The 288,358-nt window shown below is 31.8% G+C and overlaps 3 protein-coding genes and 3 long non-coding RNA genes across 9 annotated transcripts; 3 read left to right on the forward strand and 3 right to left on the reverse strand.

Moving 5' to 3' along the window:
• Window positions 1–17,030: 17,030 nt before the first annotated feature.
• LOC126738133 (uncharacterized) lies at window positions 17,031–22,039 on the reverse strand. Its single transcript, XM_050443303.1, has 4 exons — window positions 21,959–22,039; window positions 17,665–18,027; window positions 17,491–17,611; window positions 17,031–17,435 (listed from the first exon to the last, which is right to left on the reverse strand). The coding sequence occupies exons 1-4, from the start codon at window positions 21,992–21,994 to the stop codon at window positions 17,350–17,352; spliced, it is 606 nt and encodes a 201-aa protein (XP_050299260.1). The 5' UTR covers window positions 21,995–22,039; the 3' UTR covers window positions 17,031–17,349.
• Window positions 22,040–24,964: 2,925 nt separating this feature from the next.
• Window positions 24,965–29,113, forward strand: LOC126738134 (uncharacterized). Its single transcript, XR_007661229.1, has 2 exons — window positions 24,965–25,263; window positions 26,824–29,113. It is a non-coding gene; the product is annotated as an uncharacterized LOC126738134 (long non-coding RNA).
• Window positions 29,114–32,765: 3,652 nt separating this feature from the next.
• LOC126738132 (calcium/calmodulin-dependent protein kinase kinase 1) lies at window positions 32,766–121,721 on the forward strand. 2 transcript variants are annotated; one of them, XM_050443302.1, is made up of 12 exons: window positions 32,766–33,050; window positions 50,372–50,474; window positions 76,917–76,983; window positions 93,490–93,950; window positions 101,085–101,275; window positions 103,739–103,792; window positions 104,372–104,551; window positions 105,550–105,697; window positions 112,004–112,206; window positions 112,453–112,668; window positions 112,732–112,899; window positions 116,053–121,721. In XM_050443302.1, the coding sequence occupies exons 2-12, from the start codon at window positions 50,453–50,455 to the stop codon at window positions 116,515–116,517; spliced, it is 2,175 nt and encodes a 724-aa protein (XP_050299259.1). In that variant the 5' UTR covers window positions 32,766–33,050; window positions 50,372–50,452; the 3' UTR covers window positions 116,518–121,721. The 2 variants fall into 2 exon arrangements, with proteins under 2 accessions (XP_050299259.1, XP_050299258.1); XM_050443301.1 differs by lacking the exons at window positions 32,766–33,050; window positions 50,372–50,474 and adding an exon at window positions 70,731–70,933.
• Window positions 121,722–134,020: 12,299 nt separating this feature from the next.
• Window positions 134,021–228,846, forward strand: LOC126738553 (synaptotagmin-7). 3 transcript variants are annotated; one of them, XM_050443934.1, is made up of 9 exons: window positions 134,021–134,419; window positions 156,072–156,307; window positions 201,755–201,766; window positions 213,494–213,626; window positions 217,041–217,181; window positions 219,309–219,566; window positions 221,345–221,513; window positions 222,834–223,046; window positions 228,156–228,846. In XM_050443934.1, the coding sequence occupies exons 2-9, from the start codon at window positions 156,081–156,083 to the stop codon at window positions 228,254–228,256; spliced, it is 1,254 nt and encodes a 417-aa protein (XP_050299891.1). In that variant the 5' UTR covers window positions 134,021–134,419; window positions 156,072–156,080; the 3' UTR covers window positions 228,257–228,846. The 3 variants fall into 3 exon arrangements, with proteins under 3 accessions (XP_050299891.1, XP_050299889.1, XP_050299890.1); XM_050443932.1 differs by lacking the exons at window positions 134,021–134,419; window positions 156,072–156,307 and adding exons at window positions 183,168–183,379; window positions 188,418–188,671 and having other exon boundaries at window positions 213,494–213,647; XM_050443933.1 differs by lacking the exons at window positions 134,021–134,419; window positions 156,072–156,307 and adding exons at window positions 183,168–183,379; window positions 188,418–188,671.
• On the reverse strand, window positions 148,758–155,390 carry LOC126738554 (uncharacterized). The gene is made up of 2 exons (XR_007661377.1): window positions 155,273–155,390; window positions 148,758–148,947 (listed from the first exon to the last, which is right to left on the reverse strand). It is a non-coding gene; the product is annotated as an uncharacterized LOC126738554 (long non-coding RNA).
• LOC126738555 (uncharacterized) lies at window positions 184,676–186,599 on the reverse strand. The gene is made up of 3 exons (XR_007661378.1): window positions 185,514–186,599; window positions 185,115–185,460; window positions 184,676–185,053 (listed from the first exon to the last, which is right to left on the reverse strand). It is a non-coding gene; the product is annotated as an uncharacterized LOC126738555 (long non-coding RNA).
• Window positions 228,847–288,358: the final 59,512 nt, after the last annotated feature.

Below are 288,358 nucleotides of genomic sequence, written 5' to 3' on the forward strand. Positions count from 1 at the left end.
GGAGCTATCGGGAAAATTCCAACGGTGTTGTCTTAGTTTCGTCGTTGTAAATCCAACGAGACCATCCGCAATGTCGTAGCTTTTACGATAGCTGAGATATGGCATTTTTGATGTCCATTTTTTGCCTCAAAAACGAGGTCGAAAAAATACTCGATTTCTTAGTTCTGCTCGGATTCCCTTATAACCCGGTATTTTCGTGATCTACTTGATGAGAACAGTCCGCTGGTATAGTTAGTTCGAACTCGAAAAAAAAAAAAATTTCTGAAAAAAATCCAAACGGGGGGGTATACCTGAAAAATGAAAAAACCCAAACTTTGAAGGCCGATATCTCGGCTTCTATGGGAGCTATCGGGAAAATTCCAACGGTATTGTCTTAGTTTCGTCGTTCTGAAACCAACGAGACCATCCGCAATGTCGTAGCTTTTACGATAGCTGAGATATGGCATTTTTGATGTCCATTTTTTGCCTCAAAAACGAGGTCGAAAAAATACTCGATTTCTTAGTTTTGCTCGGATTCCCTTATAACCCGGTATTTTCGTGATCTACTTGATGAGAACAGTCTGCTGGTATAGTTAGTTCGAACTCGAAAAAAAAAAATTTTTCTGAAAAAAATCCAAACGGGGGGGTATACCCGAAAAATGAAAAAACCCAAACTTTGAAGGCCGATATCTCGGCTTCTATGGGAGCTATCGGGAAAATTCCAACGGTGTTGTCTTAGTTTTGTCGTTCTGAAACCAACAAGACCATCCGCAATGTCGTAGCTTTTACGATAGCTGAGATATGGCATTTTTGATGTCCATTTTTTGCCTCAAAAACGAGGTCGAAAAAATACTCGATTTCTTAGTTCTGCTCGGATTCCCTTATAACCCGGTATTTTCGTGATCTACTTGATGAGAACAGTCTGCTGGTATAGTTAGTTCGAACTCGAAAAAAAAAAATTTTTCTGAAAAAAATCCAAACGGGGGGGTATACCCGAAAAATGAAAAAACCCAAATTTTGAAGGCTGATATCTCGGCTTCTATGGGAGCTATCGGGAAAATTCCAACGGTATTGTCTTAGTTTTGTCGTTCTGAAACCAACAAGACCATCCGCAATGTCGTAGCTTTTACGATAGCTGAGATATGGCATTTTTGATGTCCATTTTTTGCCTCAAAAACGAGGTCGAAAAAATACTCGATTTCTTAGTTCTGCTCGGATTCCCTTATAACCCGGTATTTTCGTGATCTACTTGATGAGAACAGTCTGCTGGTATAGTTAGTTCGAACTCGAAAAAAAAAATTTTTTCTGAAAAAAATCCAAACGGGGGGGTATACCCGAAAAATGAAAAAACCCAAACTTTGAAGGCCCATATCTCGGCTTCTATGGGAGCTATCGGAAAAATTCCAACGGTATTGTCTTAGTTTCGTCGTTCTGAAACCAACGAGACCATCCGCAATGTCGTAGCTTTTACGATAGCTGAGATATGGCATTTTTGATGTCCATTTTTTGCCTCAAAAACGAGGTTGAAAAAATACTCGATTTCTTAGTTCTGCTCGGATTCCCTTATAACCCGGTATTTTCGTGATCTACTTGATGAGAACAGTCCGCTGGTATAGTTAGTTCGAACTCGAAAAAAAAAATTTTTCTGAAAAAAATCCAAACGGGGGGGTATACCCGAAAAATGAAAAAACCCAAACTTTGAAGGCCGATATCTCGGCTTCTATGGGAGCTATCGGGAAAATTCCAACGGTGTTGTCTTAGTTTCGTCGTTGTAAATCCAACGAGACCATCCGCAATGTCGTAGCTTTTACGATAGCTGAGATATGGCATTTTTGATGTCCATTTTTTGCCTCAAAAACGAGGTCGAAAAAATACTCGATTTCTTAGTTCTGCTCGGATTCCCTTATAACCCGGTATTTTCGTGATCTACTTGATGAGAACAGTCCGCTGGTATAGTTAGTTCGAACTCGAAAAAAAAAAAAATTTCTGAAAAAAATCCAAACGGGGGGGTATACCTGAAAAATGAAAAAACCCAAACTTTGAAGACCGATATCTCGGCTTCTATGGGAGCTCTCGGGAAAATTCCAACGGTATTGTCTTAGTTTCGTCGTTCTGAAACCAACGAGACCATCCGCAATGTCGTAGCTTTTACGATAGCTGAGATATGGCATTTTTGATGTCCATTTTTTGCCTCAAAAACGAGGTCGAAAAAATACTCGATTTCTTAGTTCTGCTCGGATTCCCTTATAACCCGGTATTTTCGTGATCTACTTGATGAGAACAGTCCGCTGTTATAGTTAGTTCGAACTCGAAAAAAAAAATTTTTCTGAAAAAAATCCAAACGGGGGGGTATACCCGAAAAATGAAAAAACCCAAACTTTGAAGGCCGATATCTCGGCTTCTATGGGAGCTATCGAGAAAATTCCAACGGTGTTGTCTTAGTTTCGTCGTTGTAAATCCAACGAGACCATCCGCAATGTCGTAGCTTTTACGATAGCTGAGATATGGCATTTTTGATGTCCATTTTTTGCCTCAAAAACGAGGTCGAAAAAATACTCGATTTCTTAGTTCTGCTCGGATTCCCTTATAACCCGGTATTTTCGTGATCTACTTGATGAGAACAGTCTGCTGGTATAGTTAGTTCGAACTCGAAAAAAAAAATTTTTCTGAAAAAAATCCAAACGGGGGGGTATACCCGAAAAATGAAAAAACCCAAACTTTGAAGGCCGATATCTCGGCTTCTATGGGAGCTATCGGGAAAATTCCAACGGTGTTGTCTTAGTTTTGTCGTTCTGAAACCAACGAGACCATCCGCAATGTCGTAGCTTTTACGATAGCTGAGATATGGCATTTTTGATGTCCATTTTTTGCCTCAAAAACGAGGTCGAAAAAATACTCGATTTCTTAGTTCTGCTCGGATTCCCTTATAACCCGGTATTTTCGTGATCTACTTGATGAGAACAGTCCGCTGGTATAGTTAGTTCGAAATCGAAAAAAAAAAAAATTTCTGAAAAAAATCCAAACGGGGGGGTATACCTGAAAAATGAAAAAACCCAAACTTTGAAGACCGATATCTCGGCTTCTATGGGAGCTCTCGGGAAAATTCCAACGGTATTGTCTTAGTTTCGTCGTTCTGAAACCAACGAGACCATCCGCAATGTCGTAGCTTTTACGATAGCTGAGATATGGCATTTTTGATGTCCATTTTTTGCCTCAAAAACGAGGTCGAAAAAATACTCGATTTCTTAGTTCTGCTCGGATTCCCTTATAACCCGGTATTTTCGTGATCTACTTGATGAGAACAGTCTGCTGGTATAGTTAGTTCGAACTCGAAAAAAAAAAATTTTTCTGAAAAAAATCCAAACGGGGGGGTATACCCGAAAAATGAAAAAACCCAAACTTTGAAGGCCGATATCTCGGCTTCTATGGGAGCTATCGGGAAAATTCCAACGGTGTTGTCTTAGTTTTGTCGTTCTGAAACCAACAAGACCATCCGCAATGTCGTAGCTTTTACGATAGCTGAGATATGGCATTTTTGATGTCCATTTTTTGCCTCAAAAACGAGGTCGAAAAAATACTCGATTTCTTAGTTCTGCTCGGATTCCCTTATAACCCGGTATTTTCGTGATCTACTTGATGAGAACAGTCTGCTGGTATAGTTAGTTCGAACTCGAAAAAAAAAAATTTTTCTGAAAAAAATCCAAACGGGGGGGTATACCCGAAAAATGAAAAAACCCAAATTTTGAAGGCTGATATCTCGGCTTCTATGGGAGCTATCGGAAAAATTCCAACGGTATTGTCTTAGTTTCGTCGTTCTGAAACCAACGAGACCATCCGCAATGTCGTAGCTTTTACGATAGCTGAGATATGGCATTTTTGATGTCCATTTTTTGCCTCAAAAACGAGGTTGAAAAAATACTCGATTTCTTAGTTCTGCTCGGATTCCCTTATAACCCGGTATTTTCGTGATCTACTTGATGAGAACAGTCCGCTGGTATAGTTAGTTCGAACTCGAAAAAAAAAAATTTTTCTGAAAAAAATCCAAACGGGGGGGTATACCCGAAAAATGAAAAAACCCAAACTTTGAAGGCCGATATCTCGGCTTCTATGGGAGCTATCGGGAAAATTCCAACGGTGTTGTCTTAGTTTCGTCGTTGTAAATCCAACGAGACCATCCGCAATGTCGTAGCTTTTACGATAGCTGAGATATGGCATTTTTGATGTCCATTTTTTGCCTCAAAAACGAGGTCGAAAAAATACTCGATTTCTTAGTTCTGCTCGGATTCCCTTATAACCCGGTATTTTCGTGATCTACTTGATGAGAACAGTCCGCTGGTATAGTTAGTTCGAACTCGAAAAAAAAAAAAATTTCTGAAAAAAATCCAAACGGGGGGGTATACCTGAAAAATGAAAAAACCCAAACTTTGAAGACCGATATCTCGGCTTCTATGGGAGCTCTCGGGAAAATTCCAACGGTATTGTCTTAGTTTCGTCGTTCTGAAACCAACGAGACCATCCGCAATGTCGTAGCTTTTACGATAGCTGAGATATGGCATTTTTGATGTCCATTTTTTGCCTCAAAAACGAGGTCGAAAAAATACTCGATTTCTTAGTTCTGCTCGGATTCCCTTATAACCCGGTATTTTCGTGATCTACTTGATGAGAACAGTCCGCTGTTATAGTTAGTTCGAACTCGAAAAAAAAAATTTTTCTGAAAAAAATCCAAACGGGGGGGTATACCCGAAAAATGAAAAAACCCAAACTTTGAAGGCCGATATCTCGGCTTCTATGGGAGCTATCGAGAAAATTCCAACGGTGTTGTCTTAGTTTCGTCGTTGTAAATCCAACGAGACCATCCGCAATGTCGTAGCTTTTACGATAGCTGAGATATGGCATTTTTGATGTCCATTTTTTGCCTCAAAAACGAGGTCGAAAAAATACTCGATTTCTTAGTTCTGCTCGGATTCCCTTATAACCCGGTATTTTCGTGATCTACTTGATGAGAACAGTCTGCTGGTATAGTTAGTTCGAACTCGAAAAAAAAAATTTTTCTGAAAAAAATCCAAACGGGGGGGTATACCCGAAAAATGAAAAAACCCAAACTTTGAAGGCCGATATCTCGGCTTCTATGGGAGCTATCGGGAAAATTCCAACGGTGTTGTCTTAGTTTTGTCGTTCTGAAACCAACGAGACCATCCGCAATGTCGTAGCTTTTACGATAGCTGAGATATGGCATTTTTGATGTCCATTTTTTGCCTCAAAAACGAGGTCGAAAAAATACTCGATTTCTTAGTTCTGCTCGGATTCCCTTATAACCCGGTATTTTCGTGATCTACTTGATGAGAACAGTCTGCTGGTATAGTTAGTTCGAACTCGAAAAAAAAAAATTTTTCTGAAAAAAATCCAAACGGGGGGGTATACCCGAAAAATGAAAAAACCCAAACTTTGAAGGCCGATATCTCGGCTTCTATGGGAGCTATCGGGAAAATTCCAACGGTGTTGTCTTAGTTTTGTCGTTCTGAAACCAACAAGACCATCCGCAATGTCGTAGCTTTTACGATAGCTGAGATATGGCATTTTTGATGTCCATTTTTTGCCTCAAAAACGAGGTCGAAAAAATACTCGATTTCTTAGTTCTGCTCGGATTCCCTTATAACCCGGTATTTTCGTGATCTACTTGATGAGAACAGTCTGCTGGTATAGTTAGTTCGAACTCGAAAAAAAAAAATTTTTCTGAAAAAAATCCAAACGGGGGGGTATACCTGAAAAATGAAAAAACCCAAACTTTGAAGACCGATATCTCGGCTTCTATGGGAGCTCTCGGGAAAATTCCAACGGTGTTGTCTTAGTTTTGTCGTTCTGAAACCAACAAGACCATCCGCAATGTCGTAGCTTTTACGATAGCTGAGATATGGCATTTTTGATGTCCATTTTTTGCCTCAAAAACGAGGTCGAAAAAATACTCGATTTCTTAGTTCTGCTCGGATTCCCTTATAACCCGGTATTTTCGTGATCTACTTGATGAGAACAGTCTGCTGGTATAGTTAGTTCGAACTCGAAAAAAAAAAATTTTTCTGAAAAAAATCCAAACGGGGGGGTATACCCGAAAAATGAAAAAACCCAAACTTTGAAGGCCGATATCTCGGCTTCTATGGGAGCTATCGGGAAAATTCCAACGGTGTTGTCTTAGTTTTGTCGTTCTGAAACCAACAAGACCATCCGCAATGTCGTAGCTTTTACGATAGCTGAGATATGGCATTTTTGATGTCCATTTTTTGCCTCAAAAACGAGGTCGAAAAAATACTCGATTTCTTAGTTCTGCTCGGATTCCCTTATAACCCGGTATTTTCGTGATCTACTTGATGAGAACAGTCTGCTGGTATAGTTAGTTCGAACTCGAAAAAAAAAAATTTTTCTGAAAAAAATCCAAACGGGGGGGTATACCCGAAAAATGAAAAAACCCAAATTTTGAAGGCTGATATCTCGGCTTCTATGGGAGCTATCGGGAAAATTCCAACGGTGTTGTCTTAGTTTTGTCGTTCTGAAACCAACAAGACCATCCGCAATGTCGTAGCTTTTACGATAGCTGAGATATGGCATTTTTGATGTCCATTTTTTGCCTCAAAAACGAGGTCGAAAAAATACTCGATTTCTTAGTTCTGCTCGGATTCCCTTATAACCCGGTATTTTCGTGATCTACTTGATGAGAACAGTCTGCTGGTATAGTTAGTTCGAACTCGAAAAAAAAATTTTTTTCTGAAAAAAATCCAAACGGGGGGGTATACCCGAAAAATGAAAAAACCCAAACTTTGAAGGCCCATATCTCGGCTTCTATGGGAGCTATCGGAAAAATTCCAACGGTATTGTCTTAGTTTCGTCGTTCTGAAACCAACGAGACCATCCGCAATGTCGTAGCTTTTACGATAGCTGAGATATGGCATTTTTGATGTCCATTTTTTGCCTCAAAAACGAGGTTGAAAAAATACTCGATTTCTTAGTTCTGCTCGGATTCCCTTATAACCCGGTATTTTCGTGATCTACTTGATGAGAACAGTCCGCTGGTATAGTTAGTTCGAACTCGAAAAAAAAAAATTTTTCTGAAAAAAATCCAAACGGGGGGGTATACCCGAAAAATGAAAAAACCCAAACTTTGAAGGCCGATATCTCGGCTTCTATGGGAGCTATCGGGAAAATTCCAACGGTGTTGTCTTAGTTTCGTCGTTGTAAATCCAACGAGACCATCCGCAATGTCGTAGCTTTTACGATAGCTGAGATATGGCATTTTTGATGTCCATTTTTTGCCTCAAAAACGAGGTCGAAAAAATACTCGATTTCTTAGTTCTGCTCGGATTCCCTTATAACCCGGTATTTTCGTGATCTACTTGATGAGAACAGTCCGCTGGTATAGTTAGTTCGAACTCGAAAAAAAAAAAAATTTCTGAAAAAAATCCAAACGGGGGGGTATACCTGAAAAATGAAAAAACCCAAACTTTGAAGACCGATATCTCGGCTTCTATGGGAGCTCTCGGGAAAATTCCAACGGTATTGTCTTAGTTTCGTCGTTCTGAAACCAACGAGACCATCCGCAATGTCGTAGCTTTTACGATAGCTGAGATATGGCATTTTTGATGTCCATTTTTTGCCTCAAAAACGAGGTCGAAAAAATACTCGATTTCTTAGTTCTGCTCGGATTCCCTTATAACCCGGTATTTTCGTGATCTACTTGATGAGAACAGTCCGCTGTTATAGTTAGTTCGAACTCGAAAAAAAAAATTTTTCTGAAAAAAATCCAAACGGGGGGGTATACCCGAAAAATGAAAAAACCCAAACTTTGAAGGCCGATATCTCGGCTTCTATGGGAGCTATCGAGAAAATTCCAACGGTGTTGTCTTAGTTTCGTCGTTGTAAATCCAACGAGACCATCCGCAATGTCGTAGCTTTTACGATAGCTGAGATATGGCATTTTTGATGTCCATTTTTTGCCTCAAAAACGAGGTCGAAAAAATACTCGATTTCTTAGTTCTGCTCGGATTCCCTTATAACCCGGTATTTTCGTGATCTACTTGATGAGAACAGTCCGCTGGTATAGTTAGTTCGAACTCGAAAAAAAAAAATTTTTCTGAAAAAAATCCAAACGGGGGGGTATACCCGAAAAATGAAAAAACCCAAACTTTGAAGGCCGATATCTCGGCTTCTATGGGAGCTATCGGGAAAATTCCAACGGTGTTGTCTTAGTTTCGTCGTTGTGAATCCAACGAGACCATCCGCAATGTCGTAGCTTTTACGATAGCTGAGATATGGCATTTTTGATGTCCATTTTTTGCCTCAAAAACGAGGTCGAAAAAATACTCGATTTCTTAGTTCTGCTCGGATTCCCTTATAACCCGGTATTTTCGTGATCTACTTGATGAGAACAGTCCGCTGTTATAGTTAGTTCGAACTCGAAAAAAAAAATTTTTCTGAAAAAAATCCAAACGGGGGGGTATACCCGAAAAATGAAAAAACCCAAACTTTGAAGGCCGATATCTCGGCTTCTATGGGAGCTATCGGGAAAATTCCAACGGTATTGTCTTAGTTTCGTCGTTCTGAAACCAACGAGACCATCCGCAATGTCGTAGCTTTTACGATAGCTGAGATATGGCATTTTTGATGTCCATTTTTTGCCTCAAAAACGAGGTCGAAAAAATACTCGATTTCTTAGTTCTGCTCGGATTCCCTTATAACCCGGTATTTTCGTGATCTACTTGATGAAAACAGTCCGCTGGTATAGTTAGTTCGAACTCGAAAAAAAAAAAATTTTCTGAAAAAAAATCCAAACGGGGGGGTATACCCGAAAAATGAAAAAACCCAAACTTTGAAGGCCGATATCTCGGCTTCTATGGGAGCTATCGGGAAAATTCCAACGGTATTGTCTTAGTTTTGTCGTTCTGAAACCAACGAGACCATCCGCAATGTCGTAGCTTTTACGATAGCTGAGATATGGCATTTTTGATGTCCATTTTTTGCCTCAAAAACGAGGTCGAAAAAATACTCGATTTCTTAGTTCTGCTCGGATTCCCTTATAACCCGGTATTTTCGTGATCTACTTGATGAGAACAGTCCGCTGGTATAGTTAGTTCGAACTCGAAAAAAAAAAATTTTTCTGAAAAAAATCCAAACGGGGGGGTATACCCGAAAAATGAAAAAACCCAAACTTTGAAGGCCGATATCTCGGCTTCTATGGGAGCTATCGGGAAAATTCCAACGGTGTTGTCTTAGTTTCGTCGTTGTGAATCCAACGAGACCATCCGCAATGTCGTAGCTTTTACGATAGCTGAGATATGGCATTTTTGATGTCCATTTTTTGCCTCAAAAACGAGGTCGAAAAAATACTCGATTTCTTAGTTCTGCTCGGATTCCCTTATAACCCGGTATTTTCGTGATCTACTTGATGAGAACAGTCCGCTGTTATAGTTAGTTCGAACTCGAAAAAAAAAATTTTTCTGAAAAAAATCCAAACGGGGGGGTATACCCGAAAAATGAAAAAACCCAAACTTTGAAGGCCGATATCTCGGCTTCTATGGGAGCTATCGGGAAAATTCCAACGGTGTTGTCTTAGTTTCGTCGTTGTGAATCCAACGAGACCATCCGCAATGTCGTAGCTTTTACGATAGCTGAGATATGGCATTTTTGATGTCCATTTTTTGCCTCAAAAACGAGGTCGAAAAAATACTCGATTTCTTAGTTCTGCTCGGATTCCCTTATAACCCGGTATTTTCGTGATCTACTTGATGAGAACAGTCCGCTGTTATAGTTAGTTCGAACTCGAAAAAAAAAATTTTTCTGAAAAAAATCCAAACGGGGGGGTATACCCGAAAAATGAAAAAACCCAAACTTTGAAGGCCGATATCTCGGCTTCTATGGGAGCTATCGGGAAAATTCCAACGGTGTTGTCTTAGTTTCGTCGTTGTGAATCCAACGAGACCATCCGCAATGTCGTAGCTTTTACGATAGCTGAGATATGGCATTTTTGATGTCCATTTTTTGCCTCAAAAACGAGGTCGAAAAAATACTCGATTTTTTAGTTCTGTTCGGATTCCCTTATAACCCGGTATTTTCGTGATCTACTTGATGAGAACAGTCCGCTGTTATAGTTAGTTCGAACTCGAAAAAAAAAATTTTTCTGAAAAAAATCCAAACGGGGGGGTATACCCGAAAAATGAAAAAACCCAAACTTTGAAGGCCGATATCTCGGCTTCTATGGGAGCTATCGGGAAAATTCCAACGGTGTTGTCTTAGTTTCGTCGTTGTGAATCCAACGAGACCATCCGCAATGTCGTAGCTTTTACGATAGCTGAGATATGGCATTTTTGATGTCCATTTTTTGCCTCAAAAACGAGGTCGAAAAAATACTCGATTTCTTAGTTCTGCTCGGATTCCCTTATAACCCGGTATTTTCGTGATCTACTTGATGAGAACAGTCCGCTGTTATAGTTAGTTCGAACTCGAAAAAAAAAATTTTTCTGAAAAAAATCCAAACGGGGGGGTATACCCGAAAAATGAAAAAACCCAAACTTTGAAGGCCGATATCTCGGCTTCTATGGAAGCTATCGGGAAAATTCCAACGGTGTTGTCTTAGTTTCGTCGTTGTGAATCCAACGAGACCATCCGCAATGTCGTAGCTTTTACGATAGCTGAGATATGGCATTTTTGATGTCCATTTTTTGCCTCAAAAACGAGGTCGAAAAAATACTCGATTTCTTAGTTCTGCTCGGATTCCCTTATAACCCGGTATTTTCGTGATCTACTTGATGAGAACAGTCCGCTGTTATAGTTAGTTCGAACTCGAAAAAAAAAATTTTTCTGAAAAAAATCCAAACGGGGGGGTATACCCGAAAAATGAAAAAACCCAAACTTTGAAGGCCGATATCTCGGCTTCTGTGGGAGCTATCGGGAAAATTCCAACGGTGTTGTCTTAGTTTCGTCGTTGTGAATCCAACGAGACCATCCGCAATGTCGTAGCTTTTACGATAGCTGAGATATGGCATTTTTGATGTCCATTTTTTGCCTCAAAAACGAGGTCGAAAAAATACTCGATTTTTTAGTTCTGCTCGGATTCCCTTATAACCCGGTATTTTCGTGATCTACTTGATGAGAACAGTCCGCTGTTATAGTTAGTTCGAACTCGAAAAAAAAAATTTTTCTGAAAAAAATCCAAACGGGGGGGTATACCCGAAAAATGAAAAAACCCAAACTTTGAAGGCCGATATCTCGGCTTCTATGGGAGCTATCGGGAAAATTCCAACGGTGTTGTCTTAGTTTCGTCGTTGTGAATCCAACGAGACCATCCGCAATGTCGTAGCTTTTACGATAGCTGAGATATGGCATTTTTGATGTCCATTTTTTGCCTCAAAACGAGGTCGAAAAAATACTCGATTTCTTAGTTCTGCTCGGATTCCCTTATAACCCGGTATTTTCGTGATCTACTTGATGAGAACAGTCCGCTGGTATAGTTAGTTCGAACTCGAAAAAAAAAATTTTTTCTGAAAAAAATCCAAACGGGGGGGTATACCCGAAAAATGAAAAAACCCAAACTTTGAAGGCCCATATCTCGGCTTCTATGGGAGCTATCGGAAAAATTCCAACGGTATTGTCTTAGTTTCGTCGTTCTGAAACCAACGAGACCATCCGCAATGTCGTAGCTTTTACGATAGCTGAGATATGGCATTTTTGATGTCCATTTTTTGCCTCAAAAACGAGGTCGAAAAAATACTCGATTTCTTAGTTCTGCTCGGATTCCCTTATAACCCGGTATTTTCGTGATCTACTTGATGAAAACAGTCCGCTGGTATAGTTAGTTCGAACTCGAAAAAAAAAAAATTTTCTGAAAAAAAATCCAAACGGGGGGGTATACCCGAAAAATGAAAAAACCCAAACTTTGAAGGCCGATATCTCGGCTTCTGTGGGAGCTATCGGGAAAATTCCAACGGTATTGTCTTAGTTTTGTCGTTCTGAAACCAACGAGACCATCCGCAATGTCGTAGCTTTTACGATAGCTGAGATATGGCATTTTTGATGTCCATTTTTTGCCACAAAAACGAGGTCGAAAAAATACTCGATTTCTTAGTTCTGCTCGGATTCCCTTATAACCCGGTATTTTCGTGATCTACTTGATGAGAACAGTCCGCTGGTATAGTTAGTTCGAACTCGAAAAAAAAAAATTTTTCTGAAAAAAATCCAAACGGGGGGGTATACCCGAAAAATGAAAAAACCCAAACTTTGAAGGCCGATATCTCGGCTTCTATGGGAGCTATCGGGAAAATTCCAACGGTGTTGTCTTAGTTTCGTCGTTGTGAATCCAACGAGACCATCCGCAATGTCGTAGCTTTTACGATAGCTGAGATATGACATTTTTGATGTCCATTTTTTGCCTCAAAAACGAGGTCGAAAAAATACTCGATTTCTTAGTTCTGCTCGGATTCCCTTATAACCCGGTATTTTCGTGATCTACTTGATGAGAACAGTCCGCTGGTATAGTTAGTTCGAACTCGAAAAAAAAAAATTTTCTGAAAAAAATCCAAACGGGGGGGTATACCCGAAAAATGAAAAAACCCAAATTTTGAAGGCTGATATCTCGGCTTCTATGGGAGCTATCGGGAAAATTCCAACGGTGTTGTCTTAGTTTCGTCGTTGTGAATCCAACGAGACCATCCGCAATGTCGTAGCTTTTACGATAGCTGAGATATGGCATTTTTGATGTCCATTTTTGGCCTCAAAAACGAGGTCAAAAAGTGACAATTTCCGAATTTTCAAAAAGCTCTCATTCCCTTATTTCTGATCGAATCCTGTTATAACCCGGTATTTTCCTGATCTACTTGATGAGAACAATCCGCTGGTATAGTCAGTTCGAATTCGAAAAAAAAAAAATTCTGAAAAAAATCCAAACGGGGGGGTATACCCGAAAAATGAAAAAACCCAAACTTTGAAGGCCGATATCTCGGCTTCTATGGGAGCTATCGGGAAAATTCCAACGGTATTGGCTTAGTTTCGTCGTTGTGAATCCAACGAGACCATCAGCAATGTCGTAGCTTTTACGATAGCTGAGATATGGCATTTTTGATGTCCATTTTTTGCCTCAAAAACGAGGTCGAAAAAATACTCGATTTCTTAGTTCTGCTCGGATTCCCTTATAACCCGGTATTTTCGTGATCTACTTGATGAGAACAGTCCGCTGGTATAGTTAGTTCGAACTCGAAAAAAAAAAGTTTTCTGAAATAAATCCAAACGGGGGGGTATACCCGAAAAATGAAAAAACCCAAACTTTGAAGGCCGATGTCTCGGCTTCTATGGGAGCTATCAAGAAAATTCCAACGGTTTTGTCTTAGTTTCGTCGTTCTGAATCCAACTAGACCATCCGCAAGGTCGTAGCTTTTACGATAGCCGAGATATGGCATTTTTGATGCCCATTTTTGGCCTCAAAAACGAGGTCAAAAAGTGACAATTTCCGAATTTTCAAAAAGCTCTCATTCCCTTATTTCTGATCGAATCCTGTTATAACCCGGTATTTTCCTGATCTACTTGATGAGAACAATCCGCTGGTATAGTCAGTTCGAATTCGAAAAAAAAAAAATTCTGAAAAAAATCCAAACGGGGGGGTATACCCGAAAAATGAAAAAACCCAAACTTTGAAGGCCGATATCTCGGCTTCTATGGGAGCTATCGGGAAAATTCCAACGGTATTGGCTTAGTTTCGTCGTTGTGAATCCAACGAGACCATCAGCAATGTCGTAGCTTTTACGATAGCTGAGATATGGCATTTTTGATGTCCATTTTTTGCCTCAAAAACGAGGTCGAAAAAATACTCGATTTCTTAGTTCTGCTCGGATTCCCTTATAACCCGGTATTTTCGTGATCTACTTGATGAGAACAGTCCGCTGGTATAGTTAGTTCGAACTCGAAAAAAAAAAATTTTTCTGAAAAAAATCCAAACGGGGGGGTATACCCGAAAAATGAAAAAACCCAAACTTTGAAGGCCGATGTCTCGGCTTCTATGGGAACTATCAAGAAAATTCCAACGGTTTTGTCTTAGCTTCGTCGTTCTGAATCCAACGAGACCATCCGCAAGGTCGTAGCTTTTACGATAGCCGAGATATGGCATTTTTGATGCCCATTTTTGGCCTCAAAAACGAGGTCAAAAAGTGACAATTTCCGAATTTTCAAAAAGCTCTCATTCCCTTATTTCTGATCGAATCCTGTTATAACCCGGTATTTTCCTGATCTACTTGATGAGAACAATCCGCTGGTATAGTCAGTTCGAATTCGAAAAAAAAAAAATTCTGAAAAAAATCCAAACGGGGGGGTATACCCGAAAAATGAAAAAACCCAAACTTTGAAGGCCGATATCTCGGCTTCTATGGGAGCTATCGGGAAAATTCCAACGATATTGTCTTAGTTTCGTCGTTGTGAATCCAACGAGACTATCCGCAATGTCGTAGCTTTTACGATAGCTGAGATATGGCATTTTTGATGTCCATTTTTTGCCTCAAAAACGAGGTCGAAAAAATACTCGATTTCTTAGTTCCGCTCGGATTCCCTTATAACCCGGTATTTTCGTGATCTACTTGATGAGAACAGTCCGCTGGTATAGTTAGTTCGAACTCGAAAAAAAAAAATTTTTCTGAAAAAAATCCAAACGGGGGGGTATACCCGAAAAATGAAAAAACCCAAACTTTGAAGGCCGATGTCTCGGCTTCTATGGGAGCTATCAAGAAAATTCCAACGGTTTTGTCTTAGTTTCGTCGTTCTGAATCCAACGAGACCATCCGCAAGGTCGTAGCTTTTACGATAGCCGAGATATGGCATTTTTGATGCCCATTTTTGGCCTCAAAAACGAGGTCAAAAAGTGACAATTTCCGAATTTTCAAAAAGCTCTCATTTCCTTATTTCTGATCGAATCCTGTTATAACCCGGTATTTTCGTGATCTACTTGATGATAACAGTCCGCTGGTATAGTTAGTTCGAAATCGAAAAAAAAAAAATTTTCTGAAAAAAATCCAAACGGGGGGTATACCCGAAAAATGAAAAAACCCAAACTTTGAAGGCCGATATCTCGGCTTCTATGGGAGCTATCGGGAAAATTCCAACGGTATTGTCTTAGTTTCGTCGTTGTGAATCCAACGAGACCATCCGCAATGTCGTAGCTTTTACGATAGCTATGATATTGCATTTTTGATGTCCATTTTTTGCCTCAAAAACGAGGTCGAAAAAATACTCGATTTCTTAGTTCTGCTCGGATTCCCTTATAACCCGGTATTTTCGTGATCTACTTGATGAGAACAGTCCGCTGGTATAGTTAGTTCAAATTCAAAAAAAAAAAAATTCTGAAAAAAATCCAAACGGGGGGTATACCCGAAAAATGAAAAAGCCCAAACTTTGAAGGCCGATATCTCGGCTTTTATGGGAGGTATCAAGAAAATTCCAACGGTTTAGTCTTAGTTTCGTCGTTCTCAATCCAACGAGACCATCCGCAAGTTCGTAGCTTTTACGATAGCCGAGATATGGCATTTTTGGCCTCAAAAACGAGGTCAAAAAGTGACAATTTCTGAATTTTCAAAAAGCTCTCATTCCCTTATTTCTGATCAAATCCTGTTATAACCAACATAGAATATATGGAAAAAATGTTCTGAAGAATTTAAAAATAGATGGCGATTTCTTAATTGCATTGGCAGCGTGGACTGTAAACATGCAACAATCAAGAGACCTAACGACAGTGGCTCCAATTACTGGTGCCATTTAGATAAATATTCAATAGTACTTATGGTCATTGTTAGTTGGCCCGGACTATAAATTTGTATGTGTTGATATTCCTAGTATCGGAAAAAATTTTGATGGGGGTATTTTCGAAACCTCAAACATGGGAAAATGATTTGAATAAAATTTAATGAGTATCCCTGCACCTAGATTTCTCCCTGGGCAAAATGAAATCTGCTCGTACGTCTTAATTGGTGATGAAGCATTTGCTTTAAAACCATACCTTATGAGACCATTTGCTTATAAGCAAATGACTTTAACAGACGTCAGAAAAGAGAAATACAATGGAAGACTTTGTCATGCTAGAAGGGTCGTGGAAAATGCGTTTGGTATTTTGTCTTAAAATTGGCGAATATTTTACAGGCCATTAGAAACTAATTGTACGTACGGTATGGGTTTTACACAATTTTTTACGAAGTAAAATTGGCGATGACCAATATTTTCAATTCTTAGATCCCCCAGAACCCGTGCTTGGAGCTTTTACTGATATTCTACTTTTCTATTTTCTACTCGTGACAAATTCGTAAATTATTTTAATTATGATATATGCTATGCCCAATATATACAATTTGCGTTTTTTACATTTGTGTAGACTGTAAATTATTTAACAAGTTAATAAGACATATTAGGTACATACCATTTGTATTTAATTCTTTTCCTATTTCCATCCAAATCTTGTCTTTCTTTCTCACATTCCTGTATTCATCGTTCGACAAATCATACAAACAAGGATATTTTTTCATTATTTCTATCATAACTCCGTTTTTGCCATTGCGCATTTTTGAAGAACGGTGTCAAAAACGCGGTCAAAGGCGAACTGAAATACGCCGCGAAAAAAAAAACGCTGGAACAATCACATTCGCTTCGCACAAGTCTGAGCCTGTCCGTAAACCGCCGCGTTTTAATCTGATCGCGAATTATCGCAACCAAAGCGAATATTTCGCGCCGGTTTGTGGGATGCTTAAAATTCCGCTTCTCATGGAAATTGCGTTTTAGAGGTTTTGAATATTTAATCATTTTATTTGGACACCGTTCCACTTTTCGGCCTAATTTTGTTTTAATTTTAGATAAACGATTGACACATGCCTAAAACTATATGAGAAGTGTAGTAAAAATTAAAAAATATATGATTTTTTCAATTAAATATTGGCACTCTTTAAGGCAGTTCAAAATGTAATAATAAACCTCTCATAGTTTAAAGTAGTTTTAGGCGACCCACAAAACTTTTTCTATAAAAATTACATTTGCAAAAAAAAACGATATATTTTACAAAAATCACGACATCCTTTAATAACTGCTAGAACATACAAAATGAAGTATCTATGACAAGATCTAAGAGGACAAGGACGTACACCATAAAATAAAACAATAAAAACATAACATTTTCTTACATGAGTTTTTGTCCGAAATTTAGCACACACTTTTTCATACAATCAAGGCAATGTATTTACTCCGCTCACACCTTAAGAGATGTAAGCGGAATAGCATGAAGATTTTATTTCTTATATTTTTCTAAAGTCTAACTACAAAAAGTCATTATCTAGTAAATAAAACCTTGGCAATGGTTAAAATTTACTATATCTAATGTTTTACTTTAATATTTCTTGAAGATAAAGGAGCGTTGAATATCCTTATAGAGCCGTATTCTTGAAATTGTTGCTTTGATCCTATAATTATAAAAAAAATAATCTCTCAACAATATTATTTAATATTTATAAATACCTGTTGGTTTATGTAGGTTATCTTCAAACAATTGGTCGAGCACAGTTACAGTTGATGGCGGTGAATTAGGATCATCAGGGTATGAAGATGCGAAAAACTGGCATACATTTTGTATTTTACCCTTAAAGTAGCCAGAAGTCAAGAAAGTGAAAATATTTTTAGTGTCTTATTTACCTGAAAAGCGCTAAATAGCCATTTAAATGGTGAAAACTTATTAAAAACTTCCAAAGAAATGTAAGGCTTATCTCCTATGATCGCAACCACGTTCGGTCCATGTCCATAGGTTTTCCCTGAAACCTTAATGGGTTGTAAGAATTGCGTAAATAATTTTTGAAGGATATTTTGAGGCGAAGGTCTGCTGTTTGTTTCAAAACTCGGTTTAGGATTCCAAGTTAATGACGGTTTTGGATAATTTTCGGGTTTTATTGGCATCGGCGTCATTTCTGCAGACTTATCGGTAGTTGAAATTATTGTTTCTTCAGGTACAATGTCTGGTTCAGATGGAGTTTCTAACTGGTAAGTCAATCGTAATATACACTAAAATAATAAAAGTGAAGAATAAAAACTGTGTTCTCTAGTAGGGGAGACTGGGGTCAATTGAACCATTTTGTACAAATATTTTTTTTCTGGCTAGATAAATACTATAATGTGATAAAAAAATAGGTAACATATAGCTGGGAACTTGACATACTTGACCTAGTAGTTAAATTTGACTATAGATAAGCGAAAAAAAAAATATGCAAATAAAAATAAGTGGTGGAGCATAATCAAACGACCCCGATCAAGGGTCAATTGAAACACATTATGGGAATAGTTGTAACAAAAGTAAAAAATGCCTCATAACAACAACAAAAAAATAACAGAAGCTAATATTCTGCTTATGAGGAGGAACATTAGACAGAAACGTAGGAACATAAAATAAAACTTAGGAAAAAGTTTAAAAACAAAAAACAACAACTGGTGGTTCTTATAATATAGATGTGTAACAATTAACTTTCAATTTTTGGTCAGTCACAATGGCAATTATGGCAAACATAATATGTGACCTCTTGTGGTGTGCATGCTTCATGTTACCACATTTTGCAGTTAGTACATCGGATCCACTGTTCACCTGGCTTACTTTTATTAAATGGTTCAACACACACCAAACAAAAACATTCACTTTCGTCGTCGGTAGAATTTTCAGATGACTTCTTTCTTGTTCTCACGGATGCTTTTTTTGGGATTTTCTTTGGACCTTTCTTTTCGGTTTATAGATTCCGTTTGACCTTTTGTGTTTTCTTATTAGCTTCTTTCTCTATTTCCTCCTTTTCCGGTGTATCGGTGTACACCGTTGACTTCCTCTTTTTCTTTCCTCTTGCGTTTATTTTTCTTGGTGAAGCTTTTCCGAAAGGCCTAACAACTTCTGGTGAAAACGTGTTATTTTGGGTGTTTTCGAAAATTTCACAATTTTTTAAGCCCCGAGAAGTTGATGGCGTTGGGTTTTGAAACTCATCTTCTAAGGTTGGTACAGTCAAATTGTTTCCTGGATTTGAACTAGGATGATCATTTGGAGGTTCGGTTGAAGGCAACCTATTGGTAACAGACGTAGATGAGGTAGGATTATCAAATGTATCTTCCAAAGTAGGATCTGTCAGATTCAGATTGTTGCCTGGATCTAAAGCAGGTGAAACTGAAGGTTCGATTGGAAGCAACCTATCTGTGACAAAAGATGGCGAGAAATCTGTCTCCGTAAAAATATCTCTGTTAAAAGGATATATTCCTGTACACTTAAATCCGGCTTGGATATTGCTTTGTGTAAGAGCTAAGGGCAATGATGTTGCGACAATTCTGGGTAAATCATATATAGACATCGGTTTACCAGGGTGACTACGAATCCAACCATCACAAGCAGAGTTTATTGCTTTCTTAAGAGGACCGAAAACTGTTCTATCGAAGGGCTGACATTTATGCGAGCAGTGGGGTAAGAAAGAAAGCATTACTATTCCATGAGTTTTACAATAGTCTCGAGCTTCTATACTAATATGGGATGAGTGGTTATCCAGTGTGAGTAGAACCTTATCAGCTTGTGAAGAATTTGTGTGCTTTTGAAAGTGTTTTAAGAACAAGACGAACTCTTTTTCATGCATCTACCCTGACCCGTTTCCAGCCCCAATATATTCTGGTGGACCATCACGAATAAAATGATCCTGAAACCGCAGTCGAGGAAAAATAAACATGGGCGGAATCGAATTGCCTAGCGCGTTTATTGCCACCGTTATTTGCCAACTGTTACGAGTGTGCCACGTTCTTGTGAGGTAATTGCACCCACTTATTTCATGCCTCTTTTTGCTACAATTCGATTTAGTTTCCGGACTGTTGTCACACCAGTTTCGTCTACGTTGTAAATATTATTTGCTTCAAATTTGTCTCGATCCAAAACTTTGACAAGATTATTAAAAAATACAGAAACATTTGCACAATTGAAGCTGGTTGCTCTGGCTAAGCTGGTTGCTGGTGGTGCTCTTATTGATAAGTTACGGTGTCTTGACATAAAACCGGAAAACCAGTCTTCTCTTGCCATGCCGTTTTTAATCTAAGTGTCCGGTTTATCTATATCATATTTAAGGGTTAATTCTAACGCAAGTCTCCGAATATCTTTGGTTGACAGACCTTGGTAAATGTCTGCAGCTTTTTTTATGTACTTTACCATTTCGGTTTTTTGAAGTTCATTAAAAACTTTATTTGCAGGTTTATAGCCCATTGTAACAGGTGGTTGACCTTCAATATTCCCCGCAGCTTCTTTCTTTCGCTTGTATCTCAACAAAGACACATGAGAGATCCCAAATTGGTCGGCAGCTAATCGCAGAGAACTTCCATTTTGAGCTCTGCATATGCAGATTCATATAAAGATAAATCTCGACTTGAACGATCAGTTTTCGGAACTCTTTTACGGGGCATCTGAAATGAAATAAACTAATTAATTTACTACATTAATGTCCTAACTAATAAAAGCTGACAAACAAGCTAAACACACTACAGACTGAAATACAATTTATTTCATTTTAGAAATGAACGGCGGGGTCAGTTGAAACGTTATAAACGTCCCTGTTACAACTGACCCCAAATGACTTTCTTAAATAAATTACACCATATTTACTACAAACCAAACGAATTTCAAATTTAAACCAAAGTAAAATAAAGCTAAGTTAATGGCCAAACTAACCAAATACACATACAGACTCATTTACACATGCATAAAAAATATAGCAAATACTTACTCTGGATACGTGACAACACAAAATCTTGCACTAGGTACGTATACTTTGTTTAATGGCCCGCGACGTACCGCCAGAAAATGGTTGTCGATATTATGGTGTATTATATTACGCGAGCAATTTGTTTCTATCTTGTAGCGGAAGAAAGTTTTAATTACTATTTCAATTGACCCGTGTTACAATTAACCCCAGTCTCCCCTATTGTAGTTCTAAAATTGTATTTTAGAACCGTTCATATTTAAATTATTAATATAATGAAAGCCTTAGAAAGAGTGGCTCACGTAAAATCAAAAATGTTAGTTGCATAGAACTAGTTAGAATCATTAACAAATTGTATACTGCTGACAACTTTACATTGCTTTTTACGTATTTCCTTTTTTAAATTATTTTGACTTTTGTTGAAATTTTTCTTGTAAAATTCATGTTTTGACAACCTTTCGTCGTTTTATTTATACTGTCAACTTTGAGAAAAAACATTTGTGTTTTAAAAGGGTTTTTCTACATTTTGGCCGTTAACTGTGACCCTCCTTATCTTAAATTATAATAAAGTATAATCCACTCGGTAAGCAGAGGTCTTGAGTAATGAGTACCGAAATCAATATATTCTATACATTCAATCTATATATTGATTCATGTATCAATGTGTGTAATATGGCAGGTCAAAATATTTGTGGTAAATGTAAATCTAGAGTGGTAGAGGGTCCAAAATGTGACAAATGTAGATTCTCTACTTGAAAAAAAAATTAGCTTCTAAATATCCAACCGGCTTTATAAAGTTGGGGGGTCTGAATGCAATTCAAATAGTATTATGGATTCTGCACAATGGGCAGTTTTTTCACGTAGGGCAGAGATTCCAAAAAGCAACATAAATGAAGAAACTGTTAATAATTTTACATTATTTCATATTAACATACAACATTTAGCCAATAAAGTTGACCAATTATTATTGTTACTTATAAATGATAGGAAATTTAATGCTGTTTGTCTGAGTGAACATTGGTGTTTGGATGAGAGTTTGACATTAAAAACAAGAAAATCTCTTTCTCAGTCTGAGGTATAAGACAAAATATTAACTAAATGATGTTTTTTTCATTTTTTATAGAAACTATGCAAGCAAAACACAATTTTTAGATGATCCAGTTTAAACCTTTTATTCGTTAATTTAGAAAAAATAAAAACAAAAATAAAATAGTAAAAATAATATAACATACCATTGTAAAAATCAAAGAACACTTTATAATAGTCATTTTTATACTGCTCTCGTTATGAACCAGAATTAATAATAAATAGTTATTTACCCACTTCTCAGGTTATATATTATTTTTTTTAGATCATAGCCCTTATAACAGAAGTACAATAAGAGATAAGCTTAGAATTTATAATTTTTTTGTTTACCAATCAATTTGTCCCAAATAAGTATGTAAAGTAGATATAATATACGAATATTATAACTTATAATTACTTTCGTTTTTTATGAAATATTACTAATTTAAATTTAAAATAACATAATGATTTTAATATGGCAATATTCGCTATAAAAGTATTTATTTGTAGTAGTTTAAGGCACTAAGTTGGAATTTGTAGTGTGTTTTTAGTAATGTGCAGACAAATAAGGTAAAAAAATATGTATTAAAAGTATGGAAAATTATTGTCTAAATAAAAATTAAACACTTAATTTCATTCAAAAACTCAAGTTATTTTAATTAAATTTGTTTCAAAATTAATTATGTTTCAACTTTAAGGAATTTTCACGAGAAAATTAAAAAATTATAAAAAAAAAATAAAAAGTTAAATTTTCAACTTATAATCTAAGAAACATTTTTTTTTTGCACAATTTTCACAAAAACAGTATTGATGCTCTCGACAAATATAAATTTTGCAACTGTAGCAACAAATTGTAGTTTTTCTGTCTTTTTTGTTTGTACAGATGGCACATCTTCCTCTGATACCAGTTGCTATTTGAACGTTATCGATGTTTTCAATTCCAGCATATTTTCTTATTTTTTGGAGTAAGTCTCTTGGCAACGTAGTGATTGCTGCTCTGTTTTGCATGTGTTCTTGACAAAAAGAAAGCCCCAACTCCTTCAGAAACTTTCTTCTTACCACAGTATTGCCCACATTTTCTGCATAAATTACTTGCGCATTTATTGCGGCTATATTTAGCACTGAAAAAAAATTACAAGTGGCCAACGATTGGTTTTTCGGGAAACATTGTAGGATCCTTTCATTTCATCTACAACATCAACAGCGCCTTTTGTCTTGTTGTATTAGGTAATAATTTCAGGTTTTAATTTTTCCTTAGTTTCGAGATCTATAGCATCATCATGGTGCATTGTCGAGAGTAGTAAAACCAATTTTCCTTTTGGTGATGTATGCGAAACCAAAGTTATATAATTTTTGGAACCAAACGTATTACAAGGAATTTCAGACTTCTTCTTTTTAGAGCAAAATTCAACTGGTATTTCTCTTTTATTTTTCCTTATTGTACCTACCATGGTAAGGTTATGGTTTTTCATTAACTCTTCGGATAAAGGAACGCTAGTGAACCAATTATCCATGGTCACGTTACGTCTTGTACCTGAAATGGGAAAAATCAATCTCTTCACTACTTCAAATGCCGAATTATCAAGATAGTATGGTCCCGGAGGCTGTTTACCTGCATATATTTCCAAATTAGATGTATAAAAGTTTTTTGAATCAACCATGGCAAAAATTTTTATTCCGTAATGGGCCGGTTTATTTTTGATATATTGCCGAAACCCACATCGCCCACGAAAGGCTTCTAACATTTCGTCTGTTGTCATATTCTCTGATAAATACGGTGTACATGTTTTGACATTTTTGGACAAAATCTTCAAACATGTCACGAATTGGAGCTAATTTGTCTTCTAATTTTCGCTCTTGGCGATCCAAAATATTGTCGAAACGCAGACATCTCATCAAAAATTTAAATTGAGATATCGACATCACAGCAGGAAATATATCCAAACCCATACCATCAGTTGCCCATAAATCGTATATGTTGACATGTGACGACTTAGCAACTCCAGCCAGGTACAAAAGCCCGATAACGGCTTTTATTTCATGTAAATTTGTATGCAAAGCATCTCGTTCACGTGAGTACTGGCGTTTAATTTTATCAATGTAAATGTTGGAGTAATCTACAATTTTTTTAAGCAAATCATTAGATAAAAAAAGACTAAGAGATTCTAGAGGCGCCTTTGCATGCTTCACTTCAGGACGTACTCCTGGTTTGTATCGATCAGTTACCTTATTGTGTTTAGGCGTCCGCACATTTTAACTTGGTCGATCTTTATTCCATTTAGTTCCGTTACGTCCGACATAGTTCCGCACAAAATTGGAAAGCGGAATATCATCAGGTATGTTCATTATTGCTTCATTTTCTTCAAAAGGATCCTCCTCTGAAGCCGAGTCATGATCACTAATATATAGATCATCTTCTTCATCTGTTTCCTGACCTCCTAGAATATCTTCGCCTTGGTCACTTTCTAATTCGTCGTACCATTTTAGCAACTGATATTCAGTTTTTTTATCCATTTGTTAGAATAATATTATGCCTGCAAAAAATATGTCAATACAGATATCCCCTAAATAATAAAAAAATAACACTTACCTGTTGGTAACAAAACACTTAAAAACTGGAACGTAACCGCTCGCGCTATGGGTAAATTTTACCCAGCCAAAAACAATAGCAGACAAAAAAATTTTAAACGTCCGGCAGCGATGGTCACCGAAACGAAACTGACGAATAATCTATTTTAGGAAGGTACTATAATAGGTGGGGGGCGGATATTCGCGCGTTTCACAAAGATACGGACCAAAGAAAAAGGCATGGGTATATTTTACCCAAGCGCGTGCGTTCTAGGGTTAAAATTCATTTAAATTTTACATATAAGATGCAGGATAATTTTTTAGCAAATCGAACACTGAACAATAGGAAATTTACATACAAGAAATTAGAAGTACAAATCAGAATGTAGCAATAAATTTGTTCATAACTGTCAATTTTTCTTTGAAATGTTCTATACACTACCATTTCTACTAAATAAAACAAAATTTCTAAAAATCTTTGAATAATAAATTACTTCACACCTTATTAACACTTTTATTACCTTACTGAATATACTATCGTATAACACAAATAATTGTATATACGAACTTTTTTATATTTTTCCTAAATGCCAAACTATATTTGATTAACGTCATTTAAAAATCCTATATGACAGTAATCCAAAAGTTATTAATTTTATTACAAACGAATTAAGCCACGTATATATTTTTATTGATTTTAAAATATTCATTAACCTGTATAAGAAATGCTTGCTAGTGGGCAGATTTTAAGAAATGTACCGAATTGGTGGAATCATTACGCTCCAAACCTCAGACAAAAAGATCCTAAAAGAAAACTTCAGATATTAGTTAATATAAAAATATTCTTTATGGTAATTACCATGCTTGGCGGTGCTATTTTGGCACTACTTATTAATGTGATTGGGTAAGTTAAACATTCTCTTTATTATATTAGTAACTAAAGATGAAAGAGTCAAAAAATAAATTTAATTCCTTATTTTGTATAATGAATGCATAAATATGAGATAAAGCCCAAGTTCTACTTGGATTTATTTTTAAGGAAAATAAGAGAGGTACTTGAGAGTGAAAATATAAATAAGCTGAATTGATGACCTTCCTATCGTCGTACTTAATACGATAATAAATTAATAATATATGATAATAAATTTACACCTACCTTTCAGATGAAAACTTAGAGCATTGAAAGGCTAGAATTAGTAAACAACAATTTTGTTTGAGTTCAACATGTACACAGGGGCGAGGGAGGTGTTTTGTTAAACATATTCATCGATTCTCTGTTTTCAAAAGAGGACATTTTCGGCTATATATCAACACATGTTAATTTAACTTATTGATGTTAGATTTTTAAATAAAAATAAAAAGTACAAATAGATATTTGTTATTCTATGCGTAAAAATTAAAAATTCAAAACAAACAAAAATTATTAACTTTCTTATTTCTAAAACCGCTTCTAAAAAATTTGAGACGACAACATCGCAGTCAATCTTGCGAAATGACAAACGGCTTTATGTTTACATTTGGCATTTGTGAAGTTCTGGATTTTTTCTTTAGTTTTTAGTTGAAAAAGGATAAGGTTGAGTCATTGTCAGTATTTCAGTCATTGTCATTCATTGTCAGTGTTTTTGTGAATTGTTACGATAGTTAAAACTTGTGCCGTACAATGGGAAAAAGGCGATTCAGATCGATTTTTTCACAAGTAAATTCCCATATTTTCATAGCATCATATGAAGGGACAAGCGTCTTCGTAAACGTAGAATAATAAAAATTTATTAAGAAATCTATAACAATTATAAAATATTTCATTTCCATAAAAATGCTTTTTATTAGATAACTACGTTTACTCTAATGAAGCACGGTAAAAAAACGCTTAAAAAGTTCATAAACGGTGATATTGTTTATAATTTAAAGCATTATCTATTTAATAATATTTATTATGTAAATATTTTTTGACGTCACTGGTAAAGGTTACTTGCGTCGGTGCAATCAACAATGCGATCGAGCGGCGTTGCAATGTTGTTGCATTTTTCTCTAATATACCTTATCTGCATTCATTTAACTTTGAATGTTGACTACTTTATAGAGTATCTTATCATATTTTATGAAAAAAGGTGCTTCATATTTTATTAACGAGGTCAAAATAAGTGACAAATTTTGAAATGATATTGGTATCATTGCATCACAAATGTTGCAAGCAAACAAACAGCCCATAGTTCCAAGGCAATGCTAATTGTAGCTTTTTAACTTTTTAAGGATGAAAACTTTAAAAAAATTCTCAGCTAATTATTAAAAGTGATTCTTTTCTGAAATAATATATTTAAGTTAATTTTTTAGCTTTCAAACTCTATTAATTCATAGAAAATATATAAAGTTTGGCAAAGCGTATGTTTTGCCTAAAGAAGTGCATCAAAGTATATTTTGCGATTTACAAAAAATGTATTTAAAAATACTAATTTTAATTTTTCAGAAACACTGGTAAACACGGATACGTTATTTTAACCTGCAGAAATATGAAAAAACAGCCTGGACAAATACCTACGCATAAAGCAGACATTACCGAAAACAAAACATCTCCACAAAAACCATCACTACCGAGTCAATCAATACCAGAACAAAAATCAACAAGTGGTGCTGCCTTAAACGAGAGTTTAGCAAAAACAACTTCAATTAGAAGAAAACGTAATTTCAGGATACCTTACAAAAATCAATTAAATAGTATGAACGATACCGGTCATCTCAAGTATGGAGATTATATTTTAAAACTGGCACATCACTTTAAAAGTGAAGGCTCTTCTAATAACACTACAAGAGTGTTGCCAAATTATTTCGTGCCCAATGTTAGTGTTTCTGGTCAGCCATCTAATAATTTCAGTAATTTAGTGAATTAATTTTATATTTTAGTTTTTTGATTGCAGTATGCCTTATTTTATGCTGTTTTTCAATTAGTAAATATAACAATTTTATTAAAATAGACCACCGAAAATATGTATACGGGTGTAGGATTAAAATTATTTTATACAATCCTTATTATCCTAGCCCTAAATGAATTTAGGTTCCTTAAAAGAAAAAAAAATTGTAGCACTATACTTGTATATTTATAGTGCGAACATTTTAAACCAAAAACGTTTTGACGTTAAACCAATCAGCACGTGGTTGCCGATAGTAGTTTAACGGGTTAAACCTATTCACACCAGTAACCGGACCGGATAATGCCGGATGCATCGTGTGAGAGGCGACATCGTGCAATAAAAATACTAAATATTAGTTATAATAATAATAATGTGCTCTATTAGGAAAGATAGGTATAAATCTAGTGTACAAACAATATTATAACTACAAAGATTTACAAACTATTCTCAAAAATAATACAAAATACATAAATAACCATACAATTGCAACACAAAACTATACTTCAAAAAGAACAGGATCACGGAGCACACATAAATAACATAGCTTATACTTAATTTATGGAGCAATTGACAAGGTCAAATGTTGTCATTCAGATATTCCTCAATACTGTAATAGGCAGTAGTATTTTTTTTTAGTCTTCATTTAAATAATTTCAGATTAAGAATGTTTCTTATGGAAAGAGGAACATGGCTATAGATTTTTCGACTCGAAAATCAATGTAAGAGAAATAGTGAGTATGGGGAGAGCAAAGTCATTCAACTGACGGGTAATATGTGGGATTTTTCGAGAAGACCTAACACACTTGTGTCAATCAATAGTGTCAGAATCCTTTTTAAAATAAATAGAGGTCTACATAGAACGCTTAAGTCAGAAGAACAGATATGCCTAATGGTCTTCTTTTGTAATAAAAATATTACATTTAATAGACCCTTGCCAGTCAAACTCCAGCAAACCATATCTGATATGTGACTCTATCAAAGCAAAGAACACCGAACAGACAACATCCTTTCCAAGCTCGTGTTTTACAACCCTGAGAGCAAAGCAGCCGGAAGACGACCAGAATGCTAGATTCAAAATATGATCCTTAAATTTCTTTTAATAGTAATATCCGAGAACCACAACTCCCTTTATTATGGAGAGCTGTCTGCTTATCAAACGTAAGATTTCTCACGTAACACTTAAACCCAAAACGAAAGATTTTTTAGCATTAAACGCAAGTCTGTTCGAAGCACACCATTCTCTAATCATTGCAAGATCCTTGACAACACTGATCTTTGTAGGACATGAGATTTAAGAGTCCTTCATCCAGACAGAGGCCCACTAACTATAACTTTCTGAGTGCGATAAATCTGATAAAACCTGATCCACTGCAGAGCCTCCTAAATCCGTATCTGGCAAAAAAAATATTTAAAGTTTAATAAGATTGAAAAAGGATTATTCAGTATGGGAAATAGGTTACATACCCAACGATTTTTCTAACCACCAACTTGTCTGGCTGAGTTCTCAATTTTTAGAAATCATGTTTGCAAATTATTACTACTTATAGATACTAATTCTTCTGCATGTATCATTAAGAGAGATAATAAAAATAGTTACAATGGTATTTAGAAATGTATGCTTACATAAACATTAAAAGCGAATCCTTGGACTTTTGTCGACATTTATATCTGTTGTGTCCAATATAGTTTGTTTAGCTAAAACACATTTTCATGATTATTTAAATTAGCGTGCTATCTATCGCAAATAGTCTAGTATATATTTGATCCTAAAAATTATCTAGTTTGTTAATAATTAATTAGTTTTTAATTACGCTAATTTATATGTAATAAAGAGCGTCAGCATTTTTATTTAATTTATTTTTTTGTACGCAACATCCTAATCGAATTCTTCTAGTTGATAGGTACATTTACAAACATGGAGATATAATATCTTGGTCGTGTATAACTTTAAATTACTTTCTTAAGTAATGCGGTAAAGGGTTTGGTTGCATTTAAAGCTTTAATAAATGCTAGTAGCTGAATAATGAACTTTTAAATCGTTTGCATATGTTCAGTATATGAAAAGCACTGACTCATGTAATTTATAAAAATATTAAAGAGTAAGGGATCCAGATGTAAGCCTTTAGGTACTCCTGATGAAACATCCGTATGTTTAGATCTTATGTAATTAATTACAATAAATTGAGAGTCTCTGTCCTTTAAAAGTCTGAGCAGTGCTACATGCCCACCAAAATTCTCAAGTTTAGTTAGCAAAGTCGGTTGGTGAACACTATAAAACGCTTTCGAAAAATCAGTATGCATCCTCCACAGTACAAAACTCCAGACATCCTTTCATAGCCTTATTAATCTATGAATGTACGACACCATATTGGTAAAAACCGATCAGCCTTTGAAAAGGCTTTGTTGATTATGATCAATTGTCAGTTTGATACTTTGATACTAAGATTCTGTCATCGAGATGTATTTATTTTTTAAACGGTCTATGTTCATAATTTTAAGGATATCATCGATTCCTAGAAGGTTCCCACAGGTCAGAAAATAATCAATTTGAAGTGGTTACTTTTAAACGTTTCAAACTTTTAAAGAGAACAAATATAACCCATAAATTGCCATAAAACTGTCAGACTCTTAGGTCTTAAGCCCGTTTTCACATCCCTTGTTGATGAAAGATGCACTTATTGAACATCTTTACACCCACTAAGTAAAACAAGCTGGTCCCACGGTCAAAAGTTATACAGTTGATCTCCGTTGTTGTAGAAATCAGGTTGGGTCACGAGTTATCCATATACTCTTTAAACCCTAATATGGGTCTCTCTCTCTCTCCAGACTCTTGATGGCTAATACTAGTCCAAAAGTTGCAGTGTACAGTCGAGTTGAGGCACTGTCGTCGAGAAGTAGCGTGTGAGTCGAGTCGCGAGTCGTAGTCGCGATCGAAGTGAGAAGTTACTCACGGAAGTTTTCCCTATTATCTCTATTACCCCTAATACCCAAGACGGGTTTTTCTCTCTTCTCTCTCTCTCTCTCTCTCTCTTTCTCTCTCTTTCTATCTCTCTCTTTACACCTTTAGTAACCTAGATAGGTCCGTAAGTACCCTTATACTCTAAACCCAGTTAAAACTACCTGTATTATTATCGCTAGTTATGAGTTCGGTCGTCGTGTGTTGATACAATAGGTTAAAGTAATTAACCCATTGTAATTAGAGTATAAGCACCATTGTTAATAGGTAGTAAGAAGTGAGTGAAGTTACCTGCTAAGAAGTAAAGTGAGTGTAAATAAGGGAAAATTAAGTATACAAAAAGACAGCAAAGACAATTCATAGCTTACAACTACTTGAATGAATAAGTGTTCCATTTTCCTGTCTTCGGATCTAATAAATGAGCATATTTTGTTTTGGTAAAGGTTTGTTTCATTTATTAATTGGTTCAGCGCCATATAAGCTGTGGTCCTTCGATAAACATACAAAATAAACAAGTACAGTCCACTAGTACTCTCTAGTGGCACAATTAAACACTTGTATCCCCCTCTATTTGGGGAAGAAGCCAAGCAGCAGTTCTCCCCCGAATAGGTCTGTAATTACAAATATTAATTTTTCCACCAGATTTATGTAAGTAATAAAACAATTTGAGCAATTTTTCACAGTTGAGGATATATTCCTGTCAAAATACATTCATTTTATAGGATAAAAATAGGTTGACTAAAACTTGGACATAGTTTTAAAAATGAGGCAGGTATAGTCCGTCAGGACCTACTTAAGTAAAGGTCCAGTTGAGCAAAAGCCTTTATTATATGGTGAAGCTATTAGAGGATAAAATCTGTTACATTTTTTTAAATACATTGTATGAAAAAAGCCCACAAATGTCATCACTTTTAGTGGCCTCTTGGCTATTATAGGTCTACAGTTACAAATTAAATAATAATACACTTATATACCTGAATTTTATGCGACAAGAACAGTACTAGGTCCAGAATCTTATTGTTATGATTTTTAACATTATTAAAGTTCTTTATAGTCTTCCTAATAATTATTAAAAAAGATATATTAGGTTTGCATTATAGGTAAGTCGTATGAGAGGTCAGCAAAGGCCAAAACACCTATTTCTAGTTCCGAATCAAGTATTTATTTTGAAAATTATTCATTAATAAGTTTTTATGTAATAACTCAAATTCATTATTTTTAATTTTCTTCATGCCTTTCTATCCAAAAATCTTAGTAGTATACGCCCTAATGTTTCCAATCCTATAAACCTTAACAATATTAGAGAATTAAAGAACGTAATATACCATAACAAGGTTATTTTTGTAAAAACCAACCAAACCAAATATATTTAGAGCAAAATATTAATTATTAGCTTAGCAGAGCGCTTTCGTTGTATAAGCCATTATCACTGCTAACTGTCTAAATGATTTGTTTGTGTTTTTTATTTTTTTTATAATAACTGACAATAAATAAAATATACCACAATTTTAATATTATATACAATTATTTTTGCGTTGCCCTATTAGATATCACTAATTGAGGTACACTGAGGTTTTACAAATTTATCTGTAACAGCAACAAAATAATATAGACCAATATTAATATATTTAATGGTACTCGAAATTGTTTATTTATGCATATTACCTGTAAGGAACCTTGCTGGACTTTAGCAGGAAATAAAGCAATAAAGAAGGTCAGGGAGACGCCGTTGTCATAACTACAGGAAAATGTGCTGTTGTCATGTCTGTAATTATTCCTGATTGTAAAAAACAAATAATTTAATATACTTAAGATTTTTAAGTTAGAGTGAAGGTTTTAGGCCGGGGGTATAGTTTTTTATAATTACACAATATATAAACAAATATGTATGTTTGGTTGTATTTTTGGAAACCTTTTATTTATGACTATGTTTAAACAACTATTAGTTTTTATTAAAAATCATAAAGCTTACGCTAATAATTACACATAATCAAAATTTCATTTTTAAAATTTTTTTGTATAGCAAGACTAAAGCATGTATTTATAATGTACAGGGTGTCCCAGGGTTGGGTACTTTTGCGGGATATCTCCGTTATTTTTAGAAATAGAGAGTTGCGGTTTTCGCGACACTGTGCTATTTTTTCGTAAAGATGCTGTTAACAAAATTTTTATTACCGGACTGTCAAGCATCTGATATATCATACAAAATTTCACCATCTTTTATAGTTTTTAGCTTGTAGAGGCTTCCTATCCAAATCAAAATAAAAACACGAAAAATTCATCTTTTGACAGTAGCACATGGCACGAATAACGTCTCAAAGACGAAGAAGAAGAAGAAATGGGACGTTTATAAAACTTACATTTTATAACTAAGGGTAACTTGGTGGTTAAAGTTAACTTTTGAAAAATTTTTATAATACCGGCGCTGAATCCTATCACCCGGAAGAAGTTCCTTTAGAAAATCCGACAACGTTGTTACCCGGACCCGAGGACTTCCACCGGCGTAAATTGAACTCGGCACCGTTGAACGCGCCGCGACGCTCGTCAGTTTTATCCTGACCGAGGCCGCGTCGTGCAGTCGGTACAGACCGAGCAAAAAAACAACAAATTCAGCCAATCCCGAGCGATTTTCAAATTTTCGCGGTAATCAGCCAGGCTTTGTTTACGCGAATAGTGCAAATCGAAAATTGGGAATAACAAAGGCATTAGAGAAAACCTACGGTTTTCTACCAATTATATGTTTGACAGATTTAGGGCCAATTTATAACGCGCAATTAGAATCGTCTTTCTAAGACCCTGAACCAGACACCGAGAACGATACAAAAACAGGTTGGTAAATATTAACAGGGAAAATCAATTTTACTGGATAAAGGAATCCAAGTTTGGTTCGTTATAGAAGATATTAGTCATTTAAGGAGTTAAGAAAATTAACTTACTGGACGATGTATTGCTCTATATATTGCATTGGTATTTGCATATAAATTGAAAACCATTGGCAGACAATAAACACCCGAATAATTGCGTCGAACCCTTTTACCGATAATTAACGCAGTCCCCTCGTTTTCCCTAATTGAGTAAATCCCAGTGAAATTTGTAAATTTATGAATTTAAATTGGAAAAAAGCGAGCGTGACTAATTCAATTTTAATGCTTATTTTATTTGCCTTCCCATAAGTCTTTTAAGCTAATTTCTTTTTGCTATTTGCCGATTTTAATTGCATGTTTAGAAATCTTTTAATTGCAATAAATGCAATTTGTTGGTACAAGAAACAAGAGTTGCAAGAGACATTGAAAATTCAGTAAAATAATTGAATAGAGGTATTTAAACCAGGGTGTCCCATAAGTAATGGTAAATATTTAACAGCAGATTTAAAAAAAAAAGAATGAGGTTAAGTTAAATGATTTTTTTTTCATTTTATGCATTGTGTAAGTTCTTAATGCGCTCAAGATAACATTTTATTTTGCTACTTTAGGGTACAATAATTATTATATAGGCTGTGCCTGAAAAGATGAATTATCATAAATGTCATTGTCAGGATTTATGTTTTTGTCAGTTAATTTCATGAGTGGTTATAAAAATTTAAACTCACACATTTAGTAACCTTTTATTGCATTCTTATTATTATTTCTGTTAGTTATTGTTACTTATCGCGTAAGACGTGGAAGTCGAAGACTTTGGCCCGCACGAAGTACAGACTTTAACCCATTAGAATTTTGCATATGAAATTAATGGTAAAAATATTAACATTTCGAAATAAGCAATTATTTTTTTTAAACGAATTTTCTGTAAAAGAATTTTTAAATTTATTGAGGCAAATGGAGGTTATGTCGATCATTTATTGGAAAATATTGTTTTATTATGAATGTAATTTTTTTCAAGCAACGCTGTTTGCACAGTAAATATTTTAAATAAAAACCTAAATTATGCCTTTTTTTTAATAAAATCTTTAGTTTATCAGTTTTATAGATCTTGTGATTTTAATGATGTTTTCTATTTTATTTATTTATTATTTTTGTCCAGTTTGAATTGCCTTTTAATTAGGTTAAAAAAAATTATGTTTTTTATAATATAAAAAAAAAACTATTTATGTCTATTATTATATTATTATATAATTATTATATTTCAAAATTCATATTCAGTTACGTGCTTAAAAAAAAATTACTAGAGGTTTGTTCCGTTTTGTAATTACAGCCTTGAAAAAGACGTAAATAAATGCCGAACTGACTTTTTTAAAAAAGGACCTTTTTGATTTTTTGGTCCTAAACCTCCGAACTCCCTCCACGATAAGAAATAAAGTCAAGATCTTTGGTGAAGTAGAATAATTTAAGGTCAAGAACAGACTTAGCCTATATCTTATGAGGGGTGTAATTAAGAGGGTAAGATTTTGATGTCAATAAAGCAAGGTTTTCTGAAGGAAAACATTGAAATATTTATTGACTTATAAAATATACATCTGAGTACAATTATGTACGTAAATTTGTAATTTGTATACATGAGGAGCCATTTCATTGATACTGTCTAATTTCGGCTTTCAATGCTTTGATGGCTGCAGGCTTATTGCCATGAACCTGATATCGGATAGCCATAAGTCTAAAGGTTAAATCTGATCAAAACGTTAAGATCGTCAAAGTTTCAAGAGCGGTATAACATGTGGCACCGTCCTTCTAAAACTACATGTTGTCAAGATCAATATTTTTCAAATGAAGTATAAGAAACTGCTGTAAGAATGTTCGCCATTCACCGTCTCTGCACTATCTTCCTCATTTTCTAAGAAAAATGGTCTAATTATTCCTCCAGACCATAATGCACGTGATACAGTGATACGTTGTGGAAGCATTGCTTTTTGATAATTCATTCGTGGATTTTCTAAGCCCCAAATACGACAGTTTTGCCTATTAACGAAGCCATCGTAGTGAAAATGGGCCTCATCACTGAAAATGATTTCGTTCTTAAAATCAGCAGGTTGCTCAAGGTTCCAATTGCTAAAGTTTCCTCGCTGTTCATGGTCTTTTGGTAGAAATAAAGTCAGCTACACTTTGTAGGCATGCAGCTGTAAATCTTGCTGCAGAGTGCCCTTTGAAATATCCAATTACGAATTTACCCCTCTGCTTTTTCTGTCACACTATTGCGAAGTGACGTGATGTTTTGTTCTGAACGACCTTTACGAGCTCGTATCGTATGTTTCACATTACTAACCGAACCAGTGCTTTCCAATTTTTTTATTATGCTTTTCACAATTGATGAATTAAGAAAATTATTTCATTTAACTTGGATTAATCAGGACGCGTTGTAAACGGTAGGTAATGCTCCATGTTTACTAACTCCAATCTGTCATCTTTCGATCATAATCATTGTAAAAATTGTGTAAAATCAGGGTGGGTAGTTTCGATTGGTGTAAAAGTAGGAGGCAGAACGAATAATAATATCTTATTAATAAATTGTTATGATCAGCAATAAATCTACAAATAAGGATGTGACGAACTTTTTATTATAATTTGTAATTACTATTTAATAATCTTTCATCTTCGCATTGGAAAAACAGACGTTCGTTTAGGGTTTCGGATAATAAATTGATCCGTCAATATTTCAAGGTTCACATTTCACAACAGCATTTGGGTACGAGTGCATGGTTAATTCGTTCCTGCACTATTAAGAGCGCAAGTATTTATACACTCTATACGTATCATAGGAAAGCTTCTTTCATTGGAGCAAGACGATCATGGTATTGTGATAAGTAAACGAAGAAAGCGCTTATATTCAGGCACAAGTCCCTTGAACCATTCGTTTTCACGCATAAATTGAAATCGTCTCATGATGTTCATAGTCAAATCTTTATCTCTAGTCAATCTCAATTTGTTAAATTCTCCTTTATAAAAGAAATGTTTCGCATCTTCTGGCTCACCAAGAATAAACCTCTTCAAACTTTTGTAAAACTGAGCTGAATCGGTGTGAAATCTACTTTTAAGTGAGCTCACAACTTGGTCAAAAATTTCATAAGAAATTTGCTTGTAAAAGATCTTTCGGTCTTTCGTAAACATGATTTTTAACATTACCATCAATCCGTTTAGGAATTTTCCGTTGCCGTGGCAAAATAGGTTCATCAGTTTCGAATTTTTAAGATGATGATTGATTGAAACTTGAAATCGTAATCTTCTAAGTTGAAAGTAACAGCGTCTATTTTTTTATAAGAAGCAACTACGTAAAGGTCGGCTTTTGGAAAGGTAGGATATTCGTAAAAAATCTCGATTCGGTTAAAATTTTAATGAGTGCAACTTGAAGCTTTGTTACAGATTTTGTCCGACCAACCTATCTAAGACCAAACCAAAATAACGAATGCGTCTTCCCTAGTAGTCGATATGATGTCAATTTTATGTCAACTTAACTAACTCTTGTCATTTTATTTGCATTCAATTTATAGTAAATTCTTTTGCATTTACAAATTTTTCTTAAATTTTTTACACATATTCCTGAATATTTTAAGTGGATACCTAGTTCAGCGTTTTAGAAAGATTTCGATTTTTTTGACCTATTTTAACGTTTCGAAAAAAGTGTACAGAATTTTGAGAAAAACATTTTTTTTGGAAAGATCAATTTTCTTCCCAAAAATTTTACAAAATACCTATAACTCAAAAACCAGTAAAAATAAATATCTGAAAATCTTTACACATATTCCTGGAATAATTTGACCAGACACCTATTTCAGCGTTTTTCAAAAAATTAACAGGGTTTTGGGAAAAAACATTTTGGAAAACTCGTTTTTTTTTTCAAAAAATTACAACATGCCCATATTTCAAAAATCAGTAAAAATTAAATTTTCTACACGTATTCCTAGGAAAATTTAACTAAACGCCCATTTTTAAAAAAATTTACAGAGTTTAAAAAAAAAAAATTCGGAGAGGTCAATTTTATTTTTTTAAAGTTTTATATAATGCTCATAAACCAAAAACCAGTGAAAAAATTTTTGAAAAATTTAACTATACACCTTTATCGGTACAAACTTTCTTTTATCGTTTTATCCTTCATAATACCTTTGTTTAAGTAGTTGTAGTTTGTATGTGTATTTATTTACAATTTTAACACGTATTTTGTTTTATTTTTGCTATTCTAGTTTAGGCTTAAATTTTATTTATACTTTTTCTGTGATGCGAGACTTTTTGTGTTTTTGTATATGTATGCCATAGTCGTTGTTTCATTTACTTGTTTATTACAGTTTGTACGAGCCCCTACAAGCACACACTTTTTTTCAATTTATTTACATTTTTATTTTTGCAATTTTCCTATTAATTTAAATTTTAAATATATCTATATTATATATTATATATTATCTTTGTAGCTGAAGCTAAATAAATACATTATCATTATTTAAGCTTTTTTAAAAAAATTAACAAAGTTGACAAAAACGATAATTTTTGGAGGAGTCGATTTTTTTCTAAAAACTCAAAAACCTGTGGCAACAAAGTTCTCAAAATTTTCATACGTATTCATGGAACAATTTGACTAAGTGTCTGTTTTAGCGTTTTTTGAAAAATGTACATAGTTTTAAGAAAAAAAAAATGTAGTCCTTTTTTTTTAGTAGTAATAAAATTCTACACATATTCTTGAAGTAGTTTACCTGAACACCTACTCCAGGATCATTTCAAAAATTTCCTATAATAATACATTTTATTTTTTTGTTTTACTTTTAAGTATAACGAATAATGAAGAATTTGGTAGTATAAATAAAAAAAAAATTATTCACTGGTTGTAAATCTAGATACAATTTATTAAATTTTCCACATGTTCCTTTGTTTTTAAATTAAGTTTATTATAAAACATAACGGGAATACTATAACTAAACGTGCCATTGTCATTCATTAAACATTACATTGTGACATTTATTATTATATTATACAAAATAAAAATTTATTATGAAATTAAGTATTTAGCTCTAAAACGCGGCTACTTAAGTATAGATAAATTTATTACATTAAATCAAAGGTATTTTAAGTGTCTATTAAAAAATTGAAAAAAAATATGGGGGTGTTTATTTAAAAAAGTAACTAAAAAATTTTAATTTAATTTTTAACGACCCTGTATCGTGTTAATTAAATCAGGCTACGGGAAGTTAATCAAGTTGATCTCTTAAAGTGACGTTTAAGGTTTGAGCTTTTTAGGCACTCAAATAGCTGAGAGATTAACAATAGGTCATCCCTTGGCTTTTAACAAAAACACGCAAATTAATTTTTTTTCTCGAGAACCGCTAGAGATAGATCTAGAGAAGTATGATTAAAAAAGACTCAGGGACAAAACAGGGAATGAAAATATCTGAAAATAAATAGTGTTCACTCAAAGGTGTTGGCATTTTTCCGATAAAGCATTGTCTGTTACCATGGTTTACGTACCATTGATCACCCTGTATCTCACGGTCGATGTTACGTTAAGACATTTATAGAAAACGGATTTTTAGATATTTTTTTTAAATTTGGCAACATAGGTTATTGCTTGTAATCTAATGATTTAAAATGTTTTAAGCGTTGTACCGTAAAATTATACCATTCAATTTTTTTCTCTATATCTACTAAACTCGGCTCTAATGGATTGTACGTCAGTCTGTATAAAGTTGTTTTGCTGTTTTACTTCCTTTAAATATTTGTTGATTTGTGATTATCTGCATTTCGTTGTACTAATTCCGGCCGATTTCCATACTATATCAAATCAAATATGCCTTATTTTCACCTAACATAAAAATTGTTGTTGACAAAACTTAATAATAGAGTAAACAAACATAAAATAAAAGAAACAAACTTTTTCCATTTCATCTTAAACCGCAAGAATAAGATTGTGAGCATTGGAATGGATGTCCAGTGCTCGTGATTCTTCTTCTTTCAACCGTTTTTGCAATCCTGTGACTTTTAAGTGGTTAATTAATCCATCAATCAAAATACTATTATTCCATCTTACTATTTTCAGGGTGGGTAGTTTTAACCTACCATACCCACCTGTTTGCGCCGACCCTGATCATGTGGCTTTATAACTGTCAACATGTCGCGCAATTCAAAAGTAGTTTATTGATGCTAGTAACCTTATAGTCTTACACAAGTCATAAAATTAAAACAGTGTAAAAAAAAAACAGTGTATGCAGAAGTTAAAAATATAGTTCAACTATTGATAGGTTAAAAGAAAAAAAAATTACATACCTATAAGTCATTACAAAAACTTAAAATTAAATACTTTTAAAAACATATAAATATAGGCAAAAAAAAGTACAAAGTTTTGACATCTTAACAAGAATATAAATACTGTTGCTGAACAAAGTTATAATAGTAATAAAAAAGTACAATAAATATACTCTATAAATATAAACTCATCAACAGAATAAAAGTTGTGTTCAGAAGAGTACTTTGAATTTTTTAAGAGATAGCTGGCGAGTAGAACATTGTAGGCAGTGAAAATCTACATTTCTTTAATAACTATCTTTGTTTTTATCAATTTCGACAAGACAGTTCAGAATGTATATACAAGGGTTGAATTTTTTAATTTTATGAAAAATGGTCTACAGTGCTCCCTACAGTGAAGAGTTAAAATCGTCCTCAAAGCTCTTTTCTGAAGTCGAAACACTCTTGTTGAGTGAGAAGAGTTTCTCCATAAAATTACATCAAAAATGCATAGTATACACTTAAAAGTCCACCTATATCCATAAAGCTTCTAATTCAAATCTTGCATTTTTATTGAAACACCCTTTAGAAACACATAATATGGTTAAATCCTTGAGTAACCACATTGTCTCATATATATAACACTGGAATAAAAATGCTCGAAAAAAAAGCAGTTATTTTTAGACGTTTATTTCCCGATGTTTAAATCGATAAAAAACTGTATTTTAGCAAAAATATGTTTTCCTTCAAAATGTAGATGAATGATTAGAAAATATTCCTCGTAATAACTTATTTTTTTTAAAGGATTATGTGAATTTCCAGCATTTCGTACTTTAAAGTACATCCTCAAAGGAATTTAATATGAAGTCGTCTTGTACCAATAAATATTTATCCGTAAAAACTTTTCTTCAAAATATATTTCCGCCTTTGAGAAATATTTAAATTGGTCTTCAAGGAATTTTACTTATATTAACCTGGATGTTTCAGAACATAATTCAAAAAGAAAGCAGTAGTGAAAAAGTTATATATGTACAGGAAGGCTGAATTTAATTCTGATTAGATCCTGGAAATCTTAAAGAGGAAATTTTGAGGCAAAATAAGAAACATTTAATATAACATAAAACGTAACAATTAATGATAATAAATATTATTGGCGGCCAAAACTACAAATATTAAAAAAAAAAAGAAAATCAGGCAACATTAAAAATTCTATTTTGTAAAATTATAATAAATTTTAAATTCTCGATGCACCTGATGAACTTCATGCCAATATTAACTATGCAACTGCAAATAAATATTTTAGATTGAGTTTTTTATTTTTGTAATAAATAAATACTAACTAGATAATAGAGATAAAAATGCAGTGTCGAGTAATGAATTTAAAAGCTGCCTAGGGTACCTATACCAAAAAGTTAAATTCAGATATGATAATCATGACCTAGACTTTAGATATTAACACTTTCTAAGACCTATTTAATATAAAATATGTTTATTTAAAAGAAGTTTTAGTCGCTATATATGTACACAACAAATAAATTTTGCTTATTTTAAAATCAAGGTGATATATTCAGTAATTAATGATTGTCTATGAAGGTCCAGTCTTAAGGAAGATTAATTATTTTCAGAATTTAGCTAATAAAAAAGATATAAAAATATTGACAACCTATATTTATTTAATATCATTTTACTATTAAAAACATTTTTTTAAATAAAAAATAAGATATATCTTTGAATAAATTACCTATAACACCATTCTCATATACCATAACCTTGCCATTACTTCAATGTAAAGAAATAAAATTAACAATACGCTATAAAATGCGACTAAAAGAGTTTTGCCTACGCTTATTTTACTCTGATTTCCTTCGGACCGTGACCTTAATTCATATAATATAATGATGACTGTTTACCGGTTTTTCTAAGGATCTTCGTGTGGTATATAAATTATATTTATACAGTTTAAATTTGCATTCTTCTTACCCAGCTGACCTTAGATTACTAATTTTAATAGCTTATGTAGTGTGGTCATAAAAATGCTAATAAAGGCAGGCTATCAGTTGTTTAATTATTGGTTGTAAATTTAATTAGTTTCCGTTAAAGGTGATTTTGTAGAATAATATGCTTTGCAATAAAATCAAGTTAAATTTTCTCATCTTTAAGTTCACGGTTCTTTTTCGATCCACCAAAGAGGGTATGTCGCATAATCATAAGAGAATTGCCACCACATATTTCTCCTTTTTTTAAGGATTTACATTTTAAACATTAACTAGTACAGTCAAAGCACTTGACTTCAATAATTTTATACCATCTGTATAGGCAACATGTAGGGTGGTGTGAACATCAGTACAGTGAGGTTTTAGCAAGCATATTATGCACTTTTGTTGAAAGTGAATTGGGCTAAATTACACTATTAATTAGCCAGGCAGGTCTCCGGAATTTTCGTTTTTTATCAAGATATGCGTTATCAAAATTTAGAAAAGTTAAAGATGGCTCTTTAAACGGCATGTAATCAAATAACTGCATATTTGAGCTTAGTAATGAAGGAATGAAGGTATTTGCTTAAAAAAATATTTTGTACTTATTTACTCTTTTATTTGTTGTTTGTAAGTATCTTACTCGTACCTTTAAAAAAGTCTAAAACAGTTTTTCTGTGAAATATTCCCTGTATATTTAAAAGTGTCATAATTTATATGAGGTTTCTTATGGCCGGCTTGGTGATGCATCACCCTGTATTTAAATTGAATATTTCCTAAATTTAAAAAAAAATGTTTGATATGCACTGGTTTGCCCCTCGACGATTAATAAAAGATTAGTTTCGTACGAGCTAAAGAGAGACGAAAAATGGCGAATTCCAGTGACTATCATAAGTTTACTTGAGTTGTACAATTTTAGAAATTAATAGTTTTTTTAGTCCAGGCGCTTATATATTTAGAATATTTTTTTTCCAAAATTTGGTAACTTTTTTGAAAAATGCTGAAATAAATGTCCAGTTAAATTATTTAAGGAATGTGTGTACAAATTTTCAATATTTTACCTGAAGAACTTTTTGAATTATGGGCGATTTGTGAAATATTGAAAATTTTCCAAAAAAATTGCTTTTTTCAAAATTTTGCCTATTTTTAAAAAATACTTAAATATGTGAACATAACATAACATTAACGGAGGAATCTGTGTACTAATTTTCCAAAATCTATTGATTTCTGAGCTTTGTTTGGCACATAAGTTTAATCATTTAATCCCTCCTCTTGCACTTATTGTATGTCTTATTTTTTCTTTTCTTCCTCTTCTTTTGTTTTTTTATTGAAGACGTCAAAGTTGGACCAAACGTTTGTTCCTTGGGATTGCCTGAAACATACTTACCGTAGTTTTTTTTTTTTTTATTTTTTAGAGAGGTTAAAAAAATCTGCAAACAGACACCCCAGGCCGGCCTGGGGTAGTGTGGGGTTGAGGCTTTTTCCAGCCCCGACCCACTAAAAACCATTCCTCTAAGTCAACAATTCAGGGTAAAGCACACTGGTTACATGCTTTGTCAATTTTATTCAGGGAAGCACACTGATACATGATTTGTCAATTTTATTCAAGGAAGCACACTGATACATGATTTGTCAATTTTATTCAAGGAAGCACACTGATACATGCTTTGTCAATTTGTCAATTTTTCAAAGGAATAAATAGCACACTGATACATGATTTGTCAATTTTATTCAAGGAAGCACACTGATACATGCTTTGTCAATTATATTCAAGGAAGCACACTGATACATGATTTGTCAATTATATTCAAGGAAGCACACTGATACATGATTTGTCAATTTTATTCAAGGAAGCACACTGATACATGCTTTGTCAATTTTTTTCAAGGAAGCACACTGATACATGATTTGTCAATTATATTCAAGGAAGCACACTGATACATGATTTGTCAATTTTATTCAAGGAAGCACACTGATACATGCTTTGTCAATTTCTCAAGGGAAATATAGCACACTGATACATGATTTGTCAATTTTTTTCATGGAAGCACACTGATACATGTTTTGTCAATTTCTCAAGGGAAATATAGCACACTGATACATGATTTGTCAATTTTATTCAAGGAAGCACACTGATACATGCTTTGTCAATTTCTCAAGGGAAATATAGCACACTGATACATGATTTGTCAATTTTATTCAAGGAAGCACACTGATACATTTTTTGTCAATTTTTCAAGGAAAAATAGCACACTGATACATGATTTGTCAATTTTATTCATGGAAGCACACTGATACATGTTTTGTCAATTTTTCAAGGGAAATATAGCACACTGATACATGATTTGTCAATTTTATTCATGGAAGCACACTGATACATGTTTTGTCAATTTCTCAAGGGAAATATAGCTCACTGATACATGATTGGTCAATTTTATTCAAGGAAGCACACTGATACATGTTTTGTCAATTTTTCAAGGAAAAATAGCACATTGATACATGATTTGTCAATTTTATTCAAGGAAGCACACTGATACATGTTTTGTCAATTTTTCAAGGAAAAATAGCACACTGATACATGATTTGTCAATTTTATTCAGGGAAGCACACTGATACATGCTTTGTCAATTTTTCAAGGGAAATATATCACACTGATACATGATTTGTCAATTTTATTCAAGGAAGCACACTGATACATGCTTTGTCAATTTCTCAAGGGAAATATAGCACACTGATACATGATTTGTCAATTTTTCAAGGGAAATATAGCACACTGATACATGATTTGTCAATTTTTCAAGGGAATAAATAGCACACTGGTTACATGCTTTGTCAATATATCAAGGGCTTAAGTGCATTTTGTATACCTCAGTTAGTTAAGTCAAGTCACGTCCAGTTAAAGTTCCTTTTAATACAATAAATTAACTAGAAAAATAACTTCTTAAAATATTAAAATGGTGCTTTCAAATGATAAAAAAAAATTAACACTTGAAGCGAATTTGATACATGAGAAATGCCTTTGCTGCTTATCTGCGATTGGATATTAATTTATTTATAGCCTAATAAATTTAAGTTATAAAATTTCAATAGGAAGGAAGTTTAACGCATAAACTTCCTATAGAGAACCCCCAGGATTTCAATTAATTCTAAATTCCCTTTTTATAAAAATAGATCTGCTTGTCAGTCAAAAAATAGAAATTTTAATAAAGAGGAAATTTAACGCATAAATTTCCTATAGAAAAGCCCCAAGATTTTAATAAATTCTAATTTTTTTTTTTAATGAATAAGTCTGCCAGTATATATTTTGATTGTTGTTTTTTAGAACCCCCCATTATAATGTTTGAATATCACGATCTTCTTTTAAATGCAGATTTAGCGAATAAATCTACTAACTATTTAGAGAGAGAAATTTGAATAAAAAGGAAATTTAACGCATAAATTTCCTATAGAGAACCCCCAGGATTTTAATTAATTCTAAATTCCCTTTTTATAAAATAAGTTTGAAGTACCGATTTAGCGAATAAACCTGCTAACTAATTAAAGAAAGAAATTTGAATAAAGAGGAAATTTAACGCATAAATTTCCTATAGAAAACCCTTAAGATTTAAAATATAAATCTGCTATTATATATGTTGTTAGTTGTTTATTAGAACCCCTCATTATAATGACTGATTATCACGATCTTCTTTTAAGTGCAGATTTAGCAAATAAATCTGCTAACTAATTAGAGAGAGAAATTTAAATAAAGAGGAAATTTAACGCATAAACTTCCTTTAGAGAACCCCAGGATTTTAATTTATTCTAGATTCCCATTTTATAAAATAAGTTTGAATTACAGATTTAGCGAATAAATCTGCTAACTAATCAAAGAGAGAAATTTGAATAAAGAGGAAATTTAACGCATAAACTTCCTATAGAAAACCCCCAAGATTTAATGAATTAATTTTCCATTATATATGTTAGTTTTTAGTTAGTTGTTTATTAGAACCCCCAATATTAATGTTTGATTATCACGATCTTTTTTTAAGTGCAGATTTAGCGAATAAATCTGCTAACTAATTAGAGAGAGAAATTTGAATAAAAAGGAAATTTAACGCATAAATTTCCTATAGAGAACCCCCAGGATTTTAATTAATTCTAAATTCCCTTTTTTATAAAATAAGCTTAAATTACAGATTTAGCGAATAAATCTGCTAACTAATTAAATAGATAAATTTGAATAAAGAGGAAATTTAACGCATAAACTTCCTATAGAAAACTCCCAAGATTTAATGAATTAATCTGCCATTATATATGTTGTTAGTTATTTATTAGAACCCCTCATTATAATGTTTGATTATCAGGATCTTCTTTTAAGTACAGATTTAGCGAATAAGTCTGCCATTATAGATTTTGATTGTTGTTTATTGGAACCTTCCATTATAATGTTTGACTATCATGATCTTGTTTAAAGGGCAGATTTAGCGAATAAATCTACTAACTAATTAGAAAGAGAAATTTAAATAAAGAGGAAATTTAACGCATAAATTTCCTATAGAAAAGCCCCAAGATTTTAATAAATTCTAAATTTTAGAGATTTTAGAGATGTGCAGATTTAACGAATAAATCTGCTATTATATATGTCATTAGTTGTTTATTAGAATCCCTCATTATAATATTTGATTATGACAACCTTCTTTGAAGTGCAGATTTAGCGAATAAATCTGCTAACTATTTAGAGAGAGAAATTTGAATAAAAAGGAAATTTAACGCATAAATTTCCTATAGAGAACCCCCAGGATTTTAATTAATTCTAAATTCCCTTTTTATAAAATAAGTTTGAAGTACCGATTTAGCGAATAAACCTGCTAACTAATTAAAGAAAGAAATTTGAATAAAGAGGAAATTTAACGCATAAATTTCCTATAGAAAACCCTTAAGATTTAAAATATAAATCTGTTATTATATATGTTGTTAGTTGTTTATTAGAACCCCTCATTATAATGACTGATTATCAGGATCTTCTTTTTAGTACAGATTTAGCGAATAAATCTGCCAGTATATATTTTGATTGTTGTTTATTAGAACCCCCCATTATAATGTTTGATTATCACGATCTTCTTTTAAGTGCAGATTTAGCAAATAAATCTGCTAACTAATTAGAGAGAGAAATCTAAATAAAGAGGAAATTTAACGCATAAACTTCCTTTAGAGAACCCCAGGATTTTAATTTATTCTAGATTCCCATTTTATAAAATAAGTTTGAATTACAGATTTAGCGAATAAATCTGCTAACTAATCAAAGAGAGAAATTTGAATAAAGAGGAAATTTAACGCATAAATTTTAGATTGAAAAACCCCAAAATTTTAATAAATTCTAAATTCCCTTTTTCTTAGAATAAATTTGAAGTGCAGATTTAGCGAATAAATCTGCTAACTATTTAGAGAGAGAAATTTAAATAAAGAGGAAATTTAACGCATAAATTTCCGATTGAAAAGCCCCAAGATTTTAATAAGTTCTAAATTCCCTTTTTCTAAGAATAAATTTGAAGTGCAGATTTAGCGAATAAATCTGCTAACTAATTAGAGAGAGAAATTTGAATAAAGAGGAAATTTAACGCATAAATTTTAGATTGAAAAACCCCAAAATTTTAATAAATTCTAAATTCCCTTTTTCTTAGAATAAATTTGAAGTGCAGATTTAGCGAATAAATCTGCTAACTATTTAGAGAGAGAAATTTAAATAAAGAGAAAATTTAACGCATAAATTTCCGATTGAAAAACCCCAAGATTTTAATAAATTCTAAATTTTATTTTTCTAAGAATAAATTTGAAGTGCAGATTTAGCGAATAAATCTGCTAACTAATTAAAGAGAGAAATTTGAATAAAGAGGAAATTTAACGCATAAATTTCCGATTGAAAAGCCCCAAGATTTTAATAAGTTCTAAATTCCCTTTTTCTAAGAATAAATTTGAAGTGCAGATTTAGCGAATAAATCTGCTAACTAATCAGAGAGAGAAATTTCAATAAAAAAGGAAATTTAACGCATAAATTTCCTATAGAAAACTTCTAAGATTTAACGAATAAAATTTGCCATTGTATATATTGTTGTTTATTAGAACCCCTCATAATGTTTGCTTATCAGGATCTTGTTCAAAGTTTAGATTTGGCGAATAAATCTAAATTCTATTATCTTTCTAGGAAATTTATATTTAATGTGGATATTCATTAGACATATTAAAGGTATGAGGTTAAGTTTCTGTTTTGTTTGTGTGAATTTAACCGAATAAATTCACGGGAAAATTTTTGAAAAGATGTTTAAGAGTTTTTATTTATATTTTGACCCGCTTATTAGTTTTGCTTAAATGTGAATTTAGCGAATAAATTTACAAGAAACTTTTGAAAAAAATATTTTTTTTAACTTTTTTTAAAGAATATATTTGAATGTTTTAAAAAGGTGGGCATTTAACGAATAAATGTCCTTAAATTTTCAGAAAATGTTGAAAAAGTATTAGAATTTATTAAAATCTGTACATTTGTCTCTTAACCCCTTAGTGATTTCATTTAAATGCGTATTTAGCGAATAAATCCGCAAGGAACTTTTCAGATAAAATATTAATATTTTTCTATGAGAAATTTGTAAAAATATTTGACTATTTTAAAATAGTGGAAATTTAGCGAATAAATTTCCTTAAAAAACATTTAGTTTTTAAAAATTTTAGAATCTATTAAAATCCCTAACTGTCCTATAACCCCTTAGTTATTTCATGTGAGTGTGAATTTAGCGAATAAATTCACAAGAAACTTTTGAGAAAAATATCAATGTTTTTGTTTGACTGTTTTAAAAGGTGGAAATTTAACGAATAAATTTCCCTAAAAAATATTAGAATTTATTAAAATCCGTAATTATTGTCCTATATAATCCCTTCAGTGATTTCATGTGAATTTAGCGAATAAATTCACGTAATTTATTTTATTTCCCCCCTGCAGACTTGAGGTGAACCAAAAAAATCCAATCGTAGATAAACATGCAAAACTAACAAGAATTACGCAGAATTTCTGTACTTCTAATTTTCTAATTGAACATGCTTTAATTAAAATAAAATAGTAATTTAAATCTAAGACATTTTAATTGCTTTCATTGTTACCGGAATTGTTTTGTTATTTAAATGTAAATTTAGCGAATAAATCCACAATAAATTTGATACTAGAATAATAATTAAAAATCAGATTTTTATTTTCATGTAAATTTAGCGAATAAATTTACTCAAGAATTGCTACTAATAAATCATGATTTTTTTGTAATTTTTGTTTCGATGTTAAATATCCATAAAACAAAATAAATTGCATGCAATTATAAAATAAAAATTTAGTACTTACCGTTTACTCCTTCAACTGTACAGGAACCACAATACAAACACACAGTAAAAACACTGACACTGTACCACCACAGGAACCACAAGGGAAATATCTTCTTCCGACTTACTTCTACCATCATGATCTTATTTAAAGTGCAGATTTAGCGAATAAATCTGCTAGTTATTTAAAGTACAAATCTATTTTATCAGAGAGAGACGTTTATACACGTATGAGGTTATGTTTCTGTCTTGTTTGAGTGTGAATTTAACCGAATAAAATCACGAGAAAGTTTTTGAAAAGATACTTAAGTAGTTTTAGAGTTTTTATTTATATTTTGACCCCTTTATTAGTTTTGCTTAAATGTGAATTTAGCGAATAAATTCACAAGAAACTTTTAAGAAAAATATTTTTTTAAGAATATGTTTGACTGTTTTAAAAAGTGGAAATTTAGCGAATAAATTCCCTTAAAAAACATTTAGTTTTTAAAAAATGTTTTTTAGAAAAAATTTAATAAAATCCGTAACTGTCTTATAATCCCTTAGTAATTTCATGTAAATTTAGCGAATAAATTTACTCAAGAATTGCTACTAATAAATCATGAATTTTTCGTAATTTTTGTTTCGATGTAAAATATCCATAAAACAAAATAAATTGCATGCAATTGTAAAAGAAAAATTCAGTACTTACCGTTTACTCCTTCAACGGTACAGGAACCACAATAAAAACACACACTAAAAAAAACATTGACACTGTACCACCAAAAGAACCACAAGGAAAATATCTTCTTCCGACCTATTTCTACCGCTGCACGAACACGACTGAATGTAAAGTACTTTCTTTAAGTGAGGCCAAATTTTCTTATCCCCTCCACTCACCCGACCCCATCCGAACACCTCCGAAAGACTCGACGCTGCCGGTAGAGGATGCGCGCATCTTTACTTTCACTTTTCGTGCGCACTATTATTACTTAGTCCAGTAAAATTAGACACTAAATTCGTATTAATTTGTACACTTTATTCCGAGATGCTATTATTCAGTTTTTTAACTAAAATTTTCTAAGTTGATAATTTATTTTTTTTAATTTAAGTTAAATATTTACTATTACTAATATTGTGAATAAATTTTGAAAAACTTATTTTACATAGAAACGTTGAAAGACCCTTTTTGTAGAGCATTAAATTCCCGTTAAGAATCTGTATTAGTCATTCTTATACATTTAAAAATTCGAAAATAAAAAAGATAAATCTAGAAAACCGCTCATCTGCAGAAAATTATCAAACAAAAATTTTACCTCAATAGTTTGACAGTTTTGACGCAAAAATGAAAACACGAATAAAAAAGGGTGTAATCATACAATTTTTTATCTTTTTTGTTGTAATAACTTGAGAAATTGAGGTTTACGTTCCAATAAAAGTCGTAGATAATGAAATTCAATATTCGTATAAGCAATTTTCTTGTGTCTAACAACTTAAAATTGATTGTTTTATGACCTGCGGAAACTTTCTAGTGATCGATGTCCTTAAAATTGTTATAAACAAAACATAAACGATTTAAGAAAAAAATCATATTGATGATACAAACGGGTAGATTGCATTATTCCCAACACTCAAAATTGCAATAAGCTTATAAATAAAATTTTTAAAAAATGCCGATAACTTATAAATATGGATTACTTAACTAATTATATTTATTTACTTTATTTAGAAATCCATTGTGGAGCGTAGGTTACTTGATAGATGACAGTTAGCTTCACAGAAATCAGCAGACCAAGGTCATCAAAGATTAATGCAGGCTACTATACAACATAGTAAGTAATATAAATACCTATAATTTTAATGTTGTTATTATACTAGAATTTTCCATTTTATCCTAAGGTGAATATTAAATATAATTTGATATATGTAAAATATTATTTTTTAGCATTATAGTTTTTGAGCACCCTGTAGCTCCCTGATAGTTACAGCTTTTAAAAGTTTGTAAGCGGTTTAAAGTGAAAACCCTTTCACTATTCACTGTGCAATACAAAAGAAAGTAATTTATAAACATTATCCAGTAATTTTTAATCCAGTATATTTAATAATTAAATTTTCCAATCGCACATCATGGGTTCTTAAGAGCGATTCTCTAGGCACTACCTTAATCAAAATGCCTAAGAGAACTATGTAGTTCAATTATTATTTAGTCTCTTGGAATATGCAAGGTTGGCTTGATGAATGCATAAGCCTAAAATTATTTCTGGCCACATATTATGCTTAATCGAAACATGGTGAATTTGGGGTCCTATTCATGGGTTTTAAATTATTCATGTTGACGCTATAAGGAGGGTGACTTTCTGGAAGTATTAGACCATTAGGTTTAAGATCTTAGATAAGAACTCTTGTTGGATAGCTACAAAAAATATCACACTTTATGCTGCATTTGTTGTTTGTTTGTTATACACTAGGTCCAGAGATAATATATTATATCGCACGTTGAAAACAAAAGTTACACTATGACAAATTTACAATTTTACAGTAGAGCGGTTTTAATTTTAGGGATAATTTCAAAAAGTTAATTTAATTTGTATGGAAGTTTTTTCCTTAATATTAATGATGATTTGCAATGTTTTCTATTGCTAAATATTGCACCTGGTATAATCTTCTAAAATATTATGTCAGAACCTGTATATATAGGTCTGGATTCACTCAACTAGTCAACACTCCTACAAGAATAACAAACAACAGTAGCACCTTGATTGACTTTATTATATCAAATGATAAAAATTTTTTGGTTCAGGTTCATCACACACCAAAAATTAGTGATCACTCTATTGTGACTGTATGCCTTCCAAACACAAACGACGAAAAAGAAAAAAATACATTCTACCATCGGTCCATGAAACATTATCATACAGAAACTTTACAAAACTGCTTGTCTGACAGGTCATGGAACAATAATATAGCAGATGTAAATATCTTGGCAAATTCTTTTGTTTTAGATATAGAAAATATTTTAAATGTAATGTGTCCCAAGTTAAAAATATGTGTTAGCCAAAAATATAAAAATAAAAAATGGATAACTTGTGATATCTTACAGCTAATGGAAAATAGGGACAAGTTATATGTAAGGGCAATTCAGGAGGGCACTACATATTTATGGGATAGTTATAAAAGGATAAGAAATCAAATAGTGAATAAAATAAAAATAGAAAAAGATAAATATTTTCGCGAAGCTATAGATGAAAATAAAAATAATTCTGTAGAGCTTTGGAAAAATCTTAAAAGCCTTCTACCGGGTAAAAATTCCGTATTATCAAATGAGGTTGTATTTGAGGGCCAGACATTTACTGAGGAGTTGGACATAGCAGATAAATTTAATAAATACTTTATTAATAGCGTAGATCAAATTGTAGATATTTTACCCAAATTTTCAGTTTTAGAAAATACAGTTGATAATATATCAACGTATACTATATGGGATAAATTTGAAAATACCACTATGAGTGAAACTAGGTGTCTATTAAAAAATATGAAAAATGTTAAAGGAGGGGAAAGTGGTATCTCAAAAAAGGTTCTTGTAGATGTATTTAATATTGTAGGCAAGCGTGTGTTAGACATAATTAATACATCGCTCATAAATGGTGAATTCCCAGAAAATTGGAAGGTCTCTACTATCTTACCGGTTCCTAAGGTTTCAAACACAAAGCAGGCAAGTGAATTTAGGCCTATAAATACTGTACCAGTTTACGAAAAACTTCTAGAGCTAACTGTAAAAACCCAACTACAAACTTATTGCGATAATAATAAAATTTTAACAAAAAATCAGTCAGGGTTTCGACCTCAACATTCTTGCGAATCTGTGATAGTTAACATCTGTGATAATTTTAATAGAGAAATAAATAAGGGAAATTTTGTTTTAGCAATTTTCTTGGATTTTAGAAGAGCCTTTGAGACAGTAAATCGAAATATTTTACTTCTTAAAATGGAAAAAATGGGTATAAGAGGTACGGTTCTAAATTGGTTTAAGTCGTATTTACATAACAGAAAGCAAGTGGTCAAGTTTAAAAATAATTTGTCTCTTGCAAAAGAAATTGTTCATGGTGTTCCTCAAGGCACTGTGTTGGGCCCAATTTTGTTCCTTATGTATATAAATGATATTGTTAAGGTAATGAGTAGAAGTAATTCAGTATTATTTGCGGATGACACTATGCTGTATGTTGTGGGCAAAGATGTAAATAAAATGCAAGACGATCTAAATTTTGATTTAAATAATATATATAGATGGTTGTGTGATAATAACTTGAGCATTAATGCGGCTAAAATAAAATTTTGTTTATTTGGAAATAAAATTAGATTAAATGAAGTTAATTTAAATACAATAAATATCAAAATTAATAATGAAGCAATTTCCTACCAAAGAGAAATTAAATATCTGGGTGTTATTTTGGATCCACATTTGAATTTTTATTCGCATATAGACAGCATAACACGCAAAATGTCAAAAAAAATTAATTTTTTATCGAGAATTGGCAAAAACCTATCTATACAAACAAAATTATTAATCTATAATAGTATTATTGTGCCGCATTTAGATTTTTGTTCTGCACTCCTGTTTGGTGTTCCGGATTACAGGATCAATAGACTTCAAATCATACAAAACAGAGCCATGAGGGTTATACTAAAATGTAATAGATATACACCGGTGGATAATATGCTAAATGTCCTAAATATTTTGGCAGTAAAACAAAAAATATTGTTTAATACATGTATGTTTGTTTTTAAATTAAAAAATAAATTGCTACCAGAATATATTTGCGAAAAAATCACAATATTTAGTGATTTGCATAACTATGCTACCAGACAGCGAGGGGATTTTGTACTAATGGGGAGACATACTTCAGACAGAATGACAAATACCATTCTCCATAAAGGCCTCAAATATTTTAACGAATTGCCAATACATTTAAAGAACAGTGAAAGCCTAGTCACATTTAGAAAAACATTAAAAAGATATATATATTCCATCCCAAGAAATTAAATTATATTATATTGTATAGGTATAAGGTATAAATGTTTTATTTTGGTTGTATTGCTTTGTGTTTTATTATTTTATCTTTACTCTTTTAATATAGTTTAAGGTTTTATATTTTTAAATTTTAAATTTTTTAGGCTCTAGATTAGGTTTTAAATTTTTTATATTTACATATTTTTTTTTTTTTTTTTTTTTTTTTATCTTAGTTAAGGTCTTAAATTTTATTGTTTCAAATTTATGATAGTTTTAAGTTTTATATATATATTTTTTAAATTAACTGTTGTCATTTGTTGGTATAATTTATACTTATACCTATAATACCTATTTGTTAGTTTACTATATGCCATTTAAATTTTCCTTTTTATTTTTAGTTATATTCTAAAAATTTTCTTTCTTTGTAATTTTTTGTAGCATGATGCTAAATAAAGAAACATTATTATTATTATTATTAACCTAAGCTAAAACTGGTTTTTGTTTTAAAAGATTTGGAAAATATTTGCTAATAGTGACATGTTTTGCTAGGTACTATTATTAGTTTTGGAGTACATTGTGAAATAAAAGATAATAAAAATTCACGTTTTTTGTGGTATCATTAGAAATGTGGATATGAAAATATTAACAAAACTTACTATTAAATTCTGCACAGAAAAGATTAAAAAAATATGAACGAAACTTACATTATAGGTACTACTAAATTCTAACCAGGAGATTAAACAAACAGAAAACCAAAATTCCAAAAATTATTTTCAAGGCGATAAATTACAAAGCTCAATCATCTTATTCTTTTAAAATATTATTATAATAGGAATGGTAGAACTGAGGAATGAGATTGGCGTTAATAAGGCTTTGTATATCATTTTTCTTACGTTCTGATATTTTAATTTTTTTTTGATATATAGAATTTAAATTTTGCTGATCACAAATACGCTGAAAGTTTCTTTGTAGAGCTATTTCTTTATAGTTGTTATCAAAATAAGATGTTTTGTAAAATATTTGGATATCATTATTAGCAGTTTTTTCAATTGTTATTACTTTAATATCTGATAGTTATTCTTCTTCAATTTCATTGAAGAAGATTTCTTTCGAAGAATTGATGAAAAAGACTTCTTCAATGATTGCCACGTTTTTTTGAATTTCTTATACCAGTTACATATTGTGCCGGGACGTAAATAGGACCAGACCGTTTTGTTTTCCATATTTCTTTCTCAGCGCAGCATCCCCTTCATTTTGGGTGTGCCCCCGAATTAAAAATTTGTGGGTTATCGATTTAAACTTAAGATTCTTAACGGCGTAAATATACATTCCAATAATGAATTGGTTTTTTTGCTGTCCACAGCAATTATCAGAATAGAAACCAAATCCATATCCAAGATGCTTCCTGCCGACTTTTTCTGAAGAAAACGTAAAACGCACGTGCCAATCTCATTCGCTCCACGCTGACCGTTAGACTCGTCCCAAAAATAATATTCCGTTTGATCTACACCTAGTTCGCATATCGTAAAGTTTAAACAGTTAATTCTAGATTTGTAGTAGAAGGTAGATGCTTCGCCATTAGGTATAGTCATTACATCCTGCAAGTCATAGTAAGCTACCTATTAACGCATCCGATATTTTTTTTATGTTTTTTGTACTTCCCTCTTTCTTCTCCAACTAAGATCCGAGAGAGGATCCTAAGAGGATCCCCTGCTGTCCATTTTACTAATCACTGTCCTTATAGGTCTATCAGTTATTCCTAGGGTATTTTAAAAAAATATCTTACAGACGTTAACTTTGGCATTATCCAAATCAAAAGTAAAGGAGAGTTTAGATTTTCTGTTTGAATTTATTTTTTTGTACTGGTGTTTAGGCATAATTTCTGTTATACTTCGTGCAATAAACTCTCTTTGACGCTCAAGCGATCCCATTCCCCAATACCCTTCAAATAGCAGTTGTCGAGCTGCTTGTGGTATTTTGTCCCTGCATTTTAATCGGCAATGATCTCCATAGGATGGTCCCATTTTACGAGCTTCAATAATTCGTTTTGATTTTGAGACCGATACGTATTCTTGCCCTAAATTTCTCAGATTCTAGCAATAATAGGACGCCTTGTGTTTGTAGACCTTTTTCGAGATCTGGGTATCTGCCGAACTCCATCAGTAGCGCTTTCAGCTGGAAGATTTAGGTTTTCATGTAAATTTTCAGAAGCTGTTAACGAGCTTGAACTAAATATTCTTCATCGAGCTTTTTTAGTGGGAGGCTGATATGTTCTATCACATTCAGAACCTGACGAAAATGGTTTAGGTTCACTTTCTTCATCTTGATCATTCTCAGCATCTAAAAACAATAATATAGGAATAGCTAAACAGTTAAATTTAAATAAAAAAGGTTAGGCTTGTTAAAAAAAAATGTTTTTTTTTAACAAGTTCAACCTTATTTATTGGAAGTGCCAAAAAAAACTGGCAATTAATAAAGGGCAACTAAAATAATATTAACCGTTTAATGGACCTGCAGACGAAGAACTAGGACTTGAAGTTTATAGAGGAGAAACTAGACGATGAACTTGAGCTGGAGTTTGAAGAGATTGATTGTCGGCGGGTGTTTTCTTCTTTGCTGTTTAAAGAGTTGAACATTTCAACGCTTTCAATATTCGAACAAATGGCTACTTCTTTTCCTTTCAATACACTGAATGTATTGCCGCAGGGGCCGATGGTGTTCTACTCATGTTTGTTATTTTGGTCTCTCCCTCAGCAGATGTGCTAACATTTTCTTTAATTTCAATGTTTAGCGCCATCGCCAATATTTTGTGGCCTCTGTTCATAATGTCAGTCTATAAAATCAGAAAAAAAATGACGAATTTACAAATAACTTTTAATATTACAAACGTTTTGATGGCGTGTTATAATGTCTCAAAAAACAGTTTAGCTTAGGTCATGAATTTCAGTAACGACACAAAACAAAATATGATATCTTTAAAATGTAATTTTTAAAATTTTATTAGTTATTATTTAATACAAAATCGACATTATACAAAAGGGGTCACTGTTATTCTAGAAAACTTTTAAAAAATGTTTAAGTTTGTGTTAAAAAAGTGACACTAAACAAATAGTGTTACTATTGCAATACTATCCTTATTAAAAATTTAGATATTTATTGAAAAAATATGTTACTAAACAAAAAGTGTCACTTTTCCAATAAGAGCGCGATGCGTACTGCACGTCTGTTTGGACACAACTGGTGTCAATTTTGAAGTAAAGCACGGCCGAAACACAGTCTAACTTGAAATCTAAAGTCTAAATCTAAGTCTAAGTTGAAATCTTTATACTTTGGCTGAAATTTCCGTTAGTTTAAAGTGACATTCGTGCCATCTAGGAGAAATAAGGGGGACTATAGGCAAATAGGTTATTTCGTTTAGTGACACTATTGATGTAAAACTTGAATATACTAAAAAGTGAAAATTGACAAATTTCATATAGTGTCACTTTTGTTTTAAGCGTGCGAGATATTTTTAGAATTGTTTATGTGAGGAGAGTATCCTAAGCTTCAGCTATTTGTTATTAACACTTCTTTGTTATTAAAACACCCTATTTAGGCTAAAAACCAAACTTATATTCAGCGATAAACAAGGCACCTCTTTACAAAGCCATTTCTTGCTCGAGAGAGAGAGATGACAAGTGACATATCACTTTTTTAGCAATTCATGATTCGAGCGCCACGTAGTGGCGAGTTTTAAAAGTAATAAATTTAGATGTTGCCACACTGACTTAAATTCAATATTATTTTGTCAAAACACAACACAAGTTACGAATAGTTTAAGCTCTTTTCCGATAGATCAGTATGCTGATTATTCGTGGGCTATAATGGGTGAGTTTAATTGTAGAATAGACAAATTGGTAGATATTTCTATAAAACAGCTATAAGTTATAGGCGTAATGGCTTCTATGTAACAAGGACGTGAAGATTATTTCTACAGGAACTGAGCTTATTAATTTTTTGTCCTTGCTCTTAATGGCAGATCTCTGAGCACCGTAGATAGTTCGATGTAGCTGTTCGAATGTTATAGCTGTAGTAATAAAATCAGGTAAGATCATATTAGGGAATTTCAGGAAGCACTGCTTGACAGAATAAATTTAGATTTCCGGGAATTGATCTGGTATGCTTCAGCGAATCTATGTGCCATCACATTTAATGCTGGATACTTCTTGCAGAACTTTGTGTGGAATCAGTTTATCACCAAATTAATGGGATTCAAAAAAAGAAGAGACCGATGGCGACAGATTTTGGCATTTTCAAGTAGCATTTGTTTAACTGAGTCTTGAGATACGGGAATGTTCTTTAATTATTCCACTAGGATGTCCTTCATACCATCCCGATTAAGTGCCAATGCCATCGATTAAAAGAATTGCACAGTATGTCCTATATATAGCATGCCAACTCCATCAATCATACTCTACAGACTGAATATTGCCGAATATTTATTTGTCTCATTTTTCTCGTTGTGGTATTTTGCTGGTACAGAAAACTCTATTATCTATATAGTGTTTCTTCTTTGATCAAGCAGAATAACGTCTGGCTTGTTAGCTGAATTCGGCCTGTAATAGAAAAAGCTTCAATATAATAAATGGTATATAAACTATAAAAGTAAGGCTCATTATTACAACACACTTAATTTTAAAATTAATCAGAGGGAAACATAGAACCTAGGTCAGTCATATAATAATCTTAACCTTAATATAAATAATAAACTCCACCTTGAATATATTGTTCAAAAATTAAAACAAAGAATTAAACTATAGATGCTGACCTTCATTCTAATTATTTTTACACGATTTATCAGAATATTATCCTTTTTGGTCTCATAGCAATACATTTATTTAAGCAATTTCCGAGTTATGCTATTAAATTCGTCATTACCATAATCCTCTTTAACACTTTGCTTATGTTTATGTCTCTGATACGAATGAAACAGTTAAGAAACTGTATAAGCTAACCAAAGCAATTTAATTTAAACTTATTTCCATTTACATTTAAATTGGTTAAGTTTGGCAAATGCATTTGCACAGTTTACTTTGCCCTAGTGCATATAAGATGACGGAACTTTGTCTGACCGAGGGAGCGTGTATGTCACTTTAATTTGTATCCTAGTATGTTGAAATTAGATATGGGACATTTAGACAAACATTGTAACGTGTACTGTGTCCTAATGTTAACTGAATACATTGATTAATTAAATTAGGTCTATTGTGGAATTTATAAGAAACTAAATAATTACGGCACACTATGCATACAGTGTTTTAGTACCATATAAAAAATAGTTAAAAAAATTAAGAATTCGGTTAGGAAGTGAAAAAGGATACTTCCATTTTATACGCAACTAGTAATTTGATAGTTACAATAATGAATTTCCAAGTCAAGGTCTCACTGATATGTACCTACAAGTTCTTTGTCAAAAATTATACATGTTCTTAGGCTAGAAATTGCAAAAAAACACTTTACAATATCATAAAATTTGACAGACACAGAAAATACTACTTGTCCTCCTTAATAAAATATCAGTTTTTTAAACAAACTTTAATAAGATACTCTTTACTAAAATCGATAATTAATGTTAAATGAACGTAGATAACATATTTTAAAGAAAAAGTTAATTACATCGCAAAGCCGCTCAATCCCATTGTTGATGCCACGTCTACAAGGAACCACCATCAGTGACGTCGTCAAAAAATATTTACACAATATAAATATTTATTGATAATAGAGTATGCTTTAAATATAAGTAATATTACCGTTTATGAACTATTTATGTTTTTCTAATGCACTTTATTAGCGTAAACCTAATAAGAATATTATAAGTGACGTTCAAAGGTAAACATTATTACCACAAATTAATAAGAACAGAACTTCTTGGATCTAGTTTCTTTCTCTCACTGTTCTAGATTTAATCTTTTGCCTTTACATGTTCTGGCAACAAGGTGGAGTGTCCCAAACACAGAAGCTAACTTGCAAATGCTAGTTATCCTTATCAATATAACTGTTTTGGGCCTGTTTATAATATATGTTTAATTACTTAAATCAAGGTTATTTCGATCTTAATTATTTATCAAGTTATCAAGGCCAGACTGTAAAAAAATAGGGACGCTGCTCCAGTCACACTGAAATAAGGTGATCCTTCTGTTTTTGACGCACACCCTTAGTGACTATGTAATGTGTAAAATAAAATAGAAACAAAATAAGAAGAGACACAATTTAACGTGAAAGGAAAAGACATGACTCGACGACTCCTAGTAATAAATAAAGTAAAGTAAAGTAAAGGATGTTGATATAAGGAACACCTCAATCAGCTTTCATTAAATCGACAAAGACGTGATGCACTTCGGTATTATCTCGCATGAGATTTAGGTACCGATTCAATACTACTGCTTTCCGGTATCGCACACCTGTTCCGTATTATAAGTTTTTGGCGGATGACCTCGGTCAAATAGCTTACTCCTTCCGCCCCGAGGGGCACCCCGAGGGGCCATAAGGTAAAGTAGGATAAAAGAGCAAAGCTTTATGAAAGGAACATTGGAGTAAGAGAGTGAGGAAATGTAAGATTGGTCGAGTTTAAATATTAACAATTTATCAAAAAACGCCTGTGTTATACCGGTATAAAATCAATGTAAATAAACCAAAATAAACAAAGTATGACCGAACTAATTATTAAATATCTTAACCTATTAAGGAAACTTATGTTAACTAAAAATACATAAAATTAGCAAAAAGTAACAAAAGGAGAGAGAACGAAACTATAACAATGACTTAACCATGGTTAATATTTTACAACCTGACAGACCCACATAGATAGCATTACAATCTCCTGGGGCCCAATTCTTGATGGCGATAGAATAGAAGGATTACTAGAGCATCCCTGAGAATCGGTATCTAAATCATATCTACTCATATCGATTAATCCTATCGATATAAATCGATATCTAATACATCTTCCTCTTGTATTCCCGACAGAAAAGGAGAGAGCAAATTCCAAAGGAAGGCGTAGTATTGCCGTATTGCCAAATATTCCAACCAATTATAGAAGGGTATTTTTGACATTTCAGGTTGTGGGGGAGCTTGTTTGTAGTAGTGGGAGTTTTAAGGGCTGCCGTTTTTTTGCTGTTAAGTGTGTTTTCGTTTAAGGCTGTTTATTTAGTTTGGTGATTTCTCTTGTTTTTATTCAACATTTTTTAATTTTTTTTTAAATTTGTGATTGTCTGATTGATGATAATGATAAAAAGGAGTCACTTTGTAAAAGATTATTTCTCGGAATTCTCCGATATTCATTAGGATCTTCTTGGTTTTGCTCAACAATATCCCACACCAAGATTGCATTCAATTTTATCTTGGTAGCAAATTAGAAAATCAGAAATAGGATAAAAAAGCATTACTTTAAGTAACCGCAATCAAAGACAAAATAAACAATATACATTCATAAACACAAAAACAAAACAAAATTTACCAAAATGACACATGACATACAAAGTGAAATTAGTGCGCTTGCGTTACATGCAATATTACGGATTTTGTGTTTTTAATAGAGCCACGCCCTCTTTCTATTAGCCGTTCTACTCCCCGGTTTTTAACAATTGGGCCCTGATGTAGTCAGATTTTCCCTCTTATTTTTGGTGTTTATTCAGTACTTACAAAGACTATTAGTGTTTTGGTGGTAAATGGTATTGACAAATTAATACTAAACAGTTTTGAAAGTTGCATGAATATGGTCCCAAAGTACTTAAGACAATAACATTTTAAATTATTTGTGTTTTTTCTATTGTCTACCAGATTATAAAATCATTTATATCAATTAAACTATAAAAATTAATTTTTTGAGCATGAACATGACATTAGAAAATTGTACAAATTAAATTAATGAGGCCACAAATCAAAATAACAAAAAACCACATATATTACAAATTAAAAAGCAAAATATGATTCTGACTAAAAACAATGAAATTGCTGATTATGCTAATGATTATTTTGTTAATATTGGTGCTCAAATTTCTGGTGCCCTTAATATCCTAGAAACGCTAACCCCTATAAAGGAATAAATTCCTAACTCTATTTATTTAAGACCTACAAGTTCAACAGAAATAGTAAAACATATAAATTCCGTTAAAAATAATTGCTCCCCTGGTATTGATCAAATTACTTCTAAAACAATAAAACTTCTATATTTAAAACTTAAGGATCCAATTACACATATAATAAACCAAATTTTCAAAACAGGCATTGTACCATCTTACTTTAAGGCTTCTATCGTTACACCAATTCATAAATCAGGAGATAAACTCGATATAGGAAATTATAGGCCAATAAGCGTTATTTCAAATTTTGCTAAAATTTACGAGAAATGCCTTAAATCACGACTTGTTGATTTTTTGAATACCATTGACAGCATATCAGAAAATCAAATTGGAAGTGGTAAAAAATGTTACTGGTAATTTAAATGTAGTCAAAAAAACGATAGCCCTATTCCTGGACTTGCAAAAAGCGTTTGATAGCGTATTTCATAGCCTCCTCATTAATGTCCTTGAAAGAAATGGTGTGCGGGGACCGGTTTTGAGCATCTTTGAGAATTATCTCACAAATCGTACTCAATTTGTCAAAATAAATAATATATTAAGCTCTCCCAAAAAAATTAAACATGGCGTGCCTCAAGGTACCGTTCTCAGACCAATTTTATTTATTCTTTACATAAACATGCTTTGTAATCTTCATGTGGGGGGGAAAGTTATAGCGTATATGCTGATGACACGGTAATAATTTTTTCGGATAAAACTTGGGAAGGGGTGAGAGAAAAACTTAAGGTTTGTTTCAAAAAAATTAAAAATTTTCTGGATACATTCAAACTAAGTTTAAATATTTATAAAACATATTATGTAGCCTTTTCACCTACAGCAGCAAATAGACCAAATTTTAGCAACATTAAAATAAATGATTGACAACAACAATTTAATAAAAGAGCAAAACAAAATAAAATACTTAGGAATTATTTTAGATAACAATTTAAAATGGAACCAACATGTTATATATATTACTAAAAAAATCAGATGTCTAATTTAGAATCTATTTAGTCTATTTAAAAAATTTTTATTGTAGTGTATAAGGTACTTATTGAACCGTTGCTTAGGTATGGTATGTTGGTGTGGGGTGGTATGTATGTACAGTATGAATATGGAACAGTTAAGGGTTATACAAAATTACATAATTAAAATCATTTAAAAAAAACCAAAACTTTACCCTACTCACATGTTATACTCAAAAGAAATATCTAATATTAGAACATTACATGTAATAGAAGTTTGTAATTATGTCAATTTAAATAATAAATTTAGTTGCAACATCATATCACATAACTATCCTACAAGAGGTAAATCAAACCGACTACATAACTCTATCTTATGTAAAAATACTATGGAACAACATTTTGTAGATTATTTAGGGCCGAAACTTCACAATTTGTTACCTCACAATATAAGAACTATAGAAATCATGGGTACATTTAAGAAGAAATCTAAAGAATACATCTCATGTAACATTTTAAATTTTTTAGAAATTTTTCAATAATAATTAAAAACGATGTACCATAAATCAAAATTAAGTTTATCTTGTGTATTATAAATTTATTAAGCACGTTAGAAGTAACTAGAGCGTTTAGAAAAGGAGGCAATTGTTGTAATTTTTAGATTATTTGTTGTATTTTTCAAGCCCATACAGGTACTGCGTACCTAGGTGCTAATATTTATATAGCTTTTCTATTTCGTTAGAATTCGATGTAAATTCTTTATGTTTCTGTTTAAATATTAAATAAAAAAATTAAATAAATATTAAATAAATTTATCAATTAAGCTAATTGGAATTTCGTTGAGAGCAATTTGTTTATTATTGTTAAATTCTTTTGGAAAGCAACCCTTAAATGTATATAGAAAATAAATAAAAGGGGCTTATTTGTGAGTGTTTAGTGAACTGTAACGGGATTCTGCTGAAGAAGGTTTCCAATAAATACGAAAACTAATTTTAATATTTTCCTGGAAAAGGAATTTTTTGATTTTTCCAATTTACACCACCGTTTCGTTCAAATTTTAATGGGATGCGATAATTGCTGCATTTTAAGATATATTTTTGTAAATAATTTACGTTATTTCGATTTTACCAGATCTGCTGATGTCTGGCAAATAAGCGAAAGATTTGTGATCTGCGACTTTTACCTTTTAATTTTACCAATAATATAGAACTCATTATTTAAATTTTATTTCAGTTACATACTCTTTATGACATTTTACATCGAAAAAGTATAAAAATCTATTCTCCTTACTTTTTAATAATATGCATAAAAGTCTGGAGAAACTGCTCAGCAACTCTCACCCAAAAAGAAAATTATTTTCGGGTTTGTTTGAAGCAGCGTATACGGCGTAGCATTAATGGAAAAACAATAATGAGGTTTTCACTGCTCTCAAATCGAAAAGGAGATTTATTCTTTTTTGCTTTTTGCAGTTCGTTACTTATTCTTTCTTTGACCAGATGAAGATTGCTTTATCCGATTCGATAGCAAAGTAATATCCACCCTAAAAAATCCCCCTTATGCTATACTCAAAACTAAATCCTTTTTTCTATTTTAAGTGTATCTAGTGTTCTTGTAAAGTATACATCCATAGAAATAATATATACGCAAATTTCACGTATTCGCGGTTTTCTCTTGTAAAGAACACAGTAATATTTGTTCAAATAAAATCTGTAATCCATTCATCATTTTTAACTCTGAACCTTGCGTTTTAACCAGCAATGGAGCACTGCATATAATCGACTATAAAAATTGAATTAAGGCTTTCTTCGTACGTCCTCTCAGAAAATTGGACTCAAAATTATATATTAAATTTCTATCGTCGAAGTCTGCTTTTAAGAGAAATGAGATTTAGCGAGAAGATATTCGCGGAAATGTAAGCAGAGGGAAGTATCCAAATTGGATCCCGTGATTAGATTTTTTTAAGTTATTATGAGTATAGTGCTTATAAAAATATACAAGTTGTCTCAGATGATATGACTTTGTATGACATTGTTAGCATAAACAGTTCTCCAATTATTTCTTTTAATTACCCAAATGAACAATATGAAAATAATTGGATAAGTAAATCAAGGTCCTATTGTGTGGCCTGCCCGCTCACCTGATTTGACGCACCTTGATTTCTGTGCATGGAGATACCTAAAAGATAAAGTGTATTACACTAATCATACTATAGTGACAGAACTTGACGCAGCCGTTAGACAAGTAATTTAAGAAATTTCATGACAAATTGTCAAAAATGCTTGAGAGGTGTACTTTGTGTATTACTAAAGATAACTAATTTTATTTTGGTTAATTGTTATTTGTTTAATTTCAGTTATCGTTGTAAGTTAAAAATAACAATTATTGTTTCATTTTTTTAATTTAATTTTTATATTAATAAAATGACTTTTTTGTTTGAATAAAAAATAATAAAATAATTGATTTGCTTTTTTTTTTGTTTTTAGCTAGCCAACTAAGTGAAAAAATGTTTTTTTTAATAAATTTAGGTTTTCCGCCATAACGAGCAGACGTCTTTTTACGTTCTACTTAATGACGTATAAATCCAATATACAGGGTGTCTACTATAAAAACCGCCAAACTTTAAGTGGTGATTAAACAAGTCATTTGCAACAAAAAGTCGTATAACATTTTTTTCGGAAAGTTGTTAGTTCTTCTGGTATTTAACATTTTTTGATTTTATCAAATTTCTTTATTTTTTTTTTCATATAAACAAGAATATCTCCGTTATGTCTGGGGCACATTAAAATCTAATGTTTATAGTATTAACATTAATACTCGAGACGAACTAATTAATCGAATTAGTGTGTGTTGCAATGAAATGCGACAAAAACGCGTTGAACGGGTTGTTCATAGTGTCAGAAGAAGATGCATCAAATGTATTTTGAACAATTGTTATAATTTTAGGTTTGTTTAATAAAACTTTGATTTTTTAATTTTGGTCAATCAAGAAATATAAAATTTGAAAATTTTAAATTTTTGTGGTTTTTTTTCTTTTGCTCATGATATTGCTATAAAAACAAATAGCTATCACAAAAGCAAGTTTATCATTGGAAAGCATATTAAATTCAGTAGTTTTTGCTGAAAAAAAACATGTCCTTATTTACCAAATTTTAGAAAAACGACAACGAAGAAGATACCACTAATTTTGCACATTTTCCAAATGTTACATTTAACTTCTGATAACACCCGGTATAAAAAATTACTCAAAAACTTAAATATACCCATCTTATAGCAAATTTAATTCTCTTTCAGATGGTATATCTAAATTTTATGTGGTGCTAAGATTAACGGAGATATTCTTGTTTATATGAAAAAAAAAACAAAGAAATTCGATAAAACCAAAAAATGTTATTAATACCAGAAGAACTAACAACTTTTTGAAAATATGTTATACGACTTTTTTGTCGCAAATGACTTGTTTAATCACCTCTCAAAGTTTGGTGGTTTTTATAGTAGACACCTTGTATAGACAACAGATATTGTATAGATAATCCGAAAGAGAATTGTCATATGTCGAAATAAAGATATGAAACGTCATTATTTGACATTTCACTAAACAAAACATGATACAACCCGGAAGTCAATTGTCATGTGTCAAAGTTGTCATGGTTATTTGCTTCTTCTTAATTGACTATTTATCAGAAGCACTCTTGATTTAACGCCCGTGGAAAAATTAGTTATCATAATCATATTTGTCCACTATACCTCTCATTTATTATTCTATTCTTATGTTAAAATGAAGACATCAACTGCGCATGACGTGATGAATATACGAACGCGTCAAAAATCCTAATAAAATGAATTTAGTCATAAAATAAAATAGTCATCAATCAGTTTGTCACCTTAAAAACTATAACCAACTTAACCGTTATAGGTCAAAGTTGTTATAGTTCTTTGTTACTTTCTTACTAATAATTTATCGACATTACTAATTATCATACTTGTCAACTGTCATTTATTATTATGTCAATCTTAATTGAATACGAATACCAAAGCTGCATGGCTCATTGTGACGTCATTATTTGACAGGTCATTACACACAACATATATGAGAAATAACAAATTTGACAATGGTTGCAAAAAATTTAAGATGCCTAGAAAAATATCGTTAACTTTATTAAAATCGGATTCAAGATGGCGATGATATTACAGGTTTTATAAAAACCTAAAATCTAACTGTTTTCGAAATCTCCATGTACAGGGTGTCCCAAATTCGAGGGTGACCATTGGAATCTCGGAAATCGTAAGAGTTACAGGGTCGGTTAAATGGAGGCAAAGTTGCGCAATTTGGAGCCTAATAGAATGACGTTTAAAAAATTTTAAAATTCCGAATTCTTCTGGAGTTATCCGAAAAAAAACCGAAATTTGTCAAAATCGTTTTTACCTTCTACCGACTTTATTTAAAGAGATATCGGAAAACTAGAAACAGTTTTTCATTGCCACTTTTTATGTACTACAACATAACGCAAAAAAAAATTAATCCGACGTTTCGTTTTTTTTCGATCATCATCAACTTTATTTTTTCTTATGGACACTATATTAGATTTTCTTATTTTTAAAAAGTATTTTTAATTGCCTTTAAAATGAGATATCGCACTTGCATGTCCGATTACTCCTTCTACTACTTCCCATAAGAACTCCATGAGTGCAAGAGAGAAAGATATATCAATGCGATTTCCAAATAAATTGATTTTATATAAACTGAAGCTATAAAATAGCCAGCCCAGTCCAATGCAAAATGATTCTTTAGTAAATTAAAAATAGAGGACTTATCTCCTTTTAAGTAATGCACTCCAGTAGGAATTTGTTCAGGCTTTAAACGAGAAAGGGGTTTTCCTCTCTTTACAACTGACTTAAACACACCCAAATCAGATTTATAGAGCGCTTCTACTCTTAATAGAGTGCTATTACCTTCTCGTGTAAATACGAAGCGTTTACTTTCATTAAATTTAAACTGCCATTGGGCAGGCTTTTTTATTACTTGGTACACTGCGTTTTTCCCATCAAGAATTGTCCAGTCTTGACTTAGCCTAAGAACCCTTGAACGATTTTGAATAATCTGCTCATATTCGTGGCGATTGATTATTACACTTTTTTTTTTTAATTTCGCGTTCGATCAATCCAAAAACCCTATCTGGGGGAATGAATGAATGGCCAACTATTGGAAATGTAAACTCGATAGTTTCAATGGTTTTGGCGCCAGTATGCTAGCATCCCCATGACGGTGCTATTTTTATTTTGCCCCCACATCCATCGGCAAAAAGGAAAATTTTGTTTGTAGTTTCTCTAAAATCTAAATTTTTCAGCGTAGTATGTATACCTAAGGTAATAGCATTGGAATTTTTACAATATTCAGTTTCTAGCCAGACAAAGGATAACACTATATTTTGAGAAAGTTTTGTTAAAGAGCTGCCACAAACCACAGTAAAATTATAAAAGTTTATTTGTTATGAAAAGTATGCACTTTGATCTGGCAATTTAGGCAAAGCCAAATTTTTTTGGCATTCAAAAGAAAAAAGCTGTACATCTTCTCTGTCTAATTTTAAACACTTATAAAATGCTTTGCTTTTCAACTTATGGACACGTTGTTCGCAAATTATCTGAGCTTTGTCATTAGTGTTTACTTTCAACTTCTCTTCAAACTGAATACAAGTGGAACACAAATCAGTCATGGGGGTACCAAAGCTTAGATTATAATTTTTATTCACATATCTTCTAAAAGAACACAATTTTATGGCCAAATTACGATTTTGTTCACAAAACATTTTGTATAATTTTCGAAAATTTAATTCACAAGGCAAAAACAAACGAGTAGTTCGATTTCTTTGATAATGACTTATTTGGCATTCCAAATTTTTAATGAATTGCTTAATTAAATCCTTAACATGGTCATTTTTGTTTTTAACCCTATTACCACCACGTCGCTCTTTTAGCAACTCATTAGAAAGCAAAAAATTTCTTACATTTCTTTCCAACCTGTCTCCACTAAAACGGGTTATTCCGAGAAAAGCGTTTTTACAAACTCTAAATTTTTCCTTAGTTATTGTTGGAACAAAATATTTTATGGAAAGTTCATGATGATTTCTTAATGATTTTCTGGGTTTTGAACCCTCACAAAACTGTAGCACAAAAATGTCTTGTTTTACCTTGTCAACATTTGAATATAACGCCATGTGGAAGCTTTGAATGTCTCTCATGCTTAGTTTCCGACACAAAAACACTGGTTTTTTTATTGTGAGCACATTTCGGGTATTGAGGCAAATCATGTGGCTTATGTCTGAAATTTTAAAAAAAAACAAACTATAATAATTTGTAAAATTTAATTTTTCCCAGATACTTATTGTTATGCAGGTTTAAACAATATTATTATAGACATTGCATTTACCTTCCTTTTTCACATGGTTGTACTGTATCCATTCCTACAGTAGTAGACACTTTTTTCAAAACTAATATTACCAAATTAAAATTTTAACGGCTTAAAACTGCGAGACGATGTTTATATTATCAAGTACAGTAACAAACTAAAAATAAAAATAATGCAATTATAACACGTGGTATATGGCCGTTACAAGTGTTTCTAGCGCTCTTACTGGTTGATTGAAAATACCCAGTTTTGCATCTGAATGGCGATTGCAAATACACAGTTTTGCATTTATCCTCTATAAGTAAACGTTTTTTTTATACGTAAATAGGCACTTTAGCAGCTAATATTGCAGTATATCTTTTAGATATCAGTGTAGTCTATCAAAATGTAAAATAAAATCACTTTCGCGTTTTTTGTCAAATACCGAGTTTTGCGTTTAGTATACTCATTTATTTAATTTATGCGTACTTATACAATCTTTATTTTTTAAGTTATTTATTTAGAAATATATTTAAAAATGTTAAGATACTTAATTTGTATCATCAATAAGCAAAAATAATTAAATTAAACAGTAAATGTATTAGTTTATATTTTTTTTATATAGCTTGACACCTATATGGGCTTTCATTTATTAAAAAGAGGTTAGAAGAAAGCAAATTTTATATCCAATTAAGTCTAATTAACATTTACCATAATAAGCTAGTAAAATTAAACCACATGGTATCTATATTTATTATACATCCGATTATGTGCTCCTCGATTTTGTTTTGAAACCAATTATTAGTCCTTATAAATAATAATAATAATAGAGAAAGGTATAAGATTAATTATGAAGCATCTTAATTAATATTATTGTGCAGTACACAATTATTAGGTATATCGTAGCATGATATATAATTTGAAGGAAAACATATAGTATTTTTACAAATATAAAATATTAAATGATGAATATCAATTTTTTTTAACTAATAGATGAATTTTATTGTTATGATGTTGTAACTAAAATTGAAGAAAATTGATTGATTGAATTTAAAAAAGTGCAAGTTACTCAGTTTTTACTAGACCACTATGAATAAATGTTTCAATTTTGCAAGAAATTACAGAAATATTGCGTAATTTCCAGACTATTGGTAATGTTATTACTTTTCCTAACGAAAAAAATTAAATTAAGTGGCTTTACATAAATAAATATTACACCATATGTTTATAATGTAAACATCTATGGTGATAGCTGGATAATCAACTAACTACAAAAACAGGAATCGAAATGAAAACTTATAACCTGTTTTTGAAAATATTACGGTATTTAACCTAATTTATTTAATCAAATTTAGTATTTTTTCATTACACCTTATACTAAACACTTTTTAGCTTATGACTACATAATAAGGCCAAATACTCAAAATAATTTTGAACATAACATAAACAGGATACATAATCAAAAATTCTTCTTCAGGTTAAGTTCAACAAAACACATTCAAAAATTATAAATAGCCTTTTATCTATCCAACGATAAATACCATATTTAAATATTCATTTATAAATTATTGTTATTATTACTTGTTTGTTATTAGTGCTTAAATATATGCGACCAGATAGTGAAGGCGTATGTATGTGTGTGTATATATAAGTAGACATTTATTATAGCTTCTGCGAGAATTTTGTTTTACGAAAATTTAGTTTGTTTTGAGATGTCGTTAGATTCACATGGTGTTCGCGGAAATTTAATTATTAAGCCAGTGGTAATTTATACGTTAGTAGTGTTAATTAACTCGTTATTGTGCTCGCAATAATATGGACGCTACTGCGGAGATGCTCGGTAAGATGTGTTTTTTAATTTGAATATAATTCAATCACTCCTTAATTAGATGAATATTATTTAGTATACAGGAATGCGGAAGATAATAGATGTTTTTTGTCTCTGGTTGCATAGTATAAAGAGGCTACAAATTTTAAAATAAATTTACAGGTAATACATGCATGAATTAAAAAATTTAAAGATATTTAAGTTACTTTTTGTAATTTAATTAAATAGCTGAAAATTAAAAACAAGCTCTGTATACAATGTTAGGATAAAACAACATTTATTATAATGGAAGTATATTGGTACACAAGCAACGGACGCATATACTGCTTGGCAAAAAAATTTTCAGTACAGACAATTTTTCCAGAATTTATTCTTCTTATTTTCTAATTTTGTTTTCCAACCTGGCATACAGTTGCCTTTCTTTGGCGGAATTATCCTGTAATTCATTTTTCAAGCCTTCTTCCATCTTTGTAGGATTTTCCTGAAAATCATTGTTTAAATCTTGCAACTGATGACGTTTGTACCAGTAAAAACAAAGATTGTTCGAATCTAATATTCAACAATAATGATTTTTATCTAGTTTAAATAAAGAGCCTTCATGGCGGCATCAGTCTTTATAGCTCACCTGTATAAAGATAATAAAAAGTGTACAATCGCGGGTAGTATTCGTGTTTTGTGGAAAGCCGGAATAATGGCGAAAAGTGCAAAGTATAACGTCGAAAAATTAAATGGTCAAAAATCAGTCATGGAGTTATTTAGTGAAAATGTTGCTTATCAATGCTGACTTTTCGGGAGTAGTTTTGAGTGTATTACCAGCAGAAGAAAGTCGAGACACTACCTGGAAAAAACAAAATGATAAGGCTTTGTCAACTATAGCCTTACTTGTCGACGTTAGTCAATTAGTGCATATCAGAAATAAAGAATATGCATGTGATGCGTGGGAAGCACTAAAGGAATATCACCAGAAATCAAGTTTATCTACCATGGTTTTCCTACTAAAACGAATTTGTAGGTTGTCGCTGGAGGAGAATGGTGATATATGGAAGCACATATCAGTTTATTCCTAGAGTTGTTGAATAAATTGGCCGCCTTAGGGGAAGAAATTAAGGACAGGTTCGCAGCAGGAATTTTGCTGGGAAGTCTTCCAGACTCGTACAGTTTTTTAATTACAGCGCTGGAAAGTAAATCGTCGAATGAGTTTACACTGGAATTCGTAAAGAGTAAATTAATCGATGAGTACAGGAGGCGTCAGGGAGCTTCAGGAGGAAACCAGGATGAGTCAGTTATGAAATCAGTGTGTAAGGGTAACAGAAATAATGGTACTGCAAGCACAGAAGTAAAGCAGTATTATTTTTGTAATAGGAAAAGCCATTTTAAACGAGATTGTTTTAAGTACAAAGCGTTTAAAAAGGAAAAGGCCAATAAGGTAATACTGATGATGCATGTTTTATGGTTAATTATAGCTCAAATGACGAAAAAAAAATTCTGCTTCGTGGTATGTGGACTCGGGAGCTTCGAGCCATATGGTTAACTACAAAGGATGTTATACGCAATTTGACGGTAGCAGAAAGGGCAGCACTCCGAGGTTCAGGGTATAGGAACAGGACTCATTAAGTGTGCGACAGGTGCGGGAGTGGAAAATTTAAAAATCGATAATGTTTTGTATGTGCCACGATTTGATTCAAATTTTCTATCTGTGAAAAAGCTAACAAGTGCGGGATATGATGTGCAGTTTGATAAAAGTGAGCGCAAAATCGCTTTACGCGGAAAAGTGATTGCAAGTGTGATGCCATCACCCGACTTATACAAGCTTTCGACTGTGGACCATGCACTGAGTGTTTTTGAGCATTCCAGTGATTGTCAGCATACATGGCATCGACGGTTTGGACACAGGGACATGGATGCAGTTAAACACTTAATGGAAAGGAAAAAATGGCAATCGGGATTAATATTAAGGATTGTAGAATTAGGGAAACTTGTGACTGCTGTGTAAAAGGTAAAATTATTCGTAAGAGTTTCCCGAAATTTTCTCAAGGCAATACATTTAATATTCTTGACTTAATACATACAGATATTTGCGGTCCCATGAAGACTGTTACTCCAGGGGATAAACGATACATTTTAACACTAATTGATGATTTTTCATGGTATACAACTATATATTTATTAAATCATAAAAATGAAACTGTAAAATGTATAAAAGAGTTTATAGAATTTACGAGTAATCAGTTAGGCAGGGTTCCGAAAGTAATTAGGTCAGATAGGGGTGGCGAGTACGTTAATAATAATTTAAGGGAATTTTTAAAGGGTAAAGATATAAAAATTCAATATACAGCGGGGTACTCTCCAGAACAAAATGGGGTTGCAGAGAGAAAAAATAGGTCGCTAGTCGAGATGGCTAGGTGCATCCTAATCGATGCGGATTTACCAAAGAAATATTAGGGGGAAGCAATAGTGACAGCCAACTATTTGCAAAATCGCCTACCTACGAAGTCAAAAGAAAAAACACCGTTTGAGTTAAATTTGATCAAAAAGCTGAGTTATTAATATTTGTAGGTCATTCTTAGAAATCTAAAGCATACAGGTTATTAAACGTAGATACAGGGCGTATTACAATTTTTTTTTATGGTAAACACAAGCATAAGAGGAAAGTCCTATGTCACTCTTGGAGTGGTGCTTGCGCGAAGATATTTGTGGGCATTTATCTTGAATCGCTGTAGGTTGTATGCGTCGGGAAATATGTGAGGTGGAAGCCCGTTCCACAAAGAAGATGTTCTCCAGATGAATGAGTCCCGATACAGCGACGTCCTTGGGGTAGGCAGGTGGACTCGATGTTGATGAGCCGCAACTGCTAGACGCGTCCTTATTGCCGGAACAGCCCTGGGTGGAATCAGGCCTGCCAGCTCAGAGGAGCACCATTTGTGAGCACCGTTATTATCACAGGAACACCGTGATAATAACGGTAGAATAAACAGAGATCAGCCACCTTTCTCCTGTGCTCCAGACTATCCAGACTCTTTGTCAGTTCTGGTTTGTCGATAAGACGAATAGCTCTCTTCTGTATAGAATCCAGCAGGTTTAAACTATGCTTGGGTGCCGAGCTGCAGACATGCGAGCAATACTCAAGGGAAGGGCGTATTTGAGCCTTATAAAGAGTCAGTAGCTGTTCTGGTGTATACAGTTTTTTCGTTTTTGAAAAGCACTCCGAGTTTTTTGGAAGCCGCCCTGGCGACCTCGGCAACGTGGTCATGTCAGGACACACTGTTGGTGACCTCGACTCCTAAAAGATGTAAAAATGATTTCATTGGCAATGTTTTCCCTGCCATAACCAGCTCCGGGCCACCAAGGTTAGGTTAGGTCTTCATCCTAAATATTGCAGCCTGCCTTTTTTTAGCGTTAAAATTGACCAGATTGTTACCGCCTCACTCCAAGATTGCTCTAATATCGTTATTGGTTGAAGCTACTTGTTGCTGCCTAAGATTCTGAGAACTTGCGGCTGTCGTTGGTTTCGCGGACTTAAATGTGGAAATAAGTGTGAGTGAGTTTTGTATGCCGATTGAGGAGAGCTTGGTTAGTAGTCCCTCATGCCACACTCTGTCAAATGCCTTGGAAATGTCAAGAGCGACTGAGCGGAACTCGCCGTGCTTCTCCATGGCCTCCGTCCACAAATGTGTAACGTAAGCCAGAACATCGCCGGTGGATCTAAGCTTTCGGAAGCCGTATTGATGATCGCTGATTAGTCCAGATGATTCCAGATATCTTAACAGTTGTTGGTTGACTGCTTTCTCCATAATCTTCGATATTACTGGAACTAGTGCAATCGGGCGGTAATTGGAGGGCATCGTCTTCTTACCCTTTTTGGGTACAGCTTGCACTCGAGCAGTTTTCCAGCTTGTTGGAAATTGGCCCTGCTTATACGATGCCGTGAGTGAATTAGCCGTAGTGTAGTGTTTTCTGATGAAAAAAACAAAGAGAAAAGTGAAGAAGTATTCATCGAGTTTATGATGGAACAGGAGGACACAGGAACAGTAGAAGAAAAAGAGGTAGCAGATTTTAAAAACACAGAGGATATAGAAAATTCTATGGAGACATCTGATACGTATGACAGTTTATGTTCAGAACAATCTCATGACAGTGATTCAAGCTATCAATTAAATGAAGATACGGATAAAGAGAATTTAGGTGACCGTAAATCCAGCAGAGTAAATAAAGGTGTTCCACCTGAGCGCTACATAGCAAAGTTAACAGAGATCCAAGAAGTAGAACATAAAACCTTTAAACAAGCGCTTAAAAGCAGTATTAGTGAAAAATGGAAGCAAGCTATGGAAGAAGAGATCACGTCATTAAAAAATAATTAAACTTGGGATTTAATACAAGCACCGAAGGGAAAGAATGTAGTGTCATGTAAATGGGTATTCACGTTAAAAACTGATGAGGATCAGAACTCGAAAAAGTACAAGACACGACTGGTAGCAAGGGGTTTTAGCCAAAAATTCGGATTTAGACTACGATGAAGTGTTTGCTCCAGTTGTACTCTTCGAATTTTATTAACGGAGTCATGGAGTGAAAATTTCATAGTAAAACATCTAGACGCAAAAACAGCGTTTTTAAATGAAGAACTAATAGAAGAGATTTTTACGGAACAGCCAGAGGGATTTAAAGAAGAAGATACAAACTTTGTTTGCAAGTGAAATAAAAGTTTATATGGTCTAAAACAATTTGGTAAGACTAGGAATCAGAAACTTGATGAAGTTTTGACAAAAGAAAAATTTTGTAAGAACAATATTGATTCATGTTTATCAAGGAAATAAATAATGAAAGGGTTTACGTAATAATATACGTGGATGATATTTTAATAGCAGCAAAAGATACTCGAGTAATTAATACGTTTGAAGAAAAACTTAAATGTAATTTTGAAATAACGAGTTTAGGATTGCCAGTTATATAGACAAATTGCTGGGTAAGTTTATGATGAAAGATGCCAAAGAATCTCATATACCGTTGGATGTTGGATATTATAAGCTTAGCAGAGAAAAGCCTATGAAGAACAGTAAAATATACTAACAACTAATTGGTGGTTTATTATATGTTGCAGTAAATACAAGACCGGATATATTGGCCAGTGTTACCATATTAAGCCAACAAAATAAAAATCCAAAAGAAGTGGACTGGAATGAAGCAAAAAAAATATTAAGATATTTAAAGAAAAGTAAATATAAAAAGGTTGTTCTAGGACAACAAGGAATAGATAGTACATTATATGGCTATGCAGACATTGACTGGGCAGAAGACAAAAAAGATAGAAAATCAAATAGCGGGTATATACAGGGTGTTCCTTTGATCATGTTACAAGCTTCTAGGGTAGATAGAAAACATTAAAAAAAAGAAAAGTTCATATGAAGATGGGTCCGGAAATCCTTCCTCAGGGAGCTTGTATCTCTTTGAGCAATATTGATGTATACAAAATAATAAATAAGTCAAAACCATAAGTTCTACTTCTGTTCGTAATTGAACGAGTCAATTACGTTCCAGCTGTTAATATAATAACAATTAGTTGAACAGTTCTAAATTTATTGGAGAAATATATACCACACACTTTAATTTTTATGACATACATCGTGGTGGTGATCATGTAAATAAGATAATAAACAAACGACTTTTTTTTTGTAAAACTGATGAACTTTGATGTCATGCGTTAGTGTAATTTATTGACGTAATAGTTTTAGCTTTATATAATTTTTTTCCTAGTAACTTTTGAAAGAAAATATAATTTTTAGTAATATTGAGTTTTGTTTTACTGGAATATTTGGAATTAGGTCTTTTTTATTATAAGAAAAATCGCCAATTTAGATTTTTGCAGCAACTTTTTAAAGATTCTTTCTTTTATGTCAAGATTTTGTCAATTAAGAACTAATAAATAAAGCAAGAGTGATCTAAATGAAATATATTAATTTCTCGGATTTTAAGTTTATTTATAGCCTATATTATTTTTCAGCAAATTTATGGCAAGATGGATGTGCTTGCAGAAAACCACGACCACCAAAAATTGGAGATATACCGAGGTTAGTACAATTACATTCCATTTTTTTTTAATTTTTATGCACTACTAAGGTGAGATTTAAATGTCTGTGCATAATTGCACTACAAATATATATATATATATTCTATTTTATAATTTTTTCATTTGTACATTGTTGAACCGAATTTCAGGTCTGCGACTTAACATGTATACTTTTTATCAAATGGGCGCGTTGACCTTTGACGTCCCTACACTGAAGTTTAATCAATATTATGCTAAAGCGAAATAATTTATAGTATATAATGTTACGTCATTATATTTTATTTAAGGGTGAACAAAAGCATGTATTGAGCACGTAACTTTTAGTGAAAAATAACTATATTAACTTTATTAGGATACAGTGCGTCCCAAAAGGTAAAAAACGCTTGGATCCGTCGAGTTTTATTTCAAGTTGCGCTTTTTTGTACGTGAACTTTGTATATACAGGGTTGCTTAAAAATAAAAAAAATCGACCATCAACTTCATTTTTTTAAAAGAAAGCACATATATTTATTTTATTTTTAAAATTTGCATGCAATTAAAAAAAGAACTAAAATTAAATTAAATGTTCAAAATGGTTGCCATTCACGGCTTGACAACATCCAAGGCGATCAATAAACTCTCGTTGCACATTTTCAATCATTTCCAGAATTACCATTCGACTTGAGGTATCCCCATGAAAAAAAAAGTCAATTGGTTTTAGGTCAGGCGACCTAGCCGGCCATTCGATGGGTCCTCTCCTTCCTATCCACTGATTGGGAAAGGTTTTATACAAAAATGTACGCACAGTGACAGTGCGAAGAAACGCCATCTTGCTAGATAATTAGTTCTTTGGCAGGATAGTCTAGGTCCAACGACTTTGAAATTAAAGCTAGTAATGCTGGAACTAATTTAAATTGGAGAAAATCGAGATACACTTGTTCCGTTAAAGTTTGTTTAAATTTAATAGACACACACTATTCTTCGGTACTGGGTGTTCACCTCCAGCATTTAATTCCGATTTTAGGTTGCCTGACATTGACAATTTTGTCTGTTCAGACGATAATCAAAAAGTCGCTTCATTAGAAAGTACTTTTTTCAGTTTGTTTTAAATAAATTTTATGTGTTGTACATGTGAAAAATTGCACTATTTTAAGTGGCTTCAAATTAATGACGGTGAACAAAGAATGTATGTTTCATATTACTACTAGTAAGTACACTTCAGGTTTTTCAACTACTAATAATGGTCCTAAAATGGTAAAAAATTCTTGAATGGTGTATATAGAGTGTATAGTATGTCAGTAAAGATACTCAAATTAAATTATGAATACTTTATTTTTTTTAATAAAACAGAAGTAAATCATAAATAATTTTAAAATAAAATATCTTAATGTGTGCAATTGGCGTAAAAACTCTTTCTATATAAATAAGATAATAATTTAAAATTTAAACAATAGTAGTAAACTCTTGAATAAATCATGATAATCCCGAACAAAGCCGCGCTATACTCCCTTTGTCAAAGGCTCTCGAGAACTTCCATTGTCTGTAATATTTGTGACCTCCTTAAAAACGAACATAAGCGCTCTAAAGTATAAACTTTAGAAAGATCAAAGTGAGATGAACCTTTGTTTACAGACGTTAATATGCCGGAAGAGTCACGTATACATTTACGCCCTACTCGTGTATAGTCGGAGATTTTATTAAAGAAAATATCCTATTACTATGGTGAATTTGAAGTTATATTAAGTTTTGCTTAATGTGTTAGTAAAGTAAAAGTAGTGATTTGGAAAGAGGTGATTTATGGTAAAAGTCTATGTTTTTATGATATTTTCAATAATGCGTTATTGACAGTTCTAAATGAAATGTTTGACAGACCGAAACGAAAACCTTCCATTTTTATTATCTTATTATATTTGAGATTTAAAATAACGATCTTAGGAAGACTTATACTATAAAATTTTTAAAATGAAAAACCCTTTTTATTAGTACACGTGGCCATATGGTTGTGTTAGGGTCAAAAGGAAATAAATATTTAAAAACTACAATTAAAATGGGTCGGCATTTTAAGAATACTCAATTATTGGTGCTTTTTTTATTGATATTTTAAAAAGATACAATCAAGAATTAGAATTCAATGTTTAAAAGTGTAATATGAATTTACACGAGGTCAAATCTAAGCCTGGTCACATGAATCATTCTCTTTATAGCCTATTTCTTAGATGTGAATGAAAACACTCGATGCACAAAAATAGTCTGAATTATTTAAATACGCTAACTACTATTTATGTCCGATTTAAATATCGCGCCAATATTCCTAACTGAACTGTCAACTAGGCCTTTTGGCGGTAACGCGGCTCCTTATATACTCGGCTGACCATGATTTTGGAAAGTTCGCGAACTTTCTACGCGTGCCCACTTGCGTCACTGCGGAATGAGGAAGTATTTCCACCGTTTATTCTAAAAGTATATTTGCTAGGACTGACTCTATAATCTTTGCAATTTTTGTTGGTAATCATGTGTCCATTATTCATCCATGTCATCCCATGTTTTCTCTCTCTTATTGGTTCTTTTGATAACTCTCCTAATACAGTCGAAGACGCTGCCCTTGGAATTAATCTACTGCAGAAGCTGATGGATGGGTTAAAGAAAATCGTTTTCTGAAATTCATATGGTTGCTTATTTAAGATGTTTTATAAGTAATACAAAAAAAAATAACAGTTTGGTATTTACTAGGGTGGAACCTCAATAACCAATTTACCTTTTAGTAAAATCTATTCAATCAATTTCTTCTGCTAAAGATATAAGATACATATTTAGGGTAAAGAATTAGAAATTTAAATCCATTCTTGGACAAGGTGGAACTTTGAAATTTGGGGGTCAATTGTCACATGCTGAGATTCACTACTATAACTTCGTATTAGGGTAACGTATTAGAATAGCGGGGTAATAAAAGGACAATTCATAAAAATGTCTACTATGTCTTAAGTATGAACTTAGCTTAGTGCAAATAGCTTCAATGTAGGAGTGAAAAATACAGTCCGAATGAAACGAAGAGAAATTTTGATGGTGATCATATCTGCAACATATACTGAAAAAGTAGCGGTGACAATATTGACCCATGTGGAACTCCCCTCTTTAATAGGCTAAATTTTAAACTATGATTTTCATTTTTAATAACTACAGAGCATACCTTAAAATCATAAGGTGGAACTCAAATTTACTTCGAAAACACTGAAATAATCCTTATCTCTGCTTATAAACTATCGACAATAACTCTGAACGTGCTAGATGAACTTTTTAGATCGAACCAAACAAATATAGTTTCTGGAGATCTAACTAGCAAACATAAAAATTGTGGACTGTGAAAAAAGTAATCATGCAGGTTGTAAAATACAAACATACCTAACAGAAAATGTTCTGAAGATACATGCCCCACAAGATTCGACCTATTTCAACTTCAAAACATCAGATATGTTGGATATCGCAATACCAAGAACTTTCCTTTTATCCTAACTATAGCCAAAGATGAAAACCTCGCTTCTTCAGACCCCGATCATTATGGACATACCAGAACTGTACTATAAACCCATAATAAGTACAAATTGGAAGAAGTTTAACGATCTCCTCTAGCAAACATAGGTCCTCACTTCCCCAAAAACTCCTACCGAAACAGAAAGTAACATCCACACTCCCACGTCTGAAATCCTCCAAGGAAGAAAGCTCCTCATTCAATATCTTAATAAAAACCACCCACCCTTTTGCTTTCCCTAGAGATCTGAAGAACAACATCAAATTCCGAAATAGATTTAAAAAAGAAGCTCAACGATTCCTAGACCCAGAAATTGACCAGAATAAATGCTCTAAACAAATAAATCAGGCAGGACATAATTGTATTTAGACATACTAGCAGACGTTTTATAACGTGTTATACTGGATACTGATGATTTGAAAAAAATGAGCGGTAGAGTTGCATCGGACGAGATAAGTAAATCAGTTAAATGACGAAACTCTTCATATTTAGCGAGAAATACATAAGTTATATCACTAAAAAGCCCTTACGAAGCATATTATGTTCATTGTTATAAATATACCTTATAGCATTTTTAGCCTCAGTCAGCTCTAGGCATTATACCTATAAATAACCATTGTATTCTTAGTTCTTAAGACATAAAGTTTTTCAAAAAGGAAAATCATGTCGAGTTGGTTAATTGGCGCAGACGAGTCGGATTTCCAGAAATCGATTCGAATCGACTATCGATTTTTTCGTTTTACCGAATTTACTAGAAAGGACATTTTTGTTGTGACGTGAGCAGGCTTGTTATACAGAGTGGATTTTTTCTGAAAATCGATAGTTTCCAATCTATCAAAGAACTGTAAAATATATCTGTGTGGCTTAACATCGGGGGATAGAACCAAAATTGTCTTTCTTCGCAAGGATTTGGATTTTGGAAGGGACTACATTGCTCAACCAGAACCTCACCCTTATATATCCACATGACCAAGATTGTATGTAAGTGCTTAACTTCTAGTAATGTAAGTGCTATTGATAGTTTTTATCATTGATTGAATATATTATTTGATGTCAGATTTTGAAGATATAAAAAAAGGATACATTGAATTTAAATATTACAACTGAACCCTCAGCTGACTCTGTTTTCCCACCTTTGGAAACATTTAATCGTAATAATTTAGATTGTAGTAATTTAATTCATTTAATGGTTCAATTTAAACCGGAATTCTTAAATTGCGTTCCTGTTTTTGATGGTAATCCAAATGACCTTAATCGTTGTTTAGTTACTTGTCAATTAGTAATTGATGCTTTTAGGGATAGAAATAATGCTAATAATTTTCAAAATATTTTTATTTTACATACTCTTATTAGCAAGTTAACTGGACAAGCAAAACTTTTGGCTAATATTCAAAATGTTAGCACATGGGAAGAGTTAAAAGACACCCTATAGGGCGTAATTTTTTAAACCAAAGAGATGAAGTTTGTTTAAATAGAGATTTGGTTTTCATGGAACAGTTAAATATTGAGAAGCCTAATAATTTTTACGATAGAATTTTATATATTTACATTACGGGGTAGTTATTACCCCGTAATTCTACATTGCCCGATTAAATTATTGAAACTCGTAAGAAACATCATTCATCCCAAGTTAGCGTTATAATTCATTTTAAGTCTTTTAATTCAGATGCTACAATCTCTTTTAAGCCAACATTTTTGGAACTCGTTTAACTTCTCGAACTATCCGCAGCAAAGTATCAAAATGTATAAAATATTTAATATTTAACTAAAATTTTGCAGGTGCTAATAAATATTTAATAACTATAATAAAAGGGGCTGTACAATTCAAAAAAATTACTTGAAACTTTAATCCAGCCGCTACTCTTCCTCTGCTGGTTTGATATAAGGTTAAACTCACTACTCTAATGATCTACAGCCCTATTAATATATTTTCAACATCTCATTATAGTATTCGTAATACACCTTTAAGTATTCGTTATATGAGAGCATTTAGAATAATTTAGATCATAGTATTTCAGTTTAAAGTATATCGTTTCTAAAAGGATAAATCTTTCATACTCTATCTCACTTGACTTTTTCACTCTTAATCCCTTATAATAATTATAAAACACAATCAAACCATAAAACAAAAATTTTAAAAATAAATACTATATAACCATAAAAAAATTGTATTTTACTATTTTTTAATTTTCGATTCCTTTGTCATGAAATTCCTGTTTCTTGTCTAATTGAAACTGCCTAGGAAGGAATCTAAGCAAACAAAAATATTTCTATTTACCATGACACAAATGACACATCGCACGACGTCTCGAATATCAACAAATATTCCGGAAAGATCAGCCGAGTATACAAGGAGCCGCGTTGCTACTGTGAGTCAATTATCAATAGACGCCACTAAAAAGCACCCGATTCCCATCACCATTCGGCTATCTCCGACTGTCCCAATCGGACATTTAAATATTATGTGAATGACGGGACTGGCGGGCAACCACTAAAACAGCAATGTTTGTTGCTAGAAGCAGCGGTTTCTGGCAATAAGAATTAATAGAATAATAATTTAATTGAAATAAAAAATAGCGTTTCTGGAATAATAATAATTAATGATTCTTTAAATAAATTAAATATAAATAAAGGATGCAAAGAAGAAAATTGAATTATTAATTTTATACATAATACCCTAATGTAAGTATCAAAAAAATGCAGTTTGGTTGAACGATCCAATGTAATGGAAATTGAATTCTTTTTTTTTGAATAAATAGTTTGAAAATTTTATTTTTCTACTACCTTATAAGAAAATTTTTAATTTTATTTCCCTGTCTAATTGAATTTTTTATTTGACTATATCTTGCTTATTATTTTTTATAAAATTAATTTTTTACATCAAATTGTGCTAATTAATAAGAATGGAAGTAGAAAAAATTTTATGAATACTGTAGGAGCAGTGTCATTTACTTACTGTTGATGCTTTTGCTGGATCAAACTTCATCCACGTAAGGAAATTATGCACTTTGCTCCCTTTTGTTATACAAATAACTATTATTTAAAAAAATTCTCTACATATATGTGGATATATTAAAAGGAAAAGCATAACTTAAACAATAGAATATTGTATATTTAGAAAAAATACATAAATCAAAAACAAAATTTATAAAATATTGTAGTATTGTACTTTAATTTTAATCTTAAATATATAAATGTTATTAATCTTTTTGAACTAAGTACCTATAAGTATTTTTTTAATAACTTTTATACCTAGGTAGAGAGGTAATTTTGGGAAGTGAAATATAATGGATTTAATTAGTTATATAAACGTACCATATATTAAAAGTTTTATTTTATAAATGCTGCAAAGACATGTATATGACTGATTTGAAAAAAAAACTTAATTATTTTATGCTAAAATATTAATTTACAATCCGCAGTTTCGATTAATACTCATAAGAAGAAACAGCAAAAAACTTTTGAGATAGGTAATGTTTTTTCAAATATTTGCCTAAAACTTACATAAAAAATTATAATACACATATACTTACATATATACTTAAACCTATAAAAATATACCTACTATTATATAAAAAAAATACTGATAACTAGAAAGAAATATACAATTTATTATTTTCTTCTTCTTTGATGGAAAATAAACATATTTGTCCATTTTTCGTTTATTCAAATGAATTAATTTATCTTATTTACCTGTTCCATCATTTGATGTCAGTTGTCTCATGCACCTAGACATTTACAGGTACATGTTAATCTTATATAATTTTATAAAAAGATAACTTACTTATCATAGGTTTCATCATTTAAAGATCTTAAAAAGTTTAATATGCTCTCAATTTCAATTTATCTTGTTGATTGCTTGTTCAATGATTGTACTGCTACTCGTTGATTTTCAGTCGTGTCCTGATTAACAAACGTTTCAATTTCTACACTATGGCTAGCTTCAATATTATTGGAAGAACATTCCCCAAGGAGTTCAGCGACATCACCTAAAAGAGAATCACTTCCCTTCCTTTGCTCGTATAAACATATTAAATGTATGTGTTTGCATATTGTTGTTTTAATGCAATATTGTGGATACTCACATGTGTAGCAATGAAAACAGATCTTACATAATTTGCAATACAATGTTTTGCAACCAACCTCACAGACTTCATTTAGGGAAACATTATAAAATTCTTCTTTTGCATTTTTCACCTGAAACAGTCCAAATCCAGTTTCAGTTACCATATTTGCCATAAGCATTTTTTCGGCCATTTTATGAGCTTTTACTATCACTTCATCTTAATAGTTATCTGGTCGTTTGAACTTCAAAACTCTCTGCCACATCTTTGCGTCCACCAAATCTTCAATTACATCCATCAACCTATAATTTATATTAATATCAACTTTAAAGCCCTTAGATTCGTGGATAATCAAATTTCGATGCAAATTTAGGAAACAGATCAAACAGAGAATTTATAACGTTTCAGCGTGAAAGCTGAAAATTATTCAATGACAAATAAAATATGTAAGAATTTGTAATTTATAAAATACATATATACAAATCCTAGGCTCAACCCGACCCAACTACAGTACGTTACTTATTATTAGCATTCACTAATTCCCAACTCTCACTGTGACATAGTACTTGTCTATTGTAATATAGTGTTTAAAAATACACTTTTCAGGTATTATTTTAAAATACAATAAATAATAATATGGTCAATATTTCACAAAGAAACAAAGGAAAGTTCAGTATAATCACGATAATCGCAATAATCGATCAAATTAGCTAGAGCTCTCTTACGAAAGTAAACAACCAGCCAACAAACGCAAAAAAAGCGGGAAAATTCGTGTCGTTATTTTTGTCATTTACGTCAATGACGTCAAATGAACGGAATTGAGTGCTTGTTAGTGGCGTAGACGCCACTCCATTAGAATTTTTCATAATAATAGAATTCAAATTTCAAAGAATAATTCCATTAGAATGCAGTGAAGTAAAGTTCGGCGCGAGATTTAAATCAGAAACAAAATAGTAATTAAATAGTTGTGAAAAAATACAGTAAAACGCTAGTGTTTTCATAGTATAAGTGTGGAAGTGCATTAGTTGATTATTTTCATTTATTTTAATTTACACCCAACGACAAAAATTCTAGTCTTTTTTAAAATCTTTACATTTTTTTGGAAATATTCCAGGCACGATACTAGCTTCCTCAAATTTTCTGAAAATTTGAGGAATAAATGTCAATTTTTAGTAGATTGATTTCAACTGTCTGGAAAAATAACTTAAGATTGTCTGGAAAATGTGGATTTTTTACAGTAACTGCTTGGAAAATAAATACGTAATGGATAGAAGGAGATGTAATAAAAATTTTCAGGCTATTTTACAATTTCTTCTAGGCAGTTGAGGTCATTTTGCACACTTTTACAACGCTTTAATTTTAGCTTTGGAAGAAACGTAAACATCAACATTTTGGCGCCCAACAATATGGAAACATTTCCTCTAAAAAAAAAATTAATAAGAATTAAAGCAAAAGACTTTTAAAAAAAAACAACAGCAGTCGATGTATGGATGGGAAAATATGTCCAATTGCCTGGAAAGAACTATTAATGATATTTATTCCAGAATGCTGAAGCGGTTTTGATTTGCTTGGAAAGACCTGATCCAGGCTAACAATACGAGTATATGCCGCAAACACAAATAAAAGTTCCAAAAATAACACCGAAAAAAAAAACAAATTGCTACTAAAATGCCGAGTTAAATATCCACAACGTCAATAAAATTATTCTTATATATCAGAGATCGCTTTATTCATTCTTTAAAGTGCATCTGAAAACTAGTATAAAATATACTTTCTTTGTTAATTAATTAATAAATAAATATGCTTCTTGAATATTTTAAGATGAAAAGAAAAAAGAAAAAGACTTTGAAATTAGTAGCTTATTGATTGGGTTCTTTTAAAAATTACTTTCTAAAGTCTAAAATGAAAACCTGCTGTAAAAATAATAATCTACTTCGTCAAGTGCACACCACACTGGTATCCTATAGTCTGAAGAGTAATGTCAAGAATATGAATATTCAATTCACAATATGCATATTTTTTAGGTCAACAATTGTTAATTTACTGACCATATTCAACACTAGTGTCCCCTTTATTTCACACATTACAGGTATAATGAACCGCAGCTCTAGAATGCTGGATTTTGATGATATACATCAAACATATTGTATGTCTTACTTAATAGATCGATCATTACTAGGATATGTTTTCAAAGTTTGGTCTCTTTTATTTATCAGTGTCATATGCAAGATATCGAAAATTTAAAACAGTGAAACATAAGAGTATCCTGAAATAGGCGTTCCACAGCAATAATTTGGGAGTTTTGCACTAACAATTCTTGGAGAAAGACGTAAATCAGTTGCTATATAAATTAATTAATAATCTTATTGATAGACATATTGGAGCGTTTGCCTTCCAAAAGTTTCAACAAAAAACCAAAGATTGTTTTATTCAGCAATAGCTAGAACTAGTGTAACAAAATCTTCTCTCTTACGCAAAGTGGGCCACCTATACAACTTAATGTTAAAACTAGTAACTTCAGCTAATAAATATTTTTATTAACATTAATTATTTAGGATAAAACATTGCAAAAAAAAGATAAATATATGTATAGGACCCGGGACTCAACAGACTCTGGCCTGTTCCGGTTACTATCGACTTGAAAACTAATTTTCCCCGTATAGAATTGATTTTCAGTGATTAACGGTCGAGTAAACACGACAACGAATTTCGTGCAAATAAAATTGAATGCACCCGTTATGCCGTAGATGATGTAGTTACGGCGGCAATTTCAGATAAACTGGACCGCACCGCAGTTCAGGTTGGATGGATCATGTAAATCGGGCTTTAAAAATATAACCAATGCAGTAAAATCAATGTTATGTAAGGCGTTAGAGATTAAATAAATTCTCATAATGTTCAATCCAATAAAGGTCGAGTAAGAGTTATTCTACGGTACTTTATTAAATGTATAATTTTAAAAAAGTAGTCCGTTCTAACAGTAAAATGTGACGGACATATTGTGCCTTATATATTTATAAATATGCTGTTCTGCATTACTTCTCTACTATGTAACTTCCTTTTAAAGTCCCTTTTCGGATATAATACAATTTATACATATGAGTTGGGGTGGGTTTATATAATATAATATATAGAAAATATTTATTAATATCTTTGGTACTTTTTCTAATCTTTGTTATCGCGTTAATATTCAATTTTAGTTCAAAAAGTATGAAAAACAGAATATGAGGCCTGGGTTTCTAAATGCGTAATATAAATATGACGCATTTAATTTATTTATTATTAAAAGATTTGCAATTTTTTTGTTAGGTTAATTTACTTATTAATTATGACACCTTTTATATTTGTAATAATTTAACTCGACGAAATTATAACTTCTGAGACACAGTATAATATGCCATTGTTTGACAGCGTTATATTGATTATTAATTATTAAAAATTTATATTAATTATTTGACAGCGTTAATATAGTAAACCTGTCTAATAGGTGGTAAATTGAAACCGATAATTGAAAAATTGTTGATAGGAATAAAAATAGGACAAAAGAATGAAGGATTTATTAAAACAAAAAAAAAACGAGATCAATTGCAGAGTAAGCTAAAAGTACTAGGTTAAATTAAATTTTTTGATTATATGCAGGAAAGGTACGAAAATTGCAATATTCTCAAATATCTCGTATAATTTATAAAATTATATAGTTATGCATGTCAACAGAAGGATGCCATTAACTTAGATTGAGAGCTTTAATTACATATATATAATATTTATGAATTAGGTTTTTTAAAGGCGAATATATAGACGAAGAACGAGATTAAAAAACAAAACTCGTTGTGCTAGAATTAACACCAACATATATATATAAAACTATGTCGAGTGTTCGCACTAATAGAAATTCTAGTTGATTAACTTTAATCTCGCCAGTTTGACTGATTATTGATTGGTTTAACTCGCATCAGCTCCTCTCTGTTTTTTTTTTAGAGAACTTTTATTTTTGACCTTTCATATCTGCTCGTTTCCAGGATCTTTGTTTATAAACTAGAGCTTTAATTAACTCTTTCATTGAGGTTTTACCACAAAAAGCTTAATTGAAAATGTAGGTAAAGTTAAAAATTTAAGATAATGAAAAAAGGGTCATATAGAGGTTTCCTAACAATCTTTTTTGGTTATTTTCGTTAATTATTATTTTAAAATTAATATATATTGCATTAAAAGCAAGAAAATTGAGAATTTTTTGACATACCGAAAGTTACTAGCAAGAGTATGTTGACACAAAAAAAATTACATCATACTTAAATAAATTAGTGCTGCCTGAAAATTCGAATAAATTATTTATTGATCTTTTTGTGATATGAGTTCACATTTTTTACTCATTTGCGAATGCTCTTAACGATAATCTTCCTTTTTTATAAATTTTAAAAATTACATCTTATATAGTTTTTCCAAAATTACCATTGCCCTAATTAACTGCATTTTTATATGGAATCCGAAAAAAAAAATTAAAACAGATCGGTACCCTGATGATAGACAGAAATATTTTTTTAATTTTAGTAGATTAAATTAGGATTGATTGGTATGATTTCCAAAAATTTTTTTTTTTTTTACAAGAAGTCTTATAATTCTAATCTTCATATATAGTACAGATGGAGTAAATGATGTGCGCGAAATATAGTCCCGCCCATCGATGCAACCTTGGCAGATTTAGATGAGGAGAATTATGCCTACTTATTTTAAATTATTTTACCGTACAGCTTTGCTTTGTAAGCAGCTTTTTTTTTTAAATATAATACGGTCCTGTAAAATGGGTCCAAACCGATTTTGAGGTTGTGCCAGGTAATGATATAATAATCCCTTTTAAGTAAACATTTAGGGTGTAATTGGCTAGGTTCATCAGAACCGAGCGCTACCTGAGCGCTGGAAGTTTTGCCTTTTTTTTTTCAATTGCGGCTGAAATCTTTTAAATCGTTGGCGGTTCATTTCTAAAAAAAATTGATGGATTGTCCTGCGGATCGCACATTTTGTGTCATCATCTACAAGATCCAAACTGGCTCGGGGTCTATTGTACTGTTTTGGCGCTTGAAATTGAGGAGAAACGTCATGTTCCCGAAGAATGTTATAAACACTACTATGACCAACTCCTAAAAAAAAACTTGTGTAAAACGTATATTCTGAAAAAACATAATTTTTAATGAAAATTAGCTTTCTTTAAAAATTATAATAAATTAATTGGACAGACGCTGTACAGTGTGTCCCAAGATGAGCGAATTTATACGTAAAAATGACGAAAAAATTTGTAGTTGAAATTTGACCGTTTGACATCCAGCCCTGCTTGATTAAAAAATGAAATTTAGCATATTTTTATTTTTTAAAAATCAAGCCTTGATACGAGCATTTTTAAAATTTTATGAGTAGGCAAAGTGGTATTTCTAGGTACGAAAAGTTTATAAGAAAAAATTGTTTAGAATGCAAAATTATGCCCGAATACCGAATTTCATAACCATAGGCCTACTTTGATTTTTACAAATTTCAATCTCTAATAATTAAATATGAATAAAAAAATTCATCGGTACACAAAACGTAAAAATCAAAGTAGGTCTATGGTTATGAAATGCGGTATTCGGGCATAATTTTGCATTCTAAACAACCTTTTCTTATAAACTTTTTTTATATCTTGCCTAGAATTACTACTTTACCCTCCACTTTACCTACTTATAAAAGTTAAAAAATGTTCGTATTAAGGCAAGCCTGATTAAAAAAAAATAATAATATGCTAAATTTTATTTTTTAATCAAGCAGGGCTGGATGCCAAATGGTCAAATTTTAACCACAACATTTTTTGTCATTTTCACGTATAAATTCGCTCATCCTGGGACACACTGTATATTAAAAATATTTATTACCTGCTGCTTCTGCTGTAAACTGGACTTTTTGCACTTTTTCACAGATTTACAGAATACAGATGCAAAACTGATCGAAAATACACGTGGGAGCGCCAGACTTCAGATACGCCTCCTGGGTGATGGATTTCCATCACCCGCCTAGTACGGTGGCAAGGGGTTTAATTTGCTGCAAGCCTCTGCGCCGCGTGCTTCTAATTTTCTTTGCGTAGTACGCGTGTTTATGATTAATAATTAAAATATAAATTAAAGGCTGTACTAGCACTTTGGCAGCAACTTTCTAGTTTGGGCTTTAGCTATATTAAATTGAGAAGAATCAACCAGGATTGTTTAGAAAATTTTTTTGGCAGTACTAGACTACAATAAGGCAATTCCATAAATCCAACTCCAATAGAATTTGAAAGGGCTTTCAGAAAACTTTTTGTCAAACTTTTTTGCATTCAAATCACATGAATTGTGCTGACGACTTAGGAATTCTCTTAGAGCATTTGAATAATACTAAACGTGCGACTTTGCAAAAAATTAAAGCAATTACCCTGCAAGATTATGATTACAAAAAGAAAAACTTGCCAACGCAAAATGCATTTATTTACGTCTGTGTGTACTTAATTAATAAAACTCTAAAAATTCATAAATGTGATATTTGTTTAAAATTTGCCAGTGATGCTAATGTTTTAGACAACAACTTATTTACTAGACTTAAACAGTACCATAATGACAGTGACAGTGTTATCGAAAACATTGAAAGGAGTCTGAAGTCGCCAAATGAACAATTTGTATGCCTAATATATAAATTGGAAAATGTTTTTGTTAAATTATTTGAAACAAATTGCAGTAAAGAAGGAATTTCACAAAAATATTTCGAGATAATGAAAAGCATTAATTTTACTCACCCATGTGATAACTTTCCTTTCCAGTATTTAATAAAATTATTTATACGACTTAAAATATTTTATACTTTAAAATTTGCCAACAGAGATTTATCATCTGCCAAAAAATCAGATAAAACTAAAAGAAAATTAAAAATTTTGTTTTATATTTAATGTTTTGTTAAATAAGATCCTTAAATCTGTTAAATGAAATAAAAATGTACTCAAGAACCCTTACATTCTGTTTTATTTAAGCCTATTTCTATTTTGACATTATAAATGCATTATAATATCCCAGCGAAATTATAGTCCAGAACATCTATCCCTACAAAAAAAAAACTTAAAAATGCATTGGTGCGGGCCAGTCCAAACCATCCTTTTCAAGGGCATCGAATATCGGGAGCTTATATCCGCGATCTTTCGCATCTGCTATTCTGTAAATCTGTGACTTTTTTGTATGCTGGATGCTCGTTATCACATATGTTATATATGTTCATAATCACTTCCTTTTCAGCAATGGTCACATGTTTTCGTACTCTTTTCTTGGGGTGTGACAATGGGGGCGTACGTGGTGCGTCAGCCATTATTTGTTAACAAACTAATTAACAAATTATCAAAAAAATAAACACAATCTTAACTTTTCAATATTGCGAAGATTCAAATATTCGAGTAGCAGAAAATTCAACCAAAACGATGTAAAGCCGCTCGACTAATAAAATTAAATAAAACCCCAAGTCATGAACCCTATCGAGGCTCTAGGCCACACCTCCGGCGCAGAACGATCACGAGACCACTCAATCTGTTCGGCAACCCAAGTATAAACATAAATAAGGGCATATTAGTAGGCAACTAGGTGTTTAGTTTTTTATTTAAGTTTAAACCCTACAAAATTGAAACTTTCCAAAAAATAGAAAATCGCGCCCTTGAAAAAAGATATGAAACACTACTAGATCTTTTTAGAAATGAGCCGGTTACCAATTTAATAATCTATGATGAGGCAACATTTCACATCAGTGGTCGAGTAAATAAGCATAACTGCCGAATTTGGGGAGATGAAAATCCTCGAATGTATAACGAATTTGAAAGAGGTTCTCCTAAGCTGAACGTTTGGTGTACAGTATCGAAATCTAAAATTTATGGGTCATTTTTTTTTCAAGAAGCAACAGTGAATGGAAACAATTACAGCGATATGTTGGAAACATTTTTTTATCCTCAACTTCAGCAGGATGGAATTTTAGACAGGGTCTACTTCCAGCAAGATGGTACACCACCACATTTCTCCATGGTCGCAAGAGATTCCTTAGATATTACTTTTGGAAACAGATGGATAGGGCAAGCAGGTCCAATCGAGTGGCCACCTTATTCTCCCGATCTAACCATTCCAGATTTTTGTATATGGGGATATGTAAAAGACCGTTGCTACAATCCAACCCCAAGAAATTTGGATGAACTGCGCAACAACATAGTAAACGTTTTCAACCAAATTACACCGCGAATGCTACAAAACGCCTTCGGCAACTTATTTCTCCGTCTACATTTGTGTTTCGAGCAAAATGGGGGTCATATTCAGCAGCTAATTTATTAGTTATAAATTAAAATTAATTTCTTCAAATGTTTGTTGTTAAAATTGTTGTAAATAGTTGTAATTTAATACATTGAATAAACGCTTTTTATAGACATGGTAATAGCGCAAATTATTTAATTATGATCATGCTAAAGCGATTCATAGGCAATTACCAGAAAATGTTCATCAATCACCGAATATGTATTCTAGGAAAATTTTCAAAAAGGTGTCATTTACTAAAATTGGCTCTGTAAAAAAAATAATGAATCTAAGACAATTTATACATTTTCGGAAAGGGGATTTAACAGGCTTTCATGTGAAATTAAAAAGTATAGGGTGTTACATTTAAAATTTTTGAGAAATCGACCTTTGAAAACCATCAATTTTTTTATTTTATTTCAGGTAAATTTTGAAACTTGGCAACACTGTCAAAGAAAACTTCAAAAATATTGTTGAAGTTCTGCGAAAACCGCACATTGTTGTCATTTTTCGTTCTCGACTTAAAAACAGTTAAAATGTGTCAGTTTATAAATGGACACCCGGTATTATTTTTAATTTAACGTCATTTTTAGTCGAGATAAATACTGTATTCGTTTAATATTTTTTTCCAGGCATACTGCTCTTGATGTAGATTCAAAACCAAAAGAAAGTGACAAGCCAGTCGTTCACTCGTTGCAACATGCTTCCACAAACAACCGCACAGACCGCCCAAGACCGTCGTCAGCACAAAATCCGGTTCAACAACCAAAATCAAACCATCCACATCCCCTCGTTCAACCGGACGTTAGTCGCGTTATCAACGAGACTGTCCAGACATCAGAGCGTCCAGCTCAGAATGATACGCAGCTGGTGCTATCCAAAGTTGACTCTCTCAGTCTTAAGTTAAACGAGAGTGTACCGTCAATATCCGGCATTAGTAGTAGTAGTAGCAGTAGCAGTATTAAATCTTTTCGTCCCATTGTGAATAAATCCAGTTCTGTGATAGAGAATCCCGTGCCTTCCCCAAACTGCTTATCTCATGATAGCTCAAATTTACAAGGCGGCAAGCTGTTTTTTCAATCAAAATCATTGGGTAAGTGTTATTTTAAACTTTGAACAATTTGTCTTGGTTTATGGTTTTATAGGGAGGAAAATGTTTTTGACTGAGATATAGATATAATCCTCCGGCATGTATTGTTCTAATTTTAATACGAAAACATTACGACTTTTACAAAAAGACTTACAGCATTCTTTCTTTCTATACAGTGTGTCCCAGAATGAGCGAATTTATACGTAAAAATGACAAAAAATGTTGTAGTTGAAACTTGATTAAAAAATAAAATTTACCATATTTTTATCGTTTTAAAATCAAGCATGCCTAAAAAAAATAAAATCAAGATGGCAAAAAACAAATAAAACATCACTTATGGTTTACAATGGTAGTTACTAATTTGAAAGAATAATTTATTGAATATAAATAATTTATTCAGATGCAATAAATCAACACTTTTCCCTATGACGATTTTTTTTTGAGAATTGCTAATTTCGCGGTTAATTAATTCTAATAATATAGTTTTAAATCAGAGTAAAATGGAGAAAATTGTTTTAACATTGAGAGATCTAGATCTTATGACTAACTAAGTGGTTATTAAGTAGACAAAGATTCTTGAAAGAAAAATTAAAAGTCAAGAAGAGCCAGCCTATATCTGCTTCATCGACTTCCAATTTTTTTTTTTTTGTTTATTTACTTGTATCGTCCAATGTTCTATATGTCTTGCTTAGAATTCCGAGGAAACTGATTTTAAACTAACTTAATAAATAAAAATAAAGCAAGGAAAGTAGTTGCCAGTAGGGATAGTCCTAAAGCCTGTTTTAAAAATCTAACAATTGATATTCATGGTGTCCCGCAAAGTAAAGCACCCAAGTTCTGTGTTTAAAAAGTGACTTTAAATAAAATCAGTTTTATTGAAAACCGCGTAATAAAACTGATTTTGTCTTAGTAGAATTTATTACCTGCCAAAATCTGACTAGTCCAATAGTTGGAACCTTTGGTGTGTCACATCACGATACAGTTTTACCACTAACCAAGTTTTTTTTTAGGTAAAGCTGTCTTTAGATTTTTTTTCAGAACTTACGATTCGATTAATACATCTTCAATCTTAAACCATATCGCAAAAGTCATGAAAATTTACACTCGTTCTTTCTTCCTAAGTTGTTTTTTGACTGATCAGAGGAGTGTGCTGCCGTAAGTGTAAAGTCAGGTCTAAAAAAAACCATGTTGATTGTCCGTCGTTCAGAAATGAGACAAGTGGGGCACTGCATGACGTCTCTCGCATTTTCCGGAATGTCAACCGAGTATATAAGGGCTCGGCTCAGGTCTCCTCGTTGCAGCACCGTAGCAACAGTGTTTTTGTCGATGTATCTGTGGTTGGAACCTTCTGCACCATACTGCTGGATACCAGTGCAACAAAGACAATTATAAAACCCGACATAGTACAATCTGCAGCTAAAGTTCGGCAATCAAAATGGCGTCTACGAATAGCGACGGGGGATCGAGCAAATGTCCATGGTGAAACAAGCCTCACGTTCGCCATAGGAAAAGCGACATTTGAACATCCTGTGATAGTGGTTAAGATTGAGGATGAGGTGATCATTGAAATGAACATAATGGACACCAAGGGCTTCGCGTTAAGTAAGGAGTTTTGAAGATAAACGATTAGAAAGTAGTTTTGCATCATAAGAGGAATTACATTGTTCAAGTCCTATTTTTTGATACCAGAACGGAGTGAGATCGTTCTGGAAATCTGCGTTGATAGCAAGACGACAGACGGTGAAATAGTCATGTTCGAACCTGTAATGCATGGCGAAGTTGTTGATCGAAGGATAGCAGTGGAAAAGACCTTTGTACGCGCTAAAAGGAATATTCCTGTAAGATAATAAATGTCAATCATTATTCTATCCTGAAAAAGAAGAGCACGGATTTAGGACACTAGTCCGCAGTTTCAGCAATACTTCTGTAGATAACTACATGAGAGAAAAAGACTATATAGTATTTGATCTGTAGATATCGAGACGTTTTTGATACTGGAAAGAAAGAGAGGTCCAATGTAGTCCAGCACAAAATCAATACAAGAAATGTTCATCACATTTGGCAGACAGCACGAAGACTGCTATTTGCTAAGTAAGAGAAGACTGATGAAATAGTTGATAATATGGTCAAAGACGGCATCATAGAACGATGGCAGTTTTCACCGTTGGTATTGGTGAAGAAGATACACGGCTTTACCAGATTCTGCGTAGATTATCAGTAGCCTAATAATGTGACTAAAAAGGACAGCTATTCTCCTCCTCACATACACGACACTTTGGCTGGATCGAATATCTCTTACTCGTAAGAATTGAAAAGCTATGAGGAGAGATTTGTCAACATCGCAAAACCGTTGACCAGGGTGATAGAAGAAGAAGAAGAAGAAGGAAAATTCTAATGGTCCCAAGACAATCAGGAAATATTCGATCACCTAAAACAGGCCCTGACAAGCGCAGTAGGTGCGCTACGTCTCTTAATTGTGTGCTTGTCAAATGTTATTTATAGCTCAAGAGCTAGCCCTTACCTGAAGGAAAAAAGATACTGACGCTACCAAAAGTGGTAATTGAATAGCCGTGCTATCTCAAATTCAGGATGACCAAAAAGAAAACATCATTCACTATTTTGGTAACACGCTGTCCAAGTTAGTGAGTAGTCTATAGCCACCAAAGATACTGGGATCTCAATCATATTTAAGTGCGCATTTTCATTCACGATGCCAGCGCTCGATTTATAAATGCATATGATGTCAATGCTACAGACAAGAGGTCCAACAACGGTGACTTGATTTGGCTCTATGACCGTAAGAGAGGGAAGGGTCTGCCATTCAATGTTTATACATCCTGGGATCTATAATACAAAGTGTTGATGCCATTAATTTCACTTCTATACAGAATACAAAAACCCTCGGTAGTAAAGTTCGAGGCATTCACTTTCACCGACTGGCTCCTTATTATGAACGCCACAAAGATGCCTGAGTTGCGGCAAATTCAACCAGAGTCAGATTTGAAATTCGATAAATTCATAACTCATCATTCCAATGGCTAAAAAAGTCGGTATGGCGTGAACCGTGAAGTGAAGCAAGACTTATTTACTGCTATAGAAAATATTTATTAACTTCATGATTAAAGTTTACAACTAAATTAGATGGATCCAGCGAACAACCTAAAATTTTTAACATGCCAAGATTGGCAGGGCACCCATTAAAAGAAACACTTGTTATCACTACTTTAGGTATGTCATTTAACAATGATAAACATTGTTTTGCTAAAGAAGCCTTTTGCTCACTATTTATTCCTGCAATAAAAAAATATCCTAAAGGAATTTTCCATGCTTCATTTATGGAAACCAACATAAATACCAGTGCATCCTTAGCTAAAGCGACACTTTCACCCTGTAACCCATTTCCAACATCAACATACCCATAATAATTATGCTGTCTAATGGCCATTTCATCAAAAATTAAACAACACACTAAGGGATGCTTTGACTTTGTATGCTTTGACACATTATGTAGCTAAGGATCTACAAATGTCTGGACGAATAGCTAAAGTTTTCACAAGAAAGTTCAGAAACATTTAAGAGCTGCGTAGGTATATTCCCAGAGTTGAGTAAGCATTTAAGATAACCGATGAAGAGACTGATAGAGATACCTAGTTACCGAGAGGTAACTAGGTATCTCTAAGAGGCATCATACCTTCCAAAATTCTTTCGAAACTCGTTGATTTCTTTTTTTAACTTTTTTACCTACTCTTTTTCATTTTGCTTTAATGCAACGGCTATTTCATCAGCTTTTTTTAACTCATTTTCAAAAATTTCATCGATTCGTTTTTTCTCTCCTTCTAATCGCTTCTTTTCTTATGCTTGGGACTTTAGTGCGTCTTTCAATCGATCCCAGTTAATCTAACCCTAGGGTTAAATAACCTTTTCTTTCTCTCTTTTTTTTGCATTCTTTCGCGTTCAATATAGGCGGCTTCTAGTTTATCTTTTTTCAGTCATTAATTGAAATTTCAACATTTTGGCTCATATAGTATATCACTGCAACAACTAGAGTAGATTAAATATAGTATATGAATGAATATAAGAGAAAATATTTGTGCCTTTTGACGTTATATGGACGTTTTGTCTTCTCTAAAGGAGGAGTTGCTTCGATTTGACAATTTGGACTGAAGGTGATTGATGATTCGCGGCATATTAAAAGTGCTCCTCAAATGCACAGGCTGTCAAAATCTGGTATGCTGGTATACTCCCTAATGTGTTTCTCTGGAGAAAACCATTTATATGTTATTCCTACCAGAGGTTCAGTTGCAAGAGAGAAATCTTCTGCCGATATCGACATCTTTAGAATCATTTCGGGACAAAATGAGCTTAGGAGGGGGACAGTGTAAACAACGATAAACCAGCTGGTTCTCCGTAATTCCGAAATGACAGAGATGGGACGCCGCACGACGTCTCGAAAATCAGCGAATCTTCTGGAAATTCAGCCGAGTATATAAGAAGCCGCGTCACTGCTGGGAGTAAATTGTCAGTTGTCAGTTAGGGGCGCGAGATTTAAATAGGTGTAAATAAATACGCTAAAAATAAATATTTTTAGTGATCGTGTTTCGTAGTGTAAATAAATTATTTGACTATTTTTAATAGTTTTAATTCATACCTAACAAACGACAAAAACCCTTCAACATTACAACAGAAAAATTACCAAAACACGAATTTTTAATTCGGTGGGTGCAGTGATTTCATTTTGATGTTGTCGAATCGATGCTTTTGACATATTTAGAGCATCTTTACGGAAACTTGGGTCGTTCAATAATAATAAAGTAAAATTCCGATCGCTCACGTACAGTAAATCTGTTGACATAGGCCGTTTAAAACTTGTTATTGTCTGTCACTAGTGTGATGGCTCGAACAAATTTAAACTGTTGATGTTTAATGTTCAGAGGGAAAGCAATATATTTTTCATTAAAGTAACTTTTTAGTATAACAACCAATTTTTCTCAATCACTACAAAATGTAAAGAAAGATATTATTTATTGACTGAACAGTTAATTATGCCACTTTCTTTCTTTAAATTAGATAAAGTTAATTTAAAAAGCTCAGAAATTATTACCGGATAATTTTAAATATTAGTTACATTTCACCGGCCACATTTCACATCGTTTTACTTCCAATGAAAATATTTAATAATTTCAAACTATATTGGAAAAGCACAAAGTTTTTAATAGTAATTATTTACTAAGCCTTACTTACAACTCGACCTACTATGTTATAATTTTCAAAAAAATTTATCTTTTAAAAAAATAAAATAATAAATTACATCGAATACTTAGGGTAAATTTAAAATGATACATCATACATAATTAATGGGAAAAATTAAAAAGTGATATATTTGGATAAAATTGAAAAATGGGTTAAATTCATATAAAAAATATTTAAAAACATCTCCAAATGCCTGGAAGAATTTAAATATTTCTATTTTTCCAGGCAAGCCAACTATGCTACTAAACATTTAACAAAATTCCAAGCACATAATCAGTAAATTGACCCGGCTAACTAGCAAATGACGTATTTTACAAAAAAAAAGCCTGCAGGCCGCGTGTACCATATACGCGTCACATAAAAAGCAAACAGAACTAAAAAATAATTTTCGACCCCCATTTGTTTAGTCGTGTCTCTGTAAATCAAACGCAATCAAAATTAATTTAGAAATCATTAAACTAAAGCAGTGTCAGAATTTCAGAATTTGGCATATTTAGTATAATCAGGAACCCAATTAAAATGTAAAAATTTTAATAAAAGGAAAAACATTGTAGTCGTACGTCATAGCCTCTGGCCAAGCAAGAGGGTTTGTCTGTTAATATTTTTTTTTAATAAAAATAGAATAAAATAAGAAAGACATAAACTTATAAATTCGTTTTTTACCATTAAGGCCCGGACTAAAACCCCAATTTTTAATTTTTAGAGAGTATAAAAAATCTTGTATGGTCCTCCTATTACTCTCCTTGTTCAACATTTAATAAGCAAGAAAGAAGAAAGGATGAATGATGATAATATTGAACAAATAAAAAGGGTTTTCAATGGGAATCAGAGATAACAATCCATGGGTTTGACGCGTCATAAGATGAGGGTTACTAGTTTTAATACACGTAGGGTTTCATCGGAAAAAATAGGTAAAATGTTAGTTACATATAGTGTGAATATATCCTTGTACAACGGGGACTTATGCAGTAACATTAATTATTGCTTAATAATTGCTTATATAATACAGCTATTAAGGCAAATGTGTATATTTCATAAGGTAAAAAGGGCAAATTATAATTAAAAAAAAATATCGAAAATTGCAACAAGAGGAAAAATATTTAAACAAAATCCCCTAAAGAAAGCTATAATTAGCAAAATATTTTGAGCACATATAATATATACAACATAGGTCTCGAACGAGGACTAAATGTGCAGTAATACCCTCCACGTGCCTAAACGTTACGATTAGTTTAAGAGGTGCTTAAGAAAAATGGTCCCGATATCCGTAATACATAATAAGGAAGCAAAAGTTCAGCAGCAGCTGTCAGCAGGATCAGCAGCTGCAAAAATCTTAGCATGTAAATAAATATGCCCAATTATAAACATAAAATACAACCCCGTTCTCATAATAAATGAGCTATTTTTGTTAGGTATTTTGGATCAATTTGTAAAATATGCTTTTATTTTATCGTAATAAATCAAACATAATTATTTAAAACAGTGCGGAATCAGAAATGGGTGTATTTGGCAATTTTTTAATTAAGTTCAAACATGCAAAACTAATTTTTTTTTAATGTTGACTGCATTTTAATAAAAAGTCTAAAATTTTAAACGCTCTAATAAATTATCAATTTAAACGGATAACAAAAAAGACGTCGACCCTTGATAAACTGATTCGCAAATAATCGCCTTCCGAATCCTTGAGAAAAGAAATAATGATGACGCCGATGGATCGAGCGAAAAATAAAGACAAAAATAGTAAGCGTCGATTTTAAGAGCCATATCAATATAATGTTAATCTATCATTAATTATTTCACGAATAATGGCTATGAGTATATTTGCTTAATTATAATACATGTTCGGCAACTAATTTCTGCTTATATCTAAATATGTTTAATCTCTAGGTGGTATAGATACCACGGCCAATCGACCAATTTTCCCAAACTGCCCTTATAGCCCCTACGGAAGTCCCACTCAGTCTCCCCGTAGCAACAGGAAAAGACAACCACCAAAGGAGTCCCGAAGAGTCTCAATTGAAAAGCTGGGACGGTATTTACAGCTTAACCAATACAAGCTTATGGACTCCATAGGACAAGTAAATAAAAAAGATTAAATTTTAAAATCGCTGTATACAGGTTGGGGAATCAATTATTACGCGCAGAGAGGTGCGTGGATTTCGTGCGCTCTACTATTATTTACCTGCTACTTCGTTGTAAACACAAAGTCATGGTCTCGCAACATATAATAATAGACTACACGTGTTTCACTCTAGCTGGAGCATCATCAGGCCTTTAAAAGCATTACACAACTACAACCTTCACTCTACATAAATAGACGATTAGGCTGTTGTTGTGAGACCGTGACTTTGTATTTTCTTTGTTTTCGTCAATTTTGTGTGTTGGTCTCTTTAAAAAAATTGATGAAATTTTTGTATTTCATTATGGCGTTAGTAAATCACTTGAAGTACAATTTTGCAAAATATTACGCAAAAATTTAACGATTTTTAAAATATTTTTCTGATGCAGGCTTTACGAACATCAGTGTATAACTCATATAGAATCGTAATGTCAAAATGTTTATTTATGCTGTGTATTCCAGAATGAAAATTAAAGCCTTATTCTAATAAAAATAAAATACAAACTCAGAAAAAAAAATGTAAACAGTATACAAGAATAAATTAAAACTACTAAAAAACTACTCCATCTTCATCGGCTAAACAGTAAGTTCTCATAAAAGCCATTTCGTACTTTCTGGTGAAATAGAATTGGCAAATTCAACAATTTTCTCTCGCAATTCCTCCAAACTTTGTCTTTTTCTTTGACTAAATTCGTGTTTGTAAATGATCTCCTTAAGATGACCCTAAAAATAAAAGTCACTTGGGGATAAATCTGGTGATCTAGGAGGCCATTTAGTATCCCCAGTCCCACTTATAAGTCGGTTAGAAAAAGTATTTGTAAGAAAGGCTTGTACCATAATCACGTAATGAACAGGAGAGCCGTCTTTTTGGAAATACACTGATCCTAGGAATGATTAAACTAAAGCAGTGTCGAATTTCAGAATTTGATATATAACTAGGAACCCAATTAAAATGTAAAATTTTAAATAAAAAGGAAAAACATTGTAGTCGTACGTCATAGCCTCTGGCCAAGCAAAATGTTGCTTTGATATGTTCGCCCACAATGCTAACACATACATTTAATTTTTAAGGATACGTACTTTGTATGAAAATCAAAAATTCTGTACTAATTTTTACAAGATCAATATCGAGCAATGGCGAGATTGTATTTTCCATGTAATGAAAAAGAAAATTGATCTAAAAATAAAATATTTTGTAAAAAACTTATTCTTTCATTGTTCATCAATCCATCATGGTTTTACCAAATTCCATTTTTCGCCACTGGTTTTTGGGCAATATCTCCTGACTTTTGGAATATCTGAGACATTTGTTCCCATTTTTTTTCCAAATACTAGTAACAGTTTTATGGTCCATACTTAGTTTCTCTCCAACACTTTTGCTTAATCATGTTAAATTCAATTCAGGGGCACTGCAAACCGTTTCTTCCAGTCGTTTTTTCTCTTAGACCCTTTCGATAGAAGATTTTTGCATTATAATTTGAAATAACCTGAAAAATTAACACTGCTTTGTCGCAAGGACTCAAATAAAAACAGATTCCTACATTGTATTGTCAAATTGCCTCCAAAAAACCCTTTGGAACCCCTTTGGAAAGAGTATAACAGCCATAATAAGTTGAGAAAAAAATATGTGCGCTTTGAAATTTAATCAGACGACCGAAGTCAGTCGCTCATTGACAAGAAGAAGCGAAGTTACCATATCTTGGATAATACGTAATATTTTATTCCTCAACCTGTATAAGAAACCTACTAGAGGTTATTTATGATATATCTACCAAATTCCGTATGTTTCAGAAATGGTTGGATTTTGATCTTTCTTCTTTAAAAATAGGATACTGCAATGTTAAAGGTGGACAAACTTTAAGTGAATACCAGCTTTAGCTTATTGTTGATACATCTTTTAACAACAATCTCGTAATAAGCTAAGTTACAAATTAAGGCGAATTTAAATAAAAACCTGATTATTTAAAAAATCTTAACACATCTCCATATGTGTCCCTATAATCTGTGTATCTGTCATGTATTTTTATATCGAAAAAAATTATTTATGGAAGAATTTTTTCTAGCATTCTCTCTTAGCAAACTCTTTTCAAAAAGAGTTTAATTAGCAAAAAGCAGCTAATTTCCTAAAAACTAATTAAATAATAAAAAGTTATGTACCTTAAAAACTTAAGTTGTAACTCACTTCTGAATGGAGCAAAAAGTTGTTGTCAAAGATTAGAGAAACCCGGCAGAGTGAATAAAACTTTTTAGTTCTTTCTTTTCGAAACGAACATTTCTGCGAAGCTTAAAATATTTCGTTCATTAAACTTTTAAATTACTCAATGTTTTAATAGATGTTTTATAAAGGGAAGTGTTGATGAATTAAGGATATTAGTATTTGTATTCACATTTAAATCCAATAACGCATAAATGTTATTTTTAGGGATCCTATGGTGTCGTGAAGTTAGCCTACAGTCAAGAGGATGACACTCATTATGTAAGTAACTTCTTTATTGCAAATTTAATTTCCACGTCACCTTAAAGCAGAATTGCATTTTCTTAATATGTATATTCATTCGTGCACTCGCAGGTGAAAAATGTGATGATTAGCAGGTTAATGAGAGCATCGAGGATTTTGATATCGTTATTTTCTGATTGCGAAAATTAGTACCAAAGGTCGTCACGACGTCCCGGACTATTAAGCTTCACTTTATGATACCTTCAGACTATACTCGACCAACTATTGGTCGAATTATAGGCCTGTAAATAATTATTTATCCAATAATAAAAGTCTACTTTATGCCAGATATGTGCAATAATTTATATATTTTAAAATTAAAATTACGCAAGAAAGCAACGAAATAGTGAGCCCTGACGTAATTCGGTATTTTACGACGTTTTAAGGATTTTTACATCAGGTTTTCGCTTCATTTAGAAATTAACGATCAAATAAACTTTAATTAATTTAACGAATAATGAATATTTGTTTTGCATAATGTGTCGCATCGGTTATTCAGTTTCAAGGAGAGCTACATACTTTTATCATATTTTGTATCTTATTAATTTATATTTGTAGGCCATGAAGATACTTTCGAAGAAGAAACTGCTTAAAAAGTCTGGAATGTTTGGACGCATGCCCCCAAAGAAAGACGGAAAGAACAGTTCATCTCCTCTTAGCCATCCTTTAGAAAAAGTCTACAGAGAAATTGCTATATTAAAAAAGTTGGACCATCCCAATGTAGTAAAATTAGTGGAGGTAAATATATTTAGGGATTTCTTCCCTAAAAGTCCCTAAAAAGATTATTATTAGTGATTATTAGCGCGAATGAAGGCTATAGGGAAATATACTATAGTTTGCATACCTTAATTTTTACATTTAAATTAAGAGAATATGTCAAATTTATTTTCAATAGTGTCTTTTCTTGTTACGTAAACTATGATATAATATTTTCCAAAGAAATTGTATGCTCTTGTATCTTTTTTTTTAGGCACTGTATTGTTGCTTAAAAAATATTTTAATTTCATTTTGCTAATAAATTGTTTTTAAAGCGAATCCTTTTACTTCGTAAGATTTGCTTATTTATCTTCGGCTATAAATTCTTACGTTATAAAAAAATCAATAGTAACAACTTATTGATATAAACTTATCAACAAATTAATATAATTTAATTTAAAATTTCAAAGATAATATTGAATATCACTTTAAACGGGAGTTTTTTCAAATTTCAAGAAATAGTCCATCTTTTCTCAAAAAGACCGGCTTACATTAAATAGTAATGAAATAAACTCTTAAGTCACAGGTCTCAACTTTATAAAATGAAAGTTAGAGGATTACACGTGTTTCGGCCATACTAGGCATCATCAGATCCATCTGTGTATTCACTAATAAAAAGAACGAAAAAAGAAGCAGAGAACAACACTACATGATACAAGTCAAGGGTAGAAATTAAGTTCAAATTAGTAAAATCGGATGAAGACTAGTTACTACATATTAATCTTTTTTTTTTTTTTTTTTTTTTTTTTTTTTGGTGTAGTCTCCGTCCGATTTTACCAATTTGAACATAATTTCTTCCCCTGACTTGTATCATGTAGTTCTTCTTTTTTCGATCTTTTTATTAGTGAATACACAAGCGGATCTGATGATGCCTAGTATGGGCTAAACACGTGTAATCCTCCTCTGACTTTAATTTAATAAATTTAGGACCTGTGACTTGGAGTTTATTTCGTTGCTATTTAACTGGAGTTTTTTTTAAGGTTCTGGATGACCCTGATGAGGACCACCTTTATTTAGTATTTGAGTTATTGGATAGAGGTCAAGTATTAGATGTACCAACTGATCAACCTCTTTCAGAAGAAAAAGCCTGGAGTTATTTCCGAGACGTTGTACTGGGAATTGAATATTGTAAGTCATTATATATATGTATACAGTGCTTTCATTCCAAAACGATCCACACTTAATAACTTTCTTAAAAAAAAAAAAAAGTCAAATTAGATATACAGCCCCCTGTATTTACTGTTACGTTTAATTATGCATTTACTGAAGTTCTGTTAATCACCTCCTCACCTCCAGCTAACCTCACTTTAATATGTCAAATGGGAACCCCCATCGTGTGATATAGTGATCATAGTAAGGAGCGTAAAATTTTCTATTCAACGGTACCAAAAAAAACGAAATCGGTAAATGTGTAAGCTTATAGTTAGCGAAAATGTTTAGAAATAATGAATATTTTATTTACGCCAAACTTTGGTATGTCAAATGGCTACCCCGTGGTGTGATACATTATTTTAAAGGGAATAATTTTAATTAAATTGATTGACCAAGAAGCAATTAAAGTGTAAATCGGTAGGGTAGAAAAACAAGTTTAATTAGTTTAACAAATTTATTTTATTAAACGTTTAAAATGCGCGCCGTTATTAGCAAGACAATAAAAAAGCCTATTTTCAAACTCCTTACGAATATTGGCAAGGGTCTGCCCGCTAATTTCTCTGCATTCTTGAAATATTCTATTTTTTAAATTCTCAATACTCTCAGGTAAGGTTTTATTAACTTTGCTTTTTAAGTAGCCCCAAAGAAAAAAGTCTAGTGGGGTTAGGTCCGGAGACCGCGCAGGCCATTCGATTGTACCACGTCTGCCAATCCACTTTTCTCGAAAATTTTCATCAAGCCACTCTCAAAGTACCAAAGTGTAGTGCGCGGGAGCTCTATCCTGCTGAAAATGTATATTATTTTCATTCAATAATATAGCACCATGTTGATTTTCTTGATTTTCCATAGATTGGATGATGAAAGGGTATATTACATTTTCTAAAAGGTTTAAATAAATTTTGCCAGTCAAATTTTCTTCCAAAAAAAAATGGCTTGATTATTTCATTCCCATAAATTCCTGCCCAAACATTAATTTTTTGGGGATATTGGGTAAGGCCTTCCCGAAAAACATGCGGATTTTCATTATCCCAGTATCTGCAGTTATGTCTGTTCACCAGGCCATTTAAAAAAAAGGTCGATTCGTCACTGAAGCAAATGTTCTTCAATTAATGGAGATCTTCGTCAATTCGCTGGCACATCACTTCACAAAACTGAATTCTCCTATCAAAATCATCTTCTCCGAGTTCATGAAGAATATGAATTTTATAAGGAAAGAACTTTTTTTTTTTAAAACTTTATGTACGGAACCAGTGGAAATATTTGTTAGTTTTGCGGCCTTTGGTATAGACAAAGTTGGATCCATAGCAAATTGTCCTAGTACTTCAACTTGGCATGCTTCATCGACAACTCTATTCTCATATTTTTTCTTATTGCAAATCGATCCCGTCTCTTCAAATTTTCGTATCAATTCTAATACGTATTTATGGCTCATGTTTTTATCTTGATACCTTTCATTAAATGCTCTCGCGGTTCTGCGAGCACACCGATCTTGAGCTCCATAAAGAAAAATTATTTCTATTCTTTCGGCTAGCCCATTTAGCTATCACCATTTTATTAACTCACTGTTTTAACTAAAATTAAAAAATTGATTTTTTGAAAATTTTTTTTTGATGATCTATTATAAAAAATGTAAGAATTTTAAAATGATGTAGGTACCACACTAAAAGTATTCATTTAAAATACCAAAGTTTGGCGTAAATAAAATATTCATTATTTCTAGACATTTTCGCTAACTATTTGCTTACACATTTACCGATTTCAGTTTTTTTTGGTACCGTTGAATAGAGAATTTTACGCTCCTTCCTATGATGTATCACACGATGGGGATTCCCATTTGACATATTAAAGTGAGGTTAGCTAGATGAGCTGGTGAGGAGGTGATTGACAGAACTTCAGTAAATGCATAATTAAACGTCCCCCTGTATATCTAATTAGACGTGTTTTTTTTTTTTTTTTTTTTTAGCAACTTATTAAGGGTGGATCGTTTTGAAATGAGAGCACTGTCTATATAAATAATCTAAATGCCTAAATAATATAATATTTTTTCTCACTACAGTCACAGTATAAAGAACAAGATTCTAGTTTATGTTCGGTGCTACAGTAGTGAATAGTACAATTTTTATAAATTTTAAATATAAATGTATGAAGGTACAGGAACATTAGCGATAAAAAAACCCTCATTAATTTAATGACATTATTTGTCATTATGAATAAAAAATAAAAATATTTTTATTATTAATATCTAATAACTAGAATAAAACAAATTTTAATTTTTGCTTACTGAATAAAATTACTTTCATTATCCAGAAATGATGATTACATGTTTCTTTTTTTTTTTGAATAAATAAAATGATCAATTTTAGTACAAAAATGGGGCAAAGCTATTATGAATTTAAAATTATTTTACTATTTTAATTGAACTCCTAGCCTATAGTTCCGCTTATACCGTATTTAAAACTATACAAAGCTTTTGTCTTCGTTAATTATAATAAAATAGGAAAAAAAATAGTAGGAAAAGTATCTAATTCGAAATCATTAACTTCGTTGTTACTTTATATTTGCAATAAAATTTCAATTAAATAATTATTAACTTATGCCGTCGATAGGATGATTTTATACTTTTCCTTAAACTTATATTTTAAGATCAGCGATGTTGCTGCAATTAAGTATACTTTTACACTTATATATTTGACAATTTGAGAATCTATAGCGTTGACCCGATTAAGCACCTTATACTATACTATATACTAACTCTAAGATATACAGGGTGTCCCATTAGTGCGATAACGGACGATAGCTCCTTATACAGTGATACAAAAAAAAATTTTGTATACAAGGTTTACTTTACTGTCTAAGGTGCATAACATAAAAATATTTTTAGATATACAGGTTTATTCATTAATGTGATATGATACATAACTTTTTTAATTTAAATGGAACACCCTATATTTCATTGCATTTTTTGATTGCTTGAAAAATTCTGCATACCTTTTATCAAGCATCGTATACACCAAAACTTACCCGTTTGTGAGATTATTTAATATTTTATCAAAAAATCGACGTTTGCACGTCTCCATAAAAACAAAAATAATTCACTCATTTGGGATCCTACAAGCCAAATCTTTTGTAGGTTGTTAGTGCATACTTACACTTACTTTATGGTCCTATGAGAATTTGATAATATTTTACAGGGTGTTCGCAATACACTATCCAAAACCAAAAAATGTTAACAACCATATTTTATTTTTTTCAAATGGAATGACCCATATTTTTTTATCTTAAAATGTTCACAATGTGATAAGCTTTCTTTTTTGTTAAGCATGTCCTATACCTATCTGTAATAGTTATCGAGTTTTTTACACTTTATCCTAATTTCGCCCTTAAAATCCACAATAGTCGCGTTTTAATTTAAAAGAAGTTTGCTTAGTTGGCCATGGAAATAACAATTGCACAAAAATCAAGCAATTACTTTGACAGAAGATTCAGTGTTGTCAGTTTATCACTAAAGCGAAACATTTTTGCATTAAATATGAATTTTTCGAAAGAGGATATGGTGAAAATGATTTACTGTTTGGGTGCAGTGAGAAAAATTGTTTATTGGCAAGCAGAGATATCCGGATGCGGAACGACATCCAAATCGATTGGCATTTGAAAGACTAAAGGAGAGATTTGAAAGAACTGCAAATTTAAATTATTAAATTTGCAGTTTATTATTAAATTTAAATTTAAATTATGAAATCTCACAAGGACGTAGAAAATCCGCATGTCTCTTGTAGGCAAATTGAAAGGCAGTTGGATATTAAAAAATGCACTGTTAATAGAATCACCCGGAAACATAAATTTCATCCATATCACGTACAGCTTGTACAAGAATTAAGCGATCAAGATTTTGCTAATCGCCGACACTTTTGCCGCTGGGCTTTGCATCAAATCCAACTGCAACAGGACTTTTTTGATTTTGTGTTATTCACTGATGAAGCGACATTCTATGAAAATGAATTTGTAAATCGACACAACTTCCATTATTACAACGATGTAAATCCAAGGCATGTTATACCACTGGATCATCAACATAGATAGTCACTTAATGTATGGGCTGGTATCATTGGGACAAAGCTTCTTGGACCATATTTCTTTGATGGGGCAGTGGACGGTTAGAACTTTCTACATTTTTTGCAAAATGAATTCGAAGAAGAGCTGGATGATTTACCGTTATAAAAAGTAAGACGAATGTGGCTACAATTAGATGGAGCGCCTCCTCATTTTAGCCGTGATGTAAGGGTCCATCTAAATGACTATTTTTGAAATAAATGGATTGGCAGGAGAGGATCAGTTGCTTGGCCGGCCAGATCTCCTGACCTCACAAAACTCGATTTTTTCTTGTGGAGGTTTGTGAATAATCGGATTTATCAAAGGCCTGTTACCACCAAAAACAACACGACGCAAAGAATTCGGAATATTTTTCAAGAAGTAACTAGAGAAAAGTTACAGAAAGTAACATTTCTCTAGAGTAAACGAATTCGTTTGTGTGATCAATACCAGGGTGGACATGTAGAGCATTATTTATAGTTTAATGTACATACCTTTTTGGTTTAGTCATTTGTTGTTGTTATTGTTCACAATTTTAATTTTTTTTTATTTAAGGAATATTTTTTTGTTGATTTTTGATTAGTTTTAAGATTTTATTATTTGGTAAATTTTAAACAAAATTTCTTTTCTGTATATTTTCGTATCATTAAATTTGTTGTAATTTAATAAAATGCCAAATTTAAAAATGCTTTTCAATCCGTTCCGTTTACTATTTTTAAAGTTTAAGGTTTAATACATTGTTTTTTTCAAACGTCTTTAAACGTTTAGCAAAATCTTTATCAAATAATTCTTGCATAATCTATAGGTACCTACATAAAAACATGTAATTCTGTTAACAGTGGATTTTTGAATTATCTAACTGTGCTTGCCAATAAACAGTAAAGTTACCTCAATTGCATCCAAACAGTTGAAACAGTAAATCATTTTTACCATATCCTCTTTCGAAATATTAATTTTTAATGCAAAAATGTTTCGCTATAGTAATAAACTGACAATACTAAATCTTCTGTCAAAGTAATTGCTTGATTTTTGTGCCATTGTTATTTCCATGGCCAACTAAGCAAACTTCTTTTAAACTAAAACGCGACTATTGTGGATTTTAAGGGTGAAATTAGGAAAAAGTGTAAAAAACTCGATAACTATTACAGATAGGTATAGGACATCCTTAACAAAAAAGAAAGCTTATCACATTGTGAACATTTTAAGATAAAAAAATATGGGTCATTCCATTTGAAAAAAATAAGATATGGTTGTTTACATTTTTTGGTTTTGGATAGAGTATTGCGAACACCCTGTAGAATATTATCAAATTCTCATAGGAACATAAAGTAAGTGTAGGTATGCACTAACAACCTACAAAAGATTTGGCTTGAAGGATCCCAAATGAGTAAATTATTTTTGTTTTTGTGGAGACGTGCAAACGTCGATTTTTTGATAAAATATTAAATATCCCACAAACGGGTAAGTTTTGGTATAGACGATGCTTGATAAAAGGTATGCAGAATTTTTAAAGCAATCCAAAAATGCAATAAAATATAGGGTGTTTAAGCCATTTAAATTAAAAAAGTTGTGTATCATATCACATTTATGAATCACCCTGTATATCCAAAAATATTTTTATGTTATGCACCTTAGACAGTAAAGTAACTTTGTATACAAAAATTTTTTTTTGTATCACTGTATAAGCTATCGTCCGTTATCGCACTAATGGGACACTCTGTATAGATTCGATCTAACCAAAATCAATGAAGGGCTAAAAAAAAAAGATAGGGTCTATATATTATATTTTCCTTGGAATTTGACTTCCAAACCTTAAGTAATTTAAAATATAATAGTAGTATCTTACAATAAACCCACATTGATATATAAGAAAGAAAACTATTATCTATTTTGATCAATTTTTTTTTCAAGCAAATGAAAAAAAATTGTAGAGGCGACAAAGAGTCCACACATAGTACTTGACGGAATTTTGCTCCTTATTTCATACATTGATTAATAATGACCTCATGCAGCTTTTAACTTATCATGCTACAGAAAACTCGTAAAGATAATAAATTTTGATAAAATTAACGGTAATAAAACTAGTCCTTGAGTAACTAAGGGCACATAATCTAATAGCCCGGTCAAATTTAGAATTTAGTTGATAACGATTAGTGATTAATGCTGAAATTTCAGCTTTTTATCTCTTTTCAGTGCATTACCAAAGAATTATTCATCGTGATATTAAGCCATCCAATCTTCTTCTTAACGATGAAGATCGAGTGCAAATTACCGATTTTGGAGTTTGTAACGAGTTTAATGGTGCCGACGCCTTTTTGTCCAATACAGCTGGGACTCCAGCATTTACTCCACCGGAGGCTGTCGGTGAGGAACGCTCGAGCGGATTTAGCGGAAAGGTACAAAAATTAAGTAATCATCAAACAATAATATTAAAATTGTCAAAAAAATCCGATGATGCCAGATTGACGGTTCCCGACATATAGCTGAGATCCGCCTATGAATGCGCAATTACATCAAAAGTAATTAAGTGTACAAAACAAAAAAAAAACAATGTAAATGGACATTTCTTCCTTTTTTTTTTTAAATACTTTTTAATTGCATTTTATTTTAATTGCAAATATTATAATAAAACCCTTTTCTAGTGTACTGATATCTGGGCAATGGGGATAACCTTATATGCCTTCGTCTATGGACATGTCCCGTTCCATAACGAAAACATCATCGGTCTCTATTCAAAGATAAGACATCAAGCAGTTACCTTTCCTGAAAGTCCCGTTATTTCTGAAGATCTCAAGGATCTTATAACAAAAATGCTTGTTAAAGATCCTTCCAAGAGGATCACTATGGCAGAAATTAAGGTAAGAAGAATAATTGAAACAAAATTAGTAAATGTTAAATTAGTGATTTGAAATCTTTACTAGGAACATCCATGGTTAACCAAAAATGGTCAGCATCCATTACCGAGCGAGGAAGAGAATTGTCACCTTGTAGAAGTAACTGAGGAAGACGTAGCGCAAGTTATAACGTCAATACCAAAACTAGATACGCTTATACTGATAAAGCACATGCTTAAGAAGCATTCCTTTCAGGTAAAGAAAACGTATGAAACTGTATGAAACTTTTGGTCTTTTTTAATTGCCTCATTACTTCAGATGTCAATGTAACTTAAAGCATAAATTTAAGCATTCTGCTATTGAACTCGGCACCCATTAAGAGAGTTTGCTATATTCAATAAAGTTATTAAATATTTTTTAGACCACCATAATCTTAAGTTATAGAATACATTTTTACCATTTCTAATTCTATTTGAGCCATTTTTACCAGTGGTTCTTAAGTGTCCAACCTTGCAATATATAGACAATATACAGGGTGGTCCGGTTTCGATGGCGGAAAATTAAATGGCCGACGGAGAACGAAAAAATAATAAGTTTGCTATTATAAATAATATTCGAAAAATGATTCGTTAAAAAATTACAGGGTGTCAAAATTCTAATTAAAAAAATCAATTTTTTTTATTTTTCTTAAACCACTTTAGATATTTTAATGAAATTTAGCACGTTTAGACAGTTAATCAAGACGCACCTTTTTGTGCAAAAATTATTAATTTTATTTACCAGTGGCGTGTGTGCGGGCCGATCTCCATACAATTTTATTTAAAAAAATGATGCGCCACTGTTTTTTTTTAAATTTCTTTTTTTTATGAAATCCTTGTTTAATTTAAAATAAAAAACATCTCTTTACTTTTTATCGTGCGACACACCGTTTGCGAGTAAAAATGCTGATTTAGATCAACACATAAGAAGATAACACATTTAATTCGTTTAAAAACAATAACAAAATAAAAACAATTAATAAATAAAGAAGTTGTTCAAAATGCAGCCCACCGACCTCAATACATTTTCCATACCGAGTTATTAAGGAGTTTATTGCAGCCAGTACCACAAAATTTTGATTTTGCATGTCATTACATGCTTCCTGAATTCTTAAGATTAATTCCTCTCTGTTAAATACGGGATTAGCGTAAACTTTATCCTTAATGTTTCCCCAAACGTAAAAATCTAGTAGATTAAGATCCGGTGACCTGGGTGGCCAGGGTATTGGTCCAATACCATTTTGATCATTAATATAATTCCTCCCTAGCCGGCCAATCCACCTTCGAGGGTAATTATTATTAAGCCAGTTTCTTACACCTATTCCAAAATGTGGGGGGGCTCCATCCAGTTGTATCCAACTTTCATGTCTCAAATTAATGGGTAAATCCTCAATGGAGTCCGGCAGACTATTATTTAAAAACTCCAGAAATAGTTGTGAGTTTAGCCTTGGAGGTAGGAAATGCAAACGACAAACATTATCACGAATAACGCCCAACCAAACATTAACGGAAAATTCATTTTGAAACGATCTTGGCCGAATTGCATGAGGATTCTGTTGTGCCCAAACATGAATGTTATGAAAATTTATCACTCCGCGTCTTGTAAAACAAGACTCATCCGTCCAAAGTATCTTGTGTAAACAGTCGGGATTTTCCTCTGTTGAGTTTAAAAGCCACTGACAAAATCTTACTCTCTTTTCAGCATCACCAGGGTGTAAACCCTGAACAGGCTGTAGGTGATATGCATGCCTGTGGTCAGCGTGTAAGGTTCGCAATATTTGAGATTTAGGAATTTATAGTTGTTGAGCTGCCTTGCGAGAGCTCAGCCTTGGATTATTATCAAAAGTGCGCAGTACACGATTTTCATTATTATTTCTCTGGTTTCGGTATTGTTCATTATTACCACGTAGACCAAAGTTCCTAAAATTTTGATGTGTTCTAATGAACACGCGAGCATCTGGAATTCTTCTATTTGGATACCGTCTTCGATATTCACGAACTGCCGCTTCCGCATTTCCATCACAAAATCCATAACAAAAATGAATATCAGCGTATTTATTACTTGAAAAACGCATTTTCCACAATACTTTTAACAACACTGTTAACAATAGCAAAATTAATAAGTTAACCAACGCAATAATTTGACTTACTTAAATAATTTACTGTCATTTCATTATTTATTTGAATTTCGGAATCCAGATTCTTGTGTCTTTTTTAGAACCCAACATAATAATTTAGTCTTTAATTAAATTTTGTATTTTCATATTTTTTGTTTAATAAAAAAAAATCGGCATTTATAAAAATTTTTTTTTTACTCACAAACAGTGTGTCGTACGATAAAAAGTAAAGAGATGTTTTTTATTTTTAATTAAACAAGGATTTCATAAAAAAAAGAAATTAAAAAAAAACAGTTTCGCATCATTTTTTTAATTAAAATTAATTAAAATTGTATGAAGATCGGCCCGCACACACGCCACTGGTAAATAAAATTAATAATTTTTGCACAAAAAGATGCGTCTTGATTAACTGTCTGAACGTGCCAAATTTCATTAAAATATCTAAAGTGGATTAAGAAAAATTAAAAAAATTGATTTTTTTAATTAGAATTTTGACACCCTGTATTTTTTTAACGAATCATTTTTCGAATATTTTTTATAATAGCAAACTTATTATTTTTTCGTTCTCCGTCGGCCATTTAATTTTCCGCCATCGAAACCGGACCACCCTGTATATACAACATATGCATCTTCGAAAACTGTCTAATCCTTTAGGTGAATACCTGTAAATGATACCGTTATTGTTGTATAACCTTTCGTAGGCATAATATTTTGGTTACACCTTTTTAATATTTCAAACAATACAAAAAGAAACTCTCTTTTAACATACACGATTGATTAAACGTGTGCAAATCATTTGACAATAAAACCCGGGAATCAGAACGGATGACTTTTGACTGACACGTGACAAACCAGCTCGATCCTATTGGGTGAATTGGACACGTCGCCGTTTGAATTTGAACAGCGCTTGGACAAGTCGGTTTTTGCATTTAAGTCCGATTGTCAACAACAAATATCGTATGGATAATATCGGTTTTTGCAAGAAAAGAATGCATAGTGTTATAGCTCTTTAAAAACCTAACAAAATGATGTATTAAAGAAATGTGACTTGTCGGGTTTGGCATTGGGAGGCCTGATATTTTGGCTTTAATTTATAAAAAAGTTGCTTGAAAAAATTTTAATGTTAAATGCCTTTTAGGAATATATCATTTTCTGAGTTGATTATTTTGTGCTTATTTTTTTCATATTTACGATTTTATAGAAAATTTAAAAACTGCAATAGGCATTTGAAAGAAAATCTTTATTAATTTCAGAATCCTTTTCTATTCAGAAGAGAAACGACTTTAGGCTCATCGGAAATCCGTAATACCGCGGTTGCGCAGGCATCAAAACGACACATTGGAAGATCAGGTCGCTCCAATTCCGCTCCAGACTCCTACGACTGGAGTCAAACTCGACAAAAATCCGGCGAATCAAATCTGGAATCTGTTAAAGAGGTTAATTTAGATCCCGATGGCGAGGAAGTCCCTGGTGAAGTTTACACTAGCTCCACCAGAGGCAGACCGCAATCAAGAAAAAATTTGGAAAAAGTATCTAAAAAACACGGAGAGTTAACTAGGAACTCGACGGTGGCAGACGAGGTGTCCCTTTGGCAAAACCAAGAAAGTACAATGAAAATTTCTAGTCAGTTTGTGAAGGACACTGGGAAAAGTGAGGAGGAATCGCAGTGCTTAAATAGCTCAAAATCAAGTGACGCACAATTATCCCAAAAGCGGTGATAGAGTCCATTTAGCTGCTTAGCTTTTAAGTAAACTTGTAACTTAAGGATCTGAAGAGGTGATAAGATATAAAAATGGCTGTTACTTTAATTATTAGTGCTTTAAAATATCATTTTTATTATAGGTATTATGGGTTCTTTGCAAGTACTCATAGACTCATGTTAATTTATTGTTTACAAATAGTTTAGCAAAAGTCTAAATGTCTTAGAATATTAAAAAGTTTTTTATTATTAGTTTGATATTATTAGTACTCTTGCAAAGAGAAGCACTTCTTTTATAAATTAACAAAAACATCATTTTCTGATGAAGTTTTTTGGTTCTGTCAAAAAATATTACTGGTTTCGATAAAATATTTCAATAATGAGGGCAGTGTGTTGCCGTACACAGTTTTTAGCTATTAGGTACAATTTAAAAATATTATATTTATATATTTTATATTTGGAATATTAGGGTTATCAAAAATCGAATTATTTAGTTGTATATATTTACTGTTTTAAAATTTAAAACGTCTTTTAATGTTAATTCGGTATTTATATAGTGGGTCATTAAAGAAATTCTAATTAATAATCTAATATTTTTTAAAGAACTTGAATGTGAAAATCTAAATTTTGAGATATAAGGTATAACAGATTAATATTTGTCTATTATTAAGAATTAATATTCCTGATAGTGAATAGTTATACTATGCAGCATTAATGTATCTATGGTTTCCCAACAATTTTTATTCCATCATATACATGTATATTTCTATAGTTCTAAAGAAATGCAAAATTTTAATATTTCTTTAAATGTTATCTTATGTTATATGATGTACTAGCTGAATGCCCGCGGCGTTGCTCGCGTGAAAATAAAAGAAAAGTCGAAGAAGGCCTCCAATAATAGTAAATGCAACCCAAAATACACAAAAATAAAATCCGAAGCCATGCAACCCACAATTGCCACGCCGTTTTTCTTGAGGTCACGGGGCGCGATTAACCTTCGTCTTCCCACGTTAGAAAAGTTACGTAAAGTCCCAAATGGGATACATTTGTACCCCATCATGAAAATGATACTACTGATACATTTACATGTTTTTAATTATACAAATAAGTTAATTTTCTTTGCACTTAACACACTTCACTTCTTTTACATGGTGTTCCGCGCATACGAAATTTTGACACTCCTTGCAAAGTTGTCTAGATTTGTGATCTCTATTTCGATCACAGAGATAACAGCGTCCACTTTTAAGTCTTTCATTTTGGTTTTCAACTGGAGGAGACGTCAAGTCTGGAACAACATTGCGCTTATACTGCCTTAGCGTCTTGCTCAAGCGTCCTGAGTTATTATATTTTCGTACAATATATTCTTTTACCAAAGATTCTCCTAACTGTTTAGTGCCGCAATATCCAATAATTATTGAGATTCCAATAATACAGAGTATTGCTTTACCATTTTATCTGTGGTGTCTACAGCACTCTTTGTATCATTATAATGAAGTAGAATATGAGGTTTATTCTTATATTTTTCATCTGCAACGGTATCATCATGATATTCCGTAGACCATAAAATAACTGCTTTGCCTTTGCTAGGTGTATAAGACACAATAGTATGTTCTTTTGTGAATGCAAACATACTAGAAAATTCAGGCCTAAATAATTTGGGTTGCAACTCGTTTGGAATGTATGACTTATTTTTTCTGAGGGTTCCACACAGGGTAAGTTTTTTTTCAGCAAGCTTATCTGCCAGTGGTAGATTTGTAAAAAAATTATCAGTGGTTACTCCATATCCAGTGCCAAGGGGTTCAACAAGATCCAGAACCACTCTCTCACCCTGATTTTTTTCTGGTTTGTTATTAATTTTACCAAGATAAACCTGTAATTTTATACTGTACGAATTTTTACTATCTGCCATTACCCAAATTTTAAGGCCATATTTATCGGGCTTACTTTTCATGTAAACTCGAAAAGGACATCTCCCTCTGAAGGAAACAAGTTGCTCATCTATAGTAACATGTGACCCAGGTGAATACGCAACAAACAAATTAAAAACTTCTCTAATTGGCGCCAATTTATCGTTTATCTTACGCTGAGGTCTAGTAGAATAGTCAAATCGAATAAATGCTGTAAGCAACTGAAATCGATTACGTGACATACTTGCCGGAATAATAGGCCTGACATATTCCTTATCTGTACACCATAACATTTTTTGGGGCTCCTTTTCGGGTTGCTTGAAGCGTTCCTTGGATCAGTAGGATTCCTAGGTACGCCTTGATTTCCGTAGAATCGGTAAGCTGCCAAATTCGTTGCAATTTATGTGGATATTTTTCATTCCATTGTCTTATTACCTATAACAAAATAATTCTTAATAAGTAACAGTAAAATAAAGAAAACTAATAATACTAATAAATAATATCAAATAAAATTTTAAATAAGGTCAATGAAAAAGGAAACTTACCTCTTCAGCTTTTCTATTGGTTTGAACTACTAATATATTCAAAATATTGTCTGACATGAACAGTAAAAAAGCTTCAATTTCAGTGATAAAATTTGAACTATACGGAGTAAGACCTTGTTTATTCTTTACTATATCTCTAGCTCCTCTGCGTATCTGAGTATAGGGAACTTTTGACCACTGGGTACCATCTTTAGATTTATAAAATAGATTTCCACCGTCCATAGACTCTTGCTGTTCCTGCTCCACAGATGTGCCTTGACTGTCACTATCGCATTCAATAAGATCCGGCCGCTCGTCACTTTCCCCCTCATCAGACAAAACTACGTCAAATTGCCCTATTTCATCATCGGAGTCTGCATATAATTTGCCGCTCTAATTCGGCATCACTAAGGCCTTTCGACATTTTTGATTAAATTTTAAAAAAGCGAATGACCACAAAACTCGCAAAACTAACTGCTAAAACAAAACACTTCAATGGCTTTGAAATAAATAAAATAGCAATTAAGTCTGCGCACACTGCAATGATCACTCTAATCAACTAATGGTCTATTTTTAGAAGCGACGCGCGCCGGATCGAAGTACGAAGCACCGCCAAGCCAGTAGGCGTGCATTCCCACGTGGGGTATAAATGTACCCCAGACTATTCAAACATAAACATAAACATTTAAACAAAAACCGAGAAAAAAATGTGGTTTAAAAGGCAGTAAATATTTACAAAGCTTTTATTAACAGAAAATAAAATTCTTCACAAAAAATAAGCTTTTTTGGGCAAATATGCATGAAAAAAGAGATGTATGGGGTACATTTGTACGATGATGAGTCAGTCAGTCAGGACAAACTCTTTTATATATATAGATCATTACTTACCAAAAATAGCAGTTCATTTTTTTTTCATTTTAAGCATATGGCTCTACGATAACATCTACAAAAATTGAAATAAATTAATTAATTAATTAAAATTAATAAAAATTGCTTTTAGATTAGAAACCGAATTACATGATACCTCGTTAGAAAGATATTTCAATTTCCTTTTAGAATATGTTATGATATATAGGGTGTTCCATTTAAAAAAAAATCATTTTTCACAATTAATATATCTAGCAGGTAAAATCACATTATATTTGAGCAACTCTGTATAACCTAGAATAAATTTTTATAGTGAAAACTAGTGTACAATACCTTCGTAAATTACGTTTATAATTTCAATTTTCTACGCATTCCAGTGCCGGAGTAATAAAACATTTTTTGGACCTACCAATGTTTTGGTCAAAAAAATAAAGAAAATAATTATTTTTTTTGAAAACCACTAGAGATAGGTATAGGAACAACGTATACAAAAACAATCAAGGTGATAGCGGATCGGAAAATAAAACAATCTACAGGGTATTCCATTTAAAATAACAAAGTTGCTAGTATTTTTTGGTATAAGCGGCAACTAAGCTGTATCGCTAAAAATATCTTTAAAGGTTAGATCACCAGTTAAAATCCATGATGCCAAATTTTCGAAAAAAAATTCCATATTCCATTCTCCGAAAACGTCTAAGATACCATCAACCATCAATCACCCTTTATATGATAATTGAGAGAGTTTTTGGTTAATATTTTAAAAAATATTGAGGGTATTAAATATTGCCGTTCAAGTTTTATAATATTTAACTTAAATAAAATAAGTATTAATATAAATACTTATTTATAGTACTTATAGTATATTATATAAGTACTATAAATAAATATTGTTATTGGTTTTTAAAGCTCCTTCAGCTTAGCATCATACATTGTACAATACAAGAATGACTTCAGCTAGAAAAAAATAAAAAAATCTAAATATCTAAAAAATAGGAATAATTTATAAATAGATCTATTAGTAATATTTATTTTAATTAAAGCTAGCAGCTATCCCAATAAACCATACATACTGTATATCGTCGTATCCCTGCGAAAAGTCACTAACACGCATTTATTAAGTTTTAAGATAAATCAATTTAAAGTTTTATTTCTATTTATTAAATCAGTCTTAATTTATTTTAAGGCAAGCTGTGTTCCAACGTTTTCCTATTTAAATGTACATTTGAATTTAACTCTCAAAATGCTACTTTTTTGCCAGAAAGTATAATAAAAACCAAATAAAAACCTAATTAGTGACTTTTAGCAATAAAAAAAACTAAAGTGAACCACTAATTAGTTTCTTTATTGGACCAGTTAGAAGTCAATAAAAAAGATACAAAATCACATAAATAAATTAAAATCACATGCAATCAATGCTTAGTCGACAATTTAGCCACTTTTTCCAACTTCTAACCTTCTTCTTCACTTTCGTCCTCATTTTGCTCAGGTTCCACAGTGTGGTCTTTTACGTTGGTGGCAGTTGGTAGTAACGGATACCATGGGTGAAGTTCTTCTGGTATAATATTTTTCTGACACACTTTTAATAGATCTTGCTTTTTAGGAACACTAATGGGAAGAATTTCTTTATAAGCTTTTTTAATATCTGCAATTTTATTTTAACGACCTCGCTTAGAAACATTTAAATTACTGTAGGATCCATTATGGCTATAATGAAACTTTATTATCCCTGGGCTTTGTTTTTCCTAGCGTAGACATTTGATTTGAAGCCATTTGACTATGTTGCCATCATCATCTTTAAGGCGATTTTTAATCATGCGCTTACTAAGGTTTTTGAGGTCAAGAATATCAGAAAATTTGAATTGACTTACATGATAGGGATTGTCTGTTTTTCTATTCCTATTCGATCTGGCCTTTTGCATTATGTTCATCCACTTCAATTCAGAATTCACACTAACATGCCTCTTTTCCCTTTCGATCGCACTATGCATACTGTCCACTTCCATAAAAGAGTGTCCGGACTCAATGTTCAATGACATCTATATGAGTGGTCTGTGTAAGGAAGAGAAGTAATACAGAGATGTGCTGATTCCTATTTGGCCTCCGCACGTATCCGAAAATAATGAGATTTCTTTAATATTCTCAGGAAGTTTTAAAATCCACTGCATCAGGGCAGTCTCGATTTCATTACTTCCTCTCTTTCCCTTTACGTCAGACCAGACAATGCAGTACGCCTCATTAGGTAGTCTGGATTCGTAAATACACAAGTTGTAGATACAGAGTTTCCTTGAGTAGTATAACAGCGATTCCTCACCCGACGGTATTTGAAGAACACTCTGTAAGTCGAACGTAGCAGAAAGGAATGTAGCATCTTCATTTTACAGCACCTTGTCTTATTCTTTAGCTAAATTAGCTTCATTTTTTCGAACAATATGATTATTGTAATCAAACTCAAGTTGATCAGTAAGTGTTGTTGTCTTTTTGGCCTCTGAAAATTTATTACACAAGGAACACTGGTCTTTTTTCGGCACAAAAAATGACGTGCAAAAGATTTTTGTGTACATTGAGTGAGTCACGGGTGTTCGATTATTTTCCACGCAAAATTGTTTGTATAAAAAAAAAACATTTTGCCGATGGATAACTTTGAGTCCAATAAAGCCTTTTTGTAGTTTTTCTGTAATAGTGTGACTCCATTACTGGAAACATATTAATATGCTGTTTTACAAAGGCAACATCTTCGTCTTTAGTTTTATTATACGGCGGTTTCTTGCCCCGCCTATCATCCGGTGCGAAAACCCCATCTTTACAACCTTCAAAGGCTTTATTTATTGGGCCATTACTTATGCTTAAAGTTTTTTGGAAAAATGTTTGACATACCCTGTGCTCTGTTTCATTTTTCATAAAATAGCATGCTCTACTACATTTGCGTTTTTTGGCTAATGGCACATTTGTTCCAGGTTAAATTTTTAAATAAAATCCTTTTGCCTCGTATAACTGGAGAGACTCTAAAAGTATTTGCAAATGTTATGCCTGTCTTCTTTACTAAAAATAGTGCTGCACTTATATTTACAAGTGTCGTAGTTAACTGGCTTGGCTAACTTGGCTGGTCTAGATTTTTTCTTTGTTTTATAAGGCTGACAATTAAACATCTTTTTTTTTTAATATTTTTTCGCCAATTAGCTGGATTAGCTTGTGTCCACCGACATTTTTTTTTCGGGGAGGTCTTTACGCCATCCAAACAATTTTCTTCTTCTTCTTCCCTTCTTTGTTTCCTTCCTTGTAAACTTTCCTGTTCCTCCTCACGGCTAGTCACATCAGGCTCATCAGCAGCTGGTACCCAATTCTTGTCTGCTACAGAGTCATCGTCTGATTCATCCTGCAATAGAAAGATGTTTTAATCATAAAATGTTGCAGTTTTATTTAAACAGACTTACAACATCGTCAAGTACAGCAATTGACAGTGAGCTTCTACGTTCTCTATTTGAATCTCCTAAAGGCCTAATTGTGCTGCTGCAGGAAGCTATTTCCTCAACAATTAATGGATTCTGCAATTATTGAAAAATATTCTTAATCTTAATCTCAATATTATTATTATTATCATTATTTTGCTTACAGAACACTTTACTTCAACGTAACGGGGGCGGGGGCTGAACATACACTTTTACTGTTCTCCGTGACATGTATAGGGATTTGATAGTTTTTTTCCTAAAATATAAACGAAACTATATGTATAATGTAGTCCTAAATTAATTTATTTAAGTGCACGCTACTAAAATTTCTATTATTTTACTTTTATTACAAGCAAATAAAAAATACCTAATTTTACAAAAATCAAATTTAACATTATGCGAAAAATCATCGACTGATTTTTTTTTTAAAAGCCATTAATATTTAAAAATAAAAGCTAAAAAATATTAAACCAAACAACCTTAAAGTACCGTGTTTCTTTTAGTCTTAAACATCTCAAATGTTGTCATATTTATATCATTTTACTATGCCAATAAAAAATACTAGCTAAAGCAATTGCGTTATATATGTGATGATATTTTGAAATGCCGCGATATTTGAACGCGCATAAATCTTTTATACGAAAAGTTATTAAGTTACTTAATGGTTTTTTGCATAAGGAATTTTTACTTTTATTCTTTTGGTGATTTTTAGCACATAAAAAAATAACTTATTAGTAAATTTATACAGCTAGTGACTTTATAAAATTAAAGATATAATAAAAATATAATGTGGAACGCAGTTAGTTAATTTTTCCTGTAAAATGTTACTTAGTGACTTTTCGCAGGGATACGACGATATATCAAGTATAACATCGCTTGAAGTTTAAAAGAATTTGTTTTTGGTACCTTCAAGAAATATGACATACTTTTTTATTTAATTACAAATTTTTCAAAAATATTTTCTCATTATATTCCTTTAAACGTAATTCAGGAGGTTGTTTGTAGAAACTCACAATAAGCGATCCAACAGTATCGTATAAACAACTATTTGGTTTTATGTAACCCCTATATGAAAACACTCTTTTAAAAACTCTTGTAAAAATTTTACGCCTAATGTAATGTTAAGCCATTTAATGGCGTAAAGTTTTTTTTGTTATTTAGATCTTCTTTAGTGACCCACTGTATAACTTCAGTCTTTCAAAACTCTATTAATTATTATTTTCTTTATATTATATAATCATTGTAATTCAATTGGGACCATAATATTAGGAATTCGTTTATCTTATTTTTATACATAGTTCTTAGCTTCTGAACCCGCATTAAAGAAATCAACCTTAGAATAGTAAAAAGTGTCATACAGTCAAAAGTCTCGCATACGTTTCATGTATCTTTAATTATTTTATTTTTAGCAAAAAGGTGAAATACGGGAAGACCTGTTGAGACTATTTTATACCTTGCTGCTTCAACCTCTTGAGCTGAATGAATTTGACCCTTGAAAACTTACACGGAAAAACGAGTTTTAGTGATACTTCAGATAAAAGGATATTAAAAAAAACGTTTCAACGCCACCAGGTTTTTTTTTTTTAAATTAAATTACTAATTAAAGTATATTCAGTAAATATTTTTTTTTTACATGTTGATATTATATGAGCCATTAAGTTCGCTTTCTCTGATAACCTTGAATCTCTCTCTCAGAATTTTTGAAACATTAAATCATAATGAAGGACTATCGTACAATAACAACAAAAGGATTTCCCGTGTTTCACCATTTTATGAAAAATCAAAATTTTATGTGTGACTCTTAAGTAACCCTGTATAATTATTGGTAATAATTACATAACTATTAGAATTCTATTAAAAACTTTATCACAATATAAAAATATAGCTGATGTAGCTTTGATAAACATGCCCAATTTTTGAGTAGACTAGAATATAAAGATATTGTTTACATTTTATTTTGATAAGGCAATTAAAAATAACAGAATATAGTCAAGACTTAGACAACTGCATTTATTGGTGATGGAAAAATCATAAATATAGTTTTATTATATCTAAGTGGAACGCAGAATACTTTTCAAATATAGTAACTAAATTTAGATTGTTAGAATATCTTTATGATAACTGAAAAGCAGAATAGCGATGTTTGTTATAAATCAAACGTTTTACATTTTCAAACATTATGAGTATAACTAATGACTTTATCGTAACAAATATTTGCCTAATCCTATAACATGAATATTCAACAAATAATTCAAAAAATGATCCAATTTTATAAAAAAGCAAATTCAACATCAAATAATGAATGTCTTTTTATAAGAATATGTAAGAATTCATATGAGTTAAAATGTACTTGAACTGGGTCTAATAATCTAAAGTATTCCATTTACATTAATATCTTTCATTAAAATCAATCGTATTGCTATTTTATATTGGAATGTCATTAAATAATTTAATATTTTAATTTTTATAGAAAAGGAAATAAGTGGTTATATTCTGTAGTAAAATTCCATCAAAATAAATGTAAACAATATAAATGACTTGTATAGCATTTCCAATTACTTTTTTAAAATGACCAAATTTAATATACGTAGTAGCTTTCGCAAATATTACTGTCTCTTGCATATTTCAGGTTCTATCTAAAATAGAGCATTTCTTATATTATATCTTAATAACTACCACGCTTTAAAGACTGCTTAAAATATAATAATATATTATATTTATAGAGTATAGTATTCAGATTCAATATATTTGCTTCCTATACTATTACAAAGTTAAAATGATCAACCTATTTATCAAGTAAAGTCCATTCAGCAAAATTTATCATTTTTACTAGCTATTAGCGTTTAATAAGACGGTAATTTATAAGTAAGTTCAGTCTTCTGATTAAACGTCGTTTGTTTGATGTTTTAATTATTAAGGCGTCTGGTAATTTTGCAATAAAATAATAAATGTCTTTACATCTGAAGTTTTTTTAACCTGAAAATGTTATTTCCAAAATGTGTTAAAATAGGTGCTAATAAAAACTGTTTTGTCATATCAAGTGTCACAAAAACGAACTTTTTAATAACATACTTGCTATTAAGTTGATTTTCGTATTCGCAGTACCAATTCAGAGCATTAGTGAAATTAAAGATCCATTAATAGACTTTCAAGCTGGTATTGACTAACCTTGACTAACGTCGTACTTATTGCTCGTAATCTGAAAATATTCTTCCATCGGAATAGCTCTAAGGTATTTCCGGATGGCTGTGTATACCATGGAGTGCAGGTGATATTTCTTAGAGCCCTATTGTGAAATAAATGAATCCAAGGACTAGAGTCAATTTCCATCTGAACAGAAGTGGGGCACAATACGTACATGTCCATAAAGTCAAAAAAATTTTTTGGAGTAAATCAATGCAGTCTATTTTTACTACCTAAGCTTATGCTAATATTGATACCCTACATTATATAACTCAGCATCCAATATACAGATAGTATTTTATATTTACAGATTCAATATCCTATTATAACAAAGCCAAAAATATATTTACGTAAATCCAGTTAATATAAAATGATAAAAAAAATTTAAAATCTTCAAAAAATGAAATCAGAGCATCATTTTGCTAAGCTAAGGACATTCTGGAGTTCAAGGAAAACGGAATTGCTGATCAAATAACACAGAAACATGCCAGAAACGTTTACTTGCAACTATAGAAATATGCTAGCAGTGGTCCGATTTCCTTACAGATAAACCACAAATGTTCCTGCTATCGTCCATATTGCTTTTTTAAACGTTTGTTTGACATCTTATATGGAATGGTTCTGCGACACTTTAGAATGTCGATTTTACATCTTTAGTATATTTGCCGTAGAAATTTGCAAACACAGATTTTTTAAATTTAATAGAATATCCAGAGAATCATTCAAGGAACTAAAGAATCATTTCAAAAATCATTCTAGGAGAAACTAATGCCATTATGAGAGATAGCATACCAGCAGAAAAAAAGCTTTTAATTTTAGGGTAATATGATTTTTATTTTTATTTTGTTATGTTCTGTAGCATATTTTTAGTATTTTATTTTTAACAGTTAGTAGCAAGGTAGCACCCTTAATATAAAAAACCAGAAAAGAAACTGGAAAACCGCTCTCAGAAAAAGTGCACGGTTATAGGCACATAATACAAAAAAAAACGAAATAAAGTTAAAATAGGCTCATATTATCTGAACTCTAGGAGTATGGGGAGTATGTTTATGTTGCCGGTTGTTGCAGTACAGAAAGCTTTCGTTGATTGTAATTTTGCGACTGTTAAAGTGACAATAATTCAAGCAGCCATCCAGAAGGCAGTGGCTGATTTTGCTGATGCGACTGTTGTTACTGTTGTCTTGCCAATAATAGTTGTTGCAATTCAGAAGGCCCTGACTGATTTTTGGGAATATTGATGGATTTTGTGGCCATTGTTCAGGTTGAAAACAATGGAAATGTATGAAGAAACCAGCAATTGAATAACTGTTTAATGTTATCATCATTTCCATTCTCGCGGCTAACTTTTATTGCATTGGGATTGATTTCGAAATGGGTACCAATGAAAACAAAAATAGTTTATCATCATTGCCTGCATTTTCTCCCTCTTTTAATGCTTTTTTGTCCTTTTCTTTTTGTCTGTGTGTATGTTTCTGCACTGTATCACATAATACTTGATCAACTTTTACACTGTTTTTTTTTTCTTATAAAGGGCTTCATTTTGCTGTCACCTTTTCATAGAATCTTCTCTATCTATAGCTGCATCCCGTGTAGCTACAATCTCCCTCTCGTGGGTGGTTGCAAATTCATCCTGGATACAATTCATCGAAGTTTCTGTTGCTCTTTTGGTTATTACGACTTGTCCATCTTGGTACCTGTTCATGATGTTTTTCAACTTTTTTTTGATCATAGAACCTAAAAATTGAAACAAACATTATTCTTTGCAGGTACCTAGCAACTGGTTGTTCATTTATGAATTTATGAATCTACAGCAATTTTTGAAAAAGTTTGTAAGGGCACATGTCGACTTTTACAATTTTAAATGCTGAAAAATAGTTGAGGGTTTTAAGGAAACTTCCAATTACCCGTACTGCCTAGGTGTTATTAATTGCAAACTCATTCAACTCATACAATGATACACCTAAAAGCGGTTCAATGTTCTATAACTATAATAACTAGTTTTCCATGGTACTATTTGCGATGTGTTATAGTAATTATTTATTCGCATACATCGATGTTGGCTCATATGGAAAATCTAGCGACTCTAGAGTCTTTAAAAACTTGGCACTCTTCGAAAAAATGGTAAATGAGACACTACACATTCCTACAGCAACACATATCGAAGGAGATGCTACTACAGACTATTTTTTTGTTATAGGAAGGATATATAATGGTAAAAAAAAATTAAATAACCGATTGTCAAGTTCGCAGCGCTACATTGAATGTACCTTTGGTATATTAGCTAATAAATGGAGAATTTCTCATAGACCAATTATTATTAAACTTTAATGTACCGGACGCCAACAAACTTCCTAAGAGTAATATTCTACTAAATGTTTTAGTAGCGGATGAGGCATTTGGGCTGGATACGTATCTTTGGGAAACCATTTTGCAAGAATGACGCTAAACAAAGTAGACCTAGCCATATTTAACTACAGATTATGCCGCGCTAGAAGAGTTACAGAAAATTCATTCGCGTTACTAAGCCAGATCTTCAGAATGTTTTATACGCCAATAGCTGTTGTTCCTGAAACATGTGATAATATTGTCATGGTTGCTTGTTGCATCCACAACATTTTACGAGATGCTTATCTAGAAAAGAGTAATCAACCTTACTACACTAAAAATATCGAAGCAGATTTACCGACTGAAAATGTAATTCCATTAGCACGTGCGGGCACATTTGCGAATGCAGCTGGTTTTCTTGTAAGAAACAAGTTTAGCGAATATTTCATAACTCAAGGACAAGTATCATGGCAGGACGAAAGAATAAATCGAAAAGAGTAAAGTGAACTGTATTATACTCGTATACTTGATTAATAATAAATATAAATGACACCTACCTGTTTTGTTTATTTCTGCTGCAATTCCTTTTCAAATTTTAATATTATCTCGATATGCAGAGAGACTGCAATCATAAATCGGTGGATTCTTAGCGACATATTCAATTAATTTTTTATCATCTTTGTTCGAAAACGGGGCCATTTTGAAACAGAAAATAGTTTTGTTCTTTTAAAATGCGTGCGTCCTCGACGAACAACGCAAGCGGACTGTTTCTAGAGCAGTCGGGTCGTACTCCCGCGTTAATCACCTCTGTTGCATTTGTCGCGGTCGGATGCTTTGAAAAGAAATCTATATAAATAGATTAAAGGGGTGCCCATACGACAGGTCACATTGCCGCAGCAATCGCATCGGTCGCACTGGCCGCGACGATCAAAAGGCTACCCTAAAGGCTCGTTTTCATGCGACATAATAATATCATGACAGTTAAAGTCATGACAATATGACATTTTTTGTGAGTGTTTTCATGTATTCAATGTCTTGACTTTTGCATTAAACTAAAAATGGCATCGACTGAAGTGATTGCGGCAGCTGCACGAGTGTTAAGTTTTATTATAAGTGAAAATAAAGAAAAAAAAGGAAAAGTGAAAAAAAAAATCTGGATAAGACAATGGATCCAACGAAGAAATAAATTGGGTGCATGTAACACCCTTATACGAGAACTTGCTGCAGAAGATCCTTCAAGCTTTTTGAATTTCATGCGCGTAGACCAGACTATGTTTAATATTCTACTTGGGAAGGTTCAAACTAGCATTCAAAAGAAGAATACTGTTATGCGAGACGCATTATCAGCTAAATTGAAGTTTCAAATAACTCTGAGGTACTTGGCTACAGGAGACTAATTATCTTCTTTACAGTATCTGTATCGAGCCCCGAAATGTTCAATAAGTATATTCCTACCTGATGTGTTGGACGCCATATATGCAGGATTGAAGGAATTTATAAAGGTAAGTAATTTATTAATGTAACCAAATGTTACATTAAAATACGTTAATATGAAAACAAAACATTTATTCTGTGATCCCTCATAATTTTTATTATAAACGCATAAAAAAAACACTAACTCATAAAAATGTTTATGTAACATAATTTGTATAAGCGCGATAAAACACGTTGCTTACACTATAATTGCTAAAGTGACCAATTCGAAAAGTATGTTTGTAGTGGAGAACTTAGTGGTGGCGCTATATGTGTAGAGTCTATTGCGACTGATTGATTGGTTACACCGCCTTCCCCAAAATTTTGTGCATATTGGGTTGTAGCTGAAGTATGCACGCTACTTGTGCTAAAGGATGAACTGGGACGAGAGGAATCTAATGAAGAATTCTGCTCTAAATATTGTAAGCGAGTTTGTGTAATCAGATTTTCGATTTTACTCTGCAATTTTAATGCTGCTGGTAACGGTAGCTTTTCCAGTTGCATACCGACGGAAGTCCCAAATGCTATAAATTCGTTGTTTGCGTGAGCATTTGAAATTTTTTCTACAGCATTATCGATTGATGATATTTGCTTTTTGCGACATCGAGATGTGAGTGGCCGTTTTGTGACTGCTCTTACTGGATTTGACTCTGAAGTATTGCTAGTTGATGGATTTAAGATACCGGTGGTGTTTGCATTATTTAGAGTAGCATTGTTGTCCATAGACGGATTCTCAATCGCTGTACGAGCAGCTTCATCCTCCTCCTCTTCTTCATCCTCGTCATCATCCGGTTGCTGTAAAAAAAATTATTTAGAATTGAAAATTAGAAAAATGATTTTTTTAGTTGAGCTTTACAATACCTAGTATAATAGTTGATTATTGTTTCAGATACCAAGGGACGAAAACGAATGGAAGAATATAGCACAAGGATTTGATAAGAAATGGAAGTTCCCAGGCTGCGTGGGAGCATTAGACGGCAAGCACGTGGTAATTCAATGCCCACCCAATACGACATCTTTGTATTTTAATTACAAGGGAACATTTAGCATTGTCCCGTTAGCACTAGTCAATCACGATTATTGTTTCACATTAATAGACATCGGGGGATATGGAAGTCAATCAGATGGCGCAATTTTCGATCATTGTGCATTTAAAACTGCACTTGAATCAAATGCACTAGAGATTCCACCAGAATGTGTTATCTTAGGAGATGATGCTTTTCCATTAAAACCGTATCTCATGACTCAATACCCTCGACGTCCAGACATGCCATACGAATAGAAGATCTTTAACTACCGACATTGCCGTGCGAGGCGCATTGTAGAGAATGCTTTTGGTATACTAGCCAGTCGATTTCGTATATACAGGAAACCAATATGTGTAGCTGAACGTAGTGCAGTTAAAATAGCAAAAGCTACTTGTGCCCTACACAACTGGATTCGAAAAACCATTGGACCCGCTAATGATAGCATAACTTGTGATGTAGAAGACTTTATGCAGGGTAAAATTATACAAGGAAGTTGGCATAAGGAACCTTCTGAGGGATTAGTTAATCTAAGGGCTACAAAAAATCGAAATTACCGCAACGAAGTCCGTGAAAAAAGAAATAATTATGCGACATATTTTGTTGGAGAAGGGGCTGAAGACTGGCAAGATCAAATGATTTTGTGAGTATTTCTCATTTTGTAATAAATGTATTAACTATAGAAAAAGTATTAATTCACTTACCAGGTTTGATTCCGAGAATATTTCTGTTGTTGGTCTTAGGAATCTATCAGCAACTTCAAACCAAAAAAAGCTTTGGGACATACACATCTCCCGTTCCACTTCCAGTTTTTCTACTGTTTTTAATTTTCCGTACTTCTGTATTGTATGTACCACGAATACTCCTTATTTTTTTGCGCAATGTCTCTAATTCCAGTTCTAGCTAATAAATGTTCTTCTGCTTTGCTTCTTGCGATTCTGTCTTTAAATTCACGATTAATCTTATTCCACAAACAAGGAACTCTCTCATATTCCTCCAAAAAGTGAACGATATTAAAAAAACCATTTCCTTTTTCCATTATTTAAACCTTGTAAACTTATTCTTTTTAACCTCACTTTCACACGCGAGACTCGTAAAATTGATGCCACGTAGTCACGACAATGCGAAATTGCAGTTTTCACAAGGTTTGTTACTTGGAACTAACATAAAATGTCACAAAAATATCAACATGATTTTGATATCGCGACACTAATGCCACGGCGTCAAATTGTTGTCACGACAACGTGACTTTGAAGTTTACATGTTTTAAAATGTCGTGACTTTTAGTGTCATGGCACTAAAGTCGCGACATTATCGCCACCTGAAAACTGACCTTAACCGGTGAAAACAACAACAAACGCCGACTCCGATCGTTCGTAACGTTACTACAGCTAGTGCTGCCAACGTAAATCTGGTGTGTTTTTGTTTCTAATCAATGAGTATAGAGTAACTATATCATTTCTATGGCGCTTAATTTAAATACATAATTTAGAGAGTTTTGCAAAATATCTCTACAGAAATAAACGAAATCGTGATGAAGTGGTTTTATTATATTATATTATATATTATATTTTTATTTTTAATTTTCAAACGACTATTAGTCAGAAACTGAATATTCGAAATTATTTATTTGCGGTATATTATATATATATATATATTTATTATTATTATTTGCGCTCGCGGGACTTTTTCTGGTTTTTATTTAATATACGTCAAAAACATTTGAGGTCAAACATGTTGATGTTTTATTTTATGACAGCCAAAACTTTGACACGCGTGCAAAAATTAATTAGTAAAATGTTTTTAATGAGAATCATATTAGCAATGTTTTACAAAAATCATGGCTAAAATGCACGATAAATATCCAAAACAGTTGGTCATAAATGGTACTTAAATGGTACGTTTCTGGTATATTTTGTATTATCTGCGACCTAGCTAAAGGAGCTATTAATAAAGACAAATCCGTTCATGGATTACAATTCTATGATATATTTCTGTAATTTTTATATTAAGGCCAATAAGTAAGATATAACAATAAGTAAGATACCAAAGTTCACTTGGGGCCATTAATGGAAGATACCAACTTTAGTTCGAGTAAACCATTGACTCTTTGAATGCCAGTGAAGTTAACCGACGCATATAATTTAGTAAATATATTGAAGGAAGACAGTAGAATTAACCACTTATTAGTAAAATGTGTACAAAAGGCGTAACGAGAGCTTTAATTAATTTCTACTATATGTTTTACTTTATGTAAGAATCCTTACCTTCCCGATGGTCCCAGTGTTGTGTGTACACCCCTAATGCACCCCTTGACGTAAAAAGTGTGTCCATGTCTAAATTCCCTTAAGTAGTGTAGTACAGCAGATAACATACGTCATATATGTATATCAACTACGTTAATATTCCGGCTCTATGTACTATGTGCAAAGTCTTAAAAAAAAGTTGTATCTTGAAATATAAGAACAATATTGTGTCTATATAACAATAAAAGAAATTTGCATTAGGTCCATCCTCTGTACAGGTAAATGTAAACAACGCTCCCTGTGAACCATTTTAAAATTAATAAAACATTGATATCGATTGTTGAATCCAGAGCGGCCCTGTAAAGTGCGCTTGTGCCCGTTTTATCGATTTGACAACCAGCTGTTTGATTACGAGGGATGCGTTTAAAGTAAGATAAAAATGAGACCTTTTGTAACATTATATTAAAAATATATGTAGGTTATGTGAGTAGATTATTTCGTACGAGCTTTTTAATCACTTCCTAAATTTTTCGAGTTGATTTTTTTTTATTAATAGTCGATTTTATATGTTCGTTCTTGATACGGTTTACCGGAAATATTGTGTTTTGAGGGTAATCTTTCGTGCACTGTCCGTATTTTGGTATAGATAAGATTTATTTATATAATTTTCCGTGAGTTGTTCAGTTTAAAGGTCGTTTCGCAGACATAATACTCTCAAATACGGAAAGTTCGAAATACGTAAACTTACGAGAATCTTAGACTTAGATTTGCCTTATTGTGCAGCAATATTAGGTTTAATGTTATATTTGTGGTAAATAAATACTAAGGTAAATCGGTAATTCGTTGTTTACTATGCTCCGGGAAATATTTAAATGACAGTCAAAAGGTACGTTTGTTTTAATAAGCCAGAAGATACCTAATATCGGTAAGTTATGATATGTAATTTCCGCACCCTTTTTAGTGCTTTTCAATATTAATTTCTTAAATTTTGCACCTACGCATATATGTATATTAACTATTCTATATTGAATTTTATTATAAATGTGTGCTTGATCAGGTGGGTGGATAAACAAAACATACACTGATAACGTTCCCTGCACCAATATATAGGATTTGAGATATTTTTGTTCATGACTTTAAAGAAGTATGTTAGAAAAACGTATAATTTAGTGCAAGTTAACAAAGTAAAGAAACCTGTACCTATCCAAGGTTTTTACTGCAAAATGGCCAATAAAGTAAATGCTGTTTATAAATTCCAGTATGTAACTATATTTCAAACTTTTTAAATGAATATTGTAAAAGCTTCATTTAAATGCTTAAAATGCCTTAATATGTTTAAGTTATTTCTGACCTTTTTTGTATTATAATAAGAGTTTTCCAAATAATACAGTGCATTTACTTAGCATAAGTAACACATAATAAATAAATAAACGTGTAATTTTGTGTTACATTAGATGTACATTTTTGGCTATACTTCAACTATAAATATCGGATAAAATGTCTGCGTAATATGCATTGAGGAATTTAATATTATGTTTTATTCAGGTTAAACAAGAAGATTTATTGCATGTTAATATTATACAATTATTATTTCATTAAAATTAAATCTTCTGCAACTTTTATACCGATACGCCTTGCTTTTGAAAAATAAAATGGGGTTTTTTCACGTTTTACTTAAAAACCTTAAGGTTATGTGAGAAAAATATAGATACAAAAACTATAGATTTTTTTATCACCTATAATTTTTATAAAAAGCATTTTTCTCTTATGCTATCATTTTCTGGAAAAAATTTTTTTTCCTAAACTCTACCTTTATCCCCCCACCCACCCCACACAACTTACCAGTAAGAAATTGTTTTCAAAAATCATTGTTTTCCAAAATAATACGCATGAATAATAGCTGGTTTCGTCATTAATACCTAATCTAATAAGACAGCTTGTTTATTTAAATTTGATATAATTATATATATGTATATTAATAAATATTTAATACAAAAACAGTGCTACTAGATTGTATGTTATAAACAAAAAACGATGATTTTAAAAAAAAAAATTACTGGGCCAATATTTGGGGTGGGTGGGGGGGTAAGGGTTGTGTTAATGAAAAGTAATGTTTTTGCATAAAATATACAGGGTGCCTCCGATTAAGTCGGTACTATTGGTATCTTTGTTAATATTAAAATACAGGGTAGGATAAATTAGCAAACTAGTAGGATTTTTTTTGTTGATTAAAATGGTGAAAACAGAAAAAAAAATTGAACATCGCGTTTTTGAGAAAATGTGAAAAATATTCTTTTGTTAAATGTAATTCCCTGTATATTTTTACATAAATCAAAAGATTATAATTTTCTTAATAAAAAAGTTTATTTACATTAATAGCCTAAACCTAAAAATAACAAAGTTATAGCGATATATATAATTTTATCAAATTTAGGCAAGTTGGCCTTAAACTTTTTGAGAGCAAAACAAATAAATCATTGTTTGAATAATAAAATGACAGTAGCCGTAAAGATTTTATTAAATAAAGAAATACTGACAGTTACATGTTTGTGTGACAGAGCGCTAGAAGAGTAACGCCAGAGAAATCTATATTTGTCCTGAATACACCCAAGACGAATACAAAGTTATAAAAATTTTAAGAGAACACCTAAAAAAGGCTCGACAAAATCAACAAGCTGCAAAAATTAAAAACAAGACATTAGTTATTGAGGGTAAAACATATTCAGTAAAAGAATTACAAAGTAAAGAAACAGCTGGGCTTTTCCAAGAGGGTACTAAAGGCAACAAAGAGACACCATCAGGCTCAAATAAACGTAGAGCTTCTCCATCCCGCACCGGAATCCAGGAGAAGGAGAATCCTACCAAGAGGAAAACTCGTGCTCAAAATAGGGATTTTGATAAAAAAAATTAGTTTTGAAACTGTAATTTGTATATGGGTTTTGAACTCTAAATTTTATTATTTGTTTACTTCAAATTTTTTTGGTTTTAAGATCTGTGTAGGCTTTACGTTCGTAACTTGTTGCACTTTTAAGACTGTTGGAGGGAGAATTCTGCAAGGACATAATTATATTTTAGATTTAATTTTGTTTTTTGTATATTTTGGTTATTGTTTTAAAATCTGTGTTGGTTGTACGTTGTAAGTCCTTTAAGCGATTTTTAGCCTTTTTTATTCTATTTATTTATTTCTAAATTCTATCAGGTCTAAAGTGTTTTATTGGCATGAGATAAAAGCATTTCTTTCATTGACATGAATAATTATATCAGGGACTATACATATTTAAGAATTGACACATCAGAGATAGAAAACCCAAATGATTTGAATGACCATATTTTGCCAAATAGTAATTTTAATATTTTGCAATTGAATATTAGAAGTATAAATCAAAATTTTGATAATCTACAATGTCTGCTGGGCCAATTTTCATTTAATTTTGATGTCATTGTTCTCTCAGAAACACATTATGTCTTTGATGAAACAGTTTATCAGATGAATGGATATAATATAATATATAATAGAGGCATTTTAAATAAATGTGATGGAATAATTATTTTTGTAAAAGAACACGTATCACAAAAACATAAATTTGAATTCATTGGTCAAGTAAAATCAATAGAATTGGAAATAACTACCCCTTTAACAAATATGCTTTTAATAACTTGTATATATAAATCTCCCAGTATAAATAAGGATCAATTTAATAATGATTTTGCCCACTATCTCGAACAGAGAAAGAATATAAAAAACCATGTAATTACTGGTCATATAAATATAGATTTGTTATCAATGAAAAGGGAAAGTGAGGAATATAAAAATATAATAAATTCCTATCATTTTGTTTCGTATATTAATAAATTTACCAGACCGGAGTCAAAAACCTGTCTAGATCATTTTTTGGTTAAAGTTTGTAATGAGGATATTTCAAAAATTCCTACGTCTTTTATTTTGAAATATGATCTTACAGATCATTTTCCAATTATTTTGAATTTAAGCTTAAAGGATGAGGATGCAAATAATAATAGTCATTTAGTGAAAACAAAGAAATATATTAACTATGAGGCATTAAGAAATGACTTAGAAATGGAAGACTGGCAATTGATATATGGTACAAGAGACACGGAAGTGGCAACAAGGATGTTTATGCATATTTTAGTTGGGAAAATTGAAAAACATACAGAATTAATTAAAATAAGTAACAGGAAAAACGGAAAAAGTAAATAAATTACGAAAGGTTTACTAAGAAAAATAAATGAAAAAAATAGTTTATGTCTACAGTGTAAAAGAGAACCAAATAATGAAGAACTAAAGGAAAGATATAAAACATTCAATAATGAGATAAAAAAACTTATTAAGGGAGCAAAAAGGGACTTTGTACAAAATACAATTAGAGACAACAAAAATAAAACTAAAGCTCTCTGGAATTGCGTTAATGCCATATGTAGTAATAAAAAAAAGAACAAGGGAAATATTAGTAAAATTAAGCTTACAAATGGTGAAATACTGGAAGACAAACAAAACATAACAAACCAGTTTAATAAATATTTTAGTAAAATAGGGCAAACACTTGCAAATACTATAAAAATAACGAATACCTATGTTTATAAGTCTAACGAAAACCATCATATTCATCAATCGATGTTTTTAAGGGAAACGACGCCCACTGAGGTCATAGAGATCATTGACAGGTTAAAAAAAGGCAAATCGCCAGGTGTTGATGGCATTAAGGCCGAAACCCTAAAAGAAATAAAAATTGAAATAGCACATGTGCTAGCATATTTAATAAATATGTCCTTCAATACAGGTATCTTTCCCGAAATTTTAAAAATTGGTATGATCACACCTCTACACAAAACTGGCCTGGAAGAAGACCTTAACAACTACAGATTAACCTCTCTAATTTCCAGTATAGCTAAAATTTATGAAAAAATTTTTAAAAATCGGTTAGTGTCATTTCTAACAAAGAACTTCATTCTTTCAAACAAACAGTTTGGCTTTCGAGAAAAAATGTCAACAGAAGATGCAATTATACATTTAACAAATTATTTATATGAAAACTTAGATAAATCTAAACCATCACTCTGTATCTTTGTTGACCTCTCTAAAGCCTTCAATACTGTTAATCACAAAATCTTGTTAGATAAACTAAATTGTTACGGCATTAGAAGAATAGTTTATAAACTAGTTGAAAGTTATTTAAAAAATAGAAAACAACTTGTCAAGATCGATGAAGTACAAAGCTCCTTCGCAGACATAACCTGTGGGGTACCCCAAGGCACTGTACTTGGCCCATTATTATTTATATTATATGTAAATGACTTACTTAAGATTGATATTTTGGGGGAAATAGTAAGCTACGCTGATGACACTGCCATATGTTATTCAGGAAATTTATGGAATTCTTTAAAACAGAACGCTAAAGCTGATTTTAGAAAAATTTCCTCTTGGTTTCAATCAAACAGACTGTCTTTAAACGCCTCTAAAACAAAGTATTTGACATTTACATCTTACACTTATAACTTGCCTCTGATGGGTCCTCTTAATATAAACTCCCATTTTGAGATACCAGAAGCAAATTCCATAAAGTATTTAGGTATACCATTAGACCGGCACTTAAAATGGGATATACATGCAGGTGAACTTACAAATAAATTAAGAGGCTTGATATCTAAGTTTAAACGACTTAAGGATTTTATGGATATTAAACACTTAAAAACATTGTACATTGCTCTGGTACAATCACATTTAAATTATGGACTCAGCGGATGGGGTGGATTAAGAAATTGCCATATGTCCTCCATTGAAGTTGTTCAAAAATGGATTTTAAAAATAATCTATGATAAAGACAAACTGTTTCCATCTGATCAGCTACACAATCTTGCTGGTATATTTGACTTAAAACAATTATATGTTCAAAAGTTACTTTTAAATCTTCATAAAAGGAAAATCACAGTTGAACATGTGAATCATTAATATGCTACTCGAGCTCAAAATCAAAGCGCTGTAGTTCCACGAAATGAAAAAACTATTGGTCAGCGATATTTTAGATTCTATATCTCTAAGATTTATAATTTGGTTCCGGGGCATATAAAAGATAAAATAAATCAAAAAAATTTTAAATTTTATATGAAAGACTGGATACAGCGGACGGACAGAGAAACGTTTAAAAATATATTAAATCATAATATGTAACATACTATGATATATAAATATGCTTTTCTTTTAAACATAATCTTTAGCAAATCCATGTAAAATTGAAAAGAAAGCAAATAAAATCACACAAACCTGGACATGACATACTACCTCGATATAGACCTTAAAAATTACCGAATTGGACATACTCGATCTTGATCTATGTTTTGAATATTATATCGTAGTCATTAAATTTTAGATAAGATTAACTCTGTAAAACTTTTTAATTCATATTCACGTACAAGTAGTAATCTCGCTACTTCTGTGATCATTGTTTATTCACTATTCTCTTGATCGTTATTATAGACATTTTGTAATATTGTTAATTATTATTTTGAATAAACTACTATTATTATTATTATTATTATAGATTCCAGACTCGTAACTTGCCAAACCGTAGATACTTTTTAATTCTCTATAGAAACTTTGGAAGTAACGAAAACGTGTTTAAAAGAATTAGAAGAAGGAACCAATTTATAGTAAGCGAGGATGTTGAAATTTCTATTTTGGCATATTTTGAAGCTCATATGGAAAACTCAACTAGAGATTTAACAAGAGCTTACGGTGTGAGCTTAGTAACAATTTGGCAGGTCTTAAAGAAACACAAATTTGTGCCATATAAGTATCGACCAGTACAAACATTGTTGCCTGGCGATAACGAGAGAAGACTTGCTTTTTGCAACTGGTTACGTAATGCATATGAAGCTAATGATATTATTTTAAACCATATAATTTGGAGCGACGAAGCTAGTTTTTCAAACAAAGGTATGTTTAACCGTAAAAATGTACTTTATTGGTCCCAAGAAAATCTTTTCCTTAATGATCCCAGAAATCCTCAAAATCAATTCGTTTGGTGCGGATTAATAGGAAGCCAAGTAATAGGACCTGTGTTTTATGATGGCACTTTGAGTGGAAAAAGATATGTTGATCTCATATCATCTGGAGCGCTGGAAGATTATTTGGATAATGTTAACTTGGAGAGACGGCAACAAATCTATTTTCAACAGGATGGAGCACCTCCCCATCAACTAAATGATGTAAGAATATTACTTAATAGACTGTTTGACGATAAATGGATTGCGACACGCGGCCTGATTCGTTGGCCACCTAGGTCACCAGACCTAACCCCTTTAGATTTATATTTTTGGGGTTACATAAAAAATGAAGTGTATAAAAAAAAAACAGAACCATTGATGAACTTCAAACACATATTGGGCAAATAATTGGTTCAATAGATAGAAGATCAATCTTAAAAGCTACAAGACGTGTGCTTAAGTGTGCTCAGAAATGTATTGAACAAAATGGCGATGTTTTTGCTCATTTATTGTAAATTAGTAGTTTTACTTGATGTTATTTATTTCAAAGCCAACTTGCCTAAATTTGACAAAATTATTAATATCGCTATAACTTTGTTATTTTTAGATTTAGGCTATTAGTGTAAATATAAACTTTTTTATTAAAAAAATTATTTTTTTTTGATTTATGTAAAAATATACAGGGGATTCCATTTAACAAAAGGACATTTTTCACATTTTCTCGAAAACGCGATGTTTAATTTTTTTTCTGTTTTCACCATTTTAATCAACAGAAAAAATCCTACTAGTTTGCTAATTTAAGCGGCCCTGTATCTTAATATTAACAAAGATACCAATAGTGCCGACTTAATCGGAGGCACCCTGTATATTCAATATTTAATTTAATAACCCTTTGTGTTTAAATTTCCTATAATTTGATGTAAAAATATTTAGTATAAAAACAGCATTATTAGATATTGTATAAAATGGACGAAAAACAGTGATTTTTCAGAAGAATTTCATCAAATATTTAAGGTGTAGTAATCGAGTTTAAAAACCACATATGTACATTCGTGTCAATTTTTTTAAATGCCAACGTTTTCTTCCTTTTGTAAACAGAATTGTATATGATATACGTATATTCTACAGTTTAATAAATATACCTTGAACATATACGGTTGATAAATATACCAAAACCAAAAATACAATAATCTAATAATAAATTTTATAAGTCATATACGAGGCTTGTCAAATAAATGTAAATTTTGGTAAAGAGTAAAGTACGTTCATTTTTGACAATATTAAAAATTGTTATAAAAAGAAGTGAAAGAAAAAAAGTAAAGAAGAAAAAGAGTTATAAAAATCAATAACAAATAACATCCAAACAAAGCAATAACATCCTGCCACTTTCATTTTGTTTCTATTTACAATAAAAATACAAATGTAAGTGTAATTACGTGAAGTCTAGGATACATTGACAAACAAATGATTTCTTTATAGGAAAAAATTTTTGACAGTGAGGTTGAAAACAGTATTTATAAAATTTAGTAGAAATGCCTACATTAAACACTGATGATAATATTGAAATTGTGTTAATTACCGGTGACAATTATAAAAAGGTATCAAGAAGCTGTAGAAATTTTTAATAACCAACACCCAAGGAAAAATCTTCAATATAACACAATAAGGAAAATATTTTAAAAATTCAAGATTATGGAGGTGAAAGTAATAAATTTATAAAGAAATTAGCGTTGTCAATAATGAGTTAGAGGTTGAAATAATGCACTCAACAATCGAACATCCTAAAAAATCCTTCACCCATAGAAGCTTTAATTTATTTATACAATTAGGACCAGGAGATCGTAATAGATACTTTAAATTCTGCTATGATATCCAAGTCATGTTAGAAAATAACCAATTTATGTGAAGACCATAACCGATGTTAGGCGAATAACCAAAGCGTTTTGGTTTTTACCAATTTCCGATTGGTATTTACCAAAAAGGTTTAGATGCTGTTCGTTTTTAAAAAGTGACATCTACAACCAAAGTTGTCACTAACATTAACGGTAAATACCCAACTGTAAAGCAAAATAATAGACGAAGGTTTCTGTTTACTTCACAATCTTTATTTCAAGAATACCGACGCGTTTCGGTTGTTAAACCATTGTCAAGGGAAAACTATGTAAGTAGAATATAAAAGGTTGTTATTAAACTAATAAACTAATTGAAAACATAGTAAAACTTACATGATATTATTACAAAATATCCATAAAAAGGTTAAAAAGACGGCACACACATAACATGACAATTATCAACACACCGTATTTACAAACAATAACAGATTTTGATTTTTTGAAAAACTTTACATGGGTATTACATTATACACAGATATTTAATGCTATTACTAATAGGGACATCTAGGATTAAATGCGGTTAACAGAACATTTAAAAAAAACAGTAAATTTACAGGAATGTGGAAACTACTTAAATAAATTTACAATTTTGGCCGCCTCTCGGTAGTGGGCGTTAATAGGTTTGTTCAGACAATTAACTTGTGTATTTATTTCTAGTTTTGCTATTTCTAGATTTTCTAATATATTTAATTTTTTACTTTTATTTAGGTTGTGCAAAACTTTGAAATTGTCGTCTGTATTAAATGAATGACCTGTTTCTCTTAGGTGCAATCCAAAGGCAGATTTTTTATCAGTAGGCGACTTCTGAGAATGAGTTCTTTAATTCTTAATTTGAAATTTCTGCCGGTTTGACCAGCATATTTGGCTGGAAAAGAGTCGCATGATAAAAGATAAACGCCACTGCCTTCTAATGGGCTTACAAAGTCTTTTAATCTTGAACAAAGATTTCTTATATTTTGAAAGGACTTATACACAATTTTTATATTGTTGTCTAAGGACTTAAGTAAATTACCTATTCTTAAAGAAATCGGACCAATAAAGGATTTTTTTTTATATAATATTGTCATGTTATGTGTGTGCCGTTTTTTTAACCTTTTTATGGACATTTTGTAATAATATCATTAAGTTTTACTATGTTTTTAATTAATTTATTAGTTTAATAACAACCTTTTATATTCTTCTTACATAGTTTTCCCTTGACAATGGTTTAACAACCGAAACGCGTCGGGATTTTTGAAATAAAGATTGTGAAGTCAACAGTACCCTTCATCTATTATTTTGCTTTACATAATGGTACTTCACCCTGGATAAATTTATGATAATCTTAAATACCCAACTGCCTAGTAGTTTTTCATTTTTGATTAAATGGTAATTTGAAATGTCAAAACATTCTTAAAAAAATAATAAAAATAAAGTCTCAACTTATATACGTTGTACTCCATTAGCCGAAGTTCTGTTGAAGGCACTTTATTAGAAGGGACACATTTCTTCTTTAAAGCAAGAACTATTTCTTGCATTTCGGAATAAAGCGACTGCCCTAAATATTTTAAAACCAACACGAAATTTTCATTAAAAAAAATCGACAGCCAGTAAGCACATAAGTCTTATTCTTGGATTAGGAATATCAGCATTACAAATAGAGTTAGTCATCATGGATAATCAAATTAATGTAACAAAAAATACTTCCAAAACAACAAAACCTAGATTCTAAATAATGTCCAAATAAACGAAATTAGAAATTATAGGAACTACAAACACAAGAAATAAATACAAGAGATCAGGAAATATGATTATTTATAAAGGAATATTATGTAAGAAATGAGAATTCAGTACACAAAATAAAGTTGTTTTTTATTTACTATTTATAATCAATAAACCCTGGTTAACACGTTCACTGCCACCACGCTCTATAAGACCGAGAAAAAAGTGTTTCAACTAAAAAAAATTGGTCTTATAGACCGAGATAAAATGTTACGCACAGGTCAGCTCGGTCTTATAGACCGAGCTCGTTCAAACGCTCTCAAGCGCCGCTGGTCTTTTCTTTTAGGGAAGTAGACATAAAAATAGACCGAGCCGCCCTGTGGGAAAGGTTCGCACATACCAGTTTTGAATTTACGTTTTTTTTTTATCTAATAAATATATTTTAATATTAACTTATGTTTTCTTTTATATACAATTTATTTTATTGGCATATTTCGTTAAAAATGGCATAATGCAATCACTTAAATAGTTGTCAACAAAAATATATTTTGGCAAAGAAGGAACAAGTTAAAAAAAAACAAAATGGAAAAACATCGAAACTGCAAAAGATCATATTCTCTGGAAATTCGGAAGCGTTAAAGAAAAATTGTACAACAGATTAAAGACTGACTAAATCCTGTGAACTACGTTAAAGCATTCTAAACATAAATTTGGTTCATTAGGGCAAGATTGACAATAGGTTTTCACTTTTTTTAGGTTTCTTGCGAGCTTCCATCCATTTTCTAACTTTACCTTTTCGTAACATTTGGTACATGGTCGCCTCTTGTTGTACGGAAGAGTTCCAATTTCATGTCGTTTTCGGATTCTTTGTATGTCAGGTTCAACATTATTATCAGAAAAGGATTCATATAACTTGTAGGTTATCCATTTGCAAAACTCAACAATTGGCATATTTTCTGTCGTCACTTGTATGTATATTATCCAAGCGTGTACTAAAGCAGTATTCAAAATTATTTCAAACGCTAAGATTTTCCAGCGTTGTATTCTACAACCATTTGTGTCTTATGTTTGAAATTGCCCCTGCAATTTTGCGTGAGTACCATGGAGTCTGAATGTTTTGTGGACAATAAAAGGACATCGCGCTTGTCACACCATTTTAGAACAAATATGCCTTGTGCATTTTCTCTAATGACGTGTTCACCAATCTTCAGTTTTTTGTCAACGACCTCCTTAGGTAAACCCTTGCGGTTTTTTCTGAGTTATATATCTATATTTTTCTGTACCTTGTTTAATGCTGGTTGTACTTTATGTAACCGATCGTTAATATTGTTACCTTCATTGTTTAAAAAATGAACCATACGGAGAAGAAGTTCAAAACAATTAGGGCTCATGCATTCTGTGGGCATTTCAATTTTGAACATTTTTTCTTTGCTTCAGTAACATGAAATACTTGGCATTTTCACATATCATCTACATATGCGAAAAAATCGTCATCGATCAGTGAGAAATAAAAGTCTTCTGGATTTGATTGACGCATCAAGCAAATTCAAGAATTACACCTTCATTCTCAGCAAACCAGATAAGATTGGGCTAGTTCCCCATTGGCAATGTCCATATATCATCACCAATCTTATCTGGCATGGATACGTCGTGTTGTGTTAGGGATTCGGCATCTGGGAAGATGTTGATTATAACGCTCCAATCGTGTGTTTCGTGGAAACTTCTGATTGGTCGTATGCTTGCTTTCGAAGAATCGACGTAAATTTCTTCTTCAGATTCAGAATCGGAAGTACAAGCATTACTGTCAAAATCAGGATTATTTATCGAATCATTTGCCTGAAAAAGCTGTTCTAGTAACTCTAAAATACAAAAAAAAAAAACAATTTTACCTGAATCAAAATGCGATTCTTCAGCAAACAAGTCAATATTTGTAGCTATAGCCTCTAACTCAGCATTAGTTCGTGATCTCTTTCTTTTATAAGACATTATTTTTTCCGATTAAAATAAAATACAATATAAACTCGTAAATATTACACAACAATATGCACAGTGAACAGAGCGGGCAAACAAACTAATCCACGAACAATAATGAATAAAAAATACAAATAAGTCAAGACGGACCGCGGTATCAGACCGAGCGTCCCAAATCGAAGTCGAGATTCGTTTGCGCCGACTCGGTCTATGGGACCGTGAGGGAAAACAACAACTTTTGAAGGCTCTATGGGATATTTTTCAACATTTTCGCTAGAATTTCTTTAGTTATGCAGTACTATATTTAATGGCAACATTGGCCTGTAAGACAAAATTTCAAAAAATCCATATGGCCTGCTGGGCAAAACAAGCACATATAGCTCCGGCGGTGTACGTGTTAAACCAAAAGGTTTACACGAAAACAAGTTGTGACGTTAATGTAGTTGTTTGGCGTGTAAAAACCAAGGATAACCACGGTAATTACCAATAAATTGTGGTTATCCGCCGAAAATCGGTTATATTCTTTTTTGGATGAAGCAACATTTTCATCAAATAGAACAATCTATAAATTGCAAGCGTTATTATAGATATGTTTGATTAGGCGTGATTTTAGAGTCAATCCTTGTATCGTCTAAAGATTCCAGAATTGGTCAAGTTTCGACAAAGTCAAAAGCCTGTGTCAAGTGTCTCTGTAGATGGTCGATAGTGACAAACCTCTTACAAAATTCTGCTTGTTCGACTGCTTGTTATAAGTCCATCTTATTCGTCAACCATTTGATTATTATTTTTATAAGCATTTATATAAGTGTGAAAATAAGCTGATAGTTGGATATTTTTCTATGTTATTTCTGTTTTTTGCCTTGTACGATCACTTCCATCTATTAAACATTTATTAAGCAATAATCATACATGCTCCATTAGCGTCTCACCTGATTTGATTGACCTGGACTAGACCTTAGAAGTGTACAGATTTTTGTAGAAATCTGGAACATCAGAATCCAAGATTCAAAGTGGCAATGGACATTCGGCAATCAGTTTGCACCTTGCTTGGAAATTGATGTATTTATACCTGTGGGTCTAAGAGCATTAGGTCCGAACTATTATTCAGACACATCCTTTTTAATGAATACATTCTATATGGCCAATCAGTGAATATCATCATCAATGTGATTTATGCTTCGATTAAAAAGAATAAACTAGTAACATTTTCTGACTTACGACTTATAAGTTTGTTGTGTGGGTGTGTTTGTTCTACTCTTTCTTTAGTCCTATTTAATCAGGCTTTGGTAAAGTATAACCTCTATTTTATTACGTATCCTAGATGATATGATGCAACTAATAAAGGTAATATAACAGTACTTTTTTGCTTGATTAGAGCAAAGGAATGCAAATTATTGACTAATTCCAGGCAGTTCATGCAGTCGTTCTTTCTAAGTCATAAAAAATTATTAAAGTAATCGTAGAGAGATAGATGCTGCTTACTATTCAATATTTCAATAATCCTCAATCATACAAAAATATAAAAAGGGTTGTTATTTTTTTATTTTATTACAAAAACATAATAAAATAACATGATCTTTATAATGTTTAATAAATTTATTAATTATTAAACTTTCTTACGACTCGATATAATTTAAAGTTAATTTTCTGTCAAAGATGTTATCCGTATCGATTAAACTCGCAACGTCACGCGAAAGGGATGTCGCACTAATCGCACCTAATTAGTTCCAATGCTCGTTGCTATGGAAAAATTCAGCTCTCAGCTAGACGTAGATCCTGCACATATTATTTAGTTATTTCTAAAAATATTCATAGTTATATTGAAGTATACAGTGGCGAGGATTTCCGTTTATTAAGTGTTGTTTTAAGTTGTGTATGGTTACTGATATAGTTACTGATTTATGATGATTTGTCTACTAATCGGTTGATTGGTCGTCAAGAGCCTATTGAGTGGCCAGCCAGATCGCCCGATTTTACACCTCGGGATTTTTTTTTTATTAGGCCACTTGATTTCGATTTACGTCAAAGAATAATTGATGCATGTCGGATTATTGATGTTGCACCAAAATGTTCGTGAATAGGTTATTTTACTGTCTTAAAGTTATTGGTGTACATTTTAACAACTTTTGTAGTCAAATAATTAAATTTCTGTGTTAATGTTTAGTTATTTTAAATGGAAATAAAAATGCGAGAAATAAGGTTTCGAAAGGCTGCCATTTTGCTAGGGGTAGAAGTAATGACGTAATATTCTAGGACCATAAATTCAGTAGAAGCCTTCATGACTGTTAGTTTAATTATATTTTTCAAAATGGCCTCCCGCCGCCATTTTGAAGTTTTGCAAAATGAGCTAGGGATCAAAAAGTAGTATTTAAATTGCTTATTATGTATGCCAAATTTTAAATTTTTATATAAACCCCTTTAAAAGATAAGAGGGGTGGGCAATTAAGAGCCGCACTATATAATATCTTAGTAAGTGATATTTCTTTTGTTACATTTTTACTTTCATGAATTTATTGCATTTATTTTATTATTAACTAAAAACCCTTTGATCACATTTTTTTAGGTAAATATATCATTCACATGGAAGTCTGAATATACTTGATAGGGTCTGTTGACACTGATGTACTTTGAAATGGGATTAATTTCAAATTCTACTTTGTGATCATTTTTAATTATTTTACGAAAAATAAAATGTAATTATTATGGTGCAAATATTTTTTTTATTTTTTATACTTGAAAACAAAATATTATTAGATACATTTGTCTAGTCCAAGTTTATTTGCGGTATTTTGTTGGAAGTAATCTGCTAGTGACGGTATGCAGATGTAAGAGCCGGTGGCGGAGGTGGATTTTCACCAGCATTTTGCGGGTCGTCATTTTTGTTACCCTAAAACAAATTAAAAATATTTTTTTACACAAATTATTTTAGTTTAAATATAGTATATATTACTAAACTTAACCAAAATATATACAGTGATTTCATTTCAAAACAAACCACCCTTTACAAAAGTACCAAAAACCACCTTAAAAACCACCACAAAACCACCAAACAAAAAAAAAAAAAAAAAAAAAAAAAAAAAGCGAATTTATTGATATACAGGGAGCCGTTTAGTAAAGTTCCTCAATCACCTCCTCACCCCCATCTAACAACCTCCAGAATTACTCCTAACCAATTTTCCATGTCACTGTGTCAAAAATATTGATGCAAATTGATGTGATTTAACAGAAAAATTGCATGGTAATAACCTAAATTGCATGGTAATAACCAAAATTGCATGGTAGATGAACTTGGTGTTGAGATACTAAATGAAAATAATTTGTATTTCCAACAAGATGGAGCTCCCTCGCACTACGCTTTGATAGTTTAACGTTCCAAGGATGTAGATTGATAAACGTGGAGCAATCGAATGACCCGCACGATCGCCAGATTTACCACCACTAGATTTTTTTTTTGGGTGCATTTAAAAAGTAAAGTTTATAAAACCTTATCCGAAAATATTAATGATTTAAAGGATGGAATTACTCACAAACGTAGTAGAGATATTAATATGATATAATAATTTTGAAATGAAAGTACTGCAAAACAGCGAACATTTTTTAGTTCAAACTTTTAAGTAAGTCAGATAAGTAAAGATATTATCTTTCTTAAAAACTCCATATCTTATTTTAGGCCTTATTACTTGATTGATTACAATAATGTATTAATCAAAAAAGAATAACTATTAATCTAAAGTACTGTGACAATATAATTATATCAGTTACATAACTAAATTATATAGCACATAACGATAAAGAAGCAGTATATATATGTTCGAATGAATCTTGAATGAGATCAATTTGGTTTGCAACTTTATTGAATACTGAGAACACTCCTTACCCTACTGATGTAATTTTATTAAATGCCTTAGAGAAGTCGGTGAACTCCACATCCACTTGACCTACTTGCAAATTGCAAAACATCAGCAAGAAATTGCGTCAAACAAGCCAGATTAGTTACTGTCGATTGACCCCTTCCCTTAAAAAGTCGTGCTAATTTAACGTTAACAGAGGTTCAGTCTTTCTACTAAATGACAAAAACCTATATATTATAGATTTTGAAATATTCGTGTTTAATGAAAAATTTAATATTTAAGCCAAAACAACACTCCTTTCGCATTAATCTGCCAAGCACTCGAGAGCCGCGGCTCAGAACCCTGTTTGGTGAGCTGGATAGAGGCCATGCTCTCGAAACGTCATGTATCTGCCCAGCTCAACAACGAGATTGTCGAAACGTTGGCGGCTAGAGGCTGCCCGCAGGAAGGAGTATTGTCCCCTACCTTGTGGTGCCTTGTGGTCGACAGCCTGATAAATCTTTTAAACAATGCTGGCCTATACACACAGGCCTAGCTGATGATCTGGTAATCCTTTGCCCAAGGAGAGACGCCGTCTCAATGCGGAGCCCTATGATGAGAGCCCTGCGTATGGTGAACATATGGTGCCTCTCAGGGGGTCTCAAGATTAACCCCAAATAAGCAGAGCTACTACTATTCACGAGGAGACGTAACTTTGGCACGCCTCCTGCTATATCTCTATGTGGCGTGCAGCTGCATTACTCCAGGACAGTTCGATTTCTGGGAATCAAGTTAGATCCCAAACTCTCTTGGCACGATCATGCAGACACCAGAATGAAGAAGGCCACCTGCGCGCTGTGGGTCTGCAGGCGGGCTTTCGGCAATACCTGTGGTCTGTCTCCTAAGATCCTTCACTGGATCTACTCGCGCATTGTGAGACCTCTTCTCACATACAGGGCTATAGTTTGGTGGCCATGTACGGAGAAAGCGAAAATTCGTGCTCAATTGGACAGAGTCCAACGTCTTGCATGTCTCAGCATAATGGGTTCCATGCGGACGGCGCCAACGAGAGCGCTTGAGACTCTGCTGAGCCTTCCGTCTCTGGACCTCGTGCAATTCGAGGCAATGAGGACTGCGTACAGGCTATACGTCCTCGACGAACTACGTGCTGGCAAGACCGGTTGAAAACTATTGAAATAGCTAGCATTTATTTTAATTAAACAAAAGGATGAAAGGGGAAGGATGTTGTCGATTTTTATTGTTGCTTTACTGTCATACAGCGTAAACCTTCGGAATTCTATTTTATTTTAAATAAAAAGACCATCAGTCTATATGGACAAATAGAGATCTCATCTCAGTAAGAAGTGGGTCAGTATCACCAGTAAAGAAAATTAAAAACTCTAAAGAAATTAGAGGAAATAGTCAACTAGTTCAAGCAAATTTGGTATTAGAAGAAATAGTGGTGACTAGTATCCTCAAAAGTCTGGTTTCTATGACACCTACCCAAAAACTAGAAATATCTCATCAGGAATTTATTTAAAATGATAACTTAAGACCGAAGTTCATATAGCAGACAAAAAATTCACTACGTGAACTATTTAGAAAGAACTGGAGCTCACATAGCAGCAAGAAACCAGAAAATATCCAATCTGACAGCTATGATCTGCGTAAAACATATACATTTTTTAACTCATGAATTATGCATTATGGTATCCAGTATCTTAAGACTGGTGAACTTCAGCATGTTCATCATTCACTCAAAGGTAAACTCAATACGTGACAAGAATTCAATCTGTAGTTCATGATTATCGTTAGTGTTAATAAAACTTTAGAGACTACGTAAGTCCTGACTATGGTGCTGTTATTTATGATGACGATTTCTGACGTTGCTCAACCATACTTAAGTGAATTATAGGAAATTTTTTATAGAATTCAAGGAAAATTGAAGATTCTCTCTTCAAGCCTTAAACTACTAAAAATTGACCAAAAGCCAAAAAGAAAAATTTGAGATCATATGATCGCAACATAGCAGGTATGATTTAAGTATAACAGAGTATCCATAGATCCAGACGCAAAAATTCGGTTACGGACCATACAGGAATGTCCTCTCCTTCTGATGGGCTGCATGGCTCCAGTAACTGTGGACTGCGAGGGATTCGTGACGCACATTGCAAGCAGAGAGGAGTGGCAGCATTCCAACAGACCTGCATTGCTAAATAGGGGAACCATCTGGTACACAGATGGCTCCAGAATGAACAACAGAACTGGATCAGGGCTTTGTGGTGGGATCCCACATACCAGTAGGGCATACTCGCTGAAGGAGCACGACACTGTCTTCCAGGCCGAAGTATTCGCTGTATTAAAATACGGACAGAAAATCCTAAGCTGCGGCCACCGCAATACAGTCGTATCAATATGCTCGGACCGCAGAGCTGCCATTAAGGCTATCACGGCCGCAAAGGTAAGCTCCAAGCTTGTACTAGAGTGCATAAAAGTCCTAAAAACTGGTACCGGTTGACTGCAGGGTCCAGCTCGTCTGGATACCTAGCCACGCAGGCCATGCAGGTAATGAGGAAGCGGACTCTCTTGCCAGACTGGGATCCGCGAATGTGCCGATGGGGCCGGAACCCATAGTTGGTATCCCCAAATGCGTTGCGGTCGTGTCAATGAAGGGTCTGCTAAACAAATGGACCCACCGAAAATGGACTGAGTCCCCTGGTATGAGACAGGCCAAAGCGCATATAGGTGGGCCCTCTGCCTGTCTCACCAAAAATCTACTACGCCTAAAAAGACGCGAAATTCGGCTAGTGACAGGTCTGTTAGCCGGTCACTGGCACTTAAGAAGCCATTTCCATACTATCGGTATTGCGGACAACCCGGAATGCCGATGGTGCTGTGAGGAGGATGAAACCGTTGACCATGTAGTCGGGGAGTGCCCAGCACTCACGCGCGCCAGGTTCAAATACTTCGGTAACACTTTCAGTGTACCGAGCGACTTTAAGTCCTTCAGACCAGAGAGCCTTATCGGTTTCTCTAAGGCCGTTGGGCTCTGGTCAACCCCGGTGGGGCATGACGGGTCCATCAGAAGACCTATATGCGTAACTGCCTTGGCAGCCCACTGTTTCGACAATTCAATTCAAGTCAGGATTTCAGCCAGAACACAGAGAGTATTTTTAACAAAAAAACTGCATTTTCCATCAGAACCCAAATACATTTCTTTTTGATTGCTTCTATTGACTTGGTTCTTGATGACTTGAACTTTTCGTCCCAAAAACCAAAATTAAATTAATTCTCTTGTGAATTAAGAGCATATGCACTTCCAAAATATTTGCAAATACTGCATAATTGTATTAACCTACCTGCTCCCATGTGACATGCAGGAGGGTCTAGTATATCAAATAAATTTTATTTGTTCATGCGGCAAAAATTTACGGAATTATTCTTTGGATTATTCTAAGGATATTTTGTCCTTTTATAATTTTTAATAAGACGCTTTGTTTTGAAAATACGGGTTAAAAAGTATTTCAACCATCTAATTTTGGTAGTTTTTTAACGTAGTCAAATAAACGTCAAAATTTAGACGTGTATTTTATGTGTTTAATATTTGAAGATCGCTTTCAAAATCCGTTCATTAGAAAACCATTTTATATTTAAAAACAAATTAACAAAAAAAATTAATTTTGCAAAAAGATGTTGGGCGCCAAAAAGTGTAAATTGCTTCTAATGTAGACTTTTTGGCGCCCAACCATTTACAAATGTACTTCAATATTAAAATTATACTTTTGGGAAACGTTCCAAAAGACAGTCCATAAAACATTAATTTATTAATATTAAACTTAATTTATTTAAGTTTTAATTTAAATAACAGTATTAACCTTCTTATGTAAAAAAGGTTATTTTATATACTATTAATAAAAACCATCATATAAGAAAATCCACATGAGGTGTTTGAAGATATCTTTCAGCATCAGTTCTCGTTAAACGTTTGGGTTGGAATTATTATAGGTGACTTCCTAGTTAGACCGGTATTTCTGCCAGGAAGACTTACCGGCGAGGTGTACCGCAACCTTTTGGAACAAACGCTGCCTTAGTTTTTGGAGGATGTACCATTGGCTATAAGAAATGCAATGTGGTTTATGCACGATGGTGCATCAGCGCATTTTAGCAATTTAGCTAGTCAGTTTTTAACAGTAACATATGGAGAACGCTGTGTTGGTCGATTTGGACCACGCGTATGGCCTGCTCGATCTCCAGACTTAAACCTTCGGGATTATTTTATATGGGGACACTTAAAGTCATTACTTTAGACTACTCCAGTAGAAGATGTAAAACATTTGAGAAATCGGATATTTGCTAGATGTAAAGCAATCAAGATTAGATTCTTGCATCCGAGCAAGGGGTGCTTATTTAGAACAGTTCTTATAGATGAGAAACATTACATGTTATTTCTGGTAATAAATAATTGTTATTATCAAAATTTTTTTTCTCTCCGTATTTTCGAAATCAAGCGTCCTATCAAGGAATCATATAAGCATAAAATATCCTTATAATAGTCCAAGGAATAGTTTTTGCCGCATGTTTAGTAAACAACCTGTATATTTAGAATAGGTAACCTCAATTAACTGATTTGTCCCTTTAATTACTTCTCTAAATTTACTTAAATAGATATGATAGCCGGTTCTCTTCCAATGTCGGCATTATTTTTTTTATATTAAGATAACCCAATTATTTCCCTATATTTACATCGGGTACAGACCTGTCATCTAACATTCTTCAAGTCATAGTAGCCATGTCTGACCAAAGAGCTTTTCAGATATATTCTCATTAATTTCGAATTTTTCTCGTTTGGAATATGGTACGTTTTAAGCTATTTCTAAAGCAGAATAACGGATATGCTCACGTATCATAGACATCTCTGATCTGACGACTAAGCAGCATAAACTAGACAAGACTAAATCGACATTTCTCCTATTGCTGTTAGGTACCTTATTAAACTGATTTTAGCAGAAAATATCTATAGAATCAGCCCTAGTCCATATTTAGGATCGTTTTGAGACTTGAAACATTATTCTAATTAATTCCAACTCATACAATATATTAATTTACAAACTCTATTTAAAAATGCTATGACTTACAACACTTATGAGCCCAATATATTGTATAATATACCAAATATTCTGGTATAGAATAATTTGTTTTTCTTTTTTTACAATCCAAAAGGAAATTTAGGGTGAGTTTAAACTTTTGAAACTATGTGTATAATAAAAACTTAACTTACAATATACCTACTGCTCCATGAGTATATTATTAAAGCCTTTTCATACTCAAGGATCTAAGGCAATTATAACAGAGAGGTTATACGTTGGATGTTATATTACTTACCGCTGCTACAAGGGCTGTACTTGACATCACTACTAATATAGCGCTCAGAATTACAAAAAGATAAGTGAGCAGTTTCATAATTACTCTTCGCTTTTTTGTTCGCGTTGGTGTAAAACAGTATTGATTTTTCTGACATATGGGATAGTATTTATATGAAAATTGCACACTAATTATTTTACCGTGCCCTTGTAATTTTATAATTACGAGATATTTTAGCGTGTATTAAATTAGACTAAAGCTTAAATATTCAGTTTGGGAATTGACTGTTGGTATAATTGCTTCCCGTGACATCGGTTTCTATGTATCTTAAAAATAATTAAGCTATATGCCTAGGAAATCTGTAATGATGAGACAATCATTAAAAATAATTATAATAATTATCAGAGTAAATAAACACTATTTGTTGTAAACAGTATGTCTAATAATTATAAAAAAATTTTTTTGATATAAGAATATATTTAAATAGTCAGAAGCCTCATAACTACATGTCTAATAATTAAATACTATTTTTTTATGTAACTAACCTTCAAATGATTTTGCTAAATCAGTATGATATAACATATTTAGAAAGCAAAATAGATGAAGGTCAGATATAGAAAATTTAAGGTAATAATACTCATAATGACTTTTAAGCTACATCTTTAAAAGAAAAAAAAATAGACATATATTGTCATTAGGATGCTTAAAGAGTATAGAGGAAAATATTAAATGTGTATTAAACTTGTTAATCTTTTTACTTTTAACAAAATATTTAATAAAAAAAAATGTGTTGTAAAATAGCTTTTTTTCTTTTTTCCAGTTTGGAATTATGGAAAAAACAGCAATAGTGTTAACCGCGGTGCTATCGTCGTTAGCTGTGCTGATATTTTTAGCTGGCGCTATGGCTGCGTGCTACTTCTATCAAAAGAAACGTCGCGCAAAGCAGGAAGAAGAAGATGAAGCTGAAAATGGTAGCGCTTTAAACGAGGATAAAAAGTCCCGACTTAATGGGTTCCTTAACTTAAAAACGCCGCTAATATCGACGAAAACTTTGGGGTAAGTAATGTTAGTGAACTACTAAACATAGTGTCTCATAAATAATGATAAATAATTTAGTAGCACATTGCCAAGATACAGGGTGCTAAGTTTAATGTAATTTTTTTTTTTTGAATTTTTGCCATAAATTTCGCATTTATGCATTTATTCAAAAATCGCTAAATCTTAAGAAATTATTGCTTATTTCGAAGTAATTTAGAAGCAAGTATTATTTTGAACGTTAATTGCTCTCTTGTGTTTATTGTGTTTTCATAAACAATTGATTTCATGTATGCAAAATGCAAAAATCTAATGGCTTAAGGTCTGTACTACGTACAGCATAATTACGTGTTAAAAATATTGAAAATCATTATTTAGAACATTTATGGTATTAACATACAGTATACAGTACAATTCATAAAATATATTTTCTTCGCTAAGCAATATTTTATATTTGTTCTTTAAGTTTCACTCTTCTTATTAATTTCCTTCTTTTCTTCCTATTTTTCAGCTTCGCAAACACAATAAGGTAATTCTTAGTGTATAGATGTTATTGTGTTGTCTAGTTTGTGTATATATTATGACCAAATCATATTAGAACTAAGTATAAATATTTTTCTCTAGTTATTTTTAATTGACTTACTAGAAAAATTACTATAATTAAAATTACAACCCCATTTTATTTTTTTATAATATAAAGCAGAATGCAAATAATAAATTATAAATGCACACTATCAACAACATCTAAAAAATATTTTTCATTGTTAACGGCGTTTAATCTTGAATAATCTTAATGTAAATTTATTAAGCCGGAGCTTATTATTATTGCCCTCGTTTTATTTTATAACGCACTCGTATGATTAAATACAAGAAAATGAAATAAAGAATAAATCTTTATTTCATTAAATAAGTACTATTTTAAATATTTATTATTGCATATTTAAGGCATAAAATACGTGGACTCTCTTTTTTTTAATTATACATAATTTGCCAAGCATTATTTGTTTCCTTTTTTTTCTATAAATTAATTTTACTAACCTTTCTTTTCCTCTTTTTACTCTTGTAGCTTTGCAAATAAAAGAAGGTAATCCTGTAGATATAGTTTCTACACGGGTAGATATAGTAGGTAGTATATTAGTGTGTGTAAATAATTATTATTATTTTTTAGGATAAAAGTCAATAATTTATCTATATTATATATCTCAGATTAATTTGCTTATAATTTTTTCAAGCCAAAAGAAAATTTATAGGCTCTTTTAAAAGCATTTGAAAGTCATCCTGTTTTTTGATTTTTTGCTAAAAGTTACTGAAAATGTTTAGGATACAAATATCTCAACAACCGTAAGTGGAAATCAAAACTCGACCTTTTTTGGAGCAAATGGATTCATTGATTAATGAGTATATTGAATTTTTTATCCAATTTTCTTTTATTTCATTGCCGTAAAAATTTGAAATAAGCATTTATTAAAAATCTCAGATTCTACATTCATGGATTGAGATAAACCATAATTTTATAACAAACTTGCATAAGGAAATTTTAAATAATCTAAACAGCTTATGAATTAATTAAAAAAAAGTACTGATTTTACCATTTGTTAAGTCTGATTTAAAACAATTAAAAATAGTCAACTGATTTATTTACTAACTTACACCATTAAACACGATCACTTATTTTCCGTATGAACAGTTAATCCTATCACTGTGATTTAAACACAATTTGGTAGATATTAACTTAGACTTTAACTTAGCTAATGATATTCATGCCTCTAGGTCTATCAGGAAAAGAGATATAAGCATTTTTGTGTCATGACCATTGACTTGTCCAAGTTGTCAGGGAGACAGTGATACCGCAACACTTTTATATATTTTTTAATAATTTATATAATATACTCGCCGGCACAAAATTCCGCCACCCTGAAATATTGGCCAAGTTTGATGTTTTATAAATTTTTAATTTTTAAGCAGATTCTCACGATTTTGCCATCAGTTTTTAGATACATTTGTTGTGATTTTTTAAAATTATTTTGTAAAGTAGCATTTTTCGATTAGGCTATATTATACAGGAGTAAAACAAACTGTTGTTTTTTCTCGTAATTTCAAAAGACTCTGTAGGAAAATTAAGGTGGATAATTCTGTTTACATACTGTTCCTTGTAATCTTTGGTGTATTCTAAACATTTCGATTTTTGATTCATTCCATTATCTCATTTCTGCTGCGAGCTACAAATTTTTTATTAAAAACAATTATTGAAACTTAAGTTAGTCAAATTGAATTATCATCTTTAGATATCTTAAGCATATCATATTGATGATCAAAAAAATGGTTTGTTACGATTTGCTTGGGGCAACTACTTTAAACAAGTGGTTCGAAAGTCCTAAAACCCATTTGTTAGCCTTAAGGTACTTGAAAATAGTCGATGGTGTTTATAAACTCTTTAATGTGAAATTCACGTTGACAAGGCATAATTACCTGAAAAGGGTATTAAGATTGTATTTGAAATAATTCGAAGTAATTTCTGACTTATTCCAGGCATTTATATAAATTAAAAAAAAACATGCTTAATATGCCAAAATACTTGGACAAATTAGGAATTATTTGAACAGTCTGGAAAAATAACATAAAACGACCTCAGATGCCCGAAAAAAAATTAAATATCGCTTTAAATGTTTTTTTTTTAAATAATTAATTATAGATGCGTTTTTTATCAAACTACAACTAGAAAACCTTGAAAAAAAATTAAAAAAGTTTCTTGAAATGCCTGAAACAAACCAAGAATCATTAAAAATCATTATTTAAATATATTGAGTATATGGACAAACTAAATGATTAAATAGAAAACAAATAATCATTGGAAAAAATTAATTAAGATTATTTTTTTTCCTAGGCATTCAAAGTAATTCCTGCCTTATTTCAGGCATTGTAAATAAATCTAAATAAATATTAAACGTTCTAAAATACCTGAAAAATTAAAAATTATTTAAAAAGCCTGGAGGAATAACATAAAACGACCTCAGACGCCTGGAAAAAAATATAACATTGCTTGAAATGTTTTTGAAATATGTAATAAAAAAAATGTATTCTATTGCAAAGAAAAAAATTAATCAAATAATTCTTTGAAAGTATTCAACTACTTCAACTATCTATATAGATGGAATATGTATTTTTTTTCAAGCAGTTGAGGACGTTTTTAATGTTTTAGTCAATCGAATTAATTTTTTATTTTTTTTCCAGTTAGTTTCATGTATTTTTTTTTAATTCAACTGCCTGGAAAAAATAAATGAATATTTTATTTTTAATTTTGTATATACGTAGTTACCACTAGGCCAGAAAATGTATACAAGAAATAAATGATTTTGCTTCATATAGCCTCTCTTGTAATAAAAATTAATATTTAAGGATAATTTTCTTGTTTATTTCAGGCACTTGGAATATCTATTTCCAAGTACCTGGAAAAAAATATTTTTTTTTTATCTCAGGATCAGCCAAATCAAAAATAGTTTGGGCAGTTTCCATTCTTTTCCTATTAGAGCATTTATTGGAATTCTATGAATACGTTTATCGTATCCGATTAAGTTATGCATTGCATTAAAAAAACAATTTACTAAATTTCTTTTTTGTTCTGTTAGGTTATTATTAGGATTATTTTATATCTTCAACTGCCTGGAAAAAGCAAATGAATATTTTAATTTCTATTTTGTATATACGTAGTTCCGCAAAATTATATTTATATTTATACAGTATATACAAGGCAATTGGATTAATACAGTTGTTCCTATTAGTTTTGTAATGATAAATAAGGCTTTTTAGGTACTTACCTTTAGGCAAAATCATACTTTTCAATTATTATTCTAGATAGGTGAATATTTTTTTTATTTTTAGGGAGGAATCAGTAGTAGGAATATATTAATAAATAGTTTCCCATTTTGGCAATTTTCTGCTTTCATTGGAATAATGAAACTTTTTAGGTACTTAAATCATTATTTTTCTGTAGACTGCTAAAGATATTTTAAGATTTTCCAAATGGTTTCCAAGCAGTTGATTTTTTATTTCAGATATTAGAACAATCAATTTCGATTTTTTTTTTAATTCTAGAGCTCAACAACCTGGACAAATACAATTATTATTTTTGTTAATTACAGGCAAATGAACAATTAATTTTCATTAATTCCAGGCCCCAATTGCCTGGAAAAATTCACTTCTTTATCCAATTGAGACAATTTTTACATCAATTACATTTATTTGTAATTACCACTAGGAGGCTAGAAAATCAGTTGCAGACAAGAAATAAATAATTAAGCTTCATATACACTCTCTTGTTATAAAAATCTATGCTAAAGGATAATTTACTTGTTTATTCCAGATACTTGGAAATAGATATTCCAAAATTATATATTTTTTTAATTACTAAAGATCAGCCATCAAAAATAGTTTGGGCAATTTCCATTCTTTTTCTATAAGAGCATTTATTGGAATTCTATGAATACGTTTGTCTCATCCAATTAAGTTATGCATTGCATTAAAGAGACAATTTACTAAATTTCTGTTTTGTCCTGTCACGGTATTATTAGGATTATTTTCAATAGAAAAATAGAAGATCTTTTTATGAGTTCCAGATTGATAAATGAGGCTTTTAAGGCACTTGCACCATAAAGTTAAGTAAGAATTTTTTTTAGTAAAATTCTTCTTTATTTATTCCTGAAAATAACTCTTCTTTATTTAAAGGCTATTTTTCAGGTTAGCGTAGCACTAGGATTCGTTCCCTCGATGGTCTCTTTTCAGTAGTTTCGCAAAAAGAAAAAAACAATTTTTTTATTGAAATTTTTAGTATAAAAAATTGGAATTTTTAATTATTTTTATAGTCGAAAAATGCTAGACCTCAAACTCAAATAAAAAGTTGATAATACTTAATTTGTCAGCCAGTTAAATGGACTTAAACGTTATAATGAGCTGTTTCCATTAGAACAATTTTCCAGTTAGTTTAATCAATGATGCGTCACCTAAACTAAGATGTTTTTTACGCAGTTAAAAATTTCCAGGTAGGACTAATTGTTAATTTAATCCAGGCAGTTGAAGTGCTTGTTTTCAACTGCCTAAAAAGAAATAATAAACATATTTTTGTTTTGTTTTATGGATTAGCCACTTTATTATATACATATATTGAAAATCATGGGTCTACCAATAGAAGTGATAGAAGTTTAGTGGGCCATGTACGCAAAATGGTATGTGTCAAAACGCGGATCAAGCGTCAGTTGTGTTACAAAGTATACTTTGACATTTCATCATGAATCGTTTAAGTCAAGGGCAACGTGAAAAGGTATTACGAAAATGCGCAATCGGTTAGAGCCTGTTATCGTGCTCTTAGAGAAGATTTTGGCCATCGTGGACGGCCTTCTGAGCTTGCAATAAGGCGTACAATTAACGTTTGAACGGAAGTACACTCTTCTGGATAATAAGCCACCAACGCGACAAAAAAGTGCAAGGACCGCTGAAAATATCGCCGCTGTAAGAGAAAGTGTTGACGCGAATAACAATGTGTCTGTTTTGCGCCGTTCTCAGCAATTAGACATTTCACCAATGTCTCTGTGGCGCATTTTGAAGAGAGACTTAGGCCTACATCCATATAAGATGGTTCTAACTCAAGAATTGAAGCCTGCTGACCATGGTTTGCGAAGAACGTTTACCAACTGGGCCCTGTTGCAGTTGGAACAAAATGCCGATTTTGGGAAATAAATCATCTTTCTGGATGAAGTTAATACGCAAAATTGGAACGCTTCTGGTGTCAGAACAATCTCCAGAAATTAGTACAGGTGCCATTACATCCGTTAAAAGTGACGTGTGGTGTGGTTTGCAGGTGTCGGCGGAATTATCGGTCCATACTTTTTTGAGGATGCAGAGAGGCGTACTGTGACAGTCAACGGAGAGCGCTACCGCGACATGATAACAAACTTTCTTTGGCCTGCAATTGATGGTGGAGACTTCAAACAGAATTAGTTTCAACAGGACGGAGCAACATCACACACCGACCGAGCCACAATTAATTTATTAAGAGAGCGTTTTGAAGATCGAATAATTTCGCGACATGGCAATATCAACTGGCCACCAAAGTCCTGTGATCTCACTCCCCTGGACTTTTTTCTTTGGGGATATGTGAAGTCGAAGGTGTATTCTAACAATCCTCAAACCATCAATGAGTTGAAAGTTAACATAACTCGGGTTATTCGCGAAGTGCAGCCCAACTTGTTAGAAAAAGTGATTGAAAATTGGGTTCATCGTCTAAACGTCTGCCGCCGTAGCCGAGGTGGACATCTTAATGATACATTTTAACAATTTAAACTTCTATCATTCTTATTGGTAGACCCTATATATATATATATATATATATATATATGTGTGTGTCGTACCCCATTAAGTTATGCATTACGTTAAGAAAAAATTACAAAATTTCTTTTTACAAGGTTTTTTATATAAAGAAATGATTTTTTTTTCTTATCGTGTCATGATTATACTTAATATTTCTCGTCTGGGCAAATTAATTTCGTCATTTTTAAAATATCAATGGTTTTTGTTTTTGGACAAACATCGGTTTAATATGAAGCAAATGTGTTAAAAAAAAGCTATGAAATAAAATGTTGGTACAGGGTATTATAATTATTTATTTAATTATTTTTTTTAGCTTTAGATCTTAAGATTCGCAACTGTTTGTTGATATCGTGGAATGAGACTTATTGGCATAAACTCGATAGGAGTTTTTATGTCGAATAAAGCAATATTTATATTAATTTTTTTGGTAAAGAAATCAGAAACTTGCGTGTTAATATTTTCGCTTTCTGTGTACTAAAGTCCAAATATTCGGATGTTTTTATTACGGGAAAACTCTTCCTGGTTATCGAGAGCCTTGCGCAGGCGATTGCTTTCTTCTTTTATTTTCGAGGCTTCGTCATTAAGGGCAGAAATATTTTCCTTAATTTGTCATTAAATATATCTCGAGCAGTTTTAAGGACCGTTCGAGAAATAGTCTTTTGAAAATCGTTGTTAAGCTTCTCATTTAATATTTCTATAATTAAATACCTTAGTTGATCCAGTTCTGCCTTCTTGAACAGCATTTTGATACATGTCATTTTCAGCACGTTTATTAGTTTTAGTTAAAATTGCTTTTACTATGTTAATATCTTACTATTGGGGTAATCTGTAATAGCACTCATTGCTCTTTAACATTAGTCATTCACAGAACAGGTAAAACCCTTATATTTATTACTACAAAAATTCACGGCCAGTGCTCTGCAGGTACGCTACTCTATCAGCTCCATCTCACCACCCTTATTTAAATTATTTCTATTTCTATTAAAGTCACACCCCTACTAAAACATTTTCTCTATCCCAAGTTTAAAGTCTTTCCGCTTAAAATCTTCCTTCCAGAGTCCTTCTATTATTTTCCGCCTTAATTAATTTTTCCCTTTTCTTGCTGCTGCTGCTTTTCTATTCAAAGGAGAAATATTAAAAAAAAGCAGGAAAATCCGCGGAACAAAAGGGTCCAGAACGCCTCTGCTCCCGCCAAAATTATCCAGTCGCAATCCGCCCTCGCCCCACCATCCCCCCCAACGCAAACGCATGGTCCATTTTGAGGCTCCGCTTCAGTTCTACTCGACGATGCACGTTTCGTGCGACGCGGGCGGTGCTCCCAATTTTTCCTGAAAACTCTCACCACACTTTAACCGAAACTGTCACAACCTTCGAAAACTTTCGACCTCCTGCTGTTTCACATCGAATTTTTCTACGTCTCTTCGCGAACTCTTTCCTCTTTGATTCTGTTGTCGTATCTAGTGTTGTATTTAAGAAATTTTATTTAAATTAGCGCCACAAGTTTCATTGTATTGTATGGTGTTAGTTTTGTGAAGTAGTTCACATTTGTGCATGATAATAAGTTTGTTTTTTGACAGCTACCTAAGGTAGCCAAATTTTCTACTATTTTAATTACGTATTTTATTAAAAAAAAATTATAGATACTTATATTTGACGAATTTAATATGTCCCTGATTTTATCTAGATCTCTGATATATATTGAAAATAATAGGCAATATAAAGTATGGATAACTAAATATTTTTGAATTCTATCACTGGATCTTTTTTACCAGATAATTTGCTTATTATTGCGGAAGATTTACAATTTATAACAATAAGTTACCATAATCAATATATACTTTACTCGATTTTTTTGTATTGTTAATCATTTGGAAAAAATTAGTGACCTGATACATAAATTCGTGATCAACTAGTACTAAGTTTTTACTAGCACCTCAAGCTTAAAAAGCAGCTTCAGCCAGAGCAAAAATTACTTAAATTTTCTGTTCTGGCCTATGTACACATCAGTATAGGCAGTAACATGACTTGCAAATTTTTGCATAAGTTAAGATATCTTTTAGCACACAAGACCTAAGTACCACAAAAACCGACACTTTCATCCCAGGCATACATAAATGCATTTTCTTTCTTACAAAATTCGTATAAACACATATATTCCTTTGGTTAAATTTTTTTTTCTAGTAGGCCACTAAACATGTCAATGTTGGGTTATTTTTCTAGGTCACAAGTAAAGCCATAGATTTTTCCCCTAATTAAAATACACGTACCCTTAAAACTGTTTTTAAACCTAAAATAATTTTCATATTTAAAATATTTAATCTATGAACACAAACTCAATTTTAAATAATATCTTTATATACATTTTCAAAAAACAAGAAATATACTTTTTCCCTTCTTTTCACTATATGTAACATGTATATCTATATACACTTTATATAGTAAACATATATATATTTTTTTAAATTCTAGTATATAACCTTTACTGAATTTCTTTCCTTCTGATATGCCTCTACTAAGTCTAACACCAGAAATCGAATCAAGTCAATCCATACGCCATTAAAAGTGCTGCAACTTGAGTGTTATCTCATACAGATTCTGCATTTTAAATTTAGTAGGGATTAGTCTGATATATGCCTTTTATATTCTCCTTATGATATAAGAGTTTTATTATAGTTTACATTAAGTGTTTCACCAAGGCACTTTGTTTTTGCTGTAACACTTGGCAGGTGCTCAAATATGCATGTTTGCGAAATAATTAAGTAATCTGCATAGGCTGTTGTGTAGTGGCAATCATTACTTAAGCACATACTTATACAGTATGGTGACTTTAACTGGAATAAATTCAGCTAAAACTAATCAAAATTTATCTCGCAAAATTCTTGAGATCCGTCAATTTTTGTTTTATTTTTTTTTTACATTTTAAGATAGTTTTTGCATTTTTTCACCTACATTATCTTCAGTGTTAATTCGATGCTGCACAAAATCAGTTCTTCCCAGGTCATTATCATGCAAGGAAAACACATCTTGATTATCTTCAAGAAGGCGTCGCAATTTACTACACTGGTCCATGGTTAAATTGGCAGAAGATTCCTCAAATAGGTTTTGTTAACATACAGGAAAAGGTCTGTTTGAATAACGACTTCTATCAGCATTTTTCATGACTGCCACTACTTCAGAGCATACGCCACTGTTCTTTCCTTGTTTCAGGTGTTGATCTTTTCCTCCAGTTGTAGCATTAACCACCACCTTTGAATTTCCTGGTATAGTAACATCCTTGAATAACTTAACGACTCTGGTATTTACTTTATCTTTATGTAGGTGGTGCATAAAAATCTCTTCATTTCTCGTCGTCAATATCCGGTTATATTCATCCATTTTAAACTGCTGAGCATTCATAACATCTAATCCTAATATGACATCATCCTTGATTTCTGCCACTAGTACTGGCTGTTGGAATGTTGTTAAGCCAATTGTAACTGTAGCTTCATGCAATCCAAGAATCAGGATCCTTTTTTTTATTTGCAGACTCCAGAATTAAATTGGGTGGTGGTGAAAGCCTACAGTGTGCTACGATGTTCGGCTTCACGATAGTATGACTTAATCCTGTATCCACTACCATCTCACATTCACGGCCGCATATTTTTCCCGGTACTACCAAGCTCTCTCCAGGATGTGGCAGCCAGTTTGGTCTTATACGTGGGTCTTGGTAGCACCCAGCCAGCTTGAAGTTGAAGTTTTCCTGGTTCCTTGGATCTCTTAAAGGCTTGGGGCATTGACGTTTAAGGTGCCCCTCCTCATTGCAATTCCAGCATTGCAATGGTCTTTTAGGTTTCCTCGCTAAATAATGATTCAATCTTCTTTAGGCGATCTTCGAGATCACTTTCCGGAGTTCTGATTTGTCTTATTCGTGTCTGCCTTCTAGTTGCTTAAAAAGTTGCCTCATACTCTAGTCCATGGGCCAAAGCTTCTGATATACTTTTATGATGAGCCATCCTTAGAGCGTGGTTAGTATCTGGATCTCGAACTCCGTCAATAAAACAATTTATAGAAATTTGTTCTTGGAACTCTGTTGGGGCTGAAGGGTAAGCCAGATTTACTAATCGAGCAACATCGGCCTCAAACTGTTGGAGCCCTTCCTCGGGTTGTTGTCTTCTAGATTTCAATTGAGCCTGGTACACTTGTTGTAGATGGGCTTCACCGTATCTCATCTCTAAGGTACGCACCAGTACGTCAAAATTGAGCTGATCCTCGGATGGCACCATTCTTAATATATCTGTAGCTTCTTCTCTAAGGCTTAGCTTAAGATTGATTGCCTTTTCTTCGTTATCCCAGCGATTTCCCCTAGCAGCGGCCTCAAATTGATTCAAATAGGTACTCCAAGCTTCTTTGCCGTTGAATTTTGGTGGCTTTACTTTCATCATTGTTTGCATTCCAGGATCGGGATGAAGAGGAGTCCGTTTTACTTTCATCTCTTGAAACGTTCTCCTTTTCTCCTCCTCTTCTCGTTCTTGGATCTTTTTTTGTACTTGCCCCAATTCTTCTTCTACTGTTGCTTCAAAGTTAGTCATTAATTGTTTCTGATTCTTCTTCAGATCTTCTTTAAGTTGTAAAACTCGATCCTCTTGTTTTCTGTCTCGTTCCTCCTGCTCCTTTTTAATATTATCTTTTAAATTAAGTAAGTCATCTTTCATGGTCCTTATCAGGGCTTCATTTTCCTTCTTCAGGTCAGATTTAATTGTCTTTAGTAAATCTTCCTGTTCTTTGTCTCGCTCTTCTTGTTTACGGTCTCGTTCTTCTTGTTCTACTTTTTGCTCTTCAAACTTCCTTAATAGCAGCTCCATCAATTTCTCGGTCTCCATTGTGGCCTGACTTCTTGTTAAAGGCATCCACTAAAATGAGCTTCCAAATATCCTTTACTTCTGACACCAATTGTAACGAAATTCGGGAACACACTTTTATTGTCAACGTCAAAAACACTAACCTAACTCGCCTTGACTGTCGTTTAATTGTTTCCAAGGTAAAAACTGACTAAACAATTAAAACTGAATAAATAGTCACGAATCGCGTCCTTTTTATAACCCAATGGAACAGTTTCGAAATATTTAGAATTATCTTCATTGTTTTTGCCCAAAGAGACCAATATAATTTTAGGACAATACAAATTCTAGAAAATTAGAACTACAGGGATTTACAATAATATAAACTAAATAACCTAAACGTAAGTAGAACCCAAAAGAAACCCTACGAATCAACTTTAACTACAGAATACTAATAAAATTGTACAAGAATTAGCAGAATAATTAACGTATTTACATTTTCATAATAATATATTATGAATAAACTATATAATAACTATATTTACTATTTGAAGAATTTTCTCGTACTCTAAAGATATCCAAATGTCTTCAAAATTATAGGATAGGGCCTATTTTTCTGTACGGAATACTCACTGGACCAATCATAGTTGCAGAAATCACTCTGGTGTTGAGAAACTCTCGTCCCTAATCCGTTTAAAAAATAATTATCCCACAAAATTCCAGGTGTCACTTTTATGAAATCCCAGGCAGCACAAACACACTGCATGCATATACCTAGAATACAACCTAGACGTATTCAAGACAAGTTGCCTCATTTACTACTCAATAAGACCATTATTTGAAAGTATAGTATATTGGGGTTATAATAAATATATGGTGATACCATTCCACCAACCTCTCTAAAAATTATTCCAAACTGTATTTTCTGAAATGAAAATTAACACCGTGAATGTAATGGACACTATAAACCATTGACATTGAGAAACAAACTACTGTGTAGCAAATACCATGTTTTAATATTTCTTCTCAATGGGTTTTAAAGTCCCATTAGATTTAACAGATAACAATACAAATACTTTAAACGCAATTTTAAATAAATATTGATCTTGAAAACCTTTAAAAACGTATTTCGAATTTCTTTGTATTTGTCAAAATTTCTATTATTGGTACTAATGGAAATATTGATGTACACTTAAAGTGTAGGTACCGTATAGATGAAAAATTTAACGAAAACTCTAAGACACACATTACCAACTGTCATTTTACGAAATTATTTAGCTAAGTGGGCTTAGTTAATTGACGATACCTTATAAATGCAAGAAATAATACAGAAGAATTACCAGTGGATCAAAAAGACGTATTTACAATAAGTAGTATATTTTTCTGCTCTAGTGGAACTATCTTCTTTTACTCTAAAGATATATTACTAAATGTTTTTAAAATTATTTTTTGTGCGTATTTTTCTCTACAAAATACTCACTCGACCAATTTTATTGTAGTTGCAACAATCACTCTTTTATGGGGAAACTCGTGTCTCTAATCCCTGTAAAAAATCACTTTTAGTATTACCACAAAAATCAAAAAAGTGTTACTTGAATGAAATCCATGAAATCCAGTCAGCACAAACACATTGCATGCTTATATCTAATTGTTATATTTACGGGACATTGCAGGTCACCATAAAACATATGACAGGAATACCTTTTAATTTTCTGTTGCATATACTGAGAATATTTAACTCATACACCTGCAATATTTTTCATCTTTCAAAATATATCTCAAGCATATCTAATGCTATTTATAGAGAATATCAATTTAAAAAGCATCAATCTGAATATCTCGCAAAATATAAGAGATGGAAAAATGCGCTTTGGACTAACTATTATAGAGGTTGGAAAAACTAGTACCACCATATTTTTGTTTAGAGGTTAGCGATCCCTAATCGCCTCCTACCCCAAAATCATATTTAAATAGAACAACTCTCTTTTGTCATATCCTAAATTATAGTCGACGATACCTTTCAAATGCAAGAAATGCAACGGAAAAAATACCAATGGATCAACAAGACGTATTCAGAATAAGTAGTATATTCTTCTATTCTAAAGATATAATACTGTTACTAAAGTGTTTTCAAAATTACAAAATTTTCTTGTGCCCATTTTTCTCTACAGAATACTCACTGAACAAATTGTAGTTGCAAAAATCCCTCTTTAACTCTGGTCCCTAATCCGTTTAAGAAATATTTACTCATAATATTGCAAAATATTCAAGGAAGTTACTTGAATGAAATCCCAGACAGCACAAACTATTTAATTGGCATATTTAATATTCATATATGAGGAATACCTTTTGAATTTTTATGATCTATGCTAGCCATTTCTGTTGCATATATTGGGGATATTTAATTCATACGCCTGAGTTGGAAAAACTCCTTTGCATAGAATCCTGCCTTTTTTTAATTAATTTAATGGAGATTTAATTTCTTATTCTTTTACTAAAGACAAATTTCGTCCATCGAGATTCTTTTGCAATACAAATCAAAAAAATACCAGTTACTTAGTATAAATTAAGAACATTTGTATATAAAGGTATTGAGAAACAAACTGCTGTGTAGCAAATACCATGTTTTATTATTTCTTCTAAAAAGGTTTTAAAGTGTCATTAGGTTAAAGAGAATAATAAAGCAAATTAAAGTGCAACTTTAAATAAACGTTGATTTTGTACAAATAATTAACAGACAATTATACAAACCTATATAATTGTCTAATATCAGTCGATTTTATTTTTATTTGTCAAAGTTTGTATTTTTGTAGCACTGATGGAAAGACTGGGGTATACTTACACACATTAGCAACTGTAATCCTACATACTTATTTGACTAAGTGTTAGCTAATAATACCTTTTAAAGGCAAAATATGAAACGGAAGAATCACCAATGGTTCAACAAGATATATTAGACTAGTTATAGATTATATTAGTATCATCAGTAACTTATATAAAATACGTAATTAAAATAAGTATAAAAAAAAAATTGGCAGCTAAATTACTACGAATGCATTTCATATCTATATAAATTATAGTTAAAAACTTATAAAGTTACACTAATATTTATATAAATAACAATCTATTATGTAAAGTTTTCAAAGCTAATAATGACTACCACTATGTCTACACTATCACCGATGGATTTTTTAGACGGCCTGAAGAACAACAAGACTCTGACGAGATTCTTATCACAATCTCTGTAAGTATAGGGTTAAATAGATTTTACTATGTTTTAACTTTTAGTAGTTCTATCTACCTATATATTTATAATAGTATTTAAAATATAATTCCTTACGAATTTAAAAATATTGGGTGTCTAACTAACGGTCTATTCACAAGTGTCTGTCACGTCTCAGTTCTCTAAGGGTGACCGCTGTTCATCAGTCAACAATTTTCTTTTGATTAACGATTTTTTTCAGTTTAATACTAGTCTTAATTGACGATAAACTCAAAAGAAGAAATAAGTAGATAATGGGTTATTGATAAATAAAATTAAACTCGTCCAGGCAGTCAGGGTTATATTTTATTTAAAGTTTTCGAAGAAATGTAAAATTGCATTGGTTCAGTTGCCTGAAATCAGAAAACTGAGGTTGTTATGATATAAATAATAGTCCGACAAGACTAGCCGGTTAACAGGGACTATTTCTAGGGAGTTGAGTTTGTTCGACAGTCTTGATTTAAAAGTTCTAAACAACAAGAACAACTCCCTAGATCTGATAGGTTCCATAAACCCTGTGGAATTTAAATGATAAAAAAAAACCTATCAGGTCGGCTTCGTGGGTTCTCTGTATGGTCAGTTGTCTCAGTCACACTCACTCACTCAGTATTAAAACACCTTTATTTATTTAAATAGGATGATTATTAAGGTTATCATCTTATTTGGTCAGAGACAATGAGTCAATTAAAGTTGTAAGGCAAACAAAATCTACATGGTAAGTAAATACAGTTAAATATACATGATGGTATTAAAAATGTAAACAAAAATAAATAAAAGATATATTTATTTTTACTTGGTATTTGGTACCTGAATTCGTCAGTGATCACTTCGGAAGCATTACATAATAATACATAACGTTGAAGTATTTTAATTTACATAATTATAAGATAAATATAGTTACTTAAGTTTTAAAAGATTAAAATAAGAATGTGACAATAAATTCATGTTAAATCATACAAAGAAATCAAAAGAATATAGTTAAGGTCAATTGAAAAGAAAAAAAAAGACTAGTAAGCTTACAAGTCAAGTCCCATGGTGTTCTTCTTTCGTGGCCGAGAGCCCGCGATGGGCTATTTCTCACCACATAGGGCTTAAGGCATGATGTGGGTTGACGGGGCTAAGGGAGGCAAAATTATCTGCTTTTAGGCTTCAGGGCGAAATCCTCATCACTGCTGGGTCATGGCTGGCGGTTTACAACTTCATTTTTAAGGAGCGCTAAGAGAGATTTCTCAATGGAAACACGAAACACCATATAAAATGTCACCAACGGTGAAAACTACTTTCGAGGTTTCGAGAGGCATCAAAACACTAAAACTCGCGGAACTGCTTAAGTAGTAGACCAAAAGACCGAAGATTGAGGAACTTCGCTCGTTACTTTATGGGTTTAGCCGCTATGGGCCAACCAAAACCCATACATAAATCATTAATAAGCAAACCATAGAGTGCCTAGTAGAAAGTACAAATACGGACCAAATCGTAATAATTCGACACGTCCGCTTTAGTAAACCGGTTGACCAATTCAATTGCCGTGAAATCTTCTCCATGCACCGCATATTGTAAACAATAACAAAGAATTAAAATGGTGATAATATTGATAGTGGTTCAGTGAAAAATATTGGCGAATTCCATTAAGAGTCGAAGGAAATTGTAATTATAGTGGGTGTCTCAGTCAGCAGTCTCGTACTTATAAAGTTTTGAAAGAAAAATTTAGAACAAAGTCATTTTTAAATATTTTAATCAAATGAATAAAAGTTAGGATTCTCCAGATCCCGTCTAAAGCGTAATTAATCTTGCAACAAGATATCCAATTTCCTGGAATGAAAAGAAAATTTTTTCCAGACAGTCAATGATATTTATCCTTTAAAGTTGCTAATGAAATCAGAATAATGACGTATTCAATTGCCTGGAATAAAACAAAAATTCTTCCAGGCAATCAGGATTGTTTTTTATTTAAAGTCTCTAAAGAAATTTGGAAATGCACCGGTCCAGTTCCGTGAAATAAAGACTAAACTCGTCCAGGTAGTCAAAGTTATTTTTCTTTCAAAGTTTCTATTAGTAAATCAGAAGACTGACGTGCCCAATCGTTTGAAATAAAAAGAAAATTCTTCCAGGCAGTCAGGATTATTTTTTGTTTAAATTTTTTGAAGAAATTTAAAACTGCATTGGTTCAGTTGCCTGAAATCAGAAAATTATTGAGGTATCCAATTACCTGGAATAAAAAGAAAATTCCTTGAGGCAGTCAGGCTTATTTTTTATTTAAAGTTTTCGAAGAAATTTAAAATTGTACGGGTTCAATTGCCTAAAATAAAGACTAAACTCGTCCAGGTAGTCAAAGGTATTTTTCCTTTAAAGTTGCTAAGAAAATCAAAAAATTGATGCGTCCAATTGCCTGAAATTAAAAGAAGATTCTTCCAGGCAGTCAAGGTTATTTTTACTTAAAGTTTTTGAAGAAATTTAAAATTGCATTGATTCAGTTGCCTGAAATAAAAATTAAACTCGTTCAGATAGTCAAAGTTATTTTTCCTTTAAAGTTTCTAAGAAAATCAGAAGATTGGCGTGTCCAATTGCCTGGAATAAATTGAAAAAAATTCTTCCAGACAGTCAGAGTTATTTTTTATTTAAAGTTTTTGAAGAAATTTAAAATTGCATTGGATCAGTTTCGGGAAATGAAGACTCAATTCATCCAGGTTAGGGTTTCCAGACTGGGATCCTGGGGTCCCGTTTCTGTCTCAAGTTTGTTTTTAGACTTTTTAGTTAGGTAGTAGGTACCTAGGTATGTAATATGTAATACGTAATGTACAAATGTACTGAAAATGTTTTTAGTTCTGAATTTTTAAATAATTTGTTTTCAGTTAACTGCATTTTTATTTGCTCGGGATACTGTTATTACTGTTAAATATTTTATTTAAAATATAATTAGTCCCGGAGGATTTTTATCCCCGGATTTTAAAACGGGATCCCGATCCCGAAAACTGGAATTTCTAATCCAGGTAGTCAAAGTTATTTTTCCTTTAAAGTTGCTAAGGAAATCAGAAAATTGACGTGTCCAATTGCCTGGAATAAAAAGAAAATTCTTCCAGGCAGTCAGGATAATTTTTTATTTAAAATTTTTGAAGAAATTTAAAAATGCACTGGTTTAGTTGCCTGAAATAAATATTAAACTCGTCCAGGTAGTCAAAGTTATATTTTCTTTAAAGTTTCTGAGGAAATCAAAAGACTGATGTATCCAATTGCCTGGAATAAAAAGAAAATTATTCCAGGCAGTCAGAGTCATTTTTTATTTAAATGTTTTGAAGAAATTAAAAAATGCACTGGTCACGTGAAATAACGACTAAACTTGTCCAGGCAGTCAAAGTTATTTTTCCTTTAAAGTTGCTAAAGAAATCAAAATATTGACGTATTTAGTTGTCTCGAATAAAAGAAAATTCTTCCAGGCAGTCAGGGTTATTTTTTATTTAAAGTTCCTGAAGAAACTTGAAAATGTACCGATTCAACTGCCTGAAATAAAGACTAAACTCGTCCAGGTAGTCAAAGTTATGTTTCCTTTAAAATTTCTGAATAAATCAGAAGACTAACGTGTCCAATTGCCTGGAATAAAAAAAAAATTATTCCAGGCAGACAGGATATTTTTTTATTTAAAATTTTTGAAAAAATTTAAAATTGCATTGGTCCAGTTACCTTCAATAAAAATTAAACTCGTCCAGGTAGTCGAAGTTATTTTTCCTTTAAAGTTGCTAAGGAAATCAAAACATTGACGTATCCAACTGCCTGGAATAAAAAAAAAAATTTCTCCAGGTAATCAGGGTTATCTTTTATTTAAATTTTTTGAAAAAATTTAAAATTGCATTGGTTCAGTTGCCTTAAATAAAGATTAAGCTCGTCCATGATAGTCAAAGTTATTTTTCTTTTAAAGTTTTTAAAGAAATTTAAAATTGTACAGGTTCAGTTGCCTGAAATAAAGACTAAACTCGTTCAGGTAGTCAAAGTTATTTTTCCTTTAAAGTTGCTAAGTAAATCAGAAAATTGATGTGTCCAATTGCCTGTAATAAAAAGAAAATTTTTCCAGGCAGACAGGGTTATTTTTTATTTAAAGTTCTTGAAGAAATTAAATAATGCACTGGTCTAGTTGCCCAAAATAAAGACTAAACTCGTACAAGCAATCGAAGTTATTTTTCAATTAAAGCTTATACATATAACAGACTTTATAAGTGACAAATTAGTCTAAGAGCAGTGGAGAGAGCATAGAGAACGGCTATGTCAGAGGGGCATCTCCAAACAAAATTCTTGATAATAATTTAATTTTAAAGATAAATTTGCAACAACTGATGGCCTATTTAAGTGAGCCAATTTTTAGTAATAGAACTGATAATAAATACATTGGTAGAAGCTAAGTCAGACAACAAGAAGCTAAGAAAAACACCTTGTCGGTTAGATGCAAAAAAGGGTGTTTGCAGTTATTCCAACTACATCATTAAGGATCTTGATGATTTTTTAAGTAAAATCTCATTCTAAAAAAAAGCAATTTGTTGATGAAAGTGTTACAATGTTGGCAACACCGCTAATGCAACCTGTTTTCCATATTTCCAAAATGACACAAGCAAGCATACCGTGCGACATCTTTGGAGAGGCATGGAAGGTTAGTGAATCTTACGGAATAAATTCTGCCCAGTATATAAGAGGTCGCGTCGCCGCTAGGGGGCCAGTTGACAGTTTAGTTCGCAATATTGGCGCAATATTTAAATCGGTAGTCGTAAGTGATCGTGCTTAGCTGTGTAAATAGGTAGTAAGTTGGACGGGCTTTAGTCCAGTGACTTTAAGTCCTATGTGAAAGTTGTTTTATGTTAATTCACATTTTACTTTTTCCATATGTTAAGATCAATTGCAACTTCTGTAAGTAATATGAAATATAGGTTCGTAAATTATTGTTTTTTTTAAATATCATTAGCATAGCTTTTTAATAATAAAAAACTTGCTAAATTTGCTGTATTTAGCATAAAGTAGTCCGCAAAGGGGATGTTATAAAAAGTATTGGTGTATAATAATGCGTATTATATTTTTTTCAAAATTCAAGGGTACGCTAGTGCAATGAACCGTTTTTTGCTATTCTATAGTGATTAACAATTTTGTTGTAAAAATAAGTAAAACTCATTAAATGCAGTTAATAGTTTATTATTTTTTGCGTCACAAACTTTATACATTTTTCCAAAATTTCTCGGACATGCTTTAGCGCCTCGAAGTCCAGTCCAATCAATTCTACTTCCATCAATTCTTATCTCCTCAGTTATGTTCTTTTTTATCTCGTTCAATGTGCGGGGTTTGTTAAAATATACTATAAACTTTAGGTACATCTATAAAAAATAATCTACAGCTGTTAATTCAGAAGAATGTGCTGGCCAAGCAAGATCTCTATTTCGAGAGAAACTAAGCTCTTATTGCTCCCTAAAAACTGCATAACTACCCTAGTGGTACGACTAGTTCCTTCATCCTGTTAAAACTATAATTCGTCATGTTCAACTCTCAATCTACGTAATTCGAAAGTAAGAAATGTTTCAAAGTTATGATTATAGTTCGATTGTTCTTTTGCGGTAATAAAAAAACGGTCCCAAAAATTCAACAATGTTTTTAACATATAAAGGTTTTTCATGCAACTGTTCTTCTGCATACGAATATCTAAAGCTTCAAAACCCGATAAACAAAAATGAGCTTCATCCGACATAATTAAATTATTGGTCAACAATATACAAATTTCCTACAAAATGCAAGTCTACTAGATGGAACTTGTGGAAATAAGTGTTGCGCAATCTGCATACGATAGCAAACATATCAGTCATAAACAGAACTCCCCCATCCATTCACGTGTGGGGCAGTAAAGCGTTAAAATATGTCACATTCCAGTGCCGTACCCTGTATATGTATTTACAAATGTTTCCTCACCAAATTCTGTCATCATATTGCTTTGGAAGCCGTGTCGCTATTTCCACTTAATATTTTTAGAAATTCAAAAGAAAAGTTTGGCAAAAGAGTCAATAATTAGTAAGTAACTTGTAAATTGCTAAATCTCAAAACAGTTTTACCACTTATCAAATACTGGGCATTTAATATATTTTCTTAATATCATGAAGTAACCTAGTCTGGTTTCCTGACAATAACTGGCAAATTGGGATCAAGCCGTATCTGATTAGAACACATTTGAACCTACTGATAAGTCAACTCAACGTTAAAGTTGGGATCTCCGAGTTGCAAATTATCAGGAACCTGCGCAGACAAAAGTACGCGTTCTAGCAAAACTAATCCAGGATTCCCACTGCCTGTCAGCTGTTCTAGCAATAAGAAATTTCAGTTTGGAAATTAGTTTTACACCACTGAAAGAAGTCTATTCCGTACGTATACTATAGTAACGGCGTTATGTGAATCTAACCTTAGCTACCGTAACACACCGCACAAGAAAGAGAGAGAGAGAATGAAAACGATCGTTATCGGTGAGAGGAGAGTGCAGGGGTGTAAGCGAACTTACGTGTGACTAGTTTTTCTCAATTTGTTTATTATTTATTTTCACATTAAAGTCCTTTACAGCCCTATTATTATGTCAATTACCAAACTTTTATCCTAACCCGTACTACTGACCCAGTTTTGCGTATGTTCCACTTGATGAAAATCGATACAAAGGTTCGAGGTCATTTCAAGTTTTAGCGTTGCGATATACTTAGTACTGATTCTCAGTCATATACACATGCCTTGTCATATGTCACTCGGTTAAATGACGTTTTTAGTAAAATTCTTGCATAAACTACAAAAAAAACCCTGGAAGGACAAAAGCTTTCTTATAATCACCGATATTATAGGTGTATAAAAAAGGTTTTAAACGAAAATAGATAAAAAGATTTATCTCAACCATAAGGGTTTTTCAGTAAAGAAAGTTTCGAGAACGGATACAACGTGACTACCAAATTTTACTTTATTATAACAGCATTTAAAGGATTTTAAGAAGTAATCACTTGGCGGTGTTAATAAATGTTGATGATACTTCTTTAAGACATAATTAAGTTAAAAAGAGCCCCAAAATTAAGCCATTTAGACGAAAAACCCGAAAAGGTCTTCACAGGTGTGCCTTTCACTTGCCCCCAAAGTAAAAAAGAAGAAACCTTCATTCAAGCAGACCTTTTTCTATATCGGAAAGTTAGTTAGAAACTCTTTAAACCATAATCTAATAAATAACACTGATATTAACGTCCCTTTTATAAAATTTATTTACTTTCATATCTCCAAAATGTTAACTGGCTATATACCAAACATCAAAATTTGTTTTAAATCACTTGCCATGCATTTAGTCAATACCAAACAAAAAATTCCCTATACTGATCTTAGTGGAGAGTAACGCCTTAGCTCCACCTATATTGATAAATAATACGTAAAGTTAAAACTAGAAAATAAGAACTTCTTAATCATTTTAACAGATGTTTTTTCGGTTTAAATATATAGCTTAGTAAGCATTTTCTATTTCAAATAACAGCCAAATTATTCATAAATTTAAAAACAACAACCATCACAAAACTAGCTTATCTGAAAAAGTTTAAATTGAAAACGAAATAAAACAAAATTTGCAATGTTCAAATTTAATCTCATCCAGCAGTAATATTAATAACTCAATTTACATAAAAAAACTTTTTATGATTAATGCGTCCCTCCTAAAAACTTTATTGATCCGGCAATAAAGAACGATGCATAACATTTTCTATTAATACCCCTTTTATAATTTAGTTTGTTTTACTAATGTTCTTTATAAAAAAAAGTTTAAAGTGTGTCAAGGTTTTGTAGTTGAAATGTAGTTATAATATTAAATTAAATAAATTGATCACACTAATCGAAACTTACTTCGACCTACTCGACACTTATTAGGCGAAGTAGGTCTTGATTGGTAGATGAATTTTCAAACAAAAGGCATTTATGTAACGGTGGTGTACGAGTTTTTGTTGTTTCGTCTGAAATAATCTAAATATTTAGTTTTAATAATTTTCACGTTTTTTGTAGACTTCTGAGATGATAGTTTACGGCCAATAACAGCATAATCTTTCTTACGCTGAATACCTTTTATAATATGACTTTTCCTATAGTCAAATCGACGGTTCAACATTGGCTGTAAATGTTGAACCGTTTGTGTACTTTATTTGCAATTCGCAATATTTCAAAATCGAGCCATTATGTTAAGTTATTTTTCTTAAGGAAATCTTTTAGGTACAGTGTGTTCTAGCTTTGCATTGAGAGCAGCAGAATTGGATTTCCTTATCCATCGGCTTGGTAATGTAGCTGATTAAAACAAGACCAGGTTTAAAATTAAAAAAAAAATGCGATAAAACAAATCAATACGACCTTCATGCCCGAAAATGAAAAATTTTAAGATTTAGAGGTCGATATCTCGGCTTCTATGGGTCGCATCATGACAATTTCAACGGTTTTGCCTTAGTTTTTTCATTCTGAATTCAACAAGACCATCCGCAAGGTCGTACCTCATATATTAGCTGAGATATCGCACTTTTGGTGCCCATTTTTAACCTCAAAAACGAGGTCGAAAAATGACTTTTTTCAAATTTTCAAAGCGCTCTCATTCAGTTAGTTCTGCTCGAATCCCATTATAACCCGGTGTTTTCGTGGTGTGGGTGATGAGAGGAAGCCTATGGTATAGTTGGTTCGATTTCCAAAAAAATCAATTTTTGGTGAAAAAAATCGATACAGGAGGGTATACCCGAAAAATGAAAAATCTCAAACTTTGGAGGTCGATATCTCGGCTTCTATGGGTCGTATCATGAAAATTCCAACGGTTTTGTCTTAGTTTTGTCATTCTGAATTCAACGAGACCATCTGCGAGGTCGTATTTCATATATTAGCTGAGATATCGTACTTTTGGTGCCCACTTTTGGCCTCAAAAACGAGGTCGAAAAATGACTTTTTCCAAATTTTCAAAGTGCTCTCATTCAGTTAGTTCTGCCCGAATCCCATTATAACCCAGTATTTTCGTGATGTGGGTGATGAGAGGAAGCCGCTGGTATAGTTAGTTCGATTTCCGAAAAATCAATTTTTGGTGAAGAAAATCGATACAGGGGGGTATACCCGAAAAATGAAAAATCCCAAACTTTGGAGGTCGATATCTCGGCTTCTATGGGTCGTATCATGACAATTCCAACGGTTTTGTCTTAGTTTTGTCATTCTGAATTTAATGAGACCATCCGCGAGGTCGTACCTAATATATTAGCTGAGATATCGTTCTTTTGGTGCCCATTTTTGGCCTCAAAAACGAGGTCGAAAAATGACTTTTTTCAAATTTTCAAAGTGCTCTCATTCAGTTAGTTCTGCTCGAATCCCATTATAACCCGGTGTTTTCGTGATGTGGGTGATGAGAGGAAGCCGATGGTATAGTTAGTTCGATTTCCGAAAAATCAATTTTTGGTGAAGAAAATCGATACAGGGGGGTATACCCGAAAAACGAAAAATCCCAAACTTTGGAGGTCGATATCTCCGCTTCTATGGGTCGTATCATGACAATTTCAATGGTTTTGTCTTAGTTTTTTCATTCTGAATCCAATGAGACCATCCGTGAGGTCGTGCCTCATATAGTAGCTGAGATATCGTACTTTTGGTGCCCATTTTTGGCCTCAAAAACGAGGTTGAAAAATGACTTTTTCCAAATTTTCAAAGTGCTCTCATTCAGTTAGTTCTGCTCGAATCCCATTATAACCCGGTGTTTTCGTGATGTGGGTGATTAGAGGACGCCGCTAGTATAGTTAGTTCGATTTCCAAAAAAATCAATTTTTGGTGAAAAAAAATCGATACGGGGGGGTATACCCGAAAAATGAAAAATCCCAAACTTTGGAGGTCGATATCTTGGCTTCTATGGGTCGTATCATGAAAATTCCAACGGTTTTGTCTTAGTTTTGTCATTCTGAGTTTAATGAGACCATCCGCGAGGTCGTGCCTCATATAGTAACTGAGATATCGTACTTTTGGTGCCCATTTTTGGCCTCAAAAACGAGGTCGAAAAGTGACTTTTTCCAAATTTTCAAAGTGCTCTCATTCAGTTAGTTCTGCTCGAATCCCATTATAACCCGGTGTTTTCGTGATGTGGGTGATTAGAGGAAGCCGCTGGTATAGTTAGTTCGATTTCCAAAAAAAATCAATTTTTGGTGAAAAAAATCGATACGGGGGGGTATACCCGAAAAATGAAAAATCCCGAACTTTGGAGGTCGATATCTTGGCTTCTATGGGTCGTATCATGAAAATTCCAACGGTTTTATCTTAGTTTTGTCATTCTGAATTTAATGAGACCATCCGCGAGGTCGTGCCTCATATAGTAACTGAGATATCGTACTTTTGGTGCCCATTTTTGGCCTCAAAAACGAGGTTGAAAAATGACTTTTTCCAAATTTTCAAAGTGCTCTCATTCAGTTAGTTCTGCTCGAATCCCATTATAACCCGGTGTTTTCGTGATGTGGGTGATTAGAGGAAGCCGCTGGTATAGTTAGTTCGATTTCCAAAAAAATCAATTTTTGGTGAAAAAAATTGATACGGGGGGGTATACCCGAAAAATGAAAAATTCCGAACTTTGAAGGTCGATATCTCGGCTTCTATGGGTCGTATCATGAGAACTCCAACGGTTTTGTCTTAGTTTTGTCATTATGAATTCAATGAGACCATCCGCGAGGTCGTGCCTCATATAGTAACTGAGATATCGTACTTTTGGTGCCCATTTTTGGCCTCAAAAACGAGGTCAAAAAGTGACTTTTTCCAAATTTTCAAAGTGCTCTCATTCAGTTAGTTCTGCTCGAATCCTATTATAACCCGGTATTTTCGTGATGTGGCTGATGAGAGAAAGCCGCTGGTATAGTTAGTTCGATTTCTAGAAAAAATTAGTTTTTGGTGAAAAAAATCGATACGGGGGGGTATACCCGAAAAATGAAAAATCCCAAACTTTGGAGGTCGATATCTCGGCTTCTATGGGTCGTATCATGAAAATTCTAACGGTTTTGTCTTAGTTTTATCATTCTGAATTTAACGAGGCCACCTGCGAGGTCGTACTTCATATATTAGCTGAGATATCGCACTTTTGGTGCCCATTTTTGGCCTCAAAAACGAGATCGAAAAATGACTTTTTCCAAATTTTCAAAGTGCATCATTTCCTTTATTCTGCTCGAATCCCGTTATAACGTGGTGTTTTCGTAAGAAAGGTGATAAGAGCAAGCCGCTAGTACAGTTCGATTTCGAAAAAAAAAACAAATTTTTGGTGAAAAAATTTGATACCCGAAAAATGAGAGATCCCAAATTTTGAAGGTCGATATCTCGGCTTCTATGGGCACTATCGAAAAAATTTTAACGGTTTTAGTTTAGTTTCGTCCTTCCAAATCCAACGAAATTATTCGCAAGGCTATAGCTTTCATAATAGCTGAGATATCGCATTTTTAGTGTTCATTTTTCGGCACAAAAACGAGGTCGAAAAATAACTTTTTCCGAATTTTCAAGGTGCTCAATTTTAAGGTGATTTAATACCTTCCCTTATTTACGATCCGTTAAAAATGAACGAGACATATATTTTTTTAAATAAAAACTTTATTGGTATCGTGGGACCTTACTGACTCTTACAGTGTGTATTCTCACAAAACGGTAGCTGCACGTACGAGCGTCAGGTACCAACTAAATTCGTCACCAATTTACGAAACTACTAAAGCGCCAAGGCGATGTTGCCAATTTTTACAATTTGACGCCTAAATATGTGTGTTTGGGTTTAGCCAGGACCTTGTCGTACCAGTTTAAAAGGTTAAAAAATTAAAGAAATATCCTAGGAAGTTTTTTTTGTAGCATTTCTCCACTATAATTTAGAATGGTTTGTTGTACTAGTCCAATAGTAAATTATATGCTAACTTTTCCCTTTTTTTACTAGGTTACTATTTTGTTTCTTTAAAAAAGTTTCTATTTTTTAACGGCGCGGCGGTAGGATTTTTTATTTGTTAGAATTGGTACATAAATAGTATATGGGCACAAAGATAAAAGCTAGTAGATTCAGAGGTCGCTAAAACTGAATATTGTTAGCACGTAACTTACTAGGGTATTCCTTGGCCAGGCACAAATGCAAAGTTATTGCTTTTATATGAAGAATCCATCTGTAATACAAAAAAAAAATCTAGAGCAATCGAGACAAAGAAGGCCAGTTAAATGCTTCTAAATTGCCAGCTTGAAGAGCGTCCAATCTAAAAAAACCAGTTAAGAGAAAAATCCTCCTGGAATTTATCCCGCGCCTCCCCAGTTTGACTTCCCCACTAAAAAAGGGTGCGTGTTGCATGCTTCTATCGTGGCTTGCTCCTCCCCTTCACCCCCCTTTCCTTCGCGCCCTCTTTTGAGCCCCGTTAGCCCAGAAAAGTCGCGCCACAAGTGGTAGTGTGCCATGGTGCCGTAGACAGTTGCGGACGACTGTCCACGGGACAAACAACGTTCGCTGTTGCGTCTGCTTTTCCTTTAGTCCTTTTACCGATTGTTTAACAGTTTATCATTTGTTGTCGCTTTCTCTCTTTTAATAACTCCGAGTGTTTATTGTCCCAGTGTATTAGAGTGCGAAAGAGTGCTCCAGAATGTTCGGCGATGTAATATTTTAGCAGTGTAATTTCGTTAATGGTTTGTTTTTTCTCGGATAAGCATTTTTATATAGTTTTTATAATATTTTATTGTTTGTGTTATTAAGAAAGTCTATTCACGCCTCTTTAGTGACTAGAATTTTATATTAACCTATAGTATTACATATGTTTTCTTGTCAAAATATCACACAAATATACACACAAATAATCATATGAAGATTTAAACTCTCTTTATTACACAGAATTATTAATTCAGAGTTGGGAAAATAAAAACATGCTAGCACTCATAATTAATGAATATAACAAAACGGATCTATGTTGGGCCAACAAACTTAAGAAACCACATTGGGATTCGAATAACTAAAGCCAGGTCTACTATTTAATCATTCATCAGTTAATAGAAATGACGATTTTAATAAGGAATAGAGCGAAATTTCATCAAAACGCACTAAAAACTAAAATGTGTTTTAAACATAAGACACTTTGTTAAATAGGCTACAGCACGATCTGGAATTGAATTTTTAAAGTGACATATCACATTTTATATGGACCAGACCAGATTTTACGGACAGAAATAAAAATTTATTATTGTTGACTCAAGCTTGGCACATGTTCAAAAAACTAATAGATATGTTCACGAAAATTTAATCATAAAGTTTATACTCTGTAAAATGATCGAAAAACCTACTTACACATTATATAAATTATGTTATCCTATAACAAAAACACAATTAAAAACCAACATTTCTCATTTGAATCCTAGTAGTGCGCCCCGATTGGTGGTGACGTCATATTCTCTATCGATTAACTCCCGCCAAGCTGTCTATTGTTGTTTTTACCTGCCTAACTCTCTTTCAAAATGTTTGTTTCAGTTTTAGCAATTATTGTCGTATTCAGAGAGTTAAGTAGTACGTATGTCGTTTTATTTTCTGTTTTTGATTAAATAAAGACATTAATGAACAACAGGCGAATGGAGCCAAGACAAGCCTATTAAAAGGTTATATAGGATGTTCAGTTGGGGGATTCCACTATCTATAACTCAAAAACCGTTAACCTCAGCCAATTAGGAAAGAAATTATTGATGTAACTGTTCTCCTGAGAGATGAGCTGGACTATCCAGTTTTGGAACAGCACGGATTCCTTTCACTCTAGCTTACTTAATAATGTGCATAATTATGGCATTAGTGTAAACCTTGGATGGGGATTTGGCCATGCAGTGGGATAATTCTGGATGCAAGTCAGTTATATGCCAGTGAAAGATGTTTATTTTAGATGCCCTCGTAGCTTTAAAGGTGCGTTTAATTACAGAAGGTTTGACTCTGTTCTTGGATCATTCAAGATAAATCCTTTCCAAGCATAAGCAGGTGAATCGTAAATGTTTTTGATAGATAGCAAGGTTGAATTGGATTGACACATTTATTAAACAACATGAACACTTAAAACCTTTTTTTTATTTAACATATCACGCATCAAACTCTTCGAAATTGGACAATATTGTTGATATCTTCTGCACCACTCTGGTTTAATTTCAGTAGCATCAATCCCCAACTTCAACAGTCAATATCATTGGATCAACATCCTTTCTTCTACTTCTGAGTAGTTTGGGGTTAGTACAGAGGGTTTCCTCATTAGCAGCTGCCCTAGACCACAATTTATTATCAACTGAAGTAGATCCAGCTTGTTCTGTCCAGAGATCAGTTATGCCACCTGTTTCCTATAAATATTAAAACACTTAAATTAAATATTTGAAAAATGACCCAATAACAGGTGCTTACTAGCAATTTTTCTTGCCCATTACCATCCTTGGCATGGTGGGGTACACACAGTAATTTTGAGAGCAGACCCAAGAAGCAAAAAAAAATTAGGTGGCACTGTAATTACTCAGTAAGATATTGTAACCTTTGCTAAGTAATGTCGTTAAAACATTCAAGTTACCAGACATATCCCACACTAGGCTCGTGACATTTTCCTATTTTATCAGGTCAGTTCTCCATAAAATCGCCGAAATATCTTTGCTAGCTTTGCTGCATAGGCGTGAGGCAACTTCAGTCTGGTAGTAACCCCATAGCTTCAGGAAATCGGTTTTTGTTCCAAATTGAGCCAGCATATCACCATATACATCTGAAAAATATTAGACTTTATTAGTCCAAGCTCATTCGTGGAGCAGTACTCACTTTCCAGTAAATCACATCACAATCTCCTTTAGAAGGCACAAACTGACCACAAGATACTCCAGGGTATCCAGTTAAAACAAGTGATTGCTCCTTTCTGCTTTTTCCACATGAGCTAGACTGTCCAGCTCTGGAACACCTCGGATTTACTCTGGCATACTTAATATTGTGCATAATTGTGGCATTAGTAGGCTCCATAGTAGGATAATTCTGGTTGGGAAGCAGAGATATAGGGTAAACTATGCGAATATGCCAATATAAGCTCTTCATTTTGGATGAGGTCATAGGTTTAAGGGTGCATTTAACTACAGAAGGTTTGACCAATTTTTTGGATGTATCTAAGGTGACTCCTCTTTAAGCGTAAGCTAAGGAGTCGGAAATAGTTTTGCTGGATAGGATTGATAATAAGTCAATAATTGGTGCGGGTCACTGCTCTATAAAATCACCGGGATATCTTTTCTGAATTGGCTTGAGGCAGCTTTAATCTGGTAGTAACCCCACAGCCTCAGAAAATCGTTTCCCATTTTTTGTATTAACCATCCAGGCCTCATGGTCTAAATACATTTAGAATATTGCTGCTCCTGTGCATTAGCTAATGCTTAAAAAAGAATGATGCTGGAAAAATTACTGCTTTGGTATTTCTGAATTACTACAAGGCTTTTGATACCACCATTCATAAGCTTTTACTAGCCCTTTTCTTACATAGGATTCTCCAAAAAATCGGTACGTGTAAAAATTGTTTAGATGGAAGGTTGCAGTTATTTGTAACATGATCGGGGCAATCTGAATACAGTATAATTTGTACTGGGGTAGTACGAGGATGGATGCTTGTAAAGCAACCCATAAAAGGTGATATGGAGCATTTAGTGAAGACTTCTAAAAAACATAATTTGAGTGTAGATCCAAAAAATTAGCAGTGCTCTACTTTGAAAAAGAAGGACAATTTTTCTAGAGAAAATCGTTTAACTTATTAAATTTATTTACAAAAAAGATGCTTTTTAAAAGGCTACTTGGCACAACGATATTTAACTCCATTTTAAATTGTTCATTGAAATTATAAATAACTGTTAATAAATGTGAATATTTATAATTTTTAAGTTAGTTTCTGTTACTCGCACATTTGCAGTGAAAAGAATAATTATTATGCATAACTTAATTGGATGCAATTTCTTTTGAATAATTTTAAATATCTCTAAACGCTGTAAGAAAATAAATGTACTTAAGCATATATGTAAATGATAATATGAGTTTGTTAAACGACAAATATTAACCAAATATAAAAACTCCTTAGACATTTATACAGTTACAAAAGGATACACAAAAATAAATTGTTTTATAGCTCCCAGTTGCACATCTTAAATTTTTTCTTTATTACAATTATGATTTTTTTTTAACAAGTTAGTTTAATATAGAGCCACTGTGAACTTAAATAATCCAGTTGATTTGAAAAATACATTTAGTCAAAAAAAATTGTATGTAGCTATCCTGTTAAATCTACTTAATATCAAAGTATTTCATAGATAGACAGAAGCACTTTGCATAAAATAGGCAAATTACACATAGCTTAGTAATATTCTTTACCAGAAAATAGCTATGCCTAAACAGTCATAATATTCAGCAAGTAACGTGTCTTTTAACTGAAAATTGAAACTAATCAAGTATTGCGGACATTCTGGACTATATAAATAATTTAAGTGTAAATCCAAATAAATTAGCAGGGCTCTACTTTAGAAAAAGAGAAGGAAAACAAAGGGGAAGCTCCTTACGGGCACTACATTCTTAAAATGTTTAAATTAGGTAAAATTTCTATAGTCCGTACACTACTGCCTTTACTATTCTAGCTCCTAAATAAAATGTTGCTATGTTCAATAATGTATTTTTTTGCTTCATTGCTGCTTTATTCCTTTTATACGAAAGCCAGCAGGAAGAATAAAAGTTAACAGTTTGTCATATATAGAAGGCTTTGAAACAAAGTCTTTTACAATTTCAGTCTATTAATGATAACTCGTAAAATTGCACCACGACCTTTATAAGCAACAAGTTTATCGATCAAGGATTATCAGAAAAAATTAATAGATTTGGCAACGTTGGTATACTTTTAACTTTTCAAGCAATTCATTATCTGTCAGTAATGTCAAAGGGTTTTTGACGTTGTTGACACATACAAGGAGAATATGATTACAAAAAAGCATTTGACATTATTCACAGATGACTATCATTGGAGCCTCAAAAGAGAATATGATCATTTCTAAGTAATTCGCTTGCCTTGATACATTATAATGAAAACTAACATTAAAGTGGTTTTTACGGCAATAAAACCTGATTTTTATCTAACGAAAGAAAATCATTTATTTTTATGATTTATAGTCTCAGGTACGCGGATAAAAATCTTGCTGTGATTATTTTTGGATGCAATTACATGCAGGAACAAAACACCATTTATTTCTACCTAGTTTTGAAGTTTGAAGGACAAAATAACAATCCCAACTAGACACAATGGCGGGACAATGTTGACATAAAATATAGGAGCTGACGTCAAACGGGCTAGCCTCACCGTCATTTTTAGCCTTAAATTAATTTAATTTTTATTTTTTATTTATTTAAGCAGAAATAATGTTTTTAATATACAAATAATGCTGCATGATGAGCTAAAATGGTATCTTTTTATGGCCATATTTTTCACTTTATTCCTGATGATGAGATGCTCTAAAATGTTTCGAAAACTTTTCATATTACGTTAAATATAATTTTAAATGTGTATTTAAAGTAGGCATGCCTGACTAACATTGTGTGTTTAATTATAATATAAAAAAAAATCATTTAAAAACTTCAATTTGTTTACATATAAAATTCCTAGAATATTTTTGACAAGAAAACATATTACTTATAGAATTTTTCTTTTAACAGCAAAGTCAATTTTTATCATTCTAACCATTAAATGACAATCAAAATATTATAATACTTTATTATTTAAATATTTTTGTTAAATACTTTTGTAAATAATAAAAACATCAATGATAAAACAATGAAATAGTGATAAGTGACATCAAATAAACTTCAAGTTCAACGGTAATTGAATTCAAACCATGGTTAACCATGTGGCAAGCGTTTTCAAGATCTATCGAAATTTTGGTGGCATTCTTCGAGTATTATTCAGCCAGGTAACTAAAGAAAATAATTTTAAAATAATTAAGTCTAAATTCGAAATTCCTAAGTTGGTTCTAAAGCAATATCGTTAGTATTTATAGTCGAAAATTGTTTTATTTAAAAAAAGCAGGAATTTACAACGTCAGCTAGAAGTTAGAAAAAATGAAACGGCTCCTTGTATATCTAGGTTGATGTATGTTTTTTTTTTTTTTTTTTTTTTTAAGAAATTATTAAGAGTGGCACTGTATAGCTTCACCTTACATTTAAAACTCCACAGCCAACAACATTTGGAGCTTATGTTATATTTGGTTGAGGAATTAGAACATATTTCCATTCAACTTTCGGATGATTTTGAAGGATCTATATTGCGTTGAACATTTAAACTCCTTCCGTGCATCTGACTATGGGGAAAAAGGCAGCATACCAAAATTGAACATTTTCTTTTGCAGTTTTTGGTATGTGTTCTTGAATCCTACAATATTGTTAGAGTTGCAATATTGCTTCAAGAAGAAGGTTACTGAAACAATTCAACAAGTCAAGAACTATGTCCAATATGTATGATTCCGACGATTTGCAATATTTAGGTCTTTTTATAGCATACAAAAGTTCTGACTTAATGACAATAGAAGATATTTAAGTATGTATTAAGTAATGTACTTTAGATAAAAATGGCCGTTCTCGGTCCTGGAAACCCTAAGGTAAAAGGCCTCTAAACCGAATTAGTAAATGAGCAAGTTGATTCATTAAAAATTAATTTATTTAAATAATTTTTTCTTCAATCCAAATGAAACATACAAAATATAATGTCAAACATATGAATAGTCCCTAAAATACCTTTATTAAATCTTTAAACGATTCCCTAACTATATTAGTATTTTCCGAAGAACACTAAAATCAAAGTTTTAAACCGGATGGCCTAGAATAATAAAACACTCTTTAATTTCTCAAATTTTAAAGTAACAAACATGAAATTTGGCATTTACGTCCGCTAAATGATATTTATTCAACAGCTTTCTAATACTTCCGGTTCAGTCATTTGCACTAAATTCCTACATAATTTATTTATAACACATCTTTTATCCGACAATTTGATTTTATCTTACACTTTTATACGGCAACAAGTCTTTTACCTAATAATAGCCAATATCATTATAATTTAATTCCAAAGGACTTTTAAATCGTGAAATGGAAGTTCCGCTTTGCGCCTCTTTTGTGCGTCGCAGCCCCGATATGCCAGGGGAGCACAAAACGGTCTGGAAATAGTTTCATAGCAACACTCGATATCGCTTCCATCTGTTTACCGGGAACATAGCATGAAAGCAAAACTTTGTAGAGGACGGAGCTAACTCTAAATAAATTGTATTATGGTACTTTTATTAAGTGATCGTCAATTGCGACAAGCAAAGCTAAGCAAAGTGGATTTTCAGTAAGCCGTATTATGAATACAATCGTTTATGCGGGGTGACAATTTAAAAATTTACAATGGCTTTATTCGAGGACCCTTAGGGCATTGAAAGACTAGGGAATTAGTAAACAATAATTTTGTTTAAGTTTAAAATGTGCTTAGAGGCAAGACAGTATTTTGTTTATAAACATATATCAGGCTAAGCGGTATGGTACCGTTAATTTTATAACTTTATCTTAACAAGCTAATAAGAACATTTATTTACCGACCTATTTTTATTTAACAACTCATGATCTTGATCACTTTGAATATTAACTAGAACATTAACTTATAAAGGGTGTTTTTTTGAGAGGTATACAAATTTGAAGTGAAATAAAACAATTAAAAAAAAATTATTGACATGGTATTGGTTTTATTTAAAAGATATTTTTAAAAATGATTTCGGGCATATGAGCGCCAAGGCTGGTTCGAATGTAGCGTAATCTTGAAGTCCGATTTTCGACCACTTTTTCAAGCATCTGGACTCGTATCTCGGCAATAACGCGGCGAATGTTTGCTTCCAAGTGATCCAACGTCTGTGGTTTATCTTTGAAGACATGTGACTTCACATATCCCCAAAGAAAGTAATCCAGGGGTGTGAGATCACACAATCGTGGAGGCCAGTTCACATGTCCATTGCGTGAAATTATGCGATCACGGAATGTTTGCGGCAATAAATTGATAGTGTCACGCGCTGTGTGGCATGTTGCACCATCTTATTGAAACCAAAGCTCTGCCACATCAAGTCGGTTCAACTGAGGAACAAAAAAGTCAGCAATCATGGCTCTATAACGTTCTCCATTGACTGTAACATTCTGGTCGTTATCATCTTTAAAAAAATATGGGCCAATGATTTCTCCTGACCATAAAGCGCACCAAACTGTGACTTTTAATGGATGTAAGGGCGTTTCAACAAAAGCTTCTAGATTTTTTCCACTCCAAATTCGGCAATTTTGCTTATTGACGAAGCCGTTTAACCAAAAATGAGCCTCATCCCTGAACAAAATTTTGGATTGAAAAAATGGGTCAAGCTGAATACTGTTTTTCGCCCATTCACCGAACGTACGGCGCGCATAATGGTCACGCGGTTTCAGTTCTTGCACAAGTTGAATCTTGTAAGCTCGCAAGCTAAGATCTTGCTGCAAAATCTTTCACAAAGTGGATGGGCACAGCCCCAATTGTTGTGCACGATGGCGAATCGACTCTTCGGGTCCTCTTCAACACTATGCTCCATAGCAGCAATAACTTCTTTTGTGCGCACTGTATGGCGTTTTTGTGGATGCGTGTTATCAGTTAGAGTATGCGTGGTACAAAAACGATCCATGGTTTTTCGAATAACTTGCTCGGATGGCCGATTATGTCGACCGTAAAATAGACGCAGCGTACGGTTTCGCGAATTGAACTATGATTTTCAAAATATATTTGCACAATTTGAAAGCGTTGTTCTGGAGTAAGTCTATTCATTGTGCAATGGCAAACTGTTCTGACCACGAATACACCACCAACTGTCAAATTGACAATCACCAAAAACAGTTTTGACAACTTAAAATCCAAACCTCTAAAAAAAACACCCTTTAAATGCAATGACGCCTTCATGAAGTAATGGCGTTTAAGAAATAATAATGAAAATAGTAGTGTTTTATTAACTATACTGAAAATGAATTTACAAGCAGGAACCTGTATGGCCTATTATAGCCTTGGTACTTTTAGTGATTTTCTAGTTTTATTATTAATATTTTACGCTCTTTTCATTTAATTCTTACATGACGCATTCCAAGATGTTTGAAGATGTTCCGCCTCTTTGAGTCATGAAGCCAAACAGAGTTAGTTGTTATAAGTTTTGGTCCTTAGCATTGACATCATATCCGTCCTTCATTCGATTGCTGAGAGCCTGAATGTAAATGCGTACTTGATTATGAATGAGATCTCTTTTTCTAAGCAAATTACTAACGTTGTTCTCTCCGGCAACATCAGTTATTAATGGACAATCAAATGTTCGAACTTACTTATTCCCTGCTTCTAATTAGGAAAACGGATGAGCAACAATAGCAATACCTTTAAAGGGACGTTATACTGCCGCATCAAAGCCTTCTGCTTTATCTGTAGCCCATTACTTGTCGCACATACAACGCATTTTCTGCATCAGTCCCTTACGTCTGCCAAATAATTCAGTAAAATTTTTCCCTCACTTTTCCCAGGGTTTTTGTTGCTTTAAAGTATCCTCCTGACACACCGGCATGGAATTCCTCTAGCAACTCCGAAATCCGACATTTAGGCACAACTTTTCCATTATGGTCAATAATTGTTTGCAAAATTAAAGGGTTTCATTGTCTCCAATATATGACTTTAAATTGGGAAAATACTTGCCTATTTCTTCTAAAGCAGGAATGTACTGTATTTATTTACACTAAGCTGACAACTGACTTTCTGGATGTAGTAAGTTATGGATGGCCTTGTGTCGCGGACTTTTTCCTGGTTCTCTACACGTTTTCGTTGTTTTCTGTTATTTTCAGAACATCAGTTTCTTCATGTCCTTGATTAAAAGATGTTCTTACAAGTCACTCGTTCATATAATTAGAACAGGTTGTCTCAAGGTTAGATTGTGGTAGCTATTTCAAATTCTTAAGGAACACGATGACTGTACATCTAGATTTTCCTAAATCTTAAGCAGCATATTGTACGAAAATGTATTAAGAGGAAATGTTCAAGAGATCTTGTTGCATTTTATGGGTCAAAATTATATCGACTCTTTTGATGTTAATTATTATCAGGCTATGCGGTATATTACTGTTTATTTTATAACTTTATCTTAACGAGCTAATAAATACACCTATTTTCCGACCTACTTTTATTTAAAAACTCATGATCCTGATCACTTTGAATATTAACTAGAATATTTTATCATGTTGGAAAAATCAATATTTTGACACTTTTTAATAGGAAAGTGGTATAGCTGACTATACTGCAACATAGCTACATTAACTCACTGTACCTTGCTGTTCATTTTATTAGTTTAAGTTTAATTTTATTTAATTTTTTTTATTTCATAACCTTATCTTAAATAACTGTATAGTTTTTTCTAAACTACTTTTATTTAAAAATTCATGGCCTTAATCTAATTTAACCCTTGACTACGGACATCAACTTTTATTACACAACTACGGATACGGAGTCTACCTGACTCTGCCTGTGTAATAACGTGCTTCAATTTTAAAAATTTAATTTTTTTTTTGGTAACTAAAATAAATATTCTTAAGGAGCAAAAGAAAAAAACCTGCAAGTCAATTGATGACCCGACTTTTTATGTTCAATCTCGCTTATGCATACAGTGTATACAACATTTCTTTAAACATTACAGACAAATAGGCCGCTTACATAATATACATGTAAACGCAGTCTTTTTTATTAATTTAGAAGGACATATATAGCAATACTTTCGAGTTTGAAGTATTCATTTCAGGCATCTCGCTAGGGATTTGTAAAATGCGACGAATCAAAAGTTTTATTTCTTTAGATAACTGTGGTTTTTGTACTCTTATGCGTAAATGATTTTTTATCAACTGATTTGCTAATTTTTTAAGAAAATCAAAACGACTCGTGTCATTATTTGGATATGATGAGTAAATTATAAAGGCGTTTACACTACAAATATCCAACAACTTATAAAATATTGCCATAGGCCACCTCCTAGTACGTCGACTGCAGCTATATTTAGCGCATTTCTCGTCCATAGCATCAACCCCACCTTTTGTAAATAAAAGCTTATAATCTCAGGTTTTCCAGATTCAGGATCAGTAGATTTCGAATGATGCATGGACGATACCAGGATGACTGCTTTATTTTTTTTTAGTTACATACGAAACCATGGTCATATTTTTTTTTAATCCATAAAGGGTGTCACCTACTTTTTGGTTTCTTTTCGGTTGTAATTCTAGAGGAATCTCCTTTTTATTTTTCTTCAGAGTTTCTACAAATGTAAGTCCATTTTTTAGCAAATATTCTGCAAGTTCTATAGACGAAAACCAGTTGTCAGCGGTAAGATTTCTATTTAAATTAAATAAGGGCTTAGGTAATCTTACAATTGATTGAGAAGCTTTGCTAAGCTTTTTTTCACTCACTGTTAATCCGTGGCCATCAGTACCTTTCCTTGCATATATATATGCATTATAAAGTTATTGAGTTCTGGCATCTGTCAATGCCATAATTTTTAGCCCATATTTTTCAGGTTTCGATGGTATATACATTTTAAACTTGCATTTTCCTCGAAATCCTACAAGCATTTCGTCCACGCAAGCTGTAGCTCCGATTATATATGAGCTTTTGGCATTTTTCACAAACATGTTAAAAATCTCACTAATTGCTGCTGCTAGGTTGTTTTGCTTTCTTTCCTCTCGGGTTTCGGCATTATCAAATCGTAGAGCAACTAATAAAATCGCAAAACGTTCCATTGACATTACCGCTCGAAAAATATCTCGACCTGTAGCGAAAATACTTCAGATGTCTTCATTATTCGACTTAAAAATTGCTGTATATAGTAGTAAGCCTATAAAAGCGTTTAGCTCATCAATTATAAGTTTAGAAAGTTGGGTGCGAACATTCCTCACAGGTTCCAGCGTACTCTATTTAAAACGGTTTTTTCCATAGATATATTTTTGAGTTGATTTTAGTTCTTGTCGACTACTATCATTTGCTTTAGGTCCACTTTTTATTAGTTCTGCTTCATCATCACTTTTTTCAGAGTCACTGTCACTAGGGGCTTTGTTATTTCTAGACATGCTATTTTCGTTGGGCACATTCCTATTCATGATCACATCTCTAAACACAGAACACTATCCTCCTCAATGTCACTAATATCAGAATCGACTTCGTTGTACCATGACATAACTTTCTTCTCAAAATCGGAATCAACAACATTTGCTTGCTTCCATATTTCGGGCACAGAACTTGCCATAATGTAGAGATTTATTATAACGTTAGTACGTACACTGAGTCTGACAGACTCCGAAACACGAAAAAGCCAAGAAAGAAAAATTTGGCAGTACTATCACTTTCAGACGTGGTAGAGAACTTAAAAAGCGCGAAAGGTACCCGAAACGGCAGCAACGAACGCCGATTATGGTGGGAGTAGCAGTGTAATGCGCATAGCGCGGAGTCCAAGAGACTCATGGTCCGTTTTTAAGGGTTAGTTTAAGTTTAATTTTATTTCACTTCTTTTTTTTTAAATTTCATAACTTTATCTTAACCAACTGTATAGTTTCTTCCGATTTACTTTTATTTAAAAACTCGCGCTCTTAATCACTTTGAATAATAATTAAAATATCTTATCAAGTTTGAAAAATCAATATTTTGACACTTTTTAATAAGAAAGTGGTATAGCTGACTATACTGCAACATAGCTACAAGAGCCCACTATATCTTGCTGTTTATTTTATTAGTTTAAGTTTAATTTTATGTCACTTTTTTTTATTTCATACCTTTATCTTAATAGTTTTTCCAACCTACTTTTATTTAAAAATTCATGGCCTTAATCACTTGGAATATTATTTAAAATATTTTATTATGTTCGCGAAATCAAACACTTTTTAATAGGAAAGTGCTACACAGGGTGTTTCAGAACGGAAATAAACTTCTCGGGGTTACTCAGTGCAACAGTAGAAAACATTTGAGTGTAGGGACCTATGTCCGGAAAAGTGTCACTACGGCCCTAAGAAGCGTTAAAATTTAGAAAGACGATGAGTTGTTTGAATAGGATTTAATGCATTTAATTTTTGCCTTTTGTACCTGATATCATCACAATAATTGTCTAAAAAGCTGAATATTCCGATTTAAACATCGCACCTGATTTTGGCGGACTTTATACTCGTTTTGAATTATTCCAAATGCTTCGTCCAATGTCCAAGTCTTGCTGTGTTTCTACTGGAGTTTCGTAGACCAAAGACTTTATTTCCCTACATGAAAAATCTATCAACTTTAATCAGGTGACCTAGAAAGTCAAGTAACTGCGCCAACTCTGGCAATACAACGGTGCCCAAACCGCTGAGCCAAGTCCTTACGTACTTGTACAGAAAATCAGCAACAATGCCTACTCATCCGTTGACAGACCAACGTTGCTGATGTTGGAAATCATCAGCTATAAAATTTTTAAACACTGACATTGATATTTTTGAACAATTGATGTATTGGTATTATGTACAAAGGCAAAAATTAAATGCAATAAATCCTATTTAAATAATTCATAGCCTTTCCAAATTTGAACCCGTCTTAGGGCCGTAGTGTCACTTTGCCGAACATAGGTCCCTATACTCAAATGTTTTCTACTGTTGTACTGAGTAACCCCTAGAAGTTTAATCCCATAGCTCTGAAACACCCTGTATACTGCAACATAGCCATATGAATCCACTGTACACTGCTATTTATTCCATTAATTTAACTTAAAGACTTAAAATCAGCGATGCGGCTCCTTATATACTCGGCAGAAAGCTGTTCAAACGTTAATCAAAACAAATATCTTATAGAGAAAAAAATGAATACTCCAAGTCTCAGTCTCAAAATGTCTTTTTAATTATTCAGGTGACATGTTTCGCTAATGAAGCATCATCAGACCTACAATAAACAGAAAAACACACGTAACTGCAATAAAACCTTACACTAAAACCAAATCAAATATTAAAAATTAGATAAAATTACCTTATAGCTAGGTGACCTGCTAAGTACTGACAAATAGTATATATATTTTGTAATAAAAAACAATAACACGGCACAAAAATTCAACAAAAAATATGAAAAAGGGAAAAACGTGACAGGTGTAGGATTTGAACCCACGCTCTAAAGTCGATCTCGGTGAAACATCAGACCGTTAACCACTCGGCCAGCCCTGCCTATGAATATTAGAGTCAAAGGTATATATGCCTATCGTGAGCAGAAACAAGAGGTTAGATAAGATTATTAAAGATAAGTCTCGGCTCAAAGGTGAAAACATCATTAACGCATGTCAAATTTGGACTCTTTTTGGCTTTGGTGATTTCCATTTTCTCCAAGAGATCCAACTTTCTACTCTTAGGGCACTCGTGAACAATGGAAACATTTTTAGGGACGGAAAAACTATGACCCGTTGATAATAAATGGTTAGCAAATGCTGACTTAGTTTCTGTGGTGTTGGTGTCCCTGAACTTATTAACGAGGCTTAGGTGTTCCTGTACCCTTGTGGATACTCTCCTTCCTGATTGTCCTACATAAACGGAAGGGCAATCCTTACAATTAAGACAATATACACCCGATTTAGATAGAGGATCAGGATTAGATTAGAGGAGGATGTTGCAAGTTGTTGAGAAATGCCGCCGAAATAACTAAGGCATCTAAAATTATTATTGTTGGTGATGTTGTTCGGTGGGTGAACGATGTGATAGGACAGTTTATATTTATTATAAAATTTGTAATATAATTTGTTCAAGCTGTGAAGTGAGAAATTATTGTTTACAGCAATTATTTTTATAATATTATGTTCTTTTTGAAAAGCGTCTTTGGACAGAAGTAATTTAAATAAACGGTAGAACATTGAATTAAAGGCTGCATATTTGTGTTGATAAGGGGAATTGGAATTAAATTGGATTATATTATCTGTTGCAGAAGGTTTGCGATATACTTCAAAAGAAATACTGTTATTATTTCGGTATAAAAGAAGATCTAAAAAGGGTAATTTTCTGTTTGTCTCTCTTTCCAGCGTAAAAGAGATTTGATTATGAAGGGAGTTAATAAATGACAAGAAATCTAATAAATCATTCTCGTCACCAACCCACAACACGCACACATCATCCACGTACCTCTTATAAGCTCTCAAAAAGTCCGCAAAACGACTTTTTATGATTTTCTCCTAAAAGTGACTCATGAAGACCTCGCTCAAAAATGAAGAACCCATGGCGAGACCAGTTTTTTGCCTAAAGAATTGATCATTAAATTTGAAGAAATTTTGTTCCAAAACCAATGATAAAAGGTGGATAAGATTATCTACCACCAGTTTTGGCAAAGTACTATTATTGTTTAGCAGGATCTCAACCAGTGTTAAACAATCTGACGAGGGTATGCTAGGGAACAAGTTCTTTACATCTAAGGAAAGCAAAATGGCATTGTTTGGAACATCTATTTGCTTTAGATAATTAGCAAATTCAATTGAGTTTTTAATGGAGAATTCGTTCCGAAAACCAGTTACTTCTCTTAAAGTATTGTTAAGCCAAGAGGATAATTTAGAGCAAGGAGAGTTTACGAAGGAAACTACTGGTCTTATCGGGTTTCTTTCCTTATGAATCTTAGGTAAGCCATAGAGCACAGGAGTACGTGGGTTCATAGCGTATAGGTTAGATTTAGTGGTATTAAAGTATTCCAGAGTTATAAGACATCGATCTAGAGAATTCTTAAGTTTTGAGAAAAAACTAATCGTTGGATCCCTAGTAATAGCCACGAAGTCGTCAGTCGATAGAAATTTCGTCACTTTAGCCACATAGTCGAGTCTATTCATGACTACCAAACAAGAGCCTTTGTCTGCTCTGGAAATTAGAAGATCGTGCGTTTCAATTTTGTTTTTAACAGAATTAAGGTGTTGTTTGTTGTAATTATTAGGGACAGAGTTATGTCTCTCAGAGTTAAGAAAATTAATTATTTTTGATCGTAAAATGTTTTTGTTAGGAACATTAACAGACTGAATGATGTTCTCAGCCTCCACTGCCAGGACCTCTTTAGTGTTTCGATTTATTTGTTGCGAAAAATTAAATTTTAAATTTAAATTTAAGATATTTTCCTCCTCGGGGGTAAAAGAAACTTTAGATAAATTAAGAAAACGTTTGTGAAACAAGTTACTATTGCTCTTACCCAGCTCCCGCTTCTGCTCTAAATGGTCAGGACTCTTTAGTCTTTGTGAAATTCTTAAGTTGTACAATTTCTTACTAAGCCTACGGTATGTATTGGCACCAAAATCTTCTACATCTTCTCTCAATTTAGAATCCAAGGATAGAAACTCCGCAAAGGACAACGTTAACGTCAATGTAAAATATAATTACTTGAGTTTAGAGTTGACTCTGTTAAGTGTTTTGTAATGTTGTTTTATTTCCTCCTTAATCCATATCCGTCTTCCTATGTTCAAAGCTCTCTGTGAAGATGAAGTGTGTGAGCCGCATCTGATGTTAACGAACTTCGGCGTTAAACCTGATTTTAGGCAACTTTGTAGGAACCAAATTTTCAGTAAAAGGTTCTTTCTTGCAATTAGGTGGGATCTGTACAGTCGGAAAGTTTGGCTTGACTAGCATTTTCAAATTGAAAGAACTCGTCCATTATCTCAAAGAGATCTACGTAACTAGAGAAAAAAATAAAAACTCCAAGTCTCAGTCTCAAAATGTCTTTTTAATTATTCAGGTGACATGTTTCGCTAATGAAGCATCATCAGACCTACAATAAACAGAAAAACACACGTAACTACAATAAAACCTTATACTAAAACAAAATCAAATATTAAAAATTAGATAAAATTACCTTATAGCTATGTGACCTGCTAAGTACTGATAAATATAATTTAAATATAAATAAATATAACGGTCTGATGTTTCACCGAGATCGACTTTAGAGCGTGGGTTCAAATCCTACACCTGTCACGTTTTTCCCTTTTTTTATATTTTTTGTTGAATTTTTGTGCCGTGTTATTGTTTTTCATTACAAAATATGTGGGTATTTTCATATTTAAATTATATTTGTCAGTACTTAGCAGGTCACCTAGCTATAAGGTAATTTTATCTAATTTTTAATATTTGATTTTGTTTTAGTATAAGGTTTTATTGTAGTTACGTGTGTTTTTCTGTTTATTGTAGGTCTGATGATGCTTTATTAGCGAAACATGTCACCTAAATAATTAAAAAGACATTTTGAGACTGAGACTTGGAGTTTTCATTTTTTTCTCTAGTTACGTAGGTCTCTTTGAGATAATGGACGAGTTCTTTCAAATATCTTATAGGTTCTTATACCACAAATTAATTTTTAATAGTCCTTCGCAGTGTAATATATTAAAAGGATCTAGAATTGGCCTTTTATACCGACATAGCATATAATATAATCTACTACAAGGAACTACTCGAAACACCCATTTTCAAACTTCAATTTAAAACAATATTACATATTTTTTTGTGATTATAATAAGCAACTAATTCGATGATTTATTAGGCATTGATCTACTAAAACTAAATGCTTAATTAACATTAAAATAATTTGAACTAATGAACTTAAAGTACAACAGGTTATAAGCATGATTCATTCCGATATATCTAAGACTGAAGGTGGACATTATGTGTTTAAACTCATGCCATTTAATAATAAATATCTGCTTTGAAAAAAGTTATTATAAAAATGCCATGTGGTCAAACGCTACACTGCTCTAATCGATAGAAATATCTGTTTCTGTGTATTTACCTCAGATGTCTCTGGAAGTGCCAAATAATCAATGTTTAGAGCGTCTGGCTTTCTCTCTGTATATGATAGGGTCTAGATTTTGGACTGTTTCGCCATTTTTTTTTCAGTATTTTGAATATTTTGCTACTCGGCTTTATTATTTATAGATTCTTTTACTGATCATGAATGTCAATGTGCTGAATATGTTTACGACTATTTCGTATTACGCAAATTCGGTCTGCGGGAAGATATCGATTGACCCACATTTTTCCAACAGGTTTTTTTTCCATTTGGGTAATCTTCAAGATATTAGGGTTTACTATTAATTTCTTAAAAGAATTTATTAATAAATTGCTTATTAAAAAAAAATTTCTAATAAATTTTCCTGGGTGGGATGATATTAACAAAAAAATTAAATATTGAAATGAACCTCAAATAAAAATGCAATTTATGATAAGACTGCCTTCAAGTTTGGCTCTCGTGGTTTAATTTTTTATGAAGTAAAAAAAAAATTTGGTTAAGATCATGCCGAGAACCTTAACTCCTTAAAACCTGAACTCGGAACCTTACGACGACATGATATCTTACATAATGCGTTACTAAAGCAATGCTTAAATAACTGTGATTAATTATTGATTATTTTTTGTTTCTATTTTTTTTGAATACTAGAAAATTGACACTTGTCCCTCGAACTAAAGTATATGCGAAAGGTCTACTTGTTGAATATGCATTTCCATAATTAAAAAAAAATTATTGTAAGCAAGCAAATTAAACTTAAACAATTTAACAATAATTTACTTTTTAAATAACTATAGGAAAACATAAATATAATTGAAAAAATGTAGGATATAAAATTAATGCAATTTTATATTTATTTAAACAGGAAATTAAAAGGGTTATTAAATAAATTGAAAATATATTAGAAGATGTTCCTTTAAATGTGATGTAGAATATATGTCTCCTATATGATTGTGCCTCACCAGTTTTTGGATGGGAAATTCAAAAACATCTAAATAATGGGTTTCCAACTGGATGGATAGGGCACAATGGACCCTCTTCTTGACCTCCTTGCTTGATAAATTTAAAATTCTTTTTATTTATAAATAATTAATTACATATTATTCCATTAAATAGCTGGTTTTATATTAACTCTATTTTAATTAAGTGAAAAATTATTAATCGGTGTTTCTTTCTTTTTCATGTTCCATTGACCCACGTGGACTAACAGAGCTCAGCTAGAGTAAGTATCGTTTTGTATAATCTATATACTTTAGTATATTAGGTAAACTTCTAATTAAAATATTTTTTTAGTTTTAATAGACATGCTCAAATAGCTTATAAAATATCTCATTTCAATATCTCAATTCATTGAATTAAATATATATTTAACAGTTACCCACTAAATGAATTAATAATGTAAACACAACAATGTAATAAAAGATTAATAGTTCATTTGTATGTAAATAAATACGTAGTGTATATAAATATTTGTTGAATGGTTTATGGCATGGAGAAACTTGGGTCGAAACGCAACACGCATAGTTAAGACGCATCGATCCTTCCTTCATTCTTCTACGCCCATGCGTCGATGCACAGTCTTTTGAACAATGGACAAAATTCAAAATTTACGGTACTGATTTATTATAAATTTTATAGCGTTACGTTTAGGGAAATACCTATAAAGGACCATACAGGTATTTTTTTATTTTTTTTATTTATATATTCCCCAAGAATAAAATACCAGAAAAAGAAAAATACATACAAAAATACAGTTTTGAATTATTTTTTTAATAATAAGTTATTGTTCTTTTAAGGTGGTTGTTCTTTTAGTGAAGTAATTGCTCTTTTTTAGTTATTAGTGGAACTATAAACAACATTTTAAAATATAAATAAAAATTTAATTAGCGGCAGTCCGGAAAAAAAAATTATAAAAACTGGGATTTTTTTTTAATTCGTTTTATTTAAGGATAAGAAAAAAACTGTGAAAAACTGTTTCGTAATTTTTTTCTTGTAAACTCTTCAAAATGTTTACAATCGAAAAATGTATATCGCATTTTGTGGAAATTTGCGTTTTTTTTGTATTTGTTTCAAAGTTGTTACTAAGTTTTGAAGAATTTATACCTAACATATATAAAAAAGCCACCCTCTAACAACCCTCCCTTTTTTTTTTGAAGTACCATGACTACAATATTTTTTTAATTATTTTAAAGGCAGGAACGTATGTCGTAAGAAAACACATGTAAGTGTAACCTTAAAGATTATTTGCATATAATTAAATTTATTACAGGGTTATTCACGACATACGAAATAATAAAGCTAGACTACAGGGTAAAAAAAAATTAAAAAATGGGAATATAAGAGGCAGTTCCAGAACAATCTTTTAAAATTAGTTCCTTGGTATACAAGGTGTTTTAAAGTGCAGAAACATATCAAAGTTATGTTTTTAAACGGAACACTCTGTATATTATTTGATTTTTAATTCCTATGCAAAAATTAAAGAAATTTGACGTATCATACGTTATATCTTGTTTTTAAAACAAAAATTATTTTAAATCGACTTTTTTGTCTTAAAGAGGCTGAATCTATTCAATTTAGAAAAAAACGGTTTTCAGTTCCCTATCTTATCTTTTCAAGACCTTTACAATGGTGTGTACATTTCATTATTTTATTTGCCAATATAACTGTCAAAAATTTTTGACACCTGAATTAAATGAAATGTAGGTCGATGAAAAGCTCTTACAAAGTTAACCCATTTATGGCCAGTGATGCGTATACGCAACACTGCACTAATGATTTATTTACAAAAAAATAGTGCTTTTTTTGCCTGAAATATGGGCTGGTACCATTAATACAAGGTTGAATAAAAGTGACAGAATTAAATTTGAACCATTTTTTTCATTTGCTTTCTTGTTTTAAAAAGCCGGATTTTTTCTTATATGGCCGCACATTTTTAAAAATCATATACTCCTATCTAATGTTTTATATTTTCAAAGTTTTGTACTTTTTTACCACTAATTACATTCCAAATTACACCATAAAATTGAAAACCGGGGCCTAGTTGAACCAGGGTTTTCCTAATTAGGTCATAAGTTATGCTGTTGCGTTCTCGCATCACCGGCCGAATAACTGAAATTGCCTGTCGCAGGTGTGTCTAGACAAGTCTAGCAATTAGTACCCATTATCATTTAGAACCTCTTACTTCTGCTAAAAGACATAATAGAAAATCAAAAAAAGAAGTGTCAATCCCACAACCAGCTGTAATTTCAAGATATAATAAATACATGGGAGGAGTAGATTTGCATGATAATGGCGTGGCAAATTATAGAATCGGGTGATGGGTAAGAAATAGTGGTGGTTAAAAATACAATAGACAGTACTCTTTTCAATTCCTGGAAACTCTACAACACGGTGAATCACAATAAAATATCACAACTGAATTTTAAATCATTCATCGCCGTACGCTTATTAAAAACAAAGAATTTTGTCGCTAGACCACTTTCATTAGAACCACCCAGTGAAGTAAGGGTTGATCACTCTGGACATGTAATCAGTAGGACTGACTCCCGAAGAAAATGTCGTGTATGTAGAAGTCAAACAATTTATATTTGTGAGCGTTGCACTATTTATTTACACGTTGACTGTTTTCGGCAATATCACTTAACACTATAGGCCGTTGATGCGTTTACGCAACACCACTTATTTCAGAAAGTAGTAGATTTATTTCTTTTTTGATTTCACATATGTGTTTCTCTAATGTGTTTTCATAATTAAAATATATAATTTCAAAATTTTAAGTTTTGTTTCTATCCTTGGCCGTAAATCGGTTGAAACAGCAAAGCGAAAACCATTGTTTTTCAACTGTTTTTGTTTGAATTTAAAAACTTAGTTAAAGGAGAGGAAAATAAGAAAATTCTTGAATGCACAAAAAAAACAAATACAACTCGAATTTCTAAATAAAATAGGATTAATTCTTGATTAAGCCAAAACCTGGGTATGGATCCACAAATGATCGTAATACTGCCAGAACAGTTTTTAAGAATTTTGAACTTTCTTCTGAAATTACAGGTATTGATTCAAATCTAGTTAGGCAATCTTCATTAATTTGAAGGGTTCTTTCATCAGGTCCGAAAATCAAGATACCAATTTTTAAATCATTATTGGATAATTCCCGAAAATTATATATAGACTTGTATCTGTGGTACTATATGCCAAGTACCGCCCACAAAATTTTGTGTAATAAGTGCGATATTATTGGAATCCTATGATTACCTGTGGGTCATTATATAATCTTTTCTATTATATTATACTTAAGTATTTTTTTCGTTGGATTACTACAGATACATACATACTTACATTGTTAGTATTATAGTATTTTTACTATTATAAATATTTTACATTATTTGCAAATATAAATAAGCATAATTAAGATATTTATACTTTGTATATCACCCTATCCACATATAATTTTAACTTTGGTGTATTTGATTTAAAAAATATTTTACGCCAGTTTCACATCATATAAAATAGCATAGGTATTTAAATAGAATACGTATATTTTGTATTTCAACCTGTATATATTTCATTATTAATTTTGTGCTTTTAATACCACTATATATATTTTTTATACCAGTTTCGCAATATATAGGACAGCATATTAAAATAAAATGTTTCCTCGTCGTATTTCACCCTGTCTAATGTGTCCATTTATCCATTCTTAAAATTGAATGCTTTCTAGTTCTTGACAAAAGTGTATAAGTAACATTAAAAATCATTTTAAAATTAAAATAAATAAAGCAATAAATTTTGTTCTCATTTGCTGTCCTAATCGTGTTGAGAGTTCCCCCTATTTTTTGCAGTATGTACTGCAACAGAGAAATTCCTTTCCTTCTGAACCCCTGAACCTTGTAATGAAACTTTTGAAGGCAGATCTTTTTCTTATTTAACAGCAACCTACTTAAACATCTGACAAAAATAGGTAAAGTACAATTCGACGCTTCAAATCCGCTTAGTCGCAGCATATTTTGTTTCTTTTAAATCGTTAATTGTTATTCTAAGAATCATCTCCTATTGTGAGAACATTTTTAACTTGAAAATATATGAAAAATATTTGGGATGGCTTTTCGATATTATAGGGATATTTTCAGATGATTCCAAATCGTTTTATAGCTCTATGCAAGGATATATATACAGGGTGCATCAGCAAGGCGTACGGCTAACATAGCGCCTAAACTATACCGAGTAGAAAAAAAATTACGTGACACGGTTAAAAGGTTGATAAAAATCTACAAACTAAAAATAATTTTATTTATACAGGGTGCGTCAAATATAAGTAACGGGAAAATATGTAGTTTTTTCAAATGGAACACCCTGTATTTAAAAACGTTATGCTTTTCGGGACAGCAAAAGCTGCTTTACACTGATACCTCATTTTTTAAATTTGATTACGGCGTTGCCACGTAATTCGTATTTTTAGGATATTTTTAGCATTTTAAGGGATTTATTAAAATTCTTATAACAACCGCTTTGTTCAATCTAGATAAATAAAATTTTTGATGTAGTTAGTTTACGGTATCAGAATTTGTATTAGGTATATATATATTTGTTTTATATTTTTTATCCTTTATATCTTTTTTAACCAGCTTTTTACGGTTTTTTCTTTTTTTTGATCATCAGGCACAAGAAAACGTTAATATTTCTATTCCCATAGACCCATGTTAAATTATTTAAAACTATAAAGTCAACATATCATTCTGTTGTTTAAATTTAAATCGATTAAATGCTTTTGCCTATGGCAAAATTAGAAATGAAACAGATCAGAACTTGTCAAAAGATCACACACATTGACCTGACTTTTACTACGAACTTGTTGACAAAGAGATAGAGAGTATTGGAAAACGAGCCACTTTTACCCCACAGGCATATCTTGGTAGAAAAAAGAAATCAAAAGGCTCAACAGCTCGCAGCTAAAAGAAACGGTATTTATCAATCGTTAACTAGTAAAAACCAGAATTGAAGACATGCGAGAGGATATGTTTATAGACATAGGGTAACCTTGTACAATTAGACCAAGACTAATCGGGAATATGGTCCACATAGGCATAGCGCACCTTATTGGTGGAACGAAAAAACTAGTAACCTACGTGAAACATGTATAAGAGCAACAAAAGCTGCTAGCAGCACCAACAGGATGATAATTTTGCCGGAAGCAGAAAATAAGAAACTACAAGCTACGCTACGAGGGAAGACTACAAGAGCAAAAGGAGAGAACTCGGAAATAATCGGCGTATCAAATAATAACAAAAAAAGCTAAAAGAGTGTCAATGCTAATAAAGATGACTGAGAAGAGAAAAACGGAGCTGGAGATCGTACTATTCCCCACTTAACAGTATACACACTTTAAAACAATGAAATAATTGCCGCGGGTACAGTTATTTACCGACCTACTTATTTAAAAACTCATGATTCTGATCACTTTAAATATTAACTAGAATATTTTAACATGAGTTGGACAAATCAACATTTTGACACTTTTTAATGGGAAAATGACATAGATGACTATACTGCAACATAGCTACAAGAACGCATTGTACATTACTGCTCATTTTATTAGTTTAAGTTTAAATTCATTTCATAACTCTATTTTAACCTACTGTATAGTTTTTCGACCTACTTTTATTTTAAAAATCACGATCTTAATCACTTGGAATATTAATAAACATAATTATTTATCATGTTCGAAAAATTAAACACTTTTTAATAGGAAATTCCTATAGTTGAATATACTGTAACATATCCATAAGAATCCACTGTACATTAGACACTTCACGTTTTTTGCAGATGATACAACAATACTTTGGCATGACAGGAATTCTCAAAGTTGAAGTGTGCAATTGTGCGCGATATGCAGTGTCTGGAGAAATGGTGTAATTCCAATAGTCTCGTGCTCAATATTTCCAAAACTAATATTCTGAACTTTAAGTGCGACTTGAACAATAAAATATTTTTCCATTCAGGTACTGCAAAATTCTTGGGCCTGTACATTGGTGATTCCTTAAAATTTGAAAACCATATAATTCAGTTGAACAGAAAACTCTCTTCTGGTTGCTATGCTCTTCGAATTATATCATTCAACTTGAGATTGGTAGTGGTCCGTATGGCATATTTCTCTCTAATCGAATCACATCTTCGTTATGGTATTTCATTCTGGGGATCTTGTTCAGAATACTTATTTCACTTAGTATTTTTTTTATAAAAACGGGCACTGCGTGTGATGTGTTGTGCTAAAACTCGACAGTCGTGTCGACCACTGTTCTTTAATCACTCTGTCCTAACATTGTGTTGCATTTTAATTTTGGAGACTTTTCCCCTCTCATTAAGAAAACAACACTGTACGAGGAAATTTTGAAAAACACTAAAGAAACTATTATTAACAAAATCATATTATTTCTTGCAGGAATATTTTAATGACTCTCTCAATTAATTAATAGGTTTGAATGCATGTATGATGCTTTTTTTGTAGTTTTGTTCAAATACTTTTGATGATATTTGATTAAATCTTCATATGTCCCACATTGGTTTAACTTAAATTTACCCTTTTTATGCAACTTAAAAGTAAAAAGATAATGAATATGCTTTGTATATTAACTGACTTAGAAATTAAGATAAATTAAGAATTAAGATATAAGGCTTTGTACACACCGTTATTTTGTTAGTTTCAAATAAAGTTACTCTTTATTTATTTTTTTTTTTGATTTTGACTTTGCCTTACCTTATTAACATCGTAAACTATTATATTAACAACAGAACTATTAAATATGACAAAAGCAGCAAAATACTGTCTGCGGGGGTTTCACAGATAAAATAATAGAGATAAATAATTCCTTGGTATTCATATTATGAAAATTATAAAAATATGGATAGATGTATTTTTAGACAGTCGATATACGTAATGAGAAAAAGCTAAAAAGGTGATGAAAAGTTCGATAGAGATAAGCAAAAAGGTTTAAAAAACGTAAACCCACGATAAGGCAGGAAGCGCACGTCATAAATATCATACAATTTTCGATAAAATATTTAAGAACGTATATTAAATTTCTTATGGGGAAGGAGCTTAAGCTACCCTGGCACCTTATAACGCAGAGAAACCTGATAACTAAACGATCGTTCAAATAAAGTAGTTTTTAAAGGAGATAAGCTTATTATTGATTTATGTCGTTAATCGAAATTTAGTCTGTTGAGGTTAATGTTTGAATTTCGTTTTTTAGTACAAGTTGGGATATTTTTGAGAACAAATTCATTAAATAAAAACAAACTGTAAAGCGTTGTCTTTTTTTTCTTATTCAATATCCAACTTCGCGGAGTTTTGTACCAATAAACCTAATACTACCCACTAATCGCATGCACCAATTCTAAATGTTGAACAAAGTTATATTTGCCTCATATCCCTATTCAATAGTTCGAGTTACCAATTAACGTTGCCTGAGAGTAGTTACAACACATAATTTTTTTCTTTGAAAGGGCCGCAAAAACAAATTTCACAAATAAAACCCTTTGCCATAAACCTATTGCCAATATAGAATTTAATCTGTATTGTAAAGTAGTCAAATATTTCCCCAAACATATAATATCAGTTGTAATGAAGTACTCTCAAAAAGCAAATAAATTTATAAAAAATGCCCTATTTTGAATACCTTTAATGGATAATGGTTTGTGGATTTACCCTTTATTTCAATGAATTCTAATCGCGAGACGGTTTTACCACTAACCAAAACTCTCATTAATGATGTTAGTGAAAGACGGGTCGAAAGTAAAATAAAGAGTTTTGTTTAGTGGTACAAATGTCTCGTGATTTGAGTGTTATACCCAAGGCTCCAACAATAGTACTTATTTTAATGTCTAAAGCAACTTTATTTATTTTTATTTTAAGTGTATATATATATATAAATATATATGTAGAGGGAGGGTAGTCTTGGCCGACTACTTAAATAACACAAAATTTTAATTTAATAAATTCTTGAGGTAACGGTCCTGATGAGGGCTTTCAAAAATATTTATTTTCTTCTTCAGAGCTACAAATTTACAGAAAAAATAATAAATAATTATTTTTCTAAAATTGCTTGTACAATGGAAATTCGTTATAAGTATACTTACTACTATACATTTAATTATGAAAGTCTACTATGAGGCCACATCCTTGTTGGTTTACATAGCTAAAAAACTACATAATATTTGATTTTTATAGTTTATAAAATGTTTAATTTAAACCAAAGCAAAACTGAACTAACTGCGTGTCTATTATTGGCGAAATGAGACATGGAACGCTACAAAAATTCTTAAAATTATCATGGTATACCCGAGTCCGTTTTTTTAATATAATGGTATTTGCATGTACTTTATAATTCACTAATTAGTGACTATGTTATTGAAACAATGAATAAAAATTGCTATTGTATTCTTCTAATCATTCTATTTAGGTTTTTTTCGAAGTAAAGACGTAAAAAAACTTTTTAAATTATTTTATTATAATTTCCATTAAAATTAAACTCTTGATAGTCATTAATTAGTGACCTTTCACAAAAATTAAAAATAAAGCAAAATTTTTAAAAAAATTATAATAAATCTTACTGTACTAATTACTATTATAAATTATTATAATTAAACTTCCTAATTTAATGTATTATAATGATAATGAGTTCGTTGGCTGTGAACAGATAGCTGAAGGTTTTGCCCAGTTTTTTTTAACAGTCTATAGTCCTATTAATAATATAAACAATAATGGTGCTTTTATCAATCAGCAAGCAAAGTTAAATATGACCATTCCTAATCCCACCCTTTCCGTTGGGTTGATTTTTGATAAAATTACCAAGTTGCTACCCAAAGTTAGTTCAGGACCCGATGGCATTCCGAATTATTTTCTAATAAAGTGTGTATGTACTATTTCATACCCTCTTTTTATAATTTTTAAAAGATCTTTAGATTCTTCAATTTTTCCGATCTTGTGGAAACATAGTTTTGTAATGCCAATTTTTAAATCTGGCGACAATAGCAAAATCGAGAATTACAGAAGTGTTTGTATACAAACAACCATTCCGAAGCTCCTGGACAGTCTTATCTATGATCAATTATATTTTTATTGTAAAGAGTTGTTACTTAGCGAACAACATGGATTTAGTTCTGGAAAGTCTACTGTGACTAATTTGTTAGTGTTTCAGCAGAATCTGTTGAATGCCTTGGAGAGGGGGTGTCAGATGGATGTGATCTACACCGACTTCTCCAGGGCGTTCGACAGAGTTGACCATGGTATTTTGGCAAAGAAATTGGATATTTTTGGATTTTCTAATCTTATGGTGAATTGGTTTGTAAATACCCTATCAGGGAGGACCCAGCAGGCACGAATAGGTAATGCAAGATCAAGCTATATTAATGTCACTTCAGGTGTTCCACAAGGTGGGCACTGTTCACCTTTGCTCTTTAATATTTTTGTGAATGATATTGGTGCCTGTTTTGAGAATAGTGACTTTATCAATACTTGATCAGATTTTGTTGCAAAGTGATTTGTATAGATTGAATGAGTGGTGTGTTAACAACAATTTGTTTTTGAATGTAAGCAAATGCAATTATATAAGTTTTCTCAAGCGAACTAAAAAGGTTGTCACTTCATATAACATTCAAGGAAGTACACTTCAATATTGCAGTATAGTTAAAGATCTTGGTATCTCGTTTGATGATCATTTAAACTTTAATGCACACATAAACAATATTGTTCTCAAATCCTCTAAGAATCTGGGTTTTGTACTAAGGAACTGTAAAGAATTTTCTATAGAGACCTGTAAGAGGTTATACATGTCATTGGTTGTTTCATTGCTGGAATATGGCTCAGTGATATGGTCGCCCTTTTACATGAATAATTGCTTGTCCTTGGAAAGAGTTCAGAACAAATTTATTAGGTTTTGTCTCTATAAACTTCGAATAAGAATTCCGGATGATCATGTTTATGATATGAAGACATTAAGACAAAGACGGATATATGCAAATTTAATTTTTTTGTATAAATTATTGAATGGTCAGATAATTTATCCAGAACTTCTGATGACAATACAACTTAATATTCCATCTAGGAATTTAAGGCAGTATCGTGTCTTTTCATTACCATTTCATAGCGCTAATTATGCATTGCATGCTCCTATTGAAAGAACTCTAAGAATTGTCAATACTAGGCAGGTTGAAATTTTGGGTATTTCCTTATCTAGATTTAAGAGTCAAATAAGAGAAATTGTTTAATTTTTTTTTTAGTGCAATACTAAATATTATACTTTAGTAGGGTATGCTTTTAGTATTTTTAGAATTCTGTTATATTGATTTAAGTTATAAAACTATTTTCGGTATTTTACATTTATAAGTAGGCTTTATTACTGCTTAATAGTTAGTATTTTACTGTTAAGTATGGTTAGGTTTAATTGCTTTTGTATTTAATTTACTGTTGTAATGGGGTTGATCCCGTAAAATAAAAATTAAAAAAAAATAAAAAAAAAATAGAATATTAAATCCACTTAAGTATTCAAAATATTTTACTACAATGATTGCTCCTTTAAAAAATGTGTAATTTGAATATCGTTCAGTTTAGGAACAATTTTTAAATTAACAATATTAGGCATTTGATTATTAAATTACTAGAGAAAAGAAAATCTTGAAGAAGAATTTATTTATCTTAGAAATTTATTTTATATTTATTGATTTTAATTATTTTAGATTTTATTCTATGCCTTGTATCATAAATACCCTTAGAATTAAAGAGAGGCATCGTTTTGTGAATTGTTTAAGACATTCCTATTCAGTGAATTAGAATATATAGCGGATTAGGAAGGACGGGAAGTTTTATCTCCACAAATGATTTTTTTTTTCAAAAGTGTATTTCGATAAGTTCACTTATTATCATCGGATTTCAAAATTTACTTTTTCTTTTCAGAGAAACACATTAAAATAACAAATTGTAAGCTAAAATTAGAAGGTACAATAAAAATTAACGAAATTACAAATAATAAAAGCCAAAGTTAAAGAAAAACCTTATCTAACACTACATAGCTGTGATGTTTACATGAAAACAATAATTATAATTATAAATTCAACAAACAATAATAGAGAATAGGTTATTTAAAAAAAGGGTAAAATTAAGAAGAAAGTTGAATGGAAAGATATAAATGATAAGTATTTTTTAAAATAGATATTATTTATTAATTGAAAGTCACAAGGTTTTCTGCAGTTAGAGAGTTAAAAAAATAGATTGCTGTCAAACTTAGTGTGTTCATTTACACAAACAAAATTTGTTGATTTTATGGCTTTATTAATTTCGAGGATCTCTAAAAGGTCCTCCGGTACGAACCTATGTCTAGCCTCAATGATATAGTTGGCAAAAGTATTATTAATAAACTTATTTACGTTATTTCCTATTATTCTTTTACTCTAGTTTCAATTCTCCTTCCGCTTTGTCCGATGTAGCACGCATTACAGTCTCAGAATGAGAACATTTAAGTGTGTAGACTCCCTGATTTGTGGGTTGCTGGAATGTTATCTTGGGTGTTAACCAGGTGCTTAGATAAATCATTAGAAATATTATAGCACACATAATTCACTGTCTGACAACTTGGCTGAATAATTTATGGAAATAAGTAAAACTTCTATAAACGGAGGCTTTAATATCTTACAATACAATTTGGATCTAAAAAAATCTCTACCATCTTCCAGAAATTTCTTTTAACCAGTTTAGATTCTACATTTAAGATTTTTGTCTCTGGTGAATAATTATTTAAATAAAGAAAAGAGAAATAACGAACACTCTGTGTAATTTCAATGTTAATTAGTTGGTTTGTTGTTACATTTATGTTATCTGGAATGATTATAAAAGGCAAAATAAAAATCAGTTTTTTTAGGAGATTTATAAATATATATTTAAATACAAATTTTATTTTAGAACCACAGGCAGTCCTCAAGCAAAATCGCCAGCAGGAAGCAGTGCAGGAGCGGTGGTACTTTCCGAGGCACGCACCCCTACCGCACCCGCAAACAAATCCCTTCAAAATGTCAAGGGCGGGGACCATCCGTCGGTAAGCCAACAAGGCCAAGATGTAAGCATGTTTATATTGTCCTTTTAGCTAGATTATTAAGTATCTAAATGTCTAGTTAAGTAAAGCAAACTCCCAATTAAATTCAAAGCACTTGTACCAATGGGTATCAATTTAATGCTTAAAAACCAATATAGTAAATTACCTTTCACCAACCCATCTTATGTATAAAGTGTCATTTTAGTTATGTTTTATTGTAGCATTTTATAAAGAAAAAAATCAAATCGCAGAAATTTATACTGTACATATTGATTTTAAACTGTACATATACTTGAAATTACAATTTTACTATGGTCACTTCACTTTTCATCAATTCCATCTACATTCTCAAGATCATTTTTGTCGTTTTATCCTCACATATTTTTCAAATTATTTAATGTCCTGTCAACTTTATGTAATCGAGCTCATGATGCGCTATAATCCCACTGTAGCTTCCCCTTGATCAATTAAATAAAGTCTTAGTAAGATCAGTAAGGCCTCCATAGATACTGTGATCATAGCAGCTATCAAGGCCCCTGTTATACCTTGATAAGCTATCGGGATAGATTTATCTGTACCATCATATTTCCTCTTCTTATCCGGTAGTTTTTTGTGGTTTTAGACAAATTTTTGGTATGGCGTAATGGAATCTGTAAATATTGAGAATATTTTTCTTATACTTATCGTGGGTAAATCTATATTAGTGCACTATAATTAATCACTACTATTTATGTTTCCGGTAACAAGCTTACCTATAAGCAATATTCCACTCATATTTTGTCTGTTATTCAGAGTAAATAAGTTTAAGCTATTCTCAATTAAAGAATAAGCGTAAACAGCATAAACTCAATAAATCAATTAATAGGCTCAATTTAAATACTTAAAATCTTAAAAAATTATTTTAAATTCTTTTAGTTAATATGTTGTTTGATAAAGTGACCAGTTTATGGAGACACATTGTCTCAAAACAAATCCAAAAATCTTGTAAAATTAACTGTAATGTCGTTTAAATTATCTTAGTATGAAGGATATGTTTTCTCGAAAGATGACTTCTATATCCTTTATTTAAATTACTTTTGCGGTATCTGCTATGATATTCCTAGAGATTCTACTGAAACTTTGAGATTATCAATGTCAAATGTCAAGATGTGACAAGTCATAACCAACCTAAACAACCAAAATAGTCTAGGATAATTAATTGTGCATCAAAACGTAATACTAAATAAAACTTTCATGGCAGAAAACGGTTTAATCTAAATAATAAATATTTTCTCAATTTTCCTATTTAACACTACACTTCAGCAATACGTGACAACCTTGTTATGACTCTGACTACAACCCTTTTCTGGCCAAAATCTCCCTAATTCGAAAACTAAATTAACACCATTTTCAAAAGATCTTATTCTAAATATGTAGATACCGTAACCTTTACAACAGTTTCTATTCTTGACTGTTTTAAATCACAAATCCAGCTCCCTTTAAACCGTTGAAAAACTGCAAACTTCCAAGACTAACCTTGAAAAATTAGCAAATATTATCTCGCAATAAAAATCTAAATTTAAGACCTGATGTCTTAACTATAAAGTAGGGAACTCTATTGGTCAAGGAATTCCTTCCACCCAGAAGAAATGCATTGTTTTAATTAATAAGAACTAACGTACAAGCAAAGGTAGTTAAAAAATACTTGTACATTATAATACTATTGTGTAACTAGACAAAAATTGTTGGTAGTCGAAAAGAAAGAGGTTGAACAACCATGAGAACAATTGTATGTATTTTATTTGTAGGTATCATTATTCTTTTTTATATATGTTTTAAGTAAATATGTAATTTATTCTTATATATGTTGTACTATTTTCCTCTTATTTTATAGTTTAGGTAGATTAATTAATTTCCGTAAAGTTAAACTTCTCTCATCTAATAGTTTCTCTTACAGAATTTAGTGTTGGGCACCAATTTAGTTCGTTGATAGTAGGTTCGTAGTTTAAATTTTCTCGAGTTTATGTACTTGCTTACTTTTACTGTCAGTATTCTCTTGATGTATTAATCTCCATGGGCAGAAACAGTGTAAAAACTCAATGAAAAAAAAATTAATAAAGGCTTTGTACAGTATGGCAATTAAATCAGTAAGCTCCCTAAAGATAACAAGTATACGCTATTGTTGAGAACGTGCTATTTTTATATCGTATCCATTTAAGAAAAAATTAAGATATTACATCAGAATATCAGTTTCTTTTGTAAAATATTATTGTTTCGTTACATAGATAGTTGTATTATTAAGAATCGTAGTCTTCATTAATGGTATTGACTCAAGCTAGATTAATAGTCAATTTAGTAACTTGAAAAAAACACAGTTTAAAATGATGTATCATTCTAAGGGATACATCTTTCTAAATTTGAAATATGATAGTCTAAGGTCGATAAAATATTCATTATTCCCAGACATTTTTCTGGTCACTTTTCGTTGGTACGTCAACCATTAAATTTTTTAATTTTTTTTTTGGCACGGTTAAATAGTTATGTTACCTGGAAGTAAAGAGGTGATTGATAGAACTTGGTCAAATATAAAATTAAACATCTTGGAGTATATCTAAACTGGTGAGTTTTTTTTTAAGAAGGTATTTATTAATGGTGGTTTGCTTTAAACTGAAAGTACTGTATATTATTTTCGTTACAGATTAACAGGGTGTTTTCAAAGTAAAGTGTTTAAAGTCAATATCACTTAATTTCGATTCACCGTATCATAAAAAATGGTACATACATAGGGCCAATTATAATAAATTATGGATTGGTAATAATTTACAGATGGCGATCTGAACTTTACATTCACTTTCAAAACTCATAAAGCCTAATTAAATTTTGCCTAAGGTTGACAACTTCAGTGCACTAAATTATACGTAAAATACAATTAAGAAAGACCTGTCCGGTCCTCCGAACAGCCCTAACAGATAATATACCTGTAATAATTGGAAATTTTTAGTTTATTTCACAGTCACATTAATAATGTGTTTCTAAGAAATGATGTTATAAAACTTAATAACTCAAAATCGGAATTAAATTGAAGAGTTTGACTTATTATTACGACATTGAGAGAATATCATATTTTTATGCAATAGCATTTCATATGATTATACAAGAGAGTGCTATTCCACCGTTGTAATAATATCTTGTAATATGTTGGGTATTAAGCATTAAATATGTATAGTGCATATGAATTGTCTAATATTAACGAAATTTGTTTAATATTGGAAGGAAGAAGTTAATTGGAAGAAAAGTAAGACTTGGATAAATGTTATTGTAAATAAGAAAGTGGTCCGTCATGAAACAAAATGGAAATTAAGATTGTATATTTAAATATTTTCTATAAAGTATTGTGTGAAATATTAATGGCTACTAGCGCTTTTTATTATTTTGCAGATGGCTTTTCTACAGAGTCGCTCAATATCATTAGTCGACATGTACATTGACAATTCGGAACCGTCAGAGAATGTTGGACAGATACATTTTTCTCTGGAGTATGACTTTCAAAATACGACGCTGATTTTAAAAATTATGCAGGTAAGATTTTATGTTTCAAACTTTTGTTTTTTGAACTTTTAAACTGCAACATACGGGTGTAACATTCTACACCTGTAGGGCGGTACTACACATCATCTTAATCTAACAAAATAAGAAATAAAACATTACTTAAAAAATGTATCGTCGTTCTCTTAATCTGGCAGAGAACGACGAGACTTTTTATATAAAAGTTTTAAAGCAACACCGATCAAAGAACTTGAAGAAATTGAAATAACTTGCCAGAAGCAGGAAAGTTGTTGCGGGTAAAAAATTAAATGTCTTAAAAGTTAGGTCCACTTATTGAAAAATATATTTCATTTTATCTGAGAAAGAAGCTAAGTTGGGTAAGGGGGATGCTGTCTAACTTTTCAAAACCCCCATTAAACACGTGCCGCAATTCGCTACTGAATTTAAATTAGTTACAATATATTTCGTACAGTGTATATTAGTCAGCTAACTTGTAAAGTATTATAGCGTAACCTTTATAATTTGTTAGATCCAAATTGGAGTATGGTTGTCTTATTTGGCATCCCATTTACCGGGTTGATATTATAAAGCTTGAGTCTGTGCAGAGCAAACTTTTTAAATATTTAAATAATTATTAAATTTATAATATTTAATAGAGCGTCAATAATTTATATATGTTATTTGTTTAATTATATATGTTTATTGTACACAATGTGATATTTTCTATGATTCTTTAATTAGCAGGATAAAATGATCAATTACTGTCTTTTATTCTTTATTTATTTTATAGTTTAGGTCCATAAAAAGTCTTCTAAAGTTTGACATCTAGGGTTCTATGGGCACTATTAGGAAAATTCAAACGGGGTTGTCTTAGTTTCGTCCTTCCGAATCTAACGAGATTATCCACAAGGTCATAGCTCTCATATTAGCCGAGATCTCGAATTTTCAGAGCCTATTTTTGGGCTCAAAAACGAGGTCGAAAAGTGACTTTTTCTGAATTTTCAAAGTGCTCCCATTCCCTTAGTTCTGCTCGAATCCCGTTATAACCCGGTGTTTTCGTGATGTAAACGATCGGAGCAAGGCGCTGGTATAGTTAGTTCGATTTCGAAAAAAATCAATTTTTGGTGAAAAAATTCGATACGAGGGGGTATACCCGAAAAATGAAAAATCCCAAACTTTGGAGGTTGATATCTTGGGTTCTATGAGCACTATCAGAAGAAATCGAACAGTGTTATCCTAGTTTTGTTTTTCTAAATCCAACGAGACTACCTACAAGGTCATAGCTCTTATATTAGCCGAGATATCGAATTTTTAGAGCCTGTTTTTGGGCTCAAAAACGAGGTCGAAAAGTGACTTTTTCTGAATTTTCAAAGTGCTCCCATTCTCTTAGTTCTGCTCGAATCCCGTTATAACCCGGTGTTTTCGTGATGTAGGCGATGGGAGCAAGCCGCTGGTATAGTTAGTTCGATTTTGAAAAAAATCAATTTTTGGTGAAAAACTTTGAAGGTCGATATCTTGGGTTCTATTAGCACGATCCGAAAAATTCAAACGGTGTTGTCTTAGTTTTATCCTTCCGAATCCAACGAGACTATCCATAAGGTCATAGCTTTCACTAATATGATAGATATCGCATTTTTAGAGCCTATTTTTGGGCTCAAAAACGAGGTCGAAAATATCGAAAGGTCGCTATAGTTAGTTCGATTTCGAAAAAATCTTTTACCGATAATTATATGATGTATTACTTAGGATTGCATGTAAAAGAACTGAAATGTATTTCAATAATTAAATAGATACCACCCAATCTTTTAATAAGATATAGTATCCAGATATATACGTTGTTTATATATACGCGTTAAAAAATTATGCATAAAATGGGACTTACGACACGTTTTTGTATACCAATTAATTAACTTATTAAAGAATATTTAATTAGAAAATAGGGTATCAAAGTACTGGAAAAAAATCTTTAAAAAACTAATTTGTTCTCAACAAGATAAACATTTTAAATAAAATAATAACAACTTACTCATAAATCTCTATTATTTATTTAACATTTTAGGGCAGATGTGTCTATTAAGGGGGGTTTTATTACGGGCTAATTAATGCGTAAACATATTGCTTTATCTAAAAAAATACTCAAAAGAAAATGTTACTTTTCAGGGTAAAGAATTGCCGGCCAAAGATTTATCAGGAACAAGTGATCCGTACGTCAGGGTAACACTACTTCCGGATAAAAAGCACCGATTAGAGACCAAAATTAAAAGGAGAACCCTTAACCCGAGATGGAACGAAACTTTTTATTTTGAAGGGTTTCCGATTCAAAAGCTGCAGTCGAGGGTTTTGCATTTACACGTTTTTGATTACGACCGGTTTTCGAGGGATGACTCTATCGGAGAAGTTTTTCTGCCCTTGTGTCAGGTATTCTTTTGATTTATGAATTTAGATTAGGTATACTGTAATGTAATTTATATGCAAATGATTTAGCTAAATTTAACAAGGTGAGGTTTAGTCTATAGTCAAAATTCTTGATATTTTAATTTTCAAGGCAAGGCATAAATCGGGTGTCTTAGGAAAGTGGTTCGCCCCTATAACTTTTTTAATTTTCAAGTTAAAAAAATTGAATTTGGTACGTTGGTGTAGCACCCGAATTGGAATTGGCTGACGTATTCAGTTATTTTCTGTTACTTTCGGTTTTCTCGGAAATGATCCTAACTTTCTTATTTTAAATGGACCTCATCACTGACCATATGTCAGTTTTTGACATGTTACCTTTAAATTGTTTAATTTTTTAAATTACAATCTAGAGTGCCACGAATAATTTAAAATCATTAATTTTATATCAACTAGTCCTAGAAAAATATAATTGACTCTCTTTTGTTTTTCCTAGATGGGTCTCAAGTTTGCAAAATCGTATTTTCGGCTCTAATTCAATTTTTTCAAATGGAACTAGGGTGGCTCATTACCATAGTTAAAAGTGTATTTTTTTACAAATAATTTGGTATATAAGACAATCGATACTGAGAGTCCAATTTATCGTTAATCTTGGATTTTTAATAGATGTTACGCAAATATTAAAAAGTCGCTACAAAATCTATTTAAAACGGAACAAATATTTCAATAATTCACAGCAATCTTTGTGCTTTTAATTGGGAAAAACTAGGCAGGTATGAGGCGCTGAACTGTTTTTTTTAAATTCAGACTTATTACAATTACCAAATATCGATTGTCTGGTATCAAATTATTTGTAAAAAAATACAAAATGCATCTTCAAGTAACCCAATCATATCTCTCGAAAATGATTTTTAAGTAGATTAACTGAATGTTTTAGCTAACTTTTCTAGTTTGCTAGACCACTTTGAAACACCATTATCATCATTTTCCTGCTTAAATATTAGAAATCTCGTTAAATACTTTTAAGGTTTTAACTTATTGAAATTTGATTTAAACTCTCTGCGAACGAATTACAAAATTTCATTATTCTTTTTACCTAATTTTTTACTGTTCGCAAAAATCGTTTGCTAATCCGAGCTAATCCCACTTCTGATGTTAGAAAAACTCGCATATTTTATTGACATAAAAATATTTTAATTAAATTAAAGAAAAAATAAAAGTGTAGGTTAACAAAAGGTATGATGCCACGCAGATGTTTCTTTCCAAATCGAATGGCCCATTTTTCTTAAAAAGGAATATTTAAGGCAGGGTTTTATATTCCATATTCCAGAGTACTGAAGACCAATTATAAGCACATGTCCCAAAAAATATAAACATAACTCTTTAGACGGTTTAATAGTGTTTCGGGTGTTATTTAGTCAAGCTGTGAGGTATTTTCAGCATCAAATTTTACAATATAAATAGTGAAGATCGCAAGTTTCTCCTTGAAAATTTCCTGCTCCTTTAAGACCGTTTCTTACAAATTAATAAATATTGATTATTTACGAGATATCAGCAAAGAAAACGAAACCTCTTAATTTTTCATCTTCATTTGCCTTTGCAATTTTTTATGACCATATCCATGTTTCTAGCACAAAAATTTCTAAATGTTATTCCGGTTCAAATAAGCCATCATATATATTTTTAGGTCGGTGAAGAATTTTAAAAGTGAAATAAAAATTAATATTTAAAAGAAGTTTGTTTGCTCATTATGTTATAAAAGAAGTCGTATTGCTAGGAATTTATACTTTATTTGCCATTTGTAGGTGGATCTCAGTGAAAAACCATCTTTCTGGAAGGCCCTTAAGCCGCCAGCGAAAGATAAATGCGGCGAGTTACTAACCTCGCTTTGTTATCATCCCAGCAACAGTGTACTTACTCTCACTTTGCTCAAGGCAAGAAACTTAAAAGCCAAGGACATAAATGGAAAATCTGGTAAGAAACTTGTTCTTAACGTGTTTTTAAACGTCTTTAAATGTATCGACACCTATATAGCAGCTGACAGCGTTTAAAAATTAATGAATTATATATTTTTTTTTATATACAGGTTCGTCAAATAGATGAGGTAATTGACTGTGTAACTCAGAACGTTTCATTTGTTAGCAATAGTTCTTTTTTATCTACAAATTCAATACGATGGAACCTCTAAGTTTTTTCCTAAGGATTGTATTTGTGGCTTAATCGATCGATTGAATCATTTATTCAACTTGATTCTATCTAAAGAGCAAATTCCAGATATATATACTAAAATATCACCCTTAAGAAAAAAGGGAGATTCTGACCAGTTAGTCAACTACAGGCCAATCTCATACCTCTACAATTTTTCGAAAATATTTGATATAATAATAAATCTATCTTTGTTCAGCCATAAAAACGGTCTTTGAATTTCCATTGATTAACTTAGTTTTTTCGTGTTTTACTAATTTCTTTTGCCTTTCCGATCATATTTGTGAATTTATAGATGCCCAGTCTCAGGTTGACGTTTGGAGAAGTTGGGTCTTTTCCAAATCCCTAACATCTAAGGGATACTTTTAATTTTAAAGAACCACATCCATAGCTTCAATCTTATCTCAGGAAAGGCAGAAGTTAAATTAAAACATTCTTTACATCCCTTTAATATTGTAAAAAATCCGTTTTTTACATAGCACTACTTCAAATGCATAATACTTCATCTTTATTTACTCAACACTTATATTTAAGGATATAGCACTTCTAATACTATAATCACTTTAACCTTTAACACTTGGAGTACAAAAAAAAACTGCTAGTAAAAAAGCCAATATTTAAGTTAAATTTCCTAATCACCTCATGCAATATTACTTTCTCACTGATGGCCAATAGTAGACAAAGCCAATAATTAGAGGTCACAAATCAAAATATTGAACTATCCAAATTGGGTAGAACGAATATTTTTTCTTTGATTCTTCTAAGTGTAGGCCTCTAGAGAGGAGAGAAATTCGTAATTTTTTAAGAAATAAATTCGCCATTTAATTTATTTTTTGAACATAAGCCTATATGAACCTTAATTGATGTGATAAATTGCAATACATTCGGACAACCCTTACGACCTTTCAGATTGACATTACAAGACCCAATTTCTACTGTTTTCACTTGATCCTCTTCTCAAAAAAGTTATATCACAAGATCTAATTTATTTTGTTTCTTATTAATTATAGTATATATAAAATTTTTTCAAAATGATTAATACTTTTTTGTATCTAAGTAGACCTATAATCATGCCTTGATTATTTTTAGATCCCTACGTAAAAGTCTGGCTTCAATTTGGCGACAAGCGAGTAGAGAAACGCAAAACCGCAGTTTTCAAATGCACCTTAAATCCAGTATTTAACGATTCGTTTTCTTTCACGGTGCCATGGGAAAAAATCAGAGAATGTTCTTTAGACGTTATGGTTATGGACTTTGATAATATTGGAAGAAATGAACTGATAGGAAGGATACTGTTAGCTGGTAAGTATTAAACGATATCATCCGATCAGGATAATTTTTTTTATTAAATGAAGTGAATAATGTAGAAGGTACTTAAATGTAGGTATTTAAATATAAATAGAGTGCACCTCTTGTTCCCTAAGACAAATAACATAATTTCTTGGATTTATTTGACAAGTAGATGTGATCGTAGATGAAGAGGAAGACGTGTGCGTAAGCGTAGGTTTCGCCATACATGTAGCCAAAAAAGAAGAAGAAGAAGAAAAACCACGCACCAAGAAGGCAATTTTGGCCCCATATTCTAGCAAGCAATAAAGGCTGAACTTGCTTCTTAACATCAGATTTATCAATATGCTTAGGAGATCTTAATGATTTTTTTTTATTTCCAATAAGCAATTAATATAAAAAGAATTAAAAAATTAAATTTCCCTCTTTTTGTTTTAGGGATTGCTCACACCCTCTCATATTTACTGGTCGAACCCTTCTTGTTTATATACTTTAAATTATTTATATACTTCATTCAAAATATTCCCTCCATTTTTTTTGTCAAGTTGTAGCGTTAATTACCCTATAAATTAGCTAGTAAACTTAACGACACTAAGCATTTTCATTATATTCATGTAGCTAACGCATGAAGATCTCTTTACTGGTTATATATTACGCTATAGGTGAAACTATTAAATTAAATATAGGTGCTTTATTTCTGATTTTAGGATTTGCAAAGAAGAACTTAATTACTTAAATATTTCTAAAACTTTACAGGATGAAGCATTAGAATATAATGTGCATGAAACAGAGTTGACGTTATATTGATGAAACTTATCTAAAAATATAATTACCTGAAAACAAAAGTATATGGGTCAGAAATTTTTTTTTAACAATATATGTATATTCAAAGCCTTAAACCTTCCTGGAATGGTGTAGAATACAATGCAAATCATATTTTTAATATTAACAATAATTGCAATATTGCAAATATGTAGTAGGAGGTTTCAAAAGATGGTAATAATAATGTACATAATTTTTTTTTATATTTAGTTCTAACACTGGTCTTATCTCTTATGCATAAATATCTATATTGTATCCATAATTTAAGCCTCTCTAATCTTCTCGGTAATTATGTACTAAACCTTTCAATTTTTATAATTTTAAATGTTAATAGTAATAAACATTTACAAGTTAATATATTTATTTGCGCGTATTTTCTTCGAAAATATTAAGTGATACTTTTAACAAGAAACTAGGTTTCAGTTATTTCATACATTTTTGTGTATCATTATTGTTAACTTTGACGAAATAACAATTCTATTCTTGAACTACTAAAAACACACACACATAAAAAACTAAGTGTTGACTTGAAATTGTAGAAATTAAATAAAAAATCCATAACGGTTTAATAAAATTTAATGGGAAAAGAAAAAATTAAATCTGATTACCAAACAAATATGGCCGACTCCAAAAGTTACAGTAAAGGAAAAAAAGTACAATTGAAAAGCCACTAAAACTAGTAAAATAGTTGCAATATGAAAAACCCTAAAAATAAAACAGTTTTGCTATCAGCCAGCTATACTTAATACTCTATAATAATTTAAAACACTCATTACGAGCTAATAAATGACGCAAGTGCTACTGCCAGATTAACTCTATTCTAACTCTATTAACTCTATAAAGAGAAATGGATAACTCTTAAAATAAGATTGATATTTATTTTGTGGGCAAAAGACTTTCTTAAAGAAAACATCTTTCTTATTAACCATACACTCCACTTGGTACTTTATATACGTGTATGAAAAGTATATCGTATCCTACACAGTGGCATATAAGTGGCATTGTCCATATAAGGTTGATAAATATACCAACAGTTTTAATTTAGAAACTGTATTTTTGAACTTAGATAATAAAAAGTTATCTAGAACCAAAGAAAAACTGATAACAAAACATCTACTGTCATTTTCAAGGCGATACGCTTTACTTAGAGATTTTTCACGTTTTACTTGAAAATTACTTACTGACTTATGTGAGAAAAGTATAGATACAAAAACTATAGATTTTCTTATCTCCTATAATTTTCTAAAAAACATGTTTTTAAGCAATTATTTTTTGCAAAAAAAAACGTTTTTCAATAATCCTACTCTTAACCCCCCACCCTCCCCACACTATTTACCGGTAAGAAATTGTTTTAAAAAAATCATTGTTTTCCAAAATATTACACATGAAAACAGCTGGTTTCGTCGTCAATATCTAATCTAATAACACAGTTTGTTCATTTAAATTTAATATAATTATACAGTAGTGGCAGAAAGTAGATCAACTTTTAAAAAAATAAAATTTCTTGACAACTAACAAAGGAATAACAATGATATTTATCCACAATACTTTTGGTCAAGTAGGTAGTCTTAAATCAAATAAGAATTGACCTTCTTAATATTTCTGTTTATTTTTAAACTGATAAGAATTTGTGTACCTGGCAAAAAGTAGAGCAACATTTTTCTTAGAACTTACAAATCGAATAATATTAGTTCAATTCCAGCTGTTTACCGGTTGCATTAAAAGCAAAGTTAGTTTACAATGCCTAGAGGACGGCCTTTATCTGTTGATTTAAAAACACGAATTATAGACTGTCACAAAAATGGTGAAAAACGAATCAATATTGCAAGAAGGTTTAGTTTGAATAAATCTATAGTATCGCGAATAATTTCACGTTATGTGAAGCATGGACATGTTTTACCTAGAAAAAAAACAGGAAGACCAAGAAAAACCGATAAATATCAAGATAAACAAATTTTGAAAATATCTCAGAGTGATCCATTTTTGGGTTCAAGTAAAATAAAGCAGCGTTTATCAGAAGAATTAGGCGTTCAGGTATCTTCAAGGACAATAAGAAGTAGATTATGCGAATCCAAATCATTTGCAAGACGTCCAGCAAAAAAGCCCTTATTATCTGCAAAAAACAGACGATCCCGTCTTCTTTTTGCTCGATCTCATTTGCACTGGACAATTAATGACTGGAAAAAGATAATATTCAGCGACGAATTAAAGTTTAATTTGTTTCAAAGTGATGGAATAGCATATGTTCGACGTCCTGCAAACCAAAGGTTAAATCCCAGATACACTTGTCTAACAGTAAAACATGGTGGTGGATCAGTTATGGTGTGGGGCTGCTTTTCCGGTTTCGGAATTGGGTCACTTCATAAAATTGATAGGATAATGGATAGATTTATATACAAAGATATTCGGGAAAATGAAATGGTTCCATATGCAGACGAGAAAATGCCCCTTAGGCACATTTTTCAGCAGGACAATGATCCAAAGCATTCTTCTAAATATGTAAAGGCTTGGTTTAGACAGCAATATATTCAAGTAATGGACTGGCCAAGTCAATCACCAGATTTAAACCCCATCGAGAACCTATGGGAAATTTTGGATAGGAAAATAAGGGGGAAAACAAAAATAAGGACGAATTGTTCAATGCGTTACACGAAGCTTGGATTAATATGGACCCAGTAATAATTTCTAGGTTACTGCAATCTATGCGCCACCGTTGTGAGGAAGTTATCAAAAATGATGGATATTTTACAAAATACTAAAATTGTAATTGTATTTCAGTTTTTACTAAAAGAAAAACATCAATTCTTAAAAAGTTGCTCTACTTTTTTCCGCCCCAGAATTAATTTTTGTACATAAAAAATATAAACAAAGAATATTAAGTTAAGTTGTTGATAGATTTATAAAGCTTAGATCTTATTGGTATTATAGTTCCAATATGATGCGGTGATTTTTCAAAAAAATTTCTTACTGGCAAAATGTTTGGGGTGGGTGGGGTGGAAAGGGTTGTGCTGATGAAAAACAATGTTTTTGCAGAAAATATATATTTAATATTTAATTTAATAGCACTATTTATTTAAATTTAGTATAATTTAATTTTTAAATATTTATATAAAAACAGCGTTATTAGATTGAATGATAAGGACGAAAAACAGTGATTTTTCAGAAAAATTTTATCAAATATTTAAGGTGTAGTAATCGAGTTTAAAAACTAGTTATGTAAATCCCGTGTCAATTTTCTTAAATGCCGAAATTTTCTTCCTTTTATAAATAGAATCGTGTATAATATATGTATATTCTACAGGTGAATAAATATAACTTGACCATATACGCTTGATACTACCACTACAACTACTGCAATTTTCATAGCGATATGGCTTGCTTAGGGTTTTTTTACGTTTTACTTGAAAACCTTAAGGTTATGTGACAAAAGTGTAGATACAAAAAATATATTTTTTTTATCTCCTATAATTTACCTAAAAAACATTTTTTTAAGCAATTATTTTATGCAAAAGAAATGTTTTTCAATAACCCTACCCTTACCCCCCCACCCACCCCACACAACTTACCAGTAAGAAATTGTTTTAAAAAATCATTATTTTACAAAATAATACACATGAATAACAGCTGGTTTCGCGGTTAATATCGAATTTAATAACACAGTTTGTTTATTTAAATTTAATATATTTACAAATATGTATAATAATAAATCTTTAATGCAAAAACAGTGCTTTTAGATAGGATATTATAGACAAAAAACGGTGATTTTTCAAAAGAATTTCTTACTAGAAAAATGTTTGGGGTGGGTGGGGGGCAAGGTTTGTGTTAAAAAAAAACAATATTTTTGCAAAAAATAATTATTTAATTTAACAACACTGTTTATTTAAATGTGATATAATTTTATATTTAAATATTTAGTATAAAAAAAGCGTTATAAGATTGAATAATATAAGCGAAAAAGGTCATTAATCAAAAGAATTTCATTAAAAATTTGAGGTGTAGTAATCGGGTTTAAAAACGAGATATGTAAATTCCGAGTTAATTTTTTTAAATGCTGAAATTTTCTACCTTTTTTAAACAGAATCATATATGATATACCTATATCCTTCAGTTTAATAAATATACCTTAATTATACGGTTGATAGATATACTAAAAACAAAAAATGCACTAAAAAAATCATAGAACAAATATTTGATGATTTGCGATTCTAGATTGTGCCTAAGTTGCAACATCCTTTCCATATAGGATAGATCCTAATATTATTGCCATTAACTTGTTTAAACTCACCAAACCCATTTCTTTAGGTAAAAATGGATCCGGGGCATCCGAAACAAAACACTGGCAAGACATGATTACCAAACCGAGACAGACGATCGTCCAGTGGCACCGGCTTAAACCGGAGTAAATTGACAAACTATCGAGCCACTGTACCGTGGCGATCGATTGACAACAACATATTCTAACTATTTATATTTATAATTAGTGTTAACATTATTATTAGCTTTATATCTGGCTGTTAACTTATTATCATATTTTAATATTTATCAATATCGTATCGCCGGTTTACTGACAATAAGGTGACATAAAAAGTATCTAGGTTCAAACAGGTGAATTAAGTTGCAATCACTTTTAAATGCGCAGATGGATACCTTGATGTTTGAGTAGTGTATATATATTATCAGGGAAGTATATTATATATAGAGTTTAGTTATATCTTACTTAAATAATTATTTGATTTCAGTTTTTCTTATTCTATCCCAAATACTTATTGATTTCTTTAGTACTGATTTACTCAGGGTTAGTATTATTCACTACCAAATAATTACAAATAAAATATTAAAGTATACATTAAAAATGAATTTGGTATGTCAGTATTTTACGTAACTGCTGATTCTTTTAATATATTTACTCTTTCAATAGAAAATTATGTTTTAACAATAAGTATTATACCTGGCTTATGAGTTTTTAAATGAAAGTTAAAGGAAATTCGATCAGGAATAATTATGAAATAGAGTGCAATGAATAAGATAAAAGTATTAGATTTGCGTGAAGTAACTATGGAACAATAATGTTAAATGTATTTTATTCTTATGTGCTTGGACGAATATTTAAAATAAGTAAACATGTACTTTTGACGGTAAACATTTTTTTAAGACACTAAAATATAAACAATCACTTTTTAAATGTAGGCTGTCTTTCAAATATTTTGATGTAATTCTTATTTGATTTTGGCTAAAAATTAACTTGATATAAAGAAAATTACTGATACCCGTATGCGCCATATGAACTTAATCTCGATTAAGGTTTAATCCTACTTTGTTCGAAAATTTTCGATGATTTTTAATGATATTAATATAATTTTACCGAAACCAGCTGAATCGTAAAAAATTCCTAGATATCATAGATATGTTAAGATCTTCAGCTATATTCAAAGGCCTAAATCAATCATAAGAAAAAGGAAATTAAAGATTAAGTGTTCTTGGGATCAAAATGTAAAACATCTTACACATGGATTACTGGAATTTGATTGAAAGTTCCCAGAGATCAAAGACAATTAAGGAAAAGCCCATGCACATTGCACATTCTGAAGCAAGCTGTAAGGCGTAAATAGATTCTGAGGTACTGACATAAATTACAAGCCTCACTTAGAGTTATTAGAGGCCAAAAAACTTGAAAATAACAATAAGAACTTGACCTCATCTCATCCTTCTCTGAATTAAATGAAGAATTTTGTTACTGAGTATTTAAGTTTCTCGAAGAAAATTCTAACTGATATTTGTGGGCATGGATGAGATCCTAGAAGACAATCTAGGAAACTCAGAGTTTTCTCTTAAAAACCGACTGATTAATTAATGGATTAATTTAATTAATTAATTAATGGACACCGACAGAGTCAGAGCTTCACTTAAGACTTTTGATGAATTTCTGGAGTCTCACCAAAAGTTATCAAAATCAAAAAAATTGGAAAAGCCAGCCTTGGTTACATGTCTGTAAATTAGGTGTTAAGTTATTTCAGCATTCTTATAGGAGAATTAAGAATTAAGAACTTCTTTGCAGATAATCCAAACTTATCAAAGGAAATTCTAACTAAAGCTGAGATTCGTGGTCATAAATAGGATTCTGAGATGCAATTTAGGTTACTGAAAATTTATTTTCGAAAAACGAATGATTAATGAATGAATTATGTCCGTTGAAGGTACTGACAGGAATCAAAAGTTTACATAAGAATTCTGATAAGTTTAGAGCCTCACCAAAGGCTAAATAACTTCAATTGAAATACAGCAATCTTTTGAAATCCCTGTTTGGGAAAAGAAACCTATGCATCCCATTGCTCTATTAATTACATTATAAATATGCTGGGAGAAAGTAACTTTAGAATGAAACCAAATCCCCAAATCTTTAACAAGACACTGATGTTCAAGCTGAAAATATTCCAATTGGTAATTGAAAGTAAATGGATTTTTCTTACAGCCTAAATGAATGTATACCAGAGCAAAAACCCAGTAATATCATTTTGCAGATAGTGATAATCCTAGGGTAACTTTAAGACCCTCAACATTTTTACCATATCATCTGCAAAAATCACGAGGCCTTTTTCACCAAGGATGTTTACTTTAATAATCGCAACAGCTACATGATGGATGCTAAAAATCCTTATTCAGCATGGATGAGATATCACCAGTGACGGCTCGTGACTTTTGACTATGGAGAGGCGCGCAAATTCAAATAAATATAAACTTACTAATAAATAAAAAAATTTAACTGGACGTACCTAAGTATATGTTATAATATTTGAGACATGACGGTTTGCAGTCATCATGGTACAATCACAAAAAGTTTTGTGAGTTTTGAAATTTAAAATAAGTAATTTTTAATGAAATTACTGGTGGGAGCGCGCGCCTTTGCACCCCTATCCCTATTAGCAAGCCGTGACTGGTATCACTAAGAACAATTTGCGAATAACATGTGCCAGTAATATATTGCCGACTTCTTAATTGGACTCCGTTTACTTTCTCCTTGGCTTATAATATGTTACCATACTTATATCTACTACCAGATATACTTCCTCACCTATTGAACGATGCCTACATTGTTTTACGTCTACTAGTCAGAATGTGATTCCAACTTGACGGTGCATCAGCAGATTTTTCTCGAATTACACGGGATCACCTAAGTCAACAATTTCCTGAGTGATGAAGAGGAGGAGTTATCAAGTGGCTAGCGCGAACTCCGGACCTAACCCCATCGGATTTTTTTCTCTGGGGTTACGTAAAATCGTTGGTGTATGAAACTCTTGTAAACACCCAAGAATGTTTATTAGGGACAGTGATCATATACAACAAAAGCCGCCCATGAGGCGAAGAATCGAATTATATAACTGGGTTGGAGGTCAACATTTTTAAACTTTAATATAACTTTTATATTATTTTTATTTAGTTAAATAGAAGTCCATATTTTGTAGAAGAATGTGTAAATATAGTTTTCTAAATGGGGAAGTCTCTATCTTCAAGAAAAAAAGCATGTTCATCATTTAGTTAAATGTATTATGCATTTCGGCTTAATACCATGTATAAACAGCCATTTTCAGATACAAAACATTACAAAAAACATATATATTCAATAAATAAAACTCAAAAACAACCCGTAATCGAAAGTCAAAAAAAAAAGTTTTTTGTGATGTTTTGTATCTGATAATGGCTGCTGAGAATGGAATGCTATTCTTTAGTGTTTATTCCTATTCCTGGTTTAATTATTATTTTTTTAAATATTATTTCTTGGAGTTCTGAAAATGGTTACACAAAAATATTTGGGCAAAAATCTACAAATAATAAGTGACTTATTTATTTTGATGCCATTTGAAAAAGATGGATGATCAAAGAGCACAAACACATGATACCAATATTTTGTATTTATGTATTTATGATTTTTTTAAGCGCAAATTATACATTTTAAACTTATTCATAGATTCTATTCTATTGCAATATTTAATATTTTTTTCACCTTTAAACTGAAGTGATAGAAAATAATTGAATTCGACAAATGATTTTTATCACTTTTTGCTTTTTAAGTAAACAGCAAAACAAATAAGTTACGAAAAATATATAACGGAAATCTGTTTTAACCTGGACACTTTTTATGTGTTTTTTTTTATTTAGGTTATTATGTATTTATTACGAACACTTTTATTTATTTTGATTTAAGATGTTAACAATGTACTTCGGTTAACCACATAATATACAATATGTCCGAAAAGTGGACGTCCAATCGACAGAAGGCAATAGAAGAGGTCATTTGCAATCCAAACAATCCTATATATTATTAGTTTAAAAGTTGTTACAGTTTTTCTGATTTTTTTAAAAATCATTTAATGTATAAATTTTATAGCAAGAATCTCTAATTTACTTGCTTGTTATTTAGTCTAAGTGTGGCCTTAAAAAGTGCGCCGTTTCCTAAATATGATTTGGATTCATAAGTTCTTTGAAATATCATAGAAAAAAGTCCAGGGGGTTCAGGTCAGGTGATCGCGCCGGCCATTGGATGGTTCCTTTTCTTCCAATCCACCGATTAATAACAGTAGTGTCAAGATGTTGCCTTACAATTCGAGCAAAATAAGAAAGAACTCCATCGTGTTTCAGCCACATGTCTTGGCGTGTTGCTAGAGGTACTTCTTCAAGTAAATCGTTCAAGTTATGTGGCAAAAAGTGTAGATTATCCTTGCGGCTTTGTATTTTTGGTAGCTCGAATGGTTCAACTAATTTAGCTTCAATAACTGATGCCAAAAACGATTATTTCTCACCATTTTAGGATCAACATGGTCCCAATAATGTAAATTGCGTATAATAATAGATATTCCTGTTCTTTTAAAACTGCTTTCGTCACGATACAGCATTTCTCGACAAAACGGAATTCTTTTTTCATAGCGAATAACAAGAAGTGCTTGAATATCTTGCACATGATAAGAATATGACAGATTCCTTTGAAAAATTCTTCAATTTAAACGCAAAAATTTGTGTGTAACACTTTAACACAATAAAAGTTATAATTTATTTAGTTTTGAGGGCCGCAATTCTACTTTAGCATGCAATAATACTTAGAAAAAGGCACATTTTTTAAGGCAACATTTGTAATAAATACCAAGCAAATACGTAGGGATATTCATGTACATTACTTTTATAAAGAACACAAAAACGGTAATTAGACAGTTAGGTTACAATATATATTCGGTTGTTTTGATTGCAAATGACTTCACTTCTATCGCCTCCTTTCGTTTGAATGTCCACTTTTGAGACCTTTTATGTATGATGTATATATTAAAAAAAAAATATAACGCACTAAGATAATCTATTCTACTGAAAAGAGACCTGGTTTTCAAATTTTAAAGAAAATATAAAAACTAGCTTTGCGCAGTTTTGCACTTCCTTACTTTCACAGGCTGTAAAGTGTAAGTTACTAAAGCAAAGGCATCAATTAATAAATAAATTGACTAAAAGTAACGTCATTAGTCAGTAGCGTAGATTAAGTAGGAATCAAAAACTTCCTTTTTTGAAAAAGTGCTGACGTTTCGAGATTTATTTATGTCTTTTTGAAGGCTGTTTACTTTGAAGAAGCTTTTTTGTCGATTGCATATATACTAATGGCAACAGAACAATATAATGTAGATGGGCACATAAATCACATATAATAGACAATAACTTTTTTTTTTATAATTCACATCACCAGCATATCACTTTTACGATATACATATATTTTTACAAATAAAAGAACGTGGTCAAGAGGCACATATGAACTGGTGGTGAAAGTTCATTTATTTGTAAATATATATGTACATCGTAGAAGGAATAGGTTAGTGATGTAAAAAAAAAAAAAAGTTATTGTCTGTTATATGTAATTTATGTGCCTATCTACATATATTGTTCTGTTGCCATTAGTATAATTATATGCAATCGACAAAAAAGATTCTGCACAGTAAACAGCCTTGAAAAAGACGTAAATACCGTCAAAACCTTTTCAAACAACTCTATCTACGTTGATAAATAGAGCTGTTTATGTCCAGAAATTTACATAAGATAATCCAACTAAATTTATTTAAAAAAAAACTTCAGCACATTATAAATATATACGTGTCACGTAACAGAATTTGATGTTTATTGGCAATTTCCAAGCTCTAAATGATCCATTTATACATTGTTAAGAATTACACTATTCTCAGCTTCATCTGCAAGCACTTGAGAAGTGCGAATATCTATACTCAAAAGCACAATAATAAGACTGTTTTCAGTATAAGAAACTGTAGTAAGCAAAAACAAATTCATGACATATACTTCGCAAAACTGGCTGTTTTCTATAAGTCATTTTATTTCTTCTATAACGCACACTTGAAACAATGCTGTATTTTCGTTTTTAACACTTGTCTTAGTATAAATCAGACAAATTAATACTAAAATTTAGCTTAGGAAACTAAACGTCTTTAACATGATCTGATCACAATTTCTCACATTTTTAGTGATTCTGGAATACTTGCAATATCTTGTTCCTTAACTCTCAGCTGTACTATAATTTAAGATTAACCAGATTTATATAAATGTATACATTTTTTTTGAGTTTTTATACAAACAAACAAGGATCACGAGTTTCTTATATAAACTCGAAACTTTACATAAGCTGCAATCCAGGAAAACAATTAATGTAGTGTAGTAACAAATCGTTTAAAAGCAAAATTGCCAAAATGAAACTAAATAAATTATTTGTATGTGTACATAATAAAAAAAGCTTCTATTCTAAGTATATTTATTTTTAATATTGTTAACATCTTAATCAAAAAATTTAAATTTACCAATGCCAAGTTTATGGGATCAACTAAACGTTGTTGTTTGACTATCAAATCTGTAACTATAAAATTAATTCAGGCAAGAATATTCTACGTGGCCGAGCCTGATTGGTTGGTATGCTCGTATTTATACTAATTTTAAAATATACAGTGGCAGGAGATAGTTTTTTCAGTGTTCTTTTAAAGTTGTATGCCACTGAGTATTTTATGAATGAAATAAACCACGTTCTCCTTTAGATCCTCCAGATTAGATTGTCAGACAATACAATGTTTTCGAGAAACTCTATAAGTTTCTAAAATAAATTCTTCTTGTTTATAAAAAAAACAAATATACATAATTCAATTTTGTCTTTTAATTTGCTTAAATTTAGTAATATTGTCATGTTGATTAGGTACATACTTAAATGCTATTAAAAAAAAAAATTAATAAATAATTGTGTCATTTAGTAAAAGACTGCTGCAGTTAAGTGTTAGTTAATGTTAAATTATCCGTTTTAATACGACTAAAGTATATTAAGAATGTGACTAGTTATTAAGAAAATTTATATTATACGTGATGTTATTTTTAGGTGTGTGAAAAATTTAAATAATATTGTTATTATAAATATCATGTTAACGTTCTTATAAAATAAACTAAGAATTTATAAACCCAGTGCAAAAAAAAAGAACTGATTTATAAAACGCTGTTCTACAACTACATTTTTAAAACCACACTTAAATTCTGCTTCCCGAAATAACCCTATTTAGTTCAATAGGTTTATATTTGACTTTATATCTTCCTACTTTCACTATATGTTTATTTGGACTGTAAAAAAGCATTTGCGATGGAAAGTTGTTATTAATAGAAAGTGTGTTTAGGAATGTACAGTTATTTAGTTTTTTAGGGGCACTCGAAGAGGTTTTTTTTTGAAGTTTTATATTTAATACCATAGAGTGGAAATCATATAGAGATCTACATAAGATTTTCCTTGTTTTAAAAAACATTTGTTACTGCATCTTATATACTTTATCAACAGAACCGCACAAATCTACTAAACCTTACCAGATTTTGCTTCTTTAAAAACTTTTTTATGCCTTTCAATATTCTTTGGGATAAATATAAATAAATACGTTATTATAAGTTTTATATTAAATATCTTCTTAAATTAGCGTTTACAGTAAGTTTACCGATTACAATAGAAGTAAATAATTGATTTTATCAAACTTGCGTTATAGTCATAATGCCCAAAATATTAGAAATTTTGTGAATTTCCATGTTGGAAATTTCCCATTTTTCATCGAATGAACAATATAAATTAAAAAATAGACAAAGTGAAATAAAAAATGAAGTTGTTTTAATTATAAATTAAATTTGATGCACTATGCAGTAGAAGTAATTATTGTCTAAAGATATAATAAATTAACGCGAATTTCATTTTGAATATTTTACTGTTTTATATTGAATGTTACGCACTGACTAATAGTCCTTTTAAATAATATATTGCGGTTGAAACCTTTTTATTTATCACACTGTAGTTCAACTTTTCTTATTGGCTGTACCAACATAAAAGTTTTATAAAAATATTCAGTCTTAGATACTTATAAACAACCTTAATTTAAGATACAAGAACTTTTTATGGCATTTTTAAAATTTAGATTCTACAATGTACAGAGTATGAATTTCATGGAAGGCCTATATCCTTTATCAGAAACTACTAAATAATTTCATATGCATAGAACAACTTTATTATATAATTATTTATATTATATTATTTAAATTTTTATTATTTAATTTATTTAATTCTCTTTCGCATGATGAAATTAATTTGTATATCAAGTAATTGTGTAAGTGTTTTATTGTAATCACCAGATTTGTATTAATTTACTCATTGAAGAACAATTGCATTTATACGAGTCCTATATGCAAAACAATCTAAGTGGTGCTTCTGGTATTTAGGAATACAGTCAACAGTATTTAGCTAGGAAAGAACCTACTAAGAAATTAATTAAACTGCCGAATTTTGCCAAAGTTTCTATCTGTCCAATTACCAACTGTAGAAAACTAAAACGCTAGAGCAGTATTTTGTTTTAAATTATTATAGAAAGACTATGAAAGGCTATTTGAAGATTCAGTTTTCCTTAGAAGTTGCTTGTTTAGTGAATCGGCCAATAGTCTTCATAGAAAATAGTATTTCAGTTGAGCTCCTTTAAAATATGCATTTTTACTAATTTTAGAAAAAATGAATAATAAAACAGTAGGCAGAAAAAATAATATTAAGAAAACAAGAAGAGTGTTAAACAAAAAAATCGAGAAAACTAAAAAATTAAGAAAATACTAATAAAAGTGGAAATAATGGGCATAAAGATACAAAACTTCCTAAATAATTTATGATTAAGCTAAAGAAAGAAATAGATATGTATCTTATTCTATGAAGCGAGATATGGTTTCCCCTTTTCTCTCCAACACTTTTGCACGATTAATTTTCTTTTTCTTTGCTTGCGTGAATCGGGTTTATTTATTCGGAGTTATTTTTGGCTTATAGGTAAAAACTGGAATATGACAGATGATGCAGACTTCGAATTTTTTCACTTTAAATAACTAGTTTTTTCCAGGCAGTCGAATTAAGGTTGTTTTTCTAATTTATTCCATTTGGTTCAACTCGTACCTCATTTCTCCCAGGCAATTGGACGTGATTTGACAGTATCTTAGGCGTAGTAAATATTGTTTTCCATTTATTCCATACATGATTCTAATCAATTGAAAATTTAAAAATAGAGTATTCAGGTTGGTCGTAAAGTAAGGATGAAATTTAATATCTTGTAAGAATATAATTTTTTTAAATCTCGGATTATTTTTCTTCTAATTGCAACCCAATTTTTTATTGCACCTTTGGATTCCTCTTACAATTCTAATCATTTTTTATGTAGCAATTAGCATACCTTCGTCCAAGCGTTTTGGAGTTATTCTCATTCAAAATTTGATAATTAAAAAAAGGTCATGAAAAAAAATGTAAACCATTTTATTCTATCGCAAACAAAGCTTCGTAAACTAAAGTTAAAAAATAATGTTACTTTAACAAATGTTTGAAATGTCCCCCGTTAGTCAGCTGAGTCAATAGCCTAATCGATCTATCAAATCCTGCTGCACATTTCGAACCATTTCGGACGTTATTCGACGTATTTCTTGACGGATGCGTTGTTTTTAGATTTGCATTTTAAATACCGCTCCTTTAAGGTAACCCCATAAAAAAAGTCTAGTAATGTTAGATCGGGTGATCTTGCTGACCACTGATTAACACCGCTCCTCCGAATTCATCTGTTTAAGAAACTGTCGGGTAAATAAGTTCGAACTTTAGTAGTAAAACTGTAGCCAGCGCTGGAACAAGTTCCTTTTCTAGAAACCTTAGGTATCTTTCACCTGGTAAATTTTTTTTTATAGAGGAAAGGCTCGATAATTATGTCACCAACAACGTCAGCCCACACGTTCATTTTTCGATTGAGTTGTGTATATCCCTCCCTCATCCAGTGTGGATTTACATCGGACCACACCACCTTTTAAGCAGAAAGTGGCTTCATTAGAGAAAAGTATATTTTTCGCTAAATTTGGATTTTCTAAATGCATATTTTGCAAAACCTGACAAAATTTAAGACGCCTTTCAAAGTCTTCTTCCAAGAGTTCTTAATGAACTTGCATCTTATAAGGGTGGTATTTATTCATATGTGGTATTTTAACTGCCTGATGCGTTTTAACACAATTATCGTAGTCACTAATCGGTATCAAAATCGGTATATTTAACAACATACGGTATACAATCGAATACCTAAATATAACGAAATAATAAACTATTTATCTGTGCAAATTATTATCAAGTATAACTCAATTTTTTTTTCACTACATACCTCAATTATTTATCCCTATAATTATGTAGTTTGAAAACTCTTTCCAATATCCATTAGAAACAAAACTATTATCCTCTCCAATTCTTAGATCTTACTGAATAAAGAAGATCACTGAACGAATGCCCAGGATTAGAAGGCATTTTCATCTGCAAACAAATTACGCTATTAAAAAACGAATACTGTCCTCTCAAGCTGTTAACAACATCCAACAATATAGGCATGTTAACGAGTGTTTATTACGAAACAAGCGTCATTAGCCGCCTAAATGGCAACGAAATGTTAGTCGAAAGCATAAAACAAGCACCATCAATAAAGACACAAAATCTTCGACCCAAGTATTGTATCTATAAGCTCTGTTGCGATAGACAACAAAACATATGAATGTTAAAAGAAAATTGATTTTCAGTATATCCTAGAATTGCCTAAATGTTGGAGGAAAAACCTAAAGTTTTGAAATTTTCGAAGAAACATCAATTTTTTCCAAATTAATCTTCAAAGAAATAATCTTCGAACTAGAAACCGCCCAAATAATACTGTCAATAATCTATATCAGTCACTAATCAATAACTATAGTTCTTGGAATCTAAACAATTAGATCGCTCTTATTTCACTACTTTTCGCCATAATATGTGGAAATGAAACAAGCCTTCTACATCCCAAAAAAATCATCAGTATGAGAATGTCCCTATTAACTTGTCCCTATTAACTAACAGAAAAATGGTTGCAGCCCTTATTTTCCAAAGTTAAGGAGGGAGAAGTTAAGTGATACGACCAGGTGCAGAAAATGCAAACCAGATCAATAATAATACTTTTTTTTGTAATCTTTATAATTTAGAATAATAAGCACTTTAGTTATTAGGCTTAGACGATGCATAATTAATATTTTTTCTGACACTTTTTAATTAATTAATAGAGTGAAAATTCAATTTTTGTCTAGAATAATCAAATCATATTGATTTTTAGGAAGTTAATATAGTTAATCAATTAATTTGATCGAATAAGTTAACCGAGATAGGGCTTCCTATAGCTTTCCGTGTTTTTCAAACTTTTGGGAACATAATCAGCATTGAAGACGATAAAGGACATGACGATGACATGTTGATGAATAATTTATGTTTGTTGTTTTCCTGGGAGATATTTAACGGAGTATATTTTATTGAGCACAAATTATACCAATAATGTATTTCAATATAAAGGTGGTGCAAAACTTAAAGGGAATATTTGGAACATTATACTGAACAATATTTGCATAAGAACCCCTAGTTTCAAATAAATTATTTAAACCGAGAGGGCACCAATAGCAAGTTGCAATTAATATGTGACCCAATATTGATGCCAACTTTTTAATTCGTCCATAGTTATTTCTACCTCGGCTAACTCTACTTACATTTACTACAAGACATACTTCCTCAGCAATTGTACTATGCCTACATTCTTCTACGTCCTTTTTACTTAAACCGTTACATAAACCAAGAGGTGGCTAGCGCGAATTACGACTTGAAAAACCCCATTGGATTTTTTCTTCTGGAGTTACATAAAATCGTTGGTGTATGAAACTGTTGTAAACATCCATGAAGAATTAGTCAAAAGAGAGATGTTTGACGCTTTTTAGATTTAAAATGTAATAATTTTGTAAGCCAAAAGTAACTCTGGAATCAAGACGACTCATTTATAAGTAGGGGTTCCTATGCAAATATTGTTCCATATATTGTCCCAAAACAACCCCTTTAAGTTTGACACAATTTTTTTGGAATACCCGGTATATAGTGTAGAAGTAAATTTGTCTACACATTAGTTATATACAGGGTGACAATTTCAAGAGTAGCCATGGCTTATAATTTTTAAACCGTAAAAGATATAAAAAAATGCTTAAAACCGTTTCTATAGTAACAAGGGGGAACCAAATTGATGAATTTTTTAGGGATATACTATCATCCCCCTAACCCCCAGAGCCACCCCCTTAAAAATTTTAAATTGGAAGGGTAGTCGAGTGATACCTTGTTTGAAAGGTCTATTAATTCCCTATATTTTGCCGTCTTACTCATTAAAATCAATGCAACCATTTCCGAGATATGTATGTTCTTTTAAATGTTAGTCAATTCATTTTACTATCAGAATAAAAATATTTATTCTGATACTAAAATGAATTGTTAAAAGCCATAACAAAACTCCAATAAATAGTACACTTATACTGAAATTATTGAATTGTCGGAATGGTATTTGGCGATGTAAAAAAAAGGAAAATTTTTGATGTCTGCCATTCTCGAAATATTTGTTGTTTTTTATTTATTTAAATTTTGCCTTAAAATGTTCAATTTTTGGTTTGGTTAGTAATATCGTGGTTCTTTTTGTGATTTAAAGTTCTCTCACTGCTCTAGTTTTATTTTTACAATGGTTTATACGATCGCCGAAAGAGTTGAAATGATATTTATTTATGGTTCTCAAAATCGCTATTTTCGTAGAAGTGCCACAATATTTAATGAGAGGCACCCAGATAAGCAGGTTGGGCATTATTACATCCAGAAGTTGGTAAGAAAATTTGAAGAAACTGGGTTTGTAGGTGATATAAAGAAAAATCAGCCAAGAATACTGGATGAAGCAACTCAGATTGAGGTTCTTGGGCATTTTGCTATGGATCCTGGTATGTCGACTCGTCAAGCAGCAGCTGCCACAGGAGTGTCTCGTGAATCAGTACGAAAGATATTAAAAATTAATAAATTCCATCCTTACAAGCTACAGATTGTTTAAGAACTTGGTGATGACGATCCAGACAGGCGGATCGAATTTTGTGAATTAATGACCCAAAAAATAATAAATGAGCCACGTTTTATAAAAAACATTTGTTTCAGTGACGAGTGCACTTTTTATTTAAACGGTAACGTTAATAAGCAAAACTGTCGTTACTGGAGTGATGAGAATCCCCATATTTTTAGGGAAGGGCACACCCAATATCCCCAAAAAATAAATGTGTGGGCCGGAATTCTAGGGAATAATATAATTGGGCCATTGTTTATTGATGATAATCTAAATGGAGAAATTTATGCTGAAATGTTAGAAACAACTGTTGAGCCTTTAGTAATAACGGAATTGGAAAACCAAAGGGAAGAAAATGGAGATCTTGTTCTTGATGAAAATTTATTGCATTTTCAACAAGATGGGGCCCCACCACATTATGTATTGCCTGTTAGAGAGTGGCTAGATAATCATTATCCAGACCATTGGATTGGTAGAAGAGGACCTATTGAGTGGCCGCCAAGATCGCCAGATCTCACCCCTCTCGATTTTTTTCTTTGGGGTCACCTAAAATCGGTTGTTTTCAAAACGCAGCCTGCCACCATTGAGGAGCTAAAACAAAGAATTACATAAGAGTGCCGATTATTAACAACTGAAGTTTTTAGAAATGTTCGTCAAGAGTTTGAAAACAGATTGTACTTTTGCTTGCAAAATAATGGAAGCCACTTTGAGCATTTAATAAAATAATTAAAGTTCAATGCAGATTTTTATTGTTTTAAAAATAGAATAAACGCAATATTGTAGAGTGTTTTCCTAGTTCTTAACCATTTGTACTAATGTTCAAATGTTAAATATTTTATGACATTTTTAAAATATGTTAATTTTATAAGAAATTAAAAAACACTTAAATAACCTTTAATAAAATATTAAAATTGGCATAACTCTAAAATAAATGCATTGATTATTATAAGTAGGGTCGCATAATATAGGGAATTAATAGACCTTTTAAACAAGGTATCACTCGACTACCCTTCCAATTTAAAATTTTTAAGGGGGTGGCTCTGGGGGTTAGGGGGATGATAGTATATCCCTAAAAAATTCATCATTTTGATTCCCCTTTGTTACTATAGAAACGGTTTTAAGCATTTTTTTATATCTTTTACGGTTTAAAAATTATAAGCCATGGCTACTCTTGAAATTGTCACCCTGTATATTGAAACACATGAAATATTTAGGCTTAGAGATAGAACTTCAACTTATTATTACGTTTTACCTTTACGTTACTTATTATGTCTAACAATGGATAAATATACAATTAGGAATTCTTTGATTAAATACTCTTTAATGCAAAACTATCCCTTTTAAAATGACAAAGTTGTATGCATATACAAAAATTTTATAAAATGAAATAGAAACTAGGCCTTGCATTACTAAGGTATCCCTTTTAAAATGACAAAGTTGCATGCATATACAAAAATTTAATAAAATAGAAACTAGGCGTTGCACTAATCTAACATCCTGCAGTTTCTGATAAAAGTTATAGGCTTATAATGAAATGTCTACTCTGTACAAATAACGCAATAAACTCAGTTACTATTTTTACTAATGAAGAAATCTTAGAAGCAAAAATTGTTGCAAATGGACAAATATTTTTTATGATAATTTTAATATATTATTATTAATAAAGTTGAAAAGTCTATCAAGCTCTATATTCTTACATTATTATTTCAGACTATGCAACTTCACTTAAAATAGCTGTAAAATGTTATTAGACGAAAACGTGTACTGGTTCAATAAAAAGGAATAAATAGATTTTCTTTATATTCAGCAACCTGACGCGTTAAAAAAAATTAATATACACTTGTTGTTAATATAGGAAATTTATTTTTGTTTAATTTTTTAATTATATAAAACTTGTTAGTTCTGTCAAATAAAATATGACGATTAGATAAGTGTAGCATTTAATATATAAGAGAGCATTTATAAAATTTGAACTAAAAAAAAAACAGGAAAGCTTGTGGTGTTTAGTATAGTATGTCTTTATAGATTGTGGAGATCTAAAAAAAATTGTTTTTAATTTTACACAATTTAATTTTCCTTTATTAAATTTCATGAAAATTTTATTTCTTTGCCTACATTCAACTGCTTTACTATTTTGACTATCTTTTTTCCTCTTTGGTAGCTCTATTTTTTTACGTTTTATTAATCCAATAATTTTAACTAAAGATTTTTTCACTTTGAACCAAACAATCCTTGTGAATATATATTGACTTTTTAGCCTCTCCTGATATTAAAACCTCTTTTATTCGCAAAAAGTCCCATCCCATTATGCTAATAATATTCGACGTATCCCAATCCTTATTTTTTCCATTGAATTAAATGCATTGCCCATGTCTCATGTTTGATTGTACATTTAATTTTGCTCTAATCTGTATACATTGTGTATACAGATTAGAGAAAACAATGTGTGCAGGTTCGATTTCCGATACTTAACCCATGGGTTGTAAGTCCAATTTTATTGACAAAAAAATTGGACAATTGACAAAAATAAAACCCCTATATTCGTATGCACGTAACATTTCATTAAGCATCTATTACACAGGGCGAGGTTACTAGCCAGTCGCCGGCGAATTTACTTGCTGCTATAAAAGTCGCCAAATCTAATCGCGGCTCGCTTTTTCCTAACGAGTAAAGTTGAACACTGGCCTACTTTTCTCGCTACTCGCTCGCGATTTCTCTCTCTGGCGAGTGAAAACGCTATGTGTAATTTAAAACAGGACTAGTACTAGTTAGATAAAGGGGCCGATATAGTGCGTGCAGGAATTGTTGTTGTGAGCCTTTTAATTCGGAAAAAACTTCAAAAAATGTTAAACCAGAAAAAAAGAAAAGCAAGACGAGTGTGGGTCAGGAATTAAATTTCTGAAATTGGATTTCAAAACGAGACACATATGGGGCTTCTAATATTTTATTGAAACAGTTAAAGGATGAAGATCTTGTGGCGTACAGGAATGTTTTGAGAATGAGCAATGAACAGTTTAATAATTTATTACAAATGGTTGACGAAACAACCCGTAAAAAAAAATACAAAAATGAGGATGGCGATACCAACTGCTACAAAACGAGAAATAACCCTGCGCTTTTTAATAACTGGTGATTCGTTTAAATCACTAGAATATTTATTCCGAGTGTCTCAATGTACAATGTCATCGTTTGTACCCGAAGTACTTGTAGCAATTTGTCAGGTTCTAAAGCTATATATAAAGGTAGGCAATAATCAATTTATTTTTCACACACTGTTTATAAAACAAGTTACTTATTTATAAAAAATATTATTTATTCATTAAAAATTAAAATTGTGCCGAAAATGTATTTATAAGTGATTGATGAAGAACATCGTGACCATATCCGTTATCTTCGTTATTTTGGATTTGGGTATGTGTTTCATATGTGGTTGAGGCAGGGCTAGGATCACTTGGGGAGGATAACGATAGAGAAGTTTGCAGTTGAAGGAGTTCTCCGTAGTAAGTATTTATTTGGTTATTGTTTTCTAAACAGATTAGCTTTACACGTGTAATAGAATTCTGGATTTCTTGCTGCAATAAAATAGCCTGACGTTGCGGCAATTGACGTAGCTGTGCAGCTACATACTTCCCAAATTCGTCGTACAGTTTTACCTGTGATACATTTTCAGCAAGTTGCATACATTTGCATCAGTAATTTTTGGATCTGCTTGTTTTTTAACCCTTTTTGTAGGTTTGGGAGGTCCCATCGCCTGTAAGAGTTTTGCATTTTGTTCCTTCGGGTTCTTCATCATCGGGCTGTTCAATTTGAGAGTTTGAGACTCCTCAGATATATTCTGTGTGCTGGGTAGAGTCTAAAAAATTAGAATAAATCTATAAAAAATGTGTTTACCTTTTGCTTGATTTAAGAAGTAAAGAAATTTTACTAATATATAATATTTTTCTTCCAGATGCCTACAACAAGCAATAAATGGAAAAAAGTACAAAGCAGTTTTCTTCTTCGTTGGAATTTCCCGAGCTGTTATGGAGCGATTGATGGCAAGCACGTTCTGATTAAAAAACGTCCCAGGTCTGGGTCAGTGTATTTTAATTACAAAAAAACCTATAGTATAGTGTTATTTGCAACGGTGAATGCAGATTACTGCTTTACTTACGTTGATATTGGAGCAAACGGCCGAGCTAGTGATAATGCAATAACACTCTTAATATGCCTGAAAATCCGGTCATTGTGGGGGACGATGCCTTTCCATTAAGAACCAACTTAATAAAGCCATACAGTAAGTCACAGCTTAATAATACTGAAAGGATATTCAACTACCGACTCTCTCGAGCAAGATGAGTATCAGAAAATGCATATGGTATTCTTGTGTGGCGCTTCAACATATTTTCAAGACCAATTCAATTAAAAGAAGCAACAATTGACGATGTTATTTTGGCAGCATGTAGTCTTCACAACTGGCTGAGAAAAAGCAGCCCCGATACTTATTTTCCTGAAAACGCTGTGGATAGATAGGATCTGAACACGGGAAATATTACTTTTGGATAATAGAGAAACCACGTGGATAATCTGTTATCGGTTAGTCATTTGGGAAGTAATAATTACAAAAGTTCCGCAGAGGAAGTAAGACGCACGTACGCCAAGTATTTTATGGAAGAAAATCCTTTACCGTGGCAATGGAAAAAAGTGGGATTGGAATTAACTTGAATAATATTTTTTTATATTTTTAAGTCAATACAATTTATTATTTTCCAACGTAATTTTGCTCAAAACGTATGAGAAAATTAAACTATATTTGTTATGCACAATTTACTTATGCAAAAATAAAAAAATTCTAGCTCTAAAATCTACTCACCAAATTTGAATTACTATGCCTTGTTGACAAAACTTCTGCGAAAAAATGAGCAGCCTCAAACTATGCTGTAAATGTCTTCTGTTCCACAGTCATCGTGCCTCTTTTTGCTTCATTCTATTTTGGCCAGTTCTTGACGAAACACATCTTTCAAATTTTTAATTTTGTTTCTCATCCATTCCTTTTAGAAGCCCTTTATCATCTAATTATTTATAGATAATACATGTTCTTAAATAATACGTCTTTCAGTTTAATATTTAGATAATCTTTGTGTTTAATATTCCATAATACTGGAAATTGTTCATAAATTTTTAAAAACTCTATAATTTGATTACTATTCCATTTAACAGACATCTTGAATTTTCGAACGAAAAATACAAAACAAACAACTTCCAAAAATTCAATACCCTGCTAGTAAAGCGATTTAATTAGCCCTGTGTAGTTTGCGCTCGCTGAGCGTGTTCTAACTCTCTCACTCGCTTTAAATTTTACTCGCCGGCGACTGGCTAGTAATCTCGCCTTGTGTAATAGATGCTTTAGGTAGTCAGGAATAGGGTAGTTTTACTATAGGGAGAAGTAAGTGCGATGAATAAGTACGTATTATGGGCAAAAAACTTTTAAAAAAATTAAATTTACAAAAATTGCTCAAAGAGGGCATCATTGTTCTAATGGTAAGCTATTGCCCTCAATCCAACCTGCTGAGTAGCTCTCATAATCATTTCTCGATTGTTCTTAATCTCCTTAGCTATAACCCTTTAAAAGATAACCCTTTTTCTTTCATGGTTTTTGGAACTTCCCGGTTCATAGTTCTCAAAAAAGAAATCCAGAGGAGTTAAATCGGGAGAATGAGGCGGCCAGACGATTGTACCACTACGTCCAATCCATGGCACATAATTAGTATCAAAGTGTGCCCTTACTCTCTTACTATCTAATAAAATGCAAGTAACGCATAGGTATAGGGATTTTATTTTTATTAGTTTTTACTTGCTTTTTCCAGGATTTCTTGTCGATAAAATTGGACTTACTACACGTGGTTAAAGTATCGGAAAGCGAAGCCTTTACACACTGTAAGTTTTTTCCATGAGTCCTTCCAGTGCAACTATTGCCTCTCTTCCTTTATTATCCTATAAATTTAACTTAAAATATATTACTAGACGACGCAATAGTTCCCCAAACCTTACCAATAGGCTAATCTATCTTTATCTTTTGTTTTGCCTTGCTTGTACGTTGTTTACCTCATTTCTTTTATATAATATACGATTTTTCCTGCATGTTTTTTTGGAGTTTTGGCTTTTACATATTTAGTAGAAAAATAAAGAGCAATAAGAATTAAGATAATATTCTTTTTGTGTAAATAAGATTAAAAGATCTCAAGTGATGATGCGGTATATTTATGTTACTAACACATCTAAACACAATAAGTGTCTAATTTCTTATTTGTCAAGTTCAACGGATTTTCTAATTCGCCCTGTTTCTTCGATTTTTTTTATTGATAATTATTTTCTGAATCAATTGTATACCCTGTTAAGATTTACAAAGAAGTTTTTTTATAATACCGTCTGACAAGGCAATTATTATCTATTTGGGTTTTCATATTAATTGAGAACAAGGTATATATTTGATTCCCCCTTTTTGACTATTTTTTACCATTGTAATTAATACTGCTGCTTTTCGTTCGTCTGCAAAATACCTTTATTTTACAGGAAAGGCACGTTAGTGAAAATCGTGACAATAATAAGACTAAAATTCCAACTGAAGCCTTGTGGGAATTTCAAGCAAATAAAAAAAGCAAATCTTCTTCATTAGTTCTTATTATTAGAGATATATAGTGATACCACAACCGTAAATTGACAGCTGCGCATGCGCAATTTCACCTCATTCACGTTAGCGTGATACGCTCTTAAGGACGAACCTGACGTTTTACGCTTAACTGCAGCGATTATAGCCGAGTAATGCGTGTTTTTTTTAAATTAGCTATTTGATTGCCATTAACACATTGAGCTCCGCGTGCCCACCGGTGGGCATTTCGAGTTTGCGTTCTGCGACCACATGCCCACCGGTGGGCACATCGCATCGCTTATTCAGGGACCGCGTGCTCACCCGTGAGCATGGATTACATTGATTCTGCCTATACCAAACGACGGTCTGATCCCAGGATGAGCCAAAAAATATATTGGGTTGGGCAGTTTGATAGTTTAGGTATTTAGTTTATACGAGTACAAAAAAACAACATTTGAGTTAATATACCATGTTATATTACCTTAAAACAGAAATAATACTCTTAAAACTTAAAAATAAATTGTCATAAAAAAACGGTCGTTTTCATAATTATGTAATCAAACCCTAAAATATCATAAAAATGACCTAAATATAATAAGACTTCTTAAAACGACCTAACGTTTGACAAAATACACACTGCCACAAAGAAACTGCTGACACTAAAGTTTTAAGCCAAATGTTTTTGGAAGCAAGTAATACAAAGGGGAATATTACACGGTACACAAATTGTATTGACCTTGACGCAGCTTTGTGAGCCATTGACATGGTGCTGTAGCATTTAGTGCATCTCTTTCGAGTAACTCGTTACTGGCCTTCCACTTCCTTCAACGTGCAGCGTTGCGTTCTTGACGTGGAAGGACGAGAAACAATATTAAGTTTTTCGTCGTTTTCAATGAGACCTGAAACTACCTCTTCTTTAAAAGTGGTGATGCTGATTTTTTTCTTGTTTATTTTATTGTAAAGATGTAACGCGTTTGCTATTGTTGTAGCAGCAATGAAATGAAACACTAGGCGTTTGTACCATTTTGAAGTTCGCCTTAGAAATGGCGCGTATGCTGACATTTGATCCGACAAGTCGATAAAGGCCTTGCCCTGATTATAGTCAACAATTACTTTCGGCTTAATAACTTCCTTTCCTTTCTTTGCTAAAGTAATGGTAGAACGTGTAGATCGTATTTGGTGCTTAGCATGATGACGTCTCTCTTATCCTTCCACTTCAGGACTACAGTTTTGTCATTATCTTGCCGAGCTACAATTCCACCTCGATTCAACTTTTCCTTTATTACTTCCTGAGGATTACCTTTACGGTTTGCTCTAATTGTACCAACTAAATGCGTTTTTCGGTCAATTAGTCTTTTGGATAATGATACGCTCGTGTTCCAGTTGTCAGTGTAAAGTTTGCGGCCACTGTCCAAAAAAACTTCCATCAATTCCATGACTACCTTTTCAGAAACTGCAAATTTACTTGATTTTTCTCTACCGGTATATACTTTGAAATCCCAGGTGTATCAGGTGTAGCGGTGTCGCTTATTGGGTATATATTGTCTGAAATAAATGCGTCCTCGAAACGGGACGTTACTTTCGTCGATACAAATGTCTTTTTCGGGCATGTAGGAGGACTTAAATTTCTTTTGCAGCATGTCAAGAAATTCGGATATTTTGTAAAGTCGGTCCTTCTCATTATCACTTACATGAAACATGCCCAAAATACCTTCAAATCTGTTTCTACTCATAATTGTGGGTATGCGATTTTGGTACAACGATTTGGTTGACCAATGATCACGTAACTGAGGCATTGGAAAAAGGCCCATCCATAATATAATGCCAACAAATTTCCGCATTTTCACGGGATTGGTATCCACCCATTTCGACACCTTGGCCTTCTGGTTTGGATCTGCTATTGCCGCAGCAATTCGCTGTGAGGCAAACCTATTGGTTTCAGTCACAATAGATTAATCATCTCATCGTCGATAAAACAGTTAAAGAATTCAGTTGGTTCTTTTCCTGCAAAGTCTGCACTAACAGCTGGAACAACACCAACATTCTGAGGGCTTTCACTGAAAGACAGTCGGTATCCTTGAACGTGATCCCACATTTGCTTAGTAGTTAAAGTCGCTAGAGGTACATTATCACATGTACAAGTAATCTATGTACTTGCATGTGTATCGGTTTTTTTATAAAAATCGCGTTGCACTCCGATTATCAAACAAATTGTTGTAATTTTGAATTATTTGTACATTCCTGGAATTTTGTTTTGTATATTCGGTAATAATGTTTAATAATTTTGAATGGTAATAAAAGTATTTTTTTTTTATCGTCTAGATCTTCGTCTTCGGATAATAATATGACAGAATTATCTGAATTATTACCGGATGAATCGTTATCGGATAATAGATCACTTTCAACAGGAATAAAATCTTTATCTACGAGCGAATCATCTGAAAATCCGCTAATTTCGTCTTTTATTATATCTCTTGACTCGTCGTCGGACAGATTCTCCAGCTTCTTTGCCAACTCCTGATCCGATAGATATTTCTTAGCCATATTTGCTTAACTCTGAAACAAAAAAACACATTAAAGCTAGTGTCCACGGGTAGGCATTCGGTCCCAAAATGTAAAATAGCATTCTGGGACCACATGCCCATCCGTGGGTCACCGCAAAAAAATTACAAAAACAGCTAAAAGTCGACAGAGTATTGATCCACAAACAACATAAACTGCAAAAAAATAATTATTAACAAAAAATATCCAGAATGCAAATTTGGTCCCTGGAAGTAAAATCCAAATGCCCACCGGTCGGCACGCGGGGCTCAACGTGTTAATTTATTTATGTTTTTAAGCATCTTTTACATCATAGTCACTAAAGTCTCCAATTAGCGACTGCATTGAGATTTTCGTCCGTAATAATTAGTGTTCTGAGTCTTATTTATTTCTATTTAATAAACTTCTTGCACATGTAGCGGGTGGCTACTTAAGCGAAATAAGAGGCTGTATCGCAGAATTAATTTTCGTCGCACTTTAAAAAAAAATGTTAAAAAACTAAAAGCAATTAACTGGTAACTTGTACATTTACGTTTACGTATTGGAGTTACTTCATGTTCTTATTGCGACGATTTCCGCTAACGTTATACCTTTCTTAGCTGCTAATTGCTAAACGCTTTAGCTAAATTAAATACCAATAATATTTACGTTATGCTTGTTGTTGAATTATATAATATATATATGAGAGGTTATTATATATATCCTCCAGGAGGGTCGTCTTCAATAACTAGTAAAATAAAAAAATATATATTTTAACAATACCTCAAAAAATATACATATATACCTACATACAAACCCAGTCAGTTAAAAACTGTGGAGCTTGACTTTTAAACAAAAACGTATCATTTGCGAGTACCTTATTAATGCTTAATAACAAATTATATCAAAAAATACTATTTTTATTTGAAAAGAATTTATTTTTTGTGCAGAGTATATGTAGCAAAAAATTATATCCATCAAATGTTTATAAATAGAAAATTTATAAGCTGGACCTTGACCGATGTTATGTATAGTTCATATTATTAAAACCCTTTCTGAAGATTGTAATGTTACATTAAAAAGTTATAATAATGTAATAAGGATTATATCAGTTTATATAACAGGCAAGAATTAAAATAATTTATTTATAGAAATATATAATAATTTATAACCTATTTTTACAGTATAAGTCAGTTATGAATATTGTATAACTAGAAATCAAGTCAAAATGTGTTGCTTCTTTAATATAATTCTAATGTTCAATTATTTTTAATGTATGGTGACCGACAATTACCATGCATTAAGAAAACTGTTAATAATTTTTAGAGATCGAACGGATTAATTGTGGGGAACCATGGCAGGTTTATATTAAGTTTAATATTTACACATTTATATGAATTTGTTTATTAAGCGTAATTTATTCAAAGAGACGTGTAAATATATGTTTTAGATTTAGAACCTTTAAGAAATATTGTAGTGGATTGAATAGTAAATAAACGTATTTAATTTTAAATGGTATACTGATTTGGGTCACAGCTTTTTTTAAGCAGAGTTCCAAGCGGGTTTATCATGCTAATTCTAAGGTAAGTCTAAGCGGATTGTATAATAGAATATATAGTAAAATATAGTAGGTAGTGGAAATAAAATTACTATTAAGAATCTCGTAGGTAACTCTTCCTCTCCTTTTTAACATTATTTATATATGCACCTTCTAGCTAGATTCCTGTTGCTTACTTAAAGGTTCAAGTTTAATTTTTTGTTCAATCATTAAGGTCAAGACAATTAAATTTTACAAGTTCACATGGAAAATTGCTTTGCCAAGTCATAAGTGAGATTGACTGTGCAAGAATATTGACTCTACTTGAAGAAAGCCACTCTCTAAGGTTTGTCGCTAATAAGAATAATTCTCTTCATTATAGACCAAAAAAGTGGTAAAAGGAGTGTAACTAATCAACAATAAAATCGTCATATTGTAGTAAAGTATGATTTAAGACATAGGGTTAAAATGAAACAACCTTCTTAGGGTTAAGTAGGATCTATAATAATATATCAAAAAGCGACATCCAAGGATCGTTGAACTTCCCGTTGACCTGGTTTATGATAATGCTTACTAGACATTATAATGGTTTGCTATATAGAATTAATTAATATATTATTACAATATCCTCTTCAGACCCCCGGTACACATTTGTGTACAAAATACTTAACTCCATTTTTTGACTTTACCGTTTACGCAAATTGAATTTCAATCGACAAATCCCTATTAGTAACAGTCTGTTTACGCCCCGCAAGTACCACTTGTTCTCTGGCAGGCAACCTGTGCGAAAGTGTCATGGCGTCTACCAGCACAGCTGATTCTAAAAAGGCCAAAACGGTTCGCCGTAAGTACCAAATTTTGCTTAAAAACAAATTATGTAGGGTGGAAATCTAGTAAATTAGTATCTAGGAAGACTAAAATATAGGACAAATTCCTTAAAAATTATAAATTATTTTTTTCTGTAAATCACGCCACGACAAATTTGTTTGTACACATTTATGTACGTTGGGTCTTATTGATCACAAATGTGGCCATTGGGTCTAAACGAAGTTTTTTTTTAGGTCGGAACGTTTACTACAGCGACGAACAATTAGCGGAGATTTTGGATCAGAGCGATTTTTTTGCCACTGACGAAGAAAGCGACTTTGAAGCTACTAATGCCCATTACGATAGTGACTCCAGCAGTGACTTTTCAAGAAATGGGGAATCATCTATCAGTGATCCCAACAATGAATTTGGATGCCCATAACAATGCAACAAGTTCAGAAGAAGAAGATTCAATTCCCCTTAGTAGAGTTTTTTAAAACTTAATTTGTCCTGTTCAGGAAGACAATGAAAGTGATGTCAGCAGCTCCTTCGATAATAACTCAATACTAGCCACTAAAAAAAAACCATCCCCAAAAAAGAGGTCTGTTGTTAACTTAAATCAATCGCGTAGTACCGGCCCAAAAATGGCATGACGTAGAAGAGGGTTGCGATTTAGAGACTGATTACCTTTACCTGATGTTCAGGAAAGGAAAAACTATTATCCAATTGATTATTTCCATCAGTACTTCGACGAAGCTTTTTTTAAAAATCTAACGGAAAATACAAATATTCATTTTCAACAAACTTGTAATACTTTGCTTAACGCAAGCGAGACCGAAATACGTGCCTACGTCGGAATTACATTATTAATGGGAGTTTTGGGTTACCCTCGAATACGCATCTACTAGTCAAAATCATTTAAAATTCCACTGATCGCTGATACAATGGACTGGAATAGATTTTTTAAAATAAGAAATTATCTTCATGCTGGTAATAACTTGGAAGTTTCAGATGAAGAACAAAAATGTGATAAACTATGGAAAGTGCGTCCAATAATAACATCTTTTCATAATGCGGTTTTGCGGCTACCGAGAGAGGAGAATGTGAGCATTGATGAACAAATGATACCATTTTCGGGTAAAGTAGCTATTCGACAGTACGTTTCTTGAAAACCCAACCCCACTGGTCTAAAAAAACTATGTTTTAGCTTCAAAAAACGGAACTATTTTAGATTTTGAAATTTACCAAGGAAAAACAACTAATTTTCCAGAAGACGTCGAGAAGGAAAATTTAGGTGCAGGGGGTAGAGCCGTATTGCGTTTAAGTGAAACTTGTTTACCTGGAACAAACATTTATTTCGACCGCTATTTTACAAGCGTTACTTTATTAGATAAACTAACGGAAAAGGGAATTTCTGGTACAGGAACCACAATGTCCAACAGATTTCCAAAAGTTGGTTTTGCCACTGACTATGAACTAAAAAAGTTAGGCAGAGGGACCATAAAATCAAAAGTAAGAGATGATAAAAAGGTAGCTCCTAGTTAGGTGGATGGATATAAAACTAAAAAATGGCCAATAAGAGTGTTTGAACACTTCATAGATTGTGCAGTAGTCAACTCATGGAATCAGTATAGGAGTGACTGTGAAATATTAAAAGTCAAAAAGACTGACATTCTAGATTTAATAGGAGTTAAAATGCGCATAGCAGAAGCACTAATTAAAAGAAATATCAACTGCCGAATCTGAATCTGATGACGAGTCTTTTGAACCTATATCGCAAAAAAAAATAAACGGGTCGGCCTGGAATGGTGCCTCTACCTGATCCTGAAGTGGCAAAATCAAAAGCCCGGCATCTACCAAAAGCCATGGATATTAAAGAGGCTCAGAGGTGCAGAAATCCCGACTGTACGAGACGTACGCGAGTCAAATGCATTTCGTGTAATATTTTTTTATGCGTTGTTAAAGACCGTGATTGTTTTATTGAGTTTCATAATTAAAACAAGTTTCCTCTTTTATGTTCTTTAGCGGTATATGTTATGTTTTTATTTTCATATTAAATAAATGCACTTTTAAAATTAAAAAATGATTTTTATTTTAACTTTAGTTAGATGCTAAATTTTAAGTAACTACTGTTGAAAAATATTTTGTACACAAATGTCTGCATTGGTATTCGCGAGTTTAAACGATATATGGACCCAAGATACACATTTGTGTACAAATTATTATAGCGCCCCCTTTCGCGGGGCAAGTACGATTGGGATAATTATTAGCTTAAAATGGTGCCCTAGTTAACTCTAAGTCAACCAAATAAAAATTGCACACACTATTGTCGCCTGGGTCCGAAAAGGATATAGTAGATTCCTATTTACACAATATTTGTTATACTGGGCAATCCTTCCATACTACACCTCCCCGGGAAATTTAAGGAATTTACATATTTCTTTTAAATTGAAAATTCCGGATATATATACTATAAAAGTAACAACTCTTTTTAACACATTCCTAAAATTATATATATACATTCAATTAATATCCAGTAATTTTAAAAATTTCAACTTTTTACCTAAATAACCCCTCTTTTCCATTTTTTTTCCACAAAACCTTAACTAATAATACACCGAACTAGTAAATTAATTAATTACTACCTAACTATGCGCCGGGCCCTTTATATACTAATTACTTACTTATGATATAATTTAGTTCTATTTTTATGGATTAGAATCTCTTTGTTTTCTTTTACAATTTTTACATTAGGAGATTCATCCTGGACGACTACATACGGCCCCAGGAAACAAGGACTGGCAATTTTATTACCATTATATTCATTTTTAACGAGAATTAAATCTCCTTTCTTATATTCAAGGGGATTTATATTTTTATCATATATCATATACTGTAACCTGTATTTCAATTCAATTGGATAACTATCAAAATTGTCAATAGGTTTCACGATATTTTTTAAATTACTTGGTATCTGACATTTTTTCCCAAAAACAAGCTCAAAAGGAGTAGATTTAGTTTCAGTATGAACTGCCGTATTATACGCAAAACACCAGTATGGAATCCATGAACTCCAAGCTGCGACATGGTTTTCTGACTGAATTCTTAAATATGCTCCTAAAGCCTTGTGTGAATTTTCCAATGACCCTATGCTTTCGTGGTATGCGGTGGAATGAACTTGTTCTATTTTTAAATTTTTGCAAACTTCACTCATTGTAGAAGAAATAAATTCAGATCCCCTATCAGTTGCAATTTCCTGCGGAATTCCATATCATAAAATAAAATTTTCCACAAATGCCTTTGCAACTGACACAGCATCTTTATTTTTTAATGGATATGCTTCCACGATAGTTAATTTAGACTGCAGGGTATGAATATAGGAAAAATCATTGATATCTGTAGGTAGCGACGAAGAACTGGCTGTGGTAGTAATCACCATTGGCTGTTTTGTATAATGATTTGAATATTTTTGTTTTTGGCACATACCACATCTTTTTACAAATGCCTTAATATCATTATACAAATTTGGCCAAAAGTAATACTTTTTTATATTATTTGTCATTCTATTTATACCTGCGTGTCCACTGGTTGGAAGCAAATGAAAATCATTTAAAATAACTCTTTTTTCATCATTGTTTACTACGTTGATAATTCCTTTTAAAATATTTATTTGAGGCCCCTGATAACTAATATTATTTTTTATTTCTTTTCCTATACATTCAATTAATCGTTTTTTAAAATATACAATTCTTTTATGTCAGCTCTCTTACTAATATCGGTCGAATCTCTCAGCATTCCGTCTCGCGTCAATATTGATCGTGAATTTTGACTTAAATATACAATAAGATGTAGTGGTACATAATAAAAATTTCTTGATTGTTCAGTTATAAGTTTTGACAAAGATTTTATTTTTGATGACTCAGTGCAATTTTTTGGTTGTCTAAGGACTTCCACAATGTTTGGTTGACCAGGCCAAGCACTATGACTATCCTTATCCAACTTGCCATCTTCTTCTGCTATACGTTTACACTGATTTCTAGTCATAACAGTAATCATGTCATTGTTCATTGTTTTTAACTCATTCGATGTTAGAATAATTCGAGATAACGCATCCGCTGTAACATTTTTACTCCCTTTTACAATCATACTCTACATAAAAATCGTATTCTTCAAGACCTAAGCGAAATTTTGCTAAATGACTAGATGGGTCTGTAAGGCTAAATAAGGGTTTATAGTCTATCGCTATTTTAAACCGGCGTCCGTATAAGTATGGGCGAAAATGTTTTACCGCCCAATAAATAGCTAAAAGTTCTTTGTGAATAGTTGGATAATTTATTTTGGCCTTATTTAAACGTCTGCTTGAATATGCTACTGGTTTATTATTTTTGTTCGAAAGCACTGCTCCAATAGCAAATTGTGAAGCATCTGTTTGAAGTATAAATTCATTCGTGTCCGTAAAATCTGGATACTCCAACACTGGAAATTGAACCATTGCTTCCTTTAAAATTTCAAACGCACTATTACACTCATCTATCCATTCAAACTTCGCATACTTTCTACATAACTTATTTAGGGGTACAAATAATTCCGCGAATTTTGGTATAAATTTTCTATAATAGTTGGCAAAAGCAACGAAACGTTTAACTTCATCTGAATTTTTTGAAATAGGATATTCATTTAAAGCTTTAATTTTTCCTGGATCAGGAAAAATTCCTTTATCAACAATGTGACCTAAATAAAGAATTTGCTTTCTTAAAAATTCACAGTTTAAAGGATTTCATTTTAAATAAGGTCTACTAAAAACGTCTATTAGATTTTTGTTATGTTCTTTAAGATTTCTTCCAAAAACAATAAGTTCATCAATATAAACAAAACATTTTTCATAATTTAGACCTACCATCGCGATTGTCATTAATCTAGAAAATGCGCTGGGACTAATTTTTAACCCCATTGGAAATCTCTTTATTTGCCATTGGCCGCGATCGGTAGTAAAAGCTGTTAATTTTCTGCTTTGCTCATCTAATTCGACTTGGTAATATCCCTGATTTAAATCTAAATGTGAAAAATAAAGTGCTCCTGCAAGAGAATCTAAAATGTCAACTACGTTTGCTATAGACCATTTATACAGATAACCATCCAAGAAACCCAATTATAGCAATATTAAACCCCCAAAGAGATATATGTAATGCTTTGGGAGTTCAAGTATCAGTCACTACATTGTGAAAGTGAACACTGCCAACAAGTTTCATATGTCGCCGATTCTTTTAAGAAGAAATTTGTATTAAGAAGACCCCGTCAATAACGTGAATCCAAAGTTCATCGACTATAGTGGTTAAAATAGCATATAGCTTTACCTGCGAAATTTTGGAATTCGGTGCTTCTTTCTCACACATTTTTTTAATTAGTCCTATCAAATCCCCTTTGTAATAAAATTAAAAAAGTTTGTGATACTATGATCATGGACCTTGGCTCGACTATGGGGTTAAGAGAAACATGTATGCTGTTCCAGAACCTATTGCTGTGAATGCGCCTTAACACTGTACCCAGCATCGTATGAAATATAAACTTACCTTAACGTTATATCTGTTAGGTTAATCGTGTTTATATGTACTATTTTATAATACTTAAATACTATTCATAAATGTATATAAAGGAAATCAATGTAGTAATGGTAGCTGAGCTTATGTTTTGTAATAATATTGTCTTAAAATATGTTTAAATTGCCAATAAGGCGATAGATACAAGCGTTATTCCCATGATAGAGTGACCACTAATTTGACCATTATCAATATGAGCCTCTAAGCGTATACGAAATTTCAGTCCGTTATCATTTTTGGATCATAGCCATTTAGCTGCCGGCTTATTGCTAAATCCCGTAGATAGTTCCCGTTTACATAAATGAGAGGCATGGAGTTATATATTATGATTATTTGTCTCACTAATGAACACTCCGTTTATAGAAGAACGTCATAACTCAAAAAATTGCATTTTGTAGATAAGTTATAAAAGCAATTCATAATCTAATCTATTATTTATGTGAAAGACCATCACAACTTGCACTTCATAACATTACCGACAGATAGAACAAGTGTCGTTTTACACTTCATCAGATTAACTGATCGGTTATGTGGAAGAACGACAGTTCTTACTTAATTCGCAAGAGAGACTGTTCGTTTGGTCCTAATTTTGTCCTATTTTTTACGAAAACCATATCATAGAAAAGGATTTATCGCGATTAGAAAAAGATAACGACAAAACAAAAATTAGCGACAATCATGACGTAGTCGCTGTCGCTGCCATGCCCCAAGGGTAATGTGTCTCTTTTCTACAATAAGTCTAAATTAAATGTCTTAAATTTTACCATCTATGAAATAGCAAATTTTGATGAATGTTTCTGCTATGTCTGGGATGAAACGAATGGCAATAGAGGAGCAAATGAAATAGAATCTTGCTTGCTGAGCTATATAGAACATACATCAAAGACTAGATTCGAATGTGACGATCTTGAATTGGTTTTTTATTTGGATAATTGCGCTGGACAGTAAAAAAACAAGTACCTTAATACATACATTCTATATTAGATTCATATGCCATAAATTCCTTGTAACGGGACATACAAAAAATGAGGGAAATTGTGCACATTCCTTAATAGAACGGCAAGTAAAGCGCTACTTAAGCTAAGTTTTAAGGATTTTTTTGATTTAAATATTTAAATGGAAAGACTGGAAATCTCGTTGGACAGAATAAATTAAGCGACATCAGAATTCTTAAAATTGAAAAAATTATCCATTTACAGTTTTTTATAAAACGTCGTATTTTCAGGAAAAATTTTCGGAAATGACGATCAAAGCAGTTTGAGGTAAGAGTAACGTAATATCACAGACTCTTGAACCTGCATACAAGTCTAAAATAAAAATTAGTGTACGTAAGCGATCAGATCTTCAAGATTTAGTAAATGATGTAGGCATTCCACCATGCTATCCAGATTTTTACAATAACCTATAATTAGTGTATTTACTGTTTGTATATTGATAACAAGTTTTGTACTTCCTTAATATAAAAAAAGACAAAGATTGTTTTTTATTTCAAATTTATTTCAGCGTCACAATACTAAAAAAGTTTAAATATTTTTCTTAAACAAAGTCACTATACACATACATATGACGATAAAGTTAAAAAAAAAAAAAAATACTGCATTTTTGTTTGGAGAAGAAAGACACAAGTGTTCATAAATCATAAATTTCTCAATTCAAGTGTTAATCTCATGTCACTCGTTAACCACTATACTTTGAAGTCTAAAATCACAATAAAAGCATTTAGTTTGTCTCCAAGGTTAAATTGTTACAAAAGAGTAAAAAATCATTAATCTTTAAACCGCTATTTTGACAAATATGAATTTTTGGGTTATGACGTTTGTTTGGAAAACCTTCCAAACAAGAAAAAAATCCCCATAAAATAAAAATCGTCGAATCGCATATTCCCAATGTAAACATAAAATACCAGTCTATAAATAGAATATTTCAGACTCCAGCACGCGCACGTGAATTTCACGGTCGAAGGACGTGCAAATGTTTTTTCTTCAGGCGCAGTGACCTAAATTCGCCTGTTTTGGCTTCTTGCGACGCGGGAAGTATTGTATTTATACTTATTGTAATAGTCACAAGTTAGCTCTGCTAGGTGTCATGTCGCTCTCTCGCTCAAAAAGTTAACAACGCAACTCTCTCTCTCTCAATTACTCTCTACTATAAGATTAATTTGTATGAAGCTCTACGTTATAAAAACGTATAATTTCACGATTGTGACCAGAAACGTTTAGTTGTCCCAAACTAACGTTTACCCATATAAATATCCTATTTATGTGTGTATTGGTGGAAAACAAAACCTGTTGGTTTTGTATGCTGTGGCCCAGTGACAACAAATGAAAGCTCAAGTCTAAGTTAAATTGTTGGTGGCAGCTAGTTTATGGTATTGTTCCAATTCCCAATATTTAATTGAAGAACTCAAGGTAACTCTGTAAAGTATATTCATGGGATGACTGTGTCTAACAAAAATACCTTGGTAATTGTTATTTAGTGAATAACAAATAAAAGTGCTCGATTAGTTAAAACTTGTATAAAATAACAAATAACTTGTTTTTCTTCAAGATATTTTGGTGTCAACTTTATGTTAATTTAAACCCAAATTTGGTTTATGTCAAGTAACATGAATATGTCAATTAAGAAAAATTAACAAGTTTTAGATTAACTAATAATAATAAATCCAGTGCATTTCTTTTAATTAAACGTTCTCTCTTGTTAAATTTAAGGACTAAACCAAACAATAATAATTGTTTTTAACTATATATTGGTTTAATCATTTTGTAATTAACATTATTGGTTTAAATGGCGTGTGGATGAATTAGAATTAAGTACATTTACTCATAAGGTTATTACAAAGCTCTCTTTTGGTTTTGATTATGTGTTATTACACAAGTTAATGTTTATTTACGGTGACAAGTGTAACCTATTTACATATTAGTTGTAATAAATTATAACCTAGTATTTGAAGTGTTTATTTGCTAGTTTCAGTCAACCTTTTATAATTGAAGGTAAACAAACTGACACAACTGTCATAAAAATCCAAGAGCAAGATTAAGTTTGATCCGGTTGCCTTATGGTGGTACAATTAGATTTACCACGCGTTAAATCAATTTTCTATTTCTGTAGAAACATATTAGAACCCTTACTTAGAAGTGGCAAGATAACTACGAAAAGTTAGATTGCCCACTCTATTAAAACCCATCTTATCCGATCTATAAACGGAGCGACTTGATCAAACAAATATTTTCTCTAATTTATAAAATCTACTATCTTACTATACAGAAATCTGAATCTGCCGGCCTTTTATTTACTCGTGCTTATTATTAAATAAAAATTGTTGGATCTCGATTTTGTTACCATTTGTCACTATATTTTATATAAAATATTTTATTGTATTTTATTACTAGCAGTGTATATTAAAGACGAGTTGTCCCCATCGACTTTAGAAAAATACGTAAAAAATAACGTGTAAATAGATGTTTTAGATTTAAAACCTTTAAGAAACAGCGTAGTGGATTTAATAGTAAATAAACGTATTTAATTTTAAATGACATACTGATTTGTCTCGCAGTTTTTTTTTAACCAGAATTCTAAGCGGGTTTGTCATGCTAGTTCTGTCTTGTCTTATTCTGGCATGCAGTCTCTTGAGGTAAAAAGCAGATTTTATAACGCAATTTTGAAATATAAAAATGGTCAAAATAAAATCACAATTTTTTTTTTAATTATCATGATGGTTTGTTGAAAATACAACGAAAGAAATCCAACAGCAATTCCTTAGTAATGCCACAATAAATGGTGCAACTTAAACGGACCGCAGCCAACGCTTTTTTGCTTCTTTCAATAACTGCGTCACTTTTAAATCCTTCGATATTTGGCACAAGAAAGAAATTTTGTTTATTCTTGTTTGTTTAACAAACTGATTAATTTATTCAACTGGCAGTACGTTGAAACCGGACCCTGGCTACGGTTCGCTCAAGTTGCACCATTTATTGTGGCATTATTAAGGAATTGCTGTTGAATTTGGTTGTAGTTTCAAGAAACAAACATGTAAATTAAAAAAAAAAAAAGTTCCCTTGGCGAGTCAGAAGTGAGATTGACCATGCAAGAATAGTGACTTTACTTGAAGAAAAAACCACTCTCAAAGGTTTGTGGTTAGGTAATAGAGTTGCGGTTTGAAAAAGTAACATTTCTCGCACTTGGAATTGTTATCTTGAGAATAATTCTCTTCATCACAGACCAAAAAGCGATAGAAGATATGTAACTTCTCAAAAACAGAATCGTTATATTCACTTAACCATCTGAAGAAAGTCAACTATGGCAATACCAAATAAGTCAAAATAAAGAGTCATCTAGCGGCACAGTGTTTATATACATATTTTGCAAATTTTTACTTATTTAAGACTTGCCGCAAATATATGATTGTCCTTTTTTTAATATGTTTTATGGTAGAACATAATTTTAAAGTTACTTACTTATTTCATATTATTGTAGCGTTTATATATAAAGCGTTTGTTAAGGTGAGAAAAAATGCTCAATGCACAAAAATATTTAGCTGACTTATTTACATACTTACCACTACTAGATAAATATTTATTTACACCGTATTTTATTTACTACTATTAATGTCCCATTTAAATATCGCGCCAATATTCCGAACTAAACTGAACGCGGCTCCTTATATACTTAGCTGACCATGATGCCAGAATATTCGCTGAATTTCCACGAGTGTCAACAGATGAAGAACCGCTAGTATTGTCAATATCATTATATTATTATGTTTCGTATCCCTGTTCTACAAAATAATTGATCACCAGGTAGTATTCCATTGAGCGTCCAGCGTGCCACACAATTCCCACAAAAAAACCTCCTTTCCTCGCGCCCGGTCTTCCGTTAGTCATTATATCCATTTTGTGTCGTACAGTGTGCACGGAATTAAAAAGTTACGTCATCAAAATGTCTTCGCGGTCATCAAATGGAAAACGAAAATTGGACAATAATGATTTTGTGAAATTAATGACACAAATTAGTAAACTAACGGAGCTCGTTGAGGAAAAATTCTCAAGTAATATAAAAAAAAAAAAAAATTAGGTACATACATGCAACTTTATAAAAATAATATTTCAGAAAATGTGCAGCATTTTTCCAAAAAATCATCAAAATGTTATGCTACTTTATATGCAGCATTTCAAAGAAAATTTATTTCAATTAGAAATACTAGCAAAAAACTAGAAACAATTTTTGACACACCCGGTATACAAAAAATAAATATAAAGTATATTACATGGCCATGACTAAATATATAAACTCATTAAATAGGCACACAGGCCGCTCTTTTCGCTGAGCAAGGGTTCTTGAGCTACGAAACCGAGATCGGATGTTTATAATTTTTTATTATAGCTTGGTCCTGGGATTTTTATAAAATCCCAGTAAAATGAGTCACAAAAGTGTGTTATTCTTTATGTGATTTGATTACGTGATTTTGATATTAACAAAGTATGCTCTAAGAAAAATATGGGTGGCCACGTTGCACATATTTTTATACACAAAAAAGCAAACTTGCCCATACGAGTAAAACTTTCAGGTCAAAAAGAGAGCAACAATACAAGGGGGGGGGAACCTCCTCGGAGTCCTCGGACACGACTTCTAGCAGGGGTTCTACTCCAACGGGTCCACCTCTGGATTTTAATATTACAGTCGATAGTCGTGAATCAACTCTTGATAATGTGCCTCAGTCCACAAATATAACCACTTCAGCTCAAATTCATAATGTTTTGGGCGAATTTAAGAAACCCGAAAATATGGGCCAATCACTTCTTGAGGAAATACACAAACGCTGGGAATCATTTTTAAAAGAAGGAGTGGATAAAGAAGATATAAAGTCCTTGAACGCTCTCTATCCATATCCGACAAACCTAATAACATTATATGGACCGGAACTAAATCCGGAAGTTAAAGCTGTTTTATCCCAACAAACAATAACTAAATCTAACTCCTATATGCAAAAACTTTAGGACGACAATGGCGTTGCATTATGTGCCTTAGCTGAACCCATTAACAATCATCTTATAAACTCAAGGGAATTACCAGAAAATGTCGAAAAAGTCCTTGCGGACACTGCAAAAATATTGTATAATATCCATAATAAATTATCTGGCTCTTCTATAGCCAATCATAGACAATTATTCCAAACCTAGCCCTTCTATACACAATTATTCCAAACCTAGACCTTGAAATTAAAGGAACTATCGAAAAAGCACCCGTCGACAAGTTTTTATTTGGCTAAGATTTGAGAAATAGATGCAAGAATGCCAAAGAAATTAAGAAGTCCGGGATAGAAATTAAAAGGAAAGTAAATTTTAATGAATGGTGTAAGCTCACCTCTGATCATAACATTTTGCAAAATATCAAAGATTATAAAATTCCTTTTTTAACCAAACCATTTCAACAAAAAATAGCCTAAAAAAGGACAAATCCTATCGCCTTATTTTTTAAGGAGAAAACCAAATGATAAAATGAGATTTATTCTTAACCTTAAACAGCTTAATAAATTTGTTCAATGTAAAATACGTAAATGTAAACCATAATTTTAACATTTACCTACTTTCAAATTTTAATTACATATTGAGACTCCTACCTGGGAGTTTTATTCAAACTTATAAAAGATTGCTTTGTACTTTGTTTTAAAACCCTAAATTTTGTCCATATTTCACCAGTTATGTATCAGTTTGACGATTCCCGAATTCTCCAACGTTGGCCCATAAATTTGGGACACCTTGTACTTATTAATTACAAAAAAAAGCATTATACTTACCAGACGTTTTTTGAAACACGTTTTTTACTTTTTAATAATTATAGATTCATTACAGCACTATGGAGTTTACTTGTAACATACGAGTATACATATATTTTACAAAAATTAATTATCAAGAGCAGTGTGTGTATTCAACTCAAATACATCAACTTCCAAAGCAAAATAAAGCATAATTAGTAGAAGTTTAAGGGTAGTTTCATATGTTTTTTTAATCATTTATTGCTCTAGTTACATTTCAATATTTATAAAACTAAATTTACATTTTACGTCGCAAATAGACTACACAACTGATCTAGTTTTACTAATATCTGCTCCTAGAAAGCTGTCAATAAATGCAATGTTTTTTATTTAGATATCCAATTTGGCTCACTTTGTATATTATTCCTCTAATCCGTGCAACATAAAGCAATAATCCAGTCAAATCCGGGATTGGTGAGTCGCTGATATTCATTGGCGAGCCAGTGAGAGCGCAATGCGGATCACATTGCGTAAGCAATTAATTGGATCAATTAGGATTTGGTTCGTATCATAAGCTCTTTCAGGTACATAAATTTTTAAACAAATTACCGAAAAACGTTTTAAAACGTATATTTGGCTCAATTTTAGAGCCCGGTCAATGTATTTTTTTAATCAATATGAAATCATGAAATTTTTATACTGTACACTACACTGAAAAATATAAAAATTGTATTAAGATACATAATTTAGCATGTAAAAGATTCACCCTATTAACATTTTGTATTATGTATACATTTTGCTACGAATTGTATTAAGGAACCGGTTTTCTGGCATCTAAACTGCTCTCGTGATTGGTTGGTTTTCAAAGCAGTTTTTAGGGATGAAGGAGGGCGCCACTTAATATAAATAACATAAATTTTAACAAAGTGAGGTTAGGGCTTGGTTTGTTTTGTTTACGTTGCGTTAATCCAATATAAATTTTACAAACGTAATTGTTGATATCTTTTTGTCGTTGTAAGACTTCCTAGGGAATGTACTTGAACAACCCTAATTCTGAATTTTTTATGAAAAATATGGATTAAAACTCATTTGGTAAATTCCGATAATCTCTATTTGTGAAAAACTGGTAGAAGTATCAATAATTTTGATACTTCAGCATGCCAAACTAAGATTTTGACTCAGCAAGTCCACATTATAGTTAAAGCGTTGATTGAATATTTGGGAAGATACGCAATCCTGTGTTAAAAAGTGTACCCGGTCGACTATCGGATTGCCGTTCAGTTTCATGCACCGTGTAATGCTGCCGCGAAGCGTCAAATCTAGGAACGATTTATTTTAGCTGCGTGGACTTGGCTTTTGGCTTCTTTGAGTCAGGTTTTTAACGATGCTGGAATCTCCGGTTATGCGGCCGTGTTGGATATTTTTTTAAGATATGGGATGATGCTGCCAACTATGTTTTTATTTTTTTTTTGAACATACAAAACGGGGTATGTTCATGGGTATGTATGGGTCATTTATGTGGTGGTCAAGTGATAAGTGATATACTTAAGGGTGGAGGCATATTGAAATTTCTTAAAAGTTTAATTTTATAAATAAATAATTACTTACCAAAATATGTTTTTGAGGCAAAAATTAATACAAAAATATATATAAAAAGCTATTTTTACAAAATTAACCAACAAGGTTTAATACAAGTTATAATTTCAACAAACATTATGTTTCCTCCATTTTGTGTTCAAGAGGGTCAAGTTTTTAAATAAAAAGCCCGTTGCACTTAATTAACTAAAAACTAATATACAAAAAATATGTGGAACAAATTTTAAGATATAAGTAGGTTTCACGTAAACATTATAAAGAATAATTGAAATAATTCAGAAGACTTAATACCGATGGTAATATAACTTCTTGATCAATAATTTTTTGTAAAAAGTAACCCATTTTGTCATGTGATTCAATATCTGAAAAATTGTGCAGCGTAGGGAGATCTGTAAAGTAAGGGGTTGTGAGTGAGGATGTTAATAGAAATAGAAAATAGGCCACATTTTAAGTTTTAAGCGACACAGGAAAATTCTCAATTACCAGTTGTTACAACTATACTTAAAACTATAAAAAGATACCTAGTAACAAAAAAAAACATTTTGTTTAAAGACCCCGCATCACGGTTATACAGGACGTCAATAGAGGTGGTATAATTAGAGGAAAGTTGAGCAATATAGTGACCTTTTATAATAAAATCTAAATACGTCCTAAATTTTGCAAAAAACTGAAATTTGGCAAAAACATTTTATTTTTTTTCTGACGTTATTTCAAAATATATGAAAAAAGTATTTATTAAATGAATAAATTATTGTGACCACTTTTTCTCGCCTATACGATGACACCTTTAAATTTAAAATACGACGTTCTGTCTTTAAAGAGCCATCATTAACTTTGTTTTTCTTTGTAGGCGCTATATTGACCATTTGCAGTTTAACGACGCGGGAATCTTTGGGCGCCCGGCCGTTTTGTTATTTTTTTAAGACAAGGGCGATGATAATAACAGCGCTTTTATTTATTTTGTTATTGCCGATATTTAAATGCGCTGTGATCTCGCATAAATAACTAGATAAATGTGGTGATCAAGTAATGTATTGGAAGGTGCTAACTCTTACAACTTAAATTTTATTAACAAATAATAAATTACTTACCAAAATCCTTTTTTGAGACAAAAATAAATAAATAAAAACAAAACAAAAATTCAATAAGCTTTTATTTATTAATTAGAAAATTAACAAAAATATTAAATAAAGGTGATGATATAGGTAGGTTTCACGTAAATATAAAGAGTAAATTAAATAATTAAAGATTTAATATCTATATTCGGTACTATAGTTTTTTAGAGTCAATAATTTTTTGCAAAAAGTAGCCCGTAATGTGATTTTTGACAATACGGGTTTGTGAAACCAGCCAATATCTCAAAAACTGTGTAGGGTTGTGAGATCTGTGAAGTACACTTTTTTTGGACAAAAATATTGAAAAATATTTGGATTTATGTGGATATCTGTAATTTTCGGTAATGCTCTTGTGGTTTTGCTTTCTTTATCTAATAAGTACGTTTTAACAACGTCTTGCCAAGATACAGAAATACCATTTATTCGAAATTCTAACTTTGGATTCATAAAATTATTTCTTAAGCTTTTTAGTAAGTGAGGAACATCAAATAAGGTAAACAAATTAGAATTGTTAATGATAATAATATGATTTCTTTCTGTTGCGCCTAAAATTTTAAACGCACTCCTATTGTTGGTGCCCTGATCATAAACTAGAGCGACTGGGAAAAGTTGTACATTTTGTATACCCCGAATAACATATGGTATTATTTGTGCCAGCATATTCTGTTTTATTGGCCTATTTGAAGTAAAATAGCAAAGCGGAACTTTCCAATTCTCAAACACGCCTCTAACAAAAAAAACTAACGCGGAATTGGCAACCTCGTTTTTTCGCCCAAGAAATTCCAAATCCTCGTATCCTTCAATAAAATCATAATATTTATTATATTGTAACTTAGGCTCTAAATGAATTTCATCAAAAAAGACTACACATGCTCGTTCTCTTCTAGACATGATTTCGACCTTTATTTTCAATTTTTTTGTCAAAACATTTTCCAGACCAGTTTTTAAATTTATAACTCGAAGCCATGACTGAATCGTACGAACCGATGACAAAAAAAACAACAATTTTTCTCTTAAAAACTTGTAACATCCAGGCGACTTATAATAAAGAGAAAGTGCCAAATGTCGCTCATTGGTCGTCCAAACTTTTTTCCTCGTTGGAGATAACTGCATGTTAATTAGTGTTTTTACAGCTGTACTTTTTCCTTTAAGTAAATTTGCCAAAAAATTTTTTGACACTAGATTTGCTTTCTTTTTAAGGCGTAAATACTTATTTTTTTTAACTTTAAACTTTTTTTTAATGAAGTTAACTTAACACTTAAAACTCTTGATTTTTTTTTAATATTAGATTTTGTGGAAGATGGGGTATCTGGATAATCTACAGTGAACTTTGGAACTGTCAGCTGTGTCAACTGTGAACTGAAAAAACTTCCTTAAAAAACACGTGAATTTAAATATACAGGAGGACGTTTAATTTTATATTTTAACTAGGAATAAATTTCTTAAATGAAAAAAACGTTTATTAAGTTGTATCATTATATTACAACCAGCCAGTTAAAGCTAAATTTGTTCTATATCACTAAAAATAACAGGTGTAGAATTATTTTTGGACAATTGCTAAAGAAAATTCAAATTCTTTAAAAACACTAAAGTTTAAAAGAAAATTTTAACTTCCTTTATTTAGAAACATATGGTTTATGGTTGATCGTTCTCACATATGCTTACTCGTTGACATATGCTTGATCTATTCGAAGACCAGAATAGATCAAGTGTTACCAATTTTACCAATTTTTAAAGAAAATATATCTCCTTAAAATTCAAGTAATTCATTTCTTATTTAGATTTAATTGGAAACAAAAGCAAATTTGGAAAAATTTACCAAACACATACCATTTTTTGGACTATGCTGCAAAATATCAACTTGAATATGCGTGCCAGGCAATACATTTGTATCAATTGTATCTACAAATAAAAACTTTCTAAAGACTTGTATTATACTATCTGGTAAATTTAGAGACATTTAAGTACAAGTGCTCAAAATTGACCAGTGCATTAAGTTTTTTGTTTATTAAATATTAGGATTGTTATAAATATATATAATAATATTACGATTTTCAAAACACCGTCAAAGGCTAAAGCATCTAACAGATAATTGAAAAGTAATCACCCAAAAGTACTTTTCACTGTATTTTATTACTTGTGCAAATTTTATTACTGTGCAAAAACTCTCCCACACGACTCAGGATGATCGGCCGATTACTAATGAGAAGCGACGGACGAAATTATTTTCGCACATACTGGAGAGAATCGCCATCTATTTTTCACGCATATTTGCGGTCACGCTTTAGCCCATAAGGTTGCGTATCTTCCCAAATATTCAATCAACGGTTAAAGGTTAGGTTCCGAGAGGATAATTGCAATCCCAGGAAATGTAATTCAAGCAACAAAAGATGCAGGAAAATCTACTTCATATATTATTGGAAGTGCTACTCTATCATTAACGGATTAAACAATAAAGGAACCTATTATATTTTAGAGGATCATTACAGGATTCTAGAAATTTCAATAGACAAACTACCTGTCATCAGGTCCAAATGAAACTAACATCTTGGCAGAAGAAATCTCTCGGTACTCATGCATAATTTTTGTTCGAGTTTGTATGCATTGCACATGATATTTTATTTGTGCCTCTGCTTAAAGACTATTTCTTTATGCATTTTTTGTAATAAAAATAATTGTATTTTACCTATATTATAATTAATTTAAATGCTCATTACTTAAATGTTTAATAAGATTCCTTCCTGTACTTTAAACCCTCATTATTCTTTTATAATGTACTTACTCTAGCTTAAAAAAAAAACTTGCTCCTGAAACTCCTCTCGCACTGGCACACAGTGTTATAACGTTGTCGCGTCTAACTTTTTATTTATGTATAGAAGTTACTTTTTAATATATCCCGGCATAGAGTAGCAGCTGGGCCTTACAAAATGAACATTTTAAAATAATAGAGGTTATATTACAGACTAAAATTCATTATAAAAATTAAATATGTATGCCAGACAAGACACGACTAACGTATTTTGACATTTCATTTAGTCTTCAGTTTATAGCAGTAGCGTACAAGAATAGCTTGTTTTTTTGTTTTCTTTCGGGCAACATTATTGTGTTAATATTAATTAGTTTTAATCCTTTTGAACATAATTTAATATTTATGTTTAACTTAAAAGGATATGTTTTTATGGGTTTTTTATATTGTAAAAGGTTAAATTCAAAAGCTTAAAAATATTGAAAAAAGCTATAAGGGTGTTACGAATTAATATTTTTCATTAAATATGATTCATCCACTATACAGGAAGTAATAGTATGAAAAATAGGCTACAAAAAATATCACTTATAATAATCTTTTTTTTCCCGGACAATTAAATGTAAGGATATAAATGTTATATCGTAGACAAAAAGTAAAATAAATTAACAATAAATAACAAATAAATTTATTTTAACTAGTTTGGGAGTTACAGCAAAAAGCTCTTAGATTTTTTTATTTTACAGTAATAATTAATTTTCATATATAATTTTATTATCGTGTATCTTTCTTTATATTTTCTGCTATAGTAGCTGTTAACTTCTGCTAGGGGTTGCAATTGATAAAAGGTAAATGGATGATAATTATTTAGATATAAGAAAATAAAGTTTACTTATATATGCTAGAGTTAAAAAAAACAAGTAAAGCCCACAGTTATCATTGTAAATTTTTGACTCGAAAAAGTTTGACTAATAAACTGTAAAATGAAAAAATGATAACTAGTTAGTTGTAATCATATAATTTATAAAATTATTTAAAACGGAAAATTAAACGGTTATTATTTTAAATTTTAGACTTTGACCAACTATAAATAAATAATAATAAATTTAGAAATCTTCTAGACTGTATCATATTTTCCACCAGTAAATCTACTAAATGCTAGATACATCTTTTCCTTTGTACTATAATCTGTAATGGACGACTAATAGACACATAATTCATATTGTTGAATTTCTACTTGAAAATGTAATTTCTCGCAAAGTGACACTAAACACAAACTAAATATAGATAGTGACACTAGTGACTGGTGAATTGACCTCTGTTTTTTGACTCTTACTATAAATAACGCAAAACTCAACCCTTATTACCCAAATATTTGTTTCTCGTAAATCTAGTGTTTTTTTGGTGAAATGTAATATCATTTCAGAACTATGCTAATATTAAATTTTTTCTAAATGTTCGAAAAAGTCTTTTAAAAATTATAGAAAAATCAACAAACAATCTTTAACATATCCTCTATTATTGTAAAACTACATCTGAAACCAAAGAATTAAAAAAATTAAACCCATTGTCCCAAAAATTAAAATACCACAATAAAACATTATTGTAGATTGTTTTAAGAGCAAAAACCATTTTTGAGGTAATTTACCAAGAAACAATACAAATAGGTAGTGTAAACTCCTAACGTTACTTATTATGTCCATTCAAATATTAGAAAATACAAAACGATAAGTTCAGCATTATACAATAATGATAAATATATAATTTAATACTAAGAAAAAAATAGGTTCCGTTCTTTTAGGTACTTTACTAACAACCGTTTTTTAAATCCGCATAAATCTGAAATACGCATTTTAAATAGGGGAGACCGGGTCACAGTGGCCACCTTTTACTTATTGTTGGCATATTTTTAAACCCATTTAAGGTATTTGATTTTTTCTTTAAAGAAAATAAAGAACATAGTCTATACTAATAACGTAAAATATATTAAAAAAAAACACTCATTTAATCATAAACATTTTAATCCGCCTTGATTTTTGGCCACTGTACCCCGCACCAGGGTTAGAGTGGCCATGACATTGGGGCACACTGGTCACTAACAAAGAAATACAGGTTTAAACTTATATTTAGGAAAGATTACATTATATTGCTACATCCTAGGTGGCATAACATACAAGCCAAAGGAACAAAAGTTATTTAAGAGTGAACACTGTGCTCGGGTGGCCACTGTGACCCGGTCTCCCTACTCGTTCAAATACAGCCTTATTAGAACGAGTGTTTTAGACATCTGACAATTAAAAGCTCACGAACTAAAGCCCGATTTATATGGAAGCGTAAAATCGTTACCATATAATAACGCAAAGCTAGTATGGCTTAAGAATTATTCCCAATAGTAATACCTAATACTGACGGCATAAGTAATAGGCATTATTATCTATTTAAAATGCGTATATAAAAAGCCTATTAATTAACAGGCGTAGCAAAAAATTATAATTTAATAAGAATTTACATAAATTATAAAATAAGCTGAGTTTTGCTAGAACTAATTAGATATTCATATAATATCCTTTACGAACATCCCAATCATAAATCAGTTCTACTACTACCAAAAACATTCATTTTATTCTCGACACGTGTTTCGCTAACGAAGCATCTTCAGCAGAAGATAAGCATAGGACCATTGTATGAAAATATTTATTGTATGAACCTTAACACTAGTGATAACAATATATAAACATATCATCATTATTTTAAGAAGGAAGCTATATTATAGCTTTGTTATAGGGCTGAATGCAATATTTCACATCTGTTTAATAATAAATATGTCCTTCTCTGTCTCTCACCATGCATTTTTCACATTTAGATTAAAGAACATTTTTATTAGTCAATCGCTTATTCTTTTTGTCTCATTCGTTTCAAGTCTCTAGAGAATAACCAAGAAAATAATAATCACAGTGTAAATTCCAACTTGAGATTGGTAAGGCTTTATTTATCATATTCTTTTAATTTGTATTACTGTTTTTTGGAATGTTGGTTTTAATTAAAAATTTGACTTATCAAAGAAATGCTTTTAATACAGAATTAAGTCAAGTATTATATTCAAAAGAAGAAACGAGTTAATTATTGTATTAATCAAAACTAGGTACTAAACTTAAATTATTAGGTACATAAAATAGCATAAAATTAACTCACTTAAATAATGATTTCATACATTATTATACATACAAGTATTTTTTTACTGAACATTTTTTAAGGCATAAGCAATAAATGTATGTAAGATCTGAAACACGTTAAGGGCATTTTTCTTTTTCTTCTATCTCCTCTTTCTATCGAACTTTTTAGAAACAGAAATTGCGAAAGATTGTTCCATGTTTTAAACAAGGAGACGAGTTTTAAGTTTGAACCCTCGGATGCAAAAGATAGAACGACTTCTTTTATTTTAGTTTTATCAGAGCCATTTTATTTGTCAGAATTCTTCCCAAGATACAAAAAGGGGGAATCAAAATCCTGTTGCGTAAATTCGGACGTAACATTCGGATGGCAGGCGTTACTAACTTAATATACTTGTTATTAATACTTAAATTATTATACTAACTTAGTATAATAAGTTAATAAGTCACCATCTAGTTGATTCAAATATTGTTTATTGAATCAACCAACAGAAATTTTTCAATAATTTTTTTTAAATAATTTTAATGGCTTTTTGTTAGAAAAAAATTATAAAAGGTAAATAAAAAATATATGTATTGTAAATAAATCCTTAATAGGGCTTCTACAGAATTCCCAAATATCGATTACCGATGGTATTATTAATTTTATTGCCTAACAAAGTTGGCTCATATAGATGTTTCCACATGTATTATTTTGATTATAACAAATAAATTAAAAAAGGAATAAATAAAGTATGCACAAAAGGTAACAATGGTAAAATACACTTTAATAAAGTCGATATTTGACATTAATTGAAAGTAATGACGTGGCAGCGCTGCTCGATCCCATTGTTGATGCCACCGACACAAGGAATCACTACCAGGGACGTCGTCAAAAAATATTTACGTGATAAATATTTATTTATAAAAGAGTATACTTTAAATATAAGTAATATTACTGTTTATGCACTATTTATGCGTATTTTTTAACGCTCCTCATTAGAGTAAAGGTAATAAGAAGCATTTTTATGTAAATTAAATATTTAGTAGAGTTCAGCAACATATAAAATAAATCCTATAGGTAAAATCATTGAGAAAACTCTAATTTTTTTTTCCTGGTCTATTAATAGTTAAGTATTTTCAAAAAAATATTCAGATTTAAAAATATATTCATATTTTACTTATATTGGTATTTCACACACAAATTCGTATTCAATCATCAATTTAGACTAATGTCTAAGATCCCCTATTCTACGTTTAAGAAGACGGTTCCTCCATGATATGATGTTACAAATACAAATGTCGAGTGTAAACGAAGCCGTTTGACTTTGACAAGATGACATTTCGCTTATGCTTGCAGCGTTGTCAAGTCATATTTTTTTAAGGCATTAGAAATAGGAACGTTAATTTTTTTTGGGTTAAAGATGTTATATGTACTCTTAGAATAGGTTATATCTATTTCTACGTTTTATTTATAATCTAATACAACCAATTTAAGTAAATATGTTTGTAAGCAGAACACTCTTTGAAGAATATATTTATATTAGACTCAAAACATAACAAAAGAAAAGCTTCTAAAAAGAAATTTACTTTAAAAATTAAGAAACGGTTTTCCAAAAGCCGATTTTTCAATTTAAATCCCTACGTAAGGAGGATGAGAATTTAAGTTTAAACTGGTGAATATTTGAAAACTTTTTGGCTAAAGAATCTGCACTAAATGCGCGCAATCGGTAAAACTAATCCTGAACTTTTCGAAAAGTTAATTTGCCGTTCTTAGTATAATCCCAAATTCCGAATTAAATTCTTATTTCATCCGCTTTATAACATATATTGATTGTATTTTATTTTGAAAGCACTAAATTCAATATAATAGTCTACTTATAAAATAACGGTTTTTATAAAGGCTTTTCTTATCTATTTAGTGTTTTAAATGGATGTGAATTCACATACCTATATGATTAAAGTATAATTGCATATTTGTGGCCCAAGAATATATTTTTAGGTTGATTTATTTGGTTAAGAGTTTGTTGTGTGGTAAGTATTTAGAAGTGCATTATTATCTAAAGAAAATTGTTAAATTGTTTAATTTTTTCGTTTCATCAGCTTGCCTTGGATTTTGTTATACAAGATTCTTAAAATAAAAAAGTATGTAACGGCAGAAGTGTGTTAAAGATAATTATTTGATTGGTAACAGTTTTTTCGAATATTTTTTTCAAGATAGTTAACGTAAATCGTTTTGCAAGTTATTAGTATTGAAATTTTTAAAGCACCGATTTTTAATTATTTTAGGTGTACACAATTTATTTATAAAAATAAATGTTCTTACCTAGTGCTAAATATCTGTTATAGGTTACAAGGTACTATACTGACTAAAAACATTTAAAATTGTCGTAGAAATATCCGAAATATTTGTCGTAAACATGCTTGCTTAAATTTAAATTCTATAATTTAAGCACTCTGGCAAAAACCATAAGAAATTTACATCCTCTGAGTCTAAAGACATACTTCCCAATTTCATTTAAAATAAATTTTAAAGTTGTTTTATTATCTGTTCTAGTGTCATTAGCCATAACTCCTTAGCAATAAGGTAACTAAGACGGATTTTAATAAAGGAAATTTAAATACTACAAAACAATAACACAGTCACATATTTATTATGTTTCGTAGGTTTTAAGTGACCATCTAAAAAACTTAAGTAACTATTATTAAACTAAAATCCATTTCCAATTACTCATATGTGTCAAACATAACTAAAGATGCATCCGTCAAATTTCGATCAGCATGTAATAACGATGAAACTCGCATCTGGTGCTCAGTAATCAGGCATACTGTCACTTCGCTTATGTTATTGCTGACGAGCGCATATTGCCGAAGCAAACTGGCGTGTTTTATCAAAATTCTCTGACTGAGATTCTGATGTGATTTTTGGGATTAAAACAACCAAGATTTTTAGAAAGAGAGAAGAAGACTGACTAATGAATATAAATTTTAGGATATGGTATAAATATTTTTGGAAATTTAATGTTCTGGAAATCAAAAAAATAAGCAGCAGTTTTTTTAAGCAGAGTATATTGCACTATTTGACTGTACTGCAGAATGTATTTTTGTTGTTGTTGTATTATTTTGGCCAACTTATATCCGAACTGCTTAATTTAGATGCTTCTTCTGTACATATTTTTAAGGACAATCAATCCTGCAATAAAATAACAGACACATTAAGAACAAAACATATTGTTGATAAATATCAAAAGGTTTTGGTAAAATTGTTTATTTTTTATAGATTATTTCCAGTAAAAAGTCATTATAATAAATGATCTTTTTTTTAAACGGTGTATATTTTCTAAAACAAGTTAAAAGTTCTATAATGGAATTTAACAGCAAACTCAATTTTCCCCTTAAAATTTCCTTCGCATAAACTTAGGTCTTTTCCCTAAAAATCATATATAAAACGGCTACTTTCCTTTATTCCGCTAACCTTAATATAAGACGTTACCGTTACATTACAAGGAAAAGAAAATTACATTTCCATTTTATGAGTTATGAAAAAAAGGAATAAAATAATTTTATTGCATATAAGTGAGACTAATAACGATTATCTTAGTGCCTTTGGCAAAGAATGTTTTGCTAAAGAATGCCGAAATAAATTTAATTTATAGAATGACTTTTGTATGATGCACACAAACATTTAAAATATAAAAACTTAACATTTTTAAATTTTTGTCAATTGTAGAGTTATAAGAGAAATATGTAGGTCGAAAATAATTAAAACACTTTACATGAACTTTTAATGTGGAAAAGCAAATTACGTGAAATTATGAAAAGTTAATTTTATATGACAAACCTTATCTTTTAATGTCATACGTTACACTAACACGAAGTTTGTTTCGCTTATTGACATATCCAGTTCTTAAACTGTCTTTACCATTTCACTTCTTTGATTTTGTGAGCGAATGTGCTTGTAGGGTATTATGCTGATTACAAATTCACCATTATACATCAGCAAAGGTTAATCTATATACTGGCTGAAATAAGTAAGAAATAAATTAATAATTCCAATGTGCCAAAGAATGATTCTTTATCAGTCAAATGCCCTCAGTGCCGATTGATTTCTTTCTATTTCTAAAACAAGAAAGATAGAAAGCATAATATAGAGGAAAAATAAGTTCTTTTATTATGATCTTTAATTGGCACAATTGTAATGAGAACAGTACGCTTGATAAAAACTGAGTTATCCTATATGTAAACATTAGGATATTTAGATGTAAATAATGGAAACACTAAATAAGAGTTACGAATATCAATTTCATACCAGACCGTAACTTCTACGTCTCCTGATATTTTCTAACCTAAAAAACGTTATAATTTTTTAAAACTATTTTATGCATAATTTAACTATAAACTTATAGAAAACTTCTACCATACCAGTAGTGTAACTGTCTGAAATTTTGCTGATTATTTACTTCAAACCCTAAACACACTCTCTTTTTTCGCAGTTAAACTTCCTTTCGGATATATCAAAAAAATGTTAATTTTAGCGTGCTTTCGTTGCAGTTGCCAAACTGACTGACTTTTACGCTCCGTGTAATAGGGCAGGGAAATAAATACTGCAAAAGAAAATTAGTTAAAGGGTAAAAGGTAAGAAAAGGCCCGGGGTCATAAGTCAAAGTTGCAGGTAAAGAGAAATAGAAAATAAAAGGCAATAAGAGGAACGGAGCCTCGCAATGATACGAACTAACTCGCTTTTAATTTAACAGTAGCGCAAAGACGCAATTTAGAGGATCAGCCCCCGTTCGGTGAGATATTGGCCATTTATCTATAGATAGCGAGGGCAATATAGGGAGAAGTAACTGTAAAAAAAATCATTAAATATTTGTTTTTGTGTTCAATTTATATAGAGCTTTTGCGAGAACGTCCGGATTCCGATCTGGTTCCAACCAGATGATGCTTCCTCTCCATTTTGCTAGTTCGAACCTATTTACACGACACTTTTCCAAAAAAGGTGAATTGAAAGGAGCGGTGTTATTGAGTGGCCACCAAGATCACCTGATCTAACACCACTAAATTTTTTTTTATGAGGATACCTTAAAGGAGAGGTATTTAAAAGCCAACCGATAAGTCTAGATAATTTAAACAACGCATCCATTAAGAATAACGCACGAAATGGTTCGAAATGTAAAGCAGGATTTTGTAGATCGATTAGACTCTTGTCAGTTAACTAACGGAGGACATTTCTTTATTTGTCCCTGTTCTTCATGACCTTTTTTCAATTTTCAAATTTTGAATGAGAATAAATCCAAAACGTTCGGACTTAACGGACTATCCAAAACGGTATAAAATAGGCTACATATAAAATAATTAGAATTGTAAGGTGAAAAGCTAGTTACTTACTACCGCAAATGACCACTAGTTACAAAAACTACCGCATTTATCGATATCGCTACTTTGTAAGTTTCGACCTGGCTTTATCCAAAGTGGCTTCCTGTGATCTTTCTTCGAAATGCGAATAACTACTCCCTTTAATTCTCGGATTCTTTTTGTGCCCGAAATGTTTGAACTACGGATGTGTTTTAAGGAAGACAGACTTATTTGCACGGTAATCTTCTAATTGGAAAGCTTTATTGGTATTCCCGTATATATATTGCATTTATATTTCAGTAACATAAATCAATTGAATAAGACCACTTTCAAATATCTAAAAAGAATAATATAAACGCTTCGTATAAAATGTTTGAAAACAGGTTACTTACTAATTATATTTTTTTTTTTTCTTTTTGATTTTAGCATGGGAATTATCTATTTTTGGGTTTAATCATCCATTTACCAAGATATGTTATTTGACAAATTATTTTATTTCTTCCAGGCACTCCTGGACTAAGAATTTCAATGTCTTGAATTCTAGAGAATGGATTTTAATGATTTTTTTATAAAATGCTTGAAAAGCCCTTGGACTATCTTGAAAATTAATAACTACAGCATTTAAACCACTAGAACTCAAGACATTTAATTTCCAAAAAGAGACAAATTATTTTATTGCTTCCAGGCTTTCCTGGACTAAGAATGTTAATATCTTGACTTCTAGTGATCGAGTTTTAATGATTTTTCCATAAAATACTTAAAAAGCTCTTGGACTATCTCAAAAATTAATAACTACAGCATTTCAACTACTAGAACTCAAGATATTTAATTTTTAATAAGAGACAAATTATTTTATTTCGTCCAGGCACTCCTGGACTAAGAATTTCAATATCTTGACTTCTAGTAAACGGATTTTAATTGTTTTTTTTTTTAAAATACTTCAAAAGTCCTTAGAGTATCTTAAAAATTAATAATTACAGCATTTAAACTTCTAGAACTTAATATATTCAATTTCTAATACAAGACAAATTATTTTATTTGTTCCAGGTACTTCTGGATTAAGAATTTCAATATCTTGAATTCTAGTGAATGGATTTTAATGATTTTTTCACAAAATACTTAAAAAGCTCTTGGACTATCTTAAAAATTAATATTTACACCATTTCAACCACCAGAACTTAAGATATTTAATTTCCAATAAGAGACAAATCATTTCATTTCGTTCAGGCACTTCTGGACTAAGAATTTTATTATCTTGACTTCTAGTAAACCGATTTTAATGATTCATAAGATACTTGAAAAGCCCTAGAAGTATCTTAAAAATTAATAATTAAAAAATTTCAAGCACAAAAATTTATGATATTTAATTTCCAATAAGAGACAAATTATTTTATTTCGTCCAGGCACTCCTGGACTAAGAATGTTAATATCTTGACTTCTAGCGAACGGATTTTTATGATTTTGTCATAAGATACTTTAAAAGCCCTGGAAAATTTCAGAAATTAATAAATACAGCATTTCAACAACTAGAACTCCAGATATTTAATTTCCAATAAGAGACGAATTATTTCATTTCGAAAAGCCCTTGGAGTCTTAATAATTATAGCATTTTAAGCACTAGAACTCATGATATTGTAAAAAATGTAACTCTTTAAGTCCCGGAGCAGTGTCTTAAACTAGAATGCGTCCCTAAGTTTGTGGGTTAAATATATAAAGATTCATTCAAGCACTCATTCCGAAACAGCAGTAAAATATACAAGTATTATACGAGTGTCTTTCTAATAAGAGGTATTATTTTCACCAAGATAATGTTGGTTAATACCTTCCATCATATTATTTAAGAAAAACCTTAAAAGTTTCCATATTTGGCAAATAATTGCATTTATACTATTAGCTTTTAATATTTCTATAACTATTATTATTGTGGTAAATATATACTTACATTCTAGAATCCAGGATGATATGTACTACGTAGAATGTCTTACGGTGTTTTACGATGTCTATTAAAATGTGTTAATATTTTGATTAGTTAATATTCTAAGTGATCAAGACTATGAGGCTTTAAATAAAAGGTGATCGGGAAAAACTGAACAACTTAATAATTATTTGTTAAGACATAAACAGTAATATTAGTACCAGTAGTAATATAGTCAGGTATAAAACTTTTCTAACAAAATATGTCAACATTTTGATTCTTCCAACATGATAAAATTTTTATTAAATATACCAAGTGATCAGGACCATGGGTTTTTAAATACATTTAGGTCGAGTAAAGCCGTACAACTCATTAATGTGTTAAAATGTAAACAGTAATAATAGTCAAATTACGAGACAGTTTTATTACTAACCAAAACTCTTTATTTTAATCTCGACACGTGTTTCGCTAACGATGTTAGCATCTAATAAATCTAAATAATAGTAACACTAGTAATATAGTCAGATATTACACTTTCCTATTAAAATGTATCAAAATTTTGATTGTTCCAATATGATAAAATATTTACTTAACATTCACAGTGATCGGGGCCATGAGTTTTTAAATAAAAGTAGGTCGAGAGAACATCAGGTTTCCTAATAAATCGAAGTAGTTAATATATATTATCAATTACTTAAACGTAATAAATATATCCAATTGTATAAATATTTATACCGAATATTGAAATTTATCTATTTAAATTCAGGTTGTTAGATCTCTACTCTATATCATTTACTTAGTTCCTGAAAAAGGTGAAATTAAAATTAGGTTTATATGAAATGTAATTTGAAGTGCATCTTGTTCTTTTGGTACCACAGGCTTTTTAGCCCGTTGATGTTGTGTTCACTGGATAGTATAAAGTGGACATCAGCTATGTTGCACCGGATATTGCGTAGCCACATTTCCAGTTTTCGTTCTGATCCTCTTTTTCCCATAAGTATAACTTTCACTTAATTATTATAGGTCTTCGGAGGATATGTCCTACTCATTAGTTAGACGTTTTATCCAGGGAATTTTAAGTACTTTTGTCAGGATCTACATTTCGAAGGCCTTTATCCTTTAAAAGGATTTGACCTTTAGTTACTATATTTCTAGTCCATATAACAAAAGAGGCCATATGTAACACTTCATCACTCAAATGCGGAGCCCTAATGATCGCAGTAGGTATTAATCTTGATAAACATGTTTCGAGCAATGACTTGCGTGTGTATTTTTGTCTTTTCGACTTTGTCCTATTTGTCGCTCATTCTCATGTATGGTATGTATGTATATGATAGGGTCTGAATAGTGCTTCAGTATTTATTAGTTTCAGCACTTCACAGTGTATATTGTCTACGTCTTTTTTCTAAGTAAGTGCCTTTTTGTTTTTTACTGCTGCTAGTGTACATATGACTTCTGTTTCTAGTATAGGAGGGTCTGTGACTTAATTTGGGCACTTGCTAAGGTTCGTGCGTCTTCGAACAATCTCTGTATCTGTGTTTCACGTATCTGTATCTGCATCTGTGTTTGTGTCTGTAAGAACGAAAACACTTCATACATTTTAAATCTTAAGGTGAAATTAATGAAATAAACAGAAATGTACAGTGGATTCTTGTAGATATTTTGCAGTATAGTAAGCTATAGCACTTTCCCATTAAAAAGTGTCAAAATTTTAATTTTTCCAATATGAGAAAAAATTTTTGTTAATATGCAAAGTGATTAGGACCATGAGGCTTTAAATAAGTTATTAAGTCGGGAAAACTGTACAACTTAATAGATTGTTAAGAAATCTTTTCTTTTTACGTTCTTCAGTATACAATATTGTACTTTTCGGCTCTTGTTCCGCAGGTTACTAGTTTTCTCTTAAATCTAAAGTTACCCATTGATGCCACTCTCTTAATATTATTTTGGGATCTTATGTTTATTAAGAACTAATCAATTTGATTACGAATTATTTATCTCTCATTATCTTAAAGAGATTTTCATGTGTATAATCTTCTGGGTGGTAAATTATAGAATTGTATGCTGAGAAAAACAGAAATAGGCAATTAAAAGTACTAAGCAGCCCGAATTTTTTTTTTTAAAAAGCCTTCATATAAAAATTTATCTATTTATGCATTACTTTGTAAGATGTAAGCACCGTATTATTTTGCGTTTTTTAAAACATTATTCTGCTTAAACTGGCCTTTCTACTAATCCTCGAATTATCCAACACCGCTAATATAACTTTATGCCACAGTGCAGGGGGGATAAGACAAACAACGGACAGCCAGCAATGGGTACAACACAATGATGCTAATATGCACGAGGCGTAACTTTATCACAAAGGCGAATAATTGCGAGCAATGTCGCCCATTTTAACAAATGGACATTGTCAAATCACTGCGCTTTCGACTGTTCTTTCGTGAAAAATTAGCCGGAGCCTCCTTGCCAATTGAGTAATTTTGAAATTGCATGGCAATGTACGCATCAATTACTCGGCTATAATAATATTGTACGTCAAGGTTTTCGCTTGCCTTTTTAAATCATTTAGTTAGTTAAACGTTCTATTCAACACAATTTAGTCTATTGTGGATGCTTAGTAGACTATAAAGTTTATAATTTTTTACAATATAGCATATAAAAATGGTAAATTGTTTTTTAAAGGTGGTACTTTTTTAACGGAAAACGAACGGGTGTTCCATCTTCAATATTATCTAATATTATTAGAAAAAGGCTTATGGAGAGGAAATCCAAAATAGATGTAGGAAAATTAAAGAAACTTTTCACAGGTTTTGCTAAATTACTTAGGGTTTGTAATAACTTAATTACTTTTTTTCTTTCACTAGTAACGTTCAGCTTGACCATTAGCTTGGTGTACGTATGGGGTAACGAAATGCCACTCTATATCCCATTCACGTAAGAGTTCATGGTTCTGGACTTCACGAAGAGAACTACCATTATCTGTTATTATTCGAGCTGGAGTTCCTACAAGATATATTATGTCCAGTATGCAATCAGTAATTTCATCTGTTTTGAGACTCTTCAAGGCGTACAAGAAATAGTATTTAGAAAAACTGTCCACAGCTACGAAAATATGAGCAAAATCGTCTTCAGTCTTAGGGAAAGGTCCAAAACAATTAATGTGAACAGTATTGAATGGAATGTCAACTTTGTTTATTAAATGGATTTCATAGCTGGATGGTTTAGGGATGCGTTTTCGGGTGAGACAGGTTAAGCACGCATCAATATACTTTTTAATGAATGCCCTCATTCTTAGGAACCAATAGTGAGAGTTTATACTTAATAATGTCTTATCTAAACCAACATAAGCTTCACCGTCATGATATTCCTTTAATAAGCTCGTCATTGTTTAATTTTTCTTTAAGTTCCTGAGTTTCGCTGTCTGTACTTTGTTTTCCAGACAACCAACCGTCAGGCATTAGGATAAACTCTGCTTCGCCTGCACCATCAACAATCTCAGAAATCCGATTAATGCATACTGATTTTGGTGGATTGCGACTTAAATAACATATAAATATTATATATAAAATTATATAATATATAATATAGTATCAGCATTATTAGATTGGATAATATAAACGAAAAAAAGTGATTTTTTAAAAGAATATCATATTGAGGTGTTAAAGTGTTGAGTAATAGAGTTTAAAAACTAGATATGTAAATCCGGTGTCAATCTTTTTAAATGCCAAAAGTTTCTCCCTTTTGTAAACAGAATAGTATATGAAATACGTATATTTTACAGTTTAAAAAATATACCATATACGGTTGATAAATATAACAAGACCAAAAATTTACTAAAAGATCGTTGAATATCGTAATTGGTGTGTTGCTTTGGAAGGAGGTTCAAAATGAATAAACGAAATAAAAAATGAATTTTTATTTCCCGGGTAGAGTTTCGATATCAAACTTAATCTTTTTTGGTGAATTATGTACGATGTAAAATACCAATCTAAAAAACTTAAATTTCCTGAAATTATGTTTTATGTTATTTATCTGGTAAAACGATGTATTTTCATCCAAACATTTTCTTCATCTCGATATAGTTAATATTAGCTTCTGATTAAAATTAATAATTTCGGACCAAATTCTTTATAAAACACATAACAAATGCCTCATCCATGCACACATTTAACAATATCAGTCGTCGTTACGTCAGCCAATTTTAAATATTCCTTATTTATGTGCCCATCTCACCACTAATCGAACTTTAAATAAATAAAATTCCTTGCAATTTCTACGGTTTTTTTTTTGTATTATTATCAAACCAAAAATGCACGTTCATGAAAAACTAAAGAGAAAAAGCGCCTGCTGCAGCCGCACATATCCCAAACGCAGATCGGGGATGCAATCGGAATGAGACACCTGCCATTTGCAGCTGAAGCGGTGGGCCATTGGTATCGTAATTGAATCCCGAACAGCCACCAGAGATCAGGGTCAATTTGAATCGTCGGAGAATTCCCGCGGGATCGGACCGAACCCATTCGACATTTGCTAGGGATCGCAGCTGATCGGCCATGCAAAACGGTATCGATTTGGGCTTATAACAAGCTAATTTCCTTTATATTATATATATATTTATAGGAATAGTACAGATTTTGTTAGATTTATAAAATAATTACGACAACCCCTTGCAGAAAAATTCAAAGTAAATTTAAATATAAATAAGGCAACAATAATTTTTTATTAACTTTTATTATCAAGCAGTTAAATAATTATGATTATAATCAATTCTAATTATAAGATATCATTTATTATAGCACTTTAAGACATAAAGAATTGCACACTAACATGCATTTTGGGGTCGTGTGCAGCCTTTAACAGTCTTACTCACCCCCAACGAGACCTTGGTCTATGTACTTGTTTCCCTTGTTTGTGAAGAATTGTTGGTAGGTTGAGTTCGCGTTTTTTGCTTTTGTTCACTTATAAAAGAATGATATCTATGGTACTTAAACAGAAGGAGTTAATAAAGGGTATAACTGCAGCTAAGGGTGTTACAAAACTACAGATGGGAAACTACCGAGGGTGTTGGTGACAGAGAGGCAGATTTAAGGTTAATATTAGGCTATGGAGTTTATTACTCATTCGTTCATTTCGTTTCATTATTACTGTTCATTCAAGTTGTAGTTTTTTCCCGACCTACTTTTATTTAAAAACTCTTAATCTTGATCGCTTTGAATAATAACCAATAATTATATCATATAGGAAAAATCAGAAATTTAACACTTTTTAATAGGACAGTGCTATAGCCGATTATACTGCAATATATTATACTACACCAACCTAACTTAAATATTATTTCACTTATTTTTTTATTTATTTCATAACTTTTTCTTAACAAACTAACAAGTTGGACTCTCTTCTCGACCAACTTTGATTTAAAAACTCCTAACCTTGATCGCTTTGAATATTAACTAAAATATGTTCCTATGCTGGAAAAATCAATATTTTCTCACTTTCTAACAGAAAAGTGCTACAGCTGACTATAGTGTAACATAGCCACATGAACCGACTGTAAACAGCTGTCAATTTCATAAATTTTACTTAAAGACTTAAGATGTATGAAGTGGTATCATGCTTTGCTATAAAAATACTCACCTTAGCTGAAGTTCACTGTACAGTTTCTACAGTAAACAACAGAATATGTTGATAAGTTACTAAACTATACTCATGTATTTTCTCATTATTTCCAGAGAATGATACATTGGAAAAAAACTGATGTTTGGCATTTCTGTTAAAAAATATCTACATAGCCAACTAATAGCATTAATGACATTATCCAGGTAAGCTAGCCAGGTTTCTTACGTTGTTCTTTATAATATAGTCTCCATAAGCATACAAACGTGACTAGAGCATTTTGAAGTCCCATTTTTTAGCCAAGTGAATATCAACTTTACTAATCCAAAGATAAAAATCTTTTGAAATCTCCGGCTAGCATTCAAGCGCTTATAGTCCACCTAAAATTTAGTAGATTTGTCCATCCAATACCTCTGGGATCATTTTCTGAGTCTTTATTTCTTAGCGCATCCAAGAAACTTCACTTTGTTTAGTTCTTAAAAGTTTTTCTCAAATTTCTTGCTTGTATCATATAGTGTAGTCTCCAGGTTTAACTTAGTGCTGCAGGAAATTAGTATTTCCTAGGCCAATATCGTGTAAGGAAAATACATCTTAATCTTTTTATTAAGACGTTTATTTAACACTTTGCTTTTAGATAAACTGGGAGAAGATTCTACAAAAAGTAGTTTTGGTAAATATACAAGTAAAGAAATAAGGCTTGTGATACAGCGAGTCTATTAGGAGACCTATACTTTGGCCCCCTTGGCTGTTCGCTAACACGATTCAATTCAAATTATTCATATTTAAAAATAATATAAAATATTATAATAATTGTTACAAAAATCTAATTGTAATATCAATTTGTCCATTAAGTCTAAACATTGCATTCGTTTTATCCTTTTCTTGTATAAAATATAATAATAAAATTCATATATTTAAAATATTCCTATTATGGTGTATCTAATGAGACGACCAATCCGTCGCTGGATAAATTATTATATCGATAGTATGATGACCCCCTACTAATTTTTTTTAGAAACCTCTAGTTTGTTTATTCATACACAGTTCATATTTTAAGTACGAAATCCTTCAAGTTACTCTGATGATTCAGTAATAATTTTTTCACAAACGCCTACATATTTTTACTACGCACTCCTACTTTCTTTTCCGGAGCGTTTTATTTTTAAGGACACAATGACGGACTCATAGTTATTTTAATAGGTACTCCTACTTATAAATCTTCAACTAATTCCATCCGACAAAGGACAACGAAACCCTATATATTTTATTAATTTTGTTTTGTTATTATTAAAGGTCAAACACACATAATTACCTATTTTTAATATTGTTGTAAATCACATCTAAAAACAAAACCTCATAATATACACCAACTTCCAGATTACTAAAATGAACTCTCACACCAACTTTGGACTATTCCAGAAAAGCTGAAGGAGGCACCTTTCAAAATTACTAACAATTTGAATGATTCAGCACTCTGTTCAGCGCCTATAACAACTTTAATTTGATTTTAAGTGGAAATACGATTTTACGACTAGTCAGCAGACAACAACTGAGCGTGAACCGGCTTTGCCCGAAGCCCCATACACACATACATAATGCCGCATGCTGATTATTCATCAGCGACACCCTTTTGATTAATGATTCCAATCCGACCGGTTAATTAAAATCTTAATAATTATATACGGGCAATGCGCGCAACGCCATCCTGAATATATAT

This window comes from Anthonomus grandis, chromosome 7 (assembly GCF_022605725.1).
Source record: "Anthonomus grandis grandis chromosome 7, icAntGran1.3, whole genome shotgun sequence".
Taxonomy (NCBI): domain Eukaryota; kingdom Metazoa; phylum Arthropoda; class Insecta; order Coleoptera; family Curculionidae; genus Anthonomus; species Anthonomus grandis.

What these genes read in the sequence shown, in the direction of transcription:
- LOC126738133 (XM_050443303.1), bottom strand. Translation starts at nt 21,994, where the DNA reads ATGACTATTATAAAGTGTTCTTTGATTTTTACAATG. An exon ending in GTTCTTTGATTTTTACAATG is followed by an intron (nt 18,028 to 21,958) that starts GTATGTTATATT and finishes TTATTATTTTAG; the next exon opens with TGTATATTACGATTGACTTA. An exon ending in GGCTATTTAGCGCTTTTCAG is followed by an intron (nt 17,612 to 17,664) that starts GTAAATAAGACA and finishes GGCTACTTTAAG; the next exon opens with GGTAAAATACAAAATGTATG.
- LOC126738132 (XM_050443301.1), top strand. Translation starts at nt 70,909, where the DNA reads ATGGACGCTACTGCGGAGATGCTCG. An exon ending in AAGAGGATGACACTCATTAT is followed by an intron (nt 103,793 to 104,371) that starts GTAAGTAACTTC and finishes TTATATTTGTAG; the next exon opens with GCCATGAAGATACTTTCGAA. An exon ending in CGAGCGGATTTAGCGGAAAG is followed by an intron (nt 112,207 to 112,452) that starts GTACAAAAATTA and finishes ACCCTTTTCTAG; the next exon opens with TGTACTGATATCTGGGCAAT.
- LOC126738553 (XM_050443934.1), top strand. Translation starts at nt 156,081, where the DNA reads ATGGAAAAAACAGCAATAGTGTTAACCGCGGTGCTATCGTCGTTAGCT. An exon ending in TGATTTTAAAAATTATGCAG is followed by an intron (nt 217,182 to 219,308) that starts GTAAGATTTTAT and finishes GTTACTTTTCAG; the next exon opens with GGTAAAGAATTGCCGGCCAA. An exon ending in AGGAAGGATACTGTTAGCTG is followed by an intron (nt 223,047 to 228,155) that starts GTAAGTATTAAA and finishes CCATTTCTTTAG; the next exon opens with GTAAAAATGGATCCGGGGCA.